This window comes from Strigops habroptila, chromosome 9 (genome assembly GCF_004027225.2).
Source record: "Strigops habroptila isolate Jane chromosome 9, bStrHab1.2.pri, whole genome shotgun sequence".
Lineage (NCBI taxonomy): Eukaryota > Metazoa > Chordata > Aves > Psittaciformes > Psittacidae > Strigops > Strigops habroptila.
The window spans coordinates 22,720,351-22,947,186 of record NC_044285.2 but is presented as its reverse complement, the minus strand read 5'-3'; the positions used below and the strand labels follow the sequence as shown (position 1 = coordinate 22,947,186).

The window sequence follows — 226,836 nt, the reverse complement described above, 5'->3', positions numbered from 1 at the left end:
CAGCAGTCACAGTGACCAAGCCCTCGCACGGTCAGGCAGGGCCGGGCACTTGCTGCCCTCCATATCCACCACGGCTCCAAGGACCACAGGGCCCTGCAAAGCTCCAGCACTGAAAAGCTCACAGATCTGATGAGAAGCGCAGCCAGATGTGCTGCACATGTGGGCTACAGACCACAGAGAGCCACCAGCAGCAACCTCCATCTGCTCGGAAGGAGGGAAGAGTCGTGGACCTCGAGTTCGCTGCCTGTTGAGCAAAACATCAGAGGAGGCTCACAGGAAGCAGGGAGCATTCCGTAGCTGTTTGCTGGCCTGACATTTATGAATCCTCTTGGAATTTACTAAAAGGACAGTGGAGCTGCATGCTGATAGAGGACTAAGGATGGAGCACCTCCCTCCCTGTGGCAGGCAACGCAAGCTAGGTGAGAAAAAGCAAGCAGCAGGGCCAAGATTTGCCTATAAAAATGTTTATTTCTTAAAAATACAAGTTCCCTGCAGTGACACAACCATTGAGCACATTGCTTTAGATGGGCTTTCACCCACTTCCCATGGAGCAAGCCTTGGGTGCCAGAGCAGGGACAGCAGGATGGGTTCCCTTCACCCATTCCCACTGCCTGCACCCTGAGCGCTGCCCGGGGCCCTCGCCTGCACCTTCAGCTCCAGGAGGTGTCTGCTCCCATCGCAGAGCTCTCTCTGGAGACAGGGGAGGTTTGGTACCTGCAGCAGCATCCCATTTGCCTCCTCACCATCCAGAGCGCCCATCTGCAGCACGGACTTCTCCTTCTGGCCAAGAGCACATGAGGTGTCAGGGAAACCCCTGGAGAGCCTGAGTGGGGAAAGCCTGGAGAGGGGAAGCAGCAGGACTCAGCACCCGTCCGGCCTCACTCATTCTTACAGCACAGAGCCACCGCTCCACAGGTCCCAGCTCCTGCTGCCCCACTGAACAACTGCCTGCTCCACATGAAATGGCAGAAGACCATCTCGGCCACACCAGCTCCCACAGGACACCTCTTGCTGGCCAAGGTGGCCTGTCCAAATCCCAGCTCACCCCTGCATCCAACATGCTGAAGGACTGGAACCCAACAAGCCCTTCTGCTGTGTTGCTTCCACACTTCAGGGTAAATCCAGCCGCTGTGCCCGGCTCATCCAGCTGATGTCCTCTGCCCTAGCTCCTGTGTGCTCTGCCCATGGCTGCCAACGGGCTCTAACAGTCCAGTTTTCTCAAGTTCCTCCCCTGATTTTCCTCAGGGGAGGTCTGTGCTGAACACAGACTGCCCTGTCCTCTGCCACCTGAAGGCATGGGGGCAATGGTGACAGGTTCCAGCACCGCACAGCAGGCATGTCTCCTCCATGACCACCCCACCAGCCCAGGTCCCCACCTCCAACAGGCACAAGGCTCTGCACATGGAACCAACAACAATGAGGACAATGGTTCATATAGGCTGGAGGAGTCACTGAGGTTAAGTCAGCCTATGTCCTGCCAAAACTGCTTTCATAAGGAGAAAAGATGGGTCACTGCCACAGAATACTCTTCCGAGGGGAGCAGAAGGCCCACCATGCAGACCTGACCCACTTCTCAGGGAGCTCTGCTGCCTCCCTGGGGTCCAGGCTAAAGATATGAAGAGGAAGCCTCCCCCCTGGCACAGCTCTCACTTTTCCACCACTGACTTTTCAGGTAGGCAGGGATGAAGTTCAGCAAGAAGTCCAAGGGCAATCAAGAGAGACTTCAGGGCATTGGGACAACTGGTGAAGGGATCAGGAGCATGAGCAATGTTCTCCCTGTCCTTCCAGCTGCAGGGAACGAGGAGGGGAGAAACAGGAAGGGCCAGTGTATCAATACCTGGCTCCAAGCCTGGTGTCACCGGCAGAATCTGGGGTCTTTTGGTTATGGGTCAGTCAAACCAGCAGCAGACCTGCTGTCCCTAAGGGGGAAAAGGCTCTTCATGCAGGAGTTAGCAGGGCTCACTGAGATCTGAAGGAGGAAAGGGATAAATCCAGGCTGGCTGGAGGTGACCCTGGGGCAGCATGCCAGTGTTTGAGGGATGGGTGCTAGCGGGGTCCTTATTTACAGACTGGCTCTGCAATGCACAGACCACCAGTGGCACAGCCAGAATCACACCCGGCTCCTGCAGACATTGCCTCCACCTCAGCACAACCATTGAACCACCAGCAGGGAAAATGGTGCGAAAAAGAACCAATTGTTTGGAGCCACCTAAATCTGTTTCAACATACCTCAGGTTTTAATCATAGAAATGTCTAAAAAATGCCTTTTTCTTTATCTCCTTTTGGTGTTCTAGAAACCAGAAAATGCCTCTTTGCCGTTGCTTCAGGACAGTCTGTGGCTGTTCCTATCAGTAAAAACAAGGTACAGGGTGAGAAATTTGGGCACACAGAACACATACAACATTGGCAAAACAGAACAGTCACCACGTTGTGCTTCGAAACATCAGACATGAGCTTCTTTCACCAAATGTATTGAACAGCACTTGCCCATGAACAAATAACTGATCAAAGAAGCTACAGAACTTGAAGGTTCTTCCAGTGCTGCTCTGGACTTAGAGCTTCGCTTCCACTTCCCAGCACCTGAGTCCACGGGCGTGCAGGAGTCAGCATGAACAGAGGTCAGAGGCATCCCGGGTTTTCCTGGCGCACGTCTCCCGCTGTTGGTTGCGGCGTTACGTTAAAGCTCAAGTCATTTTCAAGCCATCAAAGCCACAAAACTTCCACCTTTTCTCCAGGCTGGCTCCAACCCCACTCAGCTCCTGCCTGAACGTGTTCTGGAGTCGAGTCATGAGGACTTCCACTTCTGCAGTGCAGATCTGTGAAATCAGAAGGAAAATGGCACTAAGAATGAAGATGCTTTTGGTTTTGGAAGCCCTGTAATGACTGGTGGTGACATTCAAGCTCAGACATTAATTGCTACAGGCTTTCCCTAGACATCCTGTCCAAACCCTCATGGGGATAACCAAATGGGGATAAGTGTGACAGTTGTGCCGTGGTCACATTTCAGGGTGAGATGGCTGCGGATATCACACACACTCGAAATAAAGGTAAAAGGACTGTCCTAATTCTTTCCACTGTCAAATGCAAGCTAAAGGCCTAAAAACTCCCAAGCATTTAAGTAACTGAAGAGTGAGCACTTTTATCACTGCTTCAAGAACAGAGCTCTCAGAACTGGGTACGGAAACCAGGGACATGGGGAATTGCACATTCTGAACAGTCAAAGAGACCTGAGCAGGCAGGAGGCCAGTGTGTGTGCCCGAGGGCCAGCAGACAGTGAACCAGGCCGAGGGCGCTGCTGAGGGCCAAGGATGTGCCTCTCACAGGGCTTTTCTGCCAAGCTCATTGCAGAAACTCCCGTGGCCCTTTTCTGCGCTGTAGGTTCAGACGAGGAAGTGCCACAAGGCAGATGAATGGTTTGATGGCATTTCTTTAGGAGCCCCAAATATACCAAGAGCAGCTCTTTGCCTCAGACAACCTCAGAACTAGAAGATGAATTATGAGCTGTGTCTCTGAAGGGCTGGAGGGAGCCTGGAAGCACAGGCCAGCTTCCCCAGGAGGGGAAATGAGACAGCAAGCTAGAAACAAAGCAGCTGAAGACGTTCCAAGCACAAGAGATGATTCCCATGCTGGGAACCTTAAGGAAGACAACTGAAGAACAGTATATTAGAGGAACAAGGTGTGATTTCCTCGAGCATTCAAAAGCCTTTGCCCAGTCGCTCCCTGTTTCCTATGAAAAGGAGCCTGAAGCCAGTGATGCACAGAGGTACTGCAGGGAACAGCAGCTTCGTGTTGTGCTAAGGAAAATCCATGAGCCTGTTATGGCCCTTCTCAACTCCTGCACCCAGGAGTCGATCCTGCCACTTAGCACAGAGCCCCATGAGCAGGTTCAGTTCAGTGCTTCCACTTCTGTAGTGTAAGGCCCTTGCACAGCACCTCCTAAAAACAACTGCACCGACAGCATCAAAACAGTCAGACAAAGCTCAGTGAAGGGCTACAGGGGCAGAAATAGAGAAAAAACACTGCTCAGAGACACAAAACCAATATGCTCAGTTTAGAGAGGATATACACAAACAGTGGCATGGCAGATGTTATAATAAACAGCATGCAAAGGCGGGTTGTTTGCTCTTTTCCTTAGAGGGCATAAGGCCAAGGGAACAAAGGCAGCAAACTTGCACAGAATAAACAGAAAGACATTTTGGATGGAGATTTTAGAGATGGAATTCACTGCTGCAAAATGCAGCTACCATCAAAGGGCTTTCCTGACTTCTGAGCAGGGACATCTGCAGCAAGAACATCATCTTCAGCTCTGCATTGAGGTTAACATTAAGCTGTGTGAGGGCTAAGCCAGAAGCCGGGGTGCTTTGAGAAACCTGCTCCAATGGAAGGTGTCCCTGCCCACGGCAGAGGGTGGACTAGATCTTCAGAGGTCCTTCCCAACCCAAACCCTTCTGGGATTCTAAGTTCACCCCTTCCCCTGTCCTCTTGTAGCAAGTCACTGCAGTTAACAGACGCCAGTTCCCACTGTCTAACCCTGCAGCACTCCCAGGGAGCAAAGCTCCTTCCCAGCCACAGGGACTGGACACACTGCCCAGGCTAGCTGGGGAACTGGAAGTGTCAGCACACCCACCTTGCTGTCCAGACGCTGCAGGTAGGAGCAGATGTACTCGATGCTCGCTCCAAACGGGTGCACGTGAAGAAACGTCGAAATTATTCCTGGGGAAAGGAACACCACAAATGTCATTCTCATGTCATCCTCCCCCTCTGCTCGCTCTGAAAAGACCCGCCCCCCCCCATCCCCCCTCGCATCCTGCATCCAGCTCTCAGGCAACATCACAAGAGGAATGTGGAGCTGCTGGAGTGAGTCCAGAGGAGGCCACGGAGCTTCTGCGAGGGCTGGAGCAGCTCTGCTCTGGAGCCAGGCTGAGAGAGCTGGGCTGGGGCAGCCTGGAGAAGAGAAGGCTCCTGAAGGACACCTTAGAGCAGCTCCAGTGCCTAAAGGGGCTCCAGGAAACCTGGAGAGGGGCTTTGGACAAGGGCCTGTAGTGACAGGCCAAGGGGAATGGCTTTAACCTGCCAGAGGGGAGATTGAGATGAGCTCTGAGGCAGAAGTTCTTCCCTGTGAGGGTGGTGAGACAGACCCACCTCTGTAAGTTACTGCCTTCAGTGACACCTCCCAGAAGAGCAACCTGCACTCCAGTCCGTGCTGACCTGGGCTGTCACTCCACACAAGCAGCGACTACACACTTTACACCTGCTGGGTTTGACTGAAAGGTGCACAGCACAAGGTTGCCACGGGAGGAATGCACAAGGTGAAACCCTGACCCACCAAAGCTCGAGGTTTTCCTTGCTTCCAGGATTCCCACCTCCCTTGGCACAACCACAGGAAGAAGGGGTGGCCAGGGGGAGCTGCAAGGCCACCTTGAAGTAAGTCCCATCCAGCTGAGGTCTCCAGCATCATCACCAAAAGAACTTACCAACCAACAGGACTTCTCGTTCAGATTTCACAGGGCTGTTGCTCAACGTCTTCTCCACTGGACAGTCCTTGTCCTGGCTGCACACACAAACCCTGGATGCAGTGCACTCCTGCAAGGAACCCCAGGGCCCGTTCCACACTCAGCAGGCACTTACACATCAACCAGCAGCCTGGTCAGCCACGACAGAGCCTGTGCTCTTGTTCCCCTGTTTCTGAGTCACTGCATTCACCACAGTGCAGTACAGACTGCCTATTTTGCCAAATGCTTCCAGCACAGCACAGCTGTGGTCATGCTGCTCTGCCTGAACTACCTGAATCAAGCTAAGAGTAAAAGCCCGTGAAGTTAAGCAAGATCCCACAACACACACTATCAGCCCTGTTTGCTGCTGTCTGCTCTAGAAGGGCCCTATTTTAAACAGTAAAACAGGCTAGAAAGCAAGCCTTGCAGTGACCAAGGCAGAGCAGATGTTTATTTTTCAGATGCCTGAACTGAGGCAATATGATTGATATCAAGTGCCCAGTGGCTGCCAAGGGTTCAGGATCAGACTGTCCTGGACTCCAGTTTGTGGTACTGAGCTGAAAGGGAATTTTGCATCATTTATTATCCCCCAGACAAACACAGGCTGGCAGCGATGCAAAGCCCCAGCGAGTCCACTAGAAGCAGCACTTCCTTTTATTCCTAAGTTTGATGCGGAATTCCAGTGGTCTGAGAGCTACAGACAGCTGTAATTGGAAGCAGCCTCCAGTCACTAGCAAAACACACTGAGCCTGGGCCAGTAACAAAGGCAGAATTAAACAGTCCCTTGAGTTTGCTTTGCTTCTTACGCCAGTGCAATTCTCAATGGCTCAGGGCTGAAGCTGTGCACCCCTGGCCTGAGCAGGATGTAATCTGCTCCTACAGGAGAAAGAGAAGGTCCGTGCTGTGGAAATGGAGCTGGCTTCAGGCTGGCAGAGGGGCTGCAGGTCAGCCAGTGTGTCACACTAGAAACACAATGCCTGCTCTCACTTGGACATCCAAGAGGTGTTCTTGCAGACTAGTTGAAATAACAGTGCAATTATCTTGCGCACCAAACCCCATTTCTACACCACAGTGCTGCAAATACCTGCTACTCTTTCAGCCAGAAGCTGCCAGCAATGAGTAACTCAACTATTTCAACTTTTACATAAAGACAGTCTGTTTGTACAACACTTACACACCTCATAACAAACCAAACTTCAGAACATTGCTCATTTCACAGTGAGGTGTCACAACTTCCCCAGTAAGACATTCTGACTCAAGCAGCAGAAAAGAAACTCTCAGACTTACATTCCCTTGACAATCAATTGCATCTCTCTCCTTGTCCTCTTCATCTGCGATGCTTTGCTATATAGAGGTAAAGAAAAGAGAAGATTACAGATGATAGTCTTTGATATCAGGCACTGAAGACCTCTGGGATACAAAGCCAGTTTTAGTTACTAGAAAGACATTTACCTTCCCTAACTCATGGCACAAAAAGGAGAGGCTAAAGTCCAAAAATCTGAGGTAAGACCTAGCATTTGGCTCTGTGGTCATCAGTGAGAAGTGCTACAGAGTGTTTCTTGTCTGTCCTGCATAATTGTGCCTGTGCTGTAGTGGACCATGGCAGTTTAGATGCATGTATGGGTCCACAATCAAAAGACAGAGGGGATCATACCTGAGAAGAAATAGTGAGTGTTTATGTAAGAATAAGCAAGCATAAGAACATCGTAAAGCTGACAAAAAAACTTTCAATTCAATAGCGTTTGATGGAGCTCAGATCAAATCACATCCATAAAACACGCATCTAAAAATCAATGTTTGATAACTAAGACCTTTTCTTCTGATCTTTTAAAGCTCAGGTTGCAGAAAAGCACATTCCAGCTGCAATATCACTGTGTACTATAAAATGGAAGTTGATCTTTTATTCATACAGTTGCTCATGTAGATGGTCTCACTGGTGAGACCATCTGACTGCCGATAGCTTCATGCACCAGAGCATGAACGTTACTGGTGTAAATGTAAAGCAACATTACTGACATACAAAGTGGCAGGGCATTTTTCCAGCTCCAGGCATCTTCTACGAGAGTTTTGAAGGACAGTCGCCCCTCACTGCACTCATGATGGACCATGGAATCCCAGGACTGCATTTACTACGGAGAAGGGAGTGCTGGGATGGCTCGTACCTGCTCCTTCAGGTTTTCCAATAACGTCTCTATTTTTAGTTTGTCTTCTCTCACTTTTTCTAACTCAGCTTCTCTCTTCTTGTATTCATCTTGTACCTTCAAAAGGTGCTGGAAGAGAAAATATAAACTCAGTTCTTAACTTGCCTTTCACCTCCTGCTATTTAAAGAACATAAAATGAATAAGAGCTTTTCCATGAGGACCAGGCAGGTTGTACCCAGAACAACTAACGGGTTAAGTATACACCTAGAAGAAACCTTTTCTACAACGTACTTTAGAAACATCTTTGCTTATTAGCATCCAAAAAAGCATGACTTTGTGAACATGGGGCAGTAATTCCATCACCAAACTCTCACTGTGCCTGAACTACAGCCTGTGCTGTGCACTGGACTGCACCCTGACCCATGTTAAAGCTACCTCCTCCTCCTCTCCCCCAGCCTGGGTCATGCTACAGCCACGCTGACAGTCAGCACACGGGAAAGAGCAGCATAGAAACCAGTGACATAGGAAAGTCACCTTGGAGCCTTCCTAGATCTCTGGCCCCATGTGAATACAGAGGTGTCTGGCAGTTTAAGGAAATACTCTGTAACAGCTACTAGATAAGGAGATGGGAACCACGTTACCATGCTGGTAACCAGGACCTCATACAGTTACAGAGTGGATAAGCACAGACTCAGCACCCCAGAAATCAGAGGGTGGTCAAACAAAGAGAACACAAGGAATCCACAAACTATGGATTGTCTCCATGTGACTTAGGAGTTCAATCACTGTTCTCAATGTTCGGTTGTTGGGGTTTTTTGGCAGCACTGGAAACAACAAAGTTGCTCCCATTTGCCAGTTTTGATCTCACTGGAAACCAAAATGCCTCTGCTTGTGTTTCTGCTCCACGTCACAGCCCCTCTGCCTTTGGAGCAAGGTCACAGCTACAGCAGAGTCTGGGCCCACCTTCTGCATCCCCTGCAGAGCCTGCTGGAGAAGCTTCATCTGCTGCTCCTTGGTGGTGTCCTCGTCCCTGCTCGCTTTGCCCTGCTCCTGCTTCAGCAGCTCCACCTCGTTGCGGTAGGCGTCCAGCTGCCAGCGCAGGCTGTCGTTCTCTTCCTTCAGGGCTTCCACCTGCGACACCAGCGCTGGACAACAGGCGGGTGGGATCAGAGGTCAAAGAAGTGGGTAAGTCCTTGGGCGCTCTGCCCCAGCACCCCTGTAGCTCCCAGTACCCAGCTCTCTTTACAAAAGAAGCTCCTCAGGACAAAGAGCACCTCTCAGCAGTGATGCAGTATTTAAGTTGGAAGAAAAACAGCAGCAAAAGAACATATTGGGGTGAAATGACCATGCTGGACACAGGTTTCCTAACCACTAAAGCTCAAAGAGTCTGCGACAGGCTCCACTGGCACCTTCAGTTAAAAGAATGTCTCCATCAAGTCATGGTGTGAAACACCTGCATCAGTCTGGTGTCCTCACAGGGCTTGATAAACTCAGGAATGGGATTACAGAACAGTATGGCTACAAAGACATCTTCAGCAGGTACCAAAACACACTCATGACATGAAGGGCAACGCCTGACATCCCACAGCCTTGCTATTGACCTCTGGGACTTGGGACCAGAGCACATGGAGGTACTTTTCCTGAGACTCACACTGTACTCGGGAGACAGGAAAGATGCTACATGGGAAGAGGGTGGGTTTGATCTAATTGTTCTCACTCATTCTCCCAGGCAGGGAATGTGTGTTGGACCCCACTCTGCACAGCTGCACACTTCAAAAGGAAGGACAGCAGGCAATACTCAGTAGATAAAAACTTCTTTTCCTCATTAGAAAACCAAGGGGGAAATGAATTAACTTCCTAAAATGGATCTGCACACAAAAAGGCAGTTTCCAGGGTGAGCTTCTGCTCTTTATGGGTGTGAAAAGCTGACAGATCACAGGGGGGAACGACAAGTGCTGGCTACAGAGCCAGGCACCGAGAGAAAACAACTCCAGACAACTGCAGTTGATTTTGCTCTGCCTGTGACAACTGGGGGGTACAACACACTCAGAAAGGGGCTCCTGGAAGAAACCACTGAAGAGACAAGTACTTAGTTTATAGCTTTAAAAAGTGATTTTACCTGATTCTTCTGTTTCTTTCATCTCTGATGGATCTTCTATTTCTTCATCAGACATTTCCATTTCCTCCTCTCTTCGAATACCCATTAGCTCATCATTATGAATGTTACGGATTTCCTAAGGTTCAGAGAGCAGAGGGGGTTTAAGTACAGATTACAGGGAAGAGGCTGGTTGGAGAAAAAGATGCTGATAATCTAAGTCTGCAAAATGCAACTCCACAATGCAAGAAAGAGGCAATGATTAAAAGAAATCAGCACAGACGATTAGGACAAGGATAACATCTCACATGAGCCAATCTGTCAGTGCTACCAGTCTCACTGACTCTCCATCTCCCTTCCTCTCTGCCCAGGCAGGCAGCCAGCCTTGCCCACAGGGCAGTTCCTCAGCCAACCCTCTCCCCACATCCGCCCTGCCCGATATCCACACACCTCTCCTACACTCACTCAACCTTCCAACCCAGACCATTCCCCAACTCTATGATTCTCAGGAGCTAACAGTACAGCCTGAGCTGGGGCTACACCAAACTAAAACCACTACAGGTGCACACACACCAGAGGGGTTTGACCACAGGTCCATCACTTGGCACTACAACTGTCTGCAGCCCCTCAGCCCAGTGAGCTCTCCTGCACAGCACTGATCTCCCTTGAGCCCGGACACCTCCCAGGGTTACCCCTCAAGGCTGAGAGACCTTTAACCCAGCATCTGATATCTGTAACAAGGTAAGTGACATTTTACATTACACCCAGAACTGTGTTATATGTTAGCAACATCCTTTTGTATATTATATATATATATACACTCAGCTATAGCTTAATTATTGAAGTGTAGTTAGTAGTAGTGGTTGACCACTGTCCAACCACTCTTTAATTATCATCCAATTATTGCTTATTCACTATTCGACTGCCATTTAATTCTCTTTCAATTATCAATTAATTATCATTTGATCATCGTTTAATCATCAATAAAACCTTTTTAGTTAACCCCACAACATTTAATCACCAGTAACCAACCAACCCTCACTCGAGCAAGGCCCTTCCTAAGCAAGGGAATACACTGGCTGGTGGTTCACCATGTCCAACCTTCCAGAGCTTCTTACCAGGCTGCCTGCAGCTACAGGACTTGCCAGCACTGCCTGGGAAAAGCACCTGCAGTCACCATCAATAGAAATAAACCCCTGGCCTTGCCTAACACCTCCCCAGCACGTGCCCACATCCTGAGCCAGGCTTGCCTCCGATGTGGTGACCCACTGGAATACATTCTGCCAGAAGCCGAACCAAGGAGATGCATCCTGTGGGTCCACCTTCCTTTAAGAGAAGACCCTAAGCTGGGGGAGCCCAGCAGGCGGAGCCCAGCAGCAAGTGCTCCTGGAAGAGGCCTCATCAGCGGTCTCACAGCCTCTTCCCACCGGGAGAACTTACCTTGGAACAAAAGACAGCTCCAAATGGAGAGCATGCTCCCACCCCAGTCATAGTAACCAATGTCAGCAAGCAGGAAAGAGCACTAGGGCTCAGAGGCATAATCTGGCTGAATAATACCTGACTTAGCAGGTATAAAACACAATGTTTGCTCTTCCTTTAGCTACGACAAAAGGTTTGACTCAGTGAGATTTGGAAAGGAAGTCCCAGAAGTACAGTCTCACAGGGAGATTGCAGCTGGAAACTTCCCAGGAAAACAGTCATTGCTGTGAAGTAATCTTACAGGTGAAAGACAACTCCTGGCTTTGCTGGGATGGACTTGTTTTCCTGGTTTGGAATAGGCATCTTGATACCTGGGAAAAACACAGAACCACAGGGGGGAAAGGATGCCAGCCAGAGGGACCTGGCCAGGCTGGAGGAGCGGGGCCATGTGAACCTCATCAGGTTCTTCAACAAGGCCAAGTGCAGGGTCCTGCACCTGGGCTAGGGAAAGCCCGGTATCCATACAGGCTGGGTACAAAGGCTCACCACCTCTAAATCCTTTATTTCACTAGCAGTGTCACTGCATGGGACAAATACACAAACATGAGATCACTTTCCCTCAAGTTTTCCTCCCTGTCCAGCTGCAGTTATTTCCACCTCTCTTGTCTGCCAATAAAAGTGTGATAAAACAGATCTCTGATGATGCTCAGGGTTTGTGGGGTTTCTGTCGTTTCCTTTTTACTTGTATCTAGAAATCCCTCTTGCTTTAACATTAAAACCAGCATAAAACAGATCAATAATTATTAATGAATGATTGTACACACAGATGTCAATGTATTGCTACCAGTACCACAAATACCAAGAGAAAATTTATTACCTGTAACCCAAGGCTCGACTGAGCAATTCCCATCTTACACTGTGAATGAAGGTGGTGTTATCCACACGAGCATTGTGCAAACTTAACATCAATATCCTGACAAGAAAGAGACTGTGCTGGAGGATCTAACACAAGAAAAGATTACCAACCTCTGCTTGTTTGCACCACACGCTGATGTTCTTACGCTGAGCTTTCGTGAAATGGTCCCAAGCCTTTTGTTTGGAGGCAGAATGGTACACGGCCACTATCTGCTCGACTGTAGTATCAAATCAGCAGTCAAATCAGGCCAGAATATCATCCAGAGAGGGCGAACAAGAGGAGTAAAGGAGTAAAAAAGTGGAATCAGGCAGGTGGTTTGGCTAACCTTTTCTTATAACACTGTACTGTGCTGAAGCTACGCTCAGGGAAGGGACTCTGGGCCTGGAAAGAAAAGTGTAGACTTCACCAGGCCAGTGTCAAACACTCGCAGAGTAAGGATCTGGGAAAAGAGGCTGCTCTCAGAGGAAAGCAGGCAGGAGCTCACAGCACTGGAAAACACTGCTCAGCACTGCCTGTGAGTGTAACAGTGCTGCTGGCTAGCACTGGCTCTCTACAACAGAAGGATTAACATGACTGTGAAAGCTGGGGCTTTAGGTGGTGTCCTGCCCAGTGGGTGCAGCCCCAAAGAGCAGCACCGCAGCCTGAGTACAACTGCACCCCACCTATGCCCACTATGGAAAAAGGGATTCTGGCACCAGCCACCAACCTTCTTTGTTCCCAAGATTTATTCCTTCTATTTCTCTAGAAAATGTGCAGCAGGCTTTGGCAATCCAAAGTGCCTCTCCTTGGATAAGAGCTCACCCAACAGCAGAAAGCACATCCGAATCTATCCAATTTATGTGTTTTATGCTTGTGATGTTGTAGCAGGCGTAATTCTCACAACAAAAAATCAGCTTTTTGCTGCTTAGATTAAGCTAAGAGTGGCTTTGCTAACAGGGTGTGCTTTACAGCTTACAGTGGCATGCTACTGTCTATTGCTACTTACTCTGCAGTGCTTACTGTGCTTCCCTCTGGATCATGTGCCCATGTTTCTTACCATGAACAGGATTTAAGAGTTTTCAAATAAATCAAGTATCAAACAAGTAACAGCCAGAATTACTGAGCAGAAAACCAGAAGTTAAGATTGTTCACAACCTAGCCCAGGGGCTCAAGGAGACTTGGTACAATGTGGAAAAGGTGCTCTGGAAGGTAAAGAGTAAAAAAACTATTCAGACTTAGTAAGGAAAGGGTGTGTGAGAGGCAATGAATGGTTTGAGGAACTGTTATAAATCCCATCCTGGAACTAAATACAGCCATGCCTCTTCATGGTTTAATAAGTACTGGGATTTGGAAGACTCAAGGTTGGAAATGCTGTTCTGCCACAGGCTTTCAGTTGTGCCTGAGAACAGGGTGTTAGGAACACTCTGCTGCATCCTACCTTTGGTGAATAAATCCTGCACACTTCGCTGAGGCACCAGATTACCAGGGACTTACCTTGTCTGTGCACTGAAGTGGAGTTGAAAAGATGACAGAACTACTAATAGACTATAATTAGAAGAGGAAAAAAAATTAAGAATTCATTCTCTCCTCCCCCCAGATGTGGACTTTTACTCCAACAAAAAGAACCACAAGAGAGTTTTGCCAAGTTAATGATACATGCTGATAAATTAACTGTAGCTGCACAGAGTGATGCTGCTTCTCTTCTGGAGCCCACTAAAAGTGTGGCCTCTCCAGACTCTAGAAATTAAGCATTTTCTCTACAACAACAGACAACCAAGAGTCAGCATGGAAACACTACTCACACTGCACCAGGATCCCCGAGAGAGCAAGTTTGAATTTCTCTTTAGCTTCTTCCATCTCTTTCTCATGAGCTGCTTTCTCGTTCACCAGTCTGCGAATGTGGCTGTTGGCCGACTGGATCATGGAGTAGAAGTTGTTGGCAGTCCTCCTGTTCACTTCTCCGCGCTCTATCCAGGTCAGCAAGGTCTGGATGGCTTCCAAGAACTTTGTGTCATCTGCAGCAAGAAAGGACACCTTTACACCATGGGATGGGGGCACTTGGGCAGCTTTCCGATCCTTTCACCAGCACTGCTGAACTGTTCTTTAAAAGGTCAGCTTGCTCCAGGTGGATAATCACAATTCTTGAGAGCACAGCATTAGATTTAGATTAGACACTGGGCAGAAGCTCTTCCATGTGAGGGTGCTGAGGTGCTGGCACAGACTTTTCCCAGAGAAGCTGTGGCTGCCCCATCTCTGGCAGTGTTCAAGGCCAGGTTGGACACAGGGGCTTGGAGCAACCTGCTCCAGTGGAAGGTGCCCCTGCCCGTGGCAGGGGGTTGGAACTGGAGGAGCTTTAAGGTCCCTTCCAATCCAAACCAGGCTGGGATTTTATGATTATATGAATACAAGACTACACAAAGGAAGGCAAGGTTAACACCAAGCTGATCATCAAACCATTTGTTGAGGTGAAACAAGGGGAGGACCAACTACTAGAAACCTACTGGAAAACTTCATGTGTCTATTCAGATGTACTCTTTCATGAAAGAAAATACCCTCTAGCTCCAAAATAACCAGGCCACACATGGGTCTTAGGCTTCAAAGAAGGCCTTAGGACTTGCACTAGTCCTTGTAACATGAACAAAAATGGTTTCGAAGAAAGTGCTGTACTCGAGCAGGGGTTGTTTTGAAAGACAATTCCGAAACAGCGATGGCGAGGAGCGCCGAGGGCTCAGGCTGCCCAGGCGCTGCAAGGTCTGGGTGATCATTTCGGTTCAGCAAGACAGCCGCTGGAGAGTACAAACCTGTCCTGGCACCTGCACAAAGGGGTGGCCAGGGCCCACAGACCCACTCACTCACCTTTCAGTTTCTCAGCAACAATGCTGCACTCGTGGTCGGAGTAATGCACGACGGGCGGCGGGGAGGGCGGGCGGAAGCGCTCCTCTTCCAGGCGCCTGCGGTGCCGCTCCTCGCGCGCCAGCATCCGCTGCTTGCACTCCCACTCGTACAGGTCGTCCCGGGCCTGAGCAAAGTCCACGTGCAGGCGCCCAGTGTCCTTCTTGTCCGTGCTGGAGCCCAGCCTGATGCGATAGCCTGGCGGTGGTGACAACAGGGTTCAGGTAGGACCAGTGACTTGGGCTCCAACCACCCACCAGCACCCATCTCCCATTCCTACAGAGCCAGAAAGCCCCTCACCAGAGGAGTTTCCTGGAGAGTTTAGTGCACAGGGAGTGATGCTGGAAAAGGAAACATTGGGATTTGCTGTTATCTGCCTGTGCTTTGCATGTGCAAGGCAACACCTTACATGGGCACACTCCTCTCTACCCTAGCAGGTACTCAGGCTTGAAAAGCAACTGTTTAATGGCAGGTAACCTCTTAGGCTAAGACTAAACCTCTCAGGACTAAGCCCAGCTGTTCACATGGAGAAGGCAGAACCGCCTTGGATTCTTCCACACTTTCACAAACTCCTGAAGTTGGAGGTGGGAAGGGGACAGTGAGAGGTGAGACACAGCAAAGAGAGCCAGCACAGTCTGCAGGACTCCTGTTCTGGAGTTTCACATCAGACATGCCAGAAGGCTCCGCTCTGTGGTTAAGGAAAGGACACGTGGGATCTATGGAAGAAAATCTGAGCTCCAGAGAGACTTTGGACAAAGAACAAACCCAGAAACAACACTTGCGTGTGGAGGACACTGATGACTGTGCACATGACCATGGCTTTGAGCAGGAAGAACTATAAGCAGAGGCTAAAGAGGCTGTATTAGCTACGTAGAAGCTGTAACCACAGACACACGGCTCCTCCTAACAGGGCACTCCAAGTCTAACTCGATTCAACAGTCTCTGGAACACGACGTCACACTTACAGCCAGTCCAAACAGGCTACAGAGAAGTTTCCATTATTTTAAGCAGCAAAGACCATTCCCCTGCATTATCTCGACAATCTCATCTCTCTGGAAAGAGTGTGGCTTTGGAAACAGAACCCGGGTTTGTTAATACACTGAAAGAATCCATTTGGAAGGGATTTCAGCATGGAAACAAAGTACTGCTGCATTTTCTAGCATGGTGGAGGGTCAGGTGGGGAGCCCGGGCTGCTCAGGGCTGATGTGACCAGCACAGCAGATGCAGGCTTGGTTGGAAAGGCAAAATCTGCTGCCACACAGTCTGTGAACACCAACCACAAGGCCTCTGCCCCCATAAAACAAACCCCAGGCAAAAGGAGCCCATGTGTTTCAGGGAAAAAAATACTGTCTTAGCATTAGCTGGACATTTATCCAGGAAAGACAGGGATGAACTCGGATTGTACCTCATCCCAGTATTTTGCAGAGGTTTGCAGTGCCCAAGGTAACAAAGCATTGCCAGCTTTCCTACCAGCAGCTCCTTTCATGTGTTTAAGCAGAAATGCAAGAGCAGCAGAAAAGAGGGGAACTGACACATTAGACAAACCTTGCAACTGCAACACAGCCTCTCATTAGAAAGAGGTCACTACATTGCTGTCCCAGAACTGTAACCTGCCATCCAGGGCAAAAATGCACCTACCAGAGAGATAAAGAGCCTTGTCCACCATGAACTCCTCGGCAAAGCGGATGTGGCAGAAGTTCTTCTTGCTCTTCCGAATGGCGATGACTTCCCCGCACTGCTCAAACACTTCCATGATGATCTGCTCAGTGCTGTTCTCCGGCAGCCCTCCAACAAACACTGTCTTACACCCCGGGGGCCTCTCCCTCGTTGCTGGAGGGGGAAGATCTGAGGAGAGCAAGAGACAGAAAGCAGAGCAGGTTAGTTCTGGGGTTGTCAGCACATGTTTCTTTCCCATGACCGTCCCCCCAGGTATGGTTGAGACACAATCACACCTTCCTGGCTTCCTTCAAACATACACCCAGCTACACTGCACATGACCTTAGCAAGCAGATCTATAAAACTGCTGGGGTGCTGCATGAGAATAAGTACATTTACCAGCATGTTTCCAAACCAAAGAGCTCAGGAGCCTGCAGCTCTCCAAACACTCTCTCTAGTGCAAGCAAAGGCCCCTGAGCTCCAGTCGTAGAACATGAGCAGCACCAGGACCTCAAAACTTCATCATGGGAGGTGCTATGAAAGCACAGCTTAAAGGACTGTCCTAACAGAAAGAATACATAGAAAATGTAGACAGAGGATCCTAAAGGGCAAAAGTATTAACGTTACGGGAAGGTCATGAGCCAAATTGAGACTAGGTACTACAGAAGGAAGACATGAAGGAAATGGGTATAGCCAAGAGATGTAGAAGGAATTAATGTTGGGTTTTTTTACCTTTATGGTTAAAATGAACCACAGAACATAAAAGCAGGCTGACAGTTAAGTCTAATTTGCCAGAAGCAGGCTGCCAAGAATGCTCACTTACCCACCTGCATTGCTGCAGCACATATAAGACACTGCATGAGACTGCAGAGACCTGGAGAAGAGATTCTCCAGCACCAAACCCACTTCCATGCTCAGGTGCCCACCTGGCAAGTGCAGGGAGACCCCCCCAGCTCAGCACATGAACTGGCTTGTCAACTGTTTCCAGGACAGTGAGACAAGTTTGCTTCTGGGAACAGTGAACTAAGAGCTAAGTCATCAGGCTGGGCACTGAAAGAGCTTTATTTAAACCACAGCCTGGGAGCCCAGACTCCCAGTGCTGAGAGCCCATCGGGCTCGGGTGCCATCTGCTGGCACCTGCTCAGGAACTAGACATAGGTACGCAGCCTCAAACACCTCTCACAGCTTCTCTGCATATGGAAAGTGTCTTATTCCCCGTGGACAGCACTGCTGCTGGGAAAAATGGTCAAGTCCTTGGTTTCTGTTGGTAGTGTCAAGCCTGTCCTGAGCTGGCACAGCCCCAGAGACTCCTGCGGGGCCGTGGCTGGGCTGTGCAGGTCGTGCAGGGAGAAGCATGTCCTACAACTGCCTTTCCTGGTTTGGAACCTCTGCCAATTCCATACTTGAGAATTCGCTGTTACTGCTTTCTGGGGTGGAACCCTCCCCAGCCTCTGCTCACCTGGCAGAAAGCACAGCTCCTGGCACCAGAATGAACTCTTCTCCTCTGAAGACCAGCCAAGCAACAGGGCAACACATGCTGCTGCAGGAGGAGTGAGATCTCCTCCTGTCTCTATCACATCCACATTTTGTTGGCTATTTCATCTCCTCCATCTTTCTTAGCACAAGCCCAACCAACTGACAGGTAACAATGTTTTCTCCTCTCTGGTTTTATAATAGAAGCGAGGACAAAAGGTCAGTCAGCTCGCTCGATGGGATCCTAGTTTCCTGCTGCAGCCTGCCGAGCCAGGACTGCCTCTAAGTTTTCTGTCTTATTTCCAGCTGCCTCTGCTCTCCTTCCACCCTATTCTGGAGCACTTCCATCTCTCAGCAGGGGCCATGCTGGCTGATCCAGCCTCCTTACCTCCAAAGGCTTGTTATCTTGAACCCTTAGATAATACATGCAAGAATTGTGCCATGAAGATTAGAGTTCTGATATCCAGGGAACCGGAATGCTTTCTTCCCTGTCCTTATCAATTTAACAACTGAAAAGGCTGTTCATGGAGATGGCAAACATTCACTGACAAGAACAGGCTTTTCCCATTGCTCCAGCAGCTGCCTGCCAGCACCTAGTCACAGCCACTCACCCCGAGCAGCTATGTCCAGGCAGTGCCACAGCTCTTCTCTCACACACACTTTTTAACATATATACATATATTCCTATACAGACAGATAGAAACAGGATAAAACAGTTACGTGGGTTAGGCGGGAAGAGAGTGCAGCTTTTGCAGTGAATGATCTCCTTCACAGCAGGCATGTCCGGAGGGATGGGAGGTGGCACTATCCCCAAGCCTGGCATCATGGGGTTGATGGGAGGGATTCCAGTCATCATCCCAAGAGCAGGATCAAAATCTAAATGGGGGAGAGAATAAGGGAGTCAGGTCGTGGTTTGGACTCATGCAGCAAGTGAAGAAGTCTCCCCAGTGAAAATGAGCTGAATAAATAACAGTCCAGAGGGAGCATCACAATATCAGAACTTTAGATTTGTGCCCTTAAAACAACTTTTTAGCACTATTTCCTTGTTGATTGCCTCAGCCAAATAAATTTCCTCTGTTCAAATAAACTACTTCCTTTTCCACTCCACAGACACCACCTCCTAGTGCCAAAACCTTCTCCAGTAAGGTTTATCCACATAAAGAAGTCTGGAAACAGCGTAAAACTGAACCCAGCTCGGTTTCATTAAGTGGTTCAGCAGTGTGGGCAGCTTGTGACATGGGGTTAAGGGCATCACCTGGCAAGCCACAGAAGTGTACCAGCTCCAGCAGGTAAAAACGTGCAGTAATTCTGGGTAAAACACACAGAAGCATTTAAGTAAACACCTCATTGATTTCCTTACCCTGCTTGACTTGCTTCTAGGCTTTAGTCAGCCCTCTGACTACATCTAAACAGTATTTTACCTTGATTTTGCTCTGAGATTTGCCTTCAATGCCATATAAAAACTAAACAGAGCTGTCAGAGGAGGGCTGTCTTCTCTGTTCAGCAGTTGTGAACCCTAGGGAAGCAATACATGCAGGCATCCACAGCAGAAGCAGTGCACCTGGATGTCTTGTGGAGATGGCTCATGAATCTGAGAAGGTCAGGAGCTGAGCTGTAAGGACAGGCAGTACCAGCAGGGCCCACTGGTGCTGTCAGGGGAGATCTCAGCAAGAGCTGCCTGCTGCCTATTCACGGGGCTAGGACATGGTAGGCATTTACCTAACAACTGAAATAGGCTCTTCCCAAAGCCACGTCTGAAAGGAGAGGCGGGCGCAGCGGGGGTGAGGCACATACCTGGCAGCAGGGGCTGTCCCGTCATCCCCAGCGGAGCCATCCCCAGGTTGTTCATCGCGGTGGCCCAGGCGGTCGGGTCTGACATTGGCAGGCCCATCGGAATGTCGAGGCTTAGATTTCTGCCACCATCTGCTGAGAGCAGGGAAAGTGATTAAGAGCTTAGTGCGTTCTTAACTCCTCTGCAAGGCACACGCTGCCCAGGCAGGCTCTGCGCTCCAGGCAGGCTCTGCGCTAGCAGCATCCAAAACAGATTTGAACCTGACACATAGGAAAGAGCCAAATGAAAGAACAAAACAAGACCAGTGCTGTCCCTCTCGAGCAGATGACATTGTACAGAGGCAAGGTCTATGAAAACACTGCCCCCCAAGAGCATCTGAACTACAGTTTATCCATTAGAATCAACAGCTCTAAGGGGCTTTAAAGGAACACTGACTAAAGGCAAGGGGTGTGCTTGATTCCTCACAAGAGATTTATGACCAAAGGACAAATATTCAGCATAAACTGTCATAATTGCACTGATTTGTCAGCGAGGGCAGTGTGTTCCAGCACAGAGCACTCCCACTGCCACCTGAAGGTGTTTCTCCTCAATGCTGGAAGGGGAAATGAAGCAGAGACAGCAGCAGCACCAGTGCTACCTGCTCAGGGTCTAGCAGAGTGATCTGGCAACCGAGGTGGAGCCACGGACATTACACAAACGTGTGGCTTCTCAGCCTCAGCTTCCGTGGCCGCCTCCCCACTGCCACCCCCTGCTCACCTGCAGGAACGTTTGCTCTCTTCCTCTTCTTGCCCGGATCACTTCCATTCTCAGCTGAGCTTTCCAACCCTGGCGGAGGCGCAGCACTGCCGAGCTGCAGAGCCTTGCTGCTGCTGGCAGCATCAAAGGACAGAGAGTTTAAGCCTGAAAGAGAAAACCACACTCAGACACTTTCTGTACGTGGGTTTGCGATGCTTCAGGATCACAGTAAGGAGAAAAGTGCCAGCCCCAGGCACGAGCAGCCCTGCAGGCCCCTGGGGGAGCTGTGCCTCCCATTTACTGTCCCCAACTACACCTCATCTAACGTCACACTGATACCACTTTAAAATACTGCTTGCAACCATTAATCCCAAAACCTACACAAATCAAACTGTTCACCAGCATAAACCTGGGGTGCATCTCCTCTGCACTGTGCAGGATGTCAGGTCTGGAAACTCAGAGGCCGGATGATTTTTCTAGTTCTTCCAAGTTCCAAGAACTTCCAGTTCTTCCAGGAACACATTTTTAATAGTTACTTAAAATTTCCACCTCATTTGTCACCAGTTGTGAAGTCACTTGGAATTATTTACTAGCAAAACCCAAGGCACATCTTCGATGCTCTTCAAAGACCTAAGGTACTATTGCAGTTTCTGCTCAAGGAGTCTGGCAGGCAGCTGTACCCCACAGGAGAGCATTTCTAAGGGGAAATAAAGCTGGTATTACAGAAGCCCAACTGTATGGCCCAACAAAACCAAAGCAAAACTTGCCCACTGCATCCATCACAACTTCAGCTCATCTCCCACTCAGTCACATGGGGCTCAAGAGGCTTTGATGGACAATTCACAAAACTGGGCAAGACTGGGGGTCTCATGAAACAGAGCAAAGGCAAATGGATCCTTAAACAACCAAGCACTGTGTAAAGTCAGAAAAGTCAATTATACAGATTTGAACCAAAAAGGAATGAAGAAAAATCATTCTGTAGCTTCCAGTGTATTTCCTAATTCAAGGAATTCCATCCACTGTGCTAAACTGACTGCCCTTAACTGAGCACTGAGTTCATTATACCTCCTTCTGCCATGCTCGGCACACACAGGGATGTGAGACTGAAGGGACGTGAAAATATCCAGTTGGATTTAGCTTTTTCTCTACAAATTCCCTCTGCACAGTCAATGGAAAAACAACCAACCAAATCCCCTATGAAGTGACAAACCCAGCTACATCTCTGCTAAGGGGTGCCTGTGTTCTGGGGGGAACAGCAGAACTACAGGAGGACCAAAGACAACATCTGAATGCACTGACGGGCCAGGGCATTTGTCCCAAACCCTCCTCCAGACAGGGCAGCATTGGGATTTCTATTCCAGTGGATTCCAAGAACCTGTTGCTGTGTACGGCTGTAAACAGACAAGGGAGTGGACACAGGGAGCCCGAAGCGCCTCTTCTCTCGGCCACTGAAAGGGGAGAACGCAAGAAGCTGCCAAAAAAGAAGTTGCATTCTGCTGGCAACAACAATAGTCACGCCCGGCTCTGGGAGATGCCCACGATGCTGCTGCTGCAACACCCCAAAGGCAGAATGTCACCGAGGTCACGAGCACCCGGGGAACAACTCTCTAGTGCTGCGGGTTAAAAATAGACAGGCCGCAGCGCAGGAACAGGGCAAGTGAACAGGAGCTGCGGTAAGATTTACCTCTGTTGTTACCCAGCTGATGGAAGAGGCAACATGAAACTTGGGAGTGTGTTTTCCTGCGCTTGGGAGTGGGGAAGGATGCAGCTGAGCAGGGATACAGCCGGACACTTGTGCTGCCAGGCTGAAATGGGCAGACACCCTGCTCTGGTTGTAGGTGTCACGCACAGAGCTGCCCCGTGTTAACCAACACACTTCAGTGCAGCTTGCTACAGACCAGAGACGTGTGTCCTGCTTCCAGCACGCAGATCAACAAGAGGAGACCCACAACAGGTCAAGTCACTCAAGACCTTTTCCACAAAGCTGTTTTCCAGCAGCTTGTCCCAGCATGTACTGGTGCACAGGGTCATTCCTCCCCCAGGTGGGGGACTAACGCCATAGGAACTGCCTAAAGGTGACCATAACAAAAGTTCAGGTTCCGTGGAATGGGTTTTGGGGGAAGTCAGGTGAAGTCCAGCATGAGACCAACGAGGACTTCCAGGAGCCCAAGATCAACTTTGCCTTATTTTGCTCCAGGCTCTGCGAGCAGGGAAAGCCAGGAGCTGCTGCTGGTCACTGAGGGTGAGTAGGGAAAGCCAGGAGCTGCTGCTGGTCACTGAGGGTGAGTAGGGAAAGCCAGGAGCTGCTGCTGGTCACTGAGGGTGAGTAGGGAAAGCCAGAAGCTGCTGCTGGTCACTGAGGGTGAGCAGGGAAAGCCAGGAGCTGCTGCTGGTCACTGAGGGTGAGCAGGGAAAGCCAGGAGCTGCTGCTGGTCACTGAGGGTGAGCAGGGAAAGCCAGGAGCTGCTGCTGGTCACTGAGGGTGAGCAGGGAAAGCCAGGAGCTGCTGCTGGTCACTGAGGGTGAGTAGGGAAAGCCAGGAGCTGCTGCTGGTCACTGAGGGTGAGTAGGGAAAGCCAGGAGCTGCTGCTGGTCACTGAGGGTGAGTAGGGAAAGCCAGGAGCTGCTGCTGGTCACTGAGCCAGGTTTTCCACCCTACAGTCAGTACATGCCATAACAGCAGCCACCTTCAGACCCAACTGCCTCTTCTATCATTCAGCAAACTGCCGTTGAGCTGCAGCTCCAACCACATCCCACTGGATACAAAGAACGTGCACAGAAGAAAGCTGAAGCTGCAGAAAAGCATCTCTCCTGGGCACAGAGCAGGATAAAAGCTGACAGAATCAGCCAGCGCGACTCTGAGGTACCAGCACAAGCACTTTCCCTTCATGCTGACCTTAGCAAAGCATCCTTGGCTGTGCTGAGCCACGGAGGGAAGGGACCAGCACAGGAACAAGCCGCAGGGTTTTACCCAGGTTTACTGAGGCTCTGTAGAGCTGGCCAGGAAAGGCAGAAGCAGCAGATTTCTGTTTGCAGTGAAGTGCTATGTGGAAGGTAAGGGGGGAAGAGCAGAAAAATTAGGGTTTTCAGTGCAAGATCAGTGTCAGCATTTCTAGAGCGATACATGGCAGGGGCACTGGCATGTCCTTCACTTCCAAGCACACCCAGTGTGTATCTCCAGGGATTTTCTGAAGAGTGAATTTTGAGGAGCCCAAAATCAGGCGCTGCCATAATGCAGCGAAAACTTTAAAATCAATTTAAAAAAAGAGATAAAATTCATTTGGACTGGAAGATTGCTCCCTAGCAAAACAGAGCAGGAGGAACAAGTAAGGCTGCTTAAAGATGAGCACAAGATGACTGTCAGCAAGTCCTCTCACACAGCAGCAGCACGTTGCTGTAGGTGGTCTTCACCTCTGGAAGCAGATGCTGGGCTGTGGCTGATGGGAGGACGGGCAGCAGCTTCCCACTGTCCTGAAGAGCACTGCCACCACCCAGCCCCAGTGGACATCGATCCTGGGCTGTGCTGCTGCTATATACAGCTCCAGCTTTCACAGCGCACGTTTAGAAAGGGCCTGGAGAGAGGGAAGATCAAAATGTTCCAGGCATAAATCAAGGGAAGTATCTACTCTCACTGGGTCCCATGCCAGACCCTGGGCAAGACTTCACTTTCCAACCAGTAGTTCCTGCTAACAGAGCTTGGCCATTTGCCTTCATGACCAGTGAAAAAGACATCAGAAATGGTCAACACGAGGTGGAAAGCACTGGGTCACTCGTCAACCCTTCACCGGGAGCTGACAACACCGAGCTCACCGTGCAGGGCGCCCGTGGCCGTGCAGGACAACAGCTCCCCACAGGGGTGTGTGGATCCCACAGGATCTTTGCAAATCTTCCCTGCTGGGTTTACTAATGTTGAACCAGACGAGCAGGAGCTCTGAGCACGAGCCTCGTGCTGCTCTGGAGGATGCAGAGCAGCTCACCCCGAGGACACCACACGCTGACAGCAACCTCCCACCGCTGCCGCTCGCGCTCCAGTGGCGTTCCCGATCTCCAGCTAGTCAGTAAGACCCAGATACACAAACCTCTGCCCTGCAACTCAAAGAAAAAGCTTAGTAACAGGTACTCTGTCACATACCGAAAAGCATTTTAATGGTACACTCAAAAAGCCTGTGCAGACTGTGCTCATCAAACTGCTCTTACCCACCATCATGAGGAACTTCAGAAATGGGCTGACACAGGCTTTACTATAAATATGGATTTACCTTTGCCAGCACTTGTAAATATATGACATAAGTGTTGCTCAGCCTGAGCAGGGGTCCCTTTCCTGCACAGAATAAAGTGGATCCCAGGATACAATCTGCCACCTGATGACACAGCACTTGTTTTAAGTGCTACAGAAATGCACATTAGAAGAAACTAAAGCACACATCATCTGCAGCAATCAGTTAGAAAAGAAAACAAGGAAGGAAAAGGAGATGCCAAGGCTCTGAAGCTACATTTTGACACCAAACATTTGCTTTCCCAGATTCCTTCCCAGGTTCAAAACCCGCTGTTGGGCTCGTGCACTCTTTCCTACTGTAGTCCCAGCTTAAGTGCCACAGCTAGAGCTCTATCATCATCAGTTTGATCCCAAAGCTGGTTAGGCACACTGGGGAGACCAGCAGGCTTCCGAGAGTTACTTCTGTCCACTCCATATGCTCCTGTGTGCTCCCAACAGTGAGCAGACACCCTGAGGGAAGCACACTGTCAGGACAAGCACACAAAGCACACACTTCACCTGCGAACTGCACGAGAAACATGGCAAGATGCTGGTCATATTCCAGGATTTCAGCCAGTTCTGCTGCTCCCAGCTTGTTTATCTGTGGGAAGGATGGAGCCCAGCGTCGAGCTCCCACACTCGGGCAGCTCCACACACGCCTCTGAGCACAGAGCGGAGCTCAGGTCCTAATGACAGAGGAACTGCCCCTGCGCTGCCCCGGGCGCACAGGTTGGGACCGGGGCTGGCACACGGCAGCTCCATGTGTCCCCATCAGTCTCCAGGGGCTGGCACCAGTAACGCGTCCTGGGCTGGGGTGAGCTGGAGAGCAGGTGGAGGAGCGCCGCGCGCCCGCCTCGGCCTGCGAGGGGCTGCACAGAGCGGCGCTCGCCAGCGTCCAGTTAAATAAACCCTGTTTGCGTGCCTGGGATTAGCCGCGCCGCACAGGGTAATGTTCTGGTAATCCTCGGTGCCAAGAGGCACACTGCTCACCCCTCGTTTCTGGAAGCTGGAACTCAGAAGAAATATTAACGTCAGACAAGCTAATTGTTCCAGCAATGCACTTAGAGACAGAGTGCTTTCTTCCTGGGCCCTAAAACCAAATACATAGCCACAGCAGCAAAACCACAGAGAGTTGCTGAGCTGTGCCCTTTGCATCCTGTTGTAACCCAAAACAAAGGGAAAACATCCTTTACAGCGTGTGTATGCATGTAGGTGTGTGCAGCACACAGCCAGACACTCACCCCTCAGTGCTTCCCTATGGACAGCCTCAGCAGCCCCCGCACCAACGCACCATGGACTGTTTTTAGGATGTTCACAGGCTCTGTCAAACCACCCTCCCTCTCGACACAGCATCTAGGAATTCCTTTGTGGTAGCACTGGGATTTCTGGGGAGCAAGCAGCTCGTCCTCCATCCCCTGGGTGCAGAGGGGCCGTGCCCGGCCCCGGGCAGCTCTGCAGTCCAATTCTGCCCCATCCTGCCTGCCCCACTCCCAGCACATTCCAGGGCAGCACCCACCATTTCCCATCAAATGCTCAAAAGCTCACCTTTTCAGAAATACATCTTTGAAAGGTGAGGAGCAGAAAGCTGTCAGGCAAAGGGAGGCAGCACTAACTGCACACACATACTGCGGCGGGAGAGGAGGAATAAAAAGGAGAGTGAAAAAAAGAGGGAAGTCCCAAAAGGAACGCCAGCAGAGGCAGCAATCAGGATCATCGGAAAGCCCTGGACCAGGGGGTGAGTGCTGCTGCCCAGCCAAGAGCCTCACAGGGGCAGCACCAGCACAAGGACCTGAAGGGCTTCATCCTGGCGGGGAGCAGAACAGCAGGATGCAGCGTGGCACTGGAGGAATGTCAGCAGAAAAGTTGGGGATTAGGGCAGAAATCTCACACCATCTTCGGAAGGTGCACAGAATGCCTCTCCAGCAACACCTTATTCTGAAATTACCTGGAGATAGAACTTCACCCCTTCTAGGGGCTCGAGTCACCCGTACCGAAAACATGACCTTAAACTAAGAAACCTGACCCCGCAGCAGCTCAGGCAGAGCTTTCAACAGCTTGAGACAGAGAGCTTCTTAACAAGACGTTACCAAATCCATCCACAAAACACCAAGAGACAAAAGCCAACCAGTCAGCTTCCAGAGTGGGAATGACGTGAGAGGCTGGAGTGAGAAGGATGCAGGTCTGCTGGACAAACTCCTGCCCAGGCTGCCCCAGCATTCACCATCGTCTCACCACTCCGCTGCCATGTTCTGCAGGCTGGAAAAGCCGTGTCTAATGATTGCTGTAGCTGTGCAAGTGAAGTCCAGGGGAGCCAGAAAGTGTGTGGGCTAACAGGTAATCTGTTCAAGGTCTAACACGTCTGGGTAACAAACACCTGGCACTGAAACCAAAAGCATTTCTATGCAGCATGATGTGAATCGACATTGGTGTTAACAGCTGGACTTTGCACACACAGACAAAATAAGGGCAAAATAATTGAGACAGTAAGAAACACATAAAGAAGCCTGAGAGTAATGCTTAAGGAACCAAATAAACGTGTGCATGCACACACATATGGATGGTAGGCAAAGGATATTTATGGAGCAGGGCTGTGGGAGAGCTACAGCCCATCGGTAGCTGTGGTTACCGGTACGAGCGTGCCCGAACCTGACAGTGCTTCCTACGTACAGTCTGGCTGCCGTGAGTGGATCCAGCAGGAGCTGAGCTACACGCTGGGCATGGCTGAGCCTGCCACTGCTCTGAGGGAGAGAAGGCGGCCAGCCACACCTGAGCATTAACACCCCGACAGCTGCACCCAGCTGCCGAGAAGCTGCTCCCACCTTCCCGCCCTTTGCAACCCAACCCTCCCGCAGCACCAGAAGTGCCCCGTGTGACAGCCCGTCAGCTCAACGATCGTTTCTTTAACCACAGCTCACTTCGCCGACGCCTCAAACCTACCACCCGGTGATGGTTTGGTCACCCCCGGACCCCAAGGCAGCCTGGAGACGCCCCCACCCCAACTAAATCCCTCAGAGTAGCCTCCCTGCCACCCGAGCGGCACCGGAGCTCTCCAGGGGTCACCACCAGCACCAGCCCCCGGCGCTCTCGGAACCCCCGTAACGGCGCGGGCCGGCGGGAGCCGCACCGAGACGCCTGCACCGGCCGCAGGCCAATCCTCGACCGCCTCCGGCCGCGGGGGGACCGGGTTCGGCCCAGCGAGCCGGGCTCGGCCTGAGGGGCGGCAGCACCCGCGGAAGCGGAGCGCACAGGGAGCCCGAGCGCTCCGGGCCCACACCACCGGCCCGCTCCCCACCGCCTCCCCCGGCGGGCAGCACCGGGCCGCGGGTGCAGCGGGAGCGGGCCCAGTCGACCGCTCCCGCTGGAGGACTCCCGGGGCGGGACTGAGCCGCGCCGCCCGGACACCGAGACCTCGCAGCCCGGATCGCCCGGCCCCGGCCCCGCACTCACCTCCCGGTCCCGGTTCCGGTCCCGGTCCCGACCCGCAGCCGGCGCCTCCCCGTCCGCCCTCCGCGAACATCCCCACCGGCCCCTCCGCGCGCCCCCGCCGCGGCCGCCCATTGGCTGTCGCGCCGCTCAGGGCCGGGGCGCTGCGCGCAGGGCATGCCGGGACGGTGGCGGGCTGCGCCGGCGCGGCGGCTCGGCAGGGGCCGGGGCAGCGCCCCCGTTACCGGACGGTGGGAGCGGGCGGCGGCAGCGCGGGTGGTGGGGCCGGAGCACAGCGGCCGCAGCTCTGCCCTCGCCTGGGGCAGGACCGACCCGTCCCTCCTGCCTCGTTATCCCGATGCACCCACCCGTCCCAGCCGCACTCCCGCGGCCTCCCCGGGCACTGCACCCGTGCCCGCGGTCCCTGCGCGGCCGGAGCAGGGCAGGGATGCTCATGGGGATGGGGGCTGGAGGCGGGCTGGTGCCATGAGGAGCACAGAGAGTCACAGAATCCCAGGCTCTGGGGTTTGAAGGTTTGGTTGAAGGGACCTTAAAGCTCCTCCAGCTCCAACCCCTGCCGCGGGCAGGGACACCTTCCACTAGAGCAGGTTGCTCCTGTGTCCAACCTGGCCTTAAACACTGCCAGGGATGGGGCAGCCACAGCTTCTCTGGGCACCCTGTGCCAGCGCCTCAGCACCCTCACAGGGAAGAGCTTCTGCCTCAGAGCTCAGCTCAATCTCCCCTTTGGCAGGTTAAAGCCATTCCCCTTGGCCTGTCCCTACAGGCCCTAGTCAAAAGGTCCCTTTGTTCCCAGCGGGACCTGGAGGTGTCTCCAGGAATGGAGCCCCCCCTCCAGCACAGGGCTCTGAGAGAGGAGGCGCAGATGAGCTCCCTGCACTGCAGGGGATGCTCTGCCTGCGCCGTGCCGTGCCCCCCACCCGCACCAGAGCCCCGCAGCAGCGGCTCCTCTTCCCCTCAGCCACTGCCCCCTGTCCCTGGCAGTGAGGGCGCTGCGGAGCGGGATCCCCGCTGTGGGTGCAGAAGCCGCGGTCACTGCAGGGTGCTGCACAGCCGCTGCTCCGGCCCTGCAGTCCTGCCTGCCTCCATGGCCGGGCACAAGCTGCTGCTCCGGCCCCGCTCCGCGCTGCGGGCAGCCCTACTGCCGCAGAGGAAGCAGCGGGAGGGCTGGGGAAGCAGCAAGAGGCCACGTGTAAAGTGTGTTCACTCCCACAGCACACCCACGGCCGGTGCCCGCTGCGGGGACGGCTCTGGCGGCACCGGCAGCTCAGCGAGGGTGCGCGGGTGGCTTTGCAAAGCAACAGCGGCAGAGCTCGGGCTCCGCGAGAACGGGCCGCAAACATCCTGCAGGGAGCTGGTGGGTTGGTCCCCGGCACTGACTCAGGCTGGATCCACCTACGAGATCCACCTACGAGACACCAGCCCACCCGCAGCGCCGGGACTGCTGCACAGGCGCCTTCCCTTGGGTTTATTCCGTGTTGCGCAGTTTAGGAACAGCATCAGCCGTGTGATGCCCAGTCTCAGACGTTTCCCATGCAAGGTGGATGCCACAGACCGCCTGGTATTTGGGGGTTTTTAACGGCACTTTTATTTTTGCTGCTTGCTCTAGGGTGAGGAGGCCTCGGGACAAAGGCAGGTTCTGGATGAGGACTGGATATGGCCTTGAACAGTCGTGTCTACTGGTGGGGCAGATGGCAGAGGTGGAAACAACTGCTCGTGAGCATAGAGCCCCCGTTTCAGATCAGGGGACGTTCTTAGCTAAGAAACCTCTTCTGAGGGAAATATTCTTGCTGTATGGATTAAATAGGCATGGTTTAATGAGAATCAATGAAATCTGGTTATAGTCTCTGGCAGATTCAACAGCCTGGCCAGTGCTGCAGCATGGCAGGGCACAAAGAAATGCTCCCATGGGAGGAGTCAGTGCATAGGGACCCTTGCAAGTCCCAAATCCAGCCCTACAGCCCTGGTGGGACAGAGCACCGCTCCTGCCTGGGGCTTCCCAGGCTCAGAGGCAGCCGTTCCTCCTGCTCCTTCAGCCAGTTACTCATTAACCCCCTTTATAGCCCAGGCCAAACAGTGACGGCACAGCCCATGCTGCCCCACATCTGTGCTGCCCTGCTCGCCTTGCCAGCTTCTATGTGGATACTGCTGCTGCTGCAGAACGGCAGGAGCCTCCTTGGGGTCCCAGTGCCACAGCAGAGCCCAGATGCCCAGAATGGGGCTGGGGAATGGCCCAGGCTGCAGCTGTAGGACCCCGAGTTTGGTTTAGGATGGGCAGCGACTGGCAGTGCTTGCGGTCCAGGATGGATTTAAGGACACGCACACACCTCCAAGACTCTGCTGCCAGAGAGCTGGTGCTGCAGGCAGGGGGCAGGGCAGGAGGAGCCAGGTCTGGGCAGCAGTGGGCGAAGGATGTTGGCTTGCAGAATGAGCACTAAGGGCTTGGACCTGGGAGACACTAGGCTGCTCTTGCTGAGCTCTTCAGGCAAAACCCAACATGTGGGGTGCCTGGGGCTGGTGCCAAACAGGCCGTGCTGTGGGAGGCTGGAATTTGGCCATGCCGATGGGGAATTAGCATCCAGATTGGTCCCACCCTGGTCTGTGATGTCCTCCAGAGCCAGCAGGCCACAAGTTCACGGTCACGATGCAGGAGATGAGCTAGAAAGCTGGTGACAGCCGCTCCTTACCGTGTCAGTGGTGGAGCTGCAGGCAGGACACGGTGGGGACAGACGTGGTGCCCCTGCCGGGGAAGCAGTGGCCACCACCCGGGTGAAGGAGGATCCTCCTCTTCACGCCCGCAGCCAGCTGGGAGAGCTGCAGCCGCATGTCCCTCTGCCAGAAGGAGTAGAGCAGCGGGTTGAGGAGGGAGTTGCCCAGCCCCAGCAGCCAGAGGTAGTTCTCAATGACCCTGGTGGGGAAGCACTCGGAACAGACAGTCTGGATGATGCTGGCGATGAAGAACGGCAGCCAGGACAGCGTGAAGCACCCGATGAGCACGGCCACGGTGCGCATGGCCTTCATGTCGCTGGTGGTGCGGGCCGGGGGGCAGGCGGCGCCCGCCAGCCCAGCCTGCTCCACCTCCTGGATGTGCTGCACGTGCACGGAGGCGATTTTCAGCATGTCACAGTAGAGATAAATGAAGAGGAAGAGTGCTGGGAAGAAGCCGACGCAGAAGACAGTGAGCATGTACGTGGGGTGGAAGACCCCAAAGATGGAGCACTTCTCATGGTTGGTGACCTTCTGAAAGCCTGGGGTGAGGACCGGGAGGAAGCCGATGATGGCAGCGACCAGCCAGAGCCCTGCCAGGCACACCCCGACCCGCAGGCCTGTCATCAGCTGGAAGTAGTGGAAAGGCTTCCTGATGGCCAGGTGCCTGTCACACGCGATCAGGGTCAGGGATAGGATAGAGGCGGCAGAAGAGGAGGTCACGAAAGACATTCTCAGGACGCAGAAGATCTGGCGAGGATAAAAGGGCTGGGAAAACTCATCCATGACCAGCCCCGTGACTGTGAAGCCAACCAGGGCATCCGCAATGGCGAGATTGAGGACGAAATAGAGCCCCTTGGAGCCATTCTTCTGGATGAGGCAGAGGAGAGCGATGGCCACCAGCGCATTGGCAGTGATGATGAGTGAGGCCAGCACAGCGAGGATGGTTCCCAGGACTGAGCCAGCCATGGCTGTCCCCGTGGGGCACAGCCACAGGATGGTGCGTCCCCAGCACGGTTCTAGGGCATCCCTCACCTTGGGCTTCCCGAGTGCAGCTCCTCACTCCGGCGGTGCCGCAGCAGCCGGTGGCATCTCTGGGCTGGGAGCGGAGCTCTGCTGAGCCGCTGCCTGCGGAAGGGACCGGAGCACTCCCAGCACCCGCTGTGCCCACAGAGGTCCCTCCCCTCTAGCCACGTTTCCAGACAACCCTGGAGCAGGAGGTGAGCAGCGAGCGCCTGGGCAGGAAGCTGCCACGATGGCACACAGGGTGGTGGCTGTCCCCCCGCCAAGTACCAAGGACCTGAGCAGAGATGGTGGTGGCAACAGGGAACAAGCAGAGGGACTTCCCAGCACCCAGCCCCACTGGTCCATGTGGGTCACATAGTTTGTGGGGTCCCTGCCAGAGCCAGGTCAGCCTCTTGCTGCAGGGACCAAGGGAACACCACCGATCCCTTGGAGCAGCAGCCGTAAAGGTGACGTGGTTGTAGAGAGGAAAAGAACTGACAAGAAATTTCAGCTAAACCACAGGTCCACGAGCCTGGGAACACAGCGTGTCCTCTGCAGGTGCAGCTGGGACACTGCAGTGCCCTTGGTAAGCCCAGAAAAAAGAACATGCCGTAACCTACAAAGGGGCCTCCTAACAAGCAGAAGTCGGGAGCTGGCGTCCTCTGCCTGCTTATGGATCCATGTAAAAGTAACTGGCTTCCCACCCAAACCAAGTCCCCCTCTTTATGAGTGCATGAACTTCTCCACATCATCCTTCAGACCTTCTGGGGATGCCCGGGGTGACTCCAGGCTCCGGGACTTCTCCAAAGAGAGACTTCACCCGTCATCAACCTCACCCCGGGAGCAGCACAGTAATACAATACTTGGAATGGAATGCACAGACTTGCTACTAACACTACAAAAAAAAAAAAAAAAAAAAAAAAAAATATTCTATTTCATGGATTCATGGAACAGTTTGGGTTGGGAGGGACTTTAAACATCATCTAATTCCAACCCCCTGCCATGGGCACGGACACCTCACACACTCGCTTTACTAATCACAAGTGTATTTACCTTACTAATAGTAACTTGTAACAAAGAGATTCATGGAAACAAAGCCTCTGTGTCCTTGTGTATTAGAGTCCAATGAACTCAGTGGCACATCCCTCACACTCTCACAGCGTGAGTGACCCACACAGGCCAGGACTCTGACTGCTCCATCCCTTTAAACCAAGTGCAACAAATCACCTCTCCTGTTTCATGAGCCGGAAAAATCAGAGCTGCCAGGAAACAGGCAGGTTCAAACCTTCCTCTGTCAAACAGTAACCAGAGGCTGGGGAGAGGCTGGGATCTAGGCACAGGGCAGGACCTGGCACCGTGGTGTGGAGATGCTGCAGAAACGTGAACTGTGGCCACTGTGGATGGAGCTGCAGAGTGGGGAAGCCCCTTGTGGACACCCTGGGTCTGCTCCGCAGGTGGCCACGGGAAGGGCTCTGGTGGCCTCACACCCCTACACCTCCTCTTGTGTTTGCCCATGGTTTCATCGGGGGTGAGTCCAGAGGAGGCCACAGAGCTGCTGCGAGGGCTGGAGCAGCTCTGCTCTGGAGCCAGGCTGAGAGAGCTGGGCTGGGGCAGCCTGGAGAAGAGAAGGCTCCTCAAGGGGAGACCTTAGAGCAGCTCCAGTGCCTAAAGGGGCTCCAGGAAACCTGGAGAGGGGCTTTGGACAAGGGCCTGTAGGGACAGGCCAAGGGGAATGGCTTTAACCTGCCAGAGGGGAGGCTGAGATGAGCTCTTAGGCAGAAGTTCTTCCCTGGGAGGGTGCTGAGGCACTGGCACAGGGTGCCCAGAGAAGCTGTGGCTGCCCCATCCCTGGCAGTGTTCAAGGCCAGGTTGGACACAGGGGCTTGGAGCAACCTGCTCTAGTGGAAGGTGTCCCTGCCCGTGGCAGGGGTTGGAACTGGATGAGCTTTAAGGTCCCTTCAACCGAAACCAGGCTGGGATTCTGTGACTACAACGTCCTGAGGCAAAGAACCTCCTTAGCAAATGCCAGACCTCAGGAGCTCTGCCGCTCGGACTGAAGGTTACCAGCCAGGTAGGGGTTGGGATGTTGGTTTTCAAACACTCAGCAGCACACTGAGCTACCAATGGAGAATCCTTGGGGGGACTCAACTTTTCCTCCCTGTAGGTGGCCAAGGCGAGATGCTTTGGGGATGAAGGGCTCTCTGACCACGTTCTGGGAGCGCCTGGCATGGGGCCGAGCTGCACCCACACCTGCAGGGATCACCACCACCACCATGCGTTTACCTCCGTTACTACTGACAGAGTGAAGAAGCGGGGCATGCGGAGCATTTATGACAGCCAATGCAATCACAGCTCTGATAAGGGACATCTCCAGGGGCTGGCACCACTCGGGCAAGCAGAAGGAAATCTCCAAAGCCATCCCAAGGAGCTGATCCAATGGGAGGAAGGAACAGCCTCTCACCAGCACCTTGCAGTTGAGAAATGCAAACAGCAAAGTGGCCGTGGGGACACACTTGAGGCTGCTACGAGGAGCCCCTCAGCAATGCCTGAAGAACATGCCCAGGACAGCAACTGCACATACCAAAGAGCTGCTGGGGGATCGGTCCAACAATCAACAGCAGCGACATCCCATGGGAAGGATGCACAGAAGAAATGGCCCCAGGACTGAAGGTACAGCAACACTGAAGAACATCCAAAGAACGCCATGAACTGCAGTTAAAATCCATCTCTAAATAGACTCGTATTCATCCACCACATCGGTATTGATTTACTTTGTCAGGTTTAGAAACCCTCTCCATGAGCGAAGCCAGGCGAGGCATATGGACCTTGTCTGCTCCGAAGCCACTGCTCCCCATTTCTGGCAGCTTGCAAGTGCAGTTTAACTCCAAGGAGGATCCTCACAGGCTGCTGAGCCATAGCCCTGGGGTACCACCTCTGTTCAGGGCATGACTCGGGTCCAGGAGCTTCTTGGAGTCCCCTTCCTCATGCACGTGCTGGCACAAGGCAGCTACACCTTCACAGCACAGTTCTCATTGTCCAGGCTGGCTTTGGCTGAACGTCCCTTGTGCAGTTTGCATGGAGGGAATTCACCAGGGACCTTCATCCAAACTGAAGCCACCCCATGAGGACAGGGAGTAGGACCACAAGAGCTGTTGGCTTTCACAGCCATACACATTAAATAAGAGATCAAAATACTTTGCTTGATGTTCTGCTCAGCACTAGCAACATTAGAGCCACCATCTTACAGTAGTGGGGTGTCTGAATTCAGCTTGAAATCACATTAACCTGCTTTAAAAATGATAAAAGCAAACCCAGTGTAAGCAGTAAGAGACTGAGGTTTTGCAAAACTAAGAGTGCAACTTAGTTTTGTCACTAACAATTAGCTTGGTTCAGAAACATTTCTATTGTAATGAATCCTCAAGATTGCTTTTACATACATCCATTTGGAGAAGATCCACGCAGTGTGAGTGTGCAGAACATTAGGAGTAGCTGCTGCTCCCTCCGGGGCAGCCGGAGCAGGCGCTCTGGGTCAAACCTGCCCAAACACATGCTCAGCCACCAGTCAATAAATAATTTAATGAGGTTCCAGGTAGGACATACGCCAGCACCCGCCCGGCTCCGCCTCCGCCACGGCAGAGCAGCACACACGAGCCAAACCACCCCCCACGGCGGCACCCAAAGGCCACGGGAGCGCCCAGATCTTCACAGAAGATACCGCTTCAGGCCCGCTCAGACACCCTCAACACTTGCCCCGACACGGAGAATCACAGCACCCGCTTCCAGCCTCCCAGTTACTCCTCAGCCAGACCATGCTCCAGGGACCGGGCGCTTGGGGAGGGGAGAGCCCAGACCCACATGTACCAACACAGCAAGACACGGGATGGTGAGATGAAGGAAGGCTGCAGCAAAGCTCTGCTGCATGTCCTGGAGAGGACGCGGGAAGGTGAAGCCAGCTGTCAGAACGGAAGCCGCTTCAGCTGCTCGTATGTGATAAAAAACTGAAGGGAATGTCAAGGAATTCAGGCAGATGCACAAGGCCGTGGCCCCCGGGGCCTCCCGGCATGACCAGGCTGATGGCAGAGCATCGGCACAGCCTGGCTGACACCAGTGACGGGAGGCCTCTTCCAAACACCATCAACTGATCTGCAGAGGTAGGAGAGAGCTGAGGGACACTAGCTACCAGGAGAGGGAAAACTGACCCAGAAGCAAACTGGGCCAGGCTTGCCCAGACCATAGACAAAGGGAGGGGGCTCTAACCCCAGGCTTCTCGAAAGTAAATGACATGCATGATTTCAGAGGGCAAGAGGAGCTCATGCTGGTCAGCACCCGCCTCGGAGCAGCAGAACATTCCCAGCCTTCCCTCATGAACAGGAGCCGATCCAGGAGCCGCAGCACCTTCAGGAGCTCAGGCAAAGGGAGTCTCAAGCCACACACTCGAGAGCGCTCGGTCCAGAGGGAACCACTGTGCTGCTGACCTCAAGTCCCTGCACTGGCCACAGCAGCCGCTGTCACACCAGGGGCACTCTGGCACTGGAACCAGCAGTGGCCAATCACAGCTTACATCTGTCCAAGGGGACACGGAGGCCACCCTGGGCTGCTGCAGGGGAGACAATAAAGTGCCCCATCGGGGTGTCTGCTCTGCATTCCCCTTGACAGCTCGGTTCTCCCCTCCCTGTCCATACCATGACCTCCCAGCAGCACGCTGAAGGATACAATGATGTTCCAGGGACCGAGCCGAAGCCAGTTGGGCCAGAAACCTTTGTAGAGTGCAAAGAAGCCCTCGCTCTTCCATGTCTGGGAGGAGAAAAAGAGACAGAGGAGTTATGAGACACACCAGATCCATGCTCTGCCCATCTCCTTAATGCCACGTGGCATGTAACAGACCTTTACAGATGCTGCAGTAAGCAGACAATAGTGGGGATGCTGCTGTGTCAGCATATGAACCTAACCGAACCGCATCACTGACTGAGTTTTGTCCCAGGAGGTTGGGAAGAGGCTAAAGTGACCTCAGGAAGGCCCCCCTCTGGTTTGTCTGAAGCGCTCACTGCCAAGCACATCCTGTCCTTGCGGAATCTAACTGCTCACACCAGCCTGTGGCACCGGCAGCTGCCCAGGCTCCTGAGAACAGGGTTTGCCCACCTCGTGCACCTCCGTACCTTCACCAGCCCGTCCAGGGTGCCCTTATAGAGCTCCGTGTTGCCCACGATCGCTCGCTGGTTCATCATCCGCGTCCGCACCACGTCCACGGGGTTGGAGGCGATGGCCCCAGCCAGCCCACAGGTGAAACTGGAACTGTACACACAGCAGAACGGAGACAGGAACAGCTCTGAGCATGCTGCTCGGGCTCACACAGGACAGCAGCACAAGAGAACACCTCTCACTGCATTTTATGACAGGCACTTCGCAACAGACATTAGCTGCGCTACCTGTTCCCACCCAGGAAGCAGGCAGAGAACCTCAGGAGCCCAGGGAGACACTCCAGGGGAAGGGAAATGCTCAGCTTTGCCTTATGGAGACCCTCGTCAGAACCCACTGCTGGTCTTCAGAGGGCAGCCTGCAGCCCAGCAGGGGCCTCTGGGTGCCATCAAGGCAACACAGGCCTGAAGGCGGCCTCTCGGAAGCACACATCCTGCTCACCAGCGCAAACACTTCTTCAGGGTGGGGAAGGAGGGAGGAAGGCCAAAGGCAGCAGCAAGAGGGAGCATGCAGCTGCAAGTCTCCTCCCTCCACATATGGTGTAGTGCTCATTACCCTCAGCCCACAGGAGGCAAACCCGGCAGGAGCACTGCAGCACCTCAACTAAAGCGTCTGCCAGAACAGGAAAATGTAGGTGGAAAAAAAACTTTGGGAGGTCTCTAACCCCCTCCCCCCTGCTCAGAGCAGGCTGACTTCAAACCTGGTTCAGGCTCAGAGCCTTGCCAGCTTTGCAAGACTCTCTTCACCTCGCTGCTCTTAGAGCAACGCCTGCAGGCTGACAGCCTTGGCTCAGGCGAGGACCTCGGGCTGGAGCGGCTCTTTCAGGTGACTGCTACACACAGTCACACACCTGCAGCTCCTGCCTTGTTCATACCAGGGACACACACGGAGCAACAGCGTTTGTGGCAGACATCAGTGAGCTGACATCACGCTGACATTCCACGTCACCAAAGGATTTCTGCCTGGCTCCTTCTCCAGGGAGGTCTCCCTGGGAATACCTGCTGGCACGCACTGAGCTGCTGCAGTCAACACAGCAAGATCCCTCCGAAGCACCAAACCTGTTCTCTGCAGCTCAGAGCACTGGCTCTGTGAACAGGTCTCAGCCCAAATCCCACCTTGCTCCTCTGCTTCCCACACCCCTGCCAAGCCTGGAGAGCGAAGCAGGAAACACTCACACGAAGTGGGCAAAGATGGTGTCACCCATCAGGCCCGACAGGATTAAGTGCTTCTTGGTGATGTCGTAGACTGGCAGCTCCACGCCGACCACGATGGCAGCTCTCTGAGCTGTTGGGACAACACCCTGCAGAGTAGAAGCACCAGTCACAGACGGAGCCAGGGGCTGCAGCTACTCTAACAAATCCCCCTCCTTCTTCTCAGGGGCCTTTTGCTGACAATCTGCCCTGTATCTGCCTGTCCTACCTCGCAGCTGCAGCTCTGAGGTCGAGCTCACCATCTCCCAGCTTTACTCCAGAGCTCAGGGGGGCTCCTCCATCCTGGTAGCGTTACTCCAGCCAGATGAACTACTCACTGCTGCTCTCCTCCCAGCCACCAGCATGCAGGAATCGGGCTAAAATCCACTCATCTTCCCCCTCTGAACAGCACCCACCCATTTCAACACCAGAAAAGATTCTGCACCCCAAGAGGAGCAGCTCTTTAAGGAGCCAGGTGGGGCTCCAGCTGCTCTTTGCTACAGAACAGCTTTGTGAAAGCTTCTGACTTAGGAGATAATCATGTATTAAGAGTTGCTGCCAGCAGGACATTGATCTGGGAACTGGCAAGACAATTACTGCAACTACGAGCTTAGGCAAGAGGAGCCAGCTACCTTGTCTGAGAGCCAGTCCAGCAACCCCTCACCGGGAACCAGATGTGCAAATGTCTATGAGCTTGCAGCACAAGGACACGGCAGCAGTGTGGAGTTGGGCCATTTCACAGGGACTCTAACGCCATCCAAGTAATCCAGGAGACCCATGAGAAAGCTCCTGGTCACTGGGACTGGAAGAACCCTCCCATGTGGCTGAGTTGTGTACGAGCCACTGGGACAGGCAGCTTTCTCACCACACAAATCCAAAGCTGCTGCAAGAAGTAAAAGTACTTCTCAGGTTTCTGGCTCCTGCTGTGCTAATGCGGTGCCTGACAGTCTCCTCCTGGGCTCCTGCCTAATCCAGGCCTGGCACAGCCAGCCCAAATCTCCCTACATGGTGATGCCAGAGCTGGTGAGCACAAATGTCTCTGCCTCAGCGTGAGGGGAGACTGGAGAGAGGAGACAGTGGTTGTCCCACACCAGAGAGCAGCAGGACTAGCTTGATCACTGGAATCCACCTCAAGACTGATCTGTCTCTGCACCGTGTCCTGTCTGCAGCACACATTAGCAACACCAAGGGTCTCATGTCTTTTCTAGTCTCTCTTCCCCTCTTCTGTGTCTGTGTCTAGAGAGGAGAAACAATCTCAAAGTAAATATTGCGTCAATGATGGCAGTTGACTGATTCCTCCTCCCCTTCCCACATGGGAACCTTCTGTAAAGGACTTCAGGGACCGTAAGAGGGAGAAATTTGACTGTTGCCTGTACCTGAAACTTCACACACACCAGTTTCAGCCCTGGAAACCAGGTCTGCCTGGCCCAGCACTGAGGCTGCTGTGGCACAGGCCCCATCCCCACCAGAGCTGTGTGTCTGCTTGTAACTTTGCTACTCCCCTTGGTTCGCAGTTCTCCCCGAGAGCTGCACCTGAGAGTACCAAATGAGTTGAGGAAGCTGTTAGTTCTGCTACTAGTGGGGGGGGTTCCACAGCTGGTGCTCACCCTCCAGAGGCCTCGGGTACCCTCCTGCTGGTAGATGTCAATGAAGCTGCCAATCATGCCCCCCTGGAATAAACTGCCTTGAGCCTGCATTCGGATCTGAAAGAAACATGAGATACACCAGCTCAGTGGTGGGAAGAGCAGCCCGGAGCAGACACCACCCTCCATGTGTCCCCTCCCTGCAGGGCACAGGGACAGCAACAGCCCCCACCCTGTCACCATTCTTAAAAGTCTGTTTATTGCTTCTGTCCCCATCAGTAAGGCCCCAGAGGAGCAGAGCTGCTGCCAGCAGTGGCTCACACAGCACCTCCCTGCACCGGAGAGCAGCAGCTTCCACACGTCAAACCACAGCCCAGCAGGAGCCATCTCCAGACAGGTTCCTACCTTCAGCACATCTGTCGGGTTGGCGAGCGCAGAGGAGATCACCCCTGAAACCACCCCGCAGATGACATTGATCAGCAACGTCTCATCTGCAACCAAGAAAAGAAAGTCAGATCCTAAAGAGCTGACGGGAAGATGCATGGATTGCATTGAGCAAGCAAGAAACTGGGAAGAGCAGAGGAGCTCAGCTCACAAATCACACAGTGAAGGTGCACGAGCAGAGGCTGGCCAGTGCCACCTGCTCACAGCAGATCTGTCCCCACACCTGGCGGAGGTGGAAAGAGCAGCTGGAACACTCAGCGACACGCTCAGAGAGAAGCGGGTCCTACTGGTGGGTCCAGCTCATCAGGCAAGGAACAGTCTGAGGGACATGGAAATTTTGGACAATTATCTGAGATTTCAGTGTCCAGTGATGGCCTCATGACGGATTCAAGCCAAGGCAGAGGGAGACAGAGAGGGGCAGCCCAACGCTTCTGAAGGCAACCTGATGCCAATTGGTTTGATCTGGAGCCCCAGTTGGCCACGCTCAGACTATGCAGCCACCTCGAGAGAACCGAGAGCAGGTGCCCAGGCAGAGAGTTAGATGTGATTAGTTCCGGGGGGAATAATCCAAGACTTCCAGGCCCAGTATTAGGGTGTTGGTTATGTTGGGAAAAGGCACAGCCCTTTGCTGGTACTGACCACGGCACTTCCCAGAAGAGACCAGGCCACTGTCTGCCCCAGGCCTGCAGGGAGACAAACATTCAGAGAAGGGTACTCACAAGTGGAGCCGCTGCCACAGCCAGCGAGGAGGCGCGTGGTGCTGCACAGGCACAGAACCACACACCGGGGAGGCGGCACTGGGGAGGAGAGCAGAGCAGCCCCGGAAAGAGGCTCCCATGTGCTCCCGGTCCTCACTGGGCTGCGAACCAACCCGGCTGCCCCTTCCCGGGCTGGAATGGTGTGACGGTATTCACCCATGCCACACCAGGGATTAAAACTGCACGTGCAGATCGTGGTGCTCCTTCAGTGAAATGTAGCAGGCTGCTGCTGCTCTGCTCTTGGTGCGAGCTGCACAGGCCCCATTCCCAGAGGTGCACAGGTCAGGAGCATTGGCTGTATCCCAGCTGGGGCCACCGTTACAGAGCCAGACAGTACAACTTCTATCCGGATGTGCTGCATTCAGGCACATGGGTTCAAAGACTTCAGCAGGAAAACCAGAGCTGCTGCTGGAGCTTTCAACCCACGTAACAACCTGATGTACAGATGGGTGGGTGCCTTCCCTGAGACTAATCCAAAAACAGATGAGCCTGGGGCCACGATATCTTTGGATTTGGCTCTGACCTTGCAAAGCAGAGATAAAGGCTGGGGAAAGGCAAGAGCTGGCTGCAGAGCGGGGGGCCCTGGCTGGGGCTGTGGGCAGCGCCAAGCATGCCCAGATTCCTGCCTGTGTTGAAGCCCATCCTGGCTATTACCCCAGAAACAGAACCACAGCGCAGAGTAACAACACAGTAGCAACAACTCTGTTCCTTGGGAATCACAGCTGGGAAGGACAGAGAAAGGAATGAGGAAAACTGGACTGCACAGAGAGCACAAGACCTAGCAGGGCACCTTGGTGAGGCTGGGGGTGCAACGCTCACCCACACCGACCTTCCATGCGATCCACAAAGAGCCGCTTCAAGCTCTGGTAGATGCCGATCTTTATGGTGCCGTAGGACGCCTGTCTCAGCAGGGCGGGGGCGATCCTGGGGGACAAACCACACACTGAGCCCTGCTGTGGGCTGGTTCTCCCTGCGGGCCCCGCATGGAGCACTCCCCATCACCACCCAGGGGCACAGCCTGGGCCAGGCACAGCCCTGCCGCGGGTCAGACTCTGCCCGAGCAGTGCAGCGGAACAGGGAGCACAGGATAACAACCCCGGGAACACAGGATAACAACCCCAGCTGACTTGGAAGCATCTCAGATGCACACCCCCCCTCCAAACCTCCAGCACAGGAGCCCAGCACCCATGGGAGCCTTGGCACACAAGTCCCCGCTCTGTATCTCGGGAAAAGCGGGAGCCTCCAGGCTGCGCAGCAGCACCGGTGCCTGGCCCCGGGATGGGCGGGGGTCCCGGGACGGGCAGGGGGAGACCCAAACCGGCATGAAGGGGGAATCCCGAAGTGGGATGGGGGGGGCCGGGGCAGGCGGGGGTCCCGGAGCGGGAGAGGCAGGGTAGGAGCAGGGGTGGGCCGGGGTGGACCCGGGCCGGGCGGGATTCCCGGGTCCGGAGGGACGTTACCGGGGCGGGAGGCGGGTCCCCGGTGCGGCGAGTCCTGTCCCCTCGGTGCTTACCCCGAGTAGAGGGCGCGGCCGCCCTCCTCCCGGCAGATGCGGAAGAGGGCGTGGAACATGCCGCGGTACCGGACCTCGCGGAACCGCGCATCGGCGCTCTGCCCCTGCACCTGCAGCCGCGTCTTGGTGAGGTCGACGGGGAACGTGCCTGCGGGGACAGCGCCCGTCAGCGCCCGCGGCCCGCCCGCCCCGGCCCGCCCCGGCCCGGCCCCGCCGCCGCCTCACCGAACTCGGCCACGATGGAGGCGAGCCCGCCGTACACGAAGGGTTTCCAGCTCAGCGCGGACATGGCATGGCGGAGCGCGGCGGAGCGGGCGGAGCCCGGGCCCAGCGGATCCGGAAACACGGGGGGCGCCGAGCTCCACCCGCCCCGTTCCCCCGGCGCGGAGCCGCGGATGCGGCCGGTCAGAGCCGTTATTTTCAGTATCAATGAATTGCGGGTACAAACCCCCCTGCTCCGGAGCCAGGCTGAGAGAGCTGGGCTGGGGCAGCCTGGAGAAGAGAAGGCTCCTCAAGGGGAGACCTTAGAGCAGCTCCAGTGCCTAAAGGGGCTCCAGGAAACCTGGAGAGGGGCTTTGGACAAGGGCCTGTAGGGACAGGCCAAGGGGAATGGCTTTAACCTGCCAGAGGGGAGATTGAGATGAGCTCTGAGGCAGAAGCTCTTCCCTGTGAGGGTGGTGGGACACTGGCACAGACTTTTCCCAGAGAAGCTGTGGCTGCCCCATCCCTGGCAGTGTTCAAGGCCAGGTTGGACACAGGGGCTTGGAGCAACCTGCTCTAGTGGAAGGTGTCCCTGCCCATGGCAGGGGGTTGGAGCTATATGAGCTTTAAGGTCCCTTCCATCCAAACCAGGCTGTGATTCTATGAACACTCCCCCATCACTGCACACCTACCGTGTCAGCATCTCCCACCCCTGACACCAGGAGACAAACGCTGCTCCACGGTGACCTCTGGGTTAACACATAACATTTTAATAAGAGTCATTTAAACCAAAATGCAAACCATCAGTAAACAGCCCCACTGCAGCAGCGCAGCCCTGCGGATGCAGCACGGGATCCAGGCGAGGCGCTGGGCAATGCAGGACCCAGTCCTGGCATATGAGGCCAACAAGGCACCCACCAGTCTCTCCCAACAGTGCACAAGGGGGACACCCCCATGGACCCATGTATTTTGGGAAGGGAATGATCCTGCCACTCCCAGTGACCACCTCCACAATGCAGTGCAGCATCCTGATGTGAGTCCATTGCTGCTGGAAGGGCCAAAGGCAGCAGCCAAGGAATGTCCTGGTCTACAGCATGGAGGCGAGGAGAGCCCCAGCCCAGGAGGGAACAAGGAACCAAGTGCAAGCGGCTGGAGGCCCCTGGGGAGCCTCCAAGCAGGTTCTGGGGTGTCAGCAGCGGCTGGAGCCCCTGGCGGAGCCACGCTCCCGATGCCAGGGTTCCCGAGGGCTGCGCTCCCGGGCCCGGCCGCCCTCAGGACCCTCTCCCCGGCGGGTGCTGTGCGTGTCACCCCTCCTGCCGGCCTCCTCCCTCCTGCCTTCCCCCAACCCGCCTTGGCCCCGCTGGTCCTGGCAGCTCCTCTCCCCTCTCCTCTCTGGAGGCCTCTGGTGCTTCCGCTCCTCCTCTTCCCGCTGCGTCCTGCCCGCAGGCTTCCTCTCGGAGCCCCTCCCGGGCTGCTGGCTCCCGCTGGCGTAGCGCTCATAGGCCGGGTCCTCCTTCTCCTTCTTAATCTTGATCCTGGGATGTGCCTCCTCCGCGGACGCCGCTCTCTTCCCAGGCTGGGAGCTCGCCTGCCGCCGCTCCTCTCTGCTCCTCTCTGCAATACACGGTTCATGTCTGGGACGGATGGTCCCACAACCACCATCCCGACTCTCCAGCTTCCTCCCACTTAACTTCTCCCCCTCCAAGCTCCACAGCCTGCGCCCCCCCTTAGTGATTCCATTCTACTTCCAACCCCGATGCTTCTCTCCTCCAGCCTCAGCCATGCTAATTCCTCCTTAAGTGCTCACCAGGTCATGTTTCTGCTGTGATCTCAGGGGCATGCTGCCCAGCAGTCATTAGCAAGCCACATTAAGCAGCTCCTACTGCAAGTCCCTGCTTCTGGCACCCCGCTTGTTCCAACTAGGGTAACTTTTCCAAGATCTCTGCTGCATGGATTGGAAAAACCCCCAACAGCCTCTAAAAATCCATCACTGCAGCTGCACGGGCTGGTCCTTTACATTAGTTCAAGTTCACTATGGATGTACTCTTCATCTCACAACAGATCCTGCTGCCACCCCTGAGAACAGGAGGTATTCGGGCACTCGGCTGGGTTTACCTTGTGCTGCAGTTTTAGGCCTACTTGGGGCTGGAAAGGACCTTTAAAGTCCACCTAGTCCACATTCCCTCTACCTTCTCTGACTTCAGTTTCCAGCCACGGAAGCTTCTCTGCATCTGCTGCTTTATGTTCTGTTCAATTCGGTTGTCTCACACAGGCCACAACGGCCATCCCATACACCTGCAGCGCTCCAGTCCCACAGCAGCAGCATCCAGATGTGAAGTGGTGCTTTTCCTAAGCCTTCCCTCTCCCTGTTCCCTAAAGCACAGCTCCCCCCCTGCTCTTTTCAAGAGCCCACCCATCCTCAGTGTTCTCCTGAGGAAAGGGCCCTCACAAGGCCAAGGGCTCTGTGCACAGGCTCCCACCGGGGTCAGGACTGCAGGAGCACACCTCACCTTTTGGCTTTTTTACAGGCACATCATCATCTTCTGACAGGGAATCGGATGATGTATGAGGCGGCGTTTTCACTCCACACCCCTTTGCATGGAGGGTTTTTGTAACGTCGTCCAAGTCATCAGAGTCCTGGGGAGGCCGATAGTTGGCCACATGGTCCACTCGAATCGTCCTTCCTTTGATCTACGAGGGGAGTCCTGCTGTTAGCGAGGGCACAGCCCAGCTCCCCACACGCTGTGGCAGCTCCTCTCCCCTCTCCTCTGTGGGTGGCCAGGGCTCGGGTCTGATGTGAGGCAGCATCATGGGAGCCACATGAGGGTGACAGACAGACAGACCTGCCCCCTCACCTTGAGGGCTGTTCCCTCACCTTGATCCCATTGAAGTTATCAACAGCGAGGATGGTGCTCCTCTGGTCCTCATAGCACAGAAAGCAGAAGCCTTTGGACTTCCCGGTCTTCTTGTCCCTCACCAGGTTGATGTTGACGACCTCCCCGTACCTGCAACACACTCCTGAGCACCCAGGCAGCGGCAGGGGCGCGACGGGCCCGGGGGCTGCGGCACTTACTGCGAGAACACGCAGATGACATCGCCCTCCGTCAGCTCGTAGTGCAGCCCGCCTGCGGGGAGAAGGCGGGAAGGAACGGGGCACGGGCACCGGCACCGCCACCGGCCCGGGCCCGGGCCCGGGCCCCCCCGCCCCGGCCGTACCGATGAAGATCCAGGCGCTGTCCTTGTACTCCGCGTGCCACGAGACCGCCTCCTGCACGCCCAGCTCCGCCTCCCGCGCGTTGAGCTCGTTGATCAGCTTCACCTTCGTCAGGGGGCTGAGGGCGAGGGCACATTCAGGACCAGGACCAGGACCAGGACCAGGACCAGGACCAGGACCAGGACCAGGACCAGGACCGGCACCGGCACCGGCACCGGCACCGGCACCGGCACCGGCACCGGCAGGGAGTCGCGCAGCGCTGCTCTCCCACCTCCCCTCCTCCGCGCCCCGCACACCTACTTCATGGCGGCGGCGCCGCACAGTGCGCATGCGCGCAGCCGAGCCGGGCCCGGGCGGAGCCGAGCACAGCCGAGCCGAGCCCGAACGGAGCCGAGCACTGCCGAGCCGGGCCCGAGCGGAGCCGAGCACTGCCGAGCCGGGCCCGAGCGGAGCCGAGCACAGCCGAGCCGGGCCCGAGCGGAGCCGAGCACAGCCGAGCCGGGCCCGAGCGGAGCCGAGCACTGCCGAGCCGAGCACAGCCGAGCCGGGCCCGAGCGGAGCCGAGCCGAGCACTGCCGGGTCGAGCACTGCCGAGCCGGGCCCGAGCGGAGCCGAGCCGAGCCGAGCACTGCCGAGCCGAGCGCAGCCGAGCCCGGCCCGATCGCTGCCGAGCCGCGCACAGCCGAGGCGGGCCCGAGCACAGCCGAGCGGAGCGCGGCCCGACCGCTGCCGAGCCGCGCAAAGCAAGACCCAGAGCTGCCTGGAGCCGAGAAACTTTATTGGGGGGACCGGGACCGGGGCCGTGGCCGCCGGCCCCGCTCAGCATGGGCAGGAGGTTTTACTGCTGGTGTTGTGCGCTGGCTCCAGCCTGCGGGCCTGGCCCGACCAGCCTTCCAGGTCCCGGCAGGGCAGCGAGCGCTGCGCCTTCAGCCGGCAGGCCAGGCACATGAAGATGGCATCCACGTTCTGGCTCTCCTTAGGGTCCTTGGCCGAGGTCTCAAACAAAAGCATATTGTGAGCGTCGGCGAACTTGAGGGCCATGCTGGATGGCACTTGGATCAGGTCTTTCAAGTCACACTTGTTCCCAACGAGCACCCTGGGGACAAGGGGGGACACTGCGTGCCCGTTGCACTCCTCGATCCACGTCTTGAGGTTGGTGAAGGACGACATCTTCGTGACATCGTAAACGAAGACGACAGCATGCACGTTGCGGTAGTAGTGCTCCACCATGCTCTTCCGAAACCTCTCCTGGCCAGCCGTGTCCCACACTTGCACCTGGGAAGCAAAGCAGAGGAGAAGGAAGGCTGCGGGAGCGCTGCGTGTCCCCCGAGGCAGGCTGCTGGCCAAGCTCCCTGCAGGAAGATGTGGGAGAGCTTCCCACCGCCCCTTCCAACCACAGCGCGTCATCCTGAGGCAGGGTGCAGGCAATGAGCCTTGCAGGGAGAGGCAATGTCTTATTACATGAACCAGGATCGGTGGATGAGTTACACAAGCTTTAGTCCTACACTGACAGTGCCCAAGGCTGTATGTGACAGGGCACATGCTTGGGTAATTCCACCAAGCAAGCCCAGCTGATCTAGTAAGAGAGATCCCTCAGCACTTGCGTTTACAAGGGAGTGTATGGACAGGACAAGAGGCTTTAACCTGCCAGAGGGTAGATTGAGATGAGCTCTTAGGCAGAAGTTCTTCCCTGTGAGGGTGCTGAGGCACTGGCACAGGGTGCCCAGAGAAGCTGTGGCTGCCCCATCCCTGGCAGTGTTCAAGGCCAGGCTGGACACAGGGGCTTGGAGCAACCTGCTCTAGTGGAAGGTGTCCCTGCCCGTGGCAGGGGGTTGGAGCTATATGAGCTTTAAGGTCCCTTCAAGCCAAACCAGGCTGGGATTCTACGATTCAGAGAGCACTGCTCCCTGCTTCTCATCCTTTTCCCAATGTACTTGGCCACCATCCCCACCACAGAAACAAACTGCACAAAGCACATCTCACCTCACAAACATTCTTGTGCCAGATCAGGACACTCTTCCACCTAACCCTACACCATTAAAGAGAACCCCAACAATTACACAGAGGTCTGTGCAGAGGAGTTGGGGCAAAGATGAGGACCAGGAACCACCCTTTGTGTGAGACCAGCGGGAGGGCATGGAGCTCTGTGTGGGTAGGAGGAGAGATGGCCATGCTGCTGTCCAGAGGGACCTCAACAGCCTGGAAAAATGCACTAACAGCACCCTCATAAAGTTCAACAGAGAAGTGCCGAGTCCTGCCCTGGGGAAGAACAACTCCGGGCACCAGGACATGCTGGGGAGCATCCAGCTTGGAAGTGGCTTTGCAGAACAGGACTTGGGGGTCCTGATGGACACCAGGTTGGACATGAGCCAGCAGCGTGCCCTTGCAATGAAGGCAGTGAGTGGTACCCTTGGCTGAACTACACAAAGTATCACCAGCAGGTGAAGGATGCACTTCCAGATTGGACACAGGGGCTTGGAGCAACCTGCTCTAGTGGAAGGTGTCCCTGCCCGTGGCAGGGGGTTGCAGCTGGATGAGCTTTAAGGGCTCTTCCAACCAAATCAGGCTGTGATTCTATGAATTCAGCCTATTCTAGTGCTGCTGAGATGACACCCTCCCCGCACTTGCCAAGAGCCGCCTTCAGCGTTAATACCACAGCTGCCAAGCCCACTGCACCCAGCTCCTGCGCGCTCCCGGCCTGGCAGCCCACAGCCATCTGGTCCCGAAAACACACTGCACAGCTCATCCCCGGCTCCTCAGCTCTGCCTCTCCTTTGGCATAGGAGCTCTGAGGACATGCTGGGGCCGGAGGGCAGGACGGCCGCGGTGCACCCTGAGCCATCATCTTGGGCTGCCAGCTCAAGCAAACCCCCACAGGCAGTGACAAGGCAGCAGAGATGGGCATCTCGGAAAGCATCTCTGCAGCACGGGGAGGAGAAACCATCCCTGCTCCGCTCCCTCGAGCTGGGCTGGGAATGGAAAAGCCCCCGGGAGGTGCTCAGGACCTGGGGCAGGGACCAGGGCAGGGGATGGGGCAGGGACCGGCCGGCGCTGCCGTGCCCACCTTGATGCGCTCCCCCTCGATCTCCACCGTCTTCTCGCGGAAGTCCACACCGATGGTGGCCTCGGTCTGCCCGGGGAAGGTGCCCCCGCAGAACCGGAAGGTCAGGCACGTCTTGCCCACGTTCGAGTCTCCGATCACAATGATCTTGAAGATGCGGGTCTGCACGTACGGCTCCAGCGAGGAGTCGGGGCCCGGCGGCCGCCCGCCGACCCCCGCCGCCATCCCGCGCCGCCGCTTCACCGCCTCATGGGGCCGCACCCCCCCACGCACCGGCTGCGGCACAGCTCGGCCCCACGCACCGGCGCGGCGCGGCCCCGCCCCACGCTCCGGCACGGCACGACCCCACGCACCGGCTACGGCACCGGCGAGGCCCCGCCCCGCGTACCGGGTACGGCACAGCACGGCCCCGCCCCTCGCACCATGTACGGCACGTCGCGGCCCCGCCCCCTTGCACCGTGTATGGGCAGGACCCCACCCCTCGCACCATATATGGCACAGCACAAGCCCGCCAGGCCCGGGAATGGGCTGCCCTGGGTGCGTGTTCCCTCCCCGGCGGCTCTCCCCTCGCCCCTCTCCCCTCGCCCCGGGCTGCTCGCGCCCAACCACCCTGCCCGAGGGCTCCCGCGCCGGGCAGAGGCCTGAGCCGGTCGCCTGGGCAGCACAGCACAGCACAGCACAGCCCTGCACCATCCTGTTTTCCCCTCATCCCTTTCATGCCACCACCAAGAGATGGGAGGAATGTGCTTTTAAGAAAGACGACATTCTCCGGAGTTTCCGGAGGCTTTTATTTGCAGGAGCTCTTTGCCAGGGACTAGAGCTTCTTGGTTTCTCTCTGATGCTCCCTTGACTTCTCTAGTCTGTGAAATAAGATGCCCGTGTCGGGTCCAAGCTGCCTCCCCTCAAAGGGACACGGTTTCCCACTGTAGCGAGGTAGAAACGTCAAACTGGAGAGAGCTCTCTCTTGTGGCTCGACACCCAGCCTGGACAGCAGCTTGTCTGCAGTGTGAGGGATCACAGGCTGCAGCAGGGTCCCGAAGATGCGCAGGCACTCCAGTGTGACGTGGATGATGGTGTCAAGCCAGAGCTGCTCCTCAGGGTCTTTCCGGTCAAGTTTCCACGGCCTGTGCCTCTGGAAGAAACCGTTGGTCTGCCTTACACACAGGGTAATACATTCTAAAGCCTTGTAGATCTGGAAACCCTCAAAGTAAGCAGCCACCTGCAGAGGCAGAGAAGCCACAGATGCCAGGAACTCGTAGTCTTCAGCAGAAGCTCTGCCCGTGCCTTTTGTCTCCCTGGAATCCGAAACCTTTGGAAAACAAGACTCTGAGAAACAAGGGTAGGTGTTGCTGGGGTTAATGCTGAGGGCTGTGGACCGATTCAGAAGCCCCCCAAGTGCATCTGCCAGTTCTGAATTCACCACCTTAAGGACCTTCTCATGGTAGTAGTCACAGTCCCGCTCAGGCACGCCCTGCCTTAGCAGGAAGTACCGAAACCCATCCACAGTGTACTGTCCCATACAGGAGAAGGGGTCAACCACATTGCCCAGGCTTTTGGACATCTTCTGCCCGTGGACAGTCCAGTGGGAGTGCACAAGGATCTGCTCGGGGGGCCGCAGCCCCACTGCCATCAGCAGAGCTGGCCAGTAGACAGCGTGGAACTTGAGGATGTCCTTGCCCACAACATGCACACCCGGCCACCACTCCCCGTGTGCTGTGGGGTAGCCCACCACGCTCAGGTAGTTCACCAGGGCATCTACCCACACGTAAATAGTCTGTGTTGGGTCACCGGGGACAGGGATACCCCACTGCAGCCGGCTGCTCTCCCGAGAGACCGACAGGTCTGGCAAGTCCTCTTCCAGCCAGCGCAGCACGCGCTGGTAGAAAGGGTCAGGGGAGACGGCGTGTGGGTTCTCTTGGAGCCACTTCCACAGCGGATCTCGGAACGCCGACAGCCTGAACATGTAATTCTCCTCTTTGGTCCAGTGCACCTGGGAAGGCAGGAGCAGAAAGAATGACAGTTGAAACGCGCTGCAAACAGCTTCCCAATTTGCAGGCAGCGTTCTCAGCAAGGGGCTGTCCCACGTTCCCTCTGCCTTTGGGTGTGCTCCCCACCACGCATGAACCCCCGGCAGCTTTCTGTGACCAACAGGAACCTGCTCCCCCCAGACACCCCCTGAGGCCTCAGGCACTTGGATGGCTCAGCAGCTGCTTTTGAAGGTGCTCGTGCCCCCAGGGAAGGAATACCTGCATACCTTCCTACCTGCCAGGTGTGGCATCAAGCAAGAATTAGCAGCTTAGTTTTGCAATAAAAATCATGAGAAGGCAACACAACATTGTTAATTACTGCTCAGGAACACCCCTGGCACATGCTTTGCCTTTCTCCCGGGTGCTACACGTTCCTCCTTTCCCTCAGTTTAAACATTAGTGCATCTCGGCTGCTAACTTCGTTAGCCTGTCACTGTGTTACAGCACTGACAGCCTCTCACAGCACCTTGCAAGACCTTCTCTGTTTCTCTTGGACAGTTTGCCAGGCAGCTAAGGCAGGTAACTGTCCTCAGGGTGTATTTGCCTCTGAAGCCTGCTGACTTTATTTTAGATCTAAAGAATGATTTCTTGGCCTGAAAACTTATCTCTTCCCCAACTATGTTAGGTGCTTTATCAAGAGGTATTATTTGTCTACACACCCCTTTCTGTGTGAACCAACACTCCCGTGCCCCAGCCTCGTACAAATATCACAGGAGCAAAACCTCTGCCTACCTCTGAAACACAATTATCTGCAACTGCTGGATTAAACCATGTAAGTCCTGACACCTCAGGAAGCGCAGTGGCAGAGACTCTGGGTCAGGCACCATGCTCCTGCCTGCAGCGCTGTGCAGCCACCAGGCCAGAGCACAGGCCTGTAGTGTTACAGTGGTTTATGTAGGGCTGAAACCCACATAATGAGACTGACAGAAAGTGTCCAGAGGCCAAACGGAATCGCCTCACAAAATAGGTCTGAAAATCCCCACACCCAGCAAAGGCCTCAGTTACAAACACCCTCACCCTTCTGCACAGCAAACGTCCCCCATCACCACCTTCAAGCCCCGTTTCCAGGCCAGCAGACTGCAGAGCCTGCCCCAGTTGAATCCTTCCCATGGCTGAAACGCGGGGCTTTAGCAGCGCTCCCTGCACCACCACACGCCGCTACGGACACAGAGCAGACATCCCGTGAGACACAGGCGAGCCTCGGCTAATGTGAAGCACGAAAGGCCTCAGGAAGCATAAAACACCCCCAGGTTTGGCCAGAGCAGAGCACCGAGCGCTGTGTCCGCGGGAGCGGGACGGCGCCGGTACCTGATGGCCGGTCTCCAGCGACACCTTGCAGGGGCGCCCCTGCGCGTCCCTGCGCTCGGCCAGCTGGCTCTCGGGCAGGAAGCACTCCTCGGCGGTACAGTACCAGCCCTCGTAGGACCCTTTGTAGAGGGCGCCGCCGTCGCGGAGGGCGCCCCAGAAGCGCTGCACGGCTCGCTGGTGCCGGGGCTGGCTGGTGCGGACGAAGTCGGTGAAGGAGACGCCGGCCTGGGTCAAGGCCTGGCGGAAGAGGCCCGAGACGCGCTCGCAGAGCTCCGGAGGTGATGTCCCTGCGGCGGCCGCAGCCTGCTGGATCTTCAGTCCGTGCTCGTCGGTCCCTGCAACGGCAGAGAGCGGGGTGCTGCGGGGCGGGAGCGGGGCCAACCCACCCCCACGGGCCTCGGGACGAGCGTGGGGACACGGGGAACGGGAACAGCCCCGCGGGAGGCGGATCGGTCCCGGGCAGAGGGCGAGGGGCAGCCGCGGCGCACACTCACCCGTGGAGAGGCGGCCCGGGCCGGCGCCGCGGAGGCCGCGGTGTCGATGCAGCGCGTCGGCGAGCAGCGCGGAGTAGAGGTGCCCGATGTGTGGCGGCCCGTTAGCGTAGAAGATGGGCGTGGACAGCAGGAGGCGGCGGCCGGGCCCGGTGCAGGCGGCGCGGCGGGGCGGGCGCGGGAGGCGGCGGCGGGGCAGGCGCAGCATGGCGGCGCCACCAGCGAGGCGGTGGCGCGGAGGGCGCGCTCGGCGGGGCTGGCAGGGGCGCGGTGGCGGCGGCCAATAGCGGGCGGGCGGCGGCGCACGCGCGCGGCGTGGCCGGCGCGAGGCTGACCGGAGACATGTTCCGCTGCGGCGCGGGCGGGCTGGCGCGAGCCCTACGGCCCCTCCGCCCCGCGTTGCGGGGCCGCGCCGCCGCAGGTGAGCCGGGGCCGGGCGGGCGGCGGGACCCTGCCGGGGCGCGGCCTGCGGGCCGCTCCCGTGCGGCGGCGCAGGCGGGAGGCCCTGCCGCTGGCTTCCGCCTCCACGCGGGTCGGGGCGCCCCTTCCCGCGGCGGCGCGGCCCACCCGGCACGGAGCGCACTCCCGCTCTGCCCGGGGACAGCCCGCGGTAGAACCGCGGTGTGCGGGGCCGCAGCTCGCCCGGGGGGGCTCTGGGCGCCCCTTACCCAGGCAGAGGGCTCCCGGGCGCCGGTAATGTGGAGCGGGTTCCTCAGCAGCGCCGTTGGCGGCGGGGCCTCGCTCAGCTGCGGTTGCAGCAGGGGCTGGTGCCGTGCGGGTGCTCCGGGAGCGGGAAGGGAAGCCCTGAGACAGGCGGAGCTGTTCGGCGCGGCCCGGTCTGTCCCGGCGGCTGCGGTCTCGGTGCGGGGTTACAGCGCAGAGCTGCGCTTTCGGGCGAGGACAGGGAGCGGGTGGCGGAGCGGGGGAAGGTGTTTTCTGCATCAGGCAGAAGCACGTTCTGCAGGAGAGCCCGGCCGCTTGCACCGGCTTCAGCTGCGCTGCAGCACGGTGCTCCCAGCGACCCCCGTGATTGCTCGGCTTATTGTGGAGCAATTGTCCCACTCATTGGGACAGGCGAGTCTGTGATTGAGTTATAGTGAAATCCAAAGTCAGAGCTGAGCAAACACACTCTGTCTTGTGTGCTGGTGGCTGCCTTCACCTGGATGCATAAGCCTTGCTCCTCCTTTTCGTTTGGATGGCCCTTTTCTCAGCAGAAGGCCCTCTCTGCTGGAGATTCACATCAGGGGAATGAGCTGTGCTGGCAAAGGGATTTTTTCTGGGATAACTGTAGTTGCGGCTTGTCCTGGCGAGGTTACGTTCGTCTCTGCTTCCATGTGGTGGAGCAAACTTAAACAGGGGAAGTTCAGGTTAAATACAAGGAAGAAGCTCTTCCCTGTGAGGGTGCTGAGGCGCTGGCACAGGGTGCTCAGAGAAGCTGTGGCTGCCCCATCCCTGGCAGTGTTCAAGGCCAGGTTGGACACAGGGGCTTGGGTGACGTGGGCTGGTATGAGGCGTCCCTGCCCTTGGCAGGGGGTTGGAACTGGGTGATCTTAAGGCCCTTTCCAACCCAAACCGCTCTATGGTTCTATATGATTCTAAGTGCATCTTGAGTCTGGGGCCTGGAGGAGGGTGCGAGAGCAGCAAACGTGCAGTACCTGGGTGTCTCTGATGTCTTCTCCCAGTAATATGTAGCCTGAAGGCTCCTTCAGCTGGTGATACTCCTTCTAGTTTCCTAGTAAATGTTCCTGCTATTAATTTGCTCAGTGACTCTTTGATCTTGCAGGTGGTTTTGGCATCCATAACTGCCTGAAACTGTTTGTTGTGGCAGGGAATAACTGAGTGCAGTCACTCAGATGTGGTGCCGGGCTTTGCAAAGCAGCACCTTGTTTGCTTTGGTTTCAGAAATGACTTGGTCTCTCCGTTTCAACCCATACCCTTGTGTTGACGGTCTGTTTGTGTTTTTCTCTAATGAATTGTGTTCCTCAGGCAAGCTGCTGCAGCGCTGGAGCGCTCCGGTGGAGCGGCAGCAGAGCACACACGTGCCTGGCTCCGGCGTGCCCGGGGGCAGCGGCGCTAGTTCGGGTTTTGCCCTTATTGTGGGCTTGTCAACATTAGGAGCGGGTGCCTATGTAAGTAGAAAGGTAGTTCATGGAAAGAAGCTGCCATACATCTCTCCTGTCAAGCATTTGCTCTATTTCAGATACCTTTACTTAGCTTTTTATCTCTGCAGCTATTTCTTCCTTCAGAAAACATCAAGGGGAGCTAACTAAGCTGGCTGGAGATTAACTTCTGATGAGAATTGTTTTTTAACTGTAATTTCAGTTACCTTTTAGGTTTCTTTGCTATGAAAGCACTTTCTTTTTTTTTTTTGTTTTTACATACTATGGCAAACCACTGCTCTCCCTGTCGTATGTGCTCGTAGCATGTAGTTCAGGGAGAGTTGGATGGTAGATGTTTTTAATACCAAAGTAAACCATTTTTTGCCAAATCTCAATTCAGAACATCAGTGTTTAGCTTGTGAAAGTGCACCAAATCAACCCCAAATTGGTGACCACACACTTGTGTCCTACTCAAAAGATTCAGAAGGGTAAAACTTGGAGAGTAAATCACATTCCCAGGCAGCGGAAGCCTAGCAGCCTTACCAAGGGGTGGATGGTCTGAAGTTCATGTCATACAAATCTTTGTTTCAAAATTCTTCCTCATAGAGGGTCATATTTGGTAAAAGTCCCGAGTCCTCATTTGTTCTAATGAAACTCTTCACATGCAGAAGGCTCCTGGGGAATAAAACAATTCACAGCACTGCACACAGGAAAGGTCTTTTCGTGTTCCTTTTCAGTGTTCTTACTGTGCCTTACTGCACTGTTTGACAGACAAGGTAACTGAAATTACAAAACACATTCTGCTCTTCCCAAGATCTGTTTAATCAGGAGTCCTTAATACTCAGCTCTTTCCTTCTCTTCTCTCTCGTTGCCTGTCTTCACCTACAGTTTTGCAATGTCATCATCTAAGATGCCCTTCTAGATCACTGACGTCTTCAGGTGTTCCTGGCAAAGCTGGCAGCAACCTTTTGTTATACTTAATTGTAGGAGGAACAGTCACTGGGACAGGAGCTTATGTAAGACACAGAAATAAACGTGGTTTAATGGGGTGAGAGGGTGGAGGGAGGAAGGGAGGGGGAGGGCACCTTTGTGTGTGGCATTCCAACTTAGCCTTTTGCTTTGTGCTCCCTGGCCTCAGATATTTAATTTCAAGGGACATTGTCAAATAACTTAAGTTTACAAACTTGATAGTCTCAAAAGTGTAGTTCTTAGTAGGAAAAATTGCCTTAGAATTAACTTTTCCGCATCAAATAAATCTAAACCCCAAACCTGCCATCTTTGATTTGTAACCATCAGAAAGGCACAAATTAACACATCTATTCTGATACCAATAATGTTGGCCTACAAAAAAGGAAACAATCACCTAAATATGAGCATGCTGGAGGAAAGGAAACAAAATTTGTCCAACTGGGTGATGTCTTCAGAGCAGAGCACGGAACTATTGCTCCGTTATAGCACACAGCTGTATTTCTGCCTAGGAGCTTGGCATTGTCGCTTTGGAAACAGGTATCCTGAAGACCTGATGTGATATTTTGCATGGGTCAGGTTTTTCAGAGGGATCAGACTTCATTTGCTGTGTGCTGCCCTTCACCTTGCTTAGAACTTCATGGTTCTGCTCACAGAGGCAGAGGTGGTTTTGTTAACGTTGACTTATCTACTTAAACAAAAGGTTTAGCGAGCAGTAAGTCGATGGCATCAGCTGCATCATTACCAGTCGTGCCTTCACATTTAGGAGGCTTTTATTGCTGCTGGAAATGTCCCGGTTTTGATGTTCTGTCATAGTTCAGAATACTGTAAGTGGATAGATGGTTGTGTTTCAGACTGTCTTAATAAGGTATTTTTCTCTTTTATGAACACTGTAAAATGAAAGTTAACATCCTGCACACAACATGCATTATTGGCTAGGTTTAGGTTAAGGCTAGGTTTTGCCTTAAAATTGTTTGCTTCCCTCTAATTTGTTAACTGTGGGGGCAAATATGCTTTGACCTGCTTCCAGCAGTCTCATTGTCCTGTGCTTCTCTAGATTAGCAGTGTTTTTTGGAAGTCAGCAAAAAAGGGGCATTCCCTCCTTGTCTGTGCCACTAAACCGTGCCCCCCGGCATGCAGGCAGTGCTCACGCTGCGTCCTCGTTCAGCAGACACACAGGCAGCAGGTCAGCAGACATGGGAAGCTCTTCCAACCAGAGGCTGTTACCCAGAGCAGCCACGCTCTGTGTGTGAAGGGCACTGCCAACCTCGCTGATGTTCCTGCTGTAACATCTGGCCTAAAGAAAGCCAGCGAGGTTGGTTGATTGTTCTGCTCAGCTGCTCCAGGCTTTTGAAGCTGGGGCCTGCTTTTTGCCTGGAATTTGTCTTCCTGTTGTGCCGTGGCCTGGCTTGCAAATAGTCTTGGACTTGGTTTGACTGCATTGCCATTGTGGTATCTGGTTCCTTTTGAAACAGGTCTGCAGCCAAACGTCTGCAGCAAGGTCGATTGCTTATGGAAAACAACCACACAACTGAGATTCATCACACCATATGTAGAGCAGATTGTCTGCTGAGCACATTCCTCTCACAGCTATACACACGTACCTTTATGGGCACTCCTTTCAGTGAGGTATATTTTGGTCCATGTGCTTTAATAGAAAGCAGATGCCTTTTCTGAGCAAGCAGGATGGACAAAAGCCTGTCGGGGGGGGCAGAAGCAGCATGGTGCTTTGTTGCTGTAAGGTACACAAGGTAAATATCTCCTTGTCTGTCTCCAGGTATACAAAACATTGCGAGAAAATAAAGAGCGATTCACCAGCCGGGTCGCGACGATAACTACGCGGTCTCAGGAAAAGGAATCGCCTCCTCCTGGTGGGTATGAGCCTGATGGTTCTGGGTTTGGGTCCGTTTGTCGTAAGCTGCTAACTTGAGACCTCTATAACAAATGGAACAGATCTCTTCTGAAAACAGATCAATGTAAGCTCCATGCTTATGCCTTCACAGCATTGTCATTCTCAGTGCATGCTGCTGTTTGTGATTCCCATGTCTTCATAGCTAGCTTTCCATGCCCCAGAACAAGGCTCTGCGTTACAGATAATCGTGAGGTTAAAGTAGGTTGTGTCTCAGGAATCCTTCCTGCTGTTTGAGCCTTCTGTGATAAAAGGAGGAAAGAGTTATACCTGCTTTTGGCTTCTATCCTTACACAGCCTGGCAAAGACACTGTGGTTCCACAGGGATAATGTGATCTGCCAGCACAAAGTCCTCTGTGCTGTGCTACATCCCTGTCCCTTGTGAAGTGGGCTGGGCATGTGAGAAGCATCATGCTTGGGCTGCATGTATAGGGAGGAATTGGGACAATTAGTGAGGCTCTTGTTGCTTTGCAGGCTCTATGTGGAGCACAGGTTGCTCATGGAAGTTCTCTCCTTAATTTATGAGATCTGTCCGAACCACTGAGCTGGAGGATTGTGTATTTAGTAATAACAGTGGCTTCAGGCCATAGAACAGAGAGTGTGGTATGTCACTTTACTCGGAAACCCACACAAAGAATATCCTGCAGACAGGACAGAAAACTGATTGCTTTGGTTTGAAGGACAGAACATGTTTATCAGGGTTGAGGCTGGGGGACAGACAGAGAGAGCCTAAATGCTGAAGCCAAGGTCTTGGTAAGTCTACATTTGTGGAGGCTCTGTCCCTTTGTCGTGGAGAGCCGGTGAATCCTGTGGCCTCCTTGGGTCAGCCCTGACCTGCAGCTTCCTTCCTGCAGTGTCCCTGGTACCCTGTGCTTCGCTGAATTCAGCTGGTGTCTTCTCTTTCAGATACAGATGCTGCTGCTCAGGGCAGAGCAGGTGAGCCTTGATGGTAATATTTAACTCACTTTTATTCCTGCATATGGTTTAACTGTGTGTTGCTTAGAAACAGGACCTGCATGTGGGAGGAAATGCATCCTGATAGGAACTCAAAACCTGGTCTCCTTTCAGAATTCACATGGCATTTTAGGGAACTTTCCTTTCTTACAAACTGTTCCCTGAATGGCCGGTGCAGAGTTCTGGTCTTGCTCACAGTTGGTTTGTGTTTAAGGAAGACATGCAGCTGCATCAAACACTTTGCAGCTCCTGATTTCCAAAGAACTTCAAAAATTGTTTCCTGGTTTGAACAACATCCAGGCCATGTCTCCTCTCCTGGTGTTTTGGCTCATTTTTGAGCTGTGTCCCTCTTGCTTGCTCAGCAAGGCACCACATACCGTTGGCTCTCTAGCGCATTGTTTAGCCAGAATAGAGGACAAGCATGTTTTCGCTGTCCTGGACCTACTGTACAGAGAATGTCCTGATCTTATATGGAGCTTCTGAAATTGTGTATTGAATGCTGGAAATTCACAAAGACTGTGTGGGTCTTTGACTTTGCAACCACTTCTCCCAGCCCTGCAAATGTAAGCAGCATTCTTAAACTGATCGATTCATAACAGGAAGCTCTCTGAGAATCTGCTGAACAAGTAGCACTGGTTCAGAGTGAGGCTTCAAACGTGTTAACAGGCTGTCCAAATAGTGGTGTTTCAAGCTGTTACGTAGATCATTCTTGTTCTTAACATCCTAAACCAGAGAAAAGTAGATCTGTAAGAGAGGAGCTAAAGCCCTGTGATGAAAGCTGTGCTACAAGCCTCTTCCAAAACTCTGTGACTGCCACTGAGCTCAGCTGTGCAGATCTGGCTTAGAAAAAGTAGTTTGCTGAAAGCTGACAGTTTGATTTGTGCAGGGAGCCAGCTTTGAAGCAGCAGCATGGTTCTTGGGAAGTACTTGGGGTGGGAGGTATTTGAGGGGCAGTTTGCCAAGGGAAGGCTGTATGGGAAAGGCATCTGGTGACATACTCTGTTCTTTGGGGCTGGGCTGGGCCGGTTTCCCTGCTGTACTTGCAGTAAGTTGTCCAATCTGTCACCTGCAGCTCCTGGGGCTCACCCTGAGGTCCCATCTCACGTTCCTTTCCTGCTGATCGGTGGAGGAACTGCTGCTTTTGCTGCTGCCAGATCCATTCGGGCTCGTGACCCTGGTGCCCGGGTAAGAGATGCCCAAAGCAGACTTGTGTGGATGACTGAATGCTGTGCTTGCTTCAGAGCTTCTGTCATATGTTTTGCCATTTGCCTGGCGTATGTACAGCTGCTGTGTTTAATGACCAATTAAAGGTGCTGATTGTGTCTGAAGATCCTGCCCTGCCCTATATGCGCCCTCCTCTCTCCAAAGAACTGTGGTTTTCAGATGATCCAAATGTGACAGAGACTCTCCGATTCAAACAGTGGAATGGCAAGGAGAGGAGGTATGTTTCACTGATGAGTAGCAAGGATGAAGGAGGGTGCTTAAGGAAAAGTTGATGATGATCAGGCTGGTTTTGTGAGAGAGCCCTGATGGACCCTAGAGTGCTGTGTGGACAAATCACCGGGTAGATTTCTGTGTGTGCTTGCTTTGTGCGTTGTCACTAGGCTGATCAAAGCAGGGACAGGGCACTGCATCCTGCGTGCAGAGCGTGTGGGTTATTTTGCGCTGGAGTAGCTGGCTGACTACCTTGGAGAGCCCTTCACATGCCACGTGGCTTCCCAGCGATGCTGAGGTGTTACAGACAAGTCAGGAGCAGACTGAAAGGTGCAGCAGTGCTGCTGCATGTGAGAGTTAGCTCAGAACTTAGCACTTCTTGAATCTTGCTGGGATTCCCTGAGACACACACCACCCCTGGCAGAAATCCTGTGAAATAAGTTAATAAAGTGAGGGTGTAGGCTCAGGGTTCAGAGCAGAGCTCCAGGGACCCTGGATCGCATTTGATTTTTGTGATAAAACCTTACTGATGTAAACCCTTGAACTTCAACAATGTGAAGACCCTAATTCTTAAAAATAGATAAAAAAGAATTCTGGAGCTTGTTATGGATGCACAGAGGAGTGTTGGTGTCACTGGTAATTGCTGAATAGCTGGTATCACAAAGTGGAACCCGTTTGATAACGGAGCTTGTTTCAGTATCTATTTCCAGCCGCCGTCATTCTATGTGCCCGTCCGTGACCTGCCTTATGTAGAAAATGGTGGAGTAGCAGTTCTCTGTGGCAAGAAGGTGGGTACAGCACGAGCTGCTGTTCCAGCATCGTGCAGTTCTTCCCAAGTAGAGCCTGTGCTTGAAGCTGAAGCTAAACAAGTGTAGATGGTTGTGTGGAGGGTTGGCTGAGGAGGAGAATGTGTACAAGTTTGGGGGAAGTGTACGTGATGAAGCAGGGACTGTGCTAATCTTAAGGACGTGGTTTGAAAGCAGGATAAGCTATGAGGAGTAGTGGGCTGAGGGAAGATGAGGAATAAGGAAGGATAAGTCTAGGGCTTGAGCATGGGACAATATGTAGAGGCTAGAGCAGGGTGTGACAAAATGTGAGTTAGGCTATAGGTCGGTCAGGGGTGAGGTAAGGAGAGCAGAATGATCAGAGCAGTGGGTTATAATGTGAGCAGGAGCATTGCGCAGAAGCAGTAGGAGGGTGGAAGAGTTTATAGTGAGGCTTCTAATGTATTTGTGCCCTCAGTTTTTTATATCTTGCTAAAATAAGACTTCAGTGACTCCCATTACTGTTACCTCAGGTGTCCAAGTCCATTTCTTAGACTTGAGCCTGGGAAGATCAGCCTGATCTATGATGGTTGTCAAAGAAATTGTCTCAATTCCTACTTCTGGTCTTCGCCCTTCCCTCCTCCTCCCTGTCCTAACCCTAAGTGTGTGAGGATGTTACTTCCAAGTTTGCTTCTCTAATCAATAGTCTGTGCGGTTTAACTCCCTACACTGCACGGGTGTTTAATTTTGCAGGTTGTACATATGGATGTTAGAGGCAACACAGTGAAACTCAGTGATGGTACCCAGATATCCTATGACAAATGTCTAATTGCTACTGGTAAGTTGTGGGGGTTTTTCATTTTTTGTTCTTTGTCTTGTGCCAGGCTTTTTAGTTCAGCGGCATTTACCTGACAAGGAAGTTTCTGCAGTGTGTCAAACACTTGGAAGAGCAGTCACATGAAGGACAGTCATATAGACAACCATGCTCTTGAGTTTTTCACCTGCCTCGCAAAAGCCAGCTTCTCTGGGATGTTCAAAGCTTTGCCCTGTGAAAATCAGCAGGGAAGGAGGAAAAGGTGACTTCCATAGCAGCTCAGTAAAGGAACTCCTGTGCAGGCCAGCTTCAAGTCCTGCCCATGGTCTTGTGCGGTTCCAGTGGCACTGGCTGTCTCCAGTCAGTGGAGCAAGGTGTATAGCATTCCATCTTTTTCCCTGGGTGACTGTTGGTCACCTACTGCTCACACAGAAGGTCTTTCATGTTAAAAACCCAGACAGCAACAGGGAACAGAGCATGTTGTAGCAGTTTGGAAAGCAGCGTCATGATTAAAGATAGCTCTGCGTTGTCTGGATAGCCAGTGGCACGGCCACGGTGTCATTAGTCTCTTTCCTTGTCCTCAGGTGGTTCCCCAAGGAATCTTCCCGCCATTGAAAGAGCAGGAAAAGATGTACAGCAAAGGCTGACGCTCTTCCGAAAGGTAACGTGCAGCAGCTGCTGTCTTGGGGTGAGGTTGAAACAACAGAGCCACGGATGCTCCTGCTCGGGTCCAGGACAGCCGTGCTTGGCCGCTGCTTCCCTGGGCTGGTAACCAGGAGTCTGCTATTTATTCCTTTTCCCAGGCAGGTAAATGGGGTAGAGTCTACTCAAGCACCCCTCAGCTTGCCTCAGGCCTGAGAGCCGCAATGATGTGATTGCTTTTTTTGTTTGGTGGCTGGTTTGTTTTGGTTTTTAGTTTCCCTCCTGTGTGACTTTGCACCTTCCAGGCCTTTTAAAACCGCGGGCAATGTACGCTCTGCAGGGCAGTTTGGCCTCTGAGCAGCGTGTGCCTTCGGGACCCTGGGGAGACACGGGAAGCTCGCTCAGTGTGCTCAGCCTGCCACCCCTCTGGAGTAAGTGCATGCCATGATTCTGCAGCACGGAGGCAAGAGGCTGGCCTTTGGCCTGAGACACAGCAGAGGCTGCTATCATGCTCTGCACTTGAGCTGAGTTTGAAGTTCAGTGTCTTAGCTCTTGGATTGAGTTAGGTGGTTTTCTGATGAGCTGATAAACCAATATCTTTGCCTCCCGTGTGGCATTTTTCACCTTCATACCATGCCCTGGGACAAAGTGAATAGAAGACATGGAAGTTGGTCAGTGGTCTCCTGGTTTTCACTGTAGAGTTGCTTTTTGCTGACAAACTCTGCTTTTCTTGAAAACACGCTACTGGGGACAGGCATGCAACCTTCTCCTTAGTCTAGGTCAGGGAATGAATCAGGAATAAGAAGCCATCTGGGAACTTTCTGCTCTTTGCTGGACTTTCCCTAAGGTCTGGTCTGCTCAGGGAAAGATGGATGACGTGAGCTGTGGCATCCTTGTAGTACTGTATGTGCTGTGGTACATTTGCATCTAGAAATTTCATTGTAATTGCTCTTGGAAGTTAGGGGAAAATGCAGGAATCTAGATTACCTGGACAGAGAAAAGGTAGCACAAACATTAGGAAGCCAGAGAGGTTTTTTTATGTGCGATAGACAAAGAGGATGAAGGAGAAGCATGTCTCCTTTTCTAAGTTGGAGAGAGAGTTGCTCTTATTACAGAAGGAGAAATTGGAGGAAAATGTCTTCTGCTGCCATTCCTGTTTGAGGATATTTGAAATATTGTCTTTCAGATTGAGGACTACAAAAAGCTGGAGAAGATTTCAAGAGAGGTCAAGTCTATCACAATCATTGGTGGTGGCTTTCTTGGTAGTGAGCTGGCCTGTGCGCTGGGAAGAAGAGGTAAGTGTGCTGCTGCGGGCAGCATGCCTTCAGCTGGCACCTTGACAGAAGTGACAGTCACTGCATGTGAGCAGCCCAGCGTTGTAAACTCCTTTTTCATTCTCCAACTGCTGAGATTTTGCACAGACTCGTGGTCTGCCTGGAACAACCCTGTTGCACTGTGTGGTGTTGGCTGTATGGCCTGACCTGGTTTTCCATTTTCTCTCCCATTAGCTGTCGAGCAGCCCCTGACCACAAAGGGGTTTGTCAGTCGGGCTCCCTGGAAGCTCTGCACATGCTACAAAGTCGTTCCACCCTGTAGAAAGTTCTATTTGTTCTCTCAATGCTAAAAGCCACCTTAAAACTGGTATTTCAGAGAGGTTGCGAGCAACTGGATTCTCACTGTCAAGCATGTACAGCTTTGAGTAGTGTCTTTATGGCAATTTTCAGATAAGGGAAGTTTTCTCTACACACTAAGCATTTGACTTAGGAGTCTGTGGTTTGCTCCCCTGGAGTTTGCAGGCGTATGGGAAACAGCGGTCAGTCAGTTTATGGCTCCTGTGGGAAATCTGAGAGCCAGAACTCCCTCTTTCAGAAACTTCTGTCAGGCTCCTTGCATAAAGTAAAGCATATGCTTGTGTCCTGAAGTCTGTACTGCTGCTCTTTAGCCATGGGTTGTAACGCTCTCTGCATTCCTTTCAGCACGAACCGGAGGCCTGGAGGTGATTCAACTGTTTCCAGAGAACGGCAACATGGGCAAAGTCTTGCCAGAATATCTGAGCAACTGGACCACAGAGAAAGTCAGAAGAGGTGAAGCTGCACTTCAGGGCTCTTCCTCAGACAGTGGCAGAGCTGTGGTGTTTAGGCCAGTGGGTGTTGTGTAGCTGTTCCCTGTGAGATACAGCTCTCTGCTTGTCTGCTGGTGCAGCCTCAGGAAGACCAGGTCCCTTGTGAGGTGGCTCAGGTGCAGAACAGACCAAGTTGCAGTTCAGGCATCTTGGGTAATGCAGAGCTGCCAGGAATCTCTGGCCTTTTAGAAGTTCCTCTGGGAACACCAAGCACACATGTGTGCTGATGCCGGTGAGGTTTCCCTCTGGCTGTTCCTGCACAGAATGATCCCTACTACATACTTGTGAGTTACTTTAACGGCTTCTGTGATCTGGAACCAAAGTTGTCTTATGATAACTGCCCGTTCTCCTCTTCTGGGTTGCTCTAGCCTCAAATCATTTCACTTTGTACAGCCTAGTGCAGTCATCTTAGAGTCACTTTGAGAGCAGGGTTGCGTAGCCCCATGCATACACCTTTGTAAGGCCAGCTGCTCTGGTGTTAGCTGAGAACACCAGTGAGATCTGAGATACCTTCTCCCCGTTTGCTATATGAAGTGCAGAAAATACTCCTGTGCATTGGTAAGTGGAGTGGGGATAGAGGGAGGAGGGATGTAGTTGGGCTGTGGATTGCAGGCCCTGATAACCCACAGGTCTGAGTTGCTTTGTTTGTGGAAGCTGCCTTGTGAGACTTCTGGGTCTGGCTGTGGCAGAGCAATAGGTTACTGAATGTCCTTAGTGCCTGAAAGGCTGTCTTGGGGAGTTCTTTTGGGTGTCACCTTGTCATCATATGAGACATGTACTTTTGATTGCCATTTAAGTAGCTCTTTCAAACTTTTTAGCTGGCTTTCTGTCTCATCGTGCTTCGCTCCAAACTGGAGTGGCACATGCCGCAAAGATAAGGCGGCCTCTCTCTTGGTGCCTAGCCCAGCCCCTGCTCTGCCTACGTTTGCACCAAGGACCCTCCTTCAGCTGAAACCTGTCTCCCCCTGAGCGAGCAGTCATGTTCCCTGTGTTTGATTCCAGAGGGTGTTAATGTCATGCCCAATGCCGTGGTCAAGTCTGTCTCCATCTCTGGCAAGCGGCTGGTGATTAAACTGAAAGACGGCCGAAAGGTAACTTTAAAAGTAGGGAGAGGGTCAAGTTTGCAGGGGCACGGAGAGAACTGAGATCCTAATTACGAGTTCCCAAACAGGTGGAGACAGATCACATTGTGGCTGCAGTAGGGCTGGAGCCTAACGTGGAGCTGGCCAAGTCAGCTGGGCTGGAGGTGGACTCTGACTTCGGGGGGTTCAGGGTGAATGCGGAGCTGCAGGCACGCTCCAATATCTGGGTGGTAAGTACGTGCAGAGGAGATCTGTCTGCTGGTTCTGCTGATGCGGTCAGAACACACAGAGCTGTGGGGGCTGGTTGGTGTACCCAGGTTAGGTGAATGGGGCAAAAAATCACAAGTGTTGAGACCACTTGTACCACAAACCCTGATGGCAGCCATGGAGGCTGTTTGTGCACCATGGCATGCTTTGTGCTGTGGGAGCAACTGTGTGAGTGTTCTAATAGTTATGCTGTGTAAGAGGAGTTGGGGTAACCTAAAGATAGCATGGGTTCTTCTACTGTGTAAGAGGGGTGAGAGCAAAGACTTCGATTCTTCTGGAAAAATGTACCAGATAAAGTCTTTATTTTTCCAAAGATTGATGAAAAATGCTGAAAAACTGGGACTTGTGTGGCCTGGGGAGTGGGATACAGCAGCAGTGGTGGTTGCGGTTTGGTAGAGACTCCTGGTCCATATTTCCACTTCGTTCTCTTCCCAGTGCCATTTTTGGTTGTGATTAGTATAAGCTTTCAATGTCAATGTTGATCCCTCAATGAATGATTCTTTTTAAGGCAGGGGATGCTGCCTGCTTCTACGATATCAAACTAGGTAGGAGACGTGTAGAGCACCACGATCACGCTGTTGTGAGTGGAAGACTAGCTGGAGAAAACATGACAGGAGCTGCAAAGCCCTACTGGCATCAGTCCATGTTCTGGTAACTTGACTTTTTCTTTTGGTATTTCTTATTTGGCCACGTTGAGGAGCTGTGACAAGATGCACCTTGTAAAGGTTTCTGCTTCCTGAGTGCAGCAAAGCTACTTCAGCAAATAGCTTGTACAGCTGCTTGTTCCCAGAAGCACAGGGAATGGGAAGGGATTGAGTGTTTGCTGCTCCTCCCTGACTTCTCCAGAATGGTTTTCCTTCCTGTAGATCCCCATTTCTCCCAGCAGGAATAAAGAGCAGCCTCTTCCCGCAGAGCAGGCTAATTTACAGGTTGAACTGAGTAGCAGCTTTTCTGTTAAAATTATCTGAAGTTCCTCAGCACAGTCTGTTGGTGTTGGCTGTGTTGCACCTTTGCTGATTATCTGAACTGATGCTTTAGTAGCGATGTGCAGCTGCACCCAGGAGTGTATGAGTGGTTATTGTTTTCCAGAGGTATGGAGAAAATGGGCTGTTCTGCTGTATGTTTTGGAACATGCATTCTTTTTAAAACAAACAAACAAAAAACCACACACAAAAAGAATCCCAAAGCTGAAGACAGAAATTTAAGGTTAGCAGGAGTTTAAATATGGGGTAAGGTTTTACTTTTCTTGGAGAAATCCCCTCCAAAATAGTTATTTATGACTTCTTGTCATTTACCTGAACACTTGGTCTGCCCTGCATGGACTCTGGAAGAGTTTCCTACTTCTGTTTTAACCATGGCCACAGAAGCATCCATTTCAGCTGGGTGGTTTTCTTCAGGACACTCTTGCTCATGCCACAGGTGCAGGCGATGGGGGACCGTGAGTTGCACTTGTGTGTTCTGTTGGCAGGCGTTACCCTGGGGGTTTGCCAGCCCTCACCGAGTGACATTTCCTGCTCCTGGGCTCAAAACCTGGCACGTGGCAGGAACTCCTTGTACGTTTGTTCAGGATGTTCAGTATCCTTTTTGAGCTCTGACTTACCCACTGGTGGGAGCCAGGTCTGGTTAGCTGGCACATTACTGGGGTTCCTTTTGGTAAGCCCAGTCTGTGCTGGAGGACTCTGGCCAGGAAGGTCATGATGCCCATGTAAGGGAGACCCATGTTGTTTTGTGTAATGCGTCTATCTCCTCAGTTGGGAACACTTTTGACACACTGTACTTACTGGGCCCCAAACCAGAGCTGCTTTGACTCCTGCAAGCACCCCAGTGCATATTCAGCAGGTGCCCAGTTCAAGGAGGTGTGACAGCCACATGTTCTTCTCTTTAATCTTCTCTAAATGCTTTCTCTGAAATACGCACTCAATAATCATCTGTACTGCAAAGTCTAGTGCTTGTAACTCAGCATGACCAGGAGTTGGATCAAATGATCTTACCAGGGCCTGGACGAACGCTTGCTTCTGCCCCAGCTCTGCCTTCATGTTACATTGGTACTATGCAAGCAACACAGAAGTTTTAGCAAGTACCTACCAGCTGCATCCCGATGCCCACGATTGAATGCTGAGGTCAGATGTGTGACTTCCTAAAGGGCCAAGATGTATGCAGCTTCTGGAAGCCACCCCTTAAGTATCTGAAGTTGTTTGTTGAATCTGAAAGTGATGGCCTCAGACTTGCTGCGTCTTCACTGGTTGTTCCACCCTAGTGTATGCAGAAGAGACAGTGTCAGTGAGCCTGCACACCCCCGCCCAGCGCTGTCACTAAGGCTTTGGGGCTGGATAGAATTGCCTTGTGTTTATCTCGCTAATGCTTCAAATGATTTATTAATTTTTTTCCCCTCCTTCATTCCTAGGAGTGATCTGGGTCCTAATGTGGGGTACGAAGCCATTGGCCTTGTTGACAGTAGTTTGCCAACAGTAGGAGTCTTTGCTAAAGCAACAGCGAAAGACACACCGAAAAGTGCCACGGAGCAGTCGGGTAGGGCTGTAGTTGTGCTTGGGAGCTGTTGAGGGGTTTGGAGGGTTTTGTGTCTTGCTCTGTAGTGGCCGCAGAGTCAGGCTGATGGTACTGTGGAGCACTAGGAGACATCAATCTGTTTGTTTCTTTTCTAGACCAAGCTTTAAAGGCTGGTTTTGGTACTAAAATATCTCCAAGAAGACATCGCGTATCTCATTTACCAGCATTTTTTCTCAGGGAAGCTTAGTTTCCTCCATTGCCATAAAATGATCAGGTTTTGCACAAAAGAGATTGTGTGGATCTAAGCATCTTTATTTTGCGTATGTTGCCTGGAGGAGGTAGACTGTCTTTTGCATTTAGCAAAATGCAAATGTCTTTTGCATTTAGCAAAAGAAGTTGGGAATTGTCAGGGTTGTGCTTCAGGTTAGGATTGCTTCATTCTCCTGTTATTGAAACCTAACTTTTACTGGATGCTGCTCAAAGGATAACACCTTGAGCTCTTACAGAACCTCACTCTTTAGTCTGCTTTCACCATCACAGGCAAAAAGCTGCTGCTTTTTTCCACAGTGGATGTTTGCTATCTCATATCTTGTGTTAGGGACGGGTATTCGATCAGAGAGTGAGACAGAAGCAGAAGCCTCAGAAGTTCACGTTTCTCCAAGCTCTTCACCAGCGCCTCAAGTTCCAAAGCAAGGAGAAGACTATGGCAAAGGTGTCATTTTCTACCTCAGGGATAAAGTTGTGGTTGGAATCGTATTGTGGAACATCTTCAACAGGATGCCTATTGCTCGAAAGGTCAGTACAGGACTAGTGTGCTGAACAGGGAGGCTTGCTTAGGTCAGGGATTTTGTTGTGGAAAAATCAATCTACCAATTGAAAATTAGGATGAATAAATGCAGATGCTCAGTCTGGAACAGAGCTGTGCAACATCCAATGGTAGCCTTGCCTCAGGTGAATTATGGGAGATGTCCTTGTGCTTTTCTGCATGTTTGTTCAAAAGTCTTACAAAAACAACTTGAGTCAGGTTTATGCTTCAAGCCTTGCCTTTGCAGGGCTGAAATTTTAGGCCTGCAGTAAGTACAGGCAGGAATCACAATCGACTGAGCATCGGCGTGAAATGTCCTATTTTTGTGCTACTTTTTCTGATGTACAAGTGTCTAAAACAGTCTTAAACATCTGTCATCCTAGATACCCTGCCACAAAAAGTCAGGTTAGGAGCAGCCTTGAGTAGGTGCTTAGCCTGTCTCCATCCCCCATAGTCTGTCTCCATCCTCCAAAGTAAGATCAGCTGTACTTAGGTCACTTGTTAACATCTGGAGAATTTCAGTAGTTTGAGAATTTCAGTAGTTTGAGAGAGATTCCATGCTGTCTCCAGGTGATCTGTCCCAAAATGAGCTATTCTTAGTGGTGGAAGTTTCCGTTGGTACCTAATCTGAAGCTTTCATGATGCACTTGAAACCTGTTACTTCTTCCATCCCCATGAAAGAGATCCTTTCCTTCCTTCTTGTAGCAGCCATTCCTCTAAAACAGAGGGCCAAGTGTGTACAGGACCCTTGCCCTCTTGGTCTCATCATCTAAAAGGTAGGTTTGCAACTTTAAGCCACTTACATGGGCTCCTCTAAGTCAATGCAAAGAGCCAAGCTGGCTCATCCTCTCAGAGCTGACATGAATCACTTGTTGAAGGTCCTTCTCCAGATCTGTAAAGGAAAACCCAGGTGTCAGAAAGAAATCCTACAGAGGTAGTGAGGTTGCTTCAACTCCAGCCATTCCTGTAGGCAGATAATAATGTGTTTAAGACTCCCATATAAACTCGGCTGTAGTAAGTACTGTTGTGTTGTGGACTGCCTAAGTTGTCGTCAGCAGAGCTTCAGAGAGATCTAAGGAATTCATTGTGTTGACGAGTGACAGGTACAGCCTTGCAGCACTGGTACTTTAAAGTATGTGCAGGTTTTAATGCGTTCTTCCTTCCCTCAGATCATCAAAGATGGGGAGGAGCATGATGATCTCAATGAAGTAGCAAAGCTTTTCAACATCCATGAAGACTAAACTCTGGAAAAGAAACACCACAATAGGTGTGAGTAGGGCAGTGGGGGCCACTGTCTGCGTGCACCGCTTCATCTCAAACGCCTTCCTCTGAGTACCTGAGAATATTTCTGGTCACCTAGAGTTCTGATCTTTGCACCAATAAAGTCAGACTGTTCTAAGTTAAATAACTTTGTCCTGTACCTGTGCATTGCTGGTTTTGAAAGGGCAGTATGCAGTATGCTGTTGGCAGGTTTTCCCTCGTGTCGGTAGCAGAGAAGCCTGCGGAGTGACCTCTTTCCTTGCAGCACTTCCCAGCTGGTGAGCTTGCAGTCCTGCTGGCTCTTGGCAGCGTGTGCTGCCCATGTAGGGAAAGTGCATCCTGATGGGATGAAACAGGATGTGATGCAGTGGCTCCCATGTCAGCTGGCTTTTGAAGCCCAGTGCGCACTGCAGCCCATGACTGGAATGAGAGGGGTGTAGAAGGGATGGGAGGAATAAGGAGTGAGGCTTGGAGTTGCTAAGGGCGGAGATAAGGGACGAAGGATTGCGATTCTCCTGCTCCTCTTGCACGCGCAAGCGCTGGAGCAATGCAGTGAGAAGCTGGCAGTGTTTCCAGAAGCTGAACTGTAAATGGGAAGCAGACGGGTGACCCCGCTCGATCACCCCCATCCCCATCCTGCAGCTTCCGAGTGCAGGAGATCTTGCCCCTTGTGTCCCTGCGGCTGTAGCAGAGGAAGGACAGGGAGGTGGGCGTGAGACAAGGCCCTCAGTGACAGGGGTTAGTGGTGGCCTTGGCAGCGCTGGGCCAAGGGTTTGATTTGATGATCTTAAGGGTCTTTTCCAACCTGGTTGACTCTATGACTGACATGAGCAGCCCTCGTGTGCCCAGTGGCCATGGGCATGATAATGCCAGCATCGCAAAGCCTCGATGGTCGCTGTGGAGATGCCCGTCACTGGTTGGGACCGGTTGGGATGGGTCATGGGCGTGGGCATCTCCATGGTGACCGCAGGGGCTTTGTGATGTAGGAGGGGCTCCTGGTGCCCAAAGGCCATTGTGACAGGGGTGGCCCCGTGATGAGCGTGGATTATACAAGAAGCGAGAGCCCTGGAGTTGCCCAGTCCAGAGGAGCAGCCTCCTTCAGGAGGCAGCAATTTCCCTGGAAGCCCACGGCAGGTCAGCGTCCCAGGACATGGAAGATGCCCGTGGGCAAAGAGGCGAACGCCCGTTCCCAGCCCGCTGAAGGCAGACCAAGTGCGCAGAGGATGCGCCAGGTGAGAGCCGGGGCAGGAGGGAGAGGCCGGTGGCGGGACGGGGCCGCAGGGAGCTGCCTCGGTGCCGGGGCTGGGCTTGCCGGCACTGCAGGGGCCGCTGTGCCAAGGCAGCCGCCTCCATCACACACCTCTTCCTCCTCCTCCTCCTGCCCGCAGGTGGCCAACAGGCAGCCCGAGGAAGCGCCTCAGGACAGCCCGAGCCAGGCCTCGTCCCACCATGGGATCACGCTGCCACGGGTGCCCTACCTGGAGAGGTTTCAGCCTGTTGTCAACCAGCAGGCACAGGTAGGGAGCCCGAGGGAGACGGGGCCGAACGTCTTCCTGACCCCGGGAGCTGCTGACGGGCAGGCGGGAGGTGCGGGAGGGAGCAAGCTGAGCCCCTCGTGCCGTGCCCGGCAGGCTGCCCAGGCATGCCGGGGGTGCTCTGGGCAGTGGCCGTGGGCTGCGGGTGGCCAGCCCTGTCCCCAGCCGGCTCTGGGAGCAGGTGGCAGCTGCCTGTGGGGCTGAGCCCTGCCCTGGGGCTGGCAGGGGCGCCCAGCTGCATGAGCTCAGCCAGCTGGGACGCGGGCGCAAGGGACACCGTCACGCAGCCTCTCTCCTTGGCTTCTCTTGCAGGTGGGCAGCCTGGGGCACCGAGTGGCACTGCCCCGCACCAGCGGGTCAACACAGGGGCAGACACCCCATCTGCCGTCAGTGGTGGTAACGGCACCCCAGCCACCACCTCGCTCAGAGAGAGACGTCAGCTGCTGTGGGCTGCAACCTGTTCCACTAGCAGCCTCTCCACCTTCTGGCAGTGTCGGCGACTTGGTCATCGGCAGCTCAAGCACCAGCCAATGGCAGCTTCTCGCAACCACTGCCCAGCTGCGCCGCCTCCCCAGTTATGGCAGCAAAGCTGCATGGCCACACACCTGTCAGTGTGCCCCACTCAGGTCCACAGCCTCTCCCCCCACAAGTAAGACCTCAGACATCATGAGTGCAGTCATGCGCAGGGACAGCACTGGGAGCCAGGGACCCCGGCAACAGCCAGCGGCATGGCAGGACCCAGCACAAAGCAGGGCTGCAGGAACACAAACAAGAAGAGACACTGTCCGGGCAGCCGACACCAGCAAGGCCCCAGCCACTCAGCCCTCACTGCGGAATGCTGGGCGAGCGGCAGAGCATGTGCCAGCAATGCCGGTGGCTGGCAGCAAGGGCAGCCTCAACAGCAAGTGCCTGGGGCTGCACCAGAAGGTGTTTCCCCAGCACCTGCCCCCTCTGCCCAGGAAGATCAAGCCTTCAGAGCAGCCAAAGAAGAGCTGCCTGGCCGGAGCTCCTGAGAAGCACCAGGTGCCTCTCCCTCCAGTGGCACCGGCACAAAGTTCCCATGCCTGTGGCAAGCAGGAGGCGGGAGCACAGGGACAGACACAGGCACCTGCCCCGCAGAGCGCCAAAGGATTCAAGGCAGCTCTGCAGAAACTGCGGAAGCCTCTGGTCCCATCTGTGGCTGTGGTCCAGGAAACCAAGAACAGGGACACAACCAAAAGCCTGCATGTGGCGATCGTGGCAATGTCACCTGCAGCAGTTGAATCGCCTGTGGCTGCAAAGCCTCAGGGGCAACACAGCAGAACTGTTGCCTCCCCAGCAGTGCGCGAGGGGAAAGTTGCACCTGCTCTGACAGAGATCCCTGGGGCAGAGGCTGGAACACCGCACATTGCCCTAGGAACAGGCGATGATGGAGAAGCAGCAGCTTCTCTCCTGGCTCAGGACCCTCAGCACCAGGTGAGTGACACGCGTGCGGCCGGCACCGGGGAACCCGAGGTTCTGGAGGCATCCACAGGTCCCAAAGTGTGTGTGGCAGGGACATTGCTGGTGCTCCCTGTGCCATCCCACTGACAATCCCTCCCTCCCCTGCCTGTGCTCTTGCTCTCCCGCCCCGCACCCCTCCTCTGGAGCAAAGGCACGGAAGGAGAGCAGCCCGTGAGGGACCTCCCCAGTGAGCAGCCACCAGCAGCAGCCCCAGAGCCCAAGTGATGGGCCAATGCACCCCCCAGCCCTGGCGCTGGTCACAGGGCCACAGGGGAGAAGGCAGCCCACGGCATGGCAGCCACACAACTACCTGCAGCCTCAGGAGAGACACGGCTGGGGAGAGCTGTCAGCTCCTGATGTTCTGCTGTGTGTTTACAGGAGGAGCCAGAGGCCTTGGCCAACAAACGGGAGAAGGAGGAAGTGAAGGAGGAGTTGGAATATGTTACTGACAAAGAGCTATCCCAAGGGGAAGCTGGCACCATGTACAACATCTGTGTCAACTCCTTGAAGCCAGAGCTCTTCCAGGCCCCTCACGCAGGTTCCCAGAAGGGGTCTGTCTCCCCCAGCAGCGTGGGCGTGGATGCGGCAGGAGAGGCAGCCGGAGACCTGCAGAGCATGTCTCCTGCCCCAGCTCATCCCACTGACACCGAGCCGGCAGCTCCTACCCTGGCTGGAGCTGCTGAGGAAGAGCAGCAGCACGCATCTTCTGCTCCTGTGCTGGGAGAACATCAAGAACAGAACACCAATGCTGTTGTCTCCCCAGCAGCAAAGGGTGAAGTGGCAGCTTCACTGGCAGAGATCACTGGGGCACAGGCTGAGACACCCCACCATGCCCCAGGAGCAGACAAAGAAGGAGATGCAGCCGCTTCTCCCTCGGCTCAGGTCTCACAGCACCCAATGACCAAGGCGCATGTGACCAGCACCACAGATCCCAAGGTGCAGGAGGCAGGTGCCTCCCCCAGGCTGTGTGTGGCAGGGAGATTCGTGTTGCTCCCCATGACAGAGCCTCTGAAGGAGCAGGTGAGTGCCAAGGACAGGATGGGACAGCACAGGGGGATGAGCCTCCCTCTGCCTGGGGTCAGCCACTGCGCTGCTGAGCTGCAGCACACTCATCCCCTGCATCCCGGTGGTGTGATAACAGGAGGAACTGGGGACTGAGAGGGCGCGGGAAGAGGAGGAGAAGGACCGAGAATGGGAAGAGGACAGAAAAAAAGAGCTGTCCCAGTTGGAGAACATCACGAAGTGCAACATCTGGCTCAAAGCCTTGCTCCGGGAACAGGACATTTTCACCATACAGGATATCTATGTCAACCCCTCAGTGTCGGAGCTCTTCCAGGGCCCCCGTGCAGGTCCCCAGGAGGGGTCCGTCTGCCCCAGCAGCGTGGGCACAGATGTTGCAGGAAAGGCAGCCAGAGACCTGCAGAGTGTGTCTCCTGCCCCAGCCGGTCCCACTGACACCAAACCAGCAGCTCCTACCCTGGCTGGAGCTGCTGAGGAAGAGGAGCACCGCGCAGCTCCTGCTGCTGTGGCACAAGAGGAGGCGGCGGCACCAGCACCACAGCTGTGCACAGTTACTGACAGAGCTCTGCAGGTCTCATTCAGGCACAAAGTGAGGAGAGCATCTAAAAAGCATCAGGGAGAGGCCAGCACAGCCACCACCTCCGCGCCATTACACAAGAATGAACTGGCAGTGTCACCTGCAGCCGTTCAGGACACCCAGGACGAGCCAGGTATGTCCCCGAGTCGAGTGGAACCCAGGCCAGGCTGGCTGCAGCGTGTGCACGAGTTCGGCCGTGCCCCGGCCTCCCCTCCCGGGGCGAGGGCTGACAGCCTTCAGTGGAAAGCCCCCGTGGAAAGCCCTCGGTGGCGCGTGGCAGCAGGAGCTTGCCCGGTGCCTGCCCAGCCCCGCGCCTACATCTCTCCTTCCCCTGCAGGCATCGCTGCCCTCCCAGATGCAGGAGCAGTCCAACGGCGACGACCACCCCACTTCAGAAGGGTGCTGAAGGCTCTGCGCAGGGCTTTCCGCTGCTCCTGCATGAACCCGCAAGTGGAGGATTAGTGCCCCGCTGCCAGCTCCAGGCCCGAGGGAGCTGCGCTGGGGATATCGTGCTGCAGCCTGCGCTCGCTGTGGACACTTTCTCGGGCCAATAAACCATATCCCTTTCCCCCCAGTGCTCGACTCTGCCTGGTCCCTCTTGGGAGAAAACTGGATGTAGGCAGGGTTCACACCATTACAGCTCTTTCCATACTGCTTTTGCCCTGCCACAGATGTGGCTGCTCTGGGCTGGCAGCATTCCCATTCTCCCTCACTGCCCCACTGGCTCGCGCTATTCTGCAGGGAAAGCTGCCTGCAGCAGGCATGGGACAGGGAAAATGGAAGAAAAGGCAGGAGCCGGGGTCCTGATGCAGGTTTTTTTTTCTGTACATCAGTGTTTTTGACACCACAGCCTGTCGCTGTTTATAATAAAACAGAAATCAGAAAGAGCAACCAGAGTACACACCCAAAGGCAAAAAAACCCTTGGCTTACACAAGGTGCTGCCGGGCCACCAGGAGGGGAGGCTGGCAGCTGGAGTCCAAGGGGGAGGAAGGGGTAACACCTGCCCTGGCCGGGAAGAAACACAACACAAAGGAAAAATGAACCAGCAGAAAAAACCCACCCAACGCTCCCACTGCAGAGCAGGGGAGAGCCAGAGAAACCAAGATTGTCCCGTCCTCAGTCCTGTTAGCACCTGTACAATAAAACTGTACCATCTCCCGGGAGCGGCGCAGCCCTGCCCCGTGCCCAGGTGGCAGGCGCCTTGCCCGCTCTCTCCCAGAGAACTGCTCCTGGTGACACTGGAGGGGAGCAAGGAGCGGGCCGAGGCCGAGCAGGCACCACGCTGGGCACTGAGGGGGCTTCTGCAGTGGCCAGAGCCCCCGCGGTGGGGGGAGAAGCTGCCGGGGAGCATGGGGTGCGATGGCTGCCAGGGAGCGGGAGCAGCAGCACGAAACAAATGAGATGGAGGAAGGAGCCTGGTGAGAGGATGGAGCAGCGGGGCTGGCTCCAAAGCTAAGGGCAGTGACTGTTCCCAGGCTCTCGGCCAAGGGTCAAGGAGCCCATCCCTGAAGGGCCATGACCCCCCGGGCCGGCAGCTCAGGGCATGGCTGGTCCAGGGGAGCACCGGCCTCAGAGAGTGCCACAGAGGGGTTGGAGGAAGCCCTCATCCCCTAGCCCGGAGCTCACTATCACAGTGATACAGACTCAGCAGAAAACAAAGGAAACATTTACAAATTAAATACTAATTAAATAAATACTATGGAAGACGTTGGGAGGGGGAGGGCAAACAGAGAGGCCCAGTTCCACGGGGTCAGGCGGGGCACCCACCGCCTCTTGTGTTGGCAGAGCCGGAGCCGTTGCTGCCCCACGAGCTCTGGCTCACGTGGCCCCGCAGAGGGGGCTTCATCGCCCACCGCAGCTGGATGGGGCCGACGGCTGCAACCGCTGCTGCTCGTCACGAAGAGACCCGGGTAAGTCCTTGGAGGCAAGGGTCCTGTCTCCCCTGCTGGAGGAGACCCCCGAGGAGAGGAGGACTGGCTGGCCAAAGACCCAGGTCCCTGCTGCTGGCGCTGAGAGGGCTGCTTCCCGTTGGTCCTTATTATTGCCTCGTGATGCAGGGAGCGAGCTGTCTCCGTCAGCTGCTCCAAGCCTGGTACTCCACCACCGAACCCAGGAGCTGCAGTAGCTCGGGCTCATAGTGCACCAGCTCCACTGTCTCTGCAGAGCCCTGCGCTGGCTCGGTGCTCTCCTGCACCTCCTCCTGCACCAGCACCTGGCTGAGAGAGACCTGCCGCTGGAACTCGGCCTTGGGCAGCGTGGCGATCTCAAAGTGCGGGAAGCGGGCCTGGAATATGCGGGAGGACAGCTTCAGCCGCTTGAGCACGTCAGAGAAGAGGAACCAGTTGCAGGGCCTGGAAGGATGGTGAGAGGATGGCAGGTTAGGGCCACCGGGATCCGCGGGTGTGCTGCCCACTGCGCCCCCCACACACACCCGGCTTTGAGCGCTGCTTTGCAGGTCACACCTTCTCACAGAACCATAGAACCACAGAATCAAACAGGTTGGAAAAGACCTTTAAGCTCATCCAGTCCAACCGCTCCCCAGCACTGCCGAGGCCACCACTAACCCATGGCACTGAGGCCTCGGCTACACGGGGTGTGAACACTTGCAGGGACGGTGACTCCAGCCCTGCCCTGGGCAGCCTGTTCCAATGCCTGAGCACCCTTTGGGGGACGACGCTTTTCTCTCAGCACGTCCACACTCGCAGGAGTGTCCACCCAAGTGAGTCTCCTCCCCCCAGGCTCCTCCACAGTCGCTGGAGAGCTCCTCAGTCACAGCCAGTCGTTCATCTCAGCCTGACGCTCGCTCCTGCCCCCATCTGGATAAATCCTGCTATCAGGTCTTTGCTGACTACAACAAGGTGACCTCCTCCGAGGTGGACCTCTGAGAATTAGCCTAAGAAATTCCATCTTACCCTACATCTTGCACTTGCTTCTCTGACTTGGGACTTATAAAGTGTAATTTCTACTTTCACGTTTTTCTAAACAAAGATTCTATGCAATACTTCATTTTGAGATGTCTCATGACAGGGCATTGTCATGCCACAAGTGGGTTTCTGCCCCAGCAGCAGCAATTTGCTCCTCCTGGGGAAGCTGCAATAGTTCCATCCCTCCGTGTTTCTACCTGCAGAACAGGGATAGTCATGTCCTCCTTTGGAGGAGTGCTTTGAGATCTACAGGACACAAGTGTGCTCTCTCAGGCCTGTCTCCCTAGCATGCAGTCAGCTTGGGCTCCCAAAGCTTCTCAGGCAGGTGTGAATTTTCCATATATGAGTATTTCAAGTTATCCCCACCTGGAGGACAACCTAAGGCTTCCTTGCATTGCTGCTATCCTCTCGAGCTCAAGGGCTCTGTTCTGTGAGCTCCCACTCCACCCCAGCATTAACGTCACCCACATGCTGTGCTCCAAGAAGATACTCACCCCCGAGAGACCGACACTTGGAGGTTATAGCTGGGAAGCAGTGGCTTGTCTGAGAACTCAAAGAGGAAGTTGTCTGCATCTTGGTCCTCTTCCTCCTGGTCTGAACTTCCCGGAGGGTTGAGCAGAAGATCACATCCGATGCTATCCTTCCCCTCTGCAACAAGCAAAACAGACATCGGCATCCCTCACAGTTTCACACCAGCCAGTGCTCACCACTCCCTCGGGAACAGTGCTGCACAGCTGGACCAGCTACCACCACAATCCCACATCCACGACATCCCAGCAGCTCTAAGAGCAAAGTCCCAGGGACCCCTCTAGAGGAGCGTGTCAGCAACGGTGCCTAAATACAGGCAGCAAGGCTGTGCTACCAAACCATGTGCAGACCTAGAGACCAACACAACCCAACATCAATAAGCATGACTTCAGAGACTCGGCCCCACAGATTTCTGGCTTAAAGCTGGCTGTCCCAGGAGGCATGTGAGCTCCAGCAGGATTTGATTCATAGGAAATGGAGAACAGCACACTTGATCCATAAACCATTTAAAGACAGTTAAATTTACTATTCGCCAATCTGAAAAGCATCCATCGAAAAATAGCTTGCTGCCTGGATTTTATTAAGAGGTATGAATAGTCTTGGGTTTGCAGAGTGGTTTTGTCCTGCTGAGATAATACAGGATAACTCCAAAAACTTCCCACTAAATAGAGGTTAGATTCTACAGAGAGAAGGCAGACCAAATGTGCCGGTGAGCAAATAACCCAACATGCCATAGTTCAACACCACGCATGAGAAAGCTCCACGCCCCACACTGCTCTATGAACGAATGCAGCCCCCAGCAAGAATGTCATTTAACACAGAAACAGGAGACAGGCTGCAACAGGGTCTCAGGAAAAAAAAAAATCAATCATTTCTCAGTCTGCCCAGGGGAAAAAACAAAAATAATCCCTAAGAAACAGGAAAAAAAAGGTGCTTGAATCGTCAAAACTTCCTGTAGAACATGACAAAAGTAAGTGACAGGAATATTGGTGGGACGTCACTGCTGGCGAAGCTCAGAGGCCACCACTGAAAAGCCTCATGTCTCTTGAGCAACCCGGGAAGAAAGAATTTAAATGCAACAACATGGCAACAGCGTGGTCCAGTGTGGACCCTGAACACTCTCCTCACTCAGTCCTCTCCCTTAGAAGGCTGGGTCAAGAACAGGGACATCCTGTACCACTGCCAGTAGCACGGAGACAATCAGGCACAACAACGCTAGTCCCAGGTGCAGAACAAAACCCTGGAGCAGGGCTCGGTGTCTGGAGCTACAGCATCACCAAGTGCAAGACGCTGATGACTTTACCACACTCAGACCTCAGAGATCCCACACCCTGGCTTCCCTCATTACCTCTTGGCCCCCAGAGATTTGCAGATCTAAAGGAAAATGTAGACAACATTCCTGCCTCAAAGAATAGCAACAGATTGGAGCTGCGGCCTGGGATTTCTCCTCCACATGAAGGGACATGCAGTGCTTTGTGCTTCAGCTGGTGGGTCTGATGGAAAGGGATCCATCCCCCAAGAAACACCAAGAGGTGACAGTTTGCTTACTGAAAAGCAAACTTTCTTTTTGCCTCCGGGGAGGGGGAGGACAGAAATGTGGGAAGACAAGATGCAAGACAAGATTTTTCAAGACAAGCCAAGGGATATGGAAATGAAAGAACTGAAAGAAGCAGCTAATTTGAACTTGCTCTTCTGAGAATCACCCGTTTCACTTCAGGCATCAGGGTATACGAAAAACAAGACAGCACATTTCTAAATCACTTGCATGCAGCAGTGGGTCTCCTAAAGGCTATGAGAACTGGCAGTCTGCAATCTCATGCTAGGATCTTCAAGAGGAAAGGGCACTGATGACTGGGACATAAGCAGATGCTAGAACTCAAGCACATAAACTGTCTGGGTAACTCAGCATGTTGTGGTAACCAAAGGGAGCCAAACTCTCCTGCCCACAAAACCACACACAATTGTCCATCCTTGTTTATCAGAGAAATTCAAGTGGGAATCAGTGATCAATCAAAAAGGGTAATATCTTTACTTTTAAAATATTACAGTCAAAGAACAGCTGTTTTTTCTTGTGGTGAAGAGGCTGCTTCTGAAAGGATCGCGATAGCTTCAAGAGTGAGAAATTCAGAGGAAGGAGGCTGCAGCTTGAACTGTTTCCTTGGCACACCTGAGATGCAAAAGCCTACGAACAAAAGGAGTACAGAATTCCTTCTATTCTGAAAGGAACAGACATCAGGGTCCTCCAAGGAGAAGCAAGGGCACCCTTCCAGAGGTATCTGATTTTTCTGTGTTTCTAGAAGGATGTTGGAAATGACACAGGTGAGCAGCTAAAATCAAGAGCCTTGTAGCTTGGCAGTGTAAATAACCCAAGCCTTTACGAAGGGCCTGAGAGTGCTGACCTACTGCCTCCGAAGTGGCGGGGAGGGACTCTGCAGTCTGCCACAGGCCCCCGGCTACAGCCAGGACATCTTCATTCATGGGCCCTGGGGGAACTGGAGCAACAGCATGAGTGGTCTGCGGACCTTGTGTCTGTGTTGTTTTGAGAGAACTTCTAAGCTGGTAACCACAACTTTCAGGAAGCGACAGCAGAAGGCACAGGTCTTGCCTTCCCTTGGAAATGCCTGGCACTTTAAGCAGAGGACCTGCCCCAGCCAAATGCCTCCCCTCCAGAGCAGAGGAGAGGGAATCTGGAAGAAGTTCAAGACTTCTAGCACCTCAAAGGAATAAGTATGTCCTCTGTGTGCCTTGGTTTTATCTTTTATGACTGGTTAGCAGGGGAGCAACGAGAAGTGCTACAAGAATAACATGCTCTGGGATCGATACCCAGAGACCCTTAGGAATCACCAGCAGCACCCAAGTCCAGTCTTGCACGCCATGCTCAGCCCACAGGAGGGATCCACACATGCAGCCTCCCAAAGAAAAAGTCCCTTTCAGGAGCAACTCCCAACATGTAACATTATGGTAAATTCTCTGCCAAAGCTGTGAGCTGGGAGGGACACAGACAGACCTGAGTGAATGAGGGGTTGCTACCTGGCATTACATCTCTCTGCTCTGCTGCTGTACATGAAATGGCACAGACTGAACTCACCTAGTACAGAGCTGCTGTAGAAGTCCCACGCTGTTCGAGGATCCCCATCCGTGCGCCCCTGGAGATCCAAAAGGTAATCTAGAGAAAAGATTGAGAGGGTTAATGCTTATCTACTGGACAAAACATGAGCCTGGCATGCACATCCATTGATCCCGGGTGACCTCCTTCACCTCTGCTGCTTTTCCCCACTTTGCAATTAGGGATTATGGCAAAAGCTGAACCACAACTTGCAGGAAGCATACCCTCACTCAGAGGAGGACAATGCGGCCCCAGCCTGAGAACATGAAATAGAAGCTGAAAAGGGAAAGCTGACAACACCCAAAGTGTTGGAAAGAAAGGTTCTTAGGGTGGCCTTGCGTTCAAAATGACATCTCCAACACCTGCACACGTAGTTAAGCCTGAAGGAGCTCAGACAGACAGCTGGCAAACAAGCTTCTTCCTGGCTGTTGTGTAGAAGCCAACACTCATCTCGCCTCTACGCAAAGAGCGCAGCAAGCAGGCAGGCCTCACTCTCCGCCACAGGGATCCCCAGCGGTCCCTTCTGACAAGGGCGGGTAGGCAGCATTTGGGCAGAGCTGTTTGAGTAGAAGGCACTGTTACTTGGCAGCAAAAGCCTGTTACTTAGGTTATGCAGCAGAACCAGGAACTGTGGAACAGTGTCTCCAAGCGTCGTGCACAGCACTGTCTTTAGTTGTGTGACCACAGCATTGCCATCTCCTTGCACACTGAAGACTGAAAAGCAACTTTTACCCTTATTTGAAAAACAGTACATAATCCTGTAATTAAAGTTTGGGTGGCAAACACACGAACACACATGACAGGACAGACCTCAAATTATTCAGTCACCTGCTGCTCAAGCGCTTCTAAACCCTCTGACATCCACAACTGGCCCCGTATGCTGCCACATGGGAAGGGTGGAAGCACTGCCACCACCGGGCTTGGCACCTACCACAGAGGAAGCGCTTCATCACCTCGCTGGTGGCGAGCTTCACAGCTGTCTGCCCAGAGTAAGTGGCCAGAGTGGGATCAGCACCATAGGAGAGTAGAAGCCACATGGTTTCCAGGTTGTCATTTGCTACTGCATCGTGGACAGGCCTGCAAGGACAGAAGCACTGATAGAAAAAGAGAAAGGCGGAGTTTGCAGAGCAAACGCTGTTTTGGGTTAACACGAATCGAGTGATGACCAACAGCTCATCCTGAAAAACACATTCTGCTCCCTGCCCTGACGCTTGCCAGGGCTTCCCCAGATGTTCCCCTCTCAGTGCCTTGCCTGGTGCCATCCTGCGCGCTGCAGTTCACGTTGGCGCCGTGCTCGAGCAGGATGTGGAGGATGTCGATCCAGCCTCGCGCACAGGCTTCATGCAGCGCTGTGTAGCCAGCATTGTCACGATGGTTCACGTCGCTGCTCTTCTTCTGCAGGCAATACAGCACCACGTCCTACAGGAGCAAGACAGTTGGGGGCCTGGTTACACACGAACCCAGACAGGGCAGCACAGGGGATGCAGGGCACCAAAACTCACCTTGTAGCCCAGGCGAGCTGCTCGCTGCAGAAGGGTCTCCCCTGCGTTTTTGTTCACAATCAGCCGCCGAGCTCCAGGAGGAATGTTCTGGGCTGGGGGCAGTTCGGGGGAACTCCCTGGGCTGACCCGACGGGACTTGCAGAGTGTCCACAAGTCCTGGGACTTCTTCAGAGAGTGCATTTTGGGCTGATTCCAGCAGCCTTTCCCCTGCAAAAGAAAGGAATGCGACTCCTTGGCTTACTAACAGGAGTCCCTTCTCTCTCTTCTCCCCATGCGTGTTCCCCTCACCAGTTCAAGCCATACCTTCCCCTCGTCACAGATCCCTGCCAGGTGTTTGGTTTTACATTTGCGTTTTCCTGATGGTTTCTCCAGTTCTTCTTGGGCAGGAGAGCTGTCGGAGTGCTCCACAAAGAAGCCATTCCGAAAGTCTGGGCGTCCTTGAGATTTTCGGGGTGATGGGGAAAGCCTGCTCCTCAGCCGTAGCTCTGTGCCTTTACCCTTCACAGACTCCTTCTGCTTCCGGTGCCTAAACTCTAGAGGAGAAATAGGAATGAGGAGCTTCTGGAGGTGCAGCGCCAAAGGCTGCCAGGCAAAACAAACTGCTGATCTTGGATGACTGCACATCCAGAGGCATAGACCCACAGCAGAGGCACTGCAGCAAGTGGAAGCAGAGTGAACACACAGGTTCTCCCCACCAGGGACAGACTCCACATGGACACAAGACACCCAGTGGCAGTCAGTATCCTGGTCTCAAAAAGGCCAAGCCTACCTAGAGCTGGGGCTTGCACACAACTGACCACAGCTTAGGTCTGACTGGGAACCCTGTATGAAACTATCCAGCAGATCACTGCAGCTTGTACCTGAAGATGATGCAGATTCTTTAGCTAATACAGGACACAGCACTCTGCAAACACATGGGCTGGCCCCGTCCCTCCTCTGGCTGCCAGCCCGCTCACAGTGCTCAGGTCCTCATCTCCAAAGCCAGCGATGGCTCTAGGCCACAACTTCTGAATCCAAAATACAGAAGCTTACCCATCTGAGGGGCGAGCAAGCAGTCCCTGAGGGAAACTGGCTTCTGGACAGAAGACACTCGTAAGATGTGTGGTAAAGCTCCTGGGGAAAACCCTCCCAAATGCTGCTGCACGCAAACCTCCTTCTCAGGCTCTGTTTGGAACAGGCGCCAGCCCCAGCCTGAGAGCACCCGTGAACTGCAAAGACGCCAGGAAGCCCATCAGAAACTTTGCTGCTGGTCTCACAGGGGCACCCAGACACAAGACACCGCAGCAACAGTGTAAAACTGTGCCAGAGCAGAAACAGAGCTTGGGACATCAGCTGGTGGGAGTGCAGCAGCCATCTCTGTGACTTCTCATGGCACCTCAGAGCACCTCAGCGTCTCCTGAGGAGTGTTGATCTGAGCACTGATGTGGCAGAAGGCAACAGCTTCGTACCCACTACACCACCTCCAAGAGAAAGGCCCAAGCCGATGGAGGGCTGGCAGAACTGCTTCCCCCAAGCCCGTGGCTCAGACACACTCTCCTGCAACCCTGGCAGAAGTTACCTGTGGGACCCTTGGACACAGCTACAAGTTACCAGGCCTCAGCACACCCCGAGACATCGTGCACTGCTGGGTGAGCCCCAGCCTTACATCCTACAGCCTCAAAGCTGCTCCTGCCTCAAACTCCCATCTGGACAGAGAGGAGGGACTGCAGAGGCTGCTAAACCTCAGGGAAACGCAGGTCACAGGCTCGGTGTGACCGCACGGGCTGGGCAGTGCTGGCGGAGCAGCGAGCAGGATGCGGGCAGGGGCACAGCGTCTGCCTCCCAGCAAAGCTGCAGGCACGAACCACAGCACGGGGAGGGGTGTCTCAGCCACCTGCAGACACTCCAGCTTTGTTAATCCTCTTGCCGTTGTGCTCCCTGGCACAAGCTTGCAAGTTGCCTTAATAAAGGGACACAGAGCATAAGGACGCGCAGTTGAATTGTAGTGGCTCCACGTCCTTCTCCTCTAGCCAGGAATGCTGAATGCTGCCCCCCGGGGCCCGTGCTTGTCCAGAAATACTTCACTGCACTACCTCGTCTGATACTCATTTTCCCACGCCCTCTGTCTTAATCTGAGCGTAAGACCAGTATTTAATTAGTCACATAAGGCTGCTCTTTCCTACTCCAACGCTTACTGTAAATATTTTGGAAAGAAGAGCTGGTTAGTTGAAGCCTGCTCGATGCTGTGGACATCAAGCCACTAATAACAACGGAGTTTCATCATTATAGAAATAAACCAAAACACCAAAAAACACCCAAGACACCAAAAAAATCCCACACTCAACCGAAAAAAAAACCCCAAACCCCTACAAAACAAGAAGTCCCCATTTGTCCCCAGCTGGGTACCAGAAACCCCTCCCCAGGTTGTACCTGCTTTGGATTTCCGCCTCCTGTGGGGGTAGCCCACCCGCTCCTCCTCTCGCTCCGTCAAATATTCCCCCGTCTGGTACTTCCGACTTTTCTGTCGTCTCCTTTTCTTCCTTTTGACGTGGCTGTCGTCCTCCTCCTCCTCCTCCTCGTTGGGCTCCCACAGCTGCCTGGGTGATTCCACTCTCCACGGCAGGTCCCGGGTCCTCCTTGTGTAACAGCTGCTCCTCCCGGACACAGACCTGTCCCTGGCCCTGCGGCTGTGGTAGCGGGATGTCCTGTGGGATTTTCGCAGCTTGCGACGTTTCAAGGACGTCTCCTCCTCCTCTTCCTCTTCCTCCTCCTCTTCCTCCTCCTCCTCCTCTTCTTCTTCCTGATCCTCCTCCAGCAACGGTAGAATCTCCTGACCAGTCACATCACACTCTCCCGTCACACCAGCAGAAGAGCCAGCAATGCTTCCTGCAAAAAAAGTGGGATTTCTAGCTGACAAAAAAGCCAAGAGTATCTACAAGAACAACCCTGCGAGGCAGGACAGAAGACAGGGCCAAGGCCACCTAAAAAGGGAAATGTTCACAGTCCACCCAAGCCTCCCACCCGGGTCCCCTGGCACCGACTCACCCGACTGGCTGCGCGTCCGGCTGCTCAGCACCACCGGAATGAAATCCCGGAAGTTGTTCTTGGGTTTCTTCCCAAGGTAACCTGTGGGGAAAACGTGAGCCTTGAGAAAACAGGCCACAGATCTGTGCACGCACACATCTGCTGGCCTGGCAAGGGCAGTCCAGCACCGCGCTGCAGCTCTGGTGTGGATCCCAACCCGCTGTGAGAAGCCACTGCGTCAGGAGCCGCTGCAGCCTGACCCCGCGGGGACGCAGTGCCCTGCCCCGAGTACCTTCCTCGCGGCCGTCCCCACGCTGCACCGGTGACGGCAGCTCCGTCTTCGCCGGCCTCCGGCGCTTGCGCTTTACCCTGAGGCTGTTGTGGTCCTTCACCGACCCCAGGCAGGGCTGGGCTTCTCGCCTGCCAAGTTCATGTGGATTGTCGTGGTGTTTTCGCCACTGTGTGTGGAGGACACAGACTGAAGCTTGAGCTGATGACCGACTGAGCTGGAGCAGCAAAGGAGAAGGGACAAAATGCTGCCCCCCCCACTCATCATGCTGGTGCCCTCCAGCATCTTTGACACCCCAGATCCATTTTTGCTCTGGATAACCTGCACTAATCCACTGCCACATAACTCCAAAGAGCATGGGTGGAAAGCCTTGTGCACTCAACTTGCCCTCCCCCGCGAGAGCTCCCTCCTCATCCCCAGCCCCTCCTGCCAACCTCTGCCATAACCCAGCAGCCCCGGCCCATCCACACACCTTCCGGCCATGCATGCTCCGGCTCCCCGACTTCCCAGGGGACTCCTCGCTCTCCTGGCCTTGGCACTTCAGTCTCTTGTGGGCCTGCCTGGTGTCCCCGTCATGCTGCCGCTTGGACTTGCAGCGCACGCTGCCCTCTTGCTTGATTTGTCCTGCTCCTTTGAGCTTGACCTCGGCAAAGGCCTGGGGAGCAGCCCCAGCTCGCAGGCAAGTCACAGGAGTGAATGACAGGTCACACTCCACGCGCTCCTTCTTGACCCTGCACAGATCCACCTGACGCACGCACTGGAGGGGCTCTGCAGCGGGGGGCTCCGGGGAGCCTTCACAGCCCGGCTCCTTGCGCTGACTCTCCGCGGGCGCAGAAGGCACCTCTGAACTCACTCGCGGGCTCTGCTGCCCTGCCGCCGGCACGTCATGCGACAAATACGCTGCCAACACTTGGGCTTTAGGTTTTGCATCCAACTGCTTGAGGCTACAGCTCCCCTGGGGAGGAGCCTCAGTCTGTACGTTCTGTATATTGCCCTCCTTACTGGAGTCAGGCTTTGGTGGATCACATTCCTGACTCTTCTGAGGGTTGTCCAGCTTCCCCTTCTCCCCTTTCACATCCAAAGCACTGGTCTGAGGAGATGGACCTGCATCCAACAGGACTGGGTTGACCGGCTGCTCGTAGAGCTTGGGCAAGGCCCGACAGCTCTTGCTCTTGGCTGCAGCTTCCCGTTCCTGAGGTGGGAGCCTGGGCAGCCCCTCCGGCAGGCTCTGGGCGGCTGCGCTGGACTCTGGGGGCTGCACGCTTGGGAACGTCGGGAGCTCACCTGCACCCGCTGGCTTGCAGGAGCTATTCTGGCCTGGGGGCAGCTGCCCTGCTGTAGAGATGCCAATCGAAAGCAGGGGGGTTTGATGATAAGGAGACCAGCCAAGGGGCAGAAGCTGAGGATTGGAAGGTTTTCCGTTCACAGGGCATCGCGGGTACACACTTCCCTGGCCAGGATTCCAGGTGGAGATGTCCTTGGACTGACACAAAGGAGCTCCTGGAGTAACTCTGCCATGAAGAAGTCTCCTGGCAGGATCCTGCTGTCCTTCTGCACTGGTCTGGTTCGCTTTCTTTCCACAGGGAACCCCAGTGCTGCGAGGTTCTCCCTGATCGATGATGGAAATAGGCTCCTGCTTGGGAAGGTGGCGTGGGTCCCTGCTGAAGCTCACAGCAGGGTCCTTGCTGAGCAGCAGCGAGGCAGGCACCGGGTTGGCGACGCCGACGTAAGTGCCTGGAATGGCGCTGATGAGCGCGGTGTTCTTCACCCAGGAGCCCTGCTCGCCGTTGCGCAAGAACTCGGGGAAGATGACTAAGGGAGGGGTGGTGCCAAGACATGAGGTGACGCTGCTGCCCGCGGTCTGGGCCGCGCGCTGGGACTTGGACAGGACCGTGGTGAGAAGGGCTTTGCCGCTGGTGTGCACGGGTGTGAGGATGGGCATAGGAGGTGTTTTGCGCTGGCTGGGTGGAGGCAGCTTCTGACGATTGGACTTGGAGGAGAGATCGAGAGGCATCTCACTGCACTCCGGAGACGAGACCATCTCACGCTCCAGCTGCGGAGGGGACTTCAGAGGAGAGAGTGACGTGGCGGCCCCCGGTGCGGGCGGTTCGGGAGCTGCCGGGGCTCTGGTGTGTGCACCGGTGCCGGAAGAGGGAGCAGCGCTCGCGCACGGGGCTGCCGGTGGGGGCTGGCTGGACGAGGGCGAAGGGCCGGCGGTGGACGGGGGAGCACCCTCGGCAGCAGCCTGGGCACCGCTTCCTCCTGAGGGCGACGGGCAGCTCAGCTGATTCACCTCCACAGACACCACTTTGGCGTCTGAAGCCAAGGGTCTGGTGACGGAGAAGGTGCAGGGGTAGGAGCGCAGCTCTGGGGAAGCGATAATGCCCGGCAGGCAGCGATCGTGTAGGTAGGAAGGCAGGACAGGGAGGGTGAGCGTGGAGGAGACCCCCAAGGTGGCTGGAAGCGTGGCCACGCTGAGCGGCTGCCCGCAGCTGGGCGGTGGGATGTACACCAGTGACTGGCTCGGGCTCAGAACTGCCCCAGCCTGAAAGGACAGGGGCAGCTTTTGCATAGCAGGGGCCTGAGATGTGGGAAAGCACACTCTGTTCAAAGTAAAAGTCGTGGGAGTGGAGGCAGAGGTGCTGCAGCTGGATACAACCACAGGCAACGTCCCTTCTGCCAGCACGCCTGGCTCTTGTGCTCCAACGCTTGGGGTGGTTTTCTCCTTCTCAGCGGGCTCGCTCTCTGGAGCCACGGAGCAGGCTGGAGCAGCATCAGCCTGCTTGTCGCTGTGAGGATCTGCAGGTGTCCAGGCAGCATCGGCACCGCTGCTCTCCTGCTCTGCAGCCCTGGGGATCGCAGGCTCCTGCCCTCTGCCATTCCCCTGGCTTGCCAGAGGGCCTAGGACATCGTCTTTTACAGTCTTTCCCACGCCCTCCGGGTTTGGGTTGGGATCAGGTGGCTGCTCTTCCAGTTTGGGCCCAAGCCTTTCCTCCACCTTGCCATCAGTGTCCAGCCCCTGGGCACTGCTGCCACCACCGGTGACTGCCGTGAGCTCCACCTGCAACAAGAAGGGAGAAGGTGTCCTTAGGGCTGTGCAAGTGGATCCTAGTGAAGCAGGCAGGACCTTTTCTCTAACCCCCACCCAGACACAAAGGCAGAAGCGGCAAACAGCTCTTGCTGAACTAGAGCGGTTCCCTTGCTGCGCCCCTCTTGAGGAGGAGGCCATGGGACCCGTTGGGGTAGATGCTTTTCCTTGGCCTGTTCCATCAGGGAAAGGCCTTCTCGGCCCCAGACATGCACACAAGGAGCTCACCTTGGAAAGGCTGCTGCTGACGCAAAACTCCTGAGACCCCAAGTGCTGGGAGCTGCTCGTTTTAGACTCCTCATCAGAAAGGGGGGCTCTCCTGGCCGAGGAACAAGACAGAGGATTACAAAATACCCTCCCAGCACCCCAGCACGGGACAGCAGCGGAGCTGGCAGCCTGAGGAAGCGTGGCTGCTCCAGGTAGCTCCTCCTCACCACACGTGACACGGCGGGTACCGGCCGCTGCAGACCGAGGGGGTGAGGAGCACCGCTGCATCCTCCCGCTCCCGGAGCTCTGCCTACTGGATCACACCTCCTCACACATAACAGCTCACCTGCGGCTCCTGCGGGCTGGACAAGACTTTCTCCATGGCCCAGCAGCTCTGTGCATCTTCCTCACCCACAGCATTTTGCCCCTCCGGCCCTCGTCACTGCGCTGCCTCACAGCCCGGCCCCACACACCCACTCCTCACCCTCCGCTTCCCGTTCTGCTCCACCACACGTTTCCAGCCCCATCCTGCTTGTCTCTTCTTCCACAGGCAGCTCCTCACTCCCGCCCCCAGCCCCATGTCCTGCACGTTTGACCCTTTCTCTTTGAAAGCAGCTCCTGAGTGGAAAGCCTGGATTCGGGTTAAGGGCTGTGAACCCCACAGAAGCGGGGCGCACTGAGGACACAGCTCAGGATCCGTGAGGACAGGGGACGGGGTGCTCCGTGCCTGCCCCAGCAGTATTTACCCAGCAGCCGCTCGCTGTTCTCTAAGGGTCATTCAGACAAGCTGCTGGGGCGGGGGTAGAACAGGTCGAGTTCAGCTTCTGCCGAGGACACGACCCGCTCTGGGTTTGCTCCCAGCGCTGCCCGGCTCTCACAGCGAAGAACCGCGCACAAGCGCGTCCCCGGGGCTGCCGCACCCCGGCACCGGGCCCCGCCGCGGGCTCCTCGCGGCCACCGCAGCACGGCTCCCGCCGAGCCCTCAAGCCCGGCCGCGGTCTGACGGGACCCGCCGCAGGGCTGCCGTTAGCCCGGGCAGGTCCGGCGGCCGCGGGGATGGAACCGGCCGGGCCCGGCCGCCGCAGCGCAGCCGGCGGGGCTCGGGGAGCGGCGCTCGGGGCCGCGGCAGGCCCCGGGGCCCACCCCTAAGCCGGGACAGGCGGGGCCCCGCCGGGGTGAGAGGGACCTGGGGGGACGAGGGGGACGAGGGGAGCGGGGGTCGCGGAGCCGGCCCGCGGTCGCAGCCCGGCCCCGGCGGAGCGGAGCGGGGCCGAGGGGGGCCGTGCCCGGGGCCGCGGCCGCGTCCACACGGGCGGGCAGCACGGCGGCGGAACGCCAGGGGGCGCCCGAGCGCAGCTGGCTGCCCGCGGCTCTACCGGGGAACTGCCGGAGCCGGACAGCGGGGCCCGGCCCGGCCCGGCCCGGAACGGGCACGGCACGGCCCTGGGCACAGCCCCGGCACGGTCCCGGCGCTGCCCCGGAACGGCACGGGCACGGGCACAGCCCCGGCACGGCACGGTCCCGGCATGGGCACGGCCCAGGGCACAGCCGCGGCACGGGCACGGCACTGCACCGGAACGGCACGGGCACAGCCCGCCCCTAATGGCCCCGGGCACAGCGCCGGGCACTGCCCCGCCTCCTCCCGCCCTCGGCTACCTCCAAGGCCGCCGGGACCGGACCTGCCCCGCCGCCACCGGGCCCGGGCCCTGTCAGCGACCGGCCCGGTCCCCGCCGGGGCTCCTCCTCAGCAGCCCGGTGCCAGCCGAGGGAGAGCGCCCGATTCTCCCCTCTCGCTTGCGCAGACGCCCCGAACTTTCATGTTTATTGCAAACTAGGAGTAGCTGCGAGTGGCTCAGGAGAGGCGGAGGAGGGCAACGCCATCGCCAGCTCTTATCTGCGGGACACATGGCGGGCCAGGCGCTGCTGAGGGCTGGAGATGATCTCTGCCTGCGTCCCTGCCTCCAGCGGGGTTGAGCTCGCCCACCCCACTGCTCCCCTGGCCGGCCCTCGCAGCACTCACCCCCAGAGCCCCAGCGCCCGCAGCGAGCAGTGACAGGCATGCGGTGCCTGTACAGCTTTCCTGGCTCTGGCAAACGCACCGAACACATGAAATAGCCCCAAGGAGCCCCAAACTGATCAGTTTTGAGAACTGACGACCCCAGAGTCATCGGGAGATGCAAAGCCACAGGGCAGGCCAGGAACTCGCCTTGGTCGATTCTGCCTCCCAGCCACTAATCCTCCCTAATCTCTTATTTGGTGGCATGTCACAACTCTCCCATCTGATCATTTGGTCTGCACTAACCCTCCTGGGTCAGCAACACCTCTTCTGAGCGGCTTGGCTTGCAGTGGGTCAAGCTTTTTCCGTCCCCTGGCAGTTAAGAGCACAGGTCTGATGAAGCCAGTAGCACGTGCAGGCTCATCCCCAAGCCACAGAGCAGAGGCAATACAGCTACACACTCTGCTCATGGGCCCTCCTCGATGGAGCACAATGGGGTGTGGGGACCATCACACACCATCTGACCACAGACCCAATCCCTCCCTGTGCTCTAGCACACCTCAGTCTGTGTTACACCCCAAGAAGCACAGGCTGAGCCAGCACCAGCTCCCTTCCGGCAGCCTCTCCAGTTCGAAGGCACTTTTTCCTTCCTCCTTCCCCACCACGCTGCCGACGCACCTCACCTCTCCTCGTTGAGGCCACACATGCGAATCCGCTCTGTGCTGGTCCAGTTGTGCACCCCACTATAGAGAGGTGCTGTAGAGATCATGACAGCTGCTCGTCACTGACCGGGGGCTGCTGGGGCTCGAGGGGCCACTCTGCCTGCAAAAGAAAATCAGAGGGTTGGGAACTCTCCCCAGGATGCTCCTGTTCAACCGTGCTTCAGAGAGCAGTGTCCCCAGCTCCGCTGCTGGGCAGATGGGTGCAGCACCCGAGATGCTACACATCTGTCTGGAAGAGGGCTAGAAGCAACCAGCAGTGCCCTGGGGCAGGATCCGCAGCCCACTTGTGTTAAACAGCGTTACTGCCAAAAAGCCTCTGGGTACCCTGAGAGTTCCACACCGGCGTCTTCACACACGCGCGCATCCCTCACCAAGACTCCTCTGCCTTTCGTCTCCCTCCAGAGGAACCCCCAGCACTGGGGAACGAGCAAGTCAGACCTTTACCCAAGAAGAGGGTCTGTTAAAACGCTGCCATCCCCCAAGGCCCCACACGACTTTCACAAGCCAGCACGTGGCAGGTTCAAGGAGGAAAAACCTCACACAAGGAGGCGACCAGGGGACCCTGGAGGGGAGCAGAGGTTTGCCAGCAGTGCCCTCGGACAGTGCTGTCAAGGGATTACCCCTCCCTCGGCCAGGAAGGTGCTGGTATTCAGCAGAGTTACGGGTGGAAAACATGAGGAAATCCAGGGATTCGCGAGCATCCAAGACGCACCGTCGGCTGGGTGGAGCTTTCGAGGGAGCGCTGCAGCCAATCCTGCCGCGCTGGGTGTTCCAGCAGTAAGGCAGCTTTGCTGCTCCACTCCTGTCAGGGAAAAAGCAGCGGAGGAAGCGAGGATCCTCTGCACTAACAAGTGGACTCGGTCGAACCGAGCGGCACTGACTGCAAACAGCAGAGAGATGCTGCCAAAGAGGTTCTTGGTTCAGAGAAACACGGAGCACCCGAAGGTAAAGCAGGCACAGAGCCACGGCACTGCTCGGTGCAGCGGGCGAGAGTGGGAAGAAGCTGAAAGCGACACGTGATCCCAAATCTCCATCGGCTGTCTGTTCCCTGACAAACTCCTGGCGACATGAGCTCTGAATGGGACAAGAAGCAGCTTGTACCTTCTGTGAATGCTGAAACGAGCCACTCAGGGACCTACTGGCCAGCAGCTCGAGGGGTCCAGCAGCGGAATTGCAGGCAGCCGCTGCCGGGTGCCCTCACCTCAGCCCAAACGTGCCAGTGGGGATCCTCAGGCAGAAGGAAGGGCCGGGGACGTAGGAGAAACCGGGGTGAGGCAGCTTGTTTGCAAAAAAGCAGCGACAGAGCCATCTGCACGTACGAGGGCACAAGCGAGCAAACAGAGCACGGCAATCAGACGTCAGGAGAAGCGGGGGAAACCCGCTAAAGGACACGGGCCAGGAGATGGAAGCAATGCTCTGCAGTGAAGGGGGAGCCGGGCGGACGGTGAGACAGAGAGCAGGGTCATACCCAAAGAGAATGCGAGGTGGCTTGGAGCAGGAAGGGGAGGAGTCTTGCGATGCTTGGAGAGAAATGCAACATAAAGGAAATAGGGGAACAAACAATCTGCGGGGATTTCACCATCTTAGGCTAAACTGAAAGAAGGGGAGGAGAAAGGTCCTGCCCCCGAGCACGGTGGCAGGACAGATGTTTGGGGGGAAACCAAAAGGGACCTTCTGTGCAACGGGGAAGGGGACACATACGGCTGTGCCATGTGGAATGGGAGCTGGAGACAAGCTGAAGCCTTGAACAGACCAGGCGTGACCTGAGAATAGGTCTGGCGAGGGAAAAGTGATAAGAGGATGGTACGAGGAGCTGGGAGAAGCAGCATGTTTGGAGTACTTGAGTAAAAGCTGGTCAACAAGAGGAGGCACGATGGCCATGAGAAGAGAGCCGGAAGGACACAGCAACAGAGATAGACACTGTTTCATGAATTCTTGGCCTCTGTCCTCTACGGACGATGTGGGACACGTGCCAAAGACAGGCATTTCACAGAATGAACAGAAGAGAAAAAGAATCAAGATTTCAACTACGAGAAGGAATGAAACGGGGGCAAAACCACAGATGTGATCTCAAGCACAAACGTGCATGAAGAGTGAAAGAACAGCATCCTTAAGGAGGCAGGCCAGGAGGTCTATTGACAAACATAGGACGAGCAGTGGGCTCCCAATGCAACACCGAACCAGAAAGAGCAACTGCAGCCTCCCCGGGTCAGAACATACTTTCTGTCAAGTCGACATGAGGAAAGCGAGCACATCTCCTGTCTACACTTGTGCTGCTTGAAGCGACTTTAAACGGATGTAATGAAACGAGTAGGAACCCCTTGGAGAACACAGCTAGGGCCTGGCTTCACATGCCTGTCTTTGAGCAGGAGCTGTTGAAGCCCTTCTCTCCCCTTGCCTCTTCAATCACACCACTAAAACTGTGCAGTGTCCTGGTAAACTTGACCAGGGAGCTGATCTCAGTTTAAAACCTTTGTGGGTTCCCCCCCGGCCTGGTTCTAACCCATAGTAGCTCCTAGATCAGGTTCGCCAACAGGGAGAGAGGGCACAGCCTGGCACAGAACCTGCTTAACCCATCACATCTGCCAAAGGAAATGTACGTGAAACCACAGCCTTATTTTGATTTAGCTAAATAGGTGCACAGCCAATTCTAATTAACTCCAAAGAAAACTGGTTTAGAATGAAGTCAGAAGATGAGCGCTGCATTTTGGGCTCATGGTGTGATATTAAAGTACCTTCATCCCCCAAAACAAAAGGTGCTCCAAGAACTGCAGACAGAAAGGTGCTGAACACATCCACCTCCAACAGCAACCCCTCAGAGGGATGTTCAGTGAAACAAATCCCTCCCTGGAATTAAAACCAAGGGGAGGTTTGTTCATTAAGGCAAAACCTGTCATCGTTTTGCAAAAGGAGAGGCTGCTCCTTTGCAAACTGGTCTCTTCCAGGCTCCAGAAAAAGCAGATGATGTTCTCCTTGTAGTAAAAGCATGCTTGTACTCAGGTTAGCAATGACTTAGCTACATGTGGAATTGAGTCAAGAAATTACTATCCTTTCTGAAATACCATTGTGCAGCCAATAGAAGAGAGTTTCCTGACACAAAGCTCTTCAGGTATGGATATTTTCTAATCGTTATCTCCACACAAATCCCCCTTTCACCAAAATCCCAATAGCACCAAGACAACCATCGCTTCAGGCCAGGCTGAGGGTGGCAGGACAGGCTGCCGCTGCCTTCACCCACCCACTCCCACACTGCTGAAGAGAACCAAGCCCACACAATCCCCGTGCTGACCCCTGCTAAAACCCTGCCCGCACCACAGCTCTCAGTGATCCGAACTGGAGCTGCCCAAGTCAAGGCTGACAAAGTTAAGTTTTCCAGTGCCTCGCTGCCCCTTGCTCTCCATCTCCCACCCCAGCATTAACGCAGCAGGAATCGCAAAGTAGATTTGGCAAACTACCCCATGAAAATCCAGCCTCCCCCCGAAAATAACGGTCCCTCAGTGGGATCAGCTCCCTGACCCAACTCAGCACTCAGCTTCTCAAGCACTTGCACCAGCAACTTCCCCGGGCTGCCTCCAAACTTCCAGCCACAGGTAGCAAAGAGTTGGTTTTTGCCAGAGGGTTTGGTGCTGTCGTGTTTGCGTGACAGATGTCACGTCTGTTGCCACCTGGTCTAACCCTCGCTCATACTGCTTCGATCAGGTCAAACAGAGCCACAATCTCCTGCAGCCATCCACCTCCTGGGCAGCTGGGTGGACCCGTGGTACAGGCAGGGGCCTTTTCCCTCTTCTTCTTGTGCCAGACACTCCTTCACTTTAGGACCACGCTGCCTTGACACACCCACCACCCCGCAAGAAGCTTTTCATGTATTTCCCTGCTCTGTACTAAAATGACACAGATTTCAAGCTGCTCACCTTCCTCTCCCCATCCCAGCACCGGCACATGAGCATGCACCGAGCGGTTGCTGCTATCTCAGCTGCACCCTGCCTGGGTGGGCACGAGATGCTGGGTGCTGAAACACCAGCAGCCACTCTCCTACAACCCCCCCAGCACAAGGCTTCCCCCCACCCGGGGTTCTGGGCAGGAATATCACCCCGAGAGCACTGGTGGGATCTCAGTGCAGCTCGACAGAGCTCCAGGGCCTTTATGGACACTGGCAGTAAGTGTGACAGTGGCACAGAGGGAGGAGAAGGAGGATTTCCAACCTTAGGGCTTGGAGAAGGAGAAAGCCCAATGGACCCCGTGCAGCAGGGGATGGGGAGGCTGCAGCAGGTCCCCTCCTGTGGTGCCAATCGGCTCCTCAGGAAGGCCAGGAGGGAAGGAAGCACTTTGACCCTGGAAACACACCCGCGGGAGACACCTTTGCCACATTCGTGCCCAGAAAGCAGCGAAGCCTCGAAGGCTGTTGGCTTCGGTTCAGTTTTCCCCTGGATGGCGATGAAATATCAAACGGGGTTGTCTGCTGGGAACTCCAAGCGGGACTCGGAGCTCAGAGCGCATTGCTTCGCGCAGTGGTGCAGGGCGGCAGGAGGAACCGGCTGCACCGCCAGGAACGGGCCGTCACCCGCAGTGCTCCGCTCTCTTTGGCACCCTTCGTTGCCATTAGTAACACAAGCAAGAAATTATAGTTGGTTTTATGTGTGATTGTCGGGCGCCCGTTTGAGGTCCAGAGGTCCAGAGCGAGCGCTGGTCCCCACAGTTGCCCCAGGCGCCTTTTCAGCTCTGAGCATCACTTCGGGAAACCCTTCAGAGCAAACTGCTGGCAAAAATTTTCGAATTAAATAAAAAAATATATTAAAACATGGTGACGGTCCTCTCCCAGGACTCATGGTGGGCACAATGCACCGCAAGGGGAAAATCGGAACAAGAAAACTGAAATAAAAAGGAAACAGTTTTATCTATCTTGTAGCATGTTACCGCTCACGCAGGGGTCAGCAGCGGCGCCAGTACCGACCGGGAACAACCAACGTGGCACAAATCCCCACAGGGCCTGGCCAGGCTACCACCACGGCCTGTGTCAACAGGGAGGTGCCACGTCCAACCGTGGTCCCCGCAGCCACCCCAGCTCAGTTTGGGTCCCCCTGGCGCTGTTGGGGTCCCCCCAGCAGCCCCAACCGCTGCCGAGCTGAGCCAGGCTTTGCCTCCACGCATTTGCTTAAGCTCATTTAAAGACACAGCAACACCGCAAGTAATTATAGATACTCGGCACAATGAACTGGAAATAAAAAAAGAGAAAATCCATCCCCATTTGAAATAAAAAAAGAAAAGTTTGCCACTCATTCGCTAGTCCTTTGGTCACTCGTCCCCGCTGCCGGCCGGTGGCACTGAGCCCTCCCTCGCTCATGACACCGGGGCTGTCCCCACGAAAGGCCACTGCCGCACATTTAAGGACTAGAAAAAAGAGTCACTGAGGGAGGACAGTGTAAAAAATGTGTCTGACACGGCACGTGTCACCCAAAATACTGCGACGGGAGAGCAGCCGCCCGTGCCCGGCGCTGGGCCGGCACGCCAGAGCCCTGCACTGCCAGGGGCAGCTTCATTCTAGAGGCCAAATCATGCCAGAGCCAGGCTCCGGAGCCTGCACAGGGCACGGCTCCAGATTCAGGTGATGCCGACGGAGCGGGGCCTCGGCAGGCACCAGCACCCACCAGCAGGCACCCAACCGGTGGGACCCGAAGGCTGGTGACAGCAATGGGGAAGGGAAGGCTGGTGCAGACATGGCCAAAAAGACGTGACAAGCAGCAAAGGGCGTGGAGTGCACCAGCCCTTCCTCGCACTGATACCCCCTGGTGAGGATGAGGATGCTGGGGAGCGGATGCTCTGCCGGGAGGAGAGACCTTCCCCATCGCTATGTCAGCCTGTAAGAGCTTCTCCCGGTGCTGTGCCGAGCTGGCGGCACCCACACCCGTGGAAGGGAGCGACGCTGCTCACCGAGAAGCTGCACCGACCCTGCCGAGCACCGACACTCCGTCGAAGGAGTTTTGGTTTCCTCTCCGGTGCGGGCGGCAGGAAGCGCCTCCTCCTGCCCGGTCCCGCCGCTGCCTGGCCATCACCGCGGGCACGACGGGGCCCGGTACGGCCGCCGCGGGCTCGGGGGGCGGCGGCGCGGGGCCGGCCCGAGCCCTGCCCGAGGCCGCGGGGCTGGGACCGCCGGAGGGTCCCTCCCGAGCCCCGGCCCGAGCCCCGCGAGGCCGCGGCACGGCCCGCGCCGCTACCGGAGCCCCCCCGCCCCGCCCCGCCCCGCGACATGCCGGCCCCCACGGCCGCTCCCGGGGCCAGGCCCCGCGGCACTGCCCCGCGCCGGCCCCCGCAGCCCCCGATGCCCGCCCCGGCTCAACGGCAGCCACCGGGGCCGCTCCTCACGAGAGCGCGGGGCCGCCTCTCGCCCCGCGGCCCCGGTACCCGCGGACGGGCCCCCCCTCCCCGCGCTGCCGCACCGGGGCAGCCCCGAACATGGAGGTGGCGGCGGCCGCGCTGCCCCCAGGGAGGGCTCTTCCGCCATCGCCCGGCGCCCGCCCGGCCGGCTCCCGGCGCTGCTGCCGGCGCGGCTCGGCCCCGGGCACGGCGGCCGCCGGGGACGGGCTCGGGCCACGCCGCTCAACTCCGCGAGCGCCCGGCGCCGCCGTCCCGCCGCTGTCGGCCGCCGCCCCGGGAGCGCTGCGCCCTGGCGGCCGCCCCGCCCCGCCCCGCCGCCCCGGGACCCCCCGCGCCGCCCGGGGAGCGGCAGGTGCCGCCGGTGCCGGTGCCGCCGCGCGAGGCAGGGCAGCAGCGCGCCGCGCCGTCGCGGGGCAGGGAGCGGAGCCCAACGCCCGTTGCCCATTGCCCGCTGCCCCCGGCACGGCGCTGACAGCACCCGCCGTCCCCGCCGCTGTCCCGCCGCAGGACGTTGCCCCCCCACCATTCGCCACCCCCCCCCCCGCACCGCCCCCGGGGGTGTCCCGGGACCGTTTCCATGGAGACCCCGTCTAACCGGGCGGGGGGGGTGGTTCGGGCCGCACGCTCCCGTCCACCCCCCCCTCACCCCCCCGGCGGTGGGTGCGGGGCCGCGCGGGCCCGGGGTGCCCGGGCAGAGGGGGCCGGGGCGTCCGGTGCGGGGCGGCGGGGAGGGGGGGGGGTCGGGCACGCACCTGCTTCCCGAGCCGGGCGGGCAGCGGGGGGGCGGCGGCGGGCCGAGGCGGGCCCCTGCCCGGAGGCGGCGGGTCGGACACTGGGCGCTGCGAGCGGCGGTTCGGCGGCGGCGGAGACACTGGCAGCGGCAGCCGGAGTGTGAGGGCGAGAGCGAGCCGCGGCCGCGGCGGCTGCCGGGAGCTGTAGTCCGGTGGCCGCGGCCGCCCGCCCGCCCCGCGCCCCGGGGACTGCGGCTCCCGGCGTGCCGCGCGCCAGCCCTGCCCGCGCGGGGGGGCTGCGCGGAGCCGGCCGAGTCCGGAGGGGGAACGGGCGAAGGGGGGGGAGGGACCGACCGGGAGGGGCCGGTACGACCGGGCGGCACGGGGCGGCGCGGCGCGGTGCGGGGGGAGCCCCGCGCACACGCACACACGCCCGACCCCGCGCTGGGGCACCCGCGCCCGCACCGGGAGCGGCGCTCGCTCCGCACCGGAGGGAGGAGGATGGAGGAGGAGGAGGCGGCGGGGCGGGCGCTCGCTCCACGCCCGAGCAGCGCTGGACGGGCAGCGCCGGCAGCGAGCGCGGCTCCCGCAGCCCCCGGTGCCCGCCGCCGGGCGCGGCCGCGGGGGGTGTCCCCGGGCGCAGCCCCGCCGAGCCGGGCCGGTGGACCGGGCGCGGAGCCGCCTGCCCGGCCGAGGTGGTCGCGGGGCCGGCGATGGCGCTGGGTGTCCCCCCCGCCCCCGGCCCGGTGCCTCGCCGGGAGGGCAGCGCTGCGGGGCAGGGGCGGCCCGGGGCGAGGCGCCTCCCCCGCGCCATGCGGGGCACCGGGCTGCGCGGCACGGCACGGCGCGGTGCGGTGGATGGAAGTTTCTCACCGGCCCCCGCCCGCGGCACCGGGGCCCGCAGGCCCGGCGACCGCCGCACACATACACACACACCCCCTCCGGTGCCCGGCGCGGGGCGGCCCCCGCGGTGCCCGGCCGCGCCCCGGCCTGCTCCGTTCCGGTCGCCTTACCGGGCCCGCCCCGCACCGCCCCGGCGGCTGACAGCCTCGTACGGGCCCCGCACGGGCCTCGGGACCGGCGGCCCCGCAGCGCCCTGGCGCGGCCCCGCTGTGCGGGCACCGTCCGCCCCGGCTCTGCCACGCTGCCCGGCCCCGGCCCAGGCACCGCCCCGCCGCCCCCTCCCCTGCCCCGGGCAGACCGGCCTCCCCCGGGCCGGCCCCTCGCCCCGGCCTCCCCCCGGGCTGGCCCCCGCCCCGCAGCCCGCCCGCCCCATCCGACGCCTCCGTCCTGGCAGCTCCCGCCCCGGTCCCCGCGCACCGGCTGCCTCCGCAGCCTCTCGCTGCAGCCCACCGCGGGGGGGGGGGGGGGGGTCCCCCATTTCCCCGTTTCTGCACAGAACCGGCGGGTGCTGGACGGGACGGGGACTCAATCCTGCCCCCGAGGGTCTGCCGGGGATGCGCAGGAAACACCCGTCCCACCGGGGAACGGCGGGCAGCCGGGTACCGGGTGCCTCACGGGGCCCCGGCAGGGGCCGGCACTGGCAGTGGGTGAGGGCTCGGGGCCCACGCTGAGGATGCGGGACGGCCGTGGGTTTGGGCTGGGGGTCCCCCGAGCCCGGAGGGGCTGCCGAGGGCCCCCCCTGCAGCATGGTGCTGCACCAGGGCGTGTGTCCGGGACCTGCCACTTTGCTCCGGTGCCCGTCTTCAGTCCCAGATTTGGCCTGTCCAATGGCCACGTCTCGCCTCATCCCGATGTGTGTGACATCCGTCGGGACACGGGGTCACCCAACAGGGCACGCCCCGTGGTGGGTCCCCCTGGTTGGCACACATAGGGTGGCACCTGCACCCTCCCTAGTCTCACCTGCCGCTGCCAGCAGCATCCTCTGCAGCGTCGGCACCAGCCTTCCCTCTGCCCAAGGGGAAAAACCCTTGCAAAGGCATCAAGCTCCTTTCCTTTGCCAGAAAGGCCTCAGCCACCTTGGGCAGGACATGGCCCATTGTCCCTTTGGGGATGTGGTTTGGGGCCTGCGGGCACGACGGTGCTGAGTGGGCTTGACGGTGCTGAGCGGGCAGGACAGTGCTGAGTGGGCAGGGCAGGCACCCAGGGTTGGGGTGAGGTTTGGGGATAGCAGCAGGAGGGATAGCAGGGTGACACGTGAGGTGTAGCAGGGTGACACGTGAGGTGTGGCAGGGTGTCACATGAGGGGTGACAGCACCAGGGCAAGGCAGAGATCCCTGGCTGAGCAGAGGAAGGCCAGGAGCAAGGGCACACTTCCTGCAGAGGGGAATCACTCCATCTCAACCCCGTTCTGTCCGTGCCTTCCCCTACCTGCTGCCTCCAGCTGTGCTGTGGGCAGGGAAGATGCTCCAGGAGGTGTTTTGGAGCCTGGGCGGATGGGTGGAAGCTGGGCTGGTGCAGCCCACAACCGGCCCTGGGTTTATAAGGACCTGCCTTGTTTGCATCCTGGTGCAATTAAAACCAGGCAATGGCCCCATACCGCAGCTGTCCTCGCCCCATCCCTGCAGGAATTGCATGCAGGGATGTGTGGTGCCGGCTGAGCGGGGTCTGCATCCCAGCACCACGTCCTCCAACACTGCTCCTTCCTGCTTTAGTCAGAACCTACCAACACTTCACCATCTTCAGGCTGGGATTATTTGCACCCCAGATCTTTAGAACATGGTCCTGAAAAACTCTGTGGTCCCTCCTGCTGGTGCTCCAGGGAAAGCCTTGGGGATGAGGAGCATCCCTCCTCGGGAGCATGGTTCATCAGACACTGGTCACAGGCTGACTTGCAGGAAGGCCAACATGAATTATCTGTCGATATGCACTGCAAAAATGCACTTTGATTTAGGTTTTATTTATTTACTTTGCCCCTTCCCTCTGGATTTGGGCAGGATCCACATCACCGCCACCTCCCCTCGCCAGGAATGGGAACACGTTGACTCGCATGCCTGGCTAAGCACTGGCTGCAGGAACACCGCTGTCAGACCGCACACTCTGCTCGCTGCTGGGCCGTGCGTGGCGACCTCAAACCCTGTTTGGGACGTTTTTGGTCTCTGCCAGTCCCAGGGCCACTCTCCAGCTGGGCTGGGACGCCAGGAGATCCAAATGGATGTCTCAGCTCAGGGGGCACCTCGGAGCCTCCTCCCACTCCAGTGGGAGCGATGTGTAGCTCCTGGCGCCAGGAGAGGAGTGACGGCGCAATGCCTCATGCGATGTGTGCACCCCACAAGCCCCTTGTCCCCCGGCCAGTCCTGCACTGGACCTCCCTGCTCCAGAGCTTCAGCATCATGGGGTGGATGGAGTCGTGCCCGTGAAACCAGCTCTAAGGCCAGGGGCTTCCCATTTCGATGGATGGGGTGCCCATTGTCACAGGGTCCAGTGCTCGGTCTCCAGGTTTCCTGGGGCTTTTCCTTCTGCTCTGAAGCAGGAGCCTGTGTGCTGGTCCGTCCATGGTGGGCAGACACCTTGCCTGGTGCGGTAACCCCACGAGGAGCATCAGCTCCACCTGCAGACCTTGTCTTCCCGCTTCCCACCAGCCATCCCTACTCCGATGACAAACCCTTCTGCAGCACATTGGAAGGTGCATCTAGAAGGTGACCCCCTTGCTGGAGCAGCACCTTCTCGTCCTGCCTGCTCGTGCCTGGAGGACGAGGAGGAGCAGCAGGATGAGTCCTGCAGCCACTCTTCTCCCTGCTCCGAAGGGGCTCACGGCAGGGCCTGAGGAGGGACGTGTGATCGAGTCCCACCTCCTGTGTGACAAACCGAACCTCTTCATCAAGAGCTTGGAGGTTGATGTTTGAACTCAGCATTGGGGATAAAGCGATGCCTCTTCTGCACTGGGGAGGGGGTTGGTGGTTCGAAGCTTTGGGTTGCTTCACCTTGAACCTTTCATGGGGAGCCCGGGGCTGGCCTCTTCCTCCCCACGTGCTCCAGAGGGTTCTTTGGGGCCCGCCTCCGTGCTGGCTGGAGAAGCGTGGAGGACTGAGGCATCGTCTGCAGTGAGCGGGGCAGACAGGAGGCCATACACTGCTGCCTCTGCTGCCATCCTCCTCCTCTGCATCCCCGGGAGAAGCGCTGGCCTGGGAGGACACTGCTGGCAGGTGAGAATTTGGGATGAGGTGAGGAGGAACTGCGCTGTGCCTGGGGGCTGAGAGAAGAGCTGGCAGCTCAGGCAGGAGCAGGCAGGGCAAAGTGATGGAGAGGGGATGGGTGCAGTGGGTGGGCAGAGCTGGGGGTGCCTGGGGAGCCCCAGAAAACAGGCGACGAGCCCAGAGGGGCTGGAGGGGTGCCCATGGGAAGCCCTGGCTCTGCTCCAGCCCCTCTCCAAGGACCACACGGTTGAAGGCTCTGAAGGGCAGCTCGCTGTGGGCAGCACTGGGCCTGCCCCTGCTCCCAGCTCCTGCACCGGCCCCCAGCTCCTTTATTGTCCATCCTCCAGCCCCAAGCCCCCAGGTCCGGATTTGGGAGCCACTGAGGATCCTAATTGTAACTGGAGACAAAGAGAGCCGGTGTTTGCGTGCAACACACTGCTCCGACAGCCCGTGCCTGCAGAGACAGCAGCTGCACCAGGATGACCGTGCTGCGGGGGCCTGGGATCCTCAGGAGCCTGGGGCTGGAGCGGCCACTGATGCCCAGCCGCAGGCATCGCCCTGGCTCCTGGCTGCAGCTCCACAGGGTGAGGGCTGCCACTCTCTGTGGGGATGCAGGGAGGGATGAGCAGAGCAGAGCAGCCCCTGCAGGGGCCCAGGACAGGATGCGGTCAGAGAGTGGGGTTGCGAGGGGGGCCAGGGCAGCTGAGCCAGCCCCGCATCTCCTGTGGGCACAGCACAGGCATGAGAGTGTCCCGAGGAGGGTGTCCCACGGAGGGGGTCCCAGCCCTGCTTTGTGCTCCCGGGCTCTGTGGGCTCGGGGTGTCTCTGTGTGCAGAATGACTGACTGTGACCTCTGCGGTGGCTGCATTCAAACGAAAGCTGCTTCCACAGCACTGGCCAGGGCACCCGTCGCTGTGCCACTGCCTGCCGTGAGGACATCTGTGTGAAGAGCCTCCGCTCACCCCCCGCTCTGCCTCAAACCTGCCGCTTTAGGACCCTTAATTCCCGCCCCCCTTCCCCGGAGGTTTTTGAGGCTGTGGCTCTTCCAGAGCCTGGCCAGGCACCCCCCGGCTCTGGGCTACTGCTGGTTTGGGGCTCAGTTCCCCAGTTTCCCCGGGTTTTGGGGCCCAGCGCAATGCCCAGGTCCCTGCAGGGACTTGGAGGTTGATGTTTTGAACCCCACACTGGGGCCAAAGCGACTCCACCTCTGCACTGGGGAGGGGGTTTCGTGGCTTGAGGCTTTGGGAAGCTTCACTCTGGGGATCCCCTGCTCCCCCACCACCTCTGGTGGCCCTGACATCCCTCCCTGGCACCGATGTGCCCAGCACATCGCTGTGGGAACTGCAGGGTGGCAGCAGGGACAAAGTCATCAGGGGGGTACAGGGACTTCCCCTCCCCAGGCAGAGACCCGTCACCTCCAGGAGACCCTGAATGTGGCATTGCAGCACGACACACCCCGGGCGGGTGACAACGGGGCTGGCGGCTGCTCCAAGCCCGGGGTGGGCAGCGGCCGGTGCCACCGCGGGCACTGCGCCGCTGCGGGTGCGAGGTCCCGGCTACAGCATCTCGGCGGAAATCTCTCGCTCAGGTTGTGCCGTGCTGGATACGGCATCTCCATGGAAACCCTCCCGCTCCGGCGGTGCGGGCTCGGGAGATGCCATCTCCACGGAAACGCGGCTGCGGCGGACGCCGGGATGCGCTGCCCGGGCACCGGGTGCCACCGCAGGAGGGTCGGGGGTGTCCGGGCACCCCCGGCCGGGCCCACCGCGGAGGCTGGAGAGGGTCTGGCGGAGCGGGGTCGGAGCACAGGCCACCCTTGTCCCGGCCCAGGGGGAAGGAAGCACCGGGAAATTGGGAATGGGGCGGTCCCCTGCCTAAAACACCAACGTAGCCCTTCCTGCCCTGCCCCACTCTCTCATGCTGTGCCAGGCAGAGCCTCCCTCCACCGTTGTGTTTTGGGGGGGTGTCACCTCCTCTCCTCTCTTCTCCTCTCCCACCCCGGGGCTCAGCCAGGCTCGTTCTGGGGAAGACCATTCCCTACGCCACACGGGCTGGGAGTGATCAGGGACACGGAACCCCCTGCTCCCAGCGAGGAAGGGTGGAGGATCCCCCCGACCCCGGGGGGGCCCGGGGAGGCCCTGGCTCTCGCACCCCCGTCCCGTGGCACGGGAAGAGGAGCGCTGGGATTTCACGCTCAGAACTGGCCCAAGCAAAATATTTTACAGGTTATTTATAGCCTGCATTAAAAAAACTAAAGCCCAGCGCCAACGTGAAGAACCAGCCACCAAAAAGCCTTTTATTTGTTGATTTTAAATGTGCCTTTTACTTTCATTCTGCTCCCGCCACTCTCGCGGTGGGTGTTTGGGGCTCCCGCGGGCTCGGGCACTGGCGCTGCCCGGCGGGGTCCCCGCACGGGGCGGCGCGGGGGGACACCGGGGGCACAGCGCGCCGGGAGAGGCCGGGCCCCGCTGCCCGCTCCCGCGCGTGCGGCCGGGCCGGGATTAGCCCCGCTCCGGCTTTGACGTAGCCCCGAAAGTAGGGCAGGGGGAGCGGACCGCGCCGCGCGGCTCCCGGGGGAAGCGCGCGCACCCGCACCACGGGCCCCGCCAGCACCGGCCGCGGGGGGGCCGGGGGGGGGGGGTTTGCTCCCGGCACCGCAGCTCCTGGTACCACCGGCCCGTGCGGGAGGGAGGGAGGCGCGCGGGACCCCGCCACGGGAAAGACAAGGACCAGGCCTGCGGCAGCGGCTGCCCCGCGCCCCGCAGAGCCCCCGGCCCAGTTCCACCCCTGCGGGGGACTCCCCAGCGCTGGCTCCTCTCCCCGCAGCCCTGGGAGAGGATTCCCAGTCGGCATTCCCAGCACCCTCCTTCCTGCAGCCATCCACAGAGCTGGAATTGTGTCTTCATTAAAACCCCAGCGCTGATATCCCTGTGCCCAGAGGGTGCCCCCGCTGTATCTGTGCCCCTCTAACCCATCCCCAGCAGCTCACACTGGTGCTTTCTACGCCTATTTTTGAAGCACCTCTGGGTAGATTGAGATGAGATCTTGGGAAGAAGCTCTTCCCCTGGCAGTGTTCAAGGCCAGGTTGGACACAGGGGCTTGGAGCAACCTGCTCTGGTGGAAGGTGTCCCTGCCCGTGGCAGGGATTGGAACTGGATGAGCTTTAAGGTCCCTCCCTCCCAATCCAGCCTGTGGTTCTGTGATTCTACGGTAATGGAAGCCCCAGTTCAAGCCCAATCCAGCCCAGTGCTAAGCAGCCAGGGTTGGGAGCTGGGCAGCCCATCACACCCAGCAGGCACCATCTGGAGAGCAGGAAGGGAGAGCCCCAGGTTGGGCAGACGAGGGAAGCAGCCACAAAGAGGGACAGGGGTACCACAGGGATCTGGCAAACTGGGGCCATGGGGAGCTGCAGGGAGGTGGAGGTGCGGGCAGAGGGGCTGCGCTCACCTCCGGCCTTCCCCTGGCTCTGGGACACTTCGGCTTTTACTAAAGCAAAAAGACCCCCCCTTGCACCCCCGACAGCCCGGGGCGAAGGGTTCCCGTGGCCGTTGGTGCAGGCAGGGCAGGGGAAGCCGGGCTCCGAGCTGGGGCCACCAGCCCTGTGAGGGGTTCTCCTGCATCACACGGAAACGCTCCGCGCTTCCTCCCCTCTTTTCTCTCCAGCCCCGGGTACGTTCACACAGCGCGGCCCCGGCGCAGCCCTGCACTATCTGGGCACCCCAGGGGCTATGTGGGGCCGGTGACACCCAGGCTGGGTCCCTGGCAAGGGCACAGCCCCAGCAGAGCTGACACTGCAGCAGCCACCACCCCGGGGAGGGTGCCAGCAGCCGGAGCAGGAGCCCTGTGCGGTTTTGGGGTGGGTATATGGGAGTTATGGGCACCCACTCTCAATCCCATGGGTGCCTGTGGCCCAGCCCCACTGGATGGCACCTGGGTGCCCTGGCTGCAGGGAGAAGGGTGACTGCAGCGGCTCTGCCCCAGCGCCAGGGAGCAGCCCAGGGACCCTGCACGGCTGCTCCCCAAGGGCAGGCTGCAGTGCCAGCGCAGAGTACAGCAGCATCCCTGGGATGAGGAACACTAATTCCTGGGAACAGCAGCCGCTTCAGCCTAGGAAGCAGTCCCCTGCCTGGCCTGAGCACAGCGCAGGTGAGAAAAGGGAGGAGAGGCCAGGGGAGATCCCTGCCCGCTCCTGTCCCACCATGAGGCTCCAGCACGGGACACACCAAGCACCTTGCTGTCACCCTCTGTGGGGTGCAGTGGGCCGGGAAGCCTGGCTCAGCGGCAGGAAGAGGGCAGGGTGGCTGGGTGAAACCACCTCCAAGCCCTGTGTTCCAGCTCATGGGGTCCAGCAGAGCGGGGCAGAGGTTACTTCAGAACTGCTGGTGGATGTGAGGAGCGGTGCCCCAGGGCTGGGCCCAGCACAGCCGGGCTGGGAGAAAACCTCTTCAGCCAAGATCAAGAAATACCGTGTTATATATATGTCATATTTATATATATAAAAAATGGGGGTATGAAAGACAGGAGCCCCCGGGCAAAGTGAGCCCCAGCACTGAGCTCACCTCTGCGCCTGCTCCCAGCCCCGGGCAGCAGCTCCAGGCCCCCCCCGCGGGCAGAGGCCGTGCAGGGGGGCACAGCCCAGGCACGGGCCCGCACGCAGCTACAGCCCCATCCTGCCGCGGCGCCAGCCCCGCTGCGCCCCCTGCCCAGGCACCGGCTCCAGCGCGGGCCTGGCCGCAGTGGGAATGTCCTCGGCAGAGATGGGCTGGATGATGTGGCCGCTGCGGGTGATGACACGGGGCGCTGTCAGCTTCTGGAAGGCGCGCTGCGTGTTCCACGTGGCGCCCACGGGCGCCCGGATGCTCTGCTCAAACTGCTGGTGCCTCTCAAAGGGGAAGGGCAGCTCGCTGACCTGCGGGGAGCAGCGCAGCGGGGTCACCCCCTGCCAGCACCCCGCGGGCTGCTCCCACCCCACGCTGCTGCTGGCTCCCGCTCACCCAGGACCTGCTCACACCATTCCCTGCCCGCTGACCCCTGGCTCCATCCCTTCTGCCAGCAGATTCCAAGAAGGGCTATCACAGCCAGGAGCAGTGCTGGGAACTCCTCTTCCCTCCCTCACCCTGCTGGCCTCTGGGCTGTCACAGCTGGAGGCCCAGCAGCTGGGCAGCGAGTACAGGCAGGGACGTGGGACATTTTGGGAATGGGTCACAGGAAGGTTCTGGAGTGCCCGTGGGGGCTGCACATCACCCACCTGATGTGCTGCTGCGTAGATGTTGCGCTTTTCACTCATGATGACGTGGGGCAGGTGCTGATCCTTCCTCGGAGGCGCCGGCGACGGCTTGAGCAGGAACCTGCCGGCACACACGTGGTCAGCACCGGGGCCAAGCCGGGGCACTCGCGTGGTCAGCACCAGGGCCGGGGCCCACTGCCGCAGCTCTTCACACTCACCGCTTTATCTTCCTGGTGCTGGGCTTCAGGCCTGAGCCCCCCCACTCGCCCCAGCCCGGCAGCACCAGGTTCACCGGCTGCGGCTTCGCATCCTGCTCCGCCTTGTGCTTCTCCCGGCGGAAGTCGGCGACCACGTCATCCCCGGCAAAGGCCTCCGTGATCACCCCGCGCTGGTCGATGCCTCCCTCCTGCGGAGAGCAGGGTCAGGCCCTGCAGCCAGCCTGGCCGCGGGACGAGGGCCCGGCGGGTCCCGCTCACCTCCTCCTCCAGCAGCACGGGCAGGCTGGGGCACTGAGCCTCCTGCGCCCGCCCCTCCAGCACGGCCTGCAGGCTGATCAGCTGCTTCTTCTGGGCTGCTGCCTTCTTGGCAGGCCTGGCCCCAGCTCTGCCTTCCTCCTGCTGCCGCCGCGCTCCCGTCTCTGCTTCTGCGGCCACTGGCTGCTGCGCTCCTGCCTCTGCTCCTGTGGCCACCGGCTGCCGCGCTCCTGTCTCTGCTCCTGTGGCCACCGGCTGCCGCGCTCCTGTCTCTGCTCCTGTGGCCACCGGCTCCTCCACATGCTCCTCCGAGGCCAGAGCCTCAACATCCTCCATTGTCCGCGCCCGGCCCAGCTGCTGCCAGAGCAGAACCCCCTCCTGGGCACCGGCAGGCGGCTCGATCCCTGCACTCGGCTCGATCCCTGTGCTCGCCTCTGCCTCGGCGCAGACGGGGGGGACAGGGATGTCCCCCAGAGGTTCAGAAACTGCCTCTGTCGCATCAGCACCTGCGCATTGAGGCAACAGGTGAGAAACAGTCACCCAGGAGGAGGGAACAGGAGGGTGAAGCCCCCGCGCCCCCCGTTCCCTTGGCCAGCCCTGCAGCACACCAGCCCCTCCCTGCTGGGGCTGCAACCTCCTCACCTGGTCCCTCAGGGCTCCCTGCCCGCTGCTGCCGCACGTGCCGCTTCTGCGCAAAGTCTTGCAGCAGAGCTTCCTCCTCTGACATCTCCTCTTCCTCCTCCTCCTCCATCTCCTCCTTGCTCTCTGCAGCACCAGGCTCCAACACGTCTCCCTGGCCCTCCTGTGCCTCTGGCTCCTTGGCTGGGCTGCTGGGTTTGCCCAACAGCCAGGGATTTGCTCTGCTGGTGCCCATGGGGATGGTGGGGATGGTCACTGACATGAGGTCCTCCTCGGGCACATCGTCTGGCTTCTCCTCAGGCAGCTCCACACGCACCTTCTGCATCAGCTCCTTGTTCTTGGCCAGCTGCTCCTGCATGGCCTTGCGGGCCTGGGAGGGGATCGCAAGGTGTCTGAGGCAGGCCAGAAACAACACACCCACCCCTCCTCGGCTGCCTCCCCCTTCCCCAACCAGCACTGGAGACCTTGCTGTGGCCTTTCAGTGTGTAACACTGGCTTACAAGGAAGAGAGAGACTTCATACCAAGGTCTGTAGTGACAGGAGAAGGGGCAGCTGCTTTAAACTAAAAGGGCAAGTTTAGGTTAGATACAAAGAAGAAAAGAGAAAGAAGTTGTATGATGAGGGTGCTGAGGGGCTGGCACAGGGTGCCCAGAGAAGCTGTGGCTGCCCCATCCCTGGCAGTGTTCAAGGCCAGGTTGGACACAGGGGCTTGGAGCAACCTGCTCTAGTGGAAGGTGTCCCTGCCCGTGGCAGGGGTTGGAGCTGGAGGAGCTTTAAGCTCCCTTCAACCCAAACCCTTCTGTGGTTCTGTGAGCTCACCTCCAGGTCGTACTTGGCTATAATGGCCCTGGAGCAGGCCCACTTTCCCTTATTCTGGTGCTTAAGGCTCATCCGCTCCTGGGGGGATGAAGAAGAGAGAAGCATCAGAACGAGCACCCTCACGAGCGCGGACTTCCCCCGCGGGGGGGGGGAGAAGCGCAAAAGCAGCACCTGCATCCTGAGCTGCTCCAGCTCCTCCAGCCTGGCCAAGGCGGCCTCAGGGTCTGACTTCTGCAGCAGCTCAAACTCCTTTAAGGCCTTGCGCCTCCTGCTTTTCTTCAGCATGCGATGGTACCTGAGCACAGGGGCAGCGAGTGGGGCCTCAGGTGCCGGGAAGGCCCTGGGGACGCCGTGTTTTGGCCATACCCCCACACCGGGCAGGACTCAGCCCTCTCCAAGGGACCTTACTTCTTGCTCTTGATCTTCTTCTCTCGCCGAGCCTTGGCTTCGTAGTAGGACTGCACGACCCGAGCCTTCTGCAGCTCTGCGCGCCGCTGCCGGGCCTGCCAGCGAGCACAGAGTGAGGGCAGGCGCCAAGGAAGAGGCTTCCAGAGCCAGGGCGCGGCGGGGGGGCACCCACCTCCTCCAAGCTCATCGCCTGCAGCGAGGCCGCCTCCTCCGGCATCAGGAGCGGGTCTGTGATGGGCTGCTTCGTCTTGTGGAGCAGCCCAAAGATCTCCTGCTCCAGGGGAGTTCGGGCCTGTTGGGACAGAGCAGACACAGCAAGACGATGGCCATGAGAAGAACCACGAGAGCCAACGCTCCCCCAGATGTCCGTGTCCTGGTGCCCTTGAGCAGGTCCATAGGAGGGCCCAGAGAAGCGTGTCCCCTCCAGCCGGGGCTGAGGTCACAGCCCTGCCCAGGGTCCCGAGGAGGGCAGAATTCCTCCCAAGGAGAGGGAGAGGCTCACAGTGGGGAGGCAGCACTGGCTGGGTAGCACTGGGCACAAAGCCCACAGCAGTGTCCTGGGCCATGCGACACCGTGTCCTGCTGGAATGGAAAGGGACCTTTGGGCAGGTTGAGGTGAGCTCACTGGGAGCTCAGCAGGGACTGCCTCTCACCAGAGCATCTGTGCAGGTGGGAGAGCTCTCGGGGAGGCCAGTGACTCTCCTGCCAGCAGCACAACCCTCATGGGAACTCGTGTTTGAACCAAAAGCATCCTTGTTTTGTAATGAGGATTTACAGGTGCACAGGCTTTGGCAAACTGGACCCCCTCTGCCTCAGCACACGCGGCCAAGGGCCACGAGCAGGCACCTGGCTCAGCACAGGGACCAAAAACCTGCAGACTCAGCATGTGTGTCTCAAGCAGAAAGGCTAAGAGGAGGAGAGGGAACAGAGCAAACCCTCTGCTCATGCCTTACCCAGCCCCTCGCAGGGGGTCTGCTGCACATGAGGAACATGGAATACTTCCCTTTGAATCTTCCCCAGGTCAGCATAGAAGCACTCAGCTTTCCTCAGCGACAGGCTGGGCCTTCCCCACGCCTGCTTCACCCCTCCTCCCGCAGCCAGGAGCTGCGCCACGGAGCCCGGGAGCTGCGGGACACATGGCAGCACCCACCTTCCAGGCTGACACCGCCTGCTCCAGGGGCACAACCGTGGCAATGTCCTGCTTGAGCGGGAACACCAGCTGCTCGGCGCGCCGGTTCTGCAGCACGACCTGCTGCCATTTGCCCACGTCTTTGGAGGTCGTCACGTAGGCGGCTTCCCTCACGACCTGCACGCAGGGGTGGGGAGGGAAACGGGTGAGCAGGGGAGGGCCGAGGTGAAGAACAAGAGCCTGCTGGCATCAGAGGGCACCCGGGGGCTGCTGCCCACTCACCCGCTTGGCCTCCTCCTTGCTGAGCGGCAGCTCCACTGCCGCCTTCTGCTTCACTCGGGTCAGCTCTTTCTTCACGCCGCTCAGGGCGGATTTGGGGCGGATGGGCTGCAGCAGCTCCGACAGAACCAGCTTCTCCCCGGCCCCTGCACGAGGTCCCGCACGTCAGCGCAGGCACAGCACTGCTGAGCCCAGGGGCTGCAGCTGCACCCACCGCAGAGCCAGGGTGGCTGCAGCAAACCCCGGGCCCCCGCGGGTCTCACCTTTGGTGCTGACGTTGAACTCGGACACCTGGGCGCTCGCCTCCGTGCGCTCCGCCAGCCTCCGCCTGCGGCGCGGGACGGAAAATCAACCAAGGGGCGCCCCACGTCCCCCCGGAGCCGGTGCCCGCGGGGACTGAGCCTCTGCTCCAGAGCCCCCCTGGGCAGCCCCGCAGGGCCCACGGGGAGGGAGCGCGGCCGCTGCCAGAGCCCCGGGGCCAAGCCCCGGCCCCCCCCACTCACCGCTTCCGCCCGGACAGGGAGCTGATCGCCTCCAGGAGCCGCCGGTGCCGCCGCTCGCCCTCCTCCTGCCCCTGCCGCAAGGCAGGCGCGGTTACAGGCCCCGGGCCAGGCTGCCGGGAGCGACGCCTGCTCCCGGTGCCCCGGCCCCGCCCCGGGCCCCGGCCTGCGCCCTCCCAGCCTGTCCCGTCCCGGCCGGGCCGCCGAGCGCCGTGGGGCGGAGGATCACGCGGAGCTCCGCAGGGCGCCTCGGGGAGACCCTTCCCTGGGTTCCGCCTCACCCGGGTCTCACCTCATCCTCCTCCTCCTCCTCCTCCTCCTCCTCCCCGTCCCCACTCTCGCTCCCCGCCGCCACCTCCGTTCCCAGCCACTCCTCCGCCATCGCGCCGCACGCCGAGCGAGCCACAAAGCGCCGCGCCGCGTCGTACTGCTCCCCGCGCGACCTGCCGGAAAGCGCGCCGCTTCCGCCCGGGCTGCCGCAACCCGCCGCGCTTCCGCCCGCCGGCCGGGCCTGACGTCACGGTTGCCGTGGCAGCGGGGCCGGGGCAGGCTCCGCGGTTCTCCCGGTGCGGGCCGGTGCCGGGCTCAGCACCGGGACGGGCCGGTCCCGTCCCCATGGCAACGGCCGCGGGAGGACCATGCCCCCGGCTCGGGGCGCCGTGCCCTGCCCTCACGGGCAAACCCACGGGCAGCATCGGCGGAGAAACGGGGCCGCGGCCCCGACACGGGGTGGGGGGGTACCGGAGGGGGAGACCACCGGAGGGGGGGGGACCCGCCCCGCGCAGCCGCTGCCGCCGGCCCCTCCCTCGGCCACGTGCCGGTCCCCGCCCCCGGCCCCGCCTCCCCTTGTCCGCACCGGGGCGGGGCGGGAAGGGGGGGGGGTCGGGCGCGGAGTGACGTGTGGCGCAGCCAATGGGAGCGGCGGGGCGGGGCGGAAGGCGCGGAACTGCCAATGGGCGGCGCGGCCCCGCCCCGCAGCGGCGCGAGGCGTGGCGGCCCCTCCCGCGGCGCTGGGGAGCGATCGGCCCGGCCCGCCCCGCGCGGCGCTGCCCGCACCGGCACAGGGTGAGCGGCGGCGGCGGGGCCCTCGCTCCCCTCCCCTCCTCCCTTCTCTTCTCTTTCCCCCTCCCGGGCCCGGGCCCCAGCGCGGCCGCGGGGCGGGCGCTGCCCTGCCCAGCCCCTTCCCCTCCCGGAGGGGCCGGTGCGGCCGGTGCGGGGCCGCCCCGCCGCTCCCCGCCCCCCTCCCCAGCCCCGGGCGCTCCCCTCGGGGCCGAGGCCTTCCCCGGCCGCGCCCTGCCCGCTCCCCGCTCCCTTCCCGGTGGGTTTCCATGGCGACGCCCCTCCCGGGGCGCGGGGGTTTCCATGGAGACGGCCGCCGCCCCCTGCCGCGGAGCCCCGCCGCCGCCCCGGTGCTGAGGCGCTCTCCTCTCCCCGCAGCGCCCAGCGCAGCCCCGCGGGGCCCCCGATGATGCCGGGGGCGCGGGCGGCGGAGCAGCAGCGCCCGGACCCGGAGGTGTGGCGGCCGCCGCCGCCCCAGTGACGGCCCCGCCATGTCGGTGATGGTGGCGAGGAAGAAGGTGGTTCGGAAATGGGAGAAGCTGCCGGGCAGAAACACCTTCTGCTGCGACGGCCGCATCATGATGGCCCGGCAGAAGGGCATCTTCTACCTGACGCTCTTCCTCATCCTCGGCACCTGCGCCCTCTTCTTCGCCTTTGAGTGAGTTCCCCGCGGCCGCCCGGTGACCCACCGGGTCAGGACGGGGCTCGGTGGCCGCCGGTGGCCTCGGGAGCGGCGGGGGGGGAGGCGGCGCGGAGCCCGGCGCGCTGCGGCTCTCCCTGGCGGGATCTGCCCCTTCACCCTCGCGCTGTGACCCGGGGGTCTGGGGATGGTGTGCCCGGGCAGAGCTCGCCCTGCGGCGCGACACCGGCCCTTCACCCCCTGCTGGTGCTTCCCTGTGCCTGAGACTTGCCATCTCGCGTCCGGGGCGCAGCCAGAGGGGATGGGGATCGGGGTGCGTGCTCCTCGCCTGGGGTGCAAGGGCACTGCTGCCGCAGCACCAGAGGCCAGCGTGGGCTGGTGGCGGGGCCGAGCCTGCGCCCGTGCCCCGGGGCCGGTGTACAGCCCGGGTCAGCCCGGTGAGGGACGTGACCTGGCTGGAGCACTAACCAAAAGGGTGTGAGCCCGGTGGCTCTGGGCCCTAGCACGGATCCAGCTCGCCCTACAGCAGTGTTGTGGTGTGGTGCTGCACTATAGCAGACCCTCCGCGAGCCGAAGCCCTGGAGGGGATCCGGCCACCCTCTTGGATCAGCTCAGCAGCCTAAAGGCCTGCAGCAAGTCGTGTATGCTGCCAAAGAGCAGGAGCTGCCCCCGCCTCACCGCTCACCCCTGAGCTGGGCTGGGAGCGGACCTGGCCTCCGGCTAATCCTGCCGAAACAACGAACAGAAAGGGAAGGAAAGCTCATGTTTGCCTGAGCTCTGATGGCATGGGGAGGGGGCAGCAGGACTGCCCTGTTTGCCTGGTTTGAGGATGAGCTTGGATCAGCCAAACAGCTGTGAATCCTCCCTTCCTCTACCTCCATCAGCATGTTTATGTTGTTCTTAGGGAGGCGAAGGTCCTGGCTGGTGTTGGGTAACACAAAAGCCAGTTAAGCCAGGACAAGCAAGCGGAAGAAACTGCTCCCGCTGGTTAAGCCCTGGCTATTGCTCCACATACATAAAGCTCTGGGCCCGGATGCTGGCCTCCTGGGCATCTTCCCCAGAGCAGGGACCTTGTCCCAGCTCCCCCTGGCCTGCCATTGCTCTCCCTCGCTCCTCTCCTTGGTGGATATTGCCGCCATCCCTGGAAAGGGCTTTCTGGAACAGTCTGCTGAGGTTTGCCACGTCCCAACGGCAGCAATGCAGCGGCAAACGCCTGCCCCGGTCAGCTGCGGGGCTGGTTTCTCTGCTTGGTGGTCGTGCAGCAATGGAGGCGGGTGCTGCACAACTGTAACATGAGGTGTTGGGGTTCCTGAGTACAGGAAGCTCAAATTACCCCTGACTCAGTGTGAAGCCAAAGGTATGAAATGACACTGCTGCTTGTTTTGTTGTTTGTTTTTTCCCCATCTCAAAAACAGGGCTAAGACTTGCTGCCTGCAGGGAGGGCTGGTAGTGTCACTGCTCCAGAAACACGTGTCTCTGCTCCAGAAACACTTACCGTGAGGGATAATTGCTCTTGCTCCCTGCGGAGCCTGTCCTGAGCAGAAGAGAGAAGCCACAGCCCGCTCTCTGCTGCCTTTACAGTCCCAGGCTGCGCTGGCAGAGCCAGCGGTACTGTGGATGCTGGCGGTACATGACTGGGAATTCCTTGGGAAGCCCCTTCCTGTGCTGCTCTGGAGGCAGAGGCCCATGGAGGGGTCGCTCATGTCATTGCCCACAGCGAGACCTCTGGGACGTGCCTCTGTGTCGAGCTGGGGGGACGGTCTCTGCGGGGGCACCGGCCGGGGGGCAGTTTTGCTGGGAGCAGAATTCCCTCTGAACTGTGGTTAAATTGGCTGAGTGGCTTTCGATTAGGAAAAGTTTGGGAAAATCCAAAATACTCTTTTGATTCTCTCAGTGCTCAGCACCTTAATGTTTTCTGTCTGAAAGAGATGGGTTTGTTTTGAAACTGTTTGTTTGGGGCTTTCTGAATTTGGGAGAGGGATGAAACGTTGCGTTCCCAGCCAGAAACCCGGCTCTGTTTCACGGAGCCAGCTGAGGCGATGAGCAGCTGCCCCTCTGCGTGCGCTGGGGTGCCTGGCCTTGGCCGCCTCTCGGTGTTATCCATTCATTCCAGCTTTTGGCAGATTCTTTGGCATTTGCATGGAATTTCATGCTTTTCCCCTTAAAGTTTGTGCTGCAGAGGAGCAATCGGGGCTGTTGGGCTGTTGGAGAGCAGCAGGCTGTGCTGGAGTCCTGTGCGCTCGCTGCAGGGAGCCTGTGCTCTGGGCGCCCGTTTCATTCAGCTGAATCACTTGCGCAGTCGCACCTTGTCTGAGCAGGGCTGGGGGTGCTGAACCCGGTGCGTGAAGTGCCTCTGGCTGCGGGCTGAGCCCTCCGGGCGGCTCTGCCGGCTCTGCCGTGCGGTGCCGTGCGCGGTGCCCGCTGCAGCGAGGTGCCTGCTGCGGGAGAGCCGGCAGTGACCGGCACCGCACCGCAGGAGACGAGCCGAGCCGAGCCGAGCCCGCGGCAGCCGCTCTGTTTGGGCCGTGCTCGCCGTGTTTGTATTCCGAGCCCCCTCCACGTCCGTTCCTCTGCCGCGTCTCCAGTGGAACGGTCTGAAGCCACCTCAGCCCCGTGTGCGGGAGTTTGTGTGTTTTTACCCCCTAGACCTCAGAGCTGTGGTCTGGAACGAGGCAAGTTTCCATCCGGGAGCAAACAGACCCAGAGGGCTGCCTGCGCTATCAGTGCCGTACCTGGAGCTCCGGCTCCTCCCTCCCTCCCCGATAAAGCAGAGGGCTGTGGAGCTGTGCTGGCTCCCGGGAAGTGCTCTGCAGCGACCGGAGTCCTCTGCCCAAGGGCACCTCTCGCCAGCACCTTGGCAGAAAGCAGCTCCTCCTGCTGAGGCTGGTCCCTGCAGGGTCCGAGCCCCGTGTTTAATTGGGTCTGCTCCATATCCGTAACGTGTCACATAAAACTCTGTTTAATATGCTCTTGGCACTAGTTCAGACTCTTAATGGGCACGTCAGCCTTTGCGATAGGGCGCGTAGTTGTCGAACTCTGCTTGTGGTATTGGAGCGCGAGGAGAAGCCCAGGTAGAGCGCTCGTGGAGGCCCGTTGGGAGCTGGGCTGCTGGGACGTGGCGGCCCCTCTCCGCTGCTGGGAGCTCCTCTCTGCAGTTTGCCGGCGCGACTGGAAGGGCCCTCCCGACGTTCTCCCTCATCGCGGCACAGCTGCAGAACAGCGGCGTTTCTTTTGTCCTCAGCTCGGCAGCAGGATGCTGCTGCTGGTGAAGGCTCCGGGGCCGGCAGCGCCAGGCTCCTGCAGGGAGGAGAAGGGGCTCTTTGCTCTCCAGTAACAGCCTCTTTATCACGTTATTGTTTTCTACTTTCTTAGCTACATAGAGATTAGAATTTCTTTGGTTTCTGACGCATTGAACTAACCTGTGCTGACTCCTTATGTGACTTAATTCTTGGGGTTTTCCCTGAAGACCCCAGATTTTACACTGATAAAGATGCTTCCAAAATGGCTTTTACCTCTGGTTCGGTCAATGTCAAGCACTGTCAAAGCTTACACCCAAGTGAGTCTGTGCTTTTTGGCAGTTGTAGTCTCTTGGTAGAGGTGAAGCTCAGAGTTCAGCTCGCTTTGCTCCTGAAGGCATGGTTCTGCTTGAGGTGGGTTTAGGATGGCATGCCCTGTTTCTCGTACATGGGCTCCTTTCCAGAAGACACCCTGCCTCTCCCTGTGGCGTACACATCCTCTGGAGCACCACCGCTCATTGCTGGTGTGATCTTGGGGTGTTCCCTCGCCTGCAGCCGGGGAGAGAGCAGTGACATTGGCAGAACTTTTCCATCTCCCGCCTCAAGGTGGTTGCTGTGTTGGTGGCACGTGCTCCCGGTGGAACTGCCCTTGAAGAGGGTCTGAGGTGAGGGTTTTCCGTGTCGCTGTTCCAGCCGGGAGCGTTGCTGTGGCCAGCTCCAGGGCTGCTCGGGACAGGGCCCTGGGCTCCAGCGTTGCAGTGCAGCACTTCCCTGGGGTTTGGAGCAACGGTTTCCAGGCTTACTGCAAATACATCAGCTCCTGGAAATCATCCCAGGCCTGGGAGGTGCAGATGACTGCGAGAGCTCTGCTGAGGGTCAAACGTTTGCTACAGATACTGCTGCGCTCCACCAGCGTTCGGGGTGAGAGCATGGTGTGGTGCTCAGGAAAGTCCAGTAGGTGATTTGCACGTGAGATGTGGATGAATTATCCAGGAGACCTCGTGCTGAGCCCTGGGGGACCTCGCCTGGCATGTGCTGCCCCGTGGCCGTGGCTGAAGTCCACGTCCACCGGGGCTGCTGTGTTTGGTTCCCCTTCCTGCAGAGCTTTGCTTGATGGGCCGGTTACAGCAGAGCTTCCCGAGCGGTGGCAAAGTGCTCGGTCATGCAGTCCTTGCACTCGTGGCACCCCCAGCTGCTGCTGCTGCTGCCCCCTCTCATCCTAATGCTCTCTTTGTTTAAGCCTTTCTCACCCCCAGGCTCCCATGATGGGCAGTGTGATAGTGCTGTTATTGTCTGCCCGGGGATGACAGAATGCTCAGGAGCACAGATACCGCACTGGGAGTGGAGCAGCAGCAAGAGCCTTACACGCAACAGTGTGCCTGTGTTGACCCTCAGCTTTCCCAAACAAGGGATCTCTAACACGGCTGTCAGCACTGGGAGTGAATTGCTGAGTGTAATTGTGCTGTAGATGAGGCGCAGGGTGACGACCCCCCAGCACCAGTGAGTGCCAAGTGACAACCTCGCGTGGTGGCCTTACCTGTTGCTCAGCCATTCAGGACAGCACTTGGCTTTCTAGATGATCTTAAAGTCCTTTCCAACCCTAACTACTCTGTGACTCTGATTCTCTGCTGTGGCAGACGGACCAGGCACGTCCCCTGCTCAGCGCCTTCCTAAAAGCAAGGCTCTGTGGGTGCAGGGAGGCGCAGGGAGCTGGGGCTCAGGGTGCAGTGTCGGTGCAGTGGGGGGTTTGTTTTGCCCTCACCTCCAGGCCGTGTTCGGGTGCAGGGGATGCAGCAGCGCTGCCAGCCCTGCTGCCTGAGGAAGCAGGAGGACCCCGCTCAGCTCTGCGGTGCCATGGCACTGCTGAGTGATGGGCTGAGCATCCAGCGCAGAGCCTGGGTGTTTGCTTGATGCGGGAGGGAGGATGTCAACAGCACAACGGTGGCTTCCTTGAGCAGGCATCTCATGCTCTTCAGTGAATGGCAGCTGAAGGAGCTGGTGTCAGTTTTGGGGTATCTTTTCCCCATCAGATTCCTGCTCTCCTGGCTGGCTGGTGCCGCTTCCCGAGCCACAGCAGGAAGCACAGCCGCGCACTCATCTCATCTGAATGCTTCCCACTGCCACCCCACGCTCTGCCAGGTGGTATCATCAGTCCTGAGGCTGCTCTTGCTGCGCCTCAGGGACAGCAGGACCTGCAGCATTCCCAAAGGGCAGGTTTCCGGTCGGTGGCAGTGGCTCAGGCCCCACACTGCTGCTCGCACACAGGCTGAGCGGGGTCACTGCAGGGGCCGATCCCGTTTACCCCCAGTGCCGCTGGGTAGCACGTGCTGCAGGTAATAAATCTCCTTGCTGACAGTTCACCGAGGAAACTGAAAAGGTGTGAGTGCGCAGGCAGGGCTGGGAGCTCTGGCGCAGCTCCCGTGCAGCTCATGGAGCCAGGTTTTAAGCCTGTAACATGTTGTTCATGTTGTGACGACAGTGATAAAAGCTGTTGTGTCAGCTGGGCAAGGGTCAGGCTGCAGCCCTTTGGGGCAGAGCCTGTCCAGAGGAATAACCCCATATTCCTTCCTGAGATGGGATCCAAGGTTTCTCTGTAATTGCTACCTGACTTGCAGCTCTTCCTAGACTTTGCCCTTGCAGAGAGAAAGCAAAGTGATCTCCGGCTGCTCAGGATGCTGAGCTCAGCCCTCCTGCTGTCCACGCACCCGGAGGCAGGACCGTGCACGGGGACACCTCTGAGGGTTGTGTTGCTGCCAGGAGCTGCAGAGCTTGTGGTGTCTGAAGTTAACCCCGCTGGTTCAGGGGCCAGGCCCCGCACGTGGCTGTGGCCGCTCCGTGTTACGGCTGTGGCCAGAGCACCCTGTGGCTCCAGTGCACAGCCCCCTCTGCCCCTCGTCACCCGCTGGCGATGAGGGCCTGGTTAGCTCCCGGCAGCGTGTGGTGGGCTTGCAAAGGAACCAGGGGAGCTGGAAAACGTGTTGTGTTTGGGGCAGCCGCGGATGGGAAGGCTACACGGAACTCACCAGTTAATGCTGTGGATGTTGCTCAGGATGACAGACCCGCTGGGGGGGATAATCCCCAGCTTTTCACCACAGGAGCCTTACTCCTGCCTTCTTGGAGAGCAGGAGCCTGGGCTGGATCCACCCCTGTGGACACAGGGCTCACTAGAAAGCCTGGGTGCCCAGTTCCATGGGAGGAGCCTGGGGAAGCACGGCACAGGGAGAGGGGAGGTTGTGCTCTGTGCTGGGATTTGGGCAGGGTTTCCATAGGAAAGCTCCGTAGGAACTTCACCCCCACATAAATGGGGTTTTCTGAAGGAATCGGGGTAAAAATGTGTTTCCTTTGATCCCTGTAAACCATGGCTTCAGCACGGCCTGTGCTGCAGTGCCCAGGACACGTGCCTGTGGGTGTGCAGAAGGGACAGGAGCCACAGGGGTCGGGTCTCCTGCTCCCTTTGCACTGCCCATCAGTGGGATTAGCATTGGGAACTCCTCACCGGACCTCTCTGTGCTGGTAAAGCAAACAAACCTGACACTGTGTGTCCTCTCCCAAGCTGGGGCTGCCCTGGGGCAGGAACCTGCCTACTTTATTTGGAGCTTTCTAGTCCTTTGCCACACGGAAGTCAGAGGAAGGCAGGCGTCTTGTTGCATGGGAATGTTGCACTTCCAAGTGAATCCGTTCCTGAGAAGCACAGGACACTGTAATCCCTGGCAAGTAATCTCTGTGGTACTGGAGGCTGCTGCCCGTGTAGGGGACAGCCAGAGATCCCCACTATTCCAGTGTGCTTCCATGCCTTTTGCTTTCTCCAGTGGTGGGCTCTCGGGGCAGGCCTTGGGTGCTTCTCCTAGCGGAAGGGTCTGTCCCTCAGCTGGTGCCCTCCAGGCAAGATCCCTCTCGCTGGCTGGTTGTGTTCCTGCCATCGCCCATGACTGAGCAAAATGGGAGCTGGGAACAAACCAAAATGCTGGGAAGAGTTCTGGGCCTGGCTGGCTAGTGGCACGGTGACACTTTGGTCGTGGCTGGCCGTTAGAGCCGCCCCAGGGGTGATTCCCCACGGCGGTGGGACAAGAAGGAGATGCTGGACAGCTTCTCCTTGTAGCATCATGTGGGAAAGCCTGGGCTCGGGCTCAGCGCCAGCCCCGGGCCCGGCTCAGGCAGAGCTGGTCACGGTGTGTCCCCGCAGGTGCCGGTACCTGGCAGTGCAGCTCTCCCCGGCCATCCCCGTGTTTGCAGCAGTTCTCTTCCTGTTCGCCATGGCCACGCTGCTGCGGACCAGCTTCAGCGACCCTGGCGTGATCCCCAGGGCGCTGCCGGACGAGGCAGCCTTCATCGAGATGGAGATCGGTGAGTGCGGCGCCCGCGGCGGCCTCCGGCTCTCTGCAGAGCCCTTCTTCCCGGGCGGCCCTGCCTTGGCTTGCCTGAGTCTCAGGAGGGTGGTGCAATGTACCTGCTTCCCTCTCCGGGAACATCTTCACTGCTGTTTTCTCTGCTACACATGAGCTCAGTTTGCTTGGGAAGGGGTGTGCAGGAGCTCGATGTGGGCTCCTTGATCCTTCGGGTAGAGAGGAGGTTTGGTGGATGTGGGTGACGCCCTCCCAGCCCCCCTCAATATGCCCATGAAAGCTCTGGCATCCCTTTTCCTGCCTCCAAGCTGCCAGCTTGGCTCTGGACTGTGTGAGCAGAGCTGCAGCCGCTGGCTCCGGACCCAGCAGGCTCTGATCCCACTGGTAGGAGAAGCAGGAGGCGAGCTGTTGTCCTTGGCCTGTCGCGTTGTGGCAGCAGGTCTGATCCCTGCTCCATCCTCTCTCAGAGGCCACCAACGGGACAGTGCCGCAGGGCCAGCGCCCCCCCCCTCGCATCAAGAACTTCCAGATCAACAACCAGATCGTGAAGCTGAAGTACTGCTACACGTGTAAGATCTTCCGTCCCCCCCGGGCCTCGCACTGCAGCATCTGCGACAACTGTGTGGGTGAGTAAAGAGCCCTGAGAGGGGACAGGAGCAGCCCGGGGAGCAGAGGGGTGAATATCTGCACCCATCTCTGCTCCTGCTGAGCAAGTCCAGGGTGGTGGGGTGTGAACAGAGCAGGACAGGCTGCCTCACTGCCTCATCTGCAGCCCAAGGAGCTCGAGATTTGCCCAGAGCCCGAAGCCAGATGGTTCATCTTTGCCAGCACTGCTTTGGCAATACCTGGTCTAACATAAGCCCTCAGGTTTGCAGGTGGTGCAGTCCATTGCTGAGTTTCTCTGGCCTTGCTGGGCTGGAGGGTTCCAGCAGAGCTGTCTTGTGTGAAAGCAGCTCCTTGCATCAGCACGGAGATTCCACCATTACATGGAGTGCCCCTGGGCTTTGTTCCCCTTGCTGCAGAGCAGATGCTCTCTCAGCCCTTTGCTATCATGATTGGCTGGTGTTCAGCATCCCTTCTCGAGGAAGAAATCCCATCCTGCTGGATTCCTTTCCTCCTCTGCAGGTTCCCAGCCCTTTGAGAGTTTATGCAGTTCCTTCAACCCTCTTCTAATTACCCTTGAAGGAGTAAAGTGGCTCCTGGGTTAGACAAGAACTTCTGAACCCCCAGGCCTTCACCTAACCCGTGTGCTGCTTTAGTAAAAGCTGTTACACCTCAGGTCTCTGGGAGAGAAGACGTACATAGGGCCAGGCTCCTAAACTCAACCTTAACATGCAAAACCACTCATTAGTAAATGATTTTACCCTTTCTTAACTTCCCCTTCTGGAAGGAGGCCACGATACGGGTCCTGAGTTAGCAGAGGGCTGCACTCGAGGGAGCCCTGTCAGCCTTGGGTGTGTTTGAGTCGGGGGCAGCGTGGCTGGGTGCAGGCAGGGCCCTGCTGAGCCCGTCTTGGCTTTCACAGAGCGCTTCGACCATCACTGCCCCTGGGTGGGCAACTGCGTGGGGAAGAGGAACTACCGCTACTTCTACCTCTTCATCCTCTCGCTCTCACTCCTCACCATCTACATCTTCACCTTCAACATAGTCTACGTAGCACTGAGTGAGTCTGGCTGCGGAGAGGTGGGTGGCTCAGGGAGGGGGGATATGGATGGTGTTGGGGATCCTGAAGTGGTGGAGTGGGAAAGGGAACTGGGCTCGGTGTGATGTTCCTGAGAAAACGTCTCTCTGTCTTTGTATTGCCAGAATCTCTGAAGATTGGGTTTCTGAACACGTTGAAGGAAACCCCAGGGACATATCCTTCCACGGCATGGAGGGCTGGCTTCCCCAGAGCTGGGGTTAGTGGGACCTGCATTATGGAGGGACTGCAGCCTCGGTGCCCAGGCTTCTCTAAGGAGTCTTTCAGGGCATTTTCCCCCATGAGTACAAGGTGAGGAGCAATTTTGTGGCTTTTGGGAGGAGGGTAAAACAGAAAACCACATCTAGGAGAAGAAGAGGAGAGTTAGGGTAGTGTGCATGGGGGGCAGTGCGACAGCTGGGCTGGGGCTGGGACTGTTCCCTGGCTGTTCCCAGTCCTTAACTCTCCTCACTGTACTGGAGGTGCTCATCTGTTTCTTCACCTTGTGGTCAGTGGTGGGATTAACTGGGTTCCACACCTTCCTGGTGGCACTGAATCAGACAACCAACGAAGATGTAAGTAGAGTCTTTCTGTTCCTCTGAGCCATCTCTTTCTCTCATTGCTTCCTCGGCATGTCACGCCTGTGCCCACCTTGGTGACGTGCCCCGCAGCCCGAGGCCGGGCTCCATGGCCTGGGGCTGGTGCTGGTGGAGCAGACCTGAGCTTGTGCCCTGACTGTTGCAGATCAAGGGGTCCTGGACTGGAAAGAACCGCGTGCAGAATCCCTACAGCCATGGCAACATAGTGAAGAACTGCTGTGAGGTGCTCTGTGGGCCCCTGCCCCCCAGGTAAGCTCTCAAGGGCAGCCCTGCCATTTTTGCCCCCCTGAGCCCAGCATGGAACTGTGAGGCGCTCTCTTTGTTTGGGTACAAGACCTGGCTCTTTTGCCAGCACTCTGTGTATTGTGAGCTTCTAGAGGTCTGCTGAGACATGGCTGGATGCTCTGGGGAGGAAGGTCTTGTGTTGCCATCCTTGCATATCTTCTATGATTCAAGCTTGTGATGTGCTTCCAATCCCCATGTGCTTGGGAAGCCCGTGGAGGAGTGGCTGCCCTTCCCTGGGGCAGCGTGGGGAGTGGAGGCTTTTTCCAGGGCACTCGTTTTGGTGGTCCCACACTCAGAGCTGGGCTGCTCCCCAGGGGGCTTGGTTTTCACAGGAGGAACATAGCCCAAACCTAGTCTGTGCACAGCCTGTTTTGGAGAGGGGTCCCTTCCCCTGACGTTTGTCTTTCACCAGCACTTTTCCTGCAGGAGAAGTCTGCCCCAGGGCAGGCGCGGGGCTGACGGTGTGGTTGTGTCCTTGCAGCGTCCTGGACAGACGGGGCATCTTGCAGCAGGAGGAGGGCACGGCGCAGGAGGAGTCGTGCCCGCGGGGGCCCAGCGCTGCTGCGGGCGCCAGGGGGCAGGCGGAGGGGAGCGGGGTGCCGCAGGAGGATGGGAGCCTTCCCCACGCCAGCGCCGGGAGTGAGGCCTCTGCGCGCGGGGTGAGTGGGCCGCGGCTGCGGGCGGGAGCAGCTGCTGGTGTGGCTCGGCAGGAGCAAAGCAACGCTCGGGGCATTGTGGGGAGGCTGCCCACGAAAAGCTGTTGTGCTCTGGGCGGGAAGGCAGCGCCTCTTGATTTCCTCAAAGGAAATCCCAGCTGGCTGCGGTTTTGAAGATGTCAGTCCTGCATGAGAGCACCCAGGAGCTGGCGCCTAAGGAGGCTGGGAGGGGTTGAGGAGGGCTTGAGGCTGCAGGCGTCTTGTTTTGGCACTGAGTGGAAGCTGAAGGGTTGTCCCTGGGAAGGGCCCTGGTAGGTCTGGGATCTCCATCCTTGGGGAAAGCTGTTGCCTCACTGGCTGTGGCCCCGAGCAGCCTGCTCTGTCTTTGACATTAGCCCCACTTTAAGGGTAGGGTTGGACAGGAGACCTCCAGCGTGCCCTTCCCATTTGAATTATTCCATGAACCCAATGGGAAATGGCTGGGCCTACTCCTGCTTGGGCACGAGCTGCTGTTTCTCTAGTGGAAGCAGCCCGGACCACTTCTGGTGGAGCATTCCAGTCCTCCAGATCTCCATGAAGCTGCTGTTTTGCCTGTTTGGTGGCCCCCAGTTTGTCCTTTTCCCAAGCACAGCTGAGACCTCTGCCTGGCAGAGCAGAGGCGGGAGCACGGCAGCGGGGCCGTATCTATGTGCTCAAACAGATGCTCTGCACGGGCGGGTGTTCATGCAAGTCACTGCTGTCTTCTCTCTCCAGGTCCCTGCGCCACCCCTGAGCCACGCCGAGATGCCGGAGGAGAAGCAGCTAATGTCTGGGGAGCTCCCAGTCCCGCCCCAGGACGCTGGGCAAGCAGAGCACTAGCATCTGCTTGAAGGGGAGAACTTTCTTGTTTTGTCTAATCAAAGCTGGAGGTGGTGGAGGAGAGGAGGAGATGGGCTGGATGGCAGGCAAACGATTCCTCATGGCCACTTTGCTGTAGTCGTTATTCGCGGCGCTGGCCTCGCGCGGTGGCAAAGGAGCCGGAGCGGGAGCCTCGGTCCCCGCGGGGCCGGGCAGCCGCAGGCCGGGGCAGGACCTCTTGCTCTGCAGGTTGTCCTGAGGCTAAATACCGGCTGTCCCTCTGCCTGACGAGACGGCTCGTGGTCAAGCAGCTCGGAAGTGACGTTAGGGTCGGCCTGCTCCCTACTGCTGAGGAATCCTGGTGGGAAGGGGAAAGCAAGTCATGGCAGTAGCGTCCTCTCTCCCCTCCTCCCTCCTTCCTCTATTCTGTGGCATTGTTTTGTTGGTTAACGTGACAGGGGTTGTCAGGAGACAGTTTGGTGCCAAAAGGGCCGAGGTAACAGGGAAGGTGTTCTGCTGGCAGTGGTTTTAAAGTAGCTTCCTTCCCGTGCTCCTTCTTTCCGTGTGACTTAAGCCGGTGTGAGAGCAGTAGTGGTGGGCAGGGGCCCCCTTCCCGTCCTTCTCTGGGGATCACCCTGAAGCAGGGGCTCATGGGATGAGCGGGGCAGCCCCTCTTCCCGTGTGTGTCTGGCCGCAGAGCGGTTGGCGGGAGGTGACTCTGGCTGCAGGAGGCTCTGCCTGGCCGCTGGCTCCCTGCCTGGTGCCGGGGCTGCCATTGCTGCCGGGTGCAGGGTGCCCTCCCCTTGCACCTCAGGCTGTAGCCACTGCTCTGCAGAACCTCAGCCCTGATTCTGTGTCATGTCGTCGTGTCCCCGTGTCCCCACCGCCTTGCCCTGCGTTCCTCAGCCAGCCTCGACGGGTGTTCGGCACGGGAGGGAGCAGAGGCCGGGGCCGGGCTGTGGCGGGAGGTCTCTGTGCCCTGCCAGGGCTCCTCTTCCCCCCCTGCCCCTGTTCTGTGCTGTGCAGCCGGGCTGGGGAGTGCCTCAGGGCTGTGGGGCCCCTGGTGATGGAGGGAATGCCGTTGGTGCCCTGGCAGCTCTGCAGCCTGTACCATGAGTGCTGGGCAGGTCTGTGCCTCCTGCAGGCATGTGCTGGGCCTCTGGGATGCTCCTGCCTGGCAGCGTGAAGCTGCTGCTCCTCCTTCCCTGCCCTCGTATTCCGACCTGCTTTCAGCGGCGGCAGCGGGGTGAGGCGGGGAGCCGGGTCCCCTGGAGCCTGCAGTGGCTCCCAGCTTGCTCCGCCCTCGCAGTGCTGAGCCGGCCGTGCCTGGCAGCGGGTGCAGGGGTGTGAAGGGAGCGAGCGGTGCTGCCCGCACCCTGCACACCGGGGCCGCCTCTCCCGGCTGAGGGCAGCGCTGCTGTCCGCTGCTGGGGCCCCGCTCGCAGCCGCTGCCCCCCGCACACCCCAGCCATGGGAGCTGCCCCCTCCTCTCCCACCGCCCCGACACGCTGCTGCCCCAAGCCTGAGCTCGCTGTGGAGAAGTGCGGGGTTGGGTTTGCCTGAGGCGGGGTGCTGGTGCTGCCTGCACACGGGGTTGTGCCCGCTCCGGTCGGGAAGGGCGCGGGGCTGGGCGAGGGCTGGGCTTGCTCCGGTTTGGTTTCTGCTTTTTTTAATTTTAAAACAATGAAGGAAAACTAACTGGTTTGAAAACTGGCCGAGCTGCAGCCTCTGCCTCTTTGTGCCTCCCCGAGCCTGCTGCCACCCCTTCCCTGTGGCTTTCCAGCCTCTACATCTCGCGCTTCCAGGGTGTTTTATCCACGTCGCCTTATTTGCATCCTGCTGTCCCCCACGGCCGGTGGGGGGTCTCAGTGTTCGGGTGATGCAGCCCAGGCCGAGCAGTGACACAGCCCGGGGAGCACCCTGACCAGCTCTGTGTTACCTGCAGGCACTGCCCCATTCCCCAGGTCCCAGCCCGAGCCTTCCTGCCCGGTAGGAAGCTGAAGGCTGGAGTGAAGGGGACTTGCACGCTTTTATTGGGATAAAGCGCTGGAGCTGGAGTTGCTCGTGTGCAACAGCGAGAGCCGGGCTGAGGGGCCTGGGGTCAGCCCCCGATCTGGGCACAGCCTGGTGCTCTGCTGCAGGCTGCCCCACGCTCCCGTATGGATGCCAGCCCCTGCCTGCTCCTGCTGCCCTCGCCTGCGCACGGGGGCCCGGCTGGGCTGCAGCTCCCCTGCCCCTGCCCGGGGGTGCTCGGGGGGATCTGGCACTCTGGAAGGGGCTCCCCCGCTGGTGACAGCAGGATGCTCAAGGTCACCCCAGCTCCCTCCTGTATCCCCCCTGCGCCTGGTGCAAGCTTCGGTCGGGGCTCCCCTGGAGCCGATGGAGGGTGTGCAGTGCCCTTGCCGGGCTGCTTTCAGCTCTGCTGAACCTCTCCCCACAGCCCAGACTTCCCAGCAAACCCTGCCCTGGCTGTGCGAGGAAGCTGCTGGGGGAAGGCATGGAGCTGCCGGCATGGAGCCAGCCTCGGTGGGACCCCTGTGCCCTCGCACATGGCTGCTCAGCACTGGGGTTGCTGCTGTGGGACCCCCCTGCCCTTGCAGGCTCCTGCAGGCTCGTCCCAGCTCTGGGAGCTGTGGGGCAATGTGCCGGGGCAGCAGAGCAGGGCAGAATGTCCTGGGGGCAGCAAACGGGGCAGCCTCGGGGCCAAGGGCTGTGCTGCCTGCAGCCCTGATATGGGGTCCCCCTGCCGGGACCCACTGCCCCCCCGAGCAGCCGTGGCTGTGCCGTGGGCTCAGGGGGACTCTGGCAGGGACAGAGCCTGCAGCTGCTGCTCGGGACCCCCCAGCTCGGCCTCATCCCGGCTCCCGTCCAGGGTCTCAGATCCCTCGAAGCAGCCCGAGTCCCGGGGAATGTCCCCCTTGGGCTCCGAGGGTGATGGCTGGGCCTCAGAGCTGTCGACTTCCTCTGGCTCGCTGGCTGCTGGGGAGATGGGACACGGTGTTAGGGCAGTGTGGGTGCTGCTGGGGCCGCCCGGCACCGGGATGGCTCCTGCCCCTTCCCTCGGCTCTTACTGTCGTAATCCAGGAGGAGCTCTGCAGCCGTGAGCAGCTTGGCGCGGTGCTGGGGGTCCGTGATGTTCAGCTCGTTGAGGTGAGTCTCTCGCAGCTCCTTGAAGTCCTCCAGGGTCTGGTAGCCGTTCAGCAGCAGGGTGGAGGTGTGCTCCTGCGGCAGCGTGGCACGGGCTGAGTGTGGCACAGCTCCCGGCTCACTCTGCCTCACAGCTCTCTCCGCCTCGCCCTCGGTGCCACCCACACGGCTCCTGCCTTGGCGCAGGACCACTGGGGCACTCACCCGAGCACCAGCCAGAGGAGCCCCATTTGTGTGCCCCAGTGGTGCTTGGACACAGGGTCAGGGACCCACAGGGATGTGGGGACAGTGAAGGGCTGCTGGGGAGCAGAGGGGAGCGTGGTCCTGCTGCTGCCCCGCGGTCCCCGGCCCTTACCTGCAGGTTGATGCGCTCCAGCAGCTCGTGGAGCGTCTTGGGCTTGAGCCGCTTGCTCCGGCTGGGGCCCCGGCTCTTGCGGGCGGGAGCTGCCTCCTCGGGGATGATGTCCACGTAGATGAACTTGAAGGAGCCCACCCTGTTGTTGAGCAGCCCGGTCCAGGTGCCCACGGGAGGCTTCTCAATGATGCCGATGATGTCCCCTTTCTGTGCCGAGGGAAGTGGGGGTGAGGGTGGGTGCAGATTGGGGATGGCTGGAGAGCATCCCCCCTATGGGGGTCCCTACCCCTGCCCTCCAGCTCCCGCTCTGGGGCCGCTCACCTGCAGCTTGAGCGAGTCCCTGTCGTAGGGGCTGGGTGTGAAGTCGGTGTGGACGCGAGCCCGGCCGCAGAAGGGGCCAGTGTAGGCTGTGCTGGGGCTGTCCTGCTGCCGGCTCCCAGGGCCAGGCCCCTCACTGCCTGCAGAGTGGCCGGGGCCGCGGCTGTGCCCGGCCGGTGCCGCACCGGAGCCAGGCTCACTGCTGGCGGGCGGCTGCTCATCCTCCTCTGTCTCCAGGTATGGCACGGGCACCTTGTCGTGGCTTGGCTCCTCCGTGCTGCTGGCTGGGGACAGGGGGCACAGGGACCCCTCCTCCTCCTCCTCCATGTCTCCCTGCTGGCGGGAACCAGGCTCAGGCCAAGGCAGGAGGAGCTGCCCCCCCACCCAGGCTCCCGCTCACCTTCCCCTCAGCCAGTGCCTTCACGGCCATCCTGCCCATCTTGCGGTTCATGGTGCGGGAGATGACGGCTCGCCACTTCTTGCTCAGCTTCATCCCACTGCTCCGGGCAGCATCGTCAGGGCTGGCACTGCTGGACTCATCCCTGGGGATCTGGCAGAGGGATGGAGTGTGAAGGCAGAGCCCCCGCCTGCCGCCCCAGGTGAACCTCAGCTGGGTCACACAGGACTGCAAGGCCCCAAATCCTGCCGGTGCTGGAAGCCCTGGGACTGCTCCAAGGCATGTGGGTCACTGACAGGACCAGGATTTTGGGGTAGGATGCTGTGAGCAGGGCTGTGCCCAGTGGGAGCAGGACGTGGCAGGGGACTCGCCTTCTCCTCCAGGTTGAACTCCTCGCTCAGCACAGGGGAGCTGACTTTGGCCTTCGCGAAGTCCTTGAAGCTGTTGGAGCGCTGGAGGGAGAGCTGAGGGAGATGGGAAGAGTGAGGGGTCCCTCCTTGCCCCCTGGCCAGCTCCCGCCCTCCCCTGTGCAGCCGGGCCCCGGCCGTGCCCAGGGTGCTGCTGGTGCTTAAAGGGGTTTTGGCTGGCACAACATCCCCTTTCTGCTGCCTGCCCCCACCCCCAGAGCCACTGGTGGTTTTGAGCCCCCCGGGATATGCGATGCAGCATCCAGTACTGCTTGTGGTGCACGTGTGGCTGCTTGGCATAGCTAAAGGCTGTTGTCAGCTCCTGAGGGCATTGGTGCTGCTGTGCCCATACCCTCATGTTCAGCTCCATTCCCAAAAGCTGCCCACGTTTTCTCCGTGCGAGCACCATCCCACTCCCTGCCAGCATCGCCGGCAACCTCAGTCCTGCCTTAGTGCCAAAGCCACCAAAGGGGGTTTGAGATCTCGGCCCTGGTGCAACCCTCCCTCCCTGCCTCTTCCGCCCTGCCCTGGCCCTGCTCCCCTCCATGTCCTCGGGTGCCTGCCCCATGTGGGAAGGGGTTCCCTGTGCCGGGAGTCGTGCCGGTGCCGGGTCCCCCCATCGCCGGACGCCCAGCCCCGGCTCCCAGCCCGTGGGAGCGAGCTGCGCTGCGGCGCGGCACGCTGGGAGCACACACCGCAGCGCTGCTCTCGCCTCGACCGCAAGCGCAGCAATTTCCTTTCTGGGTCGCTCTGCCTGCGCCGGAGGCCCCGCCCAGCCCCTGCCCAGGCACGGCCCCTCCTCCTCCTCCTCCCCCTCCCCCTTTTTGTCGGCTCCGCCGAGCATCCTTTGTTACTTCTTTTTGTCGTTTTCTTCTAGAGGGCTGGCTCGGATGAGCGACACCCGGCTCCATCCCCGCTGCGGCGGCAGAACCAGCCCAGCTGGTGCATCGTGCGCAGGAGATGCTGCTGGTTTTCCCCGCTCCCCCCCCAGCACCCTGAGGGGAACTGAACCCCTTGGGTCTCTGCCTGCACCCTTCAGATAACACGGCTTGGTGGCCCGTGGCCCCTCCAGCCCTGCGTCTGGAGCTGGGCAGTGGGAGCAGCCGTGGGGAGCCTGGCAGCGGGGCCGTGGAACTGTGACATGGCAGTGAGGGGGAAGTGAGAGCAGTGGCTGCGGCTGGGCGAGGACAGGGGATGCCCGCGGGGCCACCCCAGCACCCGGAGGGGACCTTCACCCAGACATCCCCCAGGAGCTTCCCAGCGCAGAGGAGCCACCATGGAGCGGGATGGATGCTGCCCACCAGCAGCATCCCACGGGCAGGACCACAGCACTGGCTGCTCAACTTCAGTCCCCTCTGGGACTTGCTGTTGCTGACACCAGCCACCATGGCCTGGTGAGAGCCAAAGCACCAGCCGGTGCCAGACCTGAGGGGCCAGTTGTGGCCCCCACCAGTGGCTCCAGGTGGGGTGGTGCAGGGTGACACATGGCCCTGCTGTGCCAGGGGCTCTGAGAGGCTGCGGTGCTGGTGCTGGTGCTGCTGGTGGTCCTGGCGCTCGGTGCAGTGCTGCTGGAGGCACTGGCCAATGCATGTGACGAGCTGCAGCCTCACGCTGCCTCCACCACAGACACCTTGGGGGCCTGTGCCACAGCCATCCCCACAGGAAATGCTGCCCATGCTGCCGGGACAGGGAGTTCTGCCCCCCAGCAGCATCCCACGGGTCCCACTGTCACCCCCCATTGCTCCCACACCATCCCAAGGGTCTGTGCATCCCAGCCACACATCACACCATGCTGCAAGCGGGAGCAGGGCACCAGCCAAGGCCAGGACCACACACCGGCGAGGCCGCGGTGGCCAGGACCGAGGGCTGGCTCTGCCCCACAGCTGCCCCAGCCCCATGGCACCAGCGCTCCCTGCCCAGCATCCCATGGGCAGTCTAGGCTCGGCTGGCGCAGGGCATGCAGGGACACCCGTGAGTGCCAAGGGCAGCCACGCTGCCAGCACTCACCTTCCTGTGTCCCGGCTCCTTGTCGCCAGCATTGGAGGGCTTGCGGCGCAGCATGGTGCCGGCCCGGGGGCAAGGGCTCAGCGCTCGGGCAGCGCCTGGCACGGCACAACCCGGAGCACCAGCTCTGGGGCCCGGAGGCACACAGGAAGCCGGCGGTCACATGAGAGGTGCTCGCAGCGTGGCGGGTGCGCAGGCAGGGTGTGCAGGAGGAAGGAAACCCTGCACAGAGCTGCTGCCCTGCCTGGGGCCCCGGCGCGGGGCGACTGCCTGCGCCCTGCCACCCCCGGCAGTGCTGCTCGTGGGCTCTGCGTCCCCCGTGAAAAGGGTGAAGGTCCTCAACCCCTTCACCATGCCCACTTGGGCCACACCATGGCCAAGCCTCATGTGTGGCACTTGGTCCGGGCTGTTCCCTGCATCCACAGGTCTGGGCACCAGACCCAGATGGAACGTGCACGTTGGCAGCGTGCTGCTGGCACCCGCAGGGCAATGGGGATGACCCCTTCAGCACTGTCTTGTCACTCCAGTCCCTCCATCTCCTGTCCCAGGAGTTAGAACCTGCCTTGATCCTGCCTCCTCGCTGACTTGGCCACCCCATGGCAGAGCGGCCAGCATGGGCAGGGTCACAGGAGCGGGGCCGGCTCCAGCCCCACAGCATCAGGCACACAGGCTGTCAGCACAGATCAGAGCGCAGTGGTGCACAGGCACCCGCTGGCATCGCTCGTGTTTAATCATCACCACGCAAGAGAAAACAACAGGAGAAAGGGAAGTGAGCAACAGTAGGAGGGGGCTGGCATGGGGCTGTTGGCACGGCCTCAGGCCTGCAGCCCTGGCAGCAGCGTGCTGAGGAGCGCGGCGAGGGCCAGCGTGCTGGTGGCGCTGGTGGCGGCGGCGGCGGCGCTATCCAGCGGGAAGGGCTCGGTGCTCCTCTGCAGCCAGTTGTACTCCTCCTGCAGCTGCTGCCGCTGCAGCTCCGGCCCCACACGCTCCCGGATGCTCTCGTAGTAGGTGTTCAGGTACCGGATCTAGAGCCAGGCACCGCGGGGGTTGCGGGGGCTGCCCCGGCCAACTGCCCCCGCAGGGCATCCGGATACCCCACACCCCGTCACCGGCCCCATCTGCAGACCCTGTTGCAGATGGCTGGAGAGCATCCCCCCTATGGGGGTCCCTACCCCTGCCCTCCAGCTCCCGCTCTGGGGCCGCTCACCCGCAGCTTGAGCGAGTCCCTGTCGTAGGGGCATCGCATGTCCCCCCTCTCCGTCCATGCATCCATGCCTGCCCCAGCCTCATTTACCTGCCCTGATCTCCCCATCTCCCACTACATCCATCCTCCAGCCCCCTTCACCCACCCCATACCCCAGCCCCAAGCTCTGCCCCCTGCCCCAAGCACCCGGTACCTGCTCTGGAGACAGGAGGCTGATGTCGATGAGGTTGCGGTCATAGGGCACCAGGGACACTACCTCAAAGGTCAGGAAGGGTGTCTCCTCGCTCTGGTGCTGCACAGAGAGGTGGCGTTGGGTGCTCCCAGCCCTGCCTTGGCGCCCCCTGCCAATGTGCCACCCCCCAGCCCAGCCCCACTGCAGCACCTCGGTCTGTGCCTCCACCACAAGGGCGATGTCCTCGATGCGGATCCCGAACTCTCCATCCTGGTAGTACCCGGGCTCTAGGGGCCGGGAAGGCACCTGGTGAGCGCTGAGCCCTGGCAGCTCCCCCAGCCCAGCCCTGAGCGGGGCCGAGCACGGGCATCTCCTGCCCAGAGCCTGAGGCACCGGCATGCGCGGGACACGTACCAATGGAGGTGAACATCCCGGCCGTCAGAGGCACATTGTTGGACTGGAAGCCCACGGGCCCTGCAGGGGACATGGGGTGGTTACAGCTCCTGGGGACGGGGTGTGCTGTGGGGACACACTGGCAAGGACCAAGGTGTCACACTGGTGAGGACAACGTGGCCGCCACCACAAGGACCATGGGGCCACCCTGGCAAGGGGGCTGTGCGTAGCCCCAGACGAGCCCCTGTCCTCGTCCCTGTACCTCCCATGTCCCTGGTGCTGGGGCTGCAGCACCTACATTCATGGACCGAGAGGAAGTTGCCGATGCCATGGCCAGTCCCATGGCCGTAGTCGAGCCCCACGTCCCAGAGCGGCCGGCGGGCGAAGGACTCTATGTTTCTCCCTGGGAATGATGAGGTGGGATGGGGGCGTGTGCCAATGGAGACCCCCCCCATCCTCCTCCTCCTCATGTCCAGAGGGCCTGGGCATGGCTGGGCTGCCCAGCATCTGGCTCAGCACCTACCGGCAGTGTTGGGTGGGAAGACGAGGCGGGACAGGTCGATGTTGCCCATCAGCACCCGGGTGTAGGTTTCCTGCAGGCGGCATGGCTGGGGCTGAGCATCACAGTGCCCAGACACCCCCCTGGCACATCCAGCCCTGGCTGGGACATTGGTGCTGGGCACCAGGGAGGGGCCTTGGCTGGTACCTTCTGGAGTGGGGTCGGTGTCCCCCAGTGCACCGTCCGTGTGATGTCTGTTGTCCCGTCCCTGCAAAGGGGGGGACGTGATGTGGGTGATGCAGCCCCAGTGCTGGCTTTGGGCCCCCTGGCACCACCCTGCGCTGGGGGCACGGGGAGGGATGGGGCATGCAGAGATGGAATACACACAGGTATTGCCCTCCCGTGTCTGCGAGGTACATCTCATCCACAGAGAGCTGCCGGCTGCTCCCGTTGGAGGGGCTGTGAGGGGAGGGGGGTCAGAGTGTGCTCTGTTCCAGCTGCCCCCGCCATGCTGCTGCTGCCAGCCCTGGTACCTGTAGTGTGGCAGCGCGGCGTTGAGCCCGCTGGCGCAGATGGACTGGAAGCTGGGCCCGCGGTTGTGCTCTTGTGCCCTGGAAGGCAGCAGGGAGGAGGATGCTGGGGGTCCCCGGGTGCCCCACTCCGGGCAGGGGGGGCCGCGGCTGCAACACTGACTGGCGGAGTGCGTCTATGTGCTGAGCGCCCGAGAACTCGTCCACCTGCCCCTGCGGGACCGTCTTCTCCAGCCACAGCAGGTACTGGATCACAGCCACCGCGTCCCGCACCTGGGGCATCAGAGAGGGGACGCTGGCACCCGCTGCCCCCGCCCCTGCTCGGGGCTGTGGGGACGGGGACAGCCCTTACATGAGCGGCTCGCAGCAGGTCCTGCTCCTTGCTGTTTTTCACAGCCTTGGCCAGCATGACGGGGGAGTAGCTGTCCTCCAGCAGCTTCTCCTGTAAGAGCAGGCTGGGGTGGCACCAGCTCCCCGTGCCCCAGGGACGGCCGCGGAGCATCGCATGTCCCCACGGCTCAGTGGCACGGGGCCACCCCTGAGCCCGGCATCACCCGCGTCGCCCATGGCCAGGGTCATTGGCACGTGTCACTGCAGACATGCGGCTGTGCCCCACCTGAGGGATGAGGCGGTAGAGGCCGTACGTGGTGTACTCGGTGCCCAGCCACACGGTGACGTTGCCCTGCACATACTGGCGGAGGTGGTCCGGTGTCTGGCCGTACTCCAGCAGCTCCACACAGAGCGGCCCCGGGCAGGCGGCCTGCAGGGAGTGCCGCGCCGCCACCGCCAGCCGCTGCTCCCCCACGAACAGGCTGGTGATGGGTGGATGGGGGGTGCAGCCGAGGAGACACCCTCATCCCCCCAGAACTGGCCGTGTGGGACACGCTGGGGGGCTCGGAGGGGACGCTGGGCTGGGAACAGGGGGTGCTGCACCCCAGGGGGGGCTGAGATGGGGGGGCTTGGCCTGGGGAAGACGTGGGGCTTGGAGGGGACAGTTAATGGGGCTGGGGGCTGCAGGATGTGGTGGGCTCTGCAGAAGGGGGAGCTGGGCTGAGGAGAGGGTCCTGTGCGTGCTGCAGGGGAAGGGGGGTGGGTGCTGAGCCCCGTCCATGCCCCATGTCCACAGGGAGATGTTGCCCACCTTATGCTTGTGTTGGTCAGCAGGGTGTAGGAGTAGAAGACGGGGTTGTAGGGGATGTCGTCACCACGGAGGTTGAAGAGCCCTGGTGGGAACAAGACCTCTGAGCCCCTGCCTGCTGGCTGCCCTCCCACCCCCAGGGCTCAGAGCACACGGCACTCACCATGGCACCCACCATGGCACCCACCGTGGCACCCACTATGGCACCGCAGCTACTCACAGGCTGTCTCCTCCAGCCCCGACAGCAGCACGGCCGTGGGGTGCCGGACGTGCTCCTCCATCTCCTGCCGGATCCGGGCCACCTTCTCCTGCCAGCTGCTCCCTGGGACAGGAGCAAGTGGCTCAGTGTGGGGAGCCCCACGGCCCTGGGGGCCAGCACAGCCCGGCAGCGCTGGTGCTCCTACCGATGAATGCCTCCGGGAGGCTGTAGATCTCGCCGGAGGCTGCAGGGGGTCTCTCACCACCCCACACTTGGTCCACCAGGTTGGTCTCGATGGGGAGCAGGGTCCTGCCGGAGCCTTGCAGAGCTTGGCTGTAGCTGTTCCAGGTGTCTGAGGGGGGAGAAGCCCATGGTGGGCTCAAATCCACACCCAGGAGCTGCCCGCATGTGGACAGGGTTCACCCCAACCCTACCGATGGAGAAGAGGAAGGGGTCCAGGCTGACGTTCCCCCCAATAGGAACCGCGTCCAGGATCCACATCCCGATGGACTCAATAAGGGCTGCAGGGGAGAGCTGGGTGGCACCAGAGGAGGCTGGGGCTGGGGGCTCCTGGGATTAGCAGGTGCAGCAGCCGCCAGCCTGCCCCCACTGACTTGTCCTCTGCAGCTCCCAGTTGCAGTCCAGCTGCCGCTCTGCCTGCGTCCAGTACCGGCTGTCGGTCCACAGTGCAGCCTTGTCCTGTGTCACCACGCCGGTGCCTGCGACAGGAGTGGGGCTCAGGTTGTCACCTGCACCCTCTCTACAGGCAGATGCTGGGGACCCCCAGGGATCCCCAGCCCGGCTTCTGGTGTGGAGCAAGATCGTCACAGAACCACAGAGTGGTTTGGATTGGAAGGGACCTTAAAGCTCCTCCAGTTCCAGCCCCCTGCCATGGGCAGGGACACCTTCCACTAGAGCAGGTTGCTCCAAGCCCCTATGTCCAACCTGGCCTTGAACACTGCCAGGGATGGGGCAGCCACAGCTTCTCTGGGCACCCTGTGCCAGCGCCTCAGCACCCTCCCAGGGAAGAGCTTCTGCCTAAGAGCTCATCTCAATCTCCCCTCTGGCAGGTTAAAGCCATTCCCCTTGTCCTGTCCCTACAGGCCCTTGTCCAAAGCCCCTCTCCAGGTTTCCTGGAGCCCCTTTAGGCACTGGAGCTGCTCTAGAGTCTCCCCTTAAGGAGCCTCTCTTCTCCAAGCTGACCCAGCCCAGCTCAGCCTGGCTCCGGAGCAGAGCTGCTCCAGCCCTCGCAGCATCCCTGTGGCCTCCCTGAGGATCCCCAAGGATGAGGACAGTGGGGCTGCTCTCACCTGCGGAGCCGGTGAAGCCGGTCAGCCAGCTCAGCCGGGCATCCCGCGCCGAGATGTACTCGCTCTGAGCCGGGAGCGGAGCCGTGAGAGGCGGCCGCCGGCCCCGGCAGCAGCAGCAGGGCCAGTGCCCGTGTCCCCGCCTGCTCCTGCCTTACCATGTGCGCATCCGTGGCGGGCACCACGTAGGCCTGCACGCCGAGGGCCCACATGGCATCCCGCAGAGCCGCCACCCGCGCCGTGGTGTCGGTGGCCGTCGGGGGCAGGTACTGGTGGCAGAAGGGGACAGAAGCTGCAGCGGCGGGGCCGGGGTGCCCCCACGCTGGGTGTCCCAGGGACAGGGCAGGCTGGGCTCACCGGAGGGTCCGTGGAGCAGTCACGGATGTCGGTCCTGGTGTTGTCAGCCTGTGGCAGCTGGGCTGCGGCACAGCCTGGGACATGGGGACACCCGTGCTGCAGCCATCACCCTCTTCCCCAGCCAGAGCACCCAGCTGGCGTCTGCAGAAACCAGCGGCTCCAGCCCCAGGGGTGATGGGTGAAAACCAACACTGTCATCCAGCTCAAGAGCAAGTAGATGCTCCTGGAGCAGGCAGAGCCTGGGGATGGGCTGTGGATGGGCTGGAGGTGGTGGGATCCTCATGAGGCGCAGCCAATGCCCACTGTGCCTGGGAGCTGGGGAGGGGGTTGGCAGGAGCCAGCCCTGAGCATCCCGGTGCTGGGGCTGCTGGAGGAGCTGCCCAGAAGCCCTGGCTATGCCCCAGCAATACCTGGCCTCTCCCTAGTGCTGCTGGGTGTCCGGTGCCACCACCGGCACCGCCTTGCCCCGAGCTTTCCATCACCGGCACTGCTGCAGCTGCCGGCAGGGACCTGGTCCTTCATCTTAGGGGCAGTGGGTCACCCTTAGCACCGTGTGGCCCTGGGCGCCTGGTGTCCATCCCCTGGGAGCTGCTCCTTACCCTTCACCTCCCCAGGGCTCGTCCCTGGGGTCAGGCAGGTTTAGCCCCTCTCTGCAGCCCCCTGCCCAAGGGCTCCGTAAGGGCAAGCCCACCTATCCCTCACCCAGCTGTGGCTCCAACTGCTGCAGAGCACCCAACACCCTGTGCAGCCTGGTTCCCAGGATGTGTTAGCCCCGGGTGAGCCCCCTCCAGCTCCCAGCCCCCCGTGGTACCATGGAGCAGGAGCAGCCAGGCTGGGATCCACTGCAGTGGGCGCATAGCTGCGGGACGGGCACGATTCCCCAGTGCAGTGCCCTGGGTGACAGGTCCCTCCTCCTGCGCCTTTGCCCCAGGGGTGAAGGATGCTGGATGGGAGGGACGAGGCCTGGAGCAGAGACAGGAGGTTGTTGTCCTGGGCATTGACAGCGAATTCTGCTGCTAAATAAAAGCAAACAGCAAAATCAACACAAAGTCCAAAGATCCTCCTGGAGCAGAGGTCGGGCTGTGCCAGCTCAGCTGCCTGCGGGGTGCTCTTCTCCTGTGTCCCCAGAAACGTCTGTCCCCTGGAGCCACCGAGAGCTGACAGGGGTCCCTGGGTAGGGGGCAGATGAGTCCCCAGGCTTGCCTTCCTCCTCCATCTCCTCCTGCTCTAGCGGAAGGTGTCCCTGCCTGTGGTAGGGGGGTGCACCTGGATGAGGTTTAAGGTCCCTTCCAACCTAAACCAGTCGTGGTTCTATGATTCTATGGCATGGAGCAGTGCAGAACATCCTCCACGCTCCTCCTCCTCCGCCAGGTCGCTGAGCGGTGCAGAGCATCATCTGGTCATGCCGTGGTGGTCCCCAGCCCAGCGCCCAGTGGCAGCCCAGGGCTGGAGCTGGCAGAGACTGGGGGGTGCAGGGGGAACCCCACAGCAATTGCTGAAAGCTGTGCCATGGCGGGGGGCTCGGCTGCATGCGGTGACTGTCCCGTGACTGTCCGGTGTGTCACCGCAGCGGCTGCCACTGGGACCCCGATCACCACGAGGTGGCACCAGGACTGCGCTGCGCAGCTCACAGCCCCCTGTGACCTGTCCTGTCCCTCTGTCGCTCTGTCCTGTCCCTCTGTCCTGTGCCCTGTCCCCTGCCCACCCGCCCGGTCCCACCACAGCTCCGGTGCAGCACGGGGCCGGTGGCAGCGAATCCTGGTGGTCCCGCTGCCATCCTGTCCCTGCTGAGGCCTGGCACGCTCATGTCACGAATGCTCTCCATCCACCTAAGCCTGGCATCACGCTCTGGTCCCTGCTCAGAGGACCCCTGGAGGGGTCAAGGGGGATCCCCTGTTCCAGCGGCCCGGATGCGGACATGCAGGGTGGCACCAAACTGCCTGTGTGATGCAGTTGCTGTGGTGATGGTCAGGCAGCGCTTTGCTGCATTCTGCTAATTATTGAGATGTGTTAATGATGTGTCCGCGCATGGTCCCTCCTGGCCCTGTTGCCCTGCCTGCTGCACCAGGCCCATGGCTCCGCACAGGAACAGGGGTGTCCCCACAACCCTTTATTCCCAATTGCTGAGCTTGATACCACTCCCTGCCACATCCAAGGGATGGGGCTGAGGCTGGTGTGTTCATCCCCACGGGTACAGAGTCAGTGTAAGCCCCACGGATGCACATCCCTCTTCTTCCTCTTCTTCTTCCTCTTCTTTCTCCTCTTTCTCCTCTCCTCCCCCCATCTCTCGGGGGTGTCACGGGCCATCCCGGCCCCGCAGGGCCGCCCGGGCAGGGCAGCGTCAACAGGACGAGGCTCATCTCATCGATGCCGTGCGTCCGGTGGGGCCCTTCCCTCCCGCGGGAGGTTTCCTCGAAGATGAGCAGGAGGAAGGCTTTGGGGGACATCCTCCCTTTGTGGGCTATTGTTGGCCTTCCGTCACCTGCGCGGCCGCGGGGTGACTCAGGCCGGGGTGACGCGCCCGGCAAACAGGACGTGGTGGAGGAGGAGGGTGCCGGCACAGGAATGCGGAAGCAGCGGTGGCACCGGCACCGGCATGCGGTGAGGATCCTACCCCTGCCCAGCCTGGAGATGGGGGGTGGCCGGGGGGTCCCCGCTGTACCCAGGGCCTGGCAGCTGCCCTGCAGGGATGGAGGTCCCGGACCGCATGAGCTGGGCCCCTGCTGAAGGAGCACCCCACTCTGGGCTGCTGGTGGGGACCCTACAATGCACCAGCACCTTGGCTGGGCTGCAGCGGTGGTGGTGGTGCAACCAGGACCAGGACAGGCACAGAGGATGTCCTCCTCCCTGCAGAGATGTGCAGGGTCACAGCATGGTCCCTACACCTCCCCTGTAGCCCCTCTTACAGCCCCCCAGCCCATCCCACAGCCTGGCACAATCACCGCAGATGAGGACAGGGGGAGATCACATCCTGCCCATGGCAGGGGCTTGGAACTGGATGATCTTAAGGTCCTTTCCAACTCAACCCAAACCATTCTATGATTCTATGATTCACCAATGTCATGGGCAAACCAGGCTGACTTGGGGAAATGAGTTCAATTTATCACCAACCGAATCAGAGTAGGATAATGAGAATTAAAAATTAAATCTCAAAGCACCTCCCCCCCACCCCTCCCTCCTTCCCAGGCCCAGCTTCATTCCCAGTTTTCTCTACCTCCTCCCTACAGCTGCGCAGGGGGATGGGGAATGGGGGTTGTGGTCAGTTCATCACACGTTGTCTCTGCTGCTCCTTCCTCCTCACACTCTTCCCCTGCTCCAGCATGGAGTCTTTTCCATGGGAGACAGTCCTCCATGGACTTCTCCAATGTGACTCCTTCCTATGGGCTGCAGTTCTTCATGAACTGCCCCAGTGAGGGTCCCTTCCATGAGTGCATCCTTCAGGAACAGATGGCTCTGGTGTGGAGTCCTCCCCAGGCTGCAGGTGGAGATCTGCTCCACACGGACCTCCCCAGGCTGCAGGGACACATCCTGCCACACCATGGTCTGCACCATCGCGGCAGGTGGAGATCTGCTGCTCCATGGCCAGTGGCAGGTCCGTCTTGGATCCAGCTGCATTGGTTCCATCCATGGGTGAAGCTTCCTGCAGCTTCCCACAGAAGCCACCCTGTACCCCCCCTCCACCAAACCCTTGCCACACGGACCCAGCGCATCCCTGTACCGACACCCCCCCCACTGGGCACCTGCCCGGGGGACCCCCGTGGACCCAGAGGAGTCACTGTCTGGCTGTTGGCCTGCAGAGCCCCGCCGGTGCGTGGGGTGTGCTGCGGCTGTCACTGCGTCACCGTGTCACCATGTCACCATGACAGGCCTTGGTGCAGGACGTTTCACATTGTGCCCCAACTGCCCCTTTCCCATGGCCACCTCCTGGCCCCAAACCCCCGAGGGGTGGCACTGGGGGTCCTGGCTGCCAGGCTGCAGGGAGAGGACAGTCACAACGATGGTTGAGCATCCCCAAACCCCCTGCGAGGTCTGCAGGGACTGAAAGGTGACGTCCTGCCACAGTGAGGGTCCCCATGGCCTCACCCACCACAGCACCAGCATGGTGCCAGCAGCTAAACCTGCAGCCCACATCCTGCAGCCCCACCACTTCTGTGTATGGGTGGGCCCAGGGTGCTGTGTATAGATGCTCTGGCAGAGGGGCATTGTGCCCCCCCCGGGCAATGGCTGGGTGACCTGGGGGGCAGCAGAGGGGTGCAGGTGGACCCCTCTGATGAGGGGCTACAGGACAAGGGCTGCCGGCGAGGTGGGCGTGGGTGATGCCAGGGCAGCCTCCTGCAGCCCCTGGGTGCCAGGGGAAAGAGGTGGAACTGAAAGAGGGTCCCGGGCCAGGCTGGGGGGTCCCATTGCCCTGAGGGCTGTTAGTGGGGGTTCCCCAGGACGGGGTGCGGCGGGTCCCGGCCGGGGGTTCCCGGCAGCGGGGCGGGCCGGGGGGCGGTTCCCCCCCGGGGGCCCGGGGGCCACATGACCGGGCGGGCGGCGGGGCCGGGCCGGGCTCACACCGCCTACAAATACGGCTCCGCCGCGGCGGGGCCGCCGCCGCCGCTCGCAGCCCCCGGCATGGTCGCGCCGCGCTGGCTCCTGGCGCTGCTGCTGCTGCTCTGGCTCGCCCTGTCCGCCGCGGGTGAGTGCGGGACCCCCCGATCCATCCCTTCACCGGTGCGGCGCCGCCCGGTGCCCGCGCTGGCAGCGGGGCGGGGAGCGGGGCTCGGGGTCCGGCACCCGCTGCCCGTGCCGGGCTGGGCAGGACAAAGCGCTCTTCATGGTGCCAACAACTGCCCGTGTCCGTCCGTCCGTCTGGCAGCCGAAACAGCAGCAGCCAAGGGCCGGGGAGCAGCCACCGACCCGCCCGGTGCCACGGTGATGGCCTCGGGCAAAGCCGGGTCTGGCGGCGGGACCCCGGCCCGGCTGCACTGCCCGCGGCGGGTCCCGGCACGGCCCCGGCTCGGCAGAGCATGGCCACACCGGGACCGGGACTGGGACTGGGACCGGGACCGGGACCGGGACCGGAGCTGCTGGGACTGGTGCTGGGACAGGAGCATCTCAGCCGGGCACCCGGGACTGGGGCACAGGCTGCGGAGAGGGGGCACTGCCCGGGGCTCAGCGGGTGCTGCCCATCGCTGGGGCATGGAGGCACCGGCGGTGGCTTTGGGGAGCACTGGGGCCAGAGCCTGAGGCTGGTCTGTGCCCTCGGCGAGGCCGGTGGCTGCAGCCAGACGAGGTGGCCCCGTTGGGTGCAGGTGGCCTGGCCCAGCTCAGCGCAGGAAGCACTCGGCCGTCCAATGGCTCCTGCTGGGGGCAATTCAGGAAACGGGTGGTGCTGCCCTGGCACAGGCAGCCGGAGGTGCTGGCAAACCCCACGGCGTCCTCGTCTCCACCCCACGTGCAGGGGTGAGGGACCCGGGTAACGCTCTTCCCACCATCCCCAGGGCCGCTGGGCGCTGCGCCAGACAGGCAGGATGTGGACGACGGCCTCATCCGGATGCTGGTGCGGCCACGGGGTGCGCGGCGCGGGGCTGGGCACCGGCCCGGTGGCTGGCGCAGGTACCGGAGACCCCGGCCCCGGCTCTCACACAAGGGCCCGATGCCTTTCTGAGGCAGGTGAGGAGCAGCAGGGACAAGGGGACACGGGGACACGTGTGATGCTGCCGGCGGGGAACTCACGGTTCCTGGCTTTGCTCTCGTTGCAGGGGTGCCCCCAGCCTGCCCAGGACACGGCTCCCACTGCCCGCACGGTGCCATAACCCATGCTGCTCATGCCCCGGCCCCGAGCGCAGGGTCCCACCCGTGAGCCCTCGGCTGGAGCCACCTCGTCCCCGTGGCTGCCCCTGGAGGCCCAGCACCGTGTCTAGCTCATGTGGCACCAGGTGCTGCTGCGATGGTGGGCTTTGACCAAAGCACTTTGTCAGGCAGAGGAGCTTCTCCAGCTTGCCCTGGGTGGGGGGGTCCTATTTATTCCCCTGGTGCTAACCCCGCACCCTGGGTGAGCTGCTCTCCCCTTCCCGCTACCAGATCCCCCTCCTGGGGACCCCCAAGGCGTGGGGCGCCAGCCCAGGACAACGTGGGGGACTCCAGACCCCTCTGCCTGCTCCATGCCATGGGACAGCGGGAGAATGGGGGGTACTGGGATCTCTGTATCAAGCACTGACATATGCCAAAGGAGGGGCCCTTGCTCTGAGCTGGGCCCTGTTGACCATGTCTCATGTCTGTAAAGATTTATTCTGTGTAAATACATATTTGTAATAAAGAGTTCTGATGACAAGAAACCCTTATTTTTGAGGTGTGGGCAGGGGGTGCCTGCCCTGCCCCTGGGAGGGCTCCCAGGGCCCCATATTCCCCCCCTGGAGCTGCCTGGTGGTGGCTGGGGTGAGGGCAGCCCCTTCTCCAGCCCAGGGCTGGTGGAAAAGATGCCCAGCAAAGACTGGGGAGGAGGGGAAGATGCAGGAGGTCAGAGTCCCCTCTGCAGAGAGGCTGATGATAGAGAAGGGGATGCTGGAAGGCTACATGGATGCTGGTCCCAGTCGGGGCAGCGTGGGGTGAGGGCCTGGGGGACCCTCTGGCTGTGGAGCAAAGACCCTGACTGCAAATGCTGCCCAGAACCCCCCACCTTTATCCCCTCCTGGGGTTTATTTTTCTGCTCATCTGAATTCCCTCCACATTGAGCATCAGCTGTGCAGAAACAGCTCTAAAAGTGGGGAGCAGGGTGGTGGGAGAGGCTCTGCTGGTGACAGCCGTGCTGGGACTTTCATGCCCAGAGGAGGGGACATGGCCCATCCCATCTCTCTCACTGACAGTGCCAAGTTCAGGGGATCCAGCAGCTCCTGAGCCAGGATAATGCTTTTGGTAGGGTTGTTCCTGCAGGGAGCCACGGGTGCACGGATGATCCTGCCCTGTACTGCGATGCTGATGTTGCCTTGGTTACCGGTACGCCCAGCACCCATGGGTGCAGTACCGTGTCCCCAGGATTTTGGCCGGAGGAGGATGAGGCCGGTGGGACCGGCCGGGGCTGTGTGGTGGAGGCTGGAGCTGTCTCGGGGGTGTAGCAGCCTCAGTGCTGCGGGACCCCCGGCATGGGCATGGCGCTCGCTGGCTCCATTTGACCCAGTTGCATCCGGAGCCCCCGCGGCTGCTGGATCCCCCTGTGCCCCCCCCAGACTGACCCCCCCAGCCTTGGGCAGCCGTGCTCAGTGCCCCACACACTGGAACAGCTGTGGGTGCCTGCAGCACAGGAGACCCACCCCTGGTGTCCCTATGTCCCTGGCGTCCCTGTCCCTGGCATCCCCCTCCCTGGTGTCTCTGCTGTCCCTGGTGTCCCTGGAATCCTTTTCTCTGGCATCCCGCTCCCTGCTCTCCTTGTCCCTGCTGTCCCCATCCTGGTGTCCTCACCCCTGCTCTCCCCATCCCGATGCAGTGGGAAGAGCCCTGCAAGGGGATGGTACCCCCGGGACAGGACCTCCCACAGCCCCAGCGGGACCCGCGGGTGAGGCAGTGCCCGTGCAGGGCCCCCAAACCCTGTATTGTTCGCAGGAGGCCGCCCATGAGCCACGTCGCCGGTCGGGGGCACGGGCAGGGGTGGCAGCGCTGGCGGGGAGGGGGATAACGAGTTAATGGGGGCCACGGAGGAGCGGAAAGGCTGCAGCTGCGGGGTGGGAGCAGAGCCTGGGGGAAGCGGGGCCGGGCCCAGCTGCCTCCATTAGCTCATCCTCTGGGACCACGGGGATGTGGGCCCGGCCACGCGCCAGCGCGCTCCCGCCACGCTCCGGCCCTGCTCCCGGCCCTTGCACCCCGGCTTCCAGCCCCATCAGCCTCCCGGGGCTGACAACCACATCACCACCAGTGCTATGGCCACAGCCCCCCCAGGTGACCCCAGCCCCCTCCCTGGCTGGTCTGGTTGGTGGTCGGGGTCCCATTCCTCCATCGCCACCCTGCGGTGCTGCTACTGGTTTGAACTGGGAGGGCTTTTCCCACCCCCGGCACCCACGTTTGCCCTGCTGCAGGCCGCCAGCACCCTGTCCATGCGCCTCGTGGGGTGGGGGTTCTGTGTGCGGGCAGCGGGGGGGCCCCGGCAGCGCCCCTCCAAGCAGAGCCCTGTGGCCGTGCCAGGAGCTGCACCAGTGCCCCACGGCTGCACCGGCACCGAGTGCGGGGCTTGGGCTGTGGCCAGGGGCTGCACAGCTGAGCCCTGACCCCGGCCCCCCCGCGCCCGCCGGGAAGGAGAGGCCAGGGAGGACGCCCCGGTTGGGCTGCGGCCAGGCAGGGCCGGAGGAAAAGGCTCCTGGGCCGGGAGACTGAAGGAATCTCTGGCTTTTCCTGGCTTGGCTGGCTGCCCGCGGGCAGGTGGGGGGCTGCCGCGCTCCTCACGCTCCCCATGTGCTGTGTGCCGCGGCAGCAGCCACGCACCATGCCAGCAGGGTCCTGGATGCCGGTGCTGGTCCCGGCATGGCATGGATGGTGCTCTGCTGGGTCCTGGCTCACTGAGAGGGGAAACAAGGATGCTGGGAGTGCTGGGAGAGGGGATGGGGATGGGCTGAGCAACCGCTGGAGCCCTCCAGGGCTTGGGGACCTCTGGATGCACGCAGGGGCTGGGCAGGGCTCACCCCAGTGATGGCCATGCAGGGGGACACAGGACTCTGCCAGCACCACAGATCCTGGCTGCTCATAGCCACCACAGGCTGCTACCAGCTCCCTCAGCCCCACCACCAGACACCAGCAGCATCCTCAGTCCTGCTGATGGCCATGGTGGGCTGACAGGCAGCTTGAGCCCCCCACCTGCAACCAGGGCGCAGAGTATCCACCAGCAGCCCCCACAGACCCCCAAGCAGCCCCATTCCCTGGGCTGGGCCCGGAGGATGCGCCGGCCGAGGCTCCAGCCCCATCCCTGGGGACCACCCGGGCTTCGTGCTTGCTCTGGCATTTCCGCCGGCAGTGGCAGGAATGTGGCGGCCGCGGGAACAATGCGGCACCTTGCGCCGGTCCCTCGGTGCCGGGGCTGCAGCAGCTGCCCAGGCACAGCCCTGCTCTCAAGGAGCCCTCAGGAAGCACATGGAGATGACACCGGCTGCCGTTTCCTGTGGCAGGACGCGCTGGATTCCTCCACCGCTGCTCCAGCGGGGCCCGAGGGACCCAGACATTGCTGCTCAGGCCTGCAACAGCCCGATGCCATGCACCGGCACCAGCACCCTCTGTGCCTGCTCTCCAAGGCCCTGCTCCGTGCCGGCTTCACCGTCCCTGGGGTGGTGTGTGCCAAATGGGGAACCGGCACAGGGCTGCACATTGCCTGAGTGACAGGAGCCTGCCCAGGAGCAAGAGCAGGAACCAGGACAAGCATCTCCGTTGCTGCCCCCCAGCTCTGCCCAGCACGGTGCTGGGAGGGGCCCAGGATGGGCTCAGCTGCCTTCAGGAGGCTCCAGCCCCTCAGAGTGAGCCCTGGGCAGGGAGGACGGAGCTGAGCCGCAGCTCTGCATCAGGGGATGCTGCAGCAGCCACCCAGGCTGTGCAGTGCAGCGACATGGTGACACCAGCGCAGCCCCGGGAACCTGGCACAATGGAGGTTTATTTGGAACCAACGGTTTCCCAATAAATTATGTAATTTAAAAAGTTTAAAGAGAAGAGCCGGGGTCGGGAGCCCCCAGCAGCTCACTCAGTGGGGACCACAGAGCCACAGGACACCACGGGCTGGGCACCGGCCCTGCAGCCCCACCTCAAGCAGCGGCCTTCTGGAGCCCCTGGCCTGAGGTGGCAGGACACTGCTTAGTGTTTCCATGGGACTTGTCCTCCCTCCCGCACCCATTGGCCACTGGCACCCAGGGCTATCCCCAGCACTAGAGCTGCTCTCCGGGCCTCAGGGTGCATTTCTGCCTCATTTCCCTCCCTTACCTTCTTCCCCCGCTTGCAGTGTCTGGGGCAGGGCAGCATCCAAGCCGCCCCGGCACCCAGCCTGTTGTACCCGCATAGTGGGGCTGGCAGGGACAGGCACTGCGCCCTGCCCCACACCACCCACAGGGACAGCCCTGAGGAGCAGGGTGCTGCCCCCTGCCTGTCCCACCACGTGTCCCAGAGGAAGCTAGGGCAGAGGAAAGGGACAGAGCAGAGCAAGGCCCGGGTGACAGTGCAGAAGGCAGGGAGTGCAGGAGGGAGAGCTGCGTGCTGAGCCCTGCGCCCCAGGAGGGAGGCGAGGGGGTAACAACACTCCACTGACGGGGAGAGGTTGAATGTCCAGAGAATCTTCCTGGAAAGCTGCAGTCCAGCTTCCATGGCACAGTGATGGGGCATCAGGGCTGGCTGGGTCTGCTGCGGGGCACAGGGCGACACGTACCCAACGCCAGTCCAGGGCTCTCGCGGTACAGTCAGTGCACAGCAGCACGTGCACCCGCGGGGCCATGGCCCCTCCAGCAGCACCCACAGTCCCCGCCTGCCCCGCAACAGCTCCAGGGAGAGGGGGTGGAAAGGAGAGAAAAGCGTGACTGACACTGCTGTGGGGATGCTGGGGCCGGTGGCACAGTGCTTGGGCATCACCAGATCCAGCCAGGGAGAGAGCAGGAGGCTCCTGGCGTGGCTGGCAGTGCGGTGAGCGTGCAGGTCCTCTGCAGCGCAGGGTACGGCGGTGGGAAGGAGAGGGGAACACGTCCTTCCGACTGTAAACACGGCACTTGCAGTAGCTGGGAGCCTCCCCGGAGGCCTGGCTCCAGCACGGGGCTGGCGGCACAGGCAGGGCTCACTCCTCGTCCCCAGCCAGCAGGAAGCTGTAGAGGAAGTTGGTGGCGCGCTGGCGGTCCTGCTGCGACTGCTTGGCCACCAGGTTGGGCGGCGGGCGCAGGAGGAGGCTGGAGAACAGAGCAGCTGCAGAGGCAGGGACACGCGTGAGGGGCCGGGCACGAGACCTTGCCAGCACCGGGGCTGGGGGGAAGCGGAGAAGCGGCACCTACCGATCATTGCGACGCTGACTTTGTTGTCCTCAGAGTATCGGACCAGCTCGCGGAGGAACGACATCAGGTACCGGAACACGCTGCGATGGCAACGGGGCAGCTGAAAAATCACCTGCAGAGAAGAGAGAAGGGAACCCCCTGAGCTCCACCACCATGGCCAGGGCTGGGCTCCACGGACAGAGATTCCCCCTTTCCACTGCCTTGACGCCGTTGTGTGGCCACTGCATGAGCCACAGGCCCAGGTGGTGAGCAACAAGGTGGCACTTGGGGGCTTTGGCTCCCGGGGATAACAGTTACCCCTCTGCCTCGGGGATAACAGTGTCCCCAGGCAAGAATTCCCACTGCCCGGGGGCTGCTTCCCACTCCGTTCCTGACAGATCCCAGCTCTCACCCCCCTGGCTGCACAGCAGCCGCACAAGGACAGGGACAAGAGGTTTCCTGATGCCAGTACCAAAACCATGCCCCAAACCCTCTTCCTCTGCCCAAGGACGTGCTGGGCCTCGCTTGCTGCCCAGCTTTAAAAGCCACTCCTGGTCCAGGGGAGCAGAGGAACTGCAGCTCTCAGCAGCGGAGGGGGAGGCTCTTCGCTCCCCGGGGTTGCTCTTCCCACACGCTCAGGGTGACACAGGCACCTGTGGGGTCTCTTTGGGAGCCACCAGGCCCGCTGGGAGATGCTGCTTGGCCAGAGCACCCGGGTCACCCCACCCACTGCGAGGCCCGGCCCCAGGGCCCTGGGCAGCTCCGGGGTGGGAGCAGGAGCTGGCGGCAGCTCCGTACCTGCCGGCAGAGGCGGCTGTTGTGTGACCAGTCCAGGCACCGCTGGTACAGCTCGTAGCAGATCACCGGCTCCGGCAGCGCCTCCAGGAAGATGAGGAGCGCCTCAGCCACCGAGTGGTTGCTGCCCGCTGGGCCCGTGGGAATCAAGGGGCATGTGAGCAGATGGAACCCGCCTCCCAGCTCCGGCCCCTCCACCTGCCTCTGCAGCTCCCTGCGTGCTGCCTGCCCCACCGCTCCCTCACACCAAAGCCACCCTCCTCCTCCTCGTCCTCCATTGGCCCCCACCCACGGAAAATGCTCATCCACCCACCCTGCGCTCCTGCGTTTGCCCCCCGCTCTAGCTCCACATAGGTCCTCTGCTCCATCAGCCCCTTCTCCATCATCCCTTCCTCAGCTCTTGCACAGCCTTGCAGAAGCTTCCGGAGCTCTGTCCTAACGGCTGCGTTAGCCAGCCCACATTCAGCTTCAAGAGAGGTTATCTCAGGGGGAACACAGGGGACCCTGCAGTTAAAGGTCACAGACGAGCTCTCCCAAGAGCTGTGATCCAGCTGGCTCCTGGTGAAGTCAGGCACAGCAAGGATACGGATTGTCTCAGGGATACTGGTGTCCAGGCAGTCAATGATCTGCTCCAACTCTTCTTGCGTGCCCGGAGTCTGGAACAGGTCCTCCTGCCGAAAGCAGCACAGGGATGGACAACGTCACCCTCCTCACAGAGGCTGGGGCACACAGTGACAGCAGGATGGAGGCTGCGACCCCCAAACCGGGCTGATCTGCAGGGCCCAGTGATGAATGCAGCCCCAGCACACGGGGCTCTGTCCTCACCTGGTGGCAGGCGTGCTTGAACAAGTGGTCCACCAGCAGCCACATCTCCTTCGGCACCTGCAGCGGCATCCCGCCGGCCTCCTCACTGTCCAGGGCACCCATCTGCAGCACAGACTTCTCCTGTGGCCAAGAGCACACGAGGTGTCAGGGAAACCCCAGTGCCCCCAGAGGGTCTGAGTGGGGAAAGCCTGGAGAGGGGAAGCAGCAGGACCCAGCGCCCATCCGTCCTCACTTGCCCTTACAGCACAGAGCCACCGCTCCACAGGTCCCAGTTTTCTCAGGTTCCTTTCCCCATTTTCCTAAGGAGAGGATCTGCTGAACACAGACTGTCCCGACACCACCATCACGTTTTCCCACTTACTCATGCAAAGCAGCTGACGAGCTCAACTGCTCAGAAGCCTCCAGCAGCACAATCTTTACCGGGACCAGTGGGATTTGCTTGGTTTTACTATCACTTTACAGTCGCTCCTGTTCCTGCGTGCTCCCAGGGCAGAGCCATGCACAGTGCTCCTGCAGCCCATTCAGCAGAAGCCCCCAGAAGAGACCAGCAGGAGCAGGAGCAGAACCCAGGGGACACAACCCAAGGACACCAGCAGAGGAGCACCACAAGCCAAACAGTCCCGCAGTCAGTTTCTGTGACAATCACACAATCGCAGCCTGGTTTGGGTTGAAGAGACCTTAAAGCTCCTCCAGCACCAACCCCTGCCACGGGCAGGGACACCTTCCACTAGAGCAGGTTGCTCCGAGCCCCATCCAGCCGAGGGGACGGTGGTGGCCACCCCTCACACGATCACTCACAGCTCGTGCCTCGGGCTGGCACGAGCCCCCCGGCACGGGCAGTAGCCACACGCAGGGCCCAGCTCTGCCCTGCACACCGCCAGCAGACACTGGGACGCGCTGCCCCGCTCACCCGAGCACGCAGGGGGCCGGGAAGCAGCGTGTTGGGCTGGAGCGTTACAGCTTCCCCTCCTCCGAGGGGGAAGAGGCGAGAGCTGTGGAGCCTCCCTGCGAGCCAAGGGCTCCTCAGCAGCAAACCCCTGGCCAGGGCACTGCGGCACCGGGGCAGTGCCAGAGGCTGCCCTTGGCATCACCAGAGAGCTGCGGATACCCCCAAGGCAGAGACCCCGGCGGCTTAGAGCAGAGGAGGAGGCGGCGGCTCGGGGCTCCTGAGGGCTGAGGAGGAGGAGCAGGAGCCTTCGGCTTCCCGTGTGCCTTGGCCGGGCACCGAGCGCCCTCTCCTGCCGTGTGCGGGGAAGGGAAGGCGAAGGGAAGGCGAAAGAAAGGAGAAAGGGAAGAGGACGATGTAGGAAGGAGGATGCTCTGCAAAAGGCTCTTCCCAGAGGCAGGCACCAGCCTCCTCCCTCCCCTCTGCCAGGAGCAGCCTGGGAGCTTCATCTGCTTCAACACCCGAGTTCAATCCCCTCTTGAGAGGGTTCATCCCTTCCCTCTCCTGTTTTACCCTGCCACTGCTCTGGCAGCCTGGGGAAGGACAAGCCACCCACCCCAGGACGCCAGCACGGAGCCAGCTCCAATGAGCCACCAAAGGTCTGAACGGGTGCAGGGGAGCAGGAATGTCACTGTCACACACCCCAGCATCTCCCACTTGCCCTTCAGTGACAATCTGACCCGCTCGGCCTCCAGTGCAGAGCATCAGTGCAAGGCAAAGCAGGAATCCTGCACGGGGGGCTGTGAGGCAGCAGAGGAACGTCTGTCCCTGTGCAAGGCCCTTCCTCAGCCTCTGTAAGGACACAGCAAGATGGAAAGAGCAGAACATGTCAGTGTTTAATTCAGCCCCCTTTGCACAGGGTGCTGAGGTGAACCGCACCGGATGGGCACGGTTAGAGCCAACTCAGGTATGCCACAGGGTGCCAGTGGTTTCTGGGAATACCCCTCACTGCTGCCACAACAAGGGGAGCTCTGAGCAGAAAACTGGGCTGGCCCCGTCCTGGCTGCGGGGTCACCCTGTGCGCTGGCAGCGGATGGGATGGGTGGGATGGGTGGGATGTGCGGGATGGGTGGGAGGCAGTTCTCACCCAGCCCACAGCGGTGCTAGGGGGCTTTGCTGGGACAAGCGCTGCCTGTGCACCCCCTCCCCTTCCCTCTGCAGCAGGCAACAGGGACACTCATTCATTACAGACAGGTCATAAGAAGCAGGACCCCAGCCAGGGGTTGTGTTACCTTTTCTAAGAAGCTGTCTTCTCCCTGAGAGCGGTGGGAAAGAGAGAAGAGGAAAAAGTATGGTTAGGGGGGAGAACCACGCTCCGAGCAAGCAGAAACCCAGTCTGCATCACAAGGGCCCGTGAAAGCCGGGTCCTCATGCATTCTGCTGACACGGCCAAAGTTAAACCTGCTGCGAGAGATCTGCCTGCCAATGAGCACAAATCCTGCTCACATGATGCCCAACCTCGCCAGGATTTGTACCAACTCCTCACAGGGGCCTGGCAGCAGCGCTGCTCACACACAGAACAGCCCAGGCTGAGAGGTGGCCGCCAGGATGAAGTTCCCCTTCCCAAATCTTCCTGGTCAGAAATCAATATTCCTGCATCGTTTCAGCCACCTTCCCCCATGACCAGGCCAGAGATAAAACATTCACCAGCCTAAATCTGTGTTCCTGAGCGTGTGGCAGCTGTGGAGCTGCCAGGCCCCCTAAGCAGCTTTGTGCATGGTCAGGGAAATGAGTGTTTGTGCTCAAAACCCCGGGCTGCCTCGACCTAATAGCATTAGCACGCTGCAAGGAGCTCACCAAAGCCCCTCCAGGCTGCATGTCCCATCCCTTGGGCAACCCCAACATTCAGCATCCACCAGCACACCGCAGGCTGGTGGGGAAGAGGGAGAAGCTGTTGAGTGGAGCCCACAGGAGGAAACCGAAGCAGGTTGCCCAAGCAGAGTTTGGGGGATCAACATTTCAGGGTGGAAGCAACTGAAACACATTCAAGGGCTGAGTTTGACACAACCACAGGCATCCTGATGCTGCCCTGCGAGTCCTGCAGTGCTGCTGCCTTTGGGGGCTCGCTCAGCCACAAGAGCCCAGCCTCCTGCAGGGCACAGCTCGCTCAGAACACGAGCTGGCGCAGGCTCCTCTCCCAGCCCCAGGTTTGGGAAGCAGCCAGCCAGGCTGCACAGGAGCCCGCTCCCTTCCGAGTCACCTCAGCAGTCTCACTCCCACCTACCTGACTGCTTGCCCTGCTGCTCACTTCTCTTCTGTGCTGTTCGGCACCACTGGCTCCGTGAGACTAACCTGCTCCTGGCACAGATTCTTCAAGAAGCTTTTTAAAGCCCACAGTAGGATTCCCAAGACAAAACCAGGATGAGACACTAACACTGAAATCCCACAGGCGGGATGCTCAAGTGTCAGCAGCTTCTCCCAGGAGAACCAGGAGCCATTTCCAAGCAAGCTCCCACCTGCCCTCTGCTACCCTGCATCAAACCGCCTCTCAGGCCTCTTGTGTTCTCCAGGTCTCTCTCTGCTGAAGACAACACAGAGAGCCCAGCCAGGCTGCGAGAAGCACCCAGTGCAGTGAACGACGAGCCCTAACGCTACCTATGTGCAGGAGGGGAAATGGTTCTCGACACACACACGCTGCCTGCCTCCTGCACACAACCCTCAGTGAAATCACACAACAGGACCAGAACACCTCTGGGTTAGCACAGGCACTGCTCTGCCTGCGGGACAGGCTCCTCCTGCCCCCGGGCATCTCCCAGCTCACAGGTATGGTCAAAACCAAAAGACCTAAAAATAGCTCTAACATGACGGCAGCTTTATAATCCAAGTGACTGCATTTTGCTTTGAGCAGTTACATAGTGCTCCTTGAGCTTGCTTAACTTGTTCTGATCAAGGTCTTGCAGTCACACTGACTTCACCAACAGCAGAGACTATTTCTATGCTGCACATATGGGGACAGGGTACTCTTCTCTGACTGGTTTGCTTCCTGTACCTGGTTTGCTTCCTGTACTTCTGTATGTTTCACTGAATAACAGAAGAAGGTAAAGGAAGCAGAAGCAGCCTCAAAGTACTCTTAGAAAAGCAACAACATGTGCCTGTGAGGGCAGAAAGTAAGAGTGGGCCCGAGTTCCTGCCCATCAAGTAAGAAGTCAGTGCTGAGCACTGAGCAGGAAAAGGCAGGTGGAACAGCCCCTAGGAGCAATGAGATGCTCCAGACCAAGTTAACACACTTCTAGAACAACACTGACTTTCAACTGAACCCTGAAGAGCACGAGGAGCCTGAGCTGCGTGAATGAAGGCAGCAAACCCTGCATCTCGCCTCCTGGGCTCTGCTTCACCTGATCTTGTGATGGCAAACCCAGAATTCTGATATAAAACCAGCCTTTCCCTATGTTGGGCCTGGGAGAAAAGTAGACACGGCCAAAGGTGGGAATGGTGGGAGGCAGCAAGAGCCTGGTGTGGCTGCTGGAGAGCTGGGTCACGGTGGTCAGGGCGAGAGGAACTGGCCAGAGAGGCTGCGAGACTGAGCCACAGGCTGAGCTGTGCTCATCAGCACACCGACCAGCACCAGAGTCCTTCCCTCGGTCCTGCTTCTGCTAGTTCCTCCCCCGAGCAGCGTGAGTGCCACAACCGGCAGAAGGAAAAGGATCCTGGAGCCCTGTCACTGCAGAAGCACCCTGGGCACCTCGGAGGAGAGCGTTTCAGGCATACCTCTTGTGACATGGCAGTGCCACCCAGCTGAGCCTGCCAGCACCAGCATGACAGTAACATACAACACAAGGCGCTGGGAGCCCTTTTTTGTTCCTCCAAACAACATTTAGAACCTACTCAGAAACTGGGGTAAAGCAGAGGCTGTCCAAAGCCATTGGTTGTGGTGGAGGGAAAGAACAAAGGAGCACATCAAGCTCCAGAAAAAGTGCACCAGCTCGGAGGCAGCACAGCTGACCCACACTGAGAGCATCACTCCTGCTTTTAGGGGTAAAGAGAGTGGAATTTGCTCTCTCCCTGTTAGGGAGCTACTCCAGAACACTGTTACTCACCAGGTCAATGAGTTTGGTGACTGGAACTTCTCGGATCGGTCGTCTCATTCGGCATAAGGCCTCCAGGGAGGTGCCGAAGCAGCTGGGCAGGTAGGTCCCACTGATGGTGAGGAAATAATCCTTCCCCCGGTGCAAGTGAAGGACAAGAATATCCTCGATTTTATCCTCACCAGAGTTCAGGAGGGTCACCGAGTCCTTGCTGACGTACACGTCCAGGGAGATGTCCGTGCTCTCATCTGCAACAGACAGGAGCTCTCAAGAACTCACAGGCACTCTCCAAAAGGAGTGACAAGGACAAACATACAGCGGCAGGGACCAAGGCCACAAAACCAAGAAGAGAAACAGCCAGGAACGATGGCAAGAAAGGCGAGACATGGGAATAACGGGATGGACGGGATGGAGGTGGGGACGGAGTCTCCACCAGCACACACTGGAGAAACCATGGTGAACCTCACCTGGCTCCAGGTAACCCTCACAGGGCTCGGCCCGCAGCCATGGCTTACAGTAGTGGCTGTCGTTCAGCTTGGGGATGAAGGAGAAGTGGCAGGCGACCTGCCCGTTGTTGGTGATCTGGAACTTCTGCTTCTGCAGCTGACGGAACTTCACATTCTGAAACTCAAACTGCAGAGCAAAGAATAAAAACAAACCAGGTTAGTAGCCGGGAGGGGACACCCAGGTAGGCCCCCAGACTGTGCAGCGGCAGCCCGTGATGGGAAGTGCCCACACAACGCAGAACTCCCAGCAGAAGACCTGCCAAGAAGCCAAGCCAAGATGTCCCTTCTAATCCAACTCCTAAGCATAAGATAACGGATAAAGTTCAATTTCCCACTATCCAGTTTACTGAATCAAAGTCCTTAAAAGTAGCTCTAGCCCTTCCACGGCTGCTGTGTTTGGGAAGTGACAAGGTGGGAAGTGGCAGGTTTCATCCTCACTTCTCTCCTGCTTAGCTCCAGCGAAGGCAGGAAGTCGTTCTCCATTCTGTCCATAAAGCGAACGATGTCTTCAAACAACTTGCGATACTTCTGCTCATCCACAACCTTTACCTGTGGGAGACCAGGAAACACTCAGCAAACTTCCTGACCCCCTTCACTGGGACTCTCTGATCACGAGCCAGCTGCAGGAGTGAACTATTTCTCTAAGCACTTGCTGTGTGCAGCTGGGAGGCTGAGAGAAGTTGCATGTGTGGAGGCACCTCCAAGCTGCGTGTGCAACTTCACTCATGTTTTACCCCCACTGATGTTACCTGGGTCTTCCCGGCCACTGACCACACTGCTGGGAGATTCCTGGGGGTGGTCTCTGGGGGACAGCACTGGCACCCCACAGTATTGCACATGATTCTCCAGAGGAAGAGGAGAAAAGCTCTCCTTTAAGGAGACCTGAGCTACCTAAAGAGTAGGAGATAGCAAATAGGGACATGGACTGTCTCCACTTGGCAAGCTGGGGGACCCAAATCTGCTGTCAGCTGTTCACCATTACAGAAATCCAGATGTGAACCAGTGACACGCTCTCGTAACACATCAGAGGCAACACTGCAACAGCAGGGACACCTATTTGCAGCTTTCTGCTGTGTCTCCTTGCGGAGGAAAGAAACCAGCAGCTCGCTGACTGTAGCAGCAGCAGCTATCCTGGGTTACAGCCTGGAAGCCAAGCAGCGCCACTGAAGCAGTCACTTACCGTCACTGCATGACCACACCAGCTGGGGTAAACCCCAGACCTCCCCCCCTACCATGGGGTGATGCTGTCCTGTGTGCACAGCCCAGCCACAGCCCCGCGCTGTTTGGGGCTCAGCAGCACACCTCCTCCATGGACACACCCTGGCTTTACTACTCTGTCCCCTTGCAACAGCCCCAGCAGAGGTGCCTGGATCCCACAGCCCCTCCCGAAGGAACGCAGGGCTGATCCCACCCCAGCACACGAGAGTCGTTACCCCGATGCGGAAGAGCGCGCTGACGGGCTTGTGGTCACTGGTCTTCAGGTCCATGTGGCTGCCATAGCGGAGCTGGGTGATGTTCCCCCCTCTCCAGAGGATCCGATCACACCACGCCGGCACACGGCACTTCCCACTGCGATGGGAAACAGGCTGCCAGGGACATCCAGCAATGCCAGTGAAGCACCCGAGCTGCGGCTCCTCTCAGCCTGGCAGCTCAGCCCCCATCGACTGCCTCCGCAGAGGGGCTGAACTCCCATCGCTTCCCTCCACCCAAGTACCACGCCATTTCTTCTGCTCTCTTCCCCTTTCCCTATGCAGTAGCTGAAATTCCCCATCCTTTCCAGCATCAGGAAACAAACCAACCTCAGCCATGGCTGCTTCCACGGCCTGAAGCCCTGTGCACTGTGACCCAGGCTGCCCTGGTTTCTTTTGCTGCCAGATCTTTCTGCCCACTACAGTCCGATCCATTGCTATTGTTTCCACTACAGAAAGTCTACTCAGCTGTTACTACTACGTTATGAACTCTGAACCCTGGGCTGTCGTTCTGCAGACTAACTAGTGGGCTGATTCATAAACACAGGCAGAGTAAAACCCAATCACTGCATGGTCTGAAAGTCCTCCTTGGGAGTTTCTCCATTTGGAGCAAACTTCTGCAGCAGATGCAGGAATGCCAGCGGGAAGCACCAAGCAGGAACCACTGTGTGCAGGTCAGGGGACAGGCTGACTCAGAGAGTGCTTCCTTAACCTCTCCAATTCCTTTCACACCCTTTGTCTGTCTCTGGTAGCAGAACCCTCCCCAGTGCAGGGCCACCTCTGAGTGCACGCTTCACCTCTTGGAATCAGCAGCAACTGAGGTTTAAGGCATGTCCCTGGTCAACAGACACAGGCTCTGCCTATTCCAGACAACAGGGACAACAAAGGAGTGCAAAGCTGTCTGCGCACTCCAGCCACCTGCACAGCACTGGGAGAGATTGCCAACTCCAGGAAGGAGGAAGACACATTTTATGAGGAAATGCTGTGTCACAGGTGAAGGTGTGCATGGGCAGGTGATTTACCTGGAGTCCCAGCGGTCTGTTTTAGAGTCGTATTTGTACGTGGGGATGAATTTAATCTCTCCCTCGGTGAAATCTGCAAACGCTTTCTTCTGAGTGCGCTGAATATTCAGCTAAAGCAGAGAAAGAACTCTGTAAACCACAGCAAACCCACCCAAACACCCCCCCAACACACAGAGCAGTGTCACAGAGTGGATCTACAGGCAGAGCAATTGCAGCCTGGGGCTGTGGGGTTCACCAGACACCCCCAAACCACCCCTCAGACCTCAAACCTTCAACAAAGGTAAAACCTCAGCAGGAGTGGAATGTTTCCTAACCAGACTGAGCACCCTCTGGCACAGTGCTGCCCCCCAGAACATGCAGACAGAAAACAACACTAAAGGGAAATATTAGTTGCTCCACTTGTGCTAAACACCTTCACTAGTTTTCAGGCTTAAGCATCACCATCATTAGTACTCCCGTGCCAATCACCCTAGCAGCAGCCTCCCGCAGGGTGCTGGGCTGGGAACCTGGCACCACCTTCCTGTTCCCGAGTTGATTTCCTCACAAAAATCCAAGCTACAGTTGTTTGCTGCACGAAGCCCCACAGCACAGAAACGAGCCGCAGAGCAGAACCAACCAGATTCACTGTGAAGGTGTGTGTCAGAGATGATGGCACACCACCTCGAATTGCCGAGGTGAGTATCTCCAGAGAGGACGCCTTTTAACACCGGAGCGGGGGGAAGCACAGCGTCCAGGAGCCTCAGTTCGGAGCGGCAAGAGCGACCGAGGGAGTCTCAAGTCCTCGACAGGACTTGCGCAGGAGCCGGCAGCTCAGCTCACGCGAGCAGCTGACTCACAGGGGGCGGCGCCAGGAGTGACGGCACCAGACCTCAGTGGGTAAAAACCCATCCCAGGGAGCGCGGCGAACAGGGCGTGGCACGTCAGTCAGGGTGTGGCGCGGCAGTTGGCGCGGCAGTTGGCGCAGGCAGGGTGAGCGGGCAGCGAGCGGGATGGTGAGCACTCGCCTCAGGAGCAGGGCCCGCTCTGGGAGCTCTGCCCCAGCGGTGGCCAGCGTAGGCACCCAGACAGAGCCGATGAGAGGGGAGGCTGCGGCGCAGACCTCGGAGTGTAGAGAGTGCCTCGACTGGTCTCGTGAGGCGAGGGTGCACAATGGACAGGGCTGTACTCGGTGCGCCCTGGTGGAGGTCCTCCTGCAGCAGGTGGCTGAGCTGAGGGAGGCTGTTGGAAAGCTAAAAGATGCCAGGGAAGCTGAGAGGAAGCTGGGCTGCTTGCTCCAGGCCCAAACTGCGCAGGGGCTGCAAACGTCCAGCACTGCTCATATAGGAAAGAAGGAGGGCAGCAACCCAGGAAGCTGGGAATTAGTCACAAGAAAAACGAACAAAAAAAAGGAGGAAGAGGACAATTAACGACAAGGGGCTTCCTCCTAAATCTGATGTCCCCGCCCAGAACCGCTTCGCAGTTCTGCAGGGGGCTAACGAGAAAGCACCCACCACACCTAATGAGCATCCTGCTGATCCACCAGTAAAGAGGATCACTACTGGTGCCTCCAGGAAAAAGAGGAGGGTCATAGTAGTAGGGGACTCTACTTTGAAAGGCACAGAGGCACCCATCTGCTGGCCTGATCCAGTCTCGAGGGAGGTGTGTTGCCTGCCAAGGGCTCGGATCAGGGATGTTGCTGAGAGGCTGCCTGCTCTAGTAAGTCCTGCTGACTATTACCCCCTCCTAGTGGTCCATGTGGGTGCTAGAGATATAGATAGCAGTAGCCTGGAAAACATTAAGGACTACAGAGCCCTGGGAGAGGTGGTTAGGGGCTCTGGAGCTCAGACAGTTTTTTCATCGATTCTCCAGGGCAAAGGGGAGGACCTTAAAAAAGCTAGGCGTGTTTGGCAGGTTAATAAATGGTTAGAATGGTGGTGCCATAGTCAGGGGTTTGGCTATTTAGAACATGGGGCTCTATTTGGGAGGCCAGATCTACTGGAGGCTGGTGGAGCTGGTCTGACAAAGAAGGGGAAGAGCTGTTTTGGTAGGAGGCTTGCCAGGCTGGTCAGGAAAGCTTTAAACTAGATGTGTTGGGGGAGGGGAGCATTGATCCATCCCAACATTCCCGGTCAGTTGCCAGCACCTGTAATAAGTGCTTGGAGCGATGTAGAGATGTTCCAGCTGCCCCAGCCATTGAGTCGGCTGCATTTGGAGCTCAGCCCAGGTGCCTCTATACAAACGCCCGTAGTATGGGGAACAAGCAAGAGGAATTAGAGATGTGTGCAAGGCTACGGGAATATGATGTCATTGGAATCACAGAAACATGGTGGGATGGTTCCTATGACTGGAGTGTCGGAATGGAAGGTTACAGGCTGTTTAGAAAAGACAGGCCAGGCAGACGGGGAGGGGGTGTTGCTATCTATGTCAGTGATAGGCTAGAGAGTATGGAACTCTGTCTGGGGACGGGTGATGAGGTAACAGAGTGTTTGTAGGTCAGGATCAAAGGGAAAACAGCAACGGGGGACATTACGGTGGGGATCTGTTACAGGCCGCCTGATCAAGAGGACTCTGTGGATGAAGCGCTCTACAGACAGATAGGAGCAGCCTCACGCTCGCAGCCCCTTGTCCTCATGGGGGACTTCAACCATCCTGACATCTGTTGGAGGGACGGTACGGCCCGGCACAAGCAATCCAGGAGGTTCCTCGATTGTGTGGAAGACAACTTCCTCTTTCAAGCAATAGAGGAGCCGACAAGGAGAGGTGCCATGCTTGACCTCGTGCTCACCAATAGGGAGGGACTGGTTGGAAACGTGACGCTCCAGGGCAGCCTTGGCTCTAGTGATCACGAGATGGTTGAGTTTGAGATCCTCAGGACAGTGAGAAGACCATGCAGCAAGCTCACTGCCCTGGACTTCAAGAAAGCAGACTTTGGCCTCTTCAGGAACCTGCTTAGTAAGGTTCCATGGGATACGGTCCTAGAGGGCAGGGGGGCCCAAGACTGCTGGCCGGTATTCAAGGATCACTTGCTACGTGCTCAAGAGTGTTGCATCCCGACTAGAAGAAAGTGCAGCAGGAGGGCCAGGAGACCTCCATGGATGGACAAGGAGCTGCTGAGGAAACTCAGAGGGGAAAAAAGAAGCTTATAGAAGGTGGAAGCGAGGACAAGCGGCCTGGGAAGAATACAGGAGCATTGCCTGAGAAGCTAGGGACCAGGTTAGGAAAGCTAAGGCCCAGCTAGAATTAAGTTTGGCAAGGGATGTAAATGATAACAGGAAAGGATTCTATAGATACGTAGCAAATAAAAGACAGACTAGGGACAACGTGGGCCCTCTCCAGAAGCTATCAGGAGAACTGGCTACCATGGATTTGGAGAAGGCTGAGGTTCTTAATGACTTCTTTGCCTCAGTCTTCACCAGCAAATGCTCTGACCACACCACGAAAGTCTTGGAAAGCAAATGCAGGGACTGTGAGAATGAAGACCTTAGGCCCACTGTAGGAGAGGATCAGGTTCGAAACCATCTTAAGAACCTGAACGTGCACAAGTCCATGGGACCTGATGAAATCCATTCACGGGTCCTGAAGGAGCTGGCGAATGAAGTTGCTAAACCACTGTCCATCATACTCGAAAAATCCTGGCAGTCAGGTGAAGTTCCCGATGACTGGAAGAAGGGTAATATAACCCCCATTTTCAAGAAGGGGAAGGTGGAAGACTCGGGGAACTACAGACCAGTCAGCCTCACCTCTGTGCCTGGCAAAATCTTGGAACAGTGTCTCCTGGAAAACATGCTAAGGCACACGAAAAACAACGAGGTGGTTGGTGACAGCCAACATGGCTTCACTAAGGGGAAATCCTGCCTGGCCAATTTGGTGGCCTTCTATGATGGAGCCACGGAACTGATGGACAGCGGCAGAGCAGTTGACGTCATCTACCTGGACTTGTGCAAAGCGTTCGACACTGTCCCGCACGACATCCTTGTCTCTAAATTGGAGAGACATCAATTTGATAGATGGACCACTCGGTGGATAAAAAACTGGCTCGATGGCCGCATGCAGAGTTGTGGTGAATGGCTCGATGTCCAGTTGGAAACCTGTAACGAGTGGTTACAGGTTTCAGGGATCGGTGTTGGGATCTGTCCTGTTCAACATCTTTGTCGGCAACATGGACAGTGGGATTGAGTGCACCCTCAGCAAGTTTGCCGACGACACCAAGCTGTGTGGTTCGGTTGATACGCTGGAGGGAACGGATGCCATCCAGAGGGACCTTGACATGCTTGTGAGGTGGGCCGATGCCAACCTTATGAAGTTTAACCAAGCCAAGTGCAAGGTCCTACACCTGGGTCAGGGCAATCCCAGGCACTGCTACAGGTTGGGCAGAGAAGAGATTCAGAGCAGCCCTGCAGAAAAGGACTTGGGGGTGTTGGTTGACGAAAAGCTTAACATGAGCCGGCTTCAGTGTGCACTTGCAGCCCAGAAAGCCAACCATATCCTGGGCTGCATCAAAAGAAGCGTGACCAGCAGGTCAAAGGAGGTGATCCTGCCCCTCTACTCTGCTCTTGTGAGACCCCACTTGGAGTACTGCGTACAGTTCTGGTGTCCTCAACATAAAAAGGACATGGAGCTGTTGGAGCGAGTCCAGAGCAGGGCCATGAGGATGATAAGAGGGCTGGAGCACCTCCCGTATGAAGACAGGCTGAGAGAGTTGGGGCTGTTCAGCCTGGAGAAGAGCAGGCTGCGTGGAGACCTCATAGCAGCCTTCCAGTATCTGAAGGGGGTCTACAAGGATGCTGGGGAGGGACTCTTCCTTAGGGACTGTAGTGGTAGGACAAGGAGTAATGGGTTCAAACTTAAACAGGAGAAGTTTAGACGAGATATAAGGAAGAAGTTCTTTACAGTGAGGGTGGTGAAGCACTGGAATGGGTTGCCCAGGGAGGTTGTGGATGCTCCATCCCTGGCGGTGTTCAAGGCCAGGTTGGACAGAGCCTTGGACCACATGGTTTAGTGCAAGGTGTCCCTGCCCATGGCAGGGGGGTTGGAACTAGATGATCTTAAGGTCCTTTCCAACCCTTACGATTCTATGATTCTATGATTCTATGATTTCTGTTCATGTTTCACAGGTAAAACCCTTCATCTTAAAGGCACATCTGGTGCTGTCCCGGTTTTCAGTGAGCTGCAAGGAAATGCTGAGGGGGGAAAGCTTCAGCACAGAACTGGGGTCAGCCTGCCTGAGACAGAGCCTTGCCCTGGCTACAGGTGCTGGTCTCCAAATCAACACCTCCTCCAGAACACTGACTGCAGCAGCTGCTGTTGCTGTTACCAATTCTGATGTTCTAGTCTGTAGTTTGTACGTAAGAGAGGAAGAACTCTTCCACTGAGATGCAAAGATGCAGGAATTGCCAGAGTCACCCAAAGAACACCGTTATAATGTACAATCTGCTTTTGTTTGGGGGGCTTGATGTCACCAGGATACCCCCAGCTCTGTTGAGGGTCTGTGTCTACATGTACAGACACTTACCTGCCAGCTCCTCCCAAGCACAGGCACATCCCAAACCAAGATGCCCTCAAAAGTACAGAGCAAACATAAGCAGAGTTCACTGACCTGGTCATATGTCAGCAGCTTCTGAAGCTCGTTCTTACTGATGAGACTTTTCACTTCACTGGCATCAGGGAGACAAAGCCTGTAGTTCAAGTCTCCCAGCCAGATGACAACACTGAAACCAGAGGCAAACATGCAAAAGAAGAGCCAGGAGTTAGTAACACAGGCCATGCAGGGGAGAAGGGTGTAGGAGAATGGATGGTGGGTGGCTGGTGGCTGAGGTTGAGACACATGGAAGACAAAAGGAGACATGAAAGATCGAGTCTGGCAGCAGGATTTCTGGCACTACAGCACTAAGCCCATCTCCTTTGGGCTTATTCTTCTGGGGAATCCCTCATAGGATGGAAGACTTGGTTTACTGGGAGATACTGGAGCTTGCCTCAGTCTGAAAACAGCCCCATAACATCACCAATTCTAACGAAGGGAAAGCAGCATCTCAGCAGCTTCATAACCTCTCAGGCTACACAAAGTCGAGCGAGTAGTGATGCTCTGCTGGTGCACAGAAGAGGGCAGTGACAGGGCTCGTTACGCAGGGCCGGGCTGTCAGGCTGCTCTGGCACCACGGCTTTGCCACTTCCTTTTCCACTGCCTTCCTCTCAGCCAGCCCAGGCCACTGCTGCATCCCCCACCTAGCACGGACGGGCTGAGGCAGAGCTGCCAAAGCAGAGCTGGCTTCCTGATGAGGTTGTGTCTCAGTCGTACCTCATCAGTGCCTGCTCTGACCCCGCTTCTCTCTGGGCTTTCCAACAGGCCTTCACCCTTCCCATTACCAGCAGCTAAAGAAACACTTGTGCTACTTGCTCTTTATCCCATAAAGCTTTCATTTAAAGATTAAAACCTAAACCCCGCTCTGGCATCAAAGCTCTTCCTGTTTATAGCCAAACCTCAACATTTCCATTAGCAGAAATCAAGGATAATCTAGTATTTGGAGTTTTTTCTGTACTATCATCCAGTCTGTGTTTTATGTCCAGTTTTTAAATGGTTTAAGTGTTAACTACAGAAGTATTAATCATTTGTATCACGTTTACGAAAACTTCATTTATGTGCTTTGTTGCACACATGGTTGAGTCTGATTTGGATTATTCAACACCACTTCAAAAGGGAAACCAGCCAAGCAAACTCACTCGTGTTTCATGATGTGGACGTAAGGTAGGCTCTCGTCCGGGGTTAGAAAACTCATCCGGGCACAGATGTCCTTGTAGTCCTGATTCCGCCGCTCGAAGTCCTCCACGTGAGCGGCAAGGTGGGAGTTGACGATGCAGAAGGTGGTGTTGTGGAACACGAACCTCACAGCCACGCCGCCCTTGTTGCCCTGGGGAGAGCAGAGAGCAGCAGTGAGAGAAGGAGAGGCCCCGGGGAGGAGACAGGATGGCTCAGGCCAGGACAAACCCGGTCGTGCTGTTCTCACAGGGACCGGGGCTGGTGACTCACCATCTTCCCCATGACTCCCGTGCCCACAGACTCCGTCACGATCTCTCTGATATTGCTCAGCTGATCCTTCTTTGCAAATATGAGCAGCATCATCCCAACAAGACGGACCATCTGCACCTGCAACAGTAAAAGGGATCCTGGATCCTCAGTTCCCAGCCTGGCAGTGGGATGCGGCAGTTCTGATCTGCCTGCTGTCCTGATTCTCTGGCTCTCCCCACTCCTCATCATGTTTTGGAGGCAATCCCTGCTTGCACCACCACCCACAGGACCTCCTGTCCCAAAGCAAGGTTCTGGAGGACAATCTGTCACCCCCAGTAGCCACCAGCTGTGCTGAACTCACTGTAGTCCCCACTCTGGTGCTTCCCTACAAACAAAACTCACCTCATGAGGTAAAAGGAACGTAACGAACAGGTAGCAGAGCTGCTGGTGAGGTCTCAGCCTTTGGCTCCGCTCAGGTCAGCACCAGAGGAAGATACCTTGAGTGCTCTCACAGAGAGCTGCTGGCCACGGGTCCAGCTGGGAGTCAGTGCTCGCCTTTGCTTACTCAGAACTACCGTGGAGGCAGTGAGGAGCAGACAGAAGGGTTCTTGTTTCCCAAGGTAAACATGCCTGACACATGGAGTATCAAAAGGCAGCCACCTCCCAGCTACACAAACTCTCTGCTTTTCAGAAAACCCTTGCTCTCTAATGCAAAGAGCCTCTTTCTGGAGCTAGGAAGTTCTCCACCGCAGAGCTCAGCCCAGAGGCATTACCACAGCCCTGACATGCACTGCCCCAGCAGGGAGCGCAGGTCTGCGCTGATCTTTCACCCGTGCCAACGCACTCCCCAGCCCGTGACCTCCTGGTACCCTCAAAACAGTGGGGCCACAACTTAGAAAGCCAGCGACAAAGCCTAATCTCCTCGAGCACAGTCCACACGCTCCCTTTAGAGGCATAAAACCACTCAGATGTGTTGGGATTAAGCCTGTGTAGCGAGGGGTGAAGCTGAAATCCCAGGTCAGCTGGAAGAGCCACTGAGCTCAACACAAAGCAAGCAGGACAGGGGGGTGAGAGGCACAGAGGAGGAAGGGGAAACTGAGTCAGGTACTCCTGGCTGGTAGAAACGTTTGCTATGGCACAGATAAAACCAACGGCTTGCTCTGAACCAGCCAGCACAACGTCCTGCTGCCACAGCCGAGTTCTGCCCCAAGGCAGCAGCCTCGGGAAGACTTCACCTCACAAATTATCCCATTCCTTCAAGGAAAAGCTATTAACTGAATTTACCAGCTCAAGACACGCCTTGCTACCACAGTACAAGGGTGAGAGGGTAACACAGAGACCCTGAACCCGCTGCTGGGATTCTGTTGAGCACATCACCTCCCTGACACCCACCTTGTACTTATCACCTTGTTTTGATCCCCATCTTCATAAATTTCTACATCAAAGTACAATATCCCCTTACAACTGTGGGGCAGCAACAGACTGTGCAGATTTAATGCGGCATGTTAACATGCACCCACGTGCCCAGCACACATCCTTGGTTCCTCCAGTCACCGTGCTTGGGAAGGGCCAGCCCGTTTCTCTTCCCATCGTGCCAACCCCCCGACAAGCCCCCCAGCACTGAACAGAACTCACTTTCTTGTATTTGGCGTGGGGGTGCAGGCCCTTCTCCACGGCAGCCAGCCACTCCTGCTCCTTTGTAGAATCAAAGTAGAAAAAAGCCTCCGTGCTGAGGTCCAGCTCCTGGAACCTACAAAACCCGGTTCACTGAGCACGTCCCCCCTCGCCGACAGCTCACTCTCAGCGAGGCCAATGAGAAGCCTCCAGCAACAGCTCTTCTCGGAAGAGAAGCTCCTTACTCCCACTTGCTAAATGCAGCAGCAGGATTTCCCCACAGACCCCACACAACACACGCCAGCGACTGCCTCTGACCAGTATTACTCTGGGTGGAGGACAACCAGAGAGCTCTGTGCATGCCCCAAGGGATGTTTTGGTATGTCATGTCAGCCTTTAACCCAATACTCTGCCTCATCCAACTGGCTCTTTCCCCTCAGACAGCTCCTCTGAGACATGGCTCAGCTTTGTGGAACCTCTGAGAGCACGACAGGAGCTTATAACAAATACAGCCCAGCAGGATCCAAGCAGGAGCAGTAAGAAGTCCAGCACCATGCGCGCATACGAGGTGGCTGCTGCTCACCCAATGCAGTAGATGTCTGGAGGCTCTGTGTCACACACCAGCCAGGGCTCCAGGCTGCTGTCTGGAGACTGCCCGTTCACATTCCATGTTCCCACAAAAAATCTGCAACACAAAAGCAGCTGAACCGTTAGGAAACACAGTGACAGTGTCAGTGTCAGCCCAGTGCCTCCAGCGGGCTCAGAGCAGCGCCCAGGCTGGGAGCAGACATGTGTGAGCTGTCCCAGCGCGGGGCCACGCCAGCTACGGGGCACCTGAAGCTCTTCTAGGCTTGGTTTTCAGTGACACTCATCATGCTACAGAGCTAAGGACGTCTCACCAGGGCCAGCGAACATCTGGCTCTTTTAACACCACGTCGTGTGGGGCAGCACCAGGACAGTGTGGTGGGACAGCACCTTTATCCTCCCTCCACCCAAGCCAGGTGTCAAGAGATCACACACACACGAGCTGAAGCTGCACCACGGGCACTCGCTGCCCCTCAGCGTGCTCTGCCCCTGCTGGGCCACCCGAGCCGGCCACACGCCAGCAGCTGCCAGGTTTCAAACCCTGGAGGCGAGTCCCCAGCAGAGCTGACAGCGCCGCGGCCCTGCGCACACCGCTCTCGGGGCAGCTCTGACCTGAAGTTGTGAAGGTTGACGTATGCCTTCTCCCTCTTGGCAAGCAGGTGCTTGATGAGCCCCTCTCGCTGCCCCGACTGGTTGCTGGGCAAGAACATCTTGCGCATCGTGTTGGTCACTTTTGGCTCGTCTCTGGATGAACCTTCTCTCTCTCGGTAGAATCTAGGAAGGAAGTGAGAGCAGCTTCAAAACCGGTTCTGCTGTCTAGGAAGAGAACGGAAAAAGGGAACAGATTCCCCATGCTACTTACTGTTTGTTCTGAGGCACGGGAGGAGGGGGGGGGGTCCCGGTGAGAGCATGCTTGGTGGTTTTGCATGTTTCTTTTCTCTTCCAGGCTCAGAGCACTGAAGTCATCCTCAAACCCCAGAGCCCCTGTCATGAAAAAAACCCAGCACAATGCCTGAGAAACCACTTAACACTGCTCAGATCAAGAAGGCAGGATCACAGAAAGTGAAAACACAGGTGATAATAGCAGTGGAATGGCTTTAACCTGCCAGAGGGGAGATTGAGATGAGCTCTTAGGCAGAAGCTCTTCCCTGTGAGGGTGCTGAGGCGCTGGCACAGGGTGCCCAGAGAAGCTGTGGCTGCCCCATCCCTGGCAGTGTTCAAGGCCAGGCTGGACACAGGGGCTTGGAGCAACCTGCTCTAGTGGAAGGTGTCCCTGCCCGTGGCAGGGGGTTGGAGCTGGAGGAGCTTTAAGGTCCCTCCCAACCCAAACCAGGCTGGGGTTCTATGAGAGATGACAGTCAGTTCAGTACCTGAAGAAGAGGCCTGTGAGAGGCCCGGGAGGTTCTTCTCCACCTGATGCCAGCTGGATGAGTCCTTGGGCTCCACAGGAGAAGCTTTCAGGTGGGCTGGAAAAATAATCATCAGGCCAGTGAGGAAGTGGTGGCAGTGGGGCCACCCCAAACACCCTGCAGCTCTGTTACCTTCCTGGATGCTCTGCACCTCCGCCAGGAACCCCAAGCAACGCTCCTCATCCGGGATTTCAAAGAGCCGCTCCGCTGCCTCCTCACCCTGGATGCGGACCTTGCAGCCTGCTGCAGGCACAGACACCCTCAGCCCAGGCGGCTGCGGACACTGCACCCCAGGAGCGGCAGGTTTCTGGGTGTCCTCTGAGCTCAGCCGTGAAAGCCAGATCCAGCTCCCGCTTCCAATGGAAATCTGCACCTAAGCTAGCAGCCCTGCGCCGCCGAGATCCCCCTCCCCTGCTCGGGCTATCACCACTTGTGTTCTCCAGGTTTTGGGAATACTCCTCCCTACTGTGAGCTCTAAAAGTGCGAGAGAAACTTCCTGAAGGGGAAAGCAGCACTGGTGGCTACCCAGAGCACTGGCAGCACTGACACAGGCCACTGTAACCCTGGCCCAGGAACAGGCCAAAGGGACGAAGGGAGCTGAGGGTGGTTCTGACAGCAACGCAGGGCCTGGAGAAAGGACTGAAGAAGTTAAACTTTGACCAACTGCCAACACTTCAATCTGGGCATTTAAGACCATGTCTGCCATGAGATCCGACTGTCAAAGAGCCAGAGCACATCATCAGGGGAAACACAATCCCTGCTTGGCCAAAGACAAGCACAAAGCACGGAAGGAGGTTCTGAAGGTAAAATGAGTGTGTGGCAGTGCCCAGCCTGATCCCCAAAAGCAGCTTTAGTCCCATGACTGCAGTTATGAAACTTACTGTTTGCAGCTATATCGATCAGCAGCGTTTCTTCTGCCTCTGGAAAGAGAAACATGGGATCAGGAGAGGCCACACTGGATGCTGCAGTAACTGAGCACTCCGGAAGCACACTGCCTGCTGCCCGCCACAGAGCAGCTGTGACCTGCATCTGTACTACTCATGCTCTGGCAGAAGGCACAGGCCTGTCTGGACAGTCACTTCCCACCATCCATCCCAGAGTCACAGGGGAGGTTCCCAACACCCAGAGCTCTTGCACACCCAGACAGTTGGTTCAGCATCACTCTGGGAAAGACCAACCTGACAATGAACATGAGAGCTTGTCCCACACACCGAAGTGATGGGCCGAACCACGCTGGGCTGCACAGAGGCTTTCAGCCACCCCAGGGAAAGGTGCTTTCATTCCTGGACAAGTGATTGCCCCAGGGATGGGCGCTCTGTTCCAGTTCTCCCAGGGCAAGGCCTGGAGCTCAGTCCCGTTCTGTGGCTGGGAGCTGACAGCTCACCAGCCCCCACAGAAGTTCTGATCTAAACATGCAGGAACCAGACTAAAGCTCCCAAGCAGCGCCCTCACGGAGCCCACAGACAGACATCAGCAGGCACGAGGTTTCAGGCTCTGCCTGACATCAAGCCCAGCACTGATGAGCCACCACGTCCCCCCCAGCTGAGTGCTGGCAGGTAAAGCCAACCCGCGAGGAGGAAGCAGCATTCCAGGAGAGGCGAGTTTTAGTTTCAGGGGGAAGCAGCACCGGACCCGTGCTCACGGGCAGGGCAACAACTGCCACCAGTTTGGGGTTGCTGACACGCGGCGGTGCTGGCTCCAGCAACAGTACCTTGCACACATCTGAAGCGGCTGTTGATGGGAATGTAATCCGGATCGGAACTGTCCTTCTCCTGGGACTGGATAACTATCCTGGAGGCGGGAGAAAAGCGTGTAAGAGCAGAGGAGCAGCTCCCTGCTCACGTACCGTCACAGAGGCACAGGAGCCGCGTTTACAGATCCCTATCGCTGTACTATGGGAGAGGAGCAGGGAAAGGGGCCGGCGGCCGCGGAGCCGCCCGGGCTGCGTGCGCCGGACGGGGCACGGGGCAGACGCGGCCGCCCCGGGGGCAGGTGCCGCCCGCCCGCGCTCTCTGCCGCGGCAGCTCCGCAGATTCCCCGTCCCCGCGGAGGGTCCCCGCGACCAGCGCAGTGCGGGCTCGGCGGCGGGGCACGAGAAACCGGCCGTGCCGGGACGAGGCGCCCGCCCGGCCCGAGCCCCGCGCCCCGCCGCGGCCCGCGCTCACCCGTAGCGGCCGCCCCGCCGGGCCAGGCTGAGCACGCAGGGCTCCCGCCGCCCGGCCCGCAGCTCCGCACCGGCCACGCTCTGCGCCGCCGCCGCCCCCCGGCCCCTGGCGCCGCCGCCCGGCCCCGGGCAGCCCCCGCCGGACACGGGCAGGCCCCAGGCCGCGGCGCGCGGCTCCATAGCGGCGCCTCGGTCTCCCGGCGACTCCGCGCTGGTCACCGGCGGCGCGTAGAGAGGCGCCCCCCGCGCGCAGCGCTGCCGCCTGCCGGCGGGCGGACTCCCCTCCCGGCGGAGGGGGCGGGGCCGCACCGGGGGGTCCTCGCTGGGCGCCGCGGGCCTGGCTGCGGGGCAGAGCCGGGGCAGAGCCGGAGCGGGGCGGGGCGAGGCGGGCGCGGCGCCGGTGCCGGTAAAAGGGCCCCGGGAGCAGCACAGCCCCGCCGCGCGTTGTCACTGCGCCCCGAGGCCCCGCCCCGCGGGCGCTGACTGGCTGCGCTGGCCGCTCATTTGCATGTCACGCAGGGCGCGCGGTGCAGCACGGGAAGGGCCGGCGTTTGAAGCGCGGGGCGGCAGCCTGGGCGCGCGCGTGTGTGTGATGGCGGCCCCGGGGCTGGCGGCGGAGGAGGAAGAACAGCGGTACCGGGGGTGAGCGGCGGGGCCCAGGAACAGCGGGGCCGGGGGTGAGCGGCGGGGCCCAGGAGCGGCGGGGCCGGGGGTGAGCGGCGGGACCCAGGAACAGCGGGGCCGGGTGGGGGAGCGGTGGGGCCGGGGGGGAGCGGCGGGACCCAGGAACAGCGGGGCCGGGGGAGCGGCGGGGCGGGGCGGGGGTCTGGCTCGGGCCGGGCCGGTGCTCACGGTGTCTCTGTCCCGCGCAGGCTGGTGAGCGGCGCGAAGGCGGCGGCGGGCGATGGGCAGCTGGTGGAGGCGCTGCGGCTGTTCCGGCTGGCGGCCGCCATCCGCCCCAGCGAGAAGCTGCGGGGCCGCATCCAGCGCGTGGAGGAGGTGCTGGCCGAGGCGGCGCAGCGCGGCGAGGAGGAGCCGGAGGAGGACGAAGGGTTCGTGAACGTGTGCGGCAGCGGCCTGCTCATCTACGGGGAGATGCACGAGAAGCTCTTCCAGCACCAGCGGGAAGGCGTTGCCTTCCTGTACCACCTGCACCGGGAGGGCCGGCCCGGCGGCATCCTGGCGGACGACATGGGCCTGGGCAAGACCATCCAGGTCATCGCCTTCCTGTCGGGCATGTTCGACGCCGAGCTGACGCGGCACGTGCTGCTCATCATGCCCACCACGCTGGTGAGCAGCTGGCTGGCAGAGTTCGCCCGCTGGACCCCCGGCCTGCGCGTCAAGGAGTTCCACGGCACCAGCAAGACGGAGCGCGCGAGGAACCTGGAGAGGGTCCAGAGCAAGAACGGCATCGTGGTCACGAGCTACCAGATGCTCATCAACAACTGGAAGCAGCTGGCCAGCAGGCACGAGCAGGAGTTCGTCTGGGATTACGTCATTCTGGATGAAGCGCACAAGATCAAGTGCCCCTCTAACAAGACGACCAAGTGCGTGTACGCGATCCCCGCCAGGCACCGCCTCCTGCTCACCGGCACCCCCGTGCAGAACAACCTGCGGGAAATGTGGTCCCTCTTTGACTTTGCGTGCCAAGGCTCCCTCCTGGGGACGGCCAAGACTTTCAAAATGGAGTACGAGAATCCCATCACCAGGGCGAGGGAGAAAGACGCAACTCTGGGTGAGAAAGCGCTGGGGCTGAAGATATCCGAGAACCTGATGACAATCATAAAGCCGTATTTCCTCAGGAGAACCAAAGAAGACATCAAAAACAACTGCACTGACAGGCCAGATGCTCCTCTTCCCGAGGGCTCGAGCGAGAACAGTGCCCCCGTCATGCTGTCTCTCACCAGGAAGAATGACTTTGTGGTATGGGTGTACCTGGCAGCCGTGCAGGAAGAGATCTACAGGAACTTTCTCTCTCTGGATCACGTGAAAGAAGTGCTGATGACATCGCGATCACCTCTGGCTGAGCTGACTGTCCTGAAGAAGCTGTGCGACCACCCCAGGCTTCTGTCTGCAAGGGCATGCGTCCAGCTGGGCCTGGAGGAGCAGGAGCACCTGGAGCAGGAGCCCGGGAGCGAAGCGGGTGTGCTTGCAGGCGCCAATAAGATAGATCACCTCTCTGATGAGACCCTGATTCAGGAGTCCGGGAAAATGCTGTTCCTTGTGGGACTTCTGGAAAGACTGCGGGACGAGGGGCACCGAACGCTGGTGTTCTCGCAGTCACGGAAGATGCTGGATATCATCGAGCACGTCCTGTCCCGCCGGCACTTCCAGATCATGCGCATCGACGGCACTGTGACCCACCTGCTGGAGCGGGAGAAGCGCATCTCCACCTTCCAGAGGAACAGGGGCTACTCCGTGTTCCTGCTCACCACGCAGGTCGGTGGTGTTGGTATAACCTTGACGGCAGCCAGCAGAGTGGTGATCTTTGATCCCAGCTGGAACCCGGCCACGGATGCGCAGGCTGTAGACAGAGCTTACAGGATTGGGCAGAAAGAGAACGTGATCATTTACAGGCTGATAACCTGTGGCACAGTGGAGGAGAAGATATACAGGAGACAGGTATTCAAGGACTCGTTAATAAGACAGACCACTGGCGACAAAAAGAACCCGTTCCGGTATTTCTCCAAACAGGAACTAAGGGAGCTTTTCACGTTAGAAGATACTCGAACATCCACAACCCAGATCCAGCTGCAGTCCTTGCATGCCACCCAAAGACAGACTGACCTGCAGCTGGACGAGCACATCACGTACCTGCACTCCCTGGACATGTTTGGCATTTCTGACCATGACTTGATATACACAAGGGAAACTGCTCACGAGGAGCAGGTTGAGAGCGAAGAAGCCCACCACTACATTCAGCAGAGGGTACAGAAAGCCCATGAGCTGGTTCAGTTGGAATCTCAACTTAGAGACCAGAGGATGGAGGGGATCAGAAGTGCTTGTGAAGAGATGTGGCAAAGACCTCCAGAGTTCGTTTCCAAGCCAAAGAACTTGTCTCCAGGGCTGAACAACATAAATGACTCTGTTTCACCACCAGTAGCTGACAAGCTCAAACGTGACAAAGTTATTGATCTTACAGAGGACATGGAGGTCCAGGTTCTTAATGTCAGCTCCAAAATGACTAATCTGACTATTGAGGACTTGGATGAAGAGAAACCGACACAAGATTTGTCCAGCATGGATACGGAGCTGCTTAATACCAGCAAGACAGTGAAACAATCCAATACAGAAGAATCTGAGCAAAGCCTTGACTCGAGGATGGTGCCATCATCACCTGGACTTGATAGGGAGAGTCACAGACTTGAGCAGGAGCAGTGTTCCCATGTACGTGCAGACAGCTTGGCTGAGGCAGGGAAGGGCCTGTCTGCGTGTCCTCAGCGTTCCTCTGACGATCCTGAGGGGTTAAGAGAGGCAGAAATGCCAGCTGAGGTACCTGACCCACGTGCTGCCTCGGGGGCAGAGAAGGATGATGCTCCTGAGCTTGCTTGGGCTGCCGCAGCGCCAGGCTTGGCCAGTGTTACACCAGAGATCCACGCTGGGCTCCAGAAGCCTCACATGCTGGAAGCCAGCTTGGAGGAGATGTCTGTGCCTTCTCTCCAGGATCAAGTCGACTTCAATCTGGTCTTGGAAGAGTCTGATGATGGATGGCAAGATGCCTCAACTAGGGAAAGATCAGCAGAACACGCAGGAGGAGAGGGCTTCCCACGGGAAGCAGGAAGCTTTTGTAAATCTCCCACCAAAAAATCTCCAGCAGGAGCTTGGCCAAGTGAGAGCAGTAGCTGTGGAGAACCCTGTCGCGCAGCTGAAGAAGAGCCAAATACCTCCCTGCAAGAGAGTAGAGCATCAGAGGAAAGCAGTGATGACTTTGCTTTTGGTAGAAAGAAAAGCTTAAAAAGACTTGTTTCAGACAGTGAGGATGAAGAGCATTCCATCATGCTCTTGCAGGAAAACCAGCCTGACAAAAGGCCCTCTCCCTTGAACAGCCCCCCGCACCCATTCCTGGGGGGAATTGGCACATCCACTCCTAAATGTGACAAAAGTATAGCACAAGCTGTGTTTTCTCCCCAGCTGAACAACAGCAGCAACAGGTCTACTGCTTCCAGGCGGTCTCTGATCAACAAGATGGTAGATGAGGTGGAGGATATTGGAGAACTCATGGGAACCGCTGATGAAGAGGGCAGCGATGAGGAGCAGGATGACCTCGTGGAAGAAGAAGCTGAAGAGTGCAGTGGGGAATCTGTGGAGCCTGAAGAAGAACCCGCTGGAGAAACACTTGGTACAACTGAAGAGTCCTCCTGCCCAGACAGTGTGTCCTCCGAGCAGTCGGAAGTGGATGACACCGAGTCCTCTCAGGAGGAATCCACTGGCGATGCTGAGCTTCAGTCGGGGGAGCAGATAGACTACTGCAGCCAGGAGAGTGCCCCTGGAACAGAGGTGGGTCAGAGCTCCTCTCCTGCTGCAGGAGATTACAAGACCTTGGTAGACAGTGGGAAGAAACTTCAGGATGATGGAAAGCTACAGGAGGCATTGAATTGTTTCCTGCAAGCTCTTGACATAAAAAGTGGTGATCCTGAAGTTATGCTCATGACTTTAAACCTGTACAGACAGCTAGCCCAGAAATGAAGCAGCTGTTACACCTTTGGTAAGTACAGCCTTAACATTGTCTTGTTAAATGCCTGTCTGAACTACACTGCGATTTGAGACTGAATGCTGCCAAATGCACTTCTTTTGTGGTGCCTGAACAAGTTCAGCACCTCCTCCTGTGTGAGGAAACGTCCAAGACCCACTTGTCAGGTGCTGGGGAAGGGGCTTCCCTGGGGCCTCGCTTCACAGAGATGAAAATGGTTCATGCTGCTGTCTGGTTATTTAATAAACCCCCTGTTCTTTATGGCTAACCCTGTCTCCCGCTCCCAGCCCTGCCCGCAGCCTCCTGCACACTCCGTCCCCGCCTCCCCCCCGAGGGCACAGAAACCCTCCTGCTCCAACCCCTGCCGGGCTGCGGTTGCTGTTGAGGGGGGTGGAGTGGAGGGACTGGACCAGCGGTTGGACCTGGGCTGCTGCAGGGTGCTGAGCACCTCTCACCTCCTGGTGGTGCTGGAGGAGCCTTAGAGGTGGCTCCAGTCCAACCTTGTTTCCCCCCATCTCCATTTCCCTCTGAGCAGCGCAGGCAAAGCCTGTTTTGCACAAAGACAGCAGGAGGGGGGAGAACTGGTGTTAAAGTCTGAGCTTGTCCTCTAACCCTCTTCCCATGTAACACCTCAGGTGTGGTACATGAACCATCTCTCTGGCAGTGTAGGCACAATGAAGTGGTTCATAGCTCAGAACCATCCGAGCTTAACATCAGAAGAACCCTGTTGCGGTTTTCAGAGCGCCCAGCTTACCTGCCCTGCCCCTCTGCCACCACGCTGAGAGAAACTCACCCACTGTGGCCGTCTTCCCTCGGGACAATACAGCACGGAACTGCAGTGCTTCCTCATGCCACGTGCATGTTTTGTGCCTGCCAGCTCTGACCGCTGCCCTAGAGAGCAGCGGATACCTTCACAACTTGCTCAGGCCTGGGAGAGGAAACTGGTCTGCTCAGTGTGGTTCCTTTGTGCTAGGAGAGATGGCAGACACAAACCACCATGCTGTTGGTACAGGAGATGTGCCAATGTGCCTCTGCTAAGAGGTAGAACGAAGCTCTGGTAGCCTGGAAACGAGCAGTTTATTAATAGAGCATCCCTTAAATGAGGCCACATCTGCTCTGGTGCTGGAGAAAGGCCCGGCTGCCTTTTGTAACAAAACGCTCATGAACCAGAGCACTGCAGTTGTTTGTGGCCTCTCTGAGCTTTCCATTCCCTTAAAACACCCCAAAACGGAGGGATCTGCCCTGGTTTTGGTCCCACCTCATCCTTGTGTATGATCTTGGGAAAGGCCTTTTGGTCTTTGGTGTTTTCTCCCCATCTCCAAGCACTCAGACACTGCACGATGCTCACCTGCAAACAAAGCCAGTGTCCACTGCTGGAGCTGTCCTTCAGGAAGGGACTCCCTGCACTGGATATGGATTGCTGAGATCCAAGAGACCTGCAGGGCTGCCTCATTCACATTGATCACAGAATCCCAGCCTGGTTTGGGTTGGGAGGGACCTTAAAGCTCATCCAGTTCCAACCCCTGCCACGGGCAGGGACACCTTCCTCTAGAGCAGGTTGCTCCAAGCCCCTGTGTCCAACCTGGCCTTGAACACTGCCAGGGATGGGGCAGCCACAGCTTCTCTGGGCACCCTGTGCCAGCGCCTCAGCACCCTCACAGGGAAGAGCTTCTGCCTCAGAGCTCCTGCCTCAGAGCTCATCTCAATCTCCCCTCTGGCAGGTTAAAGCCATTCCCCTTGTCCTGTCCCTACAGGCCCTTGTCCAAAGCCCCTCTCCAGGTTTCCTGTAGCCCCTTTAGGCACTGGAGCTGCTCTTAGATCTCCCCTTCAGGAGCCTTCTCTTCTCCAGGCTGCCCCAGCCCAGCTCTCTCAGCCTGGCTCCAGAGCAGAGCTGCTCCAGCCCTCGCAGCAGCTCCGTGGCCTCCTCTGGCCTTGCTCCAACAGCTCCACGTCCCTCTTGTGCTGTTGCCCCCGAGCTGGATCAGGACTGCAGGGGGGGTCTCCCCAGAGCGCAGCAGAGGGGGAGAATCCCCTCCCTCAACCTGCTGCTCACGCTCTGGGGATCAGCCCAGCACATGGGGGGGTTCTGGGCTGCAGTGCACATGACCGGGTCGTGGGGAGCTTCTCATCACCCACCACCAAGCACATCACACTGTCCCTCAGGTATGTCCACCAGAAGGAAGAGGTGCAGCGTGCGAGGCCCGAGGCATGCACTGCACACTTAGCAGGGGGGGAGTGCAGGAAGCAACAAGCATTTAGTGGCTTTTCTCTCACACAAGGTATGCAGTGTCTTCCCCCAGCTTTGAGCAGGCAAAGATGTAGCTTTAGGTACGGGAAACTGAACTTGGGAGGATTCCCCCCCCCCCCGCTGCTGCTTGGCCAGGGCACCTGCCCTGCACCTCTGCAGGGCAACCACTGAAAGCCTGAGCACCTCCTCCAAGTGTCACTGTCTCCACAATGGCAAAAGCAAGAGGCTGGCCGGCCAGGAAAAGCAGATTTCAAACTGCACAAAGCTCTTGCTTCACCTTTTCCAGGGAATGCTCTGCCTCTCTGGGCAGAGTCCTGCTCTCTGCCACCTCTAACCTGTGTCCTGCCAGGGCAGCAGGGCGGGCGCTGCCTCCGAGCGTGCTGCTGGTAACCACCGGCTTGCTCCAGGGCCGCGGTGCCTGGGACGCTCTCGGGATTCAAGCAGCCAAGACGCTCGTGGTCATTCACATTTTATTTTCTGCCTTCCACCATGATAATGTGGTACCCAAACTTTGTTTTGACAGGGGGGTCTGTATACACTGGCTTGTCCATGCTGCTCACGGGCAGGGCGAACGCTGCCTCTTGGAATGGTCCCACCATGGAGCCTCTGGTCATCCAGCCCAGGTCTCCCTGCAAGAAGGAACCATCAGGGTTAAGCTTTGAGGCTCTCACTGCAGCAGCAGCAGCCTGGGCAGCAGGGAGGGGGGTGATGGAAACCTGTCCCAAAACCTGTCCCAAAACCTGTTCTGGCAGCATCCATCCCAGCGGCACGCAGACTGTGAGGCAGGACAGGGCTGGGAAGAGCTCCTCACCCGGGGCTGCCTCCCAGCCAGCACAGCTGAAGCCCCGGCAGCCCGGGCTCTGCTGCCCCGGGGGCTCCTGTGCCTCAGCCCTGCTGCAACCAACCCCGTACCCCTGAGCTAACTCTGCCCCGACCAGTGTTCGCTCACGCAATGTGCTGCAGCTGCTGAACCCGCCTCCTGACCCCCAACAGCATCTCCTCGGCGGGCAGAGCAGGACCGGCCCCGCCGGTCGCTGCCCCCCGTCCCCTCCCATGCCCCCCGTTTCCCGGTACCCCCCGTTCCCCCGTACCCCTTGCCGGGCTTTGTCCTCGCTGTACTGCGAGGCCACCTCGCTGAAGCGCTGCCCGGACTTGAGCTTCTCCATGGCCTCCATGGCTTTGCCGTGCTTCTCACACAGGATGTGCCGGACCTGCGGGCCGGGGGGGCCGTGAGAGCCGGGCCGGGAGCGGGGAGACCCCCCGGGGGACCCGCCGCTCCCCGCGCTCACCTTCACGGCGTTGCCGCCTCCCTTCGGGCCCTGGGCTTTGGCATCGCTGCTGCCGCTGTCGCCGCCTGTGAACGCAGCGCCCTGAGACCGGCCCGGTCCGCGCCGCCCCCGAACCCCCGCCGGCCCGCGCCGCCCCGCTGCCCCCCGCCGGCCCGCGCCGCTCACCCTTGCCGGCCTTGCCGCCGCCCCGTCCCTTGGGCGCCATGTTGCCGCCGCCCGGCCGTGCGAGGTCCCCGGGCTGCCCGCGGCGCGCCGGGACCGGCCGGTTCGGGGCTGCCCCGCGCCCGCAGGACCCCGAGGCAGGGCCGGTACCGGCGGTGTGTCCTGCGGCAGAGCGGCATCGGGGCTGGACCCAGCCGGGAGGGGAGTGGTCTCTGCTCCCAAGGAACAAGGGACGGTACAAGGGGAAACGGCCTCAAGCTGCGCCAAGGGAGGTTTAGGTGGAGCTGAGGAACAATTCCTTCCCCAAAGGATGCTCAGGCATTGGAACAGGCTGCCCAGGCAGGGCTGGAGTCACCGTCCCTCCAAGTGTTCACACCCCGTGTAGCCGAGGCCTCAGTGCCATGGGTTAGTGGTGGCCTCGGCAGTGCTGGGCCATGGTTGGACTGGATGAGCTTGAAGGTCTTTTCCAACCGAGTTGATGCTGTGATTCTGTGATCCCGCCTTCCCCCGAGACCTCCATCCATCCCGGCCCCCCACACCATCCCCAGCGCCCACCCTGGGCTGACCCCAGCACCCACCCAGCACCCCAGGGTGACCCCAGCACCCACCCTGGGCTGTCCCCCCTCCCCGCAGTGTCCCTGTGCTCACCCGGAGCCATTGGGGCACTCGGGCACACGGCAGACGCTGTGAGGGGCCCCGCGCCCGCCGGCGTCCCCGCGAGCCACCCCGGCAGTGTCGGGGTGCCCCGTCCCCCCGCGCCCGACCCCGCGGCAGCCGCAAGAAGCACGCAGAGGCAGCCGTCAGCAGGAGCAGTTTACCAAGCTGGAGCTGGCACGTTAAACAGTACACCACCGGGAGCACGGGCCCGCGGGGGGGCTGGCACCGCCGCCCGGGCGCTCCCCAGCGCCTCTGCACCCGCAGAGGGAGGAGGGAGCGAGCGGCCAGGGACAGCTCCACCGGGAAGAGCCCATTCGAGAACCGGGGATCTCCACCCCACGGCCCAGCCGCCGGCTCGGCAGCCAGGAGTCACCTTCCCCAGACACCCCCTATCCGAGAGCGGACAACGCGGCGGTGCTGGGTTTCTGCAGGGGCGTCCCCCTGCGTGTCCGCAGCCCGCTTCGCCGCCGTCCCCTGGCTACCGCCACCGCCACCACCGGCTTCCTGAGCAGTCATGTGCAAAACGGACCCGTCCCAGAGCTTCCCTCCCCGTCCCAGTGCCCCGTCCCAGCACGGCAGCCCCCTGCGCCGGGCTGGGCAGCGGCGGGGCCGGGAGCAGGGCCGGGGCTGGGGCCGGGCAGGGGCTGGAGCAGGGACATCTCATAGCGCTTCTTTTTCTTGGTTTTTTTTCTATTTTTTCCTGAGTTTCGCAGCCTGGATCTGAATTACAGGCTTAAATCTGCAGCCCCGGCGAGGGCAGGGAGCCATGTGCAAGTCATGGGAGCGAGGGGAACGGGAATCAACTGCCAGGGGCGCGGAGCCTCCCGAAGGGTCAAATCCAGCCCGGGTGCGTGGACGGGAGTGAACACGGGGCCGTGCTCCCGAGGGGACAGAGACCCCCCAGGCCAGCCCTGGCCCCTCGCCCCGGTGCTCCCCGCTCCGCACCGCTGCCCCAGGGGGCACCGGGCCACAGCGGGGCCAGCACGGACACATCTGGCAATAAAGCGGAAATTGTTCTAAACACGCTCGGAGCTGGAGCTGGTGCTTCCCCACAGCCCTGCCCTCCTCCCGTGCCCCGCCCCGGCCCCGCGGCTGTCCCTGCCCTGCTGCCCATCACCGCGGCCTCTGCTCTCCCGCTGCAGCCAAGCCAGGGCGAAGCAGCGGGGGACCAGGGGGATGAATCCCATCCTGCGCCTGCCGCTGTGCCCCGGGCAAGGGCTGGCTCCCAGCCGGGGACGTGCGGACCACCCTTCAGCAGCGCCACCGCAGAACGTGCCATGAGGGACCGCTGCGGGGAGCAGCGGGTAACCCCAGACGGACCCCGGGAGGTGGCGTCTGGATGCGTTTGGCCAACAGCTCTGTGGCAGCCTTGGTGCTCCGGTGGTGACATGGCCGATGTTTGCAGGAGATGCTGGTGCTCCGGTGCGATGCACGAGGCACCCGATGTCGGGGCTGGTGCTGGGGGGCTGTGGGGCACAGGGGGGCTGGTGGACCTCCCTCCACACGTGGCGGATCTGGCGGGATGAGGCTTCTGGCGCTGGAGGCGACCCTGGGGTTTGCTTTCGGACTGAGAGCCAAGGAGCTCTGAAATGCAGCATTTGGGGGGCTTTCAGGGGCTGGGGTTGGCTTGAGGTCGTCGCGCCGGCTGCAGGCGCCGGGTGCCGTGTCCCCACGTGGCAGGGAGGGTGCTCGGGATGAGGAGGGGGAACCTCTTGCGGCTCTTCAAAAGCAACCTTGGTTCCAGCTGGCCCCCTCACGTCTTCCCAAAGTACATCTCCATGTATCCAGCCGAACTCAAACCTGGGATCTTTGCCTGGGAAACTCAAGGTACAATGTCAAACGAAAGAGAATAAAACATCATCATCACCACTGTGCATTAGAAAAGCCATTTAAAGTACCACATGCCGAAGTGACCACACAGTTTCAAGCTAGCTTCGCTGCGGGGCTGCTGTCCCGCTCCGCCTCCCGAGCAGCTGGGATGGTCCCAGCCACAGGGCTGCCTCTTCCCGCCTGGAATTGGCCCTGCGCCACCAGAGACACTTGGGCTCCAAACGCAGCTCTCCAAGGAAGAAACAAAGGCAGAAGAAAGCCCTGAGCAGGACCCAGGGCTCAGCGGGCAGCCAGGCCGCCGCGTCCGCAGCGACGCTCCCTCTGCAGCCGTCTGCAGTCCTCCATGGCCAGAAGAGAGCACGCGTGGTTAGGGCTGGCTCCTGGGGCTGCTGGCACCATCCAGCTCGGGGGCAAACTCTGTCATGACCCTCCGAGCCAGCGGGTTTGTGGTCTTGAGCAGTTCGGCAGCAGATGGCCGGGTGCCGGCACTGGTTTTGCTGCTCTTCTTCTGGAGCAGGGCTTTAAAATCTTCATTCCTGCTGGAAGACTTCCCGGTGCTGCCCGGTGCTGCCGCTGCTGCTGCCGCCGGGGACTCACTGGTCGGGGAGCCCGAAGTCTTGATGGGTGAGTGGGAGTTGGGCCGGCTGGCAAAGGTGTCAGCAGGCTCTTTCCGCCCCAGGACCTTCCTCTTCGACCTGGGCACCAAAGAGACATGTGGTGGGAGCAGCCCCAGGTGAGAGCTGCTGCCAGTGTCTGTATGGGATGAATCTGGTTTGGGTGAGAAGGGACCTTAAAGCTCACCCAGTCCCAACCCCCTGCCACGGGCTGGGACACCTTCCACTAGAGCAGGTTGCTCCAAGCCCCTGTGTCCAACCTGGCCTTGAACACTGCCAGGGATGGGGCAGCCACAGCTTCTCTGGGCACCCTGTGCCAGCGCCTCAGCACCCTCACAGGGAAGAGCTTCTGCCTAAGAACTCATCTCAATCTCCCCTGTGGCTGCGCTGGCCCCACTGGGGCAAGAAGACAACCCGTGCATGGCAGGGGATGCACCAAGGCGCTGGGAAACACTTCCCTGGCAGCAAGGTCTGAATCACCCCAAGGCTGATGGAGCAGCGGACCCCCCAACCCCCTTGGGAGCCAGTGGCCCCGGCCTAGCTGCAGACTTGGGGCGCTGAACTCTGCAGGGCCCAAGGCACAGCAGCCTGAAGTGTGAACACCTGAGCTGTGGTGGTGGCACAGCAGGAGCCACGTACCTGTGGATCACAGTGAAGAGATCCTCCGTGGTGCGGGACATCACAAACACGTCGTCGTCCTCCTCAGCGATGGACTCGGCCGTCTTGTCACTGGCAAAGCTCTTCTCCTCGGTGCCAGTATCCGCCGGGCTGCCTGCGGTGGGAGGAGACTGCGGTGAACTGCCCCGTGCGGCACTGGGGCCCCTGCCCTGCCCTGCCCTGCACCAGGGTGAAACCACCGCAGGAGCGGGGAGACCCTCACCTTGCTCCGGGGGTGCGTCACCGGCGGCAGCTGCTGTGCCCGGGGCCCCCGGGGATGGCGGGTCCTCAGCGTCTGGGTCGCAGCACGTGGGGTCGGTGTCCAGCGTGATAATGGGGCTGGGGGTAGGCGCTGGGTCACCCGCGCTGGCTCCCGGCACCGGGGCCGGCACGAGCGGCAGGTACAGCACGCTGGGCTTCTTGGGCACCGGCGGCGGCACCTTGGCCTTCCTCCGCGGCGGCCGTGGCTCGTCCTCCAGGCTGCCCTGCGAGAGCCGCCGCGGTCCCACTGCTGGCACCGGGGCCGTGGGGGGCTCCCCCGGGCCCCTCCTCAGCTCCCCTTTCCGCAGCACCACGAAGCCGTCCTGCGGCAGCCCCTTGGTGGTGGTGGTGACGGCAATGCCCGGCGGGGACGTGGGGGACAGGGGACCCTCCTCCCGCAGCACCGGGGGCTTGGGTGGGATGCTGGGGGGCCGCTTGGCCAGAGGCGGCTTCTCTGCCACCGGCGGCTTCACCTTCCTGTCGGGCGCAGGGCAGGGCGCGCGCGGCAGCTCCTCGGCGTGCTCGGGGCCATCGGTGTTGTCCTCGGGCTCGGAGCGGCTGATGGAGCGCAGGCGCACGGAGCGCAGGTCGGACTGCGTGACCACCGGCATGATGGGCGCGATGGGGCTGCTCTTCTGGGCCAGCTTGGTGCCGAAGGTGGTGGAGTCGGAGTGGTGCCGGCTGACCTTTGTCTTCCCCTTCAGGGAGATCTTCAGCCCTGAGAGGTCGAGGTGGGCTGGGGGTGTGAGTGGCAGGTCGAAGGACAGCCGGGCCTTGGGACTTCTCTCCATGGGGGATGTGGGGGGCAGCGAGGATTTCCTCTCGGGCACCAGCGGCCTCACCCGGACCTGGCGCGGGGAGTGCCCGAGGACGGCGGAGGTGGGCACGGTGGGGGTCGGGGTCTCAGACTGGCTGGAGTACCCACTGGACGGGGACATCAGCCCCGGGGGCCTGCCTGGGGAGGAGGTCTTGGGGTCCGCCTCGGCCGAGAGCTGGGAGGGCGTCGTGGCCCGGGAGACAGAGGGGGACGTGAGCGACTCGGAGCTGCCCTGTGCCTTGGCGCACTCGACAGCCGTGGTCCCTGTGGCCGTGCTGGAGCTGGAGAGGGAGCGGTACGGGGGGTCCGCACTGGCCTTCCAGTCCGCGAGATGCCACTGGAGGGGGGCGACCGTGCCCTCGGGCTCCCTGCCCGCGCTCCCCCGCGGGTCGGCGTGCACCAGCCGGTGCCCCTGGGGCTCCGGGGGGATGCACAGGCTCTTGGGCCGCTGGTCCTTGGGCAGCACCAGGCTGGGCTCCGCGTCGTCGTCCGGGCCCTCCTTGATGAGCGAGACGCTGCGCGTGGGGGGCGAGGGCTTCTTCTTGGCCTTCTTGAGGGAGATGCTCTTGGAGCGCCGGCGCCGCTGCCCCTCCTGCTCCAGCCCCAGCCCCAGCGAGACATTGTCAGTGCTGGTGCTGCCCTCAGAGCTGGCGCTGGGGTAGCCCAGGGCGTAGTTGGCACTGCCCCGCCGCGCCTCGGCGTACGCGATGTCCACGGAGCACAGCGAGCCCGAGTCGGTCGGCACCGACAGTGAGCGCTCGCGGAACCGGCACCCGGCACGCTCCACCTCCAGCCGCGCTGGCCCTGCCGCGGGCTCAGCCTCTGCTCGGCTTCCCGGCAGCAAGTTCCCCCTGGAGCCTCGGCCCTCGTACCCCTGCCCATCCCCGGAGGGGGACTCGGGCACCGCGCTGGAGAAGGAGCCGTGCCCGTTGCTGCCCGCGCGCTCCTCTGCGGCGATGAAGAAGGTGGCGGTGGCAGCAGCGACGGCTGCAGCGGGTGAGCCGGGGCTGGGCGAAGGGCTGGAGCCACCCGGCGAGACGCAGGCCGGGCCTGTGCCCTGGCCGCTGGTGGGGCTGGGGGGACCCGTGTAGCTCCATGGCGGCGGGAAGGGGGGTCCGTGCGGGCCATTGCAGGCGCCGGTGCAGGGGGTGGCCGCGGGGTCCATGGGGCAGCAGCGCGCCCCCAAGTCGCTGAAGGTTTTCCTCAGTGGGGCGGCACGGGGCTGGCGGGGGCTAGTGTCCTGTGGCGCCGGCCCTGCGGCCTCGGGCATGAAGTTGCAGGAGACGGACTCAGCAATGGGCACGGGAGCGGCGGATGTGGGGCCGTTGGTGCTGCCTGCGAGGAGAGACACGGCGGGTCAGTGCTCTGTGCCGGCCACCAGGGCTTGTCCCACCCCACGGCCAGCCTCCGGGGCTGCATCTCTGCACAGGCTTGAAGCGTGCCCAGGGGGACTGGAGGGGTCAGGCTGACACCCTCCTACCCGATGCTCTCCTACCCCTGTGCTGACATGGCCATAGAATCATGGAATCATAGAATGGTTTGGGTTAGAAAGGACCTTAAGATCATCCAGTTCCATCCCTGCTGCCAAGGGCAGGGACACCTCACTCTAGACCATGTTGCCCAAGACCCAACTGTGGACAGTCTCTGGCTGGTGTTAGCCCTCCAGCCTGGGATCTGATGGCTGGGATGTGCCAGGCACAGCTGAGCAGCCATGGCAGGAGTCTTCTCTATCCATGGGGACATTGGCCCCACAGTGACCAAAGCGCTGCCCCGTGGTGGGGGCACCCATGGGGACCAGGAAGAGCAGAGCAAGGCATTGCTGCCTGGGTCGGGGAGGGACGCGGTGGCTCATGGTGCCACCTCCTCTCAGAAGAGCCTGGATGGGGAAGGACATGGGTACCCCACTCAGAGCAGGACGCTCAAGTTCTCTGAGGCAGGGGCTGTGACAACCTTGTTTGACCACTGTCACAGGGAAAACTCTCCTCCTACCCAGTGATGATTCCCCACAGTGCAGTGGGTGCTGCGGCCTCTCCTCCTGTCCCTGCATGCTCTGAGGACAGGCTGGCTCTGGTTTCTCTACACCTTCCACAAGGGACATGTGCACGACAGTGCCCCCAAGCTGGGCTGGCTGCTGTCCACTGGGGTCCAACACTGCTCCGTGCCCGTGCTGGGAGCACTGCAGCACCCTGAGCTGTGTGACCACCCCCGGCATGGGCCAGGACCTGGGCAGGGTATGTGCCCGCAGCCCCCAGCTCTGCTCTGATGGAGCCAAGGCTGGGTTACTCCTGGCACTAGGAGAAGCTTGCGGGCCTTCCCACCCTGTAAGTGTGCAGGACCCCGACTTGGGGTGAAGAGGCTGTCCCCGGTGCCATGCCAGCCCCAGGGCCAGCCCGGCGTCACCGGTGTGCAGCACCCCAGTGCCCCAGGAGGGAGCAGACCAGCACGGTGGCTGGGGCATCCCCGAGGGCTGGCTGCTGGCCCCTGGGGCCGCTCTGCCCCCGTCACGGCAGCTCTGCCCCCATCACGGCAGCTCCGTCACCTTGGTCTCGCAGGGACAGGTTAGGGAATCCGATAATGGTCCGTCTACGCCGCAGGGTGGACTTGGGGTTCATCGCGGTCTCTGTGTTAAACAGGGAGTGACGAGCACTCGCGTGCCTAGCAAAGTGCTGCCCTGTAGCCAAAACAAACAGGCTGTCCACGGTGCTGCACCGTGTCCCCTGCGTGTCCCCGGCCTGGGATGGGACTGCAGGCAGCAGCAGCATGGGATGGACGAGGGTGGTGACCGTGGGTGGCCATGGAGCGCAGGAGATGGATGCATGGCTGGTGGCGGGGCGGGTGCTGTGGATGGAGGTGGGATGCAGGGAAAGTGGTGGAGACTGGCCCTGCTCTGCACAACGGGCTCTGGGCTGTGCCGGGGAGGACCCTGCACTGCTGGGCTGCTTCATTAATGGGGCCAGTTGTGTGGGGACATGGATGTGAGGAACAGCAGGGTAGGGAGAGAGACCTGGTGGTACCAGCACATCTCTTCATCGTGGAGGGAAAGGGCAGAAAGCCATCTCTGGCCTTCAGAAGGTGCATTTGCTCAGGCACTGGCACTCATGTCTGCAAGGACTAGGCAGGACCGTGCTGCTGGGAGGATAGATGGATGGACGGATGGGTGGACAGACGGACAGACAGGTCAGACAGGCTGGCTGTGTGGGGTGCAGTGAGGACAAGGTGACACCACAACCGGTGGCTGGGCAGTGCGGTGGGAACAAGGGGCCAGTGGGTCAGGCACACAGCTGTGGATGACAGCAGAGATGGCAATGACAGATGCCAGCGGTCCTCTGCTTCGTCCCCCACCCCGGCCCTGCACCCCAGGCTCTGCCCACGTGCCCCCGGTGCCGGCTCGCCTGGTGCACGCTGCCCTACCCGAGACATTGATGGGGACGATGTTGGTTTGGACGGAGCAGGACGGGTGCCGCTGCTTCTCCTCCAGGGTGGGCAGGGGGAAGGCCCTGGGCCAGGCAGGCTGCTTGTCCGGGCTGGTGGGGAGGCTCAGGCAGGCGTCAGGCGGCCGCGCACCCAGTGCGCTCGTGCTGGTGCTCTCCTCGTCTGTCGCTCGCCGGCCCGGGGGCTGCGGGGGGAAAGGCACGTCAAAGGGACAGGGCTGGGACATAGCTCCCCCCACCCCCGCCACACCAGCCCCTCTCTGGTGACACCGGGGCCGTGTCACCCAGACCTGTGCCCCAGCACTCACCATAAGCACGAACTCAAGGCGCTTGGCAGGGGGAGGTCGGGGTGACGGCTCCGGAGGGGTGTCGGGGGGCGGGTGCCCGGTGCTGCGGAAGGTCTGCCCGGTGACCCTGCTCTCGCTGTACTGCTCCTCATACTCCTCTGCAAGGGAAGCAGCGCCTGGGACCCCGCTCCGGCCGCTGGCTGCGGGCAGAGCTTTGCTCCCAGGGCAGGAGAACACGGAGGGATGTGTGGCCATCCCAGCCCTCTGTCCCCAGGCTGGCTTCGTGTCCCTGCTCCACACGGGCAGCCTGGGAGGTAGGGAAGGGATTTGGGCTGGGTCAGCCTGGAGAAGAGAAGGTTCCTTAAGGGTTCCTTAAGGGGAGACCTTAGAGCAGCTCCAGTGGCTAAAGGGGCTCCAGGAAACCTGGAGAGGGGCTTTGGACAAGGGCCTGTAGGGACAGGACAAGGGGAATGGCTTTAACCTGCCAGAGGGGAGATTGAGATGAGCTCTGAGGCAGAAGCTCTTCCCTGTGAGGGTGCTGAGGCGCTGGCACAGGGTGCCCAGAGAAGCTGTGTCTGCCCCATCCCTGGCAGTGTTCAAGGCCAGGTTGGACACAGGGGCTTGGAGCAACCTGCTCTAGTGGAAGGTGTCCCTGCCCATGGCAGGGGGTTGGGACTGGAGGAGCTTTAAAGTCCCTTCTCACCCAAACCAGGCTGTGGTTCACTGTGTGATTCGTTCTACGACCCCCAGGAGGAAAGCCGGGGCTGGGGGCAGCTGAGGCAGAACTCCCCCCACTCCTGCCTGGGGACACAGCGAGTCCTGCAGGAGCCAGGGGCAGCCAGGAGGGAGCTCAGTGTCTCCCCATCCTGCAATTGTTGAGCTAATTACTGCTGGTGGTTATGGCATGGCGGGAACCGGCTCCGCTGGGGCCGAGTTGATGCGATTACAACCCTGGGGGAGGCCGCACTGCTGATCTCATCGATGCCTGCGCCGCATCTGCTGGCTCCAGGCGGAACCAGCCCCTACTCCTGGCTCTGGCTGCTCTGCCTCTTGCTGCAGTGACTTGGAGCAGAGATCAGAGGGGCTGCTGAGGCCGGGACCCCCCCAGGACCCAACTGCTGCAGTGTGGGGTGGCCCAAGGAGCAGTTCAGATGCTGGTCATGTGCCCAGGGCAGCTCTCATCCCTGCCATCCCACCCCTGCCACCCCCATCCCTGCCATCCCACCCCTGCCATCCCCATCCCTGCCATCCCACCCCTGCCATCCCACCCCTGCCACCCCCATCCCTGCCATCCCACCCCTGCCACCCCCATCCCTGCCATCCCACCCCTGCCATCCCACCCCTGCCACCCCCATCCCTGCCATCCCACCCCTGCCACCCCCATCCCTGCCATCCCACCCCTGCCATCCCACCCCTGCCACCCCCATCCCTGCCATCCCACCCCTGCCATCCCACCCCTGCCACCCCCATCCCTGCCATCCCACCCCTGCCACCCCCATCCCTGCCATCCCACCCCTGCCATCCCATCCCTGCCATCCCATCCCTGCCACCCCGGCCCCGGTACCTTGCAGCAGGCTCTGCAGGTTGAGCTGTGCCTCCTGGTGCAGCTGCTCCATGCCCGGCGGGCGCCCGGCTGCCAGGAACACATTCACGGGCTGCTGCCATGGCAGCTTGGCGTGCGCAGCTTGCTTGCTCTCCACGTCCAGGTTAGAGGTGGCTGCAAGCGGGAGGGAGCGGCATGAGAGGGAGGCAGGAGGGCGGCTTCTCTGTGACCCCGCGCCCCGCACAGCACTCATCCTGCCATAGCACCCTCTGGGAACACGGGACTGGGATGTGGCAGTGCCCCAGCCCAGCAAAGTCACCCCGGCAGGCTGCTACTGCATGGGGCCAGACCCAGCACTGCCACTGCCGCCACACCAGGGCTGGGCACCGTGCCTGCAGGCACTGCCACTGCCACTGCACCAGGGCTGGGCACTGTGCCCACAGGCTGCCAGAGCCAGGCAGGAAGGGAGCAGGGTGTAATTGGGGAAGGAAGCAAGTGCTGCTGCCTGGTGACTGCCCCACTGGTCCCGGTGCAGGAAGCGCCACACGTGCGGTGAAGCAACCGGAGGAGCAGAACTTGCAACCAGAATGGAGGGAGCGAAGGGGCCTCAGCACCTTTCATCACACTGGGTACAGCTCCTCGCGAGATCAACGGTCTCCTGGGGCGGAAACCTCCGCGGGGATGGGCCAGGCACTTGTCCAGACCCTCAGAAACACCCACACTAGTGGAAAGGTCCCTGGGCATGGATTTGGGGTCACCTGTGAGCTGGCTGTGCTGGGAGCTGAGCAGTGCTCCGGCACACAGGCTCTGCCACGGGACCTGGAGCACCAGCACCGCTGCTCTGAGCGGGTGTGGGTTTCCCACCCAGCGTGGTTCTGTGCTGGAGCCAGGGGAGCGGAGCAGAGAGCGGTTTGTGAGCTTTGAACAGCTCGTGGATCACCGGGGCCTCACCCCCAGGATCCTTCTGCAGTCGCCCCTGGTGTGGGCAGAGGGATGGCTGCTGCCGGCTCTGGGTCCTGTCACTGGGTGTTACCACCAGGACCCGGGTCTGACGTCCCTTTGCCCCATTCGGTAGCCAGGATATTCCCGCGCAGCAGCCAGCACCTCCTCACCCACCTGAGGCTTCTTGACGATCCGCACCCCAGGATGACTGCATGCCCATCCCCATCCCATCGGTCCAGGCACTCCCTACCAGCACGACAAACATGCCTGCTCTGCCACTGGGCCGTGGGGTGCTCGTCCCCAGCGAGGCAAACCACAGCCTGCAGCACCCTGCTTCACGACCGAGCCAGCCAAGGCAGCCACAGTGATCCCGCTGGCCTGGGAGAAGGCCAATGGCCCCAGAATGGGGTCAGCACTCCTGGCACAAGCCGTGTCCCCTCTCCTGCAGTGGCTGGTCACCAGGCACTGCACCCCAAGCATCACCCCTGCTACCTGTGGGTGCCATCCTGCCTGTGGGTCCTGCCCTGCCCATGAGTCCTGTCCGTGCTGCCCACCCTTCCCCAGGTGTGGATGGAGCAGCAGACCCTGCACACCGCCCAGCACCCAGAGGCGAGGTGCCACGTCCCCAGCCTAGTTACTTTTATAATTTGTGTTACCATAACGACGTTGCCTTAACACCAGGCTTCCTCCTTTTCCTTTTTTTTGTCCTTCTTTCTTCCTCCCCTCAATAATTTGACTCGTTTCCATACCAACCAAGAGGTGTCGGGGCGTGTGTGTGTGTGAACAGCCTGAGCTTCGCCCGCTGCAAAGCCCACAGGCAACGCCACGCACTGGGATGCAGCTTTCCATGCCACAGGCGAACCGGCCCCTTTCCTCGCACAGGGACAAGGATTTTCCTGCTCTCACCTCTCACCTCCCTGCCTGCCCAGAGGGGCTGGCAGGAGCACCATGCCCTGGTCCCTGGCTCATGCTATGTGCCCAGTCGTCCCTGGGCACAGGAGCCAAGGCCATCTCCCCAGAGCCCTGACTGGCCATGGGAAGGAGCCAGGGGCACAGGGTGCTGGGACCACGCAATCACCTCTGCAGACCTCAGCCCCAGAAGCTGCTCTCTTTGCCAAAGGGGGGGACCCACCACTGGCCCCTCCATTTCCAGGTGCATCCTAAGGACGGGTCCCGCACCCCGGCTCACTGCACCCCCCTGCACAGACCTGGCCCTCGGCCTCGGCGGGTGCCCACATGTCCCCCAGCACCCACAGACCTGCAGCAGCTACACAGCATCCCCCGGGACTCAGGGACACCCCCAGGTCACAACCCCCTGAACCCCCCTCCCACACCAGAGCCGCAGCACAGGATCTTACCTCCGCTGGCTCTGCCCGTGCCGGGGCACCCGCAGCTCCCACCCCGCGGCACCCACCACGTGCACAAACCGCAGTGCCGAAACCGGGGCCGCCCTAGGGCGAAGCGGAAGCCCAGCGCCTGCCCTGCCCTGCCCTGCGGCTGCAGGCAGGGGAGCGAGGCAGCACGGAAGGGTGCTGGGGTCCTGCATCCCCTCTGCACACACCAACCCTCTGGGGACACAAGCAAGCCGGTGCTGTCCTGAGGCACAGGCACCACCAAGGGCTGGCAGGGCTGGTTTCAGCTTGGAGCAACCTGCTCTAGCAGAAGGTGTCCCTGCCCATGGCAGGGCGTTGGAACTGGATGAGCTGTAAGGTACCTTCCAACCCAAACCAGTCCATGATTCTATGATCCTCCCAGCAGAAGAAGCAGCTGAGGAGGAGAAGGGGTGGGAAAGGATGGATGAGCCAAGCATCCCTCCACAGCCCAAGCACCCCAAACTTGTTCCTCAGGGGTGCACCATGCTCGCATCACCCTGTGTGCAGGGGTGTATGTGACACCCCGATGGTTTGGTGTCGCTCAGAGGGGTTTTGGCACAGCCCCAGCAGCACTCATGACCCAGCATCGCATGTGGTGAGGAGCTGGCAGCCAGCCCACGGCTGATGGAGCAGCCTGGAGCGCTCAGCAGGAGGACACACAGCTGGTGGGGCCGGTGCAGCCGGAGCAGGACCTGCTGCCCTTGGCAGTGACCCTCCTGCCAAGCTTATCGGTGACAGCCTCAATGTAAAAATGCCTCTGAGGGGCCCCCACCATATGCAAATGCCTGCGGGACATGAAGGGTGCCCGGGGAGAGCAGAGATGGAGCACTGGCTCCATCGCGTGCACTCCCAGTACTCCTGCCCTGAGCGTGGCCAGCCCTGCTGCTGGGGGAAACTGAGGCACGGTTGGTGGGAAGCTGCCACCTCGCTGCCCCGGGCTTTGCAGGCATGGGCAGAGGCGCTAATGAGAGGTAATGGACGCTGCTCCCCGCGTGTCCCCAGGGGTCTGTCCCCTCGCAGAGATGGAAGCAGGGGCAGGACCATGGCAGGTACTGCGGGGATGGTTCCCACTGGGCTGCCCAGGGCAGAGGTGAGCGCCAGCATCACCAGCCACAGTGGGTGCTGCTTGCTCTGTAACAGCTTGAAGTCTTACTGAGAGCGAGCCATGGGATGCTGCAGGCACTGGGGGTGGATGAGGACCAGGGCTGAAGCCAAGTGGAGTTTGCTCTGTGGGGAGCTGAGCTTTACCCTCTCCTGGGAGAACAGCGTCCTGTGGGATCCCCAGCCACAGGGCACAGAATGCGTGCCCTCCACGAGCATCTCCCCGAGTTACCCCTGCTGCATGCCAGCATCCCTGTTTACCTACTGCCCAGGCATCCCGAATCCACAGGGAGATATTCGACAGCGCCATCGGGAGTCGTTTCAGTTCGGGCCGAAGCTCCCGTGAGACGACGCCTCTCGCTCGAACTCGCCGCCAAACTTTCCGGTGTCAGGCTCGCCGCAAGCTGGCGGGGGGCGCCGGCGCTGTGCACGGAGCAGCGCGGCCGCGGGCTGCCGATGCGGAGGTATCACAGGAATGATGTAACGGCGGCAGCAGCCGATGCACCATCAGCAGAGCAGCCATGGCAACGGGTATCGGCACAGCGGCGAGCCAGCGCGCTCCCAGCGCACTGGAGGAGGAGGACGGCAAGCCTGGAGGCCGAGCCCGGCGCCGGCAGCCACCCGAGCCCCGCTGGAAGCAGCCGCTGCGCCGCAGTGCCGCCGGCTTCGAGCGGGCGCCCGGCCCGCCACCGGCACCGCGACTGCTCGCTGCCGCTCGTGCGGCCCGGTGACATCCCCGTGGTACGGAGCCAGGGCGCACGCTGCGCTCCGACGGGCGGAGAGGAAGGGACAAGAGCAAACCGCGGGAGCTGGCAGCGGCCGAGGAAGCGCCTCCTGTCCCCAGCTCAGCCCCCGCCGCGCTCGGACCCGCCGGTCCAGCCGCCCCACCGGGACGAGGAGCCGCATCCGCGCGCATGACCGGATGGATGCCCACCCAGGCCGGAACGAGACCCCAAAGCGACACCCCACCGAGCACCCACACGCCCAGCGCTGAGACAGAGCGTTGCTCACTGCACAGACCTGCCCCTTGCCGCAAGCACTCACCATGCCCGAGAGGAGCCCTTGTTGGAGCAGTTGACGCACTGCACCGGGCCCAAATCCAGATCCTTGCAGGACATCACCCCACCGTTACACGTCCCACAGGCACTCCCCGAGCCTGCAGCAAGGCAGGGCCATCCCCACACACCTCTGGCCTGCTGGTGGTTGAGACCAGAGGGACTGGAGGATTTTTAGGGGGGTGCCCATGCCAGGACCCTGGTGTCATGCTGCAGAGCATGGCTGGGTGCTACTGTGCAGGTGCCCAGCAGGTCTGCTGAAGAATATCACCACCCAGCTACACCACATCTGCCCGAGGCTCCTGCCTCCTCTCACCATCCCTGTTTAACATCCAATCAGCTGATTTCTGCACTGACAGGAGATAAGGGCACTGCAGCAGTTGCTGGCAGGGATGGTGGGTTCGGCAGCTGTGAGGGTCACTCAGCTTGTGGGGAGAAGGCTGGATTATATGAGAGGCTTCTACTAAAACCACTGGCAGCAAAACGGTCAATAAAATCAGTGCCCATCAGTAGGGCCCAAAGTCAACAGTATGCTGGGGCGCTCTGCCTGCCTGGCCCTGTAACGAGATCCAGGAAAACAGATGAAAACCCTCTTTCTCCAGCGAGATCCCAAGTGATCTATCACCTTTGTCTCATGCCTTGTGTAGGGCAGGAGCAGAGGGGACGTGAGCTGGGACCCTGTCAGGGAGTTCTGGCAGGCATGGAGCTGCATTTGCTGGGGAGAGGACTTGGCCGGCAAGTGGCACAGGAGGAGCCCCAAGCATCATCTGCCTGTGCTGCGGGGATGGGAAGTGCCCGCGGCCGCGCTGGCACCAGGGCTTGGCCGGGTACCACGGCAGCCAGGATGAACTCACATGGCTGCCTGCCAAGGGGCCGAGAGCCACCGTGCACAGGGATGGAGCTGCAGCCCCGGTGCCGCTCTGACCTCGGCCTCAGGTGCTCCCATCACCCCACCTTTGCCATCCAGGAGTGTGCTGGTGGGACCCAGGTCCCTGCAGTGACCCAGCAGGCATGGGCAGCAGGGTCAGACCCCCTGAGCCCAGCTCCAAGCCCCACCGTGGCTCCCATCAGTCTGGCTTCCTCCTGTATCCCAACCCTCACTCTCGTGCTTCCCAGCCCAAAACCAGGCACGAGCCTTTCCTGAGAGCCTCAGGAAACCCGGCACAGCAATCTGCCAGCCCCGGCACCCCGGCACTGCATCGCCCCCCACCGTGGCCATGGGCACCCTGGGCACAGTGTGGCCAAGGCTGCTGCCCGCTGACTGTGCCACGGTGCTGTGCCCAGCCTGGCCGGGATGCTTGGGATGCCCCGGCAGGGATCACGGCATTCCCAGGCATAGGCTGCCCGTGCTGGGAGGCTGCAGCCCCTCTCCAAGCAGGGGTGCTTCCAGGAAAGCGCTGTTTCCCCTGTGCCCGGCTGGTTTTACACTCTGCGGGGCCGGGACAATGCGAGGAAGTTGCCTGAGAGGGGAACGCGGCCAGGCCTCGGGACAAAGGGGCCCAAGACATGGAATCAGCCACAGCCAGAGGCTGGCTGTGAAGCTCGTGTCAACCCATGGCCTCACAGTCCCTGTTCCTGCTGCCACCAGCAAGTGAGAGCTGCTGGGAGGGCTCAGCACCACGGGGGTAGATGGGCAGGATCTGTCCCCAAGGTGGGACACATGGTCAGGGGCTCTCTGTGCTTCTCTTGCTTTGTGAAAGCAAGGACACCCCAACGGGCTGGGCAACGGCGGCAAGGGCTTAAGAAGGAAGGGGACACCCCAGGGTCGAGGCCAGGCTGGGAAAGGTGGGACAGGACCTGCGCTGCTGGGCGGCACCAACCCTGTGGCTATTGCATGGCCTCTGGAGACAAGAGCCTGTGCCCGACAGCCCACCCCAACCCGGGTCCTGCCCTGCAGACTCCCACTGCCCGCACTGCCCGCTCCTGGGGAGAAGGGTGTCCCGCTGCCCACCCCTGCCCGCGCTGCCCATGTTACCTCCCCGGTGCCAGGGTGCCAGGAGCCATTCCACCTTGGACATGGCCGCGGGTGCAGCAGGAGGGGGCTCGCTCCTGCCTCGGCAGCTCCTACTTCCAAACCTGCCCGAGAGCAGTGGGCTTCGTCCTCCTTCCCGCCCGCTCCCGCTCCAGCCCAGCCCAGGAGAGGAAGCGACCAGGAACTGGCTGTTTGAGTCAGCGCCCAGCTCATTGTCCCGGCCCGGGCCCCTCTTCCTTCCCCGCCATGGCCAGCGGAGCGGTGGCAGAGGGGCCGTGGGTTTGTGCAGCCTGTCCTCTGCCTGTCCGCCCGTCCTGCTGGCAGTGGCCCTGTGAAGGCGGCCGGTCAGGGCTCATCCCGCTCCCTGTACATGCAGTGCTGGGAGAGGGGACGAGGTCCTGGGGGGCTCCCCTTGGCTGAGCAGAGTCATGGAGCTGAAACCCCCCCAGCACAGCCGGAGCAGCCATCAGCATCCTCCTGGAAAACAGTGCCTGGAGCCCGCTGCTGCCGCTGCCGCCAACACTCATCAGCTAAGGAAAGTGGAGACCCTTCTGAATCCTCCTGCCTTTGCCCTGGAAGCTGCCGGAGCCCCCGGAGCTTCCTCTCACTCCGGCTCCCTCACAAGCCTCGAGTGAAGGCTCCTCGGGGACCACTTTCCCAGCGTCCCAGGGGTCTGTGAAGCTGAGCTGGCTTTTCCTGGAGGACGGAGGTCCCCGGGAGCCAGGACTCAACCCCAAGCCATGTCTTGCTTCAGGATGTGGCTTTGGGCCACTGGGCAGCACAGGGAGCTGGTGCCTCGCCAAGGGCTGGTTGCACCCATGCCAGGCACCCAGCAATGCCGCAGACCCCAGTGATGGGATGGGTGAAGGATGGCGGATAGCAGCAGAGCTCATTTCCCCCCTGGCAACCCAGGCAGCACTTGCATGGGGCTGACTTGTACCAGCCAAGCAGGCAGAGCTAAGGCTCTGACCCAGCGTCATGCAGCCTTTTCCAGCCCGTCAGGCCACGAGGAAGGCTGGATTCTAATGACCAGTGTAAAGACCCCTCTCTGCACTGCCCTGGGCATGGGCAGAATGATCCGGCCCACGATGAGCCAAAGTACCTCCTGGTACCATGGGTCCCAGCCCTCTTCATCCTACCAGCCACCAGACCCACCGCAGGGCTGCTTCTTATCAATGTCAGCTCCCTCCCTCCAGCAGATAAGCTCCAGCCTGGACCTGCCGCCGCCTCTCCGCAAGGGAGCCTGTGCGTAGCCACTAAGGAATGCCCAAGCCATTGAGGTCCCTGCAGCCCCAAGCTCAAATGGCCTGGGAGCACCCGAGTATCTGCCCCATCTTCAGGCCCAAGGTAACTTTTGGGCCGTCCAGTGCAAAACCCTGTTCCTCCCTGCTCCCAGCAGCCGGGCACAGCTCTGTCTCTCCCAGGAGAGCCAGGCACCGGGAGAAAGATCCCTGGAGATCTCCAGGCTGGTGGGCAGATGCACCCCACGCCCGAGGACAGAGATGAACTGACTCCAGCACAAAGCCTGGCCTTGCATTCCCTGAGAGCCCTTCCTGCCGGCGCTGGGAAGGTGACCTGCAGCTCCCAAGAATCCCATTGATGATGCAGAGGTGCGATTAGCAGATCTGAGCCGTGGCAAGGATGCGAGAGGCAGGAAAAGAGCAGGCCAGCATCCACAGCCTGAGTCCTGCATCCGGCCACTACCCAGCCTCCCGCACCCCGTGAGATGGGGCTGATGTGCTGGGTACCATCATCCTTCATCCCTGAGCACCCACCAAGTCAGCATCCCTCCTGATCCCTTGGACAACTTGGAGCTCTGGTGCCCTGCTCCAGCCCTCTGCAACAATCACTACAACAGCACCTGCAGAATGAGACAGAGACAGGCTGTACCTCCACCCCCTCTGCCCGCTAATTATTAAGCTGTGACAGTCACTCGGGCTGTGACAAGCAGTCCCCATTTTCTTGCAGCTTCTGAGCGATGTTCCCCAGGTCTCTCCCAGGGCCGCAGCTCCCGCGCTGCCGTGTCCCGGCTCTGGAGCCAGCGGCCAGGCACAGGGTAGTGGGAGCCATGGCTGGGAGCCACGGCCAGCTCCAGCCTGCTGCTCCTCCGGCATTCCCAGGAGCTGGGCTGGGTTGGGACAAGAGTCGGAGTGACGGGTGTCTGGCCAGGGCTGCTGAACCGCCTGGGCCAGCCGGGTGGGGACAGCACAGCGACTGGACAGGTCCTGCTTGTCCAACCCAGTGCTTCCAGAGGGCACTGGCCCTTGGCTGCCTGCTCCCAGCCCTGAGCGAGCCCCCCGCTGCCCCCACAGATTCAGGGCTTTCTGCTTTCCTCCCATCACGTGTGGCACGAGGCCCCCCCGGCACCCACCGCCTGCTGGGGTGCGGGGGGCTCTGCGAGCGTGGGCTCCCTGCCCGGGCAGGACCCAACTCTAGGGCTGGCAACCACGAGGGCTCCCCATTGCTTGGGGGCTGGCTCCTGCTGCCCGGGGGCTGGAGCCCACTGCCTGCACTAGCTCCCCAGCATTGGAGCTGGTTCCCTGCAGCACGAGCTGGCTCCCCGCTGCCTGGAGATTGCTCCCCATCACTGGAGCTGGCTCCCCACTGCTCAGACCTGGCTCCCCTCTACCAGGGACTGGCTCCCCATGGCTGGAGCTGCCTTCCCACTGCCCTGGCTGGCTCCCCGCACCTTGAGGCTGGCTCCATGCTGTCTGGGGCTGGGTTCCCATAGCTGGAGCTGGCACCCCGATGCTTAAAAGCTGGCTCCCCACTGCTCGGGGCTGGGTCCCCATAGCTGGAGCTGGCTCTCCATGGATGAAGCTGACTCCCTACTGCCCAGGCTGGCTCCCCACTGCCTGGGAACTGCTCCCCATCGTTGAAGCTGGCTCCCCATCATTGGAGCTAGTTCCCCATCATTGGAGATGGCTCCCCTCTGCCTGGGGCTGGCTCCCCGCTGCTCAGGGCTGGCTCCCCGCACCTTGGGCTGCGGGTCAGCACCTGCTCCACATCCCGCAGGCCCGTGCAGGGTCCCTCCGCGCCCCCCCGCTCACCGTGGCTGCCAGCGAGGCCAAGCTCCGCTGGAGGTGACCTCTCCCGGTGTCCTCCAAGCGACCCCGTGGGGCCGGGTACCGGCCGGGGGGTCCTGCTGCAGAGGCCGAGCCCCCCCATCCCCTGCTGCCGCAGCGGCCCCGAGCCCGCCCGCGGGGCCGGGGGGGCAGCGCGGGGCGCGGGTCCGGTCCCGCCCCGTCCCGTCCCCGGTACCTGTTGCCGAGCGCATCCTGCCCCGCCGCTGGCTGCGCGGCGCCTTCCGCTGCGCGTTGCCCATCCTCCGCCGCGGCTCGCCCGGCCCAGGCGGTCACCGCGCCGCCGCCCCCGGGCCGCTCCCCGCCGGCTCCCGGCCTCCCCCGCCGCCGGGCCCGCCGCGCCGCGCGGGGAGGAGCCGCCGCGCCGAGCCGGGCCGAGCCCCGCCGGGCCGCATCGCCCCGCGCCGGGCACCCCCGCCCGCACCGCTCCGCACCGCTCCGCACCGCACGGCACCGCTCCGCTTCGCACCGGCCGCCGGCCCGCCCGCCCCCTCGGAGCCCGCCCGCCGCCGCGCCGGGGCCGCCGAACGGGCGCCCAATGGCGGCGGCGGCGGGGGGCGGCCGGGGGCAGCGCGGCCGGGCGGGCTCCGGGGGCGGCGCGGGGCTGGGTGTGCTGGGGCCTGGGGGGCGCTGGGGGAACGGGGCTGGGGGTAGGTGGGGGATCCGGGCTGGGGAGCCCCCGGGGGGAACGGGGTTGGGGGGGGCGCCGAGGCCGGGCAGGCCCCGGGAGATATGGGGCTGGAGGTCCCGGGGCTGGGGACCCCCGCAGGTTGGTGGGTCTGGGGGTGGCGGGGGGCACAGGGCTGGCCCTGCGGCGTGGGAGCCCGAGCAGGGGAGGGATGGAGGCAGGAGCGCAGGGAGTGTGGCAGCTCCAAGAGCAGCCTGGGCCGTGCAGTGGGAGACAGGAGGGTGTGAGGTGAGCTCTGGGGCTGGTGCCGCAGTGGGAAAGCCTGTGTGAGAGCCGTGGGACACTGCAACAGTCAGGCCTGTGGGTGATGGGGTCTCTGGCAGGAGAAATGGGGGGTCTCTGGCTGCCAGCACCCTCAGGGGCCCCATCCCTGGCACTGAGCATCTGAGCTCTACTGAGGACCCCTTCATGAGAGAGGGCTGCGCACCTGGATCAACTATTGCCCTTAGGCTCCTTCTTCCCCCAGCCCAAACCTCGCCATATCCCTCTGACAGGGAAAAAAACACTCCCAGGGTGGGGAGAACCTGCTCTGTGTGCCCCGGCCTGCAGCAAGTGAGCGAGCTGCCCTGGGCACCTAGGAGCAGAGATCCTTGGTGGTGGCTCAGCCCAAGCCGCCCCATCCCAGGCCAGAGCATCCCTCCCCACCAAGGCTCAGCATCCACGTAGCAACAGAAAGGACCAGAAAGTGCTGGGAGGTTGTTATGGAAACAGCCACAAATTGGATCAGTACTCGGCGCAAGGAGCGGGGTGTGTGACTGCTGCGGGAGCGGGTGGGGGTGACAGCCGCAGCGGTGCGGGGGCCCCCCAGCAGCACCGCGGCCTCTGCCCTGCCCCTGCGCCGAGGCGGCTGCGGCAGAGCCGTGGCACTGCCGGGTCAGCCCCTCCTTGCCCTGGCCGCGGGTGCTCCCCGGGCGGGTGGAGGGCCGGGGGGCTTTGCAGAAACACCATCAAGAACATGTTTTCTCCCGTTCCTCCAAGCTTGAGGCCAAGCCAAGGCCCATGGTGCTGCGCCAGGCTGCAGCAGCACCGCTACCAACGGCCCCGCTGGGGGTGGCGGGTTCATGATCCCACAGCACAGCTCTTCCCACAGCCTGTCCCGGGGAGCTGAGGGAGCTACTCGTGACCCTGAGCTACCTCTCATCTCTGGTGATGGAGCCTGAGCCTCTGGGTGACCCCCCTCCAAGCCCCATAGGCACATGCAGCCTTCCTGCGTGCTTCTCGCAGCCCAAGCGAGCTGCAAAGCAGCTCCAGAATGGACCTTCCGCAGCCCAGGTCACTCTGGTGGGGCCTGCGAGGGTGGAAGGGGGAAAGTGTCCAACCCGCCCCAGTGTGCCCCATGCAGGCATGGAGTGGGGAGAAGCCAGCCGTGTTCCCAAAGCAGCCCCTCTCACGGCAGAGAGCAGCAGCTTCTCTGAAGGAGCCCCAACACCCGCAAAGTGGATGAGCTGATGATATATAATAAGCAGCAAAGCAGATGAGCTCATTGGAGAACAACGGCCAAGGCTGGGAATGGGGCCGGGGAGCACAGCCCAGGGCTGCCGGGCGCTGTGGATGCTCATCCCGCGGGATGGGTGCTGGATGGGGCACCGCTACAGCTGCCGGTGACCTCCTGCCTCCGGGCACCCCGAACCTGCCTGCAGTGGCCGCAAAGCCGGGCTGGAGCCGCCGTGCCACCTCGTGTCCCCTCCGGGTTCTGCATTCCTGGGATTCCTCCAGCGCAGCAACACATTTCCTTGCTCCCTGTCCCGGGAGCTGCACTGGGGACTCGCCTGTCCTCCCTCGGACGGGTGTTGCTGGCGGTGCCCGCCGTGCTGCCAGTGTGCCCATGGCTGGGGGATCCACCACGTCCCCAGCACCGCGCTGGAGCCGTCATGCAGCCCAGCACGGGGTGGGAGTGGGGGTAAGTGCTGCGTGGGGCTGCACCGGTGCTCTGACCCTGCATGCCCCAGAGCTCGGTGTTCCAGTGTCCAGCTGCTCACGGCCGTGCCATGGACAGGCTCCTCTCCAGGCTCAGGACCGCTGCTCTGGGCCCCCTGCTCAGGAGAGGGAAAACATGCAGGGCTCAACAACAGGGTGCTCTGATGGCCACCGTGCCACGAGCATAGGGTGAGCTTCAAGAACTCCGCTGCCCATGCAGAGGTTGGGCCCAGGGGACACAGGGACCCCAGCCCTGATTACCTCAAGAACCTGCACCCCCAGCACCCAGAGCTTCCTCTGCCTTGGGGAAACCAAACGCACCCCACAATGGCTGTGCCAGAGAACTGGCATGCACCCGGATCATTACACATGCGGGATGGCTCCACTGGTGTGTGTCATTTATGGGTCCATCACGGGGTATGTGGGGTGCAGGATATGGCACCAGCATCTCCCGCTGCGTGCCCACGGCGCCCCCCAGCACCTCTGCCCTCACCTCTCGGGTCCCTGAGGATGCTCCTGCCCCAGCCCGCGTGGGTGGGGAGGAAGAGAAGGGAGACGTCCAGCCCCTGTGGCCGGGCATGAGCATGGGCACGGGCACTGCCCAGGGAGCGGGGGGGCGCTGCATCCCCACGCGGTTCTGCCACCAGGCGATGGCCCTATCCCGCCATCCCAGCGCGCAGTGCCCGCAGGAAGGAGCCAGCAGGAGCCGAGCGGGCAGCTCTGCCAGCCCCGGCCGTGGGGTAAGCCCTGAGCTGCCCACTGCGAGCGCCCACCTCTGGGGGCGGCCGCCCGCCTCCACCGCGCTCCCTGCCCTCGTCCTGCGCGGCTGCCGCGGCACCCTGTCCAGCCGGGGAGGAGGATAAAACTTCTACGTACCCCGCTCTGCCTCCTCCGCTTCCTCTCCTTGCTGGGACGGGGCCCACGGGGGCCGGAGGCTGCCCCGCGGCCGCACCCGGGGTGGCTGCCCAGGCCCGGAGCGGGGAACGGCCACGGCGCCAACTCCGCGCTCGCTCGCTCGCTCGCAAACGCTAACTCGATCCAGGTTTGCTGGGAGAAGGGCTGGATGGAAACGCTTCTCCCACCCCAGCCCAGGCCCTTCTTAAAGATATAGCGACACGTCCGTGCTGCCGAGGCCGGAGCCATGGAGACGAGCGCGGCCGGAGCCGGCATCCCGCCGGTAGCTGCGACGAGGGGCTCGATCGGTGGGACCCCCGGGTCTCCTCGATGCCCCCCGCTGCCGGGCTGTGCCAGCCTCCCTTCTGCTGTAACAACCAGGGATAAGGCACCCGGGTAGGGGGCTTTGCTCCGGACTCCAGCCTCGGGCAGCCCCCCTGGTCTGTCCGGGGCGGGGACACGGCCCCACAGCCCATCCCTCGCTGCCTGCCCAGTGCTCCGGGCTCTGCCCGAGGGCTTCCCTTGGCCACAGCCCTTCCCTGGGGCAGGAGAACCCCTGGGGGAGTGGGGTGATATGTGAGGCAGAAAAGGTGTCCTGCCCCCCTGCCCTCACCTCCCGCCGCCCCCGTCCTGAGGGTGAGCAGAGATGGGGGCCCAGCAGCAGCTTCCACCAGCCAAATCCCCCCCCAGCCACTGCTGTCCCCTTGCAGCCTTGCACAGCCTTGGGGAATGAGGACGTGCTGTCCCCAGGGACCTGCTGCCCCAATGGCCACAGCCTGGCTCTGGGGGCAAGACCACTGGCCGGATCAGCTCCATGTAAACCCTGTCAAAATGCTTCTCAAGGATGACAACATCTTGAGAACTCCATCTGAGCAGGAGTTCGAGCCCCAGCAAAACCCCAGCAGGGAGGGAGGTAGTGGCAGCCAACTGGAGGTGCCACCCTCAGCCTCAGCTCCCAGACATCCTGAGCGCATCTCCCCGAAGTGGGTCCAGGCAGACCAGGCAGGTCCACGGGGACCACGCACCATGGGCAGGGTGTGCTGGGGGGGAATTGCAGTCACAGAGGGTGGCACAGCCAAGCTGGCACCCTCAGCAGCATGGGGCACTGCTGAGGGGCAGGGACAGGGCTCCTCTGGACCTGCTGGATGTGTTTTCAGAGGACGGCTCTCAGCCAAAGCTGTTGGGGCGGGAGACGTGCGGCACTCACTGATCCACCTCCTCGCCCAGCCGCTCCTGCAGATGATTCCTGTTAAGAAGGAGGGTGAGGTTCTCCTCCTCCGGCAGCTGCAGCCAGCCATCCATCCATCCATCCACCCATCCAGCCAGCCAGCCATCCATCCATCCACCCATCCATCCATCCATCCAACCATGCTGGCTTCAGCCCGCCGCTGGGGCAGCCTTCGGGAGCTGTGCTCTCCCGTCCGCCACTGGAACACTGCTGGTTACAGAAACAGGCAGAGAAACTATCTGGGAGGCCGCCCCAGCCTGGCAGGACCCAGGTGGGTGAGGGTTGGGTTTTCTTTCCTTCCTCCTTTGCTGCTTTCTCTTGTTTTTAAACTGGTGACAGGATCCTGGTGAACGTCCGTGCCAGCCCTTACCCCCCGGTGGGGAGCGCAGGGGGACGGTGCAGGGGCTTGGTGGCTCTGCCCATCCCTGAGCCTTGCTTCTGGACGAGGGCTGGGAGGTCAGAGGACAATGAACGCTGCATATTTTGGCGAGAGCAGTAAACAGCTCCTCCTGCCAGCACCGCCCGGGGCTTCTTCCAGACAACCATCCTCTCAGCTCTTCAGGGACACGGTTTAAATAGCTGCCGGCGCCAGGCCCCAGCCTCTTCTTTGCTGAGGTTTATTTCTAGAGCTGCTGGGTCCCGAGGGTTGAGGGCTGAGCTGGGAGCACTGCTCGTACCACCAGCCGGTGCCCACGGAGCCAGGGCCCTGCCAAGGGCAGGATGGCTGCCAGTTGGGAATCGGCAGGAGAGCTGGAGTGCCAGGAGCTTTACTGGGCTGCCTCCAGTGCCAAGTGCCAAGTGGTGGTGGGAGAGCCGAGGTCAACACCACCCCTCCGAGACGTGGCCATGCCGAAGGGAGCGGCATGGGGAGCTGGTCCCACTCTGCCCTCACCACAGTGGGACCCCAGTGCCTGGCCCTGGCATCCTCACCCCACACACAGAGCAGGAGCGGGTGGGATGCGCCCCACACCCCGTGCTCATGCCACCACCGCTGAATAAGAGCAGAGGAATCCAGCAACCCCTGCCTGCCTCCTTGCGCTGGGAACAGCCATGCGGCCTCCTTGGATTGAGTGCTCCCCCAGCCTTTCCGGTGCAATCCCGTCGTCTGGCAGCAACGCCGCTGCTCCAGCTTCCCCCCCCCCGATGACAAGACAAGGCAGCTCCCACTGGCTCATAGCCTCCAGGCAGCCGGATGGACACGTCCTGCTGCACAGACCATGGGGCTTCCATTGCCAGCAAGGAGACCCATGGATTTTGGATGCCTTTAAACCTGCCCAGGAGGAACCAAAGCCAGGCAAAGGCTCCTCACCCAGTTGAGGATGCTCAACGCCAAAAGCTGAAGCGCCACGAGGCCCATCCAAGTCACTGCTGTGCTGGGCTGGTGCTGGATCCCACTCCGGTGCACTCCCAGGGCTGATCCATCACTGTCCTTAGAGCTGGTCAGTCTGACACGTCGCCCAGAGCCCACCAGCAGCATGAAGGGCACTTTTGGTCCTGGCTGATTTTCCCCTGCATCTCTCAGGGACAAAATGCTGGGGTTTTATTCCAGTTTAAGAGGAGAAATGTGATTTTTGCTATTGGATCCTCTTCAGGAGATGGAAACGAGGAGAACCAAAGCCCCCAAGCCCCACGCAGGGTGCTGTTAAGCATTTGCTCCTCACTTGGGAGACTCTGCACAGAGCAACAGCTCTTGAACAGCCTTGGGCTGACTCTGCTCTCCCTGGGGGTCTGCGAGAGGCTCCCGTCCTCCAGAGACATGAACCCTTCCCCATGAGCTCTTAGAAAAACAAACAGGTACCAAAACCACACTCAGAATTCTGCTCTTCCCCTAAGCAAAGGGTTCAGTAAAGCCGACGTCCTGCACCCACATCCCGCAGGAGCAGCAACGGTGCATGGAGGAGGCGCAGGCGAGAGGGTGGGAGGGTTCTGCTCCCCTTGGGGTGCGGGAGAAGCTCAAATCCCCCTGAGCTGGAGGGGAGGTGCAGTGGGCATGGCTCTGCTGGCTTCACACCCCCAGCCATTCCCAGGGGAATCAGAGCTTTCTTATCACTGCACCTCGGACCCAGACAGGCAGGAGAGCCCCTGCGCATGGCACACGTGCACACCCATGGTGCCCTGACGAGGAGCTGCAGCGCAGGAGGGCTCTTTGCCTGCTGCATTGCACACAACCAGACAGGATGTTGCTCCAAGAGAAACTCCAGGTGCGCAGCAGAGAACACAACTGGGGGCTTCAAACCCGACCTGCCACAGCAGCAGCCGCTCCCCACAATGCCCCCCATGCTACCCCCATGCTGCCCCCCACACCATCCCACCTGCCACGGCGGCATACGAGGCTCCTGCAGCCACTGCGAGCATTCCCAACCTGCTGGCCAGACGCAGCAGTGAGGGACCATCTGGTCACCGTCATGGCCAGCTCCTCCTCCAGGAGACACCAGTCCAGCACGTACAGTGACGGCCAAGCCTGGCTCCGCGCTGTGCTGGTGCCGTGCACAGGTCAGGGGTACCTCCCTGCGCCCTCATTTCCCCACTGACCGATGCATGGGGCAGCGGGAGCCTCTTCTCACTGTGGCAGCTGACGGAGTGCTCAGCCCTCACAGGATCCGTGCATTGCCCAGGCCGGGCTGAGCCCTCTGCCTGCTCCCTGCATCGGGAATCACAGTGCGAGGGGCTGCAAGGGGCTGCAAGGGGCTGCAGTCGTTTCCCACGGCTCCACACAGCCGGAGCAGCAAAGCAGCACTTGCAGGGAGCACAGGAGGAACATGGTTTGCCAAGGGCCTGAGAAACGCGCTGTGGTCCCGGGGACAGCGGCTCCAAGAGCACTCCCTCCCTGCCCCAGTAAAGTAAACTTTGATAAACAACTCCGAAGCGAGCTTATTTTAAGCTCCTCTGGAAGAGCTGCCCGCTCCTGACCCAGCGCGGGAGCCTGTGCCAAACCCAAGCGCTCCCAATGGGAAATGCAAGCGGCCAAGGCGAAAACAAACCCCGAGGGCTGCCAGAACTAGCTGACAGTGCCTGTGCTGCTGCTCATCGTGTTCCCCGGCCACACAAACCCCAGTGACAGCCGACAGCACAGCGAGGGGACGGCCACCTCGGTCCCCAGCCCCGGGATCTGAAGCATCCGAGGCAAGGCCAGGGGTGCAGAGGCGAGAGCAGCCCCCTGTCCCTGCTTTCTCACCGCCAGCCCCCAGTAACCGGGGCCGCAGCGTGAAGCGTGTGCTTGGCCGGCAGCCTGGAGCATGCCCGCTGTGTGCGGGAGAGCGATGGCCAGGCAGCTGCCGAGCTGTCCCGGCCTCACCCCGCAGCAGCAGGCTGCACGCCGCTTCCCAAAGAGCTTCCTGGTGGCTCCTCAGCTGGCCGTTCCCTGCTCCCCCAGACCCCCATTCCACCGGGCCCCCTGCTCCAAACCCCCGAGCAGGAGCCTCGGCAGCAGGAGCCGGCAAGGGTCACCCATCCCGGACAGGGGACACGGGACACACGTGGGGACCACAGTGTCAGAGACCCCACTGCATCGCGGTGGAGGGATGGGACCTTCCCTGGGTGGGGGACAACCCTGGTTTGGTCCTCCCCATCTACTCATCCCCCTTGGCGGGACGGGACTCCCTGCGGCGGGCACAGCCCTGACGGGGTCCCCCCGAGCCGAGCATACCCCGGGACAGGGGCTCCCCCCCCGGGCCGGGGTGTCCTTACCTGGGGCCCCGCGCAGCGGCCGGCCCCGCAGCAGCGCCTGCAGGCGGGCAGCGCGGCGGTGCAGCCGCCCGGCGCGGTGGCCCAGAGCCAGGACGTGGCCCTCGATGTCTCCCAGGAGGGCGAGCGAGTGGCCGCAGAGCTCGGCGAGCTGCCGGATCAGGGTGAGCGCTGCCAGGCTGCACACGTCCCGCAGCTCGGACAGCGGCATCGCCGCCCGCTCGCGCCGCGCCGACACGCTCCGCTTGTAGAACGGCATCGCCGGGACCGGCGCGGCTCCCCCCGCCGCGGCTCCCCCCGGCCGGCCCCGCGGCTACGAGGGCTCTGGGCCGGCAGCGGCGCCGGGGATCGGGGCCGGCCGGTGGGAGGAGGAGGAGGAGGAAGGAGGAGGAAGGGGAGGGAGGGGCGGCCCCGCTCGGGGATGCTCGGGCCGGCGGCACCGGGAGGGACAGACCGGACCCGGCTGCGCCGCGGGAGCCGCGGGAGCGCCCCGGGCCGTCTGCCAGCGGGACCCCCCGGTACCAGTACTGCTCGGACCGGGGCACAGCCCCCCTGGTGCCCACCCTCTCCTCCCGGGGCCCGTTCGGAAGGTACAGCCCCCCCCGCTGCCTGCCCCACCGCCGGGGCTGACGGGGCCGGGTGCGCTCGGGGGTGCCGGGGGGCGCCGGGGCTGAGCCCGTAGGTGCAGCAGGGAGAGCACGTTCATCCCGCATTCCTCCGGCATTCCTCTCCCGTGGATGTTCTTGCTCCCAGCGGCTGCTCTTCTCCGCTCCCCCTCCTCAAAGCAAACTCGTGTGCTGGCCCAGGAGCCAAACTTGCCTTGTCCGAGCCCCGGGTGGTGCCGGGGCAGGAGGTGCAGGGGATGTGCTGGCACAGGCAAAGCTGGGCCGGGGAGGGGCTGCCTCCCCCGAGGAAAGAGTTTGCTGCAGCCTCCAAAGCCTCCTCCCGGACACCCCTGGACCTTCCAGCTTCATTTCCCAGCCATGGCGGGTCCATGCATCACCCCAGGGCCACACGGATGAGTGACCCAGTGCTGCGGGTCCCTGTTGCAAGGGACAAGTGTCCTGGGCAGTGTGCAGCAGCAAGAGTCAAGGGAAGAGCAGCCGTGGTGGGTGCACCCCCAGATGCAGCTATCCCAGCACCCCGTCTCCAGCAGCCCCAGCTGCCGGGGGCAGAGTAGGAATGGAATTCCTGCTGGGAATTTCTCAAGCTAGATGCCATTTCTCCCTGCATGGCAAACCTTGCTGGTCCTCTGTGCTACTGATGCTACACTTGGGTTCATGTAAATGTTTGTGCATCCAAACTCAGCTCCACAGTGCTGCTACCACCATGTGAAGAACATACTGCTCTTTTTCCTTCCCTTCCCTTCCCTTTCCCATTAGGCAGAGGAGAGCCCACCCAGCCTCACAGGAGCTCTCCCAGCATGAGGGGTTCGAGTTCCACACATCTTCGCCCTGCTCCGCTCGCTTCCCATCCCCATCCCGCCCTTCCCGGCACCGAGCTCTCCTCCTGCCAAGGGAGGGAACACACACAGACAATGTGCCTGGTTTTGTGGCTTTCCCAACAGAGATCTGCTCATTTTCAGAGTTCCTCATGGAGCGGGACTCAGGAGCCGGGTGTGAACTGTCCTTCCCAGCAGCGCTCGCCCAGCCACAGGAGCCACCCCCAAACAGGGATGTATTCAGTTTCCTTCTGGCTCCGAGGCAGGTTCCTCTTGCTCTGCTTCGTGGTGCAGGGCTGAGGTGCTTGGTGGGTGCTTCGGCTGCTCCTGGCCTTGGGGCTGCCTCAGCAGGAGAGTTTTGAGTCTGGTGAGGGCCAAGGGCTCATCCTTTTGCTTTCTGTGTGCCACTGGCCTCATTCCCAAGCCTTTCCCTGCACTTGGAGAGGTTTGGATACCATCGAGTGCATGCAGAGACTCTCAGGTATCCTGGCTCTGGGAGCCAAGGGATTCATTCATTAAACCATCACACAGTGCAGCAGGAGCCTTCATAAACCACAAGATCGGGTTGCTTAGGAACTCCAACTGGCTTTTTTTTTTTTGAACAGGGTGTACTTTCCTGATGTATCTGTCAAATATTTAGCATGAGAAAGCTAAAATGACCATTTAAAAGTGGAGCAAGCTGCGTAATGAGCTCACCATATTAATATGATGGTCATTACAGTGGGAGCAGGGCTGACTGGGGCGGGAGGGCTTGAAATGGGCAGCCTCAGCCCTGCAATAGCTCTGGAGCTGCCGGACAAGCCCCAGGGGAGGAATCCTATGGGAAGCAGCAGTGCCTGTGCCCTGTTATTTCCCAGGGCCTTGGTGCTCTCCCAGGGCCAGACCCTTGGCATGGGCAGAGCTGGAGCCAGGTGCTGCTCCAGGGATGCAACTCACTGCAGCGGACGTGCAAAACGTCAGCACATGGAGCAATGGGCTTGGGATCCTGTAGGAAACAGCCCAGTTGGCTACTGGCCGGGAAGGAGCATAGCCAGCTCTGCAAACACTGATTGCAACCAGATGCTGCAGGAGATGCTTTTCCTGCTCCGCTCCACCCCGCAGAGGAGCCTCTCCTCAGGGGAAGGACATGGCACGAGCTGGAGGTGACGCCTCAGGCGGGCTTCGTTGGGTACAGGGCTTCGGGTGAGCCTCAATTGCTGGTGAGGGGCAGGGGATGGGGGTGCCAGGGTGATGGAGGGGTCAGCAGCGGAGTCTGACCTTCCTCCCTACTTGTCCCAGGGCTCCCACTGCAGCCGCTGAGCTGGGAAACCCTCGCTGGCTTGGCCTGGGCTTTGCTTCCAGCCGAGGGCAGCAGGAGGGAGTGGGAGGCAAGTCGAGGAGGATGGAGCAAGGGCTGCCAGGTGCCTTGTTCACTGGGATTTCCTCTGCTCCTTCACCTGTGGGGACTCCTGCAAGCTGCTCTGTGGCTGCCCAGCCTTGGGGGCTTGCTGCAGGCTCTGAGGGCGGGCAAATCAGGACACTCAGTCCTGCGGGTGCCTTCAGACCCCAGCAGGAGCCCGTGAGGCTGAACCGCTGGTGCACACAAGACAGTAAATGCCTTTGCCTCGTGTCTTCTCTCAACATGTGGGACTATGAGCGAGGATCATCATCTCCTTGCAGAACTGCCTGCCCCAGATGTGCTCTTGGAAGCCTGTGAAGCTGGAGCCGTGACACCGGCTGGGACTGATGCCAGTGGGGACCAGCGTCCAACAGCCAAACTTGTGCTTTGTGCAGGACTGCCTCAGACGGGATGGGTGCAGGCTCTGGGTCACCCAGCTCCGTTGTGCTGCCCGGACACCCGGATCCCTCCCGTGCCCCAGGAGCTGCAGGCGTGGGGTTCCCTCGTCCTCGCAGTCCCACTGGAGGGTGCTCTCTGCCAAGGATTGTGCTGCAGATGCTCTGGAGCAGCGCTGGGAGCAGCAGCCGCTGAGAACATAATTTCAAGCAGCGGTTGGAGCGGTTCTGCTGGGGTCTGCAGGGAAAGTCCCCACCGGGCGCAGCGCAGGATCCCCGGAGCCAGCTCCTGCCCCTCAGGCCTGTGCTGTGGGGCCGCAGCTCCACAAGGGATCACGGCAGCTCCACGAGCCGGAGCTGCGGGTGAATACCCCGTTCCAGCCCGGGCTGCGTGGCTGCGCCTCCCACCGTGGCCTCAGGGTATGCTGCCTTGGAGCCTGCGGGGCTGCGGCTCGCAAGCCATCCCTATGGTTCCTCTGGGAAGTCCCTTTCCCACTCCTGCTCCAAAACCCATCAGCTCCTGCAGACTCCCCATTCAGCCGGTGGCCCCTGTAATGCTATGGAGTAGCTCCCAGGGGCCATGGGGCTGGTCGGGCACGATCACATAGCCCAGGACACTGAGGGCAGGGAACAGCGCCTGGGGCCTCACTTCTCTTCCACGCAATCTCCTTCATTACATGCCGGGTCTCCAGAACCTCATCTGAGAACTGTGAAGTCTCCCCATGCAGAGCTGCCACCTCCTCCCTGTCCCTGTTCTCCCACTGAACATTCCCTGGCAGAACAGACACTCCAGGAGCATCTCCTACATCCAGGTCTCCTCACTGATGCCATTCATTGCCAAAACAGGATACAGCATCCCCTGTTCTGAGCTCACACATGGTCCTAATGATTATAGAAGCTCCTTTTCTCTTAAAATGAGCTCACCTCTCCCCTGGCAGGGACACTGTGTGCTCTGGAAACTTGTGCTGCAGTGGTTGTTTGCTGAAGCAGAGACTCAGCCACAAACTCATCACCCAGTTCCCGGTGCCAGCTCCTCTGTGGTGCTCACAGGTGGGTTTTTCTGGATTGAGTCAACTTCTCCCCTTGCCACCTGTGCACAGGGCTCTGCCTTCCAGCTCCTCCCTCTGGATCGCTGTGGAAAGCACTAGCACAGGCGATGACAGGATCCGTGCTGGCGGTGATCATGAAGAACTGAGGAGCGAGTCCCCCAGTGTCCTGTCTGAGTCGGTTTTTCCACAGCAGTGTTCTTCTCCTGGCCTCCTGCCTGCCTTTGGTGCAGCACCTTGCTCAGACCTTTGGCCAGCCCAATAAGCAGAACCTCCTGTTGGAAGCAGGAACAGTGTCAGGATGTTTTGGAGAGACTGACACATTTTCCTTCACAGAATCCATGTCATCCCAGCTGTGCTCCCTTGCTCTAATTTTACTCACAACTGAAAGCCATTTTCCAGGAACACATACGAAGCTCATCCTGCCCCCGGTCACGGTTCAGGTCCAGGTCCAAGATGTGCTGCCCGCTGCAGCAGGAGCTGCATTAAAGGGATGTGTATTTTTGACAGCAGATCAACAATTAACTAACATCTCCCCATTTTTATCCCATCATCGCACCTTGTTGAGTCTCTATGGCCACGTAACTGGTTCTCCTGAGCCGGAGGCTGATGATATTCCCCTGCTAACTCCAGCTCCTGGTGCTGAACCCGCAGGTGCCCACGGGAGCCTCATGTGTGCACGCTTGTGGCACCATGTCCCGCCTGCCCAGGAGGGTTTGTTGGGATGAAGGGCTGCTCTGCTGCTGGTCAAGGGCTGGTGGCACCTCACATCAGCACCCAGCCAGGCAGGGGCAGGGGCAGAGCAGAGGCCCCTCTGCCAAAGCCTGGCTTCACATTTGCATTCAGTGGCGTTAATCCTCTCCTAATCTGAGCCTCTCATGTGTCAATGGGACTGTAAATGGCTGAGCAGGAGCCATACGCACTGCAGCAATATGTTTAATTAAATATGGGCTGGTTTATGTGCAACATGTATTTCAAAGACATGCTAAATTACCAGCGTATTTTTTTGCCTGGCTTTATATCAATAGTTGAAGGCCCGGGGTGACAGCCTCTCCTGGAATAAATAGTGCTGCTTTTCAATAGCGAAGCACACATTTCCACAACAGGAAGGAATCATTTATTCTCCTCATGTGAGATGTGTCCATCATCACAGCGCACCACAGAAAAGGAGGTTTGCCTCCCAGCTCGACCCTGCAGAGCTCCTGTGGACCAGTGTCCCCAGCACCCTGTGCTGGTGCGGTGACTGGCAGTGATGGTGACAGCTTTTGAGGCCTGTCCTCTGGGTGTCACTGTGCAGTCACACTAGAAATGCCGAGCATCTCTCCTCAGGAAGGGATGTGGCCCAAAATGCTTCTCATCATGTGCCACAACCCAGCGCGGCTGATGGCTGAGCTTGGCGTGCTCTGGGCTCTATCCCCCTTATCGCATTCGTTCCTGCCCATTCCCCACCTGCAGCACTCGCCTCATCCTGCCACAGTCCCATGAGGAGACAGAGCCTAAGCCACAGCATTCCTGGGATGCTGGCCCCATGGGAGACATGGCCCAGGGTCCTCTCCAGCAATGACGGTGGCTGTCAGGAGCTTGGGAGAGCTGCTGTAACTCCTGATGGTGACAGAGCCGGGGCCAGAGGAAGGGACCAGCTGGAAGGACACGGGGCAGGGGCAGGTGTATTTGTGATCCCGTCTTGTTTTCGTTCTGATGCTTTCGGCTGCTCCTGAGGCTCCCGTGCTTCCAAAGCAGCTTCTTCCAGTTTCTGTTCAGGTGAAACTTCACTTCTGATTTTAGAAGCCCTTTTTGGAGGAACTCTTTATGCAGGAAACATCCATGCAAAACCACCTGAAATCTCTGACTGCTCAGGTACAGCACTGCTGTGTACAGACACAGCACCCCAGGCCCCAGCAGACCGCAGGCACTTGACCCCCTGGCCATGTGCTGCATCCCAGCATCTCCTGCTCCCTCCCTCCACTCCTGCTCATCACCCAGGAGGTGGCAAGAGTCAGCACAGGACAGCAGGACAGTGTGGGGGGGAAATGGGGGAGGACCTGGCAGACAGCAGGGTGAGCACAGGCAGGAGATACTCACACTGAGCCCAGGGCTGTTGGCAGCAGCTCCTGTGGGAAGCGAGCAGCGGAGGCTGGCGAGGGAAGAAAGCAGTGGCTGGGAACGGATTGAGCTGTGATTCCTTTTGTCAGGAAATCAATAAATCAGCGGGTCTCGCACTCCCTCTGGCATCACATCCCACTTAGAAATCCACCCAGAGCTGGGCGGGTAGCTCTGCTGTGAGACCGTGCCACAGCTCAGGAGCCAGGAAGCACTTAGAGACAGCAATTGGGTGGCCTGCCCTGACCCCACAGCCATCCTCGTCCCCATCGGTGCAGTGACACCAGCCTGAACGCTGTCCCCACGTCTGCCCTGACCCCGTGGGGCTGTTTGCACGGAGGGAAGGGAGGAGGTGCTGCACCTCTGGCAGGCGTCCCACAGAGCGGGGCTGGCGCTCGGCTTTCCCTGTGCAGGCTCCCCCCAGCCCCTGGACCATGGGAGACCCCTCTGGAGCTTGGGAAGTGTGAGCTCCCAAGCCTGGCCAGGAGCTCCCAAGCCCAGCCAAGCCACAGCTCCTCCCGACGGGCAGGGCCCCGCAGGCTGGAGCCCCTCACGGCACCTCATGTCTTCCTCTCCCTGCTGCTTCACCTCCCTTGGGGTGGCAGAGGGAGGCAGCAGTCCACCAGTGTAATCCAGTCACCGGTGGTAAAGGTGGGGTGGAGGGGAGGAAGGAAACGCCTCCTACTTCCTTTTGCAAGCAGAACCACCTGAGATGAAAGCTGATGTCTGTGATTTCCTCTTTCATCTCACAGCAGTTTCGTGTCTTTTATGGCCCAGCGTTTTCTGGCCATTTCAGACTCAAGAATCCTGGTGAAAACCACCAGAAAACTCGTGTGATGGTTTAACTCCGATGGTTTAATTCTTGGTCCCCAGTTGGCATTAACTTAGTTTCGGGTTCAAAATTAGCAATTGTAATCGGTACGTGAGCAGGGGATAACTGCTTCGGGATTGAGCTTCTGTCAGCATTCATGACAGGTCACTCACTCACAGGGTGATTTATGCCAGCTCAGGGCTCCACAAGCACGCCTTTCTGTTTTCCTGCCTCTCAACTGCTCTTGGTTCATTCCCTTTGCCTCTCACTCACAAAAACTGATGCTCCTCTTCTCTCATTTATTTGCATTAGCTCAGGATGGAGCGAGCACAATGTTCGTTCGGGATGTGAACACTGGCCGAGGTGTGTGCACACCTCTGGAGCTGTGGTGGGAGATGGAGAGAGCCCACATCCCTCAGCTCGAGCACAGGAGCAGGCTCATAATTCATTAATCAATTCTCTGTAACACTTCATGGATCAGGCAGGACTCCAGCCTGGATGGGGACACACAGAGAGCGTTGGGTTTGCTCCTCTGTGTGCTGCCAAGGGGCTAGACCCTGGTGTGAGGTGGGTGAGGTGACGTGGGGCTGATGGAGGGGTTGCTAATGAGCTGACCAAACAAGAGAGGGGCTGGGAATGCTGCTGGGATGGTGCCGGGAGGAGGAGGGGGATGAAGCAGACGTCTGCCGGGCTGCAGGCGGAGCAGGGACCGCTGGTGGATGCGAGTCCGTGTTCACCATGGCTCTCTGCAGGGTTGGAGGAGATCAAAAGCAAAACCATGTGTGGGGTGCAACAAGCCACTGCAGACATGTGCATGTTGGTCAGCAGCCAGAGCCACCATGAGCAGTTAATGGGGTTCAGCTCTGCAGGTCTGTGCTGCGGGAGCCACTGCATCCCCGCTCATGGGTCAGGCTCCACTGCGAAGTGAGACCCACAGCAGCACATGGACCCAGATCCACAGTACTTCAGCTCCGTGCCTCAGAACAGATGTGGGGAAACAGGGTGTTACAAAGAGCAAAACAGAAAACAGCATCATGCTGTAGCACCAGCAACACTCAGAGGTGCAGCAGCATCCTGGAGAGCAGCAGGACCAGCAGGGTCCCCTCTAGGCAGGCGTCCAGCCCACCAGTGGGGCAGGAGGGTGTGAGTGTCCTGCCACAGATGCCCTTGATTAGGTGGTACATGGCACTGGCACCAGTGAGCTGCAGCATGTCCTGTCTCCAGCCAGGGCATGTGGGGACAGATGCTGCTCTGCAAGGAGCCTGGAGAGGCTCAGCAAGCAGCAAGAGGCACAGAGAAACCACTCAGCACCGTTAACACAAAGCCAAAAAGCAAAGAAAAGGCCCTTTGTCCCTCTTCTCATTAGTCTATGTGCCTACCCAGTGCTGGGGAAGTAATTATCTGTGTCTTCATGCTGGCGTAGAGTCTCCTCTTGCCCTCGGTGCCTGCCCAAGCACCTTGTCTGCAGAGTTAATTGCCACGCACAATGGGCTGCTTCTTGCTATCCCACTCTCTGAAAGGGCTCTGTGTGGGGGGGACTTGGGCTTGTTTTTCACTAGTGTCCACTCAATTAACCAAATAGGGGTAATTTTCTCTTCAGGAAAGGGTTGCTCTGGTGGTGAGCAGCTCTCAGCCGCACCGGCAGAGGCAGCCCCGTCGCCAGGCTGGGCAGGATCAGAGCTGGTGCTTCCCATCCTGCTCTGACCCCCAGCACGGAGCAGACAGCTCCTGGCCCCGTGGCTCTGGGTGCTCCAGTACCTCTGCCCGTGGGCCTGTGGGTCTCATCCCTCCAGGAGAAAGAGATTCCAGGTTATTGAAATGAGCCCTGTTCTCTTTCACCAGCCGTGGCTTTGGGCAGTTTACCCAGGGGGATTTGAAGTCATAAGAGTCGTAGAATGGTTTGGGTTGAAGAGATCTTAAAGCTCCTCCAGCTCCAACCCCCTGCCACAGGCAGGGACACCTTCCACTAGAGCAGGTTGCTCCAAGCCCTTGTGTCCAACCTGGCCTTGAACACTGCCACGGATGGGGCAGACACAGCTTCTCTGGGCACCCTGTGCCAGACTGCGGGAGGGGGTTTCCTGGGGCAGCATCTCCAGGGTGCCAGACCCACCCCGTGCTGCAGGGAACCCACCAGCGTCACCCCAGAACAGCGACAGCTCCGCCAACCAAGGCCACACAAAGCACCTCTGTCTAAGAGCTGTTTTGGCCCTGGTGCCAGCTCAGTTTACCCTTGAGCTCCTGGAGAACACCTCTTACCTACTGGCAACAACTGATTTGGAAGGTGCTATTAAATTAACGTTATTGATGTCCCCTCCTGAAGGCTGGGCTGGTGATAAAGTCATTTTAATATTATGCAGATACTAAAATCGGTTGCCTGCCATTTTTGTATGTGTTGATGATTTGTTTATGATGCTCTTTGTAGCTCTAATGGAAGGAAAGTGACTGATGAACCTCTGTTCTTTAGGAATGTAATGAAAGAGAGCACACTTTAAGGCATTTATTCGCAAAAAACACCCACCAGGAGCTGAAACCCAGTGGTGCGTGAGCCACACTGTGTGCTGAATGTCACATTCACCGCTACTCCTGCATCAGGTTGCTAGAGTGGGATGTGATCTCCAGGCATGCTGCTGGGTGAGCAGCGAGTAGAAGTTGCAATGGAAGATGCCTGGTGATGCAGTTGAGTGCACGATGGGTGAGGAGCGCAACATCTTCCCTCATCTTCCTCCAGCTGAGAGGCTCACAGAGCTCCTGGAGATGAGCATCCAAGTGCTGCAGATGGTTGTGCCAGGTCCTGGTTGTGCTCCAGCACTTGGAGCGTTGCTGGCGGCTCACTGCTCCTCCAGGGGTGCACGGGAGGGAGAGGCACAGGGAGCGCCTGAGGCTTTGGGGTGGTGCAGGCTGCAGTGAGTGACATCAACCTGTTTCTTACACTTGAAGCCTGCTTTGGGTATCACAGGGCTCCCCTCTCCTGCTGCTGGACTTGGAGCTTGCCTGACTTCTGGGTGCTCTTAGAGACATCAGCACAGCAGGAGTCTCTGTCAGAGGTGACAAGCGCACCAGTGCACACATCCTTTTAAACCCTGTGGCTGCAGATGTGCTGATGTCTGAGACCCAGAAACCACAGCCCCAGAGCAGGAAGGTGCCAAGCTGCATTTCAATGACGTGCTCCATCCCCAGCAGCCCCTCGTGTCTCTGGCACCCACCAGCCCAGGCTGGTGTCCAGGGCATGTCACCACCTCCATGCCCAAGATGGACATTCACATTCAGTGGGTTTAAAGTCTGGGAGAACTTCCCTCAGCTCCAAGCTTGCTGTGTGTGGCCGGCCATGGGGGACCAAGTCCGGAGGGACTGGCTTAAGCCTATTTCCACAGCGTCCTGCAGCCAAGGTGAGGATTCCCATAGAGCAGAGATGATGCAGCCTCCTAATGACACTGTCTTCATTAGTGGTTGGCTTCTGAGGCCTGGGAGAATTCAGGGCTACACCCCCTTTGTCTGTCTCATGTGGGATGGGGCTGTCCCTCTGCTCTGCACAGGGCCACCTGAGGCCACTGCACAGGACAATGCGTGGAGCTGCTCGGTACCTCTTCAAGGCATCTCCAGAGGCCCCCTTGTCACATCCCTTCAGAAGCAGAGGATGTGTCATATCCAGGAGCAACGGCACAGTTTTCTCTATCATCTCGAAGGAAACAAAAGGCCAGAAGAGGCTTCAGAAAGCTGCTTCTTGGCAGACTGAGACTCCGAAAAAAGAAATGGTTTCTCATAGCACTAAAGTTGGTTTTGACCCTGTTTTAACCACTTTGTAATGTTCTAAATGTATTCTGAGGCACTTTCTGAGTTTACTCTGGGGAGCTACTCTGGGAGGAGCTCTGACACAAGCCTCTTGGCTGGATCCGTAGGAATCTGTGAGCTACGCTGGAGATGAGCTTGATCTGTGAGTTAAACCCGCGGGAAGGGGTCACCCATCTCTGGTTCCCTGGAGATGTCCCTGTCCCCTCAGCACTCGGTGCTGGGAGGGCTGGGAAGCAGCGATCAGGCGTTGATAACAGCGTGTTTCTGTCGCTCCCATCAGCTCACCTGAGATTTCCGCTCCTGGTGACTGCAATTGCTCCTGCTCCACGCGAGGCAGTGCCTGGGCACTGCAGGCAGGGCCGGGCTGGTGGAGATCCCACCAGGAACAGACGGACAGAGAGGCAGCTTGTGACCTCTCATTCGGAGGCAGTGGCGCACGGTTGCTTATGCAGAGAGGGAGCAATATTCTCTACGTCTGATTAGCATTAGATACTTCACAGGTCCCGAAGCCCCCGGCATGCACCAGCATATGGCAGCGCTGCCTGGGCTTTGGCTGCTGCGAGAGGCTGGGTAATCAGTGAGACAGTTTAATGCATGAGGAGAAAAACATGACAATCCTTGTGGTTGGCAGCACGCTGGTGGTTACATTCCCGTAAGGAAGCAGGGGGAATGCTCACTGGCACGCTTCCCCGGAATGTTTACCAGCAAACATTTACCCTTGTTTTCTTAAATAAAGAAATTGCATGTTACATGTCGGAGGAAAAGCACACTGGGAATAGGCCCTTTGGCGGGAAGATGGGACAGTGCGATCTCCTGCAGCCAAAACACATTTCTCTAACCTTCAGTATAAAGAGACACATTGTTAGGAGGAAAGCGAAGCTTGGAAGAGGGAAGGGAGCACAGAAGGGATTTGCAGCAGAGCCATTAAGAGCATTCCGAAGTGGCAATGGAAATGCAGGTGTGTGGAAGCACTAGGAGCAGCACTTAGAGAAGGGATGTGGGAGGGAGCGGTACCAATAGCTGATGGCAGGACCGGCTGGACCATGAGGCGCTGCGGAGCGCACCAGGTCCACATCATGTGCTGTTGTTGGCAGAGAGCCTTCACTCTGCCAACAGGAAGATGGCACTAAGGGGAGAAAGCTCCTGGCAAAGAGCAGGGATCTGGGGAGGTGTAAGGATAAATATGGGCAGACAAGGGTGTTGGAGTCCCCAACCCACACCCACAACCCACACTCACAGCGCTGCTGCTGCACCTCATGCAACACAGCTCCCGCTGCCAGCACCCCCCTGTGCACCCAGCGCTGCCTCCTCATGCTGCACCAAGCCACAAGCCGCTGCTTCAGAAGTAGGAATAACTCAGAGGACAAAGGCCGGGCATGAAACAGATCCCCCTCCACTGTGACCTGATGCTGCAGAGAGGAGGCGCAGAGTCCCTAGCACCATCATGCTCATCCCCGCTGCCTCCCCTGTTACCCAGGTAAGGTGAGGGGTGGGGGCCTGGGGGCTGGGGCTGGGTTTCACCCTCACGTCGGTTGCTGAGCAGGCAGCATCCCTGTCCAAGCCACTCCCTGGAGAGGAAATCCTCCCCCAGGGCTTCTGCGGTGCTGTCCCAGCTCACCTCTGAAATGTGCTGCTGAATTGGTCCCTGGCAGCAACCTAAGGGATGCACAAGGAGGCAGCACAGTGTGATGGGATCAGTCCCCTTCATGATGTTTCACAGCTGCCTCAGAGGCCTGGGAAAAGCCTCTGGGATGCTGGAACAAGTGTTCCAGAGACTTTCCCGCCCATGCGATGCCCCTTGCATGGGTCTGACCTGTGCTCGAACCCATCCATGCCCAGCACATGGGGGCAGCTCAGCCCTGTCTCACACCAGCATCCCACTGGTGCTGCCCTGTGGGACCCACCGAGTCCTGCACATCTTCATGCCTGGACACCCCATCCTCTGTGTGACAGCTCCAGAGATGCTCCTGGAGCCTTGTGCTTGTGCACAAGGAGCAGGAGCTGTGACCAGGAGCTGCTCCCCATTGTGCTGCCTCAGATCTGCTGTTTCCTCCAGCTCAGAAGAGCCTGTCTTTTGGCAGAGCACCAGCGCTGGCAGACAGGAGAAGCAGCATCTGCTCAGCCAGACACAAGCAAAGCTTCCATGTGTCGATGATTCAGTCCAGGGCTGAGCCCAATGCGCCGAGCTCCAAAGGCAGCTGGATGGAGAGTTGTGGGGCACGCAGACGGAGCAGAGGGGAACGTGTGCTCCTGGATTTGAAGGCATCTGGGTTGAGGCTGGAGCTCCTGTCTCTCCTGCACAAACCCAGCCCACCTGACCAAGCCTCGGAGCTTTGGGATCGGCGTTTTCCAGGCACAGTTCAGGCAGTGATGGGCAAAAGGCATAAGGGAATTTCTGGAGACCTCAGGGGCTCTGGGAGACATGGCTTGACACTGGACAAATCAGCACCAGCAGGAATAATGGGGTAAACCCTGGCACAGGCTGCGTGCCAGGGAATGGCTCCAGGCAGTGAGGTCAGGCTGGGTAGGAGGGAGCCTCTGGGTGCACGTGCCACAGTCTCTCTATGGGCTTTTTTCCCTTCCCACTCATTTCCCAAGCCCTCCAAAAGGCCTGTCCTCACAGGCAGGCTCCATTGGCACATGGAAACCTGAGGGCTGCTGATGGCTGCTCCTGCCTCAATGCAGTAACACTCTCCTGTGTGAGACACTGATAAATGGACCAGGTCAGCTCAGCTGGACACAGGCTCTTCATCCTCCCAGCAGAGCATCCAGCCCCAGGCCCACACCACTGAGGTGCCTTCCTCTGAGGTAGATTGAGATAACTTTTGGGGTCCAACAGGGCAAAACTCAAGGCATTTACAGAGCCGGGTGACTTCTCCGAGGGGGCTTTGCTGTTTGTGCAGGCAGCTGGAGACCCCGAGCCCCAGAACCCTGCTTCTCACTGCTGGATGCTGCACGATGGACTGAGCTACCCTCACCCGTCATGCTCTGGTTCATCACCAGTTACACACTGGGCAGGGGGGTCTCAGGGTTCTACAGGCTCCTGGAAATGCTGTGTAGCAGCAGGCAGGGGCAGGGGCTGAGTAACGCTCTGTAATTTACTGCCCTGGTTCTTGTTGCCAGGGGAATTATCCAGATTAACCACAGCCACTACAGAGTTGCCTAAGAAAACCCTCAATGAAGTGAAAGACAGTCAAGTGCTTCACTGGTGGAGATCCCTCCCCTGCTCCCAGTGTGGCACAAGCTGCAATCTCCGTGGCATTGTTTCTTTCAGCTCCCTGACTCCAATCCATAAACCACTGTTGCAGCTCAGAGGCATCCTGCAGGTTGGGAGAGCTGGGAGAAGGAAAACTCCTGCCGGGCAGTGGGGATGAACTCTGCAGGCTTGGGGAGCTCAGGCAGAGCTGGGGTGTCCCTGCAGTGTGGGGACACGAGAGCTGTGACCTGGGGCCCTGCTCATCACAAGACTTTGCAGTGACAGGAAAACTGTGTCGTTGTCTTTGTTCTTCCAGCTCTTTCAGCCTCTCGCAGCACACAAAGCTGGGCGTGCTTCATCGGGGAGATGTGCCTTTGATGGGGCACTTCACACAGGTCCTCTCAGCTGCCAGCTACTTCCTCAGTGAGAACCAGAGGCTCTTAAGCCCTCTCTGGGTGGTTGGAGGGGGCTGGAACTCTCACCGGTGTCTGCACACTCAGTCAGCCCTGTGGGGACCTCCTGGAAAACCCCAATATTTGGCTCCTGTGCTCACAAGCTGCCAGCAACTAAAAGCCCCTCGGCCAGTCTAACCAGGGGAGTCCTGTGCTGCACAGGGGGAACCCTGAGCAAGGGCTCTGGGAGCCTCAGGAACCAGATGAGAGCTTCTAAAGCAAGGTTGCATTTCTTCCTGGTGCTCCTCACCTGTCCTTCCCTCACTCCCTTTTAACTGCCCTGCTTGAGCACTGAGGAACCCCTCAGAGCCCCAGCACCCGTGTGCCTTTGAAGCTTGTTTGATGGGAGTTTGCGATAGTTGCAAGCACCAGCCTGGTGGCGAGGCTGGGTGCTGCGAGGCTGGATGCTGAGGCTGGTGTCCTGTTGGGTTGGCTTTGGTCAGAGGCAGTAAGAGTTAGTTTGGGGCTTTGCCCGGCTGAGCTGTCCTGGGCTCACCGGTCCCTGTGGGCTTAAGGAAATTCCTCCTGTGATGCCTGTGGACAGCAGGAACCTGCTGAGACTGATCCCTTCTCTGGGGGGGCTCATGGCAAAGAGGAGCCCTGCAGTTGAGCTGGATGCTGATGAGGCCATGCAGGCAAGCCCAGAGCCTGGCAGCAGCAGCAGTAGCATAGGAGCTCCTCCTGCCCTGGGGTGCCTCCAGGTCTGGGATGTGTTGGATCTTCCCAGGCTCCAGCAGAGGCATGAACAGAGAGATCCCTACTCCTCACCCTGGAAGCTGCAGTTGTAAGTACTCCGGGGATATTGCTGAATACACGTGGCCTTTAGGAAAGAAACCCCATTGTCTAGAAGACAGACTCCTGGCCGGAGCTGAGATGTGCTTTAATGCGACTTGAGTCTGAGCAAAGCTGGCTTAAACAGAATGTTGGGTTTACTTTGTTACACAGTGCTAAGAATGAGGAAGGTTCCAAGTTTCTGTCAGGAACAAATGTATGTTTGCACAGATGGGAAAGGTTACCTGCTTTCACTCCATCCGAGATGGGTATTTACCATAAACATGTTTGTGCGGGAGCTGTGAAAACAGAGGCATTTGATTGAGAGCCACAGAGCAGATGTTGCCTCAGCATCCCCCAGGAAACTGTCACAATCGTCTCCCCTTCCCGGGGAAGTGACACTTGCTTCAGAGACAGTTTGGGAAACGAGCGTTTCCCAGGGAGGGGGAGCGCAGTGCTGCCACTGGAATCTCACGTCCCTGTTTGATGCATTGAGCAACGTGTAAAAAATTAATCAAAACCACATTTATTATACATGATAGTGGGGAAAAAATCCCAAACAGCAAGAGCTTCTGCTGCTCATTAACTGCGTGACGGGAGGGGGAAGTGCCTCTGCTTAGCAAAGAGACCTGGAGATCAGAGCGCTGTCAGCAGCAGCACTGCCCTAAAGAAGGGTTTGGCTGGGACCCTCTGTGAGCTCCCACTGACTGGGCGCAGATCACGGGTAGCTGAGGGGACCTGATGCACTCAAGATCCTCATCTACTGGGTCCCCCCTTGGTTTGGGGACTGCAGGGGAGCTGGTGCTATGCTCAGCAGGGCAGGGCTTGCTCAGCCTGTCTCTGCGTGGGTCTGCAGCGGCCAACAGATGATGAGAGTTGTGATCTGGAGAGGGCAGAGGGTGCAGGAAGCTGGGCAGCTGGATCTTCTTAGTTCCATTTTATCTGCCTCCCTGGTCCGGGTGTCCCAGTCCCGGTGGGGATGTGTTTGGGTGATGGGTGGTGTCAGGTGGATGAAGTGGGCTGCTGCTCACATCTTCCCTAGCAGGCAGCAGCCCTCAGCCTCTCCCGGGCCTGACAGCGGATGGGCTGGCTGCTCCTTTGCTGCTTTTAAGCAGGGTTTTGGTGAGGGTCTCTGAAGCTGCAGTTAGTGACTGTGAACAATATAAACCCGGGAAGGTAAATAACTGTTATTTCAGGGGTTGCAGCTGCGTGGAGGCCTGACAGCATCCCTCATTGATGGGAAGAGGAAAAACAACAAAGAGGATCCAGAATTCATTCTGAGCCTGAAGCAGGTTGAAGCAAAGGAGCTGGGGGCCTGGTATAGGATGAAACACGGTGTTAAACTGCAGGTGACCTGGAATCCGGGATACCTGCGCCCCGGAGCGGCTCTGTCAGGAGGTGACTGTCCTGGCCATGGGTGCAGAGCATCACCACGGCGCTGGCAGGACCTGCAGCCCCAGCGTGTGGGTAATGATGCTCTGTGGAGCTGTGCAGGGCTCGAGGCTGGGGCAGTGAAGCCGGAGATGCGGGAGCAGAGACGTAACTAACTGAGGAGACCTTGCTGTGATTTACTATTTGTCCATGAGAAGCAAGGTCACAAAGAGCCTCTTCAGCCGGGAGCAGCAGGAGGGAGAGTAAAAAATCTCTGGCAATGGTACTTAAAGGAGCATCTGGGGCAAAGCAGCACTGGGACCCTGAAACGTCAGGAATTCCAGTCCTGCCCACAAGGAGTGGAACGTCCCTCTGGCTGCCCGGCACCGGTGAACTTAAGCTGGTGGAGCCTTGCCCAGCAGTGGAGAGGCGAAGCTGCAGCAGCACAAGCACCTCCCTGGCAGTCCCATAGATGAGCCAGCACCTCTGGACTGGATCTGGTGCTGGCGTCCCTTTGTGTCCTCTTTTGGAAGAGTTCCTGGTCTGAGGAGCTGCTTGAAGGTCCTGCTGTTGAGTTTGCAGCTCTGGTCCTTCCGGCGGTCCTTTGGAAGGAGAGAATGGGTCCCTCAGAGCCTGCCCTCCCCAGCATGTTGCCACAGGCATGAGGTTCCTGGGAGCTCCCACGCAGAAAGTGCAAAGACATCGGGAGCCCCATGGAAGGGTTTGTGCTCCAGGGGCAGAGTGTGCGCTGCTAGAGCACATGGGGCACAGGCTGTGGGGTAGGCAGCACGGGGGGGGGGGGTCCGTGGGTGCGTTTGGGGTGGTTTTGTTAAGGCTCCTGCTGTGTTTTTGGGCTGGGTTTGCTGCAGAACTGCTACTTGAGTCTAAAGCTTGTTTCTGCATGGAGAGAGAGGTTCATGGGGCTCATGGATGCTGGAGCACGGAAGGAAGAGGAATGCATCGTGTGGCAGAGGGATGGGTCAGTCTCCTGTGGGAGAATTTCCATGGTGAATGAGTGTCCTTGCACTCGGGTTGCACTGTTGTTCCCTCCCTGAGGCTGTGTGGGCAGTGAGCTTGGTTCAGGGCTGCTGTAAAGGCAGGAGAGCATGGGAGGAGCGGGCTGGTACTCGGCCCCCTTCCAGTCCTAGTGCAGCATGTGCCTCATAGGGATGAGGAGCAGAGCCCAGGGAGAACCCTTCCCATGGAAAGGCCTCCCTGGCTTTGCTGTCCCCTGGTGGGAGAGCAGGAGCTGCCTCCAGCCTGTCCCAGCACCATCACCTCCCATCGAGGGGACCACACATGGATGGGGACCTGCAGCCAGGGATTGCTGCTCTCTG

At 59.1% G+C, this 226,836-nt stretch overlaps 18 protein-coding genes across 30 annotated transcripts; 4 read left to right on the top strand and 14 right to left on the bottom strand.

Moving 5' to 3' along the window:
- Window positions 1-2,214: 2,214 nt before the first annotated feature.
- ENOX2 (ecto-NOX disulfide-thiol exchanger 2) lies at window positions 2,215-28,409 on the bottom strand. 2 transcript variants are annotated; one of them, XM_030498609.1, is made up of 15 exons: window positions 28,294-28,409; window positions 20,613-20,756; window positions 19,859-19,987; window positions 18,785-18,940; window positions 16,574-16,780; window positions 14,900-15,133; window positions 13,846-14,058; window positions 12,175-12,281; window positions 9,754-9,868; window positions 8,598-8,779; window positions 7,655-7,762; window positions 6,780-6,836; window positions 5,475-5,583; window positions 4,628-4,713; window positions 2,215-2,816 (listed from the first exon to the last, which is right to left on the bottom strand). In XM_030498609.1, exons 1-15 carry the CDS (start codon window positions 28,361-28,363, stop codon window positions 2,685-2,687), a joined length of 2,049 nt encoding a protein of 682 aa, XP_030354469.1. In that variant the 5' UTR covers window positions 28,364-28,409; the 3' UTR covers window positions 2,215-2,684. The 2 variants fall into 2 exon arrangements, with proteins under 2 accessions (XP_030354469.1, XP_030354468.1); XM_030498608.1 differs by having other exon boundaries at window positions 19,859-19,990; window positions 28,294-28,375.
- A 2,115-nt stretch (window positions 28,410-30,524) lies between these two features.
- Window positions 30,525-32,322, bottom strand: GPR119 (G protein-coupled receptor 119). Its single transcript, XM_030498642.1, has one exon. It carries the CDS (start codon window positions 31,960-31,962, stop codon window positions 30,979-30,981), a length of 984 nt encoding a protein of 327 aa, XP_030354502.1. The 5' UTR covers window positions 31,963-32,322; the 3' UTR covers window positions 30,525-30,978.
- A 3,232-nt stretch (window positions 32,323-35,554) lies between these two features.
- Window positions 35,555-43,008, bottom strand: SLC25A14 (solute carrier family 25 member 14). The gene is made up of 9 exons (XM_030498645.1): window positions 42,908-43,008; window positions 42,683-42,830; window positions 41,999-42,093; window positions 40,373-40,458; window positions 39,992-40,087; window positions 38,370-38,494; window positions 37,155-37,290; window positions 36,712-36,792; window positions 35,555-35,996 (listed from the first exon to the last, which is right to left on the bottom strand). The coding sequence occupies exons 1-9, from the start codon at window positions 42,969-42,971 to the stop codon at window positions 35,955-35,957; spliced, it is 873 nt and encodes a 290-aa protein (XP_030354505.1). The 5' UTR covers window positions 42,972-43,008; the 3' UTR covers window positions 35,555-35,954.
- Window positions 43,009-43,631: 623 nt separating this feature from the next.
- RBMX2 (RNA binding motif protein X-linked 2) lies at window positions 43,632-46,439 on the bottom strand. The gene is made up of 7 exons (XM_030498644.1): window positions 46,398-46,439; window positions 46,100-46,215; window positions 45,957-46,008; window positions 45,759-45,888; window positions 45,394-45,574; window positions 44,133-44,497; window positions 43,632-44,102 (listed from the first exon to the last, which is right to left on the bottom strand). The coding sequence occupies exons 1-7, from the start codon at window positions 46,400-46,402 to the stop codon at window positions 44,073-44,075; spliced, it is 879 nt and encodes a 292-aa protein (XP_030354504.1). The 5' UTR covers window positions 46,403-46,439; the 3' UTR covers window positions 43,632-44,072.
- Window positions 46,440-46,854: 415 nt separating this feature from the next.
- On the bottom strand, window positions 46,855-49,565 carry RAB33A (RAB33A, member RAS oncogene family). 2 transcript variants are annotated; one of them, XM_030498654.1, is made up of 2 exons: window positions 49,161-49,565; window positions 46,855-47,372 (listed from the first exon to the last, which is right to left on the bottom strand). In XM_030498654.1, the coding sequence occupies exons 1-2, from the start codon at window positions 49,380-49,382 to the stop codon at window positions 46,917-46,919; spliced, it is 678 nt and encodes a 225-aa protein (XP_030354514.1). In that variant the 5' UTR covers window positions 49,383-49,565; the 3' UTR covers window positions 46,855-46,916. The 2 variants fall into 2 exon arrangements, with proteins under 2 accessions (XP_030354514.1, XP_030354515.1); XM_030498655.1 differs by having other exon boundaries at window positions 46,855-48,126; window positions 49,161-49,219.
- A 339-nt stretch (window positions 49,566-49,904) lies between these two features.
- On the bottom strand, window positions 49,905-53,279 carry MARS2 (methionyl-tRNA synthetase 2, mitochondrial). Its single transcript, XM_030498623.1, has 3 exons — window positions 52,987-53,279; window positions 52,493-52,827; window positions 49,905-51,147 (listed from the first exon to the last, which is right to left on the bottom strand). The coding sequence occupies exons 1-3, from the start codon at window positions 53,189-53,191 to the stop codon at window positions 49,972-49,974; spliced, it is 1,716 nt and encodes a 571-aa protein (XP_030354483.1). The 5' UTR covers window positions 53,192-53,279; the 3' UTR covers window positions 49,905-49,971.
- Window positions 53,280-53,291: 12 nt separating this feature from the next.
- Window positions 53,292-70,754, top strand: AIFM1 (apoptosis inducing factor mitochondria associated 1). 4 transcript variants are annotated; one of them, XM_030498616.1, is made up of 17 exons: window positions 53,292-53,404; window positions 55,971-56,098; window positions 57,826-57,919; window positions 58,864-58,893; window positions 59,984-60,096; window positions 60,222-60,352; window positions 61,043-61,133; window positions 61,863-61,947; window positions 62,508-62,584; window positions 63,752-63,860; window positions 64,542-64,649; window positions 65,690-65,778; window positions 65,859-65,999; window positions 66,545-66,687; window positions 68,441-68,565; window positions 69,143-69,339; window positions 70,519-70,754. In XM_030498616.1, exons 1-17 carry the CDS (start codon window positions 53,326-53,328, stop codon window positions 70,588-70,590), a joined length of 1,812 nt encoding a protein of 603 aa, XP_030354476.1. In that variant the 5' UTR covers window positions 53,292-53,325; the 3' UTR covers window positions 70,591-70,754. The 4 variants fall into 4 exon arrangements, with proteins under 4 accessions (XP_030354476.1, XP_030354474.1, XP_030354475.1 ...); XM_030498614.1 differs by lacking the exon at window positions 55,971-56,098 and adding an exon at window positions 54,970-55,112 and having other exon boundaries at window positions 53,302-53,404; XM_030498615.1 differs by lacking the exon at window positions 55,971-56,098 and adding an exon at window positions 54,973-55,112 and having other exon boundaries at window positions 53,308-53,407.
- A 5,270-nt stretch (window positions 70,755-76,024) lies between these two features.
- BCORL1 (BCL6 corepressor like 1) lies at window positions 76,025-99,986 on the bottom strand. 4 transcript variants are annotated; one of them, XM_030498569.1, is made up of 15 exons: window positions 99,714-99,986; window positions 92,551-92,689; window positions 89,893-89,983; window positions 87,861-89,637; window positions 87,049-87,680; window positions 86,580-86,793; window positions 86,309-86,389; window positions 85,694-86,149; window positions 83,588-83,817; window positions 83,285-83,491; window positions 83,035-83,201; window positions 82,714-82,859; window positions 81,765-81,842; window positions 78,643-78,796; window positions 76,025-77,575 (listed from the first exon to the last, which is right to left on the bottom strand). In XM_030498569.1, the coding sequence occupies exons 2-15, from the start codon at window positions 92,634-92,636 to the stop codon at window positions 77,299-77,301; spliced, it is 4,596 nt and encodes a 1,531-aa protein (XP_030354429.1). In that variant the 5' UTR covers window positions 92,637-92,689; window positions 99,714-99,986; the 3' UTR covers window positions 76,025-77,298. The 4 variants fall into 4 exon arrangements, with proteins under 4 accessions (XP_030354429.1, XP_030354426.1, XP_030354428.1 ...); XM_030498566.1 differs by having other exon boundaries at window positions 87,049-89,637; XM_030498568.1 differs by having other exon boundaries at window positions 86,580-86,745; window positions 87,049-89,637.
- Window positions 99,552-100,506, bottom strand: LOC115613072 (proline-rich protein HaeIII subfamily 1-like). The gene is made up of 2 exons (XM_030498110.1): window positions 100,158-100,506; window positions 99,552-99,988 (listed from the first exon to the last, which is right to left on the bottom strand). Exons 1-2 carry the CDS (start codon window positions 100,504-100,506, stop codon window positions 99,552-99,554), a joined length of 786 nt encoding a protein of 261 aa, XP_030353970.1.
- A 7,738-nt stretch (window positions 100,507-108,244) lies between these two features.
- UTP14A (UTP14A small subunit processome component) lies at window positions 108,245-113,880 on the bottom strand. Its single transcript, XM_030498090.1, has 15 exons — window positions 113,780-113,880; window positions 113,556-113,706; window positions 113,267-113,376; window positions 113,027-113,091; window positions 112,767-112,909; window positions 112,506-112,661; window positions 111,528-111,647; window positions 111,356-111,450; window positions 111,119-111,242; window positions 110,948-111,025; window positions 110,132-110,498; window positions 109,493-109,995; window positions 109,235-109,422; window positions 109,038-109,137; window positions 108,245-108,698 (listed from the first exon to the last, which is right to left on the bottom strand). The coding sequence occupies exons 1-15, from the start codon at window positions 113,878-113,880 to the stop codon at window positions 108,447-108,449; spliced, it is 2,553 nt and encodes an 850-aa protein (XP_030353950.1). The 3' UTR covers window positions 108,245-108,446.
- A 339-nt stretch (window positions 113,881-114,219) lies between these two features.
- On the top strand, window positions 114,220-128,309 carry ZDHHC9 (zinc finger DHHC-type palmitoyltransferase 9). The gene is made up of 10 exons (XM_030498637.1): window positions 114,220-114,328; window positions 114,701-114,980; window positions 122,382-122,542; window positions 123,009-123,167; window positions 124,067-124,204; window positions 124,348-124,396; window positions 124,692-124,794; window positions 124,964-125,067; window positions 125,585-125,762; window positions 126,513-128,309. Exons 2-10 carry the CDS (start codon window positions 114,814-114,816, stop codon window positions 126,615-126,617), a joined length of 1,164 nt encoding a protein of 387 aa, XP_030354497.1. The 5' UTR covers window positions 114,220-114,328; window positions 114,701-114,813; the 3' UTR covers window positions 126,618-128,309.
- A 297-nt stretch (window positions 128,310-128,606) lies between these two features.
- On the bottom strand, window positions 128,607-133,371 carry SASH3 (SAM and SH3 domain containing 3). 3 transcript variants are annotated; one of them, XM_030498633.1, is made up of 7 exons: window positions 133,228-133,371; window positions 131,185-131,277; window positions 130,817-130,966; window positions 130,420-130,752; window positions 130,099-130,305; window positions 129,668-129,818; window positions 128,607-129,575 (listed from the first exon to the last, which is right to left on the bottom strand). In XM_030498633.1, exons 1-7 carry the CDS (start codon window positions 133,279-133,281, stop codon window positions 129,388-129,390), a joined length of 1,176 nt encoding a protein of 391 aa, XP_030354493.1. In that variant the 5' UTR covers window positions 133,282-133,371; the 3' UTR covers window positions 128,607-129,387. The 3 variants fall into 3 exon arrangements, with proteins under 3 accessions (XP_030354493.1, XP_030354496.1, XP_030354495.1); XM_030498636.1 differs by having other exon boundaries at window positions 128,607-129,572; XM_030498635.1 differs by having other exon boundaries at window positions 130,420-130,749.
- A 536-nt stretch (window positions 133,372-133,907) lies between these two features.
- On the bottom strand, window positions 133,908-139,939 carry XPNPEP2 (X-prolyl aminopeptidase 2). Of its 2 annotated transcripts, none has more exons than XM_030498610.1 (21): window positions 139,835-139,939; window positions 139,024-139,097; window positions 138,825-138,935; window positions 138,670-138,733; window positions 137,974-138,078; window positions 137,794-137,880; window positions 137,565-137,711; window positions 137,381-137,482; window positions 137,164-137,245; window positions 136,639-136,834; window positions 136,375-136,464; window positions 136,186-136,295; window positions 136,026-136,103; window positions 135,880-135,951; window positions 135,700-135,760; window positions 135,517-135,586; window positions 135,292-135,396; window positions 135,015-135,074; window positions 134,811-134,887; window positions 134,622-134,720; window positions 133,908-134,249 (listed from the first exon to the last, which is right to left on the bottom strand). In XM_030498610.1, the coding sequence occupies exons 1-21, from the start codon at window positions 139,878-139,880 to the stop codon at window positions 134,040-134,042; spliced, it is 2,046 nt and encodes a 681-aa protein (XP_030354470.1). In that variant the 5' UTR covers window positions 139,881-139,939; the 3' UTR covers window positions 133,908-134,039. The 2 variants fall into 2 exon arrangements, with proteins under 2 accessions (XP_030354470.1, XP_030354471.1); XM_030498611.1 differs by having other exon boundaries at window positions 137,381-137,485; window positions 137,568-137,711.
- Window positions 139,940-143,544: 3,605 nt separating this feature from the next.
- On the top strand, window positions 143,545-145,354 carry APLN (apelin). Its single transcript, XM_030498089.1, has 3 exons — window positions 143,545-143,704; window positions 144,510-144,681; window positions 144,771-145,354. Exons 1-2 carry the CDS (start codon window positions 143,545-143,547, stop codon window positions 144,674-144,676), a joined length of 327 nt encoding a protein of 108 aa, XP_030353949.1. The 3' UTR covers window positions 144,677-144,681; window positions 144,771-145,354.
- Window positions 145,355-148,613: 3,259 nt separating this feature from the next.
- Window positions 148,614-172,539, bottom strand: OCRL (OCRL inositol polyphosphate-5-phosphatase). The gene is given in 23 exon segments (XM_032920177.1): window positions 148,614-149,919; window positions 150,006-150,117; window positions 150,783-150,910; window positions 151,366-151,450; window positions 151,605-151,724; window positions 153,783-153,806; window positions 156,588-156,823; window positions 157,043-157,208; window positions 157,520-157,630; window positions 158,515-158,650; window positions 159,573-159,682; window positions 165,148-165,259; window positions 166,269-166,456; window positions 166,576-166,692; window positions 168,190-168,304; window positions 168,752-168,853; window positions 169,366-169,527; window positions 169,616-169,647; window positions 169,649-169,737; window positions 170,124-170,405; window positions 171,044-171,082; window positions 171,874-171,953; window positions 172,328-172,539. Coding segments are annotated over 23 exon segments (2,850 nt in total). The 5' UTR covers window positions 172,507-172,539; the 3' UTR covers window positions 148,614-149,794.
- A 356-nt stretch (window positions 172,540-172,895) lies between these two features.
- Window positions 172,896-177,284, top strand: ERCC6L (ERCC excision repair 6 like, spindle assembly checkpoint helicase). The gene is made up of 2 exons (XM_030498586.1): window positions 172,896-172,968; window positions 173,199-177,284. Exons 1-2 carry the CDS (start codon window positions 172,919-172,921, stop codon window positions 177,010-177,012), a joined length of 3,864 nt encoding a protein of 1,287 aa, XP_030354446.1. The 5' UTR covers window positions 172,896-172,918; the 3' UTR covers window positions 177,013-177,284.
- Window positions 177,285-179,717: 2,433 nt separating this feature from the next.
- Window positions 179,718-180,930, bottom strand: PIN4 (peptidylprolyl cis/trans isomerase, NIMA-interacting 4). The gene is made up of 4 exons (XM_030498664.1): window positions 180,719-180,930; window positions 180,554-180,618; window positions 180,356-180,475; window positions 179,718-179,893 (listed from the first exon to the last, which is right to left on the bottom strand). Exons 1-4 carry the CDS (start codon window positions 180,756-180,758, stop codon window positions 179,735-179,737), a joined length of 384 nt encoding a protein of 127 aa, XP_030354524.1. The 5' UTR covers window positions 180,759-180,930; the 3' UTR covers window positions 179,718-179,734.
- A 579-nt stretch (window positions 180,931-181,509) lies between these two features.
- NHSL2 (NHS like 2) lies at window positions 181,510-200,590 on the bottom strand. 2 transcript variants are annotated; one of them, XM_030498591.1, is made up of 8 exons: window positions 200,517-200,590; window positions 190,834-190,986; window positions 189,291-189,427; window positions 188,963-189,167; window positions 188,091-188,222; window positions 184,697-186,886; window positions 184,456-184,588; window positions 181,510-183,897 (listed from the first exon to the last, which is right to left on the bottom strand). In XM_030498591.1, exons 1-8 carry the CDS (start codon window positions 200,578-200,580, stop codon window positions 183,570-183,572), a joined length of 3,342 nt encoding a protein of 1,113 aa, XP_030354451.1. In that variant the 5' UTR covers window positions 200,581-200,590; the 3' UTR covers window positions 181,510-183,569. The 2 variants fall into 2 exon arrangements, with proteins under 2 accessions (XP_030354451.1, XP_030354452.1); XM_030498592.1 differs by lacking the exon at window positions 200,517-200,590 and adding an exon at window positions 194,490-194,791.
- Window positions 200,591-226,836: the final 26,246 nt, after the last annotated feature.

Coding starts and splice junctions, on each gene's coding strand:
- ENOX2 (XM_030498608.1), bottom strand. CDS start 28,363: ATGTTCGCGGAGGGCGGACGGGGAGGCGCCGGCTGCGGGTCGGGACCG. Junction 4,714..5,474: donor ACGAGAAGTCCTGTTGGTTG/GTAAGTTCTTTT, acceptor TCCTTTCCCCAG/GAATAATTTCGACGTTTCTT. Junction 2,817..4,627: donor TGCAGCGTCTGGACAGCAAG/GTGGGTGTGCTG, acceptor CTGATTTCACAG/ATCTGCACTGCAGAAGTGGA.
- GPR119 (XM_030498642.1), bottom strand. CDS start 31,962: ATGGCTGGCTCAGTCCTGGGAACCATCCTCGCTGTGCTGGCCTCACTC.
- SLC25A14 (XM_030498645.1), bottom strand. CDS start 42,971: ATGTCCGCGCTGAGCTGGAAACCCTTCGTGTACGGCGGGCTCGCCTCC. Junction 42,094..42,682: donor GGCCGCGCCCTCTACTCGGG/GTAAGCACCGAG, acceptor TTTGTCCCCCAG/GATCGCCCCCGCCCTGCTGA. Junction 36,793..37,154: donor CCCTGGACGGGCTGGTGAAG/GTACGGAGGTGC, acceptor TTCTCCTCCCAG/ACATGGAAGAGCGAGGGCTT.
- RBMX2 (XM_030498644.1), bottom strand. Junction 44,498..45,393: donor GCCTGTAAAAAAGCCAAAAG/GTGAGGTGTGCT, acceptor CGTGTATTGCAG/AGAGGAGCAGAGAGGAGCGG. Junction 44,103..44,132: donor GCGGCCGGGCCCGGGAGCGC/AGCCCTCGGGAA, acceptor CATCGGGAGCGT/GGCTCCGCCAGGGGCTCCAG.
- RAB33A (XM_030498655.1), bottom strand. CDS start 47,639: ATGTGCCCTGTCACATACAGCCTTGGGCACTGTCAGTGTAGGACTAAA.
- MARS2 (XM_030498623.1), bottom strand. CDS start 53,191: ATGCTGCGCCTGCCCCGCCGCCGCCTCCCGCGCCCGCCCCGCCGCGCC. Junction 52,828..52,986: donor CCCGGGCCGCCTCTCCACGG/GTGAGTGTGCGC, acceptor CTGCCGTTGCAG/GGACCGACGAGCACGGACTG. Junction 51,148..52,492: donor CGCTGGAGACCGGCCATCAG/GTACCGGCGCCG, acceptor CTGCCTTCCCAG/GTGCACTGGACCAAAGAGGA.
- AIFM1 (XM_030498613.1), top strand. CDS start 54,837: ATGTGGTGCCGGGCTTTGCAAAGCAGCACCTTGTTTGCTTTGGTTTCA. Junction 68,566..69,142: donor AAGTGCCACGGAGCAGTCGG/GTAGGGCTGTAG, acceptor ATCTTGTGTTAG/GGACGGGTATTCGATCAGAG. Junction 69,340..70,518: donor GGATGCCTATTGCTCGAAAG/GTCAGTACAGGA, acceptor TCCTTCCCTCAG/ATCATCAAAGATGGGGAGGA.
- BCORL1 (XM_030498566.1), bottom strand. CDS start 92,636: ATGATCTCTACAGCACCTCTCTATAGTGGGGTGCACAACTGGACCAGC. Junction 89,984..92,550: donor TGTGGCCTCAACGAGGAGAG/GTGAGGTGCGTC, acceptor TTCCTCGGCCAG/GAGAGCCCCCCTTTCTGATG. Junction 82,860..83,034: donor AGCGCGCAGGATGGCACCAG/GCAAGGCACTGA, acceptor CTGTCCTTGCAG/GCCTGTCCACGATGCAGTAG.
- LOC115613072 (XM_030498110.1), bottom strand. CDS start 100,506: ATGGCGCGGGGGAGGCGCCTCGCCCCGGGCCGCCCCTGCCCCGCAGCG. Junction 99,989..100,157: donor CGGAGCGAGCGCCGCTCCCG/GTGCGGGCGCGG, acceptor GGCTCCGCGCAG/CCCCCCCGCGCGGGCAGGGC.
- UTP14A (XM_030498090.1), bottom strand. CDS start 113,880: ATGGGGACGGGACCGGCCCGTCCCGGTGCTGAGCCCGGCACCGGCCCG. Junction 113,092..113,266: donor TCCCTGTCCGGGCGGAAGCG/GTGAGTGGGGGG, acceptor CCCGCGCCGCAG/GCGGAGGCTGGCGGAGCGCA. Junction 111,451..111,527: donor AGGCGATGAGCTTGGAGGAG/GTGGGTGCCCCC, acceptor GCTCGCTGGCAG/GCCCGGCAGCGGCGCGCAGA.
- ZDHHC9 (XM_030498637.1), top strand. CDS start 114,814: ATGTCGGTGATGGTGGCGAGGAAGAAGGTGGTTCGGAAATGGGAGAAG. Junction 124,795..124,963: donor ATCAGACAACCAACGAAGAT/GTAAGTAGAGTC, acceptor TGACTGTTGCAG/ATCAAGGGGTCCTGGACTGG. Junction 125,068..125,584: donor TGTGGGCCCCTGCCCCCCAG/GTAAGCTCTCAA, acceptor GTGTCCTTGCAG/CGTCCTGGACAGACGGGGCA.
- SASH3 (XM_030498633.1), bottom strand. CDS start 133,281: ATGCTGCGCCGCAAGCCCTCCAATGCTGGCGACAAGGAGCCGGGACAC. Junction 131,278..133,227: donor AGGAGCCGGGACACAGGAAG/GTGAGTGCTGGC, acceptor CATCTCCCTCAG/CTCTCCCTCCAGCGCTCCAA. Junction 129,819..130,098: donor TGGAGCGCATCAACCTGCAG/GTAAGGGCCGGG, acceptor ACGCTGCCGCAG/GAGCACACCTCCACCCTGCT.
- XPNPEP2 (XM_030498610.1), bottom strand. CDS start 139,880: ATGCGCCCACTGCAGTGGATCCCAGCCTGGCTGCTCCTGCTCCATG. Junction 135,761..135,879: donor GACACGGGAGGGCAATACCT/GTGTGTATTCCA, acceptor CCCCCTTTGCAG/GGACGGGACAACAGACATCA. Junction 135,075..135,291: donor CTTCCTCTCGGTCCATGAAT/GTAGGTGCTGCA, acceptor TGTCCCCTGCAG/GGCCCGTGGGCTTCCAGTCC.
- APLN (XM_030498089.1), top strand. CDS start 143,545: ATGACCGGGCGGGCGGCGGGGCCGGGCCGGGCTCACACCGCCTACAAA. Junction 143,705..144,509: donor GCTCGCCCTGTCCGCCGCGG/GTGAGTGCGGGA, acceptor CACCATCCCCAG/GGCCGCTGGGCGCTGCGCCA.
- ERCC6L (XM_030498586.1), top strand. CDS start 172,919: ATGGCGGCCCCGGGGCTGGCGGCGGAGGAGGAAGAACAGCGGTACCGG. Junction 172,969..173,198: donor GAAGAACAGCGGTACCGGGG/GTGAGCGGCGGG, acceptor TGTCCCGCGCAG/GCTGGTGAGCGGCGCGAAGG.
- PIN4 (XM_030498664.1), bottom strand. CDS start 180,758: ATGGCGCCCAAGGGACGGGGCGGCGGCAAGGCCGGCAAGG. Junction 180,619..180,718: donor CGGCGGCAAGGCCGGCAAGG/GTGAGCGGCGCG, acceptor CTGCGTTCACAG/GCGGCGACAGCGGCAGCAGC. Junction 179,894..180,355: donor AGGACAAAGCCCGGCAAGGG/GTACGGGGGAAC, acceptor TCCTTCTTGCAG/GGAGACCTGGGCTGGATGAC.
- NHSL2 (XM_030498591.1), bottom strand. CDS start 200,580: ATGGGCAACGCGCAGCGGAAGGCGCCGCGCAGCCAGCGGCGGGGCAGG. Junction 190,987..200,516: donor CAGGATGCGCTCGGCAACAG/GTACCGGGGACG, acceptor TCCCGCTTGCAG/CCACCTCTAACCTGGACGTG. Junction 186,887..188,090: donor CCTGTCCCTGCGAGACCAAG/GTGACGGAGCTG, acceptor CTCTCCTCGCAG/GCAGCACCAACGGCCCCACA.